Consider the following 244907-nt stretch of genomic DNA (forward strand, 5'->3'; position numbering starts at 1 on the left):
TGGGTTTTATTTCTTTTTTAAAAAAATATTTATTTATTTATTTATTTATTTATTTATTTATTTATTTATTTTTGAGAGAGAGTGAGCATGAGTGGGGGAGGTACAGAGAGAGACAGAGACAGAGAATCTCAAGCAGGCTCCATGCTGTCAGCACAAAGCCCGATGTGGGGCTCGAACTCACAAAATGTGAGATTATGACCTCAGTAGAAGTCAGATGTTCACCAAATGAACATTCAGGCACCCCTACGTTTTATTTCTTAATGAAAAAAGATGTAAGCAAACACAGCAAGATGTTATGACTATGTAAAGTTGTATGAGATGTACAGAGGGAGCTATTACAAGGTTTTGCTATATACCTTTTTGTACGTTTAAAGTATTTCACAATTTTAAAAAGAAATAGTTGTATACACAGATGCTGAATATTAGTCTCGTGACAGAAACAGTGTTACATTTAAATCCCATTCTTTTGGGGTGTGTGTGTGGCTCAGTCAGTTAAGCATCTGACTTTGGCTGATCATGATCTCATGGTTCGTGAGTTCAAGCCCCGTGTGGGGTTCTGTGCTGACAGCTAAGAGCCTGGAGCCTGCTTCCGATTCTGTGTCTCCCTCTCTCTCTGCCCCTTCCCCACTCACACTCTGTCTCTTTCTCTCTCTCAAAAATAAACGTTAAAACAATTTTTTTAAATAAAAAATCAATTCCATTCTTTTTATTCATAGGAGAGGTCTCTCCAGTCCTGGAACCATCAAAGGTATTTACACAGGTATAGTTCATCAGCTTTGCTAGCTTGGAACCCTGATAAAAAGTCTCTGTTGACTGAGATTTTTGCTCATGGCCATGGGGCATGGCGGTGCTTCTCACAATGGGTTTGATAGCACAGAACTCTGAAATTTCCGACCTGAGTCAGTGGTGAAGAAACACAATGTGGCAATGCCAGGAGAAGAAGAAAACTGGATTCTGTTCTGGAAACGAAGGAATTTATTCCAAGGGAGTCACTGAAATCCTCTCTGCGAGGGAATGAAACTTAGCCAATCTGATGATCAGAGCACTGAGAGTTCTCAGAGGAGACAAGTGAAGCTGAGTCCCAGCAGAGCACCATCACCCCCCAAATTTGAATTTGGTATTTGTCTAGAAACATCTAGCCACTACTTGTTTATGTGTCCAGATTTCCATGGATTTTATCAACATTATAAAGTATACTCCAAACATCACTTAAAATTGCATTTTGTATTTACTGGAGAAAAAATAAGAACGCTGACCTGGACAGAAACTCCTGGAACACAAAATGACCCCATCAGCACTTAAAGCAAAGTAGAAGTTTTAAGCTTTTCGGCATTTTATGGGTGTGTCCAGTTAGCAGGCTTACTAACAGCCAAAGAGACAATAGAATTATAGCATCTTAGAGTATGGAGAAACTCACCTTACTTTCCAGAGAAAACAAATGAACATTCATCCTAAATGTTAGGTTTGTCAGAACCACAAACACTGTTTTACTCAAGATTAAAAAAATAATAATTTAACGTTTATTCATTTTTGAGAGACTGAGAGAGACAAAGCATGAGTGGGGAAGGGGCAGAGAGAGAGGGAGACACAGAATCTGGAACGGGCTCCAGGCTCTGAGCTGTCAGCACAGAGCTCGACGCAGGGCTTGAACTCATGAACTGTGAGATCATGACCTGAGCCAAAGTCAGACACTCAACCTACTGAGCCACCCAGGAGCCCATTTTACTCAAGATTTAAAAAAGACTTAGGCTAGACAACAACTAGGTGGAAAGATTATGTCATATGTCAGCTCACAGGAATAAAACATCACAACATGATTTCAACTACTAAGATTTGGGGATGAAGATCACTGTGGGCTATTTTGAGAAAATCTGCATTTAAATAGCTCTACACTGGGATTATAATTTATAACTTGTACTGGGGCTGAGTTGTTAGAAGATGTTCAAAGACTGACTGAAGCAGAAAGAAGAAAAGAAATAGGGTCATGGATAAAAGTGGAGGAAGGGGAGCAGGGAGAAGAGATTGTCCCAGCCAAGAATAGACGACCAGGCTTATCATTAGCGTAAGCATACAAAATAGAATCCAAGAAAATATACAACTGTATAGTGGTTTTCTGGGGTGATAAGATATTCTTTTCAAATTTTTCTTAACACATTTGTATTACTATTAAAATGGACTAAATAGAGAATGAGTAACCAAAGAAAAATGTCAGTACCTCTATATAGCTTTATAAGCTGAAACAAATCTATGGAAAAGAGCAAAACGTGAAGAACAAGTTAGTACAGATTTTCAGCCTAATAGGTGAGGCTTTCATTTCATATGTCAAGACTTATTACAAACTTATGTTAAGAGAATGGGGTATTTCATCAGGGTTAGGCTAACAAACCAATCTAAAAGAATACAAAATGCAGGGGCACCTGGGTGGCTCAGTCGGTTCAGCGTCTGACTTTGGCTCAGGTCATGATCTCACGGTTTGTGAGTTCGAGCCCCACGTCGGGCTCTGTGCTGACAGCTCAGGGCCTGGACCCTGCTTCAGATTCTGTGTCTCCCTCTTTCTCTGTCCCTCTCCTGCTCATGCTCTCTGTCTCAAAAATAAAAAAATATTAAACAAAAAAAAAAAGAATACAAAATGTAGAACTTAGGCATGCAACTGTGGAAACTTGAACTATGTGTGACATTATATTCCAGTTGGAAGGGACAAATTTGTACACATTTATTGGGGCAATTAATTATGCAAGCAGAAAAAAACACATATAATTCCCATCTCATAGCACTTGGAAAAATAAATTCCAGATGAATTAAAGACTTAAATACTGAAACTTAAAACTTAACACTTTTAGAAGAAATTATAAAACCTCTTTATGACTGCAGGGCAGGAAAGAATTTCCTCAATAAATGAGCAAATAAGCAAACAAAAAAAAAAATCACATACTCAAAAAGAAAATATAGATACACTTGGTTACATTAAAATTCAAGAATTCTATATATATAGAAATACACATTGCTGGAAGAAGATACATTTGTAACTCATAAAACTGACAAAGGATTAGTAACCAACTGAAATATTAAATATTATTAAATAAATATTAAATTATTAAATCAACCTAAATATATTTAAAGTCTTATATATCAGTAACAGAAAGAAAAACAAGGAAATAGACAACATAAATGAACAGGCAATTCACAGAAGAGGAAATCCAAACATCCTACTTAACACATGAAAATACCCGATTGGTAATCAGGAAAATTAAAAAAAAAAAAAAAAAAAAAGATTTCAGTTAAAACCATTAAAACGGAAACTTCAGAGTCTATGCTATGAACAGAATGTTTGTATCCCCACAAATTAATATGGTGAAATGCTTTTTAAATTTTTTTTTTATGTTTATTCATTTTTGAGAGACAGAGCATGAGCAAGGGAGGGGCAGAGGGAGCAGGAGACACAGAATTCCAAAGCAGGCTCCAGGCTCCCAGCTGTCAGCACAGAACCCAAAGAGAGGCTGACATTCACGAACTGGAAGATCATGACTTGAGCTGAAGTTGGATACTCAACTGACTGAGGCACCAAGGTGCTCCTCATATACTGAAATCCTAACCCCCATATTAGGAGTAGAGTTTTTGTGAGGTGATTAGGTCATGAGGGTTGAGCCCTCATAAATGGCATTAGCGCCCTTATCAAAGAGACTTCAGAGAGTTCTCTGCTTTCTACCACATAAGGAGGATACAATGAGAAGTCAGTAGTCCACAACCCCAAGGAGGACCTTCGCCAGCAACTGACCATGCTCATACCCTGACCTCAGACTTCCAGCCTCCAGAACAGTGAGAAATAAATTTGTTGTTTATAAGCCAACCAGTCTATGGTGCCTTGTTATACAGCAGCCTAAACAGACTAAGACAGTCTATCAGCACTAAGTGTTGGCAAGGATGGGGAGTAAGAAAAGCTCTCATATCTTGTTGGGGTACACCTACTCTACAGATCAGTTTGGCAACATGTAATAAAGAGGAAGGGACATAGCCAGTTCACTACCAGTGTGTACTAGTATTTTCAGTAATTGCAGAATAATTATTCTAAATGTTCACCAATAGGAGAATAAACAAATTGTGTTTCATTAACCTGGTGTTGAAATGAAAGAACTAGAGATCCATATGTCAGCATGGGTAAGTCCCTAAAACATAATGCTGGGGCGCCTGGGTGGTTCAGTCGGTTGGGCGTCTGACTTCGGCTCAGGTCATGATCTCACAGTTCGTGGGTTCAAGCCCCACATCGGGCTCTGTGCTGACAGCTTGGAGCCTGGAGCCTGCTTCAGATTCTGTGTCTCCCTCTCTTTCTCTGCCCCTTCCCCACTCATGCTCTGTCTCTGTCTCTGTCTCTCAAGAATAAATAAATGTTAAAAAAAATTTTTTTAATAAAAATAAAAATAAACAAATAAATAAAACATAATGCTGACTGAAAAAAAGACAATTAGTAAATATATATATGCATACATACTCACACATATATACATTTACTTACATACACATTTTCTATGAAATGAAAAAATAAGAGCAAACACACCTGAAACCAATGTAACATTGTTTCAACTATACGTCAATAAAAAACAATAAAAATAAAAGCAAAGAGTTGTATATAGTGTTTATATTATGTAAATTTGAAGCAAACCCACATGAACATTTATTTTAAAAAACTAAATTGTGACTCAAAGAGAGAAGAGGAAGAATAGGATTGGAGATAAATACAAAGCAGCCTTCAACTAGCCTTTTATTTTTTCAAAAACGAATCTGTAACAAATATGGCAAAATGCTAAGATTTGAAAAGAATGGGTGGTAGGTACAATTTAGCCAACAAATATTCACAGTAGAATGTGTCAGGCACTTTTGGGAGCTGAAGACACAGCAGTGAGTAGGACATCCAATCTCCTCCCACACAAAGCTTACAACCTACCAGGGGAGAAAGACCATATACAACGTAAAACAAATATTTATGTCAGCTAGAAAGTGCTATAAATAAAAATAAAGCAAAATAAAAAGTTATGGGGGTGGGGGCAATGCTACTTTAATGGCAAGGTTAGGAAGGCCTAAGGGGGTGAAGACTGAGCAGAGATATGAACTGCTAAGGGAGCCAACAATGTTTTGTGTTTTCTTCCATATAATGAAAACAACACAACATTTCCTAGGAATATAAAAGAAGACACAAATATCTAGAGAGACATCTTACATTCCCAAACGAATACTGTAAACATATCATCTTCCCCCGAAAATCAATTGACAAAATAATTTTAGCCTATCCAGAAAAATAATTGGTATAGAACAACCAATGAAGTATTGAAAAAGAAGAATACTAGGGGCACTTGGATGGCTCAGTCAGTTCAGCATCCGGCTTCAGCTTGGGTCATGATCTTACGGTTTGCGAGTTCGAGCCCCGCGTGAGGCTCTGTGCTGACAGCTCAGAGCCTGCAGCCTGTTTCGGATTCTGTGTCTCCCTCTCTCTCTGCTCCTCCCCTGCTTGTACTCTGTCTCTCTCTCTCTCAAAAATAAATATAACATTTTAAAAGATTAAAAAAAAAAGAATACTAAAGATAAATTTGGTCTATGAAATACTAATAAATTTTGTAAACACATGTTAATTTAAAAGACATCATAGGGGCGCCTGGGTGGCGCAGTCGGTTAAGCGTCCGACTTCAGCCAGGTCACGATCTCGCGGTCCGTGAGTTCGAGCCCCGCGTCGGGCTCTGGGCTGATGGCTCGGAGCCTGGAGCCTGTTTCCGATTCTGTGTCTCCCTCTCTCTCTGCCCCTCCCCCGTTCATGCTCTGTCTCTCTCTGTCCCAAAAATAAATTAAAACGTTGAAAAAAAAAAAAAAAGACATCATAAAAAGTCCAGAAATAAACCTATAGGATATGGGTGACATATCATATCAATAGAGAAAGAACGGATAATTTAAGTGTTGTCATTACAGCTGGCCAATTATTTTCTAAAACTTAGATCCCAGACTCATTCCTCACACCAAAATGACATATGATAAAACCTGCAGAAATGAAAATAAGCATCCCTGAATCTAAGTGTTTAACAAAAAACCTAGACTATCACAAGTTTTCAAACAATGTATGGCACATGAATGAATAAGTGAATGAGACATAGAGCACCTTACTGAAGAAATGGAAAAAGTTCTCTTGCATTATATTATTTGCCTTATTCATTCATTTCTTCATTTCATTCACATGCATTGAGCACCTGCCTGGTGCCATCAACATCTCAGGGTGTAGGAATGATTGAAGGCTCTACTCGTCCTTCCAGGCCGAGTTCCTTCCAGGAACATTTTTCCTGTCAAATGGCTCCATCCAGATCCAATTCATGCAGATCCCTTTCACCTACAAGGCACTCACATCTCTAAGCCTCAGTGTGTTTGTTCCTTCCACTAGAGGGGCCTAGATGAGGTCTGCTGCCTCAGAAAAGGTGGCCCTTCCATGTCTTCTTCCTCGGCAGCACTGTAGAATCAGAAACCAGGCTCAGAGGTAGGGAAGCCTCCGGGGCTAAGTCACACAGAGACCAAGTAACGCCCGGGTCAAAGCATCACTTTCTGACCATGAGAACCTTCCACACTTGGGTGTCTGAGGACACCGAAGAGAGACGGCTCCTGCTGCTGACCTGAGGCTGGCCTTTATCAAAGCTCAGAAGCTGCAAAATTTTCAGTTTCTCTTTAGGAGCACTTCTCGGGCATAAATAGAAAAACCAAAACATTCATTTATCATCTAGTACTTATGGAATAAACATTAATGTTTCCATGTTTTCAAAGCCATCTGAAAGTCAAAGAATTCCTTAATGATGTTTACGGAAGAAAACTGAAAAACCATTATTGGAGATCTCTCAAAACATTCTCAATAAAACAGCAAATCTTTCATCCTGTGCAAAAGTCAGTTTATGAAACCCATCTTCACTTACAACAAAATCAGAAGTTAAACTAAGGTGGTGTTACCGATTTCAGTGGTCTATTCCATCAGTTTTTTAAAGGCTTGCTCACTTCTCCTTTAATTAATCATTTAATACCCACCCTTTTCGACCCCTTCTATCCACCCCCTTCTAACAACCCATGGGGGGGAAACATGAATCTAAAACTCTGGTAATATAAAATGTTCTGGAAAATAATCCTGTCAGTCATATGGATAGCTAGAATGATTTGCCAATTTTTATAGCTATCATAACAGCAGCCTGTGATTTGAAATCTTATAAAAACAGGAAGCTCTGTGCTTTAAGACGTGCCTGTAATTCCATAATGCAATGAGGGACAAGTGCTGTGAACTGTTGCTGCCACCAGCAGGACATGCTCACAGAATGACATTTTTTCCTTTGTTTTGTTTTCTTTCCAACTCATCTATAGGTATTCCTTGACCACCAAATGCTTTAATAAGGACAAATAATTAGATAAAATAACAAATCTCTTCATGGATATCCTCAGTAACAATTGCTTTTCAAAAATCTATGATACACCTTTCTTTTTTTTCTTTTAGAAATAAGCTTGATCTTTTCCCTTGTCTCCAATTCCTACTTGCATTTTTCTTCATGAACTCCCAAATTCTTGCTTTTTTGAGATCATTTTTCTGGCCAATGTATCTTAATCTGAGAATAAGTAATCCTGGTATGAAAGGCAGAGGCCCACAGTCCATCACATTTGATGACTACTACAAGATAGTCCTTAAATTTCCATTTAGTTTGCAAGTTTAAGGCTGGTGCATACAAGTGAGTTCTAAAGCCACATGGACCTGGGATTAGATCCAGCTTCTACCACTAACCAGCATTTGCTCTTGGAAAGTATTTAAGTTTTCTAGGCCTATGTCTCTCCCCTCTTGCCATAAAATGGGGATTATATATTCATTTTAGGATTGTCAAGGGGAACAAATGAAGGGGAAATGCATACGAAGCATTTAGTAAAATGTCTGGCACATAGTAAGCAATCTATAAATGATTCGTTATTATTATTACCAGAAGTGCAAAAATTAAGTGACTTCCATACAATTGGAAGCCAAATCGATGGGACCATCTGACTAGAATCTCCGGACTGCTGATTCCCACACCAGAGCTCTGACAGTCACACTGCAATGATGCTGACCTTATATTTGTCCAGTTAATATTCAGACTCTGGTTCCCTCGAGATAGGCACAAACATACTGCAAGAATCATTTTTAAAAAGTGAAATCCTTCATAAGCCCAGAATTATACCAGCCATTAGGCCCACTGGACGTCCCTCTAACACCCAACAACAGCTTCCCGATGGATGACAGAAGTGATGTTTCCATGGTGATAGTTCTCATAAGAAGCAACTACATGTGATTTCTCTCTAAGCCTGGAAATTGCCTTCCTTTGTGGAACTTCAGAAAAATAAAACAGCTGTCCACTATTTGTTTCCTTCAGATGACACTATTAAATACATCCTTCATGGAGTGTAACCACGAGGGTTGTTCCCCAGTACAATTAGTGGAAATGGTCTCTAATCTAAGCTAAGGCAATAACCAAAAAAGCCATAGTCTCCCTGCTTCCCACTGACTGGGACTGCCTCCTCGGATGGCTCACTGAGGAGCTTCCATGCAGCACAAGACAGGACAATATGAATTCACATCTAGACTTGCTGCTAAAGATTGGTGGCTTCAGGAGCCAGAGGAAGACCAGAAATGCAAAAGGTTTACTTGGCTACACAGAGAACAAATGGAGGGTTTTTGTCTCAATAATAGTAAGTCTCATGTAGGTATCTTTAAAACGTTCTCCTATAATCAGATTTCCATCTTTCCCTTTCTATCTGAATGGTAATCATTCTGGATTCGCCGTGTCATCAAATGTTAAATTATTCCTGGGTGCCTGGAATTCCTGGCTCAGTCAGTTAAGCGTCCAACTCTGGCTCAGGTCATGATCTCACAGTTCATGAGTTCAAGCCCTGCATTCGGCTCTGTGCTGACAGCTCAGAGCCTGGAGCTTGCTTCAGATTCTGTGTCTCCCTCTCTCTCTGCCCTTTCCCTGGCTCGTGCTCACTCACTCTCTCTCTGCCAAAAATAAATAAACATTAAAAAAAATTTTTTAATGTTAAATTATTCCTATATCTGCAGGTACATTCTAACCAAGGATCTCCAAAGGCTTTTCCACACTTTGGAGATTAACTTACTTCATGGAAACTAAATACTGGAGCTGAGTGAGTTCTAGAACTAGGGAGGGAATTTACAAGGTTTGCTTCTCAAACTAACTTCATTAGTTATATATGTTACATATATAAAACTAGAGAGTTTTATAAAGCATCATGCATCCTTAGCAAGTGGTAGAAAACTCTGGCTATTGATCAATCCCATCTCAGCATACAGGCAACAGGGCCTTCTTGATTGTTCAGTATTTTTTAAAGGCTCTATAGTTAATAGTGGGTCCTAGTGTATGGGGGGAAATGGGCATCAATGTTCTTTGGCATCTCGTCAATGCTCTTTGGCATCTAGTCAACCCTCTGAATCATATAGTTCTTTCTTAATTGCCTTTTAAGAGTACAACCAGGGGCGCCTGGGTGGCTCAGTTGGTTAAGCGTCCAACTTCAGCTCAGGTCATGATCTCATAGTCCGTGAGTTCGAGCCCCACGTCAGGCTCTGTGCTGACAGCCCAGAGCCTGGAGCTTGCTTCAGATTCTGTGTCTCCCTCTCTCTCTGACCCTCCCCCATTTATGCTCTGTCTCTCTCTGTCTCAAAAATAAACATTAAAAAAAAAAATTAAAAAAAAAAAAGAGTACAATCATACCTGTGAATTTTGTCTCCAGTGACAATATGACAATCTGTGTAACTGACCACAAAAGCCATTTTTCCAGTGCCATAAGTACAAAGTAAGTCTTAGAACTCACCAAATGGCTTCTTCCTGTCTCACATTTCCCCTTATTTCCATAGAAAATGTTAGGCACCTTTGGCCACTCCTTCCTTCAATTCAATTTCCCAACTAGTTGCTGAGGATCTATAGGCCAGGTCCCAGGACACCAGGACAGAAGCGTGCCTAGCATTCAAATAACAAGAGGAACAGTGGGAATGAAGTATAGTTGGTGAGGGGGAGATGAGGTCATAAAGATAATGGGGCCAGAATATGTCAGACTATAGGCCATTTTGACTTCTATTCTGAGAAGAATGAGGTTTTGAGGGAAAAGGTAGTAATTGTTTTTCCTTTGGTGATAAGAGCTAAATTACCAAATGACTAAAAATGGATGCCCCAGGGCACCTGGGTGGCTCAGTTGGGCTTCCGACTGTTGATTTTGGCTCAGGTCATGATCTCATGGGTTCACGGGTTGGCTGACAGAGCAGAGCCTGCTTGAGATTCTCTCTCTCCTTCTCTCTCTCTGCCCCTTCTCCACTCATGCATGCTGGCCACACAGTCTCTCTCATTCTCGCTCTCTCTAAATAAATACACTTACAATTTTTTTTTCTTAAAAAAAAAAAAAAAAAGGATGCCCCAGTATTAACTACCATGTCTCCATCACCTTGGGCATTGCCACAAGGCATTGCACAGATACCCTCTAGCACCACAGGATTGAGTCAGAGGTTCGGAGGGGCCCATAGCTTATTCTTATAAATTAGCCCCTAGACTGGAATCTGAACAGGAGCTTTGGCATACCAATCACCTCCTTCTCGCTTTCTTACACTTACTTAACTCTTCCCTCTTTCCCTAATCTCATCTCCATGAGCTTCTCATAGACTATGAGAGTGAGCACAATGGGGGCTGCTCTGTGGGATGAGCAAAGTCCTTTAGTCCAGTCGGAATGCCAGAGGCATGGGCCCTTCCTCACAGACTATGGATCCTGGTATCCCTGTGAGCTGTCTTACCTTTGCCTCTGAGTAGAAGGGAGCATAAAGGTCAGGAAGAAGAAAAACATGGTACCCACAGCAACCTCAGTGCTACCTTTTGTTGCTGGCCCATGAATTAGAGAATGATTTCCAAAGCTAATCCTGGGGGGAAACATAGCTACCTCTCCCTCCTGACCATGTTCAATGGGGCCTTACCAGGAAAGCACAAAGCTTCTCCTTAATGGTTTCCTCCTATGGTAGAGGATCTGAAAGAATAAAGGGAGAAAGATGAGAGCAACTGGTTTTGTATAATAAAGCTGGCATTGTCTGCTCTGCCAGTGATTGAATTTTAAAATATGAAGAGGATTCAGAAGATAAAGGTTAATGTGACACCCTATTGCGATGGTTATTGCTAACAGTAGAAAATAGTCATTACTGTGTTAACATTTCCAAGTGCTGACATAAGCCACAGGCTATTAGTATTACTGCTGCACTCATTAGGGCAGACTAAATAGCAATCTTATAAATAATCACACTCTCTCCAAAACTTGAAAATTAATTCAACAATGACTAAAAAAAATCTTAGCCTATACGTACATCAGCCCAAAGTCCTTATATAAGTTACTTTTTCACAGTTTTTTAGATACCACATTTCCCACTCTTCTCAGTTATTTAGAGAACATCTACTTCTGTTGATGTTCATTAAGATTGTGCAAACTGCCCATGATTAAGGGACTGTGCTTCTTCCCAATCACTCCAGTGAATTAATGTAAACTTTGGCCTTCCTTTGAACCTTCAGTCACCAGAGTCATTGGGAGAAGAAGTGACTTATTTGGTACATTTGTCAGGAATAGCTCCACTTTGGCATGTGACTACTTCCAGCCAATTGGACGGAAGTGAGAGTAGGCATGTAATTTCAAGGACCGGTCCTTAAACAAAGGCCTGCCCATCTCCTTCCTGTCTGCTAAAATGCAGAGGGGATTGCTAGAGCAAGTCTGGACGAGAAGGTGGAAGCTGCATAGTAAGAACAGAGAAGCAGCAGAGAAGTTGAAAGCCTGGGTCCCTGATGACTATTATCACACTAGCCTGAACTGCCAACCCAGACTTATACCTAAGAAATAAAGCTATGCCTCATTTTAGCCCGTTATTTTGTATTCTCTGACAATCACAGCCACAGAATGGCAACGGAGAGTCTAGGAATGCAGGGGCACGGGGAGGCACAGCCCAGGAAAAGAACACTCTGGACATTTAGGTCCAAATGAAAGAGTAAAGTAATTGAGGGTGAACAGAAAGTAGATAAGTAGGAGAGAAACAACCTTACAAGTCATGAACTAATAGTCATACGCTAAGATTTGTATTCATGTACCCATATAATGGATCCTCATTAGTAAGCATAAGCATATTGAGTCATGTTTATGAAGCACTTAGAAAAGTCCCTGGCACACAGTAAATACTACACAGGTGCTATTAACTAAAAATAAATAAATAAGAATGAATAGTGCGATGGTTAATTTTGTGTCAACTGGCTAGGCTATGGTGCCTAGCTGTTTTAGTAAAACCCTAGTCTAGAAGTTGCTATGAAGGTATTTTTTTAGATATAAATAATATTTATAGTCAGTTGACTTTAAATAAAGGAGATTACCTTCCAGAGTATGGGTAGACTGATGGCCTTAAGAGCAAAAACTGAGGTTGCCTCAAGAAGGAATTCTGCCTAGGGACGCCTGGGTGGCTTAGTTGGTTTAGCATCCAATGTTGGCTCAGGTCATGATCTCACAGTTTGTGAGTTTGAGCCCCACATTGGGCTAGCTGCTGTCAGAGCAGAGCCTGCTTCGGATCCTCTGTCCCCTTCTCTCTCTGCCCCTCTCCCACTCCAGCTCTCACTCTCTCAAAAAAAATAATTTAAAAAACTTAAAAAAAAAAAAGGGAGCCTCTTTGGGACTCTCTCTCTCCCTCTCTCTCTGCCCCTCTCCTGCCCATGCACACATGTGTGCATATACACTCTCTCAAAATAAATAATTTTTTTTAAAAATGCAACCTAGAAATTTGCCTGCTGTCACAGGTTCTTAGCTTACCCTACAGATTTGACACCTGCCAGCCTCCCTCAATCACATGAGTCAATTTTTTAAAATAGATAGAAACAGAGAGAGGGATCGATTTCCTATTGGTTCTGTTTCTCTGGAGAACCCTAATACAAATGGAAAATTAAACCTGCACTAGAAGTTACTAGAATTTCTGTTCATTGACAACTGGGAAGTAGGATGAAGGACCAGAGTAGAAAGCCTTGTTGAGCATACCATCCCTCCCCATTCCTACCCTTCTCTCATTGTCCTGAGGAAGAACCTCTCCAGGACCCCAAATATTCCATCAGCCTCCTTCCCTTGTCACTGATTTGGAACAGAAGATGAAAAGGACCACCATGATGGTAATAGTCCACCCCAGCACTGGGAATAAATGCTTACAGTGACAGGGCTTTTTTTTCAGGGGGGGGGGAGGGGGGTGGTGATGAAAATGTTCTAGAATAAGATAGTGGTGATGGCTAAGCAACATTGTGAATACACTGAGCGCCACTGAATTGCTCACTTTAAGATGATTAATTTTATGTTATGTGAATTTCACCACCTCAATAAACTGTTTTAATGGTGAATTTTATGTTTTGGAATGTTATGTTATGTAATGGAATTTTGCCTCAATAAAAAAATGCAGGGGCGCCTGGGTGGCGCAGTCGGTTGAACGTCCGACTTCAGCCAGGTCACGATCTCGCGGTCCCTGAGTTCAAGCCCCGCGTCAGGCTCTGGGCTGATGGCTCAGAGCCTGGAGCCTGTTTCCGATTCTGTGTCTCCCTCTCTCTCTGCCCCTCCCCCGTTCATGCTCTGTCTCTCTCTGTCCCAAAAATAAATAAACGTTGAAAAAAAAAATTTTTTAAAAAATGCAAACACACACAAAAAAACAAAATACATCCACCTCCTTCCTTCTGGGAAGGAGCCTCGAGTCTGCTTATAGAAAGCACAAGCTGTGCTCTGTGCCTCCACATCATGAAGCTTATCCAGGGAAAGCATTTCCTCATGGGCTGGACAGAGTTCTGTATTAAGCCCATCTGGGTAATAGACCTCAAGCCGAGTTCATCAACTAAGCTGTTATCAACAAAACAAGGGATATGTTGCCCTCCATATTTACTCTTTATTTCCCAACCTTAGCGAGGTACAAAGAGTAAAGGGCCCCAAAGCTGTTGGCTTCCACACCCCCTCGATCCTATCTCACAAAACCACAGATTCTCCCAGGGGCAGAGTGACTGGGATATGAAAACCTGGCCTAAGTCATGAAACTTCTGCTCTGCTTTTGCAATACATGGTTTCTTGATACCTGTGTTGTGTGCTTCTCCAAAGAGAAATAAATCTAATAATGGATGCAGCCTGTTGTATCTTATAAATTTGCTTCTCCATCTGAGCAAAATAGGCGATGTAATCAAATCAAAATCAATTCTAAAATATCATTTCTATTGTTCTGTGGCAGTATAAATACCAATGGGTACCAAATATTTCTATCAAGATAAAGATAGCAACAAAGATGAGGGATAACACTCCTACCCCCTGCTATTCCCTACAAGTAACATTAAAACGACTCAGAAAATGTCTGCAGGATTTTGCTGAGGATTTTATTTCCTCAAAAAATAAAGGAATTATTTGTTTTGGTCTGCTTTGTTGGCTTTTCATTACTCGAGAAGAGACTTAACAGGATTTTTAATGAATCTAAAAAAAAATTCATAAAAATTAAATTATATTTAACGTTTCAGGTTTTCAAGGTGTACCAAACTCCAACAAACCATTCTGTCTGTGTCAATAAGGATTCTTCTTTCACAATTTTTTTTTTAATCATAACAGCTGTATTCTGAATTGGTACTGATTTTGTGGACAACAAAGGATCTCAGAGATGGAAGTTTGTAATGGCTTAAAGCAACAGGCCAGCTATAGAATGCCACAGGAAACTAGTCTAAATCAAAAAGCCCTGTATCATACAAGGTAAGAAGAAAATAATATCCCTTTGTTGAATCCTTCCTTCAATGACAAAAACAGCCAGGTCTACAAACCCCTCTAGAACCCAGTATTAATTTGGGACCAACTCAGAGAAACAGTGCCATCTGCTGATTATACATGCTATTTGCTGCAAATCACAGAATTTCAATTGCCAATATATTATGATACTAAATTGCCCAAGCAATGTGACGTAGGTCAGGACTGCACCAGAGAATGACAGCAGGGTTTTTTGACTTGTTCCTTTATCGTACATCCTGTTAAATGGACAAACAGGCTGTTGGGAAGTTGAATTCTGCTAATCAGAGCTGTTTGCATTTTAATTCATCATTGGTGATTTGGTCTCAATGAGAATGTGATTAATGTATTCATATTATCATTTAGAACTAGAATCCACGTGACCATGTGTCAAAGGTGTATTTGTGTAATTAGAAATGACTTAAATGTGACTCAAATCCTACCCATCATACTGAGAACTTTCGTCAGTTCATGCGGCAGATAGTTAGAAATCGTGAAAGCAAAAACGGAAGTCTATTGCTGCCAGAAGGCAAGAAAAAACTGTTGGCTCTGCTTTCTTCAGGGTCCAGCACAGCTCCATGCTCAGCTTATTAAATACCTTGAAGCTTAGATCTATGAGCAAGGAACCCAATCATGGTGGTTAAGGAAGAAAAAGAATTGAAGTATCTCACTCATTCAATCATTCATTCATTCATTCATTCATTCATCCAATCCCCTACTTTTTTAAGTAGCCATTTTGTGCCAGAGACCACACAAGGTAATTCAATCCTAGGATGAGTAAAATAAATTCCTATCTTCAAAGAATTCAGCCTGGTGGAAGAAAGAGCCAGGTAAACAGTTACAGACCATATGTTAAGTGCTATATCACAGACCTAGGGGCAGGGGAGCACAGAGAAGGGGAAAAGAAGGGAATTCTTATAAACTAAGCATCTGCCACAGGAAAGGTGCTTTATATATGCAACGCATAGGTTAACTGGGTGCCCTTCCACATCTAAATTAAATGAGTTTGAATCCCCACAAAGTGGCCTGTCAAAGTCCAAAGCCGTCCTCAGTTCCCAAGGGCTTACCATCACCTGTGCTTCTCAGCCTCTGGGCTCCCATGTCACACTTGTCGCCTTTGTCCCGTGTCACAAGGTTTCCCTCACAAAACTCAGCCTCTTCCAACATTCCATCAAGATTTCATGGTGGGAAAGAGATAAAGGGAGGGCTACTTCCAGAACTATGCAGCAAACAACTACATGGAAAACAACTGTTATTCAAATATCCTCCAGTTCTGTCACTGGGAATTTTTATCTAATCCAGTCCCAGCCTCCCCTCCATATTCTCATTTTTCTTTCTCTTAACACGTCCTCAGACTGCCTTTAAAATTCCAAATTTTCCTCCTTCGTTACACTTTGACAGCAACCAACACCCAAGGCTTACTCTCTCCCACCCAAGTTTTAATAAGGTGTTTTTCCAAATAAAGGCTAAGAGAAATTCTGATGCAAGCAGCCAAGATAATATTTCTCTCACTAACCATACATTATTTCACTTAAGTCTCACGACTACCCTTAGACATGTAATTGAACAGTTTAGAAAACTCAGTTCATCTAAGACAATATTAACCCTATCTCATAGGTTGCAAAGCTCTTAGCATTTAGAACACAGCAATAAGTACTTAATAAGTGCTAGCTATCATTATATTTATCCCTACATGTAGCTGCTTTATCTCTTTTCTACCTACACTTACTCCCTAAGTAATGGCATCCAATCTCATGACTTTATTAAATACCATACATATACTGACAAAATCCCAAATTTATCTCTAGCTTTGACCAAGGCTCTGAACTCAATTCATTTACGAATCTTATTGGACATCTTCCCTGGCCTATCAAACTTGACATAATGAAAACTGAACTTCAGATCTCCCACAAACCTCTTTTCTCAGTCTTCCCATCACACTAACTAGCAATACCATTCCTCCTTCGGCTCAGGCCAAAAATCTTGGGAGTCATTCTTGATTTTCCTCTTTTTCAATCCATTCATAAATCTCGTTGGCTCTGCCTTCAAAAATATTAAGAATCCAACTGCTCCTTAACACTTCACAGCTACCACCTGGTCTAAATCACCATTATCTCTTAACTAGATTATTGCAATAATCTTGTAACTCATCTTGCTTACACCCCATGTTCCACCATTCCGTTCCATCACCAGAGCAATTCAGATCATGTCTTTCCTTGGCTCAAATCCTGTTGGTTTTCCATCTCCCTCAAGAGTAAAAGCTAAAGCTCTCAAGACCATCTTCAGTGCTCTCTACCATTTGAATTGCTCCCCCCCCCCCATCATCTCTTTGACCTCATTTTTTACTACTCTTACTCTCTCCACAATGACCTCTGGCTGTTTCTCAAACATGTCATACACTCCTTCATCTGCCTCAAGGCCTTTGCACGAGGTTCCTTCTGTCTGGGACATTTTTCCAACAAAATGTCATGGTTCTTTCAGGTCTCTGCATAAATTAACCCTATATAAATAGCAATCCACAGCCCCACTTTAATATCTTTCCTTTATTCCACTTATTTTTCTTCATAGCACTTATCATGTGCTGTATTACATATGTGCATTGTTTTCTGTGTGCTAGAATGAAAGTGCCAGGATGGAGACTGCCTGTGGTATTCACTGTTGTACGCACAACCCCAAGGACAATGTCCAACATGTGCTAGCTACTCAATATTTGTGGAGGGACACCTGGGTGGTTCAGTCCATTGAGCGTCTGGCTCTTGATTTTGGCTCAGGTCAGCATCTCAAGACTTCATGAATTTGAGCCCCAAGTCAGGCTCTGTGCTGACAGTGTGGAGCCTGCTTGGGCTTCTCTCTCTCCCTCCCTCTCTGCCCCTCCCCACTCTCTTTCTCTCTCAGAATAAATAAATAAACTTTAAAATTAGGGGTGCCTGGGTGGCTCAGTTGGTTGGGCATCTTTAGGCTTAGGTCATGGTCTCATGGTCCATGGATTTGAGACCCACATCGGGCTCTGCATTGATGGCGTGCAGCCTGCTTGGGATTCTCTGTCTCCCTCTCTCTGCCCCTCCCCTGCTTGCTCTCTATATCTATTTCTCAAAATAAATAAACGTTAAAATTTTTTTAAATTTAAAAACTATTTGTGGAATGACAAATGAATATACTCATTTAATCAAAATTAAGGAAGGCAAGAGTTTCAAGAAGAAAATGTTCGCCAGTATTTAATGTGAAAAAAAGCTGAGATAAAGACTGAAAAGAGTTCACTGCATTTATCAGTTAGGATGGAGGCCAACAGCTTTGGGTTGACAGTGCCCAGGAAGAAAGAAAGGAAGACATTAAGAACTCTTTTCTGAAAATGGATAGTGGTAGTGACTGCACAACACTGTGAATGTACAAGTGGTAATTCTTTCTTCAGAGTCTAATTTTTCAAATAGTATAAAGCAAAACTTACACTATTTTTTAAACTTTCACATCAGCTCATCCAATTAAATTATTCTGCCTACAAGTATTTACAATTGAATGCCATCAATTATAATTACTAAAATGCTTTTCTTCAGCGATACGTTGTGGAAGTGTCATGGGTCAGCTTCTGCGGAAAACATGCTGAGGCAGATTTGCTTACAGGGAATTTGTTGGGAAGTGCTCTTTGGAACAACATCTGTAAGGGAGTGAGGGAAGCATGACTGAACAGAGAGAGAGGCTGAACTGCACTAAAGCTGCAGCAAACGCCTCGACTGAGGAGGTCTGGAGCTGGACCGTCCTTTAGACTTGTCCTGAAGAGCTCTGGACAGCTTTTCAACCTACATCAACAAATCACTGGGTGACAGCTACCCTGCGGAGGGAGCGTAACCTTGGGTGAGGCAGCGCTTTTCAGCTCAGGGCTATACTTAGGCAGGGATTTGGCTAGGAGTGGTGGCAGATACCTAGGAAAACAAACACACTGGCAATCTGGACGGCACGCTCTAGCATCCACTACAGTTTAAGATAGACAATAAAGCTACTAGTCTCTATCATTGTATTTTTTTAAGGATTTTACACCTGAGAATAACATGATGCAAGATAGATACTGAAAGAAGTTTATATGGAAAGCCTCATATATGAGGTCTATACATAGGGCCAAGAGACACCATTTTTGCTTATTATTAGTTGACTACTTCCTCACCTCCTCAAATTTAGGCCTATTCATGAATCCTAGATGTACAACTGCCCAGGTATGGCACTAGAAATCTGAAGAACTCAGATTTGCTCATACATAATTGTTGAGTCTTTATTCAAGACCTCAAGACAATATTCAGCCTAAAAGAAATTTTCTAAATGGAAGCAGAAGCTGATTGTAGATGCCCCAGTTGGAGACTGAGAAATTCCTTTCTCCTTGTAGACTTCAGTCTTCTAAAGCTTGCTTTGTACATTAAAATTAAAACTCTCTTTTTGATGTCAAAAATTACTACAGACAACCCTTGACATGAGGGTAGCCGAACCTTTCTTAATTCAGAATACAAACAATGTTTGGTGGACACTGCTTTACAGACTGCTTGCCAGTGCCCCATGTGTCTAAGGTCTCAGATTAGGAGCTGGTGTTCTGATGTGTCCCATCATCCTTCATCTCCTGCCCCAACCTACTGACCACGCTCACTCCAACTGCTTTGCAGCAACTATTACGTTCAGCATCGTCAGCCTCTGCAGTCCTAGGTGCTGATTCTCTTGCTCCCTAGAGCTATAGTTTAAACTGATCAAGTTTTTCAATGGTCTCACACATCTGTGTCTAATATTCCTAATCAGATTAGATTTCCCAGAGACTGAGACTAGGTATTTTACCTTTTTATATTCCTTATTAAAATTCTTTAATGGGTATTTAATAAAAGTGCATTAATTATGAAACATTAATTAATAATCTGATGACAGAAGCATGTCTTTAATATTTCAACATTGAAGAATACATACAAAAAATTAAGCAACTCAAATTTTGACCATGTATCAAAATTATATTTTGCAACAAAAAATATAACTTAAATAATTCTATTAGTTTTCAAAAATTACATTTAATTATTATGTTAATTTTTTAAAGAGTTGGCAAGAGAATGTCATGAAGTAATCGCTTTTTATATAACAGTACTTTGGTTGGTTATATTCTGAAAAAAGAATGAGACATTTTCTCTTATTCTTTCAAGAAAAGGATCTGTAAGATTTAAATGATCTCCAGAAAAATGTTTCCATTGCTTCAGCTGTGACATGGAGAGAGGTTTCAGAGAGCTAGACTTCTGGTGATGTGGACCAAGCTGACAATTTCTAGAGATAGGGACTTTCTCCAATGAATCACCTGAAATAAGTAAAACAATGAGAAAATCCTTAGGCCAATCAATACCCTACTATAAATAGTACTTTTTTTATTTTATGACACAATGAGCTTATATAATTTATTACATTTTAGTCTCTGACTTCAAGGGCATCGTGGTCTACATTAAACAAATAATCAAAGAGATGTATTACAGGTATATAATCCCTTACCTAAAACCTTTGGGACAGATATGTTTCCAAATTCAGAATATAATTGGAACGATCTGGGACAGCACTCCATCATCAAACACATTAATATTCTGCAGCAAGTCATATGAATAGTCTTATGAAATGGGTTAATGACTACTTTAAGTCACATTGACTTAAAGTTTTTGCCACCCAATAAGTTTGTTGCAAACTTACAAAGAAAAAAAAACAACTTCTGGTCTTTCAATCTTCCTAGATTTCAAAATCGAAGACAAGGCACTGTGCAGCTGTATTACAAACAGTGGTAAGGGTAAGGAATTAAGATACAGGGGACTCTGAGCACATGTAACAAGAACTGACTTGTTTTATTAAGATCTGAAGGATGAGAAGGCAAGAACCAGATGAGGAAAGGAGGTGAAGCACTCCAGGAGAAGGAACGAAAGTGAAGGGAGTCTGGCACAGTCTGACGAACTCACAGGAGCCCAAGGCAACCAGAGAGCCCAGAAAGCAAAGCCAAAGAAAGATGCAAGAAGTTGAGTAATGCAGGGTAAAGTGCATTCAAGGACCAGATGCAAAACACTGTGATCAAATCCTGAATGGCAGAGGCTAGTAGTTACTCATGAAATCCCTATCTCTTTCCTCCAGGCCACTCAGCCACATTTCTCTAGTCTCCCTTACACTTAGATGCAATCATGGAGTCTGGCCTATGGAAGACGGATAGAAGTGCTCTGGTCACTTCCAGAGCTGGCTTAGAAAAATCCCCCATATCACATGGTTTTCTACCTTTCTTCTTCTCTCACCTGCTGGCTGGCAGATGCAGGGATCCCAGCAGCAAACTGTAAGGCCTAAGAGGATGGTAGAATGAAAAGTGGAAGAAGCCTAGATCACTAAATCACCTCTGAGATTTAGTAGTAGTAAATAGCGAGTAATAGTAACTAGCTGTCCACTAGTTACTATTATGTGCCCTGTGACATGAATGAGAAATACACTTCTATTGTGGTAGGCCACTATGCTTTCCTGTTACAGCACTACCCTATCCTAACTAACCACTTTAAAGATTTTAGTCTTAAATATATAAACAGGGCATCTGGGTGGCTCAGTCAGTTGAGCATTTGACTCAGGATTTTGGCTCAGGTCACAAGCTCACAGTTTCTGAGATCAAGCCCCGCATCAGCATCTGCGCTGGCTGCATGGAGCCTGCTTGGGATTCTGTGTCTCCCTCTCTCACTGCCCCCCACCCCGACTCACTCTTAAGTTCTCTCTCTCAAAAATAAACATTAAACAAGTAATAAAGACTTTTGTCTCAAAAAATCAATTGACTAATTAATTAAAATGAAGGGGTGCCTGAGTGGCTCAGTCAGTTGAATGTCCAACTTCAGTTCAGGTCATGATCTCACGGTTCATGGGTTTGAGCCCCACATTGGGCGCTGTGCTGACAGATTGGAGCCTGGAGCCTGCTTTGGATTCTGTGTCTCCCTCTCTCTCTGACCTTTCCCTGCTTACAATCTCTCTCCCTCTCTCAAACATAAATAAACGTTAAAAAATTTAAAAAAAAACCAACTTTAATTAAAATGAAGATTTTAGAGGAGGAAGATGGCGGCCACCTTAGAATCTGGTGGAGGAGCGGGGTCTGTCCCAGCCTGGGGTCCCGAGGCTATTGCCCCCTACTGGGAAAGCCAGGAAGTCTCCACAGGGACCACTATCATGGCCATACAATTTGAAGGGGGTGTGGTTCTCGAAGCCGACTCCAGAACTACCATAGGTCCTACATCGCCAATCGAGTGACTGACAAGCTGACCCCTATCCATGACCGTATCTTCTGCTGCCGCTCAGGCTCAGCAGCAGATACCCAGGCAGTAGCTGATGTTGTCACGTATCAGCTTGGTTTCCACAGCATTGAGCTAAATGGGCCTCTGCTGCTGTACACAGCCACCAGCCTCTTTAAGGAGATGTGTTACCTATACCGGGAAGAATTGATGGCAGGAATCATCACTGCAGGCTGGGACCTCCAAGAAGGAGGCCAGGTGTACTCGGTGCCCCTGGGGGGGTATGATGGTAAGGCAGTCCTTTGCCATTGGGGGCTCTGGGAGCTCCTATATCTAGGACTATGTCGATACCACCTACCGGGAAGGCATGACCAAGGAAGAGTGTCTGCCAATGCCCTCACTTCAGCCATGGAACAGGATGGCTCCAGCAGAGGTGTGATCTGCCTGGAAGCCATCCAGGAGTTAGGGGTGGAGCAGCGGGTACTTTTGTGGGACCAGATTCCCAAATTCACCATTGCCACGTTACTGCCTCCCTGATTCCTAGAATTCTAGGAGACAGTAAGAGACACCCCATAGCCACATTAAATTCAATAAACACTTTGTCAAAAAGAAAAAAAAAGAAAAAAAATGAAGATTTTATAATCTCTATCTTTAAGAGTAATGGAAGCTACTGAAAGGGTTTTTTTTAAACATTTTATTTATGGGGCACCTGGATGGCTCAGTTGGTTGAGCATGTGACTTTGGCTCAGGTCATATTCTCATGGTTCTTGAGTCCAAGCCCCGCATCAGGCTCACTGCCGTCAGCGTGGAGCCTGTTTTGGATCCTCTGTCCCTTTCTCTCTCTGCCCTCCCACACACACACCCCCCCCCCCGCCTGCTCACACTGTCTCAAAACTAAACATTTTTTTTTAAAAAAAGCATTTTATTTACGGGAAATTTCAAATATATATAAAAGTTGACAAGATAGGGGCACCTGAGTGGCTCAGTTGGTTAAGCGTCCAACTTCGGTTCAGGTCATGTCTTGCAGTTTATGAGTTCGAGCCCTCCATCGGGCTCTGTGCTGACAGCTTAGAAGCTGGAGCCTGCTTCAGATTCTGTGCCTCACTGTCTCTTTGCCCCTCCCCCCATTCACTCGCTTTCTCTCTCTCTCTCTCTCTCAAAAATAAATAAACAATAAAAAGAAAAAGTTGACAAGACAGAAAGGAAGAACCTAAAGATTTATTATGCACCCCACCTTCAGTAACCATCAATAGCCAATCCTGTTTTATTTAGGCATTCTCTACTTCCTTATTATTATGAAATCAATATATAGTACATATCATTTCAACTGTACATATCATTTCAACTGTAAATATTTCACTTCACATTTCTAAAAGATAAAGACTTCTTTTAAAATTTCATCACACTTAAAACTGTCTTTCCTTAATATCTAAATCCTGTCAATGTCAAAAATCATTGAGGTCTTAAGAGATGACAACATCAAGAATCTAGAAGACAGCAGGATAATACCTTCAAAGTACTGACAAAATAAAAACAAAAACACCCTACTGACTAGAACTGTACACCTAGCAAAGACAGCATTTGAGAGAGAGAAAAAAAACAAATATACTTTGAAAAATCAAAGATTGAGCGTTAACCACTAGTAGGCCTTTGTTGGAATAAGCAGAACATGAAAAGACAATAGGGCGCCTGGGTGGTTCAGTTGGTTTAGTGTCTAACTTCAGTTTAGGTCATGATCTCACGGTTTGTGAGTTCAAGCCCCATATTAGGATCTCTGCTGTCAGCACAGAGCCTGCTTTGAGTCCTCTGTCTCCCTCTTCCTCTGCTCCTCCTCTGCTGCTTGTGTGCTCTCTCAAAAATAATAAACATTAAAAAAATAATAAGAAAGCAAAATAAAATAAAATTATAAATGTACATATTTTCTGACCCAACATAACTGATAATTTACCTTACAGATATACTTGAACATATGGGAAAAGATGTATGAATAAAGATATACACTGAGTGGAAAGAACCTAATTGATATACCTAATTATACCCGTAATTATACCTAATGATACCTGTGGGGGACAAGTAAAATGGAGGATTATATAAGGGAAAAAAAGAATAAGGAAACCTGGGATGATATGGAAAGATTTCAAGATATACTATTAAGTGAAAAAGGTACAGACCTATATCTATTTACTATGCTACCCTTTATTGGTAGGAAAACTGGACAAGAATATATATTCAGAGTTATTTGCATGAACATAAAAATATATCTAGAAGGACACACAAAAAGCTAATAATGGTTATGGGATAGGGGCTAGAAATTAGGCAGAGAAGGGTATCATAGAGTTTTCATATATACATTTTATATATTTAAATATGTGACCATGTAAATATATTAACAATTTATAAGTTAAAATACTTAATTTTTAAATCTGTAAAATAAGATAAAATTGATTTTAACAGAAAATTTGACTAACATGGCACAACTCTAAACTACGTAATTAAGAGAATACACATGGTTTTCATGCACACAAGAAACATTTACAAAGTGACCACATACCAGGCCACACACATCATTATAGTTACCAAAGAATCAATATCTCACAGACCATATATCTATCTGACTACATTGTAGTAGCCAGAACACAATAACAAAAACTAAAATACATTTAAAACATACTTTTATACAACACATGAGTCAAAGCAGAAATCACAGTGGAAAATATGAAACATTTAGAACTGAATAATAAAAAGACTGCATATCAAAATTATGAGATTCAGCCAAGAGGAAAATTTACAGCCTTAAATACCCATTTTAGAAAAGAAGTCTTAAAATCATCAAGCTAAGCACTCCACTTGAAAAATAAGAAAAAAAAACAGAGTAAATAAGAAAAATGAAGAGAAAATAAGCAGAAATTATTAAAATAGAAAAAGCATACAAGAGAGAGAATCAAATGTTGACTTACATAAAATATAATTCTTCCATGTCAGTCTTGTACAGTCTAACTTCTTAAACCTTTTCAACACAATTTACCAAGGGACTTCAAACCACTGGATATTGCTTGCTCAAGTCCTACTCCTGATCCAGTTCCTATCTGAACAGTGTCAACTCTGAAGGGCTGACATTCTCAGGCTCACTTAAGCAGCACTGGGAGTCTGTCAAGTACTGAGAAGTATGGTGGCCCATGCTAACTGCCTCAGAAGGTATGACCACATTATAAATAAGCTCTAAACCAAAAAAAAACACAGTAGGATTATTCTGTCAAGTATGTTTTTTAGGAAATAGAAATAAGGATTAAAAACATTTTTTGTAACTCTGAAGTCATTATACCAGGACTTGAAAGATTTTCCTAAACAAGTTAAACATTTAACAACTAATTCAGAAGATGCTAAATTGAGACAACTAATAAGGTTCTAATTAATATTTTCTCAAATATTCATCTGGCAGGTGCCCTATGACCTGAGAAAAAAAAGAAAAGTAATAAACGCAAATGGTAAATATTTCAGTTATTCTGTATTTAAATGTTTTCAACTGTTAAAGAGAGATAAATTAACTTTACCATCATAACAGAATTAAAATACAACTAACCTGTATGATCTTTGTCTCCTGTACATTCACAGTCAAGCAGGTCATGGGTAACACAATGTGAACTTTCATGTAATGTAAACAAATTTTTAAGCTCCTCTACTGAGAACTGGATATGTTCAGAGGTCTTGGTTAGGTCTACAACTGCCCCTGAAAGATCTTGCTTACTGATTTGTCTCTGATAAATCTTTTCTTCTATTGTACCTAAAGAGAAAACATTGATTAGATTTCCTTCAGATCTTTAAGTCTGTTATTTTTGTAGGGTAAAACATGTTTATTCGCATACTGTTTAACAAAATAACAATATTTCTGATATCAAAGTACAGACTGAGCAAAAAAAAATTGTTTTAACTCTTCAAAAGACTACATTTTTTGTCATACTGAAGGGTTATTACCTGTCGTTAGGAGTCTGTAAATATGTACAGGATGTTTCTGACCATCTCTCCATACTCTAGACATTGCCTATAGAAAACAGATGAAAATTCTGAGAGTACAGTGGAAACCAGTAGCCCTGTCCACATAAGCATATTGCTTATACTAACAAGATAAGCATATGCTTATCTTAACATATGTAAGATTAGGAATTCTAGATTTCACTTATAGCTTCAGAAAACAAAGCCCAGGCATACCCAAGCATTCTCCACTTCATACTCTTTTCCTGGAAAGAAAGGTAGGGATGAACACTCACTATCGTACTGTAAAAAAACTGCAGAGTTGTCACACAACAGTGAGGGGATCTATCTGCATCAAAGAACAGGACAGCAAATTTGGACAGCAAGAACTCAAAGAACGAAGTATAGCATGGGCATGGAGGGTTTATTCTCATTCCAAGTAGCTTATGAATCCCTAAGATACCTGCAATCAGTTCAGGCTCTGGGTAGATTCCTGTGGTTTCACAACGTATCAATGATAGTGTAAACAGTTGGTGTTAAAATCCCACACATTCCAAAGAAATGTCTCACTTTCAACCAGCTCCTGGGAGATAAACTCTAAGCCCTTTGTCAATTCCTGCCTGATTAGAGCATCTTAGTTTACCTAAGGCCTTGGGCCACAGAAGATAGTTTTTACCAACAATTTGACTCAGGTGTGGGCTATAGACCAGTTTGACCTGTGGTGGGGTTGGAGACTGAGCAACTTAGGCCAGCCACACTGGTACTCCATGCCTACATGACTGACCTCCAACAAAATCTCTGGACACCAAGACTTGAGCGAACTGCTCTGGATGGCAATACTCCAATATGTGTTGTCACTCATCAGTGCTGGGAGAATTAAGTGTTGTACATACAACGTCAGTGGGAGAGGACAACTGGAGGCTTGTGCCTCATCTCTCCTGAACTCCCCATGTGCCTTTTACCTTTACTGATTTTAGTCTGTTTCCTTTCACTGTAATAAACCGTAACTATGAGTATAGCTGTTTTTCTGGGTTCTGTGAGTCCTTCTAGTAACCACTGAACCTGAGGGCTGTCTTCGAGTCCCCCAACATAGACACTAAGTGAGTGCAAACTGTAGGTAGAAATCTGAAAATATGTGAAGATAGACTGTATTCCGAAGAAAACAAAAGCCGCTTCTGAAATATTTTCCTAAATCAGTTAACTTAATATCTTTCCTACACCCTGCACAAACACTGATCAGAGCATCTATAACACTTTATTTTCTTTCCCTGATGGTCATGAGCATCCTGAAGACCCAACTGTGCAGTAGAGTAGAGAACAGAGAAATACAGGTTTAGGTCTGAATCCTGGCTCTGCCTCTTCTAAGCTATGTGGCCCAGAATAAGCTTCCATATCTTTATCTGTAAAACAGGCTGATAATATCCACATTTGCAGGATTATTGTGAACATTAAACAGATGTAAAGCACCTAGCAGAGTGCCTAATTGAAAGTAAGGGCTCAATATGCAGCAATTCTATATCCTCTTCATCTTCATATCCCTGGCAGGCTTTAGATCCCCAGTATGCATTCTATAATGTTTTTTTTTTTTTTAATGTCTATTCATTTGTTTGTTTAGAGAGAAAGAAAGAGTATGTGCATGCACACAAGAGGGGCGGAAAGAGAGAGAATCCCAAGATCCCAAGCAGGCTCCTTGCTGTCAGCGCAGAGCCCAACACGGGGCTGGAACTCACAAACCATGAGATCATGACCTGAGCCAAAATCAAGAGTCAGATGCTTAACCAACTGAGCCACCAAGCCACCCCATAATGTTTATTTAATTCATAAATAGTCATACCTGGATATCAGTGGCTGGATTCCAATCAATATCATACAGAATTAAGTGAGATCCTCCAATAAGGTTAAGTCCCACACCACCAGCTTTTGAACTTAACAAAAAAATAAAATCAGAAGAGTATTTACTATTAAAGCCATCAACAATTTGCTGTCTTTGAGAGACTGGTGTTTGTCCATCAAGTCTTGTAAAAGCATATCCATGACGCCTGCATACTTCTTGTAGAATATTCAAGGTTTGTGTGTAGTTGGACACCAACACCACCCTGCCAATCAAAAAGAAAGAGTCTTTATATATAATTTTAAAGCAGTATTAGGTTTTTTTAATTGAAAGGAAATACTACAGTGATACTATCAGTGATATTTATAGAACATGCAGCAATGACCTTGTACAATTAAATCACAGGTTCTCCTTAAAATTCAATTTTTAGGTTTTTTTTATGTTTATTTTTGAGAGAGAGAAACAGAGACAGAGACAGAGTGAAAGCAGAGGAGGGGCAGAGAGAAAGGGACACACAAAATCCAAAGCAGGCTCCAGGTTCCAAGCTGTCAGCACAGAGCCCAACACAGGGCTCAAACTCATGAATTGTGAGATCATGACCTGAGCCAAAGTCGGACACTTAACCAACTGAGTCACCCAGGCATCCCTTAAATTCAATTTTTAAATCAATATCTAAGAGATGTCCAGTATTAAGATACTGCTTTCTGCTTTCTTCACCTCTCTGAAGCCACCCTAAAAACATCAGAACAAGAAACAGAAATAACTCTATCTTTGATAAAGCAAGGAGATAGTTATGTGTGAAAACAGAGAATAATGGAATGGTGACCTGCTGAGGAGTACAGACACTGTAAAACCTAAGTGCCCAAGGAGGTAGATTCTAATAAGAAACAAGCACAAATTTATTCACATCAGGGAATCTTAACATACCTCAGAAGGAAGGTGTTTAGACTGCAGCTATTATAAGAGCAGTGGTAAACAGAATCCAAACTCTATTCCCATGACTATTCTTTCTCAGCTAGAATGTTTCTATTTTGGAGAAAGTAACGCAAAGAAAACTGAGACCAAGGGACTCTAGAAGGCAAGGTTATAGTGAGAAATCAAAATGAAAGTCTGTATACTGGATGTACGATCCCAGTTCCCTTTTACTGCCAACTCCCAGAACACCAGTAGCCAGGCCTTCTTCTCACATCCCACCTCAAAAAGATAGTATTGGAAGATTCACCTCTGGAATGATTTAAATGACCCTGAAGAAAAGGTCCACAGATAAGGAGGCCCCAAATAAAAAAGCCAGCTCACTGTCTAATTACCCAATGAGGTCCACCAGTCTACCAGCCCTACCCGGGCACATGGAGTGTTCAATTAACGTTTTACTACATCAATCATAAATATGAATGGATCACCAACTATTTGAGGTAAGGTTCCAACATGAAAAATAGAAACTAAAATGAATAAACAACAAAAAAAGAAACCTGTATGAAACAGAGCAATGGAGGAAACAGGAAACAATTTTAAGAACATAATTAATATCCTCAAATAAGAAACATCAGGGATACCTGGGTGGCTCAGTCAGTTATGAGTCCAACTTCAGCTCAGGTCATGATCTCACGGTTTGTGGGTTCAAGCCTCACGTTGGGCTCTGTGCTGACAGCTCAGAGCCTGGAGCCTGCTTCAGATTCTCTGTCTCTGTCTCTCTCTTCCCCTCCCCTGCTCACACTCTGTCTCTCTCAAAATTAAATAAATATTTTAAAAGATTTTTAATAATAATAATAATAATAATAATAATAATAATAATAATAATATAAATAAATAAATCCAGAGAGAAATTCTGGAGATGAAAATGTGGATATAACAAGATAGCAGTGACAGCACATGATCTGGCAATACACTAGGGGAGCTGGGGATTGCACTGAGAAACAGGATGCAAAGGCAGAGAGGAAATGGGGGCTGTTGCTTTACAATGAGCTTTTTAACACCTTGAAAAATAAAAATTTTAAAACAATAAAATAATATAAAAAGTAAAAACAGTATTTTTTACAATAGCTAAAGCAAAAAATGAAAATAAGGTAAAGAATCTTTCCTATATATTTACATTATTAGCACTGGAAATCTAAAAACAATAAAGCAAATTTTAACAGTTATAATTTTAAATATCTATGCTAAGAAGGAAAGATAATCCAACAATATATTTGTATTTCTTGTACCAGTTACTTTTTGTTACATAACAAACCATCCCAAAATTCAGTGGCTTAAAACAACAACCATTTATTTTCTACTTAGCTTACAAACTGTAGTATTAAAAAGAAAACCACAAGGGCGCCTGGGTGGCTCAGTCGGTTAAGCCTCCAACTTCGGCTCAGGTCATGATCTCGCTGTCCGTGAGTTCAAGCCCCACGTAGGGCTCTGTGCTGACAGCTCAGATTCTGTGTCTCCCTCTCTCTCACCCTCCCCCGTTGATGCTCTGTCTCTCTCTGTCTCAAAAATAAATAAACGTTAAAAAAAAAAAAAAAAAAGAAGAAGAAAAAGAAAAAGAAAACCACAGACCCAAAATGGCATCACTTAGGTCAAGACCCCAAGTCAGTAAACAAGACTTGGTAACTAACCTAACTGCAATTTCAGTCCCCAAGGAATGTAACCTTTAACCAGTCAACATGGAATTTCCTGATCAATATCAGGAAATGTACTGATAGACCCCTTCAGCTCCCCTTAGGAGGGCAACCCTGCTTAAACAATGCATTCCTTGCTAATAAATTCCTTTCTCCCCACCCCCCAACACTCGGCCTTGAAAACATTTTTGTTAGTTTAGCTCAGGAGAGCTCCTCTGTAGTTACTTGCTAGATGGGATGCTGCCTGATTCAGGAATTGTTTAATAAAGCCAATTAGATCTTCAAATTTACTTGGTTGAATTTTGTTTTTTAACAGTAGATTGGCAATTTAGGCTGGGCTCAGCTAGAAGATTCCTCTGCTGGTCGTGGCTGGGCAAACTCAAGCATCTGCAGTCAGCTGCCAGGTCAACTGGGGACTAGCTGACCTACTCATCAGGCTACCCAAGGTTTATTCACACGGTGACAGAAGGGTTCCAGGAACCCAAGGGAGGAAAAGCCCCAATGCACAAGATCTTTGCAAGTCTCTTTTTTGTGCCATATTTGCCAACACTGCATGGTCCAATGCAAGTCATGTGGCTCAGCTCAGAGTCAGAGTGGGAAATCACTCACAATTACCTAGCAAAGGAACATGGATACATGGAGAAGAACTTAGACCATTTTTGCAATCTACCATAATCCCTATACTACTATTTCAATCATTTTTCCTTCCTCTTTCTCATCTATTATTGTTAGAGTAGGCAGTTAGGCTTTAACAGGATGCCTGGAAGCCAGCAAAGGGGGAGTCAAGGCCAGTTACCAGGGAAGTTAGCAACCTGTCCCAGCAGTATTCCACAAACAAAGCCACAAAAAGCCAGATCAAACCAGACAGGCCCAAAACAAAGAAGGTCAGAGACCCTGACCAAGTAAGGGGGAAAAGACGCAAAATCCTCCTCCCAAAGAAATCCTCTCCCCAAACAATCAATAGCCCACCCCTCAGTTAACAACAGTCAATAGAAGAGAGAGACCCAAACTTCTCCCTTGAGTTCACCTGCTCTCCAGAGTGTACTCTCACTTGAGTAAACTCTTCACTAGCACAACTTAACCACTCTGTCTGGTCTGTCCTTGAATTCTTTTCTTGTGACAAGACTGAGAGACTGCAGTGATGTTTTGGGACAGGCTGGATGGAGGGCCTGGAGGTCTCCCCCAGTTCACCTAGCAACCTTATAGGGATGAATAATATTATCTAAACATAGTTTTTTCTGATCTAACTTCACTAGAAGGAAAAAAAAACTCTGGCTTAATATTTTCCCCCAACAAATCCTTACAAGGCTAGGTGCAGATTGATGGGATAGGTGACTGTCTTAGGACTCTCAGACAAGCCTCTTTTAGAGGTCTCGAGCAGCTCCCCCCCACACACAAGTACATACCACTTGGAAACAGGCTATTATTTTTATGTTCACTAGACTGTCCCCTAAAGCAACTGAAATGTGTAGGCAAGGCATCAGGTCTATAGTACAATGCAAGCTGAACCCAGCAGGAGAGTCTCCAACAAAGAGAAGCACCGGGGCTGGAATGCGGCATAAAGTCTGCTCACCAAGCCATGAAGCCTAGTGCATGAATGCAACAACCAGGAGGGAAAATAAATGTTTTTAAATTTTGAAGCTTCTTTTTTTTAAATTCCACAAAAGGGTCACCCGGTGGACAAGAGTTCTCAGATATGCCTCCACCCCGTTCTAACACATCTTAACCTACTCAAAAACACCATATGTGCTAGAAGATGTCTTCCCAGAAGACCTAAAATATAACTATCTGGTTCAAGTCAATGGTAACACAGTAGTCACAGTGAAGACAGTAATACTACTCCCGGAACCAAACACTACAACTTTTTAAAGGTTTGTGCACAGGCAGCCCAGCCTTGGAAAGCCTGGCCTCTACACTCAGTTTTTTATTAAAAAAAATATATATATTAAGCCATCACTCAACACCTAAAAAACAACCCAATTAGAAAATGGCAAAGGACTTGAATAAACATTTCTCCAGTGAAAACATAGAAACGGCCAGCGAGTATATGAAAAGGTACCCAACATCACTAATCATTAGGGAAATGCAAATCAAAACCACAATGAGATATCATTACACATCCAATAGCATGGCTATTATCAAAAAACAGAAAATAACACTGTTGGTGAGAATGTTGGATAAATTAGAAATCTAGGGGCGCCTGGGTGGCTTGGTCAGTTGAGCGTCCGACTTCGGCTCAGGTCATGATCTCGCAGTCCGTGAGTTCGAGCCCCGCGTCGGGCTTTGTGCTGACAGCTCGGAGTCTGGAGGCTGTTTCGGATTCTGTGTCTCCCTGTCTCTGCCCCTCCCCCATTTATGCTCTGTCTCTCTCTGTCTCAAAAATAAATAAATGTTAAAAAATTAAAAAAAAAAAAGAGCCTAAATGTCCATCAAGTGATGAATGGATAAAGAAATTGTGGTTTATATACACAATGGAATATTACGTGGCAATGAGAAAGAATGAAATATGGCCTTTTGTAGCAACGTGGATGGAACTGGAGAGTGTGATGCTAAGTGAAATAAGCCATACAGAGAAAGACAGATACCATATGGTTTCACTCTTATGTGGATCCTGAGAAACTTAACAGAAACCCATGGGGGAGGGGAAGGAAAAAAAAAAAAAGAGGTTAGAGTGGGAGAGAGCCAAAGCATAGGAGACTGTTAAAAACTGAGAACAACTGAGGGTTGATGGGGGGGTGGGAGGGAGGGGAGAGTAGGTGATGGGTATTGAGGAGGGCACCTTTTGGGATGAGCACTGGGTGTTGTTTGGAAACCAATTTGACAATAAATTTCATATACTGAAAAAAAAAAAAAAGAAGAAGAAATGTGAGTCTAAGGGCCCTGTTGGTGTTACACCTTAATTCTGTGATAAACTAAACATATTGTTTGAAATGTATTATTACACAATCTGTTTAAATATTCAAAAAATTAAAAAAATAGAAAGTGGGTGTAAAAAAAAAATTAAAAAAAAAAAAAAGAAATCTTGTGCACTGTTGGTGGGAATGTAAAATGGTGTAGATGTTATGAAAAGCAGTGTGGGGGCACCTGGGTGGCTCAGTCGGTTAAGCCTCCAACTCTTGATCTCAGCTCAGGTCATGATCTCACAGTTTGTGAATTCGAGCCCCGCACTGGGCTCCATGCTAACAGTGCAGAGCCTGCTTGGGATTCTCTGTCTCCCTCTTTCTCTGCCTCTCCCCTGCTTACACTCTCTCTCTTTCTCTCTCTCTCTCAAAATAAATAAACTTTAAAAAAGAAAAGACAAACAGTATGGTGATTCCTCAAAAAATTTTTAAAAGAATTCCCAAATGAGCCAACAATTTCACTTCTGGGTATATATCCAAAAGAACTGAAGGCAGGGTATTGAAGGAATATTTGTACACCCATGTTCATAGCAGCATTATTCACAATAACCAAAAGGTGGAAGCTACTTAAGTGATCGTCAACAGATGAATGGATAAACAAATGTGGAAAATACATACAATGGAATATTATTCAGCCTTAAAAAGAAATTCTAACACATGCTACAACACAGACGAAGCTTGAGAACATTAAGCTAAGTAAAATAAGCAAGTCACAAAAAGACAATATACTATATGATTTCACTTTTATGAGGTACCTAGAGTAGTCAAATTCACAGAGACAGAAAGTAGAAGGGTAGTTCCCAGGAGCCGAGGGGGAGGCAAGCCTGGGGAGTTGTTATATACTGGGTACAGTCTCAGTTTTGCAAGATGAAAAGAGTTCTGGAGATTGGCTGCACAATAATGTGAATGAACCTACCACTACTGAACAATACACTTAGAAACAGTTAAGATGAGGGGCGCTTGGGTGGCTCAGTGGGTTAAACATCTGACTCTTGATTTTGGCTCAGGTCATGGGATCAAGCCCCATGTTGGGCTCTGCGCGGACAGCATGGTGCCTGCTTGGGATTCTCTCTCTCTCTCTTTTATCTCTCTCTGTCCCTCCCCTGCTTGTGTTCTCTCTCTCTCACTCTCAAAACAAATAAACAAACATAAAAAATATTTTAAAAATAGTTAAGATGGCAAATTTATGTTATGTGTATTTTACCACAATTTTTTTATTAAAAAAAATTTTTTTAATGTTCTGAGAGAGAGAGAGCATGAGTGGGGAAGGGGCAGAGAGAGAGGGAGACACAGAATCTGAAGCAGGCTCCAGGCTCTGAGCTGTTATGACAGCACAGAGCCCAACATGGGGCTCAAACTCATGGACCAGAAGATCATGACCTGAGCTGAAGCCAGATACTTAACCGACTAAGCCACCCAGGCGAGCCTTACCACAATTTATTTAAATGTTTATTTATTTATTTCGAGAGTGAGAACATGAGTGTGAGCGGGGGAGGAGCAGAGGAGAGGGAAAGAGAGAATCCCAAGCAGGCTCTCTCAGAAACCATGAGATCATGACCTGAGCTGAGATCAAGAGTAGGACGCTTAACAAACTGAGCCATCCAGGCACCCCTTACCACAATTTTAAAAAGGCCGAGGTAGGGGCTGAGGGGAGTAGAATCTTTTCAGATAATGGAAAGCAACCGAACACCAGCCTATGCCACTGGCAGAAGTGCTGCTGCTTCTCTCAGAGAATAGGTAGGGTATAGTTTTCTTAGAGACCCTCAGGCAGTCAAAATGACCCTATCCCAACTCTACCTCCAACTCTACCTTCCTCATCATTCCTTTCTTCCCACCACAAGATGTACAAAATCCCCTACAGCATTTCAAGGATAAATTTCCATACATAGTTTCTATCTTTCTTTTCTCATTTCCTCTAAAACAATTCATTCACTATTCCTTGTCCAATAACAACTACCAATCCTTTCCTCCTCAGAGAAGAGAAAAAAAATGGATCCAGTAACACAACAACAAAAAAAGCAAATAGTTAAGTCTGAGTTAAAAGTTTATACTCATAAGAACTAGATCACAATCTGCACATCTATATTATACATGTTCTTTTGTACATATGAAATATTATAAAACATTTTAATCAAACTGTATTAAATACTTTATAGAAAGTTTCCTTATTTTAATTCCTTCATTGTTATGAAAAATAAACCTAAAAATATGCACAAGTCAAAAGATATTATAAATGCTCCAAAGAGGTTATGCCAGATCCCTTGACAATTAAAAGTAATTACTATTTTGCAATCTTTTCTATGTATTTTTGCCTTAATTCACAAACACAGTTTGAGACAAAGATAATTATTAAGACACAGTCCCTGTATTACAAATACTGATATATAAGAGAACTAAAATGAGAACTAATATGATGTGAGAAGAGCTCCAGGAGAGGTAGGTACAGGACACAAAGGGAGTACAGAAGAGGGACATCTAACTCAATCTGAGGCTGGGGGCTTCCAAGAGGAGAAAGCAATGGAGCTGAGTCTTAATGAAGAGAAAAAGCTGGTCAGATGAATGAGAAGTGAAGGCAGCGGAGGCATGAGAGCTTGTAACATGTAAAAGCAGAGGGTGAGAAGCAGAGCAAATGGCAGGTCTGGTAGATGTTTGGTATGACTGAACCACATGTTAAGTGTGAAGAAGTGGTGGCAAATGAGGCTGGAAAAGGAGGCATTAGCCAGTCATGAAGAGCCTTGCCCAATGTGCTACATAGAGTTTAGAAATTCCTGGAAGACAATTAGGAGTCTTTGAAGGACTTTTACGGAAGACAGTGATATGTTCACATTTGTAGTTTAGAAATATAATTTAGGGCAATGTTGATATGTGATGAGGTTGAAAGAGGGAAGTAGTTTATAAGAGACCATCATTGGGGCACCTGGGTGGCTCAGTCGGTTAGGTGGTCGACTTTGGCACAGGTCATGATCTTGCGGTCCGTGAGTTCTAGCCCTGCGTCGGGCTCTGTGCTGACAGCTCAGAGCCTGGAGCCTGCTTCATATTCTGTGTCTCCCTCTCTCTGACCCTCCCCTGTTCATGCTCTGTCTCTCCTTGTCTCAAAAATAAATAAATGTTAAAAAAAAAAATTTTTTTTTTTAAAAAAAAGAGAGAGAGAGACCATCATAACCCAAATCATTAATTACAAGAGTCAAAACAAAAATCTTGGTACCAGAAAGGAGGTATATTCCAAGATTAAGAGATAACAATCTAGAATTTAGTTACTGACAATGTTGGGTGAGTGAAGAAGAAAAGTGAGTCTAGAATGACTAGATTTTCTGCATGAATCATGGTGCCATTCATCAAGCCAAGGAATGATGAAAAAGGATCAGGTTAAAGGATAAAGCTGTTGGGGATATCTGTACCTTAAAGTCTTACATGACATCAAGAGAGATTTAGATGCCCATTAAACAGTAAGAAATAAGGATGTGGGAATGAGAAGGCAGAGATGGACCAGAGATAGAAACTTGGAATCAAGACTGTATGAGTGAGAGTTGCAACAATGGAGAGTAGAGGAAACCAAGGAAGGCTGTTTAGAGTAAGAAGAAGGCTACGGAGAAACCCCAAGAAGTATTGACATTTGGGGTGTCTGAGTGGCTCAGTTGGTTGTGTGTCCAACTCGTGATTTTAGCTCAGGTCATTGTCTCAATTTTGTGATTTCGAGCCACACAAGGGCTCTGAGCTGACAGGGTGGAGCTTGCTTGAGATTCTCCCTCTTTCTCTGCCTCTCCCCCACTCGTACTCCCTCTGTCTCCATCAAAATAAATAAATAAACTTAAAAATTAAAGTATCAACATTTGAGCGACAGAGAAGAAAGGATTCTGAAAGAGATAGAGGAATAAATTAGTAGGTGTTAGATATCAAAAGATGTCTCCAGGTTTTTGTAAACATATGTATCTACCTTTAGATACAGTTTTTCTTAAATAAAGACCATGATCCCAAAGAAGGAGGGAGAAGAGGAAGTAAGGCTATAGTCTAAACCAAAATTCCACGAGCACTTACAAGCAAGTTTATTAAATTGATCTCTTACTTTTCAGTGGGACGAAGTTCACGGATAACGGCTAAGAGCTTCAACAGCACTTGGAGTTTTCCTGACTCTTCCTCGGTAAACACGAGAGGGTTGTAATCAGCAGGGAACACATTTACCAAGCCTTCATATAGACTCCTTTCTTCATTTTCATCCCACGTTGAGCTACATTCTTTTCCCTATTCAAAAGGATGATTGTTAACTGGCTCATGTTTATTTTGTTAACTGGGAGGGAAAGAAATGCTAAAATTATGGGGGGGAAAGTGAAGATTAATAGCCACCTGAAAAGACCAAGTTAACTATTATGTAAATCTTCACAGGTTACGATGTGATCATTTTTGAAAAAGGTAACATGCATCCTACTGAGTTCATTACAGAGCCATTCGATGCAGTCTCCTAGTGCAAGCAATCTTCACCCTACAAGGGCAGCATCACTGCCCACATGTTCCTTGGGAAGGGGAGGAGGGACAGCAGAGAAATAAGAGAGGAAACTACAGTACAGTGATACAACTGTTCTCTCCAAAACCCTAAGATCTCTCATCACTGATACATCCTTTCTTCTCTTCTTTCCTTCCCTCTGCTATTACTTCTCTTTCCTGATTTGTGGGCTTCACACAGCACCTCCCAGGTTATACTCAGAATCAAGCATAAGAGTTTACTCACTCTTATGAGCAATTTCTCGTAGCTATTTCTTCCACAAGAAGGAATAATTCTGCCATAAGTTAACAGAAATTTATTCTTACTTATATTTTTGTTTACATTACCAATGGTTTTTAGAACACTTTTAGTCCAAAGTGATTATCAGCACCTTTGAAATTCTTTTTCCAAAAGTGCCTAGATGACATGTGAATACTTAACTAAAAATATACTTATTAATAACTACAGCACTTTTTAGGTTAAATTTCTGAGACTGGCTGGTCTCCTCACTTTGTTCCACATTTACCAGATTTATCACTGTTTTTAAAACTTTGTTCAGTCTACTCCACCTGCCTGGAATGCTTCCTCATTTTTCTGTCCAATTATCCCAATCCTATAGATACTTAAGGACCCAATGTAAATTCCATTTGATTATTTATAGCTCTTTTTTGGGTGGCAAAGGGGGCACTGAGTCTTAACCTTTATGGTTGCAAAATACAGTTCAGCTTTGACCTTACTTAATTGAGAAGTTAACTATATACTTTATTATATTTCCCTATGTTTTCATGGGTGTTGTGTTCCCTCTTTAATAATTCCAGAAACACTTAAAGGCAGTGAATCCTGTAGTGTAAGATGCTAGGCACAAAGTACATTTGGCTTATTTCCAAAATATAATAATAGTTGGGTAAAGTTGCTTGATTAAAAGTACCTGGAAACCTAAGATACTAATATCACTGGAATATACAAGGGGAAAGAGATGGTTGCTGGCTGCTTCAGCTTAGGTCTGCTAAGATGCCTATACCTTGGAGAGGTCATCAAAAGACCACAGACGCAGGATCTAGTCCACAGCTTTTCACGTTCAGAAACTAAGTAAGTTTAAGCTCTAGGCAAATGAGTCATACTAATCAAATTAAGAAACAAAGTCAGAATATAAATTTATTGACCTTCAAAGGAGACTTGCCTATTTAAACCAAGTGGCCTACACATTCTGTCACATGAAACCACAAGGGAAGCCAAATCATTAGCGTAAAATTGTCTGGTGAATATTAAATAAAAATACAAGGGAAATGGTGATCTTATGGCACAAGTTCTTAGCCAGGAACATGTAATCAGAATCACTTGGGGAGTCGCTTTTTCCAAATCCTCATACTTGGGTTCTACTCTCAGAGTTTCTGAATCAGTCCATAGGTGTTGAGGTCTGGACAAATGGAGTTTTAAAAGCTTTCCAGATTAGGGGCGCCTGGGTGGCGCAGTCGGTTAGGCATCCGACTTCAGCCAGGTCACGATCTTGCGGTCCGTGAGTTCGAGCCCCACGTCGGGCTCTGGGCTGATGGCTCGGAGCCTGGAGCCTGTTTCCGATTCTGTGTCTCCCTCTCTCTCTGACCCTCCCCCGTTCATGCTCTGTCTCTCTCTGTCCCAAAAATAAATAAACGTTGAAAAAAAAAAAAAAAAAAAAGCTTTCCAGATTATAATGCATAATACCCCTAATTAAGAATCAACTAATAGATATCTTCATTCTGTGACAGCCTGATAAATCACCTCCATCACAGGGGAGTTTACCAGTTAGACTTCTCATATCAGCCAATCATGGCATTCACTCTTCTGACTCTCTATAGCCTTTGGTTATCAGTTACACTTCTTTTGGTTATATTCCATTCACATTTCCTGAAAAGAAACCCATCACCTTGACTGAACTTGGGAAAAAAACCTAGTTTCAACAGGAATACCTTTATAAAAAAAACTCTGCTTAAAGGTTGTTTATACATGTGGAAGGCTCATTTCAGCCACTTTCTATTGATCCTCATTTGCTATGATGTTAGAGGAAAGGCTTTACCAAACAAGACTCAGATTGTAAGTTATGCACCCTCTTTGAAGCTTGTGGTATCCTGTGCCTATTACTAGTTAACTGGTGCATTCTGGGCTATGATAAAGTCTACCTTTTAAGGAAGAATTTTTGGCTTCTATTTTTGCTGGGCATCATGCCCAAAGGGTTTAATTTTTATCACTGTATATAAAATCTGTTTCTTAAAAAGTTGATTAATAAATTGTTATAATCCTGCTTACTGCAGAGTTACAGAAAGCTGACTTCTCCTATGATAAACTATGTAAATATAACTCATTGAAGGATAAACTTGAAGAATTCTGGTAGAACACTCCATTTTCCAAGTATATAACTAATGACCTCAAGCGTGATGCAGCATCCATGGGTTTTCTTTCGTTTGTTTGTAAATTATGATTTTACTGTTTAAAGAAAAAAATAAAAGAATAAAAACTGTTCTAAAACAGTGTTAAGAATGAGCTGGGGATAATAGAGTTTTCATAGTTATTGTGTAATTTCTATGGTCAGGCATTCTGCTAGGTTGTTTCCATGCTATTTCATCAAGTTGCCACAGGAACTTGATGAAATAGTATGTTCATAGAAAGTTATTATTGTCTCTTCTTTGGAAATAAGAAAAATAAAGGCCCGCAGATGGAACTTGACCATGGTTAAATTTGCCCTTAAAGGGGCACCTGGGTGGCTCAGTCAGTTAAGCATCTGACTTCGGCTCAGGTCATGATCTCACAGTTCATGGCTTTGAGGCCCACATCCAGCTTTACACTGACAGCACAAAGCCTGCTTCAGATTCTCTGTCTCCCTCTCTTCCCCTCCCCAGCTCATGAAAAATAAAAAAAAAAAATTTTTTAATTTTTAATAAAAATTTGCCCTTAAAGAACTGGTAAGCGGTAGAATAGGAACTGATACCCAGTTCTAACTCCAAAACAGAAAACTCTCACTATACTCTAAACTGCCTTATGTTTATTAAATATCCAAATGGTTAGTTCAACTATATAGTCATTAAAAATCATACTTGGAGAAGGTATCTAATTGGGAAAATGCTCTCAATTTATTTAGTGGAAAAAAAGTAGATTTTAAAATAATAAGCATAACATCATTAAAATTAAGTTTCTCTAGAACTAGATTATATATACGTATCTTTGAATCCCTGTTTCCTCACAAAAAAAAAAAAAAGTGGGGACGGTAATAACAATACTTATTCCACAATTTTGTAAAGAATAAACAAAATAATGCTAGAAAAACATTTAGTGTTGGGTACATTTATATGCTTAATAAGTTTTGGCTAAGATTATTAATATCGAAATATGGGTTTTTTTTCTGGCTAGAGAGCTTTATTTCTTTGTAATAAATTCCTAAAAGTATTGCTAGGCCACAAAATACATACAGTTTTAAAGCTTTGGTACACATTGCCAACTATCTTTCAGTTACACCAATTCACAGTCTAATCATATTACTTTAATTTTTTTCTGGTTTTCTGAGTTTTATAAATTTCATACAATATGTATCATATATTACTTTTATAATGGGAAAAAATTAAATTATTTTCAATGATAAATTTTCTATTTGTTTGCACCAAACAAAACTGATTGGCTACATATATATAAAATAGGAAGGAGGACCACAGCAAAGTATTAGTTAGACAAGATACCAAAGGGCATGGGGCAAACTCTAGAAGGCAGTGCCTCACATCCATTTCACCCCTTGTTCAGTCCTATATGTATGGACATGTTCTGAACAAACAGAAGCTAGATAAGCCGTACAGATGAAACATATAGGAGAGGCTAGAGAGCTTCTCGAAAACCCACAAATGCAACCCCTGGGGTTGGCCCAATTTGTCCTCTTAGACTCACATGACACAGAACCCTTAGCTCACATCTCTGACACGGTCTCAGATACTACTTACCTTTATAGAGTTGAACAAAAGGCAGGGGTGATTGCACAGCTTTTTGAGAGCTCCTATACATATTAGATGAGGACTATTTCCTAACAACCCTTGAAGGCAGAATCTGACAGCCTGAGAATTCAACAGCTTTCGATAAAGCTCAATCTGTAGTGCTCCTGGTCGGCAAAAGACTACATTCTCTATTTTAGGTGGAAGATACTTATTTATGACTTCTTGGGTTCTTCTAAGGATAAAGAGTCCAGTGAGGCAAGTAAGTTCAGCTGCTCTTTTCTCTCCTAACTCCTTTTCTTCCTATGGAAAAATCACAGACTTAAAAGTATTATAAACAAAGAATTATTGCAATTAACAGGAACGTTAAACATTTTATATCAATAAACCATTTACTAATTACATCCCTTCAGATTTTTTTTCTAACAGAATAAATTCAGTTTGAGTTTGGGATAGAAAAACCAATCATATTCTCTTTGGTCATTTTTTTTTTAATTTTAAATGTTTATTTATTTATTTTTGAAAGAGAGAGACAGAGCACAAGCAGGGGAGGGGCAGAGAGAGAGAGAAGGTGGGAGACACGGAATGGGAAGCAGACTCCAGGCTCTGAGCTGTCAGCACAGAGCCCGATGCAGGGCTTGAACCCAAAAAAGATCATGACCTGAGCCCAAGTCAGGCTTAACCAACTGAGCCACCCAGTGACCCATCATCTATTTAAATGTTCAGCGTAACCATTTAACTAAATTAAGCCAGTCTCCTAATCTTTGTTTGGCTATTAGCACCGTTGAGAGCCATCAGCAATCAACAATCTACAAATTAAATTATTCTAAAAGTAAGCTTTTATGTGAAGACTGTCATGGTACATAGTCTTAAAATCATCAACAAAGAACTAACTCAGCAAATTCTTGGAAGCAAATATTTTGACAAGTTATTGACCCTAAAATTAAACCTACAAGAAATTACTGGCACAAAGCACAGCTAATTCTTTCAAAATCATTACAACATTGTTCATTAGAAATGTTTGCTTCCAATTTGTTTGCTTCTTTTTGTTTGTGTCAAAGTTTTTACCACCGTACTTTTTTAAGTCAAAACACAGTATGATTGAAATATAAGCTTAAATTCTTTTTTGAGCATACATAACTTCACAGTGAAGCTTAAAATAATATCCCATATGTATATATTCATTTCTGTATAAATCATAAAAAATTCCCCTCACATTTTAAAACTATTTTCAATTTTTATTACAAAAGAAATAGGTTCACTGAAGAAAAGTCAGAAAATAGTTATGCAAAACTAAAACTGAAACCAAGTTTAATCAATCAGAAACAACCACTACTGTCAACACTTTTATGTATATCTTCCAAGTCTTTTTCCTTTATATTAACATATAAATGTATTTAACATTTTACTTTTATTTGTAACAAAAACAGGATCTTTACAGTTGAAGCTTCATGGGAACAAGGCGCCATTCAGTTTGGCTTTTCACTGTATTCCCTAGTATTTAACACTACATTTGGCCCACTTTAGATGTTTAACATGTAGGTGTTGGGTAAATAAATGAATGTGATTTTATTTTTAAATAATATATGATTAACATTTTCCATGCTAATAAATATATTCATAAGCTATTATTGTGTATCATTCCTGGTTCATGGGAAATGTTCAATAAATATTTACTAATTATCATTTTATTAATTCTGAGGCATATTTTTTTATACTTTAACTTCTCTCATATAGGATGCTTTTTTAAATTTGTCTTTAATACTTCTTTTTTTTTATTTAATTTTTTTTTTCAATGTTTATTTATTTTTGGGACAGAGAGAGACAGAGCATGAACGGGGGAGGGGCAGAGAGAGAGGGAGACACAGAATCGGAAACAGGCTCCAGGCTCTGAGCCATCAGCCCAGAGCCCGACGCGGGGCTCGAACTCACGGACCGCGAGATCGTGACCTGGCTGAAGTCGGACGCTTAACCGACTGCGCCACCCAGGCGCCCTTTAATACTTCTTTTGAGAGAAAGGAAGAGACAGAGTGGGGAAGGGGCAGAGAGAGATGGAGACAGAGGATCCTAAGTGGGCTCTGTGCTGACAGCAGAGAGCCCGATGCAGGGCTCAAACTGAGATCATGACCTGAGCCAAAATCAGAACTTAACCGACTGAGCCACCATCAATGACTTCTTAAACTATATTTATTAGCATGTTTTCCTTAGTGGTTCATAAACTAACGATGCACCTTACAATTGGTATTATTTTAGATTCAATGAAATACATTGTGTAAACAACATGCAGACTCTGCTTCAACCATTTTCCTACCTTTAGAAATGTCTGTTTCCAATTAGTTTGTTTCCTTTAGTTTCAGAATTTTCTACCCTTACAGCTAAATCTTTAAGCACATGTATGATTATTTCTTTATAATAAATTCCTAAAAGTGGTATTGCCGCACCACAAAATATGCACAATTTTAAAGCTTTTGATACATAATACCAAACTATTCTCCAATTGTATACCAATTTACATTCCAACCAACAGACAACAGTACTCTCATCTATACTTGCTATTACTATGTAAATCGAACCAACTAAAACACCAATAGAAGAGTGAGGCACCTGGGCGGCTCAGTCAGTTGAGCATCCAACTTCGGCTCAGGTCATGATCTCATGAGTTCATGAGTTCAAGCCTCACATCGGGCTCACTGCTGTTGGTGCAAAGCCTGCTTCGGATCCCTCTCTCTGCCCTTCCCCCACTTTTGCACTCTCAAAAATAAATAAAACATCCTGGGGTGCCTGGGTAGTTCAGTCAATTAAGTGTATGACTTTCAGCTCAGGTCATGATCCGAGTTGGATCAGAGTTGAAGCCCACATCAGGCTCTCTGCTGTCAGCATGGAACCTGTTTCGTATCCCCCAACCCCACCTCTCTTTGCCCCTCCCCCACTTGTGTGTGCATGTGCTCTCTCTCTCTCTCTCAAAAATAAACATTTAAAAGATAAGTAAATAAAACATTTTTAAAATTTTTTTTAATGTTTTCTTTATTTTTGAGACAGAGAGACACAGCATGAGTGGGAGAGGAGCAGAGGGTGAGGGAAGCACAGAATCCAAAGCAGGCTCCAGGCTCTGAGCTGTTGGCACAGAGCCCAAGGTGGAGCACAAATCCACAAACTGACAGATCACGACCTGAGCCAAAGTTGGTCACTTAACCAACTGAGCCACCCAGGCACCTCCATAAATAAAACATTTTTTTGAAGTTTTTTATGGTTACTTTAGTTTACTTTTGTCAATATCAGTAAAAATGAATATTTTTATATGTTTACTGTCAATTACAATTCTTTGTGAAGTGCCTATTTATGATTTTTTAATGTGATATTATTCTCTAAAATAAAGAATGCAGGAAGAGTTGAAGGATTATGGAAAAATAAAGAATTCACAAATTTAATTTTTCCTGAATTAAAATATTGCCCAAGTTGTGGATGACTTTCCTGAACATAGTCTTTTTTTTAAACCTATTTATTAATGTAAATTATACCTCAGAAGCAGAAGGTTGTCTCGATAAAATGATGGGTTCTTCATATATTTTTCTATAAGATGACAAAGAGCCTAATATTCCTGGATTTACAAAATCAATTAATGCAAAAAATTCTTGAAGATCATTCTGAACTGGAGTACCTAAGAGAAACAAAAGTGATGAAAGGTCAAGTTTGTGTTTTACAGTCACAGGTTATTTGTAGAAATTTGTACTCTCTTCCCTAACAAACCTAAACTAAAGGCTTTAGAGATGAGAAAGAGCAGCCAACTCCAAGTGAACAAAAAATATTAAGAACCATATAAATTTTTAACTCTGGATTTAACTTCAGCATAGTGGCTGTGTCCAGGCTCTGCAGTCTGACTCGCCTGGGATCAAATCCCACCTGCATCATTTACTCTCTGAGGGACCCTAAGCAAGTTACATACCTCAGTTTACTTCTAGAAAATGGGGATAATTATAGCAGCTCTTAGGATTGTCAGGATCAAATTAGTTAATCCATATACTAAGAACAGTGCCTAAAGCACAATAAATGTTCCATAACTGTTAGTGATTCTTAATATTATAACAGTGTGACTCTGGACAAGATTCTTGAGCTCTTTAAGTTAAATTCAGCATTTTTTCACTTATAAAACTGGGAAGTTAACAATTTCCCAGTGGTATTACAACAAAAAGTAGAGACACTGTATGCACGTTGTAGCACAGTGCCTGACATTTAGTAAATACTCAGTGAATGACACCTATAATTATTACCTTTCAAAGTTTTCAGATCAAATTGAGATCTTCACTAATCTTAAAGGTTAACACAAATATACCCTGCATAAATTACGTACTCAAAAACTTTTGGCTAACTAATTTTCAAAGAAACATTAGCATGTTTCAATAATTATATCAAAAAAACATGTAGGGGTGCCTGGGTGTAGCTCAGTCGGTTAGGCATCCGACTTCAGCTCAGATCATGATCTCATGGTTCATGAGTTCGAGACTCGCATCGGGCTCTGCGCTGACAGCTCAGAGCCTGGAGACTGCTTTCAGATTGTGTCTCCCTCTCTCGGCCCCTTCCCCACCCATGCTCGCGTGCGCGATCTCTCTTTCACTCTCTCTCTCAAAAAACAAACAAAAAAAAACCCCATGTAAATCAGCAAAGTCCTACAGTATAATTTCAGATGACATTCAAATAACAAGACTAGAAAAGGTTGTCCAAAAATATATGTAAGAGGCATATAAAAATGCACTTATTCATTAACATAGATAACATGAATTTTACAATGCCAGGGAATTTAATGATCATACCCCTCAAAATTAAATGGGTCAACCCGAAGGATCAATGCTTATTAATTATATAACACATCTAGCTAGTTCTAAACTTTGAGATACATAATAGAATATGATATTTATGTTGGTATGCATTTTGTTAAGCCTTTAAATAAATATCCATGACAATGACTAAAAAAGGCAGAATCAAGGGCACCTGGCTGGCTCAGTCGGTAGAGCATTTAACTCTTGATCTCGGGGTCATGAGTTTGAGCCCCATGTTGGGGGCAGAGCTTACTTAATCAAAAACAATTTTTTTTAAGATAGGCAGAATGAGAAAAGCAAGTAAGTAAGAAGGGAAACAAAGGTATAAGGATCCTTGTGGTTGACTTCCAGACATCCAACCCTGGCTAACTAATCCAAGCCATTCATGATAGTCGGATCCCATTTGCCAATGATAGCTGCAGGAAAGGATTTATGTCTTTTGACTGGGTTCTCGAGGAGCAGAGCCCAAGACAGGGATTTGGCTGTACAACATGTATGGAGGGAGTGCTCTGAGGAGAAAGAGAATAATAGAATCAGAGAATAGGAGGGGAAGAAACTAAGCAAGGATGGCCTCCTTGCTTGAGATAAATTATAGCAATCCTTAGAGCATAAATTGTGCTATAAAGCCGGTCCTGAAATTACCCTAAGGCAAGGGCTCTGGCATTTTTCACTTACCTCTATGAGTCAATCATTGACCAAGATGCAGAGGAGAGTGGAGGCTCTCATTCAAACAAGGATAATTCTCCAGAAATTGGAAGGGCCACACAAGGCCAAAGTAAGGTGTGGGAGGAAAGCTACATTGAGCTATTCAGGCCTGATTCTAGTCTAGGCTAAAAAGGAATGAGTAGAAAAAGATTCCTGTATTTACATATGGGCCACCCCCCTTTCCAGACAGTCTGGGCCAGCAAGTTTGGCCAGCAATAAATTATGCATGCAGCATATACATATATAAACAATGGATACTTAGGCATTAGGCATTTACCATGTGTCAGGTAGTCTTTAAATAACTTTACATGAATTAACTCCTTTGACCTTTACAATAACTCTACAAAGTAGATGGTATTATTATTCCTTATTTCACAGATAAGGAAACTGAGGCACAGAGAAGTTAAATAACTTGCCCAAAGTTGCACAGCTATAAATAGCAGACTTAGGAACCATGAAGAGACAATGCAGACCTATCTCCTACATTCTTTATCATGATAGCATCGTTTATTCTTCAAAAACTCCAAAATCTAAGTGGCGGAAAATTACATAGGGATTTGAAAATTCAGAATCCTACCAAGACTTAATTACCATAGGTTTATTAGTATGAATTCCATCCAGCACCACCAATTCTTTGGATGCCAAGCATATTACAAATCCTTTATGATAAGTAGGCAAAAATTCCATCAAGTCTTCCCCAAAGTAAATACTGACCAGTTAGAATTATTCTTTTCTCACAAGAAAGGCTAATGAGGGCTGTAGTTGTCTTAATGGCACTATTCTTCAAACGATGCCCTTCATCACAGATTAGAAGATCAAATTTAACATTCTTAATTTGATCCAAGGAACGAAGTAACATTTCATAACTGATGATAAGAACAGAATAAAATGGAGATTTGATGAATTCTTCTACTTTGTGGTCCTAAAAAAAAAAAAAAAAAAAAAAAAGGCAGTATTTAACAAATCATGGGCTAAAACTGTAAAATCAAATTCAAGCAGCATATTCCTGACAGACATTAATTAGAATATGTGCACTCAAAACCAAATTGTAAGCCAAGATTCCATTTTTCTGCAAAGGAGTTGCAGAGTTACAATACACTTGAAAAACTGCCATATAGACAGTGAAAACTTCAGTGCTGATTTGAAAAGCACAGAGATATAATGGGGCACCTGGGTGGCTCAGCTGGTTAAGCGTCCAACTTAAGCTCAGGTCATGATCTCACAGTTAGTGGGTTCAAGCCCCAGGTTAGGATCTGTGCTGACAGCTCAGAGCCTAGAGCCTGCTTCAGATTCTGTGTTCCCTCTTTGTGCCCCTCACCAGCTCACACTGTCTCTTTCTCCCAAAAGTAAATAAACATTTAAAACAAAAAAAATTAAGGGGGTGCCTGGGTGGCTCAGTGAGTTAAGCATCCGACTTTGGCTCAGGTCATAATCTCATGGTCCGTGAGTTTGAGCCCTGCATCAGGCTCTGTGCTGACAGCTCAGAGCCTGGAGCCTGCTTCAGATTCTGTGTCTCCCTCTCTCTCTGCCCCTCGCCCACTCACACTGTCTCTGTCTCTGTCTCTGTCTCTCTCTCTCTCTCAAAAATAAATAAATATTTAAAAAAAATTTTTAAACAAAAGAAAAAGAAGAAAAAAAAAGCACAGAGATTTAGAAAATGACCAAGGCTAAACTGTGTTGAAAATCTCTTACCTGATCAACAGGAAATATCTTGATCCTTTCACTTCCTAGCCATTTTTGAAATTCTTTCCTCCAATTATTCACCAAGCTCCCAGGTGTGACAATAAGTGTCTTCTTTATTATTGGCTTGCCTCCATAGGGTCCCTGACACTGTAGAGTCCAGATGAGTGAAATACATTGCAATGTTTTCCCTAAACCCATTTCATCAGCAAGAATAGCTCCACATCTGCCATTCACTCTGTTAGAAATAATTATACTTCTTTTAGTCACAATAGTTAAATATTTTATGCCCCTAATACTGTCACTTATTAGTCAAAAAATCATAAACTGATAGTTTTGTAATTAGGACAAACTCTACCCCCTTCTAAATCCTTTTTCTAGGATTTCATGCATCTGATTTACAACATATCTTTTGCATCTTTGATAATTTGTAATTTTTTTCATGACATATTTACTATCAACTAAATTACTAAAACAAATCTGAAATTCGACAGTTGAATCTAAATCATGTGATATTATCATACATATATATTTAGAAAAACTAGAAATGAATCCCAATTTTATACATACATTTGAATAACTATAACTGTGCTTCTTATCACTAACAGTTGAGCAATTTTTATCAGTTTCAGCATCAGTTATCAAAACAGTTTAAAATATATTATAATCTTAACCAGAAAGATCATTTGAACTATATTTGATTTTCAAGCAGTAAATGAACTCCTCAATCATATAGCTCCCTGCACTATAAGAAAAAACACTAAATATTGATCTAATACATGAAACTTAGTAATAGACTTATCCTACAGACCTACTCAGTTAATACAAATTAAAATTAAATATAATAAAGAATATTAAGTGGCATGTTTATATCACTTCATAGCTTTCAAAGCTCTTCATATATATACATATATATACATATATACATATATATGTATATACATATTATAAAATCAAAAGAATTAAGGATAGTACCAAAATAGGTATGGTTTTGTCTTTCTCTGACTTATTTCACTTAGCATAACACTCTAGTTCCAACCATGTCATTGCAAATGGCAAGATTTCATTTTTTTATGGCTAATATTCCATTGTATGTATATATATATATATATATATATATATATATATATATATATATATACATCTTCTTTATCCATTCACAGTCAATGGACTCTTTCCATAATTTGGCTATTGTAGATAATGCTGCTATAAGCATTGGGGTGCATATATCCCTTTCAATTAGTATTTTTGTATTCTTTGGATAAATAGCTAGTAATGCAATTGCTAGATCATAGTGTAGATCGATTTTTAGCTTTTTGAGGAAACTCCATACTGTTTGCCAGAGTGCCTGCACCAGTTTGCATTCCCACCAACAGTGTAAGAGGGTTCTCCTTTCTGGGGTGCCTGGGTGGCTCAGTTGGTTAAACATCTGACTTCAGCTCAGGTCATGATCTCATGCTTTGTGGGTTCGAGCCTAACATCGGGCTCTGTGCTGACAGCTTGGAGCCTGGAGCCTACTTTAGATTCTGTGTCTCCCTCTCTCTGCCTCTTCCCCTTTCGCACTGTTTCTCTCTCTCTCTCTCTCTCTCTCTCTCTCAAAAATAAACATTAAAAAAAATTTTAGAAAAAGAGGGTTCTACTTCCTCTGTATCCTCACTGAAATCTATTTTGTGTTGTTGATTTTAGCCATTCTGACATGTATGAGGTAATATCTCATTGTAGTTTTGATTTGTATTTCCCTGGTGATGAGTGATATTGATTTAACTCATATGTGGAATTTAAGAAACAAAACAAAAGAGAAGAGGGGAAAAAAGAGAGAGGGGGACAAACCAAGAAACAGATTTAACTCCAGAGAATAAACTGATGGTCAACAGAGGGAAGGAAGGTGGCAGATGGGTGAAATAGGTGATGGGGATTAAAGAGTATACTTGTGATGAGCAATGAGTGTTGTATGTGATTGTTGAATCACTAAATTGTACACCTGAAACTAATATTACACTGTATGCTAACTAACTGGAATTTAAAATTTTTAACAAGTGGAGTTTTATTATAGTTTAAATTGTTTTATTTGAGAGAGAAGGAAAGAGTACGTAGACGCACATGCATGCGAACAGGGAAGGAGCAGAGAGAGAGGGAGAGAGTGCTCAATCTCACAAACCATGAGATCATGACCTGAGCCAAAATCAAGAGTCAGATATTAACCAACTGAGCCACCCAGAGGCCCCCAGTTTGATTATAGTTTAATTCATTCTATTTCTTATTAGTAAAAATAATAACCAAAATTCAACTATATGTTTTCCATTTCAAAGTACAGAAAAAATTCACAAACATGAATTACAGTCATTATCATTTTATTTTTTTAAGATTTGTTTTGGGGGTGCCTGGGTGGCTAGGTCGGTTAAGCGTCCAACTTCGGCTCAGATCATGATCTCACGGTTCGAGGGTTCGAGTCCCATGTTGGGCTCTGTGCTGGCAGCTCAGAGCCTGGAGCCTGCTTCCCATTCTGTGTCTCCCTCTCTCTCTGCCCCTCTCCCGTGCTCACACTCTGTCTCTGTCTCAAAAATAAATAAACATTTTTTTAATTAAATATTTTTAAAAATTTTAATTTTAATTAAAAATCCTTAATTTTTTAAAAATAATCTCTACACCCAATATGGAGCTCAAACTCACAACCCCGACATCAAGTTGCATGCTTTACCGACTGAGCCAGCCAGCCAGGCACTCCCATTATTACCATTTTAGATCAACAACTTGCCAATGCAAAACCAAATGCCAGCTGAGATATAGAGTGGCAGAGATAAAATAGTGATCCATCCTTCCACAGTGGAGGGAAGAGAACAGGAAGGCTTCACTGGGAAGATGGACCTTGTCAAACAAAGGTAAATAAGATTTCACTATATGAATCAAGTAGTTCAACACAGTGGGAGCTTGAACTGAATTCCAAACAAGGAAATACAAAGGCTATGAACCTGGCAAGATAGCCAGAGACTAAAGATGAGCATACATATCCTTGAAAACTCAGACTGTATCTTGCAAGTCAATGTCTCCCAAACATCAGTCTTTCATGACTACCATCACAATTTTTGCCATATATGTGATACTATATGTTATTATTTATTTTTCCTTAAGTCAACTCCCTTTTGTACTTAGATTTATTTGAAAAGTCCAGGCATGATTAACGAAATCAAAAATTTTAAATGCCGTTTTTTCTAATAATTCATTAACTAAATATACTACTATCAGAATTAAAAAACAAGGCTTGTCTGTGTCCACCTAAAATAATCCCACAAATCATGAGCAGAGTGCGTGTTACAGATCAGGTAACACTCCTGTAAGTTCTGAGAGTCTGAAGCATGTTAAGCAAGGGAATGCCATTTTCAGAACTGTTTTTCAGAAAAATCAAGCTAGTGGCAATAAGAGTGAACTTGAGGAGCATCAGAAACAGCTACACAGCTAGATGCCACTGCAAAAATCCAAACAAAACATAATCGTATAATGTCAGTTACTAGCACTGCTGCAGTGTGGTGCCAGAAAAGATTTGGAATCAAAGGATATCTAGGAGTTCAAAATTAAAATTTGAGGTTTGATTAAATTGAGAAAGTGAGACAGATGAAATTAAAGTTGCTTTCCAGGCCAAATGAGATACGGTCTCCAAAGAAAAGAGCAGATTTGAGAAAGAACAGGAGTCTAGAAAGTTTCTGGGATATAGCATTTCCTTAAGCTGTCATCATGCAAAGGGTTCTTAAGAGTGTGAGGGAATTGGGGCACCTGGGTGGCTCAGTCAGTTGAGTGTCCGACTTCAGCTCAGGTCATGACCTCACAGTTTGTGAGTTTGAGCCCCCCATCAGGCCCCGTGCTGACAGCTCAGAGCCTGGAGCCTGCTTCCGATTCTGTGTCTGCCCCTCCTCTACTCATGCTCTGTCTCTCTCTCAAAAATAAATAAACATTAAAAAAAAATTTTTTTAATAAAAATTTAAAAACTTAAAAAAAAAAAGAGTGTGAGGGAATTTACATTCCCAACTCCCCATTAAATGATCAATTTAGGGGCGCCTGGGTGGCTCAGTCGGTTAAGCGTCCGACTTCAGCTCAGGTCACGATCTCGCAGTCCGTGAGTTCGAGCCCCGCATTGGGCTCTGGGCTGATGGCTCGGAGCCTGGAGCCTGCTTCGGATTCTGTGTCTCCCTCTCTCTCTGCCCCTCCCCCGTTCATGCTCTGTCTCTCTCTGTCTCAAAAATAAATAAACATTTAAAAAAAAAAAAAAGATCAATTTAAAAATCAAGGGCCTATGCATTAAAAGCAAAACAAAAAGGAAATATATATAGAAAGAAATATAACAAGATGTTAGCAGGTTCCTTTGATTCTTTACTTCCTTTATCAAGCTTTTGTGTGCGTGTGTCCTCTAAAATATCTTTAAGAAAGGATGCTACAGTTCTTTACCAGAAAACTCCATTTAAAAGGGAATGAGGGAGATTACTTTTTTGGGGATGGTACCTGGGTGACTCAGATGACTAAAAATCCAGTTCTTTTTTTTTTTTTAGAATACAATTTTGATGTCTGCTCAGGTCATGATCTTACAGTTCATGAAATAAAGCCCTGAATCTGCATAGGGCTGTGCACTGACAGCACCGAGTCTGCTTGGGATTTTCTCTCTCCCTCTCTCTCTGCCCCTTCCCTGCTTACACTCTCTCTCTCAAAATAAATAAATAAATAAATAAATAAATAAATAAATAAATAAATAAATAAATATTTAAAAGGGAGTGGGGGAGACTCCTTTTTTTTTTTAAGTAGAAGTGAGATAAGAAGAAAATCTTTTTTCAAAAGTCTCATAAGCAGAATTAACAGCTACTTCAATTTTGCCCTCATAAGCCTTTCTCACACTAGTGAGCTCTTATTGTACCACATTAAGGTTGACTATATTTACCTATTTCTTCAAATACCTTAAAAACTACTTAAGGATAGGACCCATAGTCCTGACTCCTGTATGCCCAGCTCCTAGCAAGATATCTGGCACATGGGATTCCATCAAGAACCACTTTTGGAATAAATGCACACATTAAGCATAATTCATGATATACTGAGACTCATTTTATCAGACTTTTTCTAGAAAACCATTATGTTACCGGTTAAATCAAAAGTCAGAATAAACAAATTATTTTCCTACCTCATTCCCATTACACATTCATATAGGAATAGGATCCCTTCTTTTTGATGTGGTCGAAGATGATATACAAGGTAAGGATCTATCACTACATCCACAATAGGAGAACAGTTCTTATTGAACATCCACTGATGATTATTGTCTGGTCGTGACATTACAAGAGAATCTTAGGAAAAAGATGATAGTTTACCTATTAATGTATTGCAATTTCACTTTGTCAGCAACTATATTATCTTGCTTTAATTACTCATAACTTAGAACTGTTTGCCATCCTTTGTGGCAAAAAAGTTGAAGTTCAGTAACAGTGATACTAAGCAAGAGTGGAAAATTAAAAAATAAAACCTCATGCCTTATCAATGTAAGATTTCAGGCAGAGAATTTCAAAGGGCTTTCCAAACTTCATATGCCCCAAAGTACTTCAAAACCACTGAAATTGGGGCACCTGGGTGGCTCAGCAGGTTATGTGCCTAACTCTTAATCTCAGCTCAGGTCATGATCTCATGGTTTATGAACTCCAGCCTGGCCATTGGGCTCTATGCTAACAGTTCAGAGCATACTTGGGATTCTCGCTCTCTCTTTCTCTGCCTCTCCCCTGCTTGCACTCATTCATACATACTCTCTCTCTCTCTCTCTTTCTCACTCTCTCAAAGAGAGACAGAGAGCAGAGCATGAGCATGGAAGGGGCAGAGACAGGGGGAGACACAAAATCCAAAGCAGGATCCAGGTTCCAAGCTGTCAGAACAGAGCCCAGCGCGGGGCTCGAACCCACAAACCGAGATCATGACTTGAGCCAAAGTCAGATGTCTAACCAACTTAGCCACCCAGGGACCCCACAAACTAAATAAACTTAAAAAAAAAAAAAACCACTAAAATTCACTACTGTTTAACAGAGTATTCAGTAAGCCACACATTTAATAGCTCAGTATTCAGAGCAAAGAGAACGATTTCCAACCAAAAGCACAGGTTGGAATTTTGCCCAGTTGCACTTGCGAATGATCACAGCTTCTTATTTTGGAAAGGCACCCCAAATTTAACACAAAGGCTCCCATTATTTTCACTTCTGTACACACTAACAATGACTATTACTTCTTCTATTAACCAGAAGAACTGAGAAAGGATGACAAATTTTCCATTGACTTCACCATCATTATTTGCTTCAAGTTAATTACTACGTTCATGAATGTCAAATTCATTTATCTTTGCAAAGCAGCAAATAAAAGCAACCATTGAATAATAATGTAATTCTTTAGATATATGCTAATACAGTTCAAGATTTATTAAAATATCACCAAAAAATACAAACTCAAATATAACTAGAAAACAGGTCTCAATCTAGTCAGGTAATAAATTCATCAAAATTATTTTGGGGATATATTTATATGTCTACATCATGGTTAAAAAATGAAATAGATTTTGGGGCGCCTGGATGGCTCAGTCGGTTGGGCATCCAGCTTCGGCTCAGGTCATGATCTCACCATCCGTGAGTTCAAGCCCCGCATCAGGCTCTGTGCTGACAGCTCAGAGCTTGGAGCCTGCCTCGGGTTCTGTGTCTCCCTCTCTCTCTGGCCCTCCCCTGTTCATGCTCCAACTCTCTCTGTCTCAAAAATAAATAAACATGAAAAAAAAATGAAACAGATTTTTTAAATAAACAAAAAGAAAAAAGAGAACAGAAAGAAGGGGAGATAAAGAAAATAGGTTCTAGTAGATTAAAACAATATCCAGCAATGCAGAAATATGCAGTTACAGGAATGAGAGTCTGGTCATGTCTACCATTAGTGATTACCCAGAGGAAAGTTTTCTGTGGATCTTCCTAGATTTCTGAGCAACTAAAAGGAACTCCCATTTCTGAGGTCAATTCCTGGCAGGCAGAGGATTAGGATGTGAAAATGGAAAACTTAGCTCTTGGCTTTCCTCTATATTCCAGTAGCAGAGCAAGAGTATATTCTTTGTGGATTTCTAACCAAGAAATGGCCCCATTTTTTCTCTTGTGAAAAGCACAAAGGGGAAAAAAGAGAAGAGGTGAGGATAATACAAAGGGGAAAAAAGAAAAGATAAGAGGGGAGGATAATACACTCAAGCAAGAAGGACCATAGGATCTAAGTCAACTAACAAAAGCATCCATCTTCAGGAAAGATAAAACCTGAACCACCACAATAACAGGACACCAGTTCAAATTTTAAGATGCCTCTCTCTACCTTCACAATAATGAGGCACCACTTAATGCTAACAAAATCTTTCATGCTTTCATTTTAAGTCTACAACCTAGTTCTACCCTTGGCAAGATAAATAAATGAGAATCATTAACACAAAGGACTTTTATTATATTATACACACACACACATACATACATACATGTACACATATATATGTTATCACAATAAAATTTTCCATTCAGTCAACAAATATTTATTGTACATGGTATATAGCAGACACTCTACGTCTTTATGGTAGTAATTAGAACCCACAATGTAGACTTGAGGAGACACAGCCATTTGTGAGACAAGTGACTCCCCCAAGAGGACAAAGAACCAGTTAGTTCAGTGGGAAAATGGGACTCTAACTCAGATCTTTAAATAAGCACATTATTCTTTTTGGTTCCCCACATCCCTCTATTATGTAATAGGAAGGCAGAGAGAAAGAATAAAAGAGAAGGAAGCCTATTGAAAGAGCTGGTGGGACAGATAAAATATTTAGATAAAAGAAAAAACAGAAGCAGAAGCTTCCACTTTCTTTCAATTAAGTCTCAGGTAAGCTCATATAGAGCTAGGAATTTTTAATTTGGGGTTTTATCCCAAATATGGCAATAGTTCTTTGAATTTAGGCAAGTCGGTTCATCTTTCTGGGCCTTACTTTCTTCAAATGCAAAGGGAAGAAACTGATCTCAACAGTCCCTTTATTTCAAAAATTCTATCTCTATAATACTTGCAAAAAATTATGTTGCTTTATGTACTTTTCATTTTACCACTACTATGAAAGCAACCTACTTGATACCCCAAATTTGACATCTACTATTGCTTTACAATCCAAATTTATTTGTCTGTCTTCTCAACAAATGAGAAGATCTCTGATGACAGTTTACACTGCAAAAAAAGGCACTGAAGAAATCCCTGTTAAGTAAACAATCAAAAAACAGGTGAGGTTTTATTTTTAATATTATTTTTAAATTAGACTCATTAATATTAAAATTAAATCATTAAATTTAATGATTATAAGTAAAATTTAAGTTATTTACATGACATCTCATCATTCAATATTTTAATACATTAATGGATGTGATCAAAACATACAGTTGTCAAAAGAGAAATATAAACATAATCCTGACTCATGAATTGACTAATATTTCTTCTTGCTGAAATATCAGATATTATTCAAAATCATATACATGTATGATATGTGTATACATCTCCAATTTGTATATTTTTCCTTCAACACAAGTATTCTCCACTACTGTATTCTTAGAATTAGGCATTTATTTATAAAATGATTCCCAAACTATATTGTTATATAGCTTCAACATTATTCCTTATGTCAGTTGTACACCTGAAGAATAATATATACTTTCACCTGAAAACTTTAAACAAAACTTAAACTTTAAATTCACATGCCAATATCTTTTGACAGTTTTAAAACAGAATATTCAAATTATTTTTTACATCTTACTTTGTGCATGTGGGTCATGACGTGGTTTACAATCTTGGAAACCGTTTGGTCTATTTTTCTTTGAACTTGGTTTACAAACACTTTTGAAGGGGTTAGAGAAACACTTCTTGGCAGCCTGAGAAGAACTTGAGATAGCAAGGCTTCCTCCTCCAAGTTGAAAACATCTGCCACTGTTGAAATCATCTGGAGAGATTATGCCCATGACTTCTACTTCTTTTCCACCAATCATCACTCTGTGGCCCTCTTCAATCTTTTCAAGCTCTTTGAATTTATATGCAAGGCCTTTAAATTGAGAAGGGAGTGTGTGAATTTAATTTACTGACCCTCTAAGATGACATAATTAGTGATACTATAGTCACCTTCCCATAACTGTACAGAATGAAAACTACTTTGAATGCAAACAGCCTTGTATAACCAAGGAGCAGAATGAAAACATACTTTATCATTTTGGTTAAAAAAAAACACAAAACACTAAAAAAATCAGAAGGAATAAATAATAAAGCTATAAAAATTAGCCAAGCTTTAGAGAAAGCAAGGCCTTTTTTAATTATTGAAAATATGGCTGGAGTACCTGGGTGACTCCGTTGGTTAAGTGTCCGACTTCGGCTCAGGTGATGATCTCACAGTTAGTGAGTTTGAGCCTGGCATCAGGCTCTGTGCTGACAGCTCAGAGCCTGGAGCCTACTTTGGATTCTCTGTCTCCATTTCTCTCTGTCCCTTCCCCGCCCACACTCTGTATTTCTGTCTCTCTCTCTCAAAAATAAAAAAAAACGTTAAAAAAAAAAAATCTAAAGAAAATATAGCCAAGGGTGCCCTAGCTAGCTCAGCCAGTAGAGCATGAGACTCTTGATCTCAGGGTTGTAAGCTTGAGCCCCTCGATGAGTGTAGAGATTACTTAAAAAAATAAAATCTTAGGGGCACCTGTGTGGCTCAGTCAGTTAAGCTTCTGTCTTCGACTCAGGTCATGATCTCACAGTTCATGAGTTCAAGCCCAGCATTGGGCTCACTGCTGTCAGTGCAGTACCTGCTTTGGATCCTCTGTCCCCCTCTCTCTCTGCCCCTCCCCCACTCCTGCTCTCTCAAAAATAAACATTCTTAAAAAATAAAATAAAATCTTAAAAAAAAAAAGAAAACGTAACTCACTGTACTCACAGTTTTGCCATCTGTTGTCTGTTGAAAATCAAGCCAAGAAGAGTTTTGTAGGCTATATGGGACCTTCCCTTCTTGTGAATAAACTAGAGAAATACCATGGCATCTCTATTTCCACTTAGAAACAAGTGGAAATGTGGAAAACTAGCAATAAAAGCAACTGCTGCCACAATCAGTACTTTACTGTTCCACATGAGATAGCAAAGTAAAAATGCATTTGTGGCAAAAGGTCATTGATAGTCTAAGTTCTAGCTCTTGAATTAAAAAGTGGGGTATTTTATAATATCAAGCTTCTCTGAAGTATTAATTCAACATTTATTAAGTGTTGCCATATGCAAGGTGCTAATGAAATATAAATATGAGTAAGTCAGTCACAGTCTGCTCAAAATGAGCTCATTAACCAGATACATAGAGTGGTGTAATCTTAGATTCCTGTGCTTGCCTACATTAAGTGTACAGTTACTGGGCCATTAAAAGAGGCAAGAATTGCATACCATAAATGTTTTTAAGTCTCTAAAAATGAAATAAAAGATTGTCACATTTTAGAAAACATGATAGGACCCTTTTAAATTAGCTATAAAGTGCTACAATTCACCCTATTAAAACTGGGCTAAACCTTATAGTCTGGGCCAAACAGTAGCCAATATATCTTCTTAAATTATTTATGATAGAAAAATTTTTAATTTTAATGCTCTGATATAGGAAGAAATTACTTACCTGGTGTTCCTAAATGCAAAAGACCCAACCCTCCATTCCCCAAACTATCTCAATTCAACTGCAGTATTGACCACTCCACATCAATAAAGATTTTCATCTTCATATAGAATCTAATTACTATTCATCTGAGTTACATGTAAATGGGAGACGAGAATAAACTTAATTTTGAAGCATCTTTAGAAGTCTAACTCCAGAATCTCTCCTTTCACTTTGATCCACAGAGATGACTCTCTCAAACATCTCTGAATCTCCAGAAGACTTTCTTAAAAGTCTTGAGCTTTGTTTCCCACAACTCTTTTTTTTCTGGGTATCACGTAATGATAGTCAGATGAACTTAACCAAATTACCATGAGCTATTAGCAACTGCAGCACTCCAGTCTTTGGTTTTTTTCTTGAGGCTCTATCCCTACATTAACTATATATATATATATATATATTATATATATATATATAAAATATATATATATATTTTTTAATGTTTATTTATTTTTGAGAGAGAGAGAGACAGAGTATGAGCAGGGGAAGGGCAGAGAGAGAGGGAGACACAAAATCTAAAACAGGCTCCAGGCTCCGAGCTGTCAGCACAGAGCCCAACGCGGGGCTCGAACTCACAAACTGAGATCATGACCTGAGCTGACGTTGGACACCTAACCGACTGAGCCAGCCAGGAACCCCCCTACATTAACAATATTTAAATGCTGTACATTCAATTCATTTAAAAGAAAAACTGCTTCCATTAGAGCCAATAACTTACAAAATTAACTCCAAGTTGATACACTTATTGCTATAATTAAGCAATAAAGTCTTATGTTTGGATGTTTTCATTTGGAAAGCCAGTAAAATCCTCTTTATTGCTTAAAGCAGTGGTTAGATATTAGATATCACCTGCAAACCAGAGTGCTTAGGTGGCTCAGTCCGTTAAGCATCCAACTTCGGCTCAGGTCATGATCTCACGGTTCATGAGTTCGAGCCCCGGTCGAACCTAGAAACCTAAAATATATTTATGCCAGTGCCTCTCTCCACCATCCAGTCCAAATAAATCACCATCCAGGCCAAATAAATCCTGCCAGGTCAGGACCTGGCACTGGTATTTTTAAAAAACACCTTAGGTGGGGCACCTGGGTGGTTCAGTTGGCTGAGCATCCAACTTCTGCTCAGGTCATGATCTCAGGAGTTCCTGAGTTCCAGCCCCACATCAGGCTTGCTGCTATCAGCACGGAGCCTGCTTCAGATCCTCTGTCTCCTTCTCTCTCTGCCCCTCCTTTACTCGCACTCTCTCTCAAAAATAAACAAACATTTAAAAAGTAAATAAATTGGGGCACCTGGGTGGCTCAGTCAGTTAAGCATCCAACTTCGGCTCAGGTCATGATCTCGCAGTTTGTTGAGTTTGAGCCCTGCGTCAGGCTCTGTGCTGACAGCTCGGAGCCTGGAGCCTGCTCCAGATTCTGTGTCTCCTTCTCTCTCTTTTTTTATAAGTGTATAAAAAAAATTAAAATAAAAAATAAATAAAACAGTAGCAGAGACACAGAAATTGGCATTTCCTATGAGCATTATTATTAATAAATAAAAACACCTTAGGTGATTCTACTTGTGCAGAGTAAAAACCCACTATTTGAAACCTGATTTGCATTTTTTGCTACATGCAACCGAAAGACCATTTTATTATAAACTACACATACACAAAACCATGTATACTATGCCTTATGGGTAAGGAATATTCCAGGGTAATTTGATAATTTTACCTCTCTAGCTGGCTTTAGAATGTAATTTCACCATATAGGTATAAACAAGTTCTCCTAAAATCTGGCCCCAATCTACCTTAACCAACAACATGGAATATGAACTGTAATTTTCTTTTTAATTCCTCTAAAAGCTGAGAATAACACATATATAATAGTTGTTCAATATTTTTATAATACAAAAGTTCTGTTGCAGATAATTCAGCTCAGCCTCCACTCATCATTCTGTCCCTGACCTTCACAGACTACATTCCTGAAACACTGAATTAGTTTTACTTCTCTGCTTTCATACCTTTGCATATACTACTCCCTCTTCTGTATGCCCCTTTCTCATACCCTACAAAACTATCCTTCAAATACTACCTTAAGCAATTACTCTTATGAAGCTTTCCCCCAGCCTCCTGGGCAGATCTAAATGGCCTATTTCCTATTGCACTGAGTACAAATTCTCAATGAAACAATTCTATTATTGCCTCTTAATTATCAATTATATTGCCTTGTCCCCACTAAACTATAAATCATATCCATTTTTGAATGTTTACTCCTAGCATAGTGCTTGGCACATAACGGTTACTGAAAACTATTAACTATGATATTATTGAATGAATGAATGAATGAATGATTGAAGACAATGCCAAAAAGCATGGTTGGTGTTAAGCATTCTGAATTTGTGAGCTAACCTGTATTAGTGCAAATCATGCTGGCAACATTTATATCATAACAGAAATGATAACCTCCAATTTATATGTATTAATCTAGGTCATTCCTAGCCATTACCTTTTTTTTTTTTCAAAATTTTATTGGATATCATTGAAATTAGATAATATTCCACTCCTGACATCAACATCTTTCTAATTTTAATCATTTAGCATTCTGGGGAGAAAAGTACACTAAGACAAACTGCTTAATCTCAGAAAAATACCAGAATAACTGTATATACCCTGACTAGCCATTTCATTTTAGAGAAAATGGATCCATGGAATGGGATTTGCTTCAGTGAGTTAGTATACATAAGACTGTCAGACTGATGAGGCACCTGAGTGGCTCAGTCGGTTGAGTGTATGACTTTGACTCAGGTCATAACCTCACGGTTTGTGGGTTCAAGCCCTGTGTCAGGCTCTGTGCTGACAGCTCAGAGCCTGGAGCCTGTTTCTGAATCTGTGTCTCCCTCTCTCTCTGCACCTCCCCTGCTCATGCTCTCTCTCTCTCTCTCTCTCAAAAATAATAAACACTAAAAAAATAAAAAGACTGTCAGACTGACTACTATAATTTAGTTAAAGAGCATCTTAAACTAACACTTTATAAAACCCATTTTAATTATGTAACCTCAGATATATACTAATTTTAGGCCAAATCATAAGCATTATGTAATATCACAATACCTCTTCCAATGTCTTTGCCTTCCAAATCCTTTAATGTAAATGACTTTCCTTTTACAATGAGAACAGCATCACCTTCCCACTTTTTGTGTTTTTTCTTTGAAGCCTTACACCAAACAACACTGAAATATTTAACTAGGCTATCAGGTTCTTCCTCTTCTTGTCTCTTAGGCACTGTAATTTCTTTAGGGGCTGAGTGAACTAGAACAAAAAAATAAAATAAAATAAAACCACACTATTAGAGATGACTTTAAGCAGAAAGATCATTTCAACAAAAATAAGAACATAAAAAAATTAGATGTTACTAAAAAGTATGAAAAAATATTTGGTCATACGCCTGTATTTTACAAGTTGAGAAATTCAAACATCAGATGCTAGCATTAGCAAGAGTACAATGAATACAAATTCTTATCATCTCAAAGTCATACAAACTCAGTTTAAATAGAACAACACGATAATTACCACATTTTATTTTACCGCTAACATTTTAAAGCTCTGGGAACTAAAGATAAATTTTCAACATCCATGGGAAAATATCAGCTTCAAATTTTGAATTTTGCTCTTTTCCTGGGCTAGCAATATGTAGTCTAATCCTCTCGTGAAACTGGACAGCGACAGCGAACCACAGCTCCCTGTCTGCCACCAAATCATGAGTGTAAACAACCAATACACTCAAAACCATTGTTTTTCACTCTCACTATTCAATAAATTACAGGAGATAGTCAACACTTTATTACAAAACGGCTTGTGTTACATGATTTTGCCCAGGGCGCCTGTATTGCTCAGTCTTCTAAGCATCTGACTCCTGATTCCGGCTCAGGTCACGATTTCGTGAGTTGAAGCCCCATGTCAGGCTCTGTGATGACAGTGCAGAATCTGCTTGGGATTCTCACTCTCTCCCATTCTCCCTCTCAAAATGAATAAACACAACTTTTTTAAAAAATGATTTTGCCCAACTATAGGCTACTGTAAATGTTCTGAGCATGGTGAAGGTCAGCTGGGCTAAGCTATGATGACTGGTAGGTTAGTTAGGTGTATAAATGCATTTTCAACTTGCAGTATTTTCAACTTATGATGGGTTTATCAGGACATAACCCCATCATAAGTCAAGGAAGATCTGTACTGCAATCCGGCTTCCAGTCCAGTCCTCCACCAAAACTATCCTGTTAAAGGCTACTGACAAACTCCTTGCCAACAAATCCACAAGATATTTTTTTAGTCCTCAAAAGCATTTGACAATGTTGACTACTTCCTCCTTGAAATACTAAACCCTATTTTTACTTAGGTTAGCTTCTCTAACACATTTCAATTTTTCCTTACTTCTCTGGTTGCTTCTTCTTGAACATCTTTGCCAGTTCATCAGACTGGAGTTCTATGTCCTCTCAATGTGCCTTTCTCCTTAAATTGATACTACCACTGCATAAACCTGTATTTTTTTTCTCTAGCCCAGATCATGATTGTAGTTCTGTATATCTGTACATAACTGCCCCTCAGACCAATCTACATGAACATCTCATCAGGCCCACTTGTCTTCTCTCCAAAAATTGCTTCTCCTGCAGTTTTCTCATTTCTCAGTAAGAGTACCACCACCCTGATTCATGCCAAAAAGTTGGAAATCATCCTTGACATCCTTTATTCTCAGTTCCACAGCCAATCAACCACAAATCCAGGTGATTCTAGATCCCACATGGCTCTCAAAGCTGTGTACTGTTTGCTTTCTCCATAACCTCTACTCTTCAAAGCACCATCTCTGATCTGGACTATTGTAGGATCTTCCCAACAGGCCTGCGGAGAGGTCTTGCCACCTCTACTCCCTAAAGCCATTTTCTGTATTTACTATATTTATTTTTAAATGTAGATCTCATTAAGTATCCTTCTTGCTTAAAATCCATTAGTCTTAATGGTCTCTAAGAAAACATGTTACTTCTAACCTTCTACCTCTTCCTCCAACATGCTATTCCAAATTAACTTCTATTCACCCAGTCATAGACTTTAAATTTCCTGACCACCAAGCTAGATAGATCTTGCTTTATTATTTCAACATTATCTCAGCAATTAATTATGTGACAGATTACTTCCCCACTAAACTATGAAGTCCTGAGAGGAAGGGTCTATTTTGATCTTGCTCATCACCATATGCCCAGAATAATAGGTACTTTTGAAAACTGCCATTTTGAATCAAAGTGCATTTGACTTCATACTATAAAAATATTAAGATAGCGTTATTTTAAAATTAATTTTCATGTGAAAGTAGCTTTAGGAATTAACTTTGAACTCATCTCCATTATTGACCATTTTAATTTTCATTTGTATAAGTTGTTACCTTCAGGATTATTTTCCAAGTAAACTTTATAACAAAGATTTGATTCCTTGGTCACTTTTTTATGAATCCTATTTTACAGATTACAGCTTTTGCAAACATTAGTTTTTATAACCATAATTTCTACCAAATGCAGTTTTGCTAAGTCGGATTTTGATTATCTAAATATTACTAAAGCTGTATTACTCCATCAATTTTTTAGTCAAGAAAATTTACCAGGTTTTAGATAACTAGTAGTTGTCATTTATTGATTTTTTTTTTTTTTTTTTTTTTTTTTTTTTTTACCAACCTTGATTTTCCCCAGATAAAGTTTGGAGGTTTTTAGGATTAAGAAAAAAGACAGGATACTTGATCAGTTTTTGAACTCCAAAAAATTTTGTGGTGTGCAATTTTAGTTTTGTTTTTGTATTATTTCTACCAGTAGTAGTCAATGTACATTGAATGAAAGACTAATAATACCATTCTGCATTTTTTAAACTTGCTCTTATCTTTTATTACATTATCCAAGAAAATGTGATTCCACAGGATTGCAGTAAAACAAAGGTGAAAAGTATGTCTTCATCCAAATCAAATACCCTGTTGTATTCCCAGAGCCCAAAGAGTTGACTTGTGTCCAAGACCCTTCCTGCACCAAGAAAAAAATGAATAGATAATAAACTGAGAATTCAGAAATTACTTATAATTAACTTTGAAATATCAGAAGATTCTCAGATATACCCTTTCTTTTGCAGAACAGTAGGAGGAAGACAAGAGTATGAACCAATCTGATGGGGTCTGAATTTTGAGACCCTGGACAAGCTATTTCCCATTCTATGCCAGTTCATGAATCTGTAAATGAATGTAATACTAGTACCTCCCTCACAGATTTTTTTGTGGGCATTAGATTAGCTAACATATGTAAAACACTTAGAACAGTACTTGACATGTAATACATACTACCTGTTAACTACCATCATCCTCATCATCTTGTCTTTGTCCCTTTCCCATTTAGTCCCATTTTAAATACAGGTCATTAAGGCAGGAAAGAGAGAAATTCCAAAAAGAAGAATAAAGATATTGGGAATTAAACACATAAGGAACATAACCTCCTACATCTAGACTATTTGTAATACATAAAATACTAATTTGCTATGTTCCAGACTAATCACCCCCAACAATTCCACTCTAACTATAATTTTTATTTCTAAACTTGATCTGATCTATTTCTACCTTGACCCAATAATGTACTTTACAAATCAAGACCAAAAACAGTTGCATAAACAAAAGACTTGAATGCCTATAAGCCAGATTCACAAGGTAAGCATGATGCTTAAAACCATGCTTTGATAAAAGAGGAAGAGGGAGATATTGTCATTTTAATATTGATAGTGAACATTATCATCTAAATGATTCCTAAGCACAGTTACTCTATAATTGGATGGCTTAGTTATACATTTCATACACCTAAGTCTCTATTCCTTTTCTTTCAAAAATTCCAAATACAGTTTCAATAGAGCAAATGAAATTTAAAATGTCTCATACAATCAAATTCAACAAAGAATATAAATACTCTCCCAGATTATATTTTTTGAGTTTTAAAATTACCAAAACCTACCAGAATTTTTAATATAATTAACATATAACTGCAATATAAATTTAAGGTTTGAAACAGTTTTATTACACTAAAAAATTTACAATCATTAATATACAAGTTCCTCCGAACCAGTAATCATCCAGTTTTCTTTAATAAGAGAGATTTAATATCATCTAAATATCATTATGTATAAAATAAACCCAGAAGATATTTCTTTGCATTAAATATCATTTTCAGAATACTTAATGAGCATGACAGGGACTATACATTTCATCACATTTCTCAATACTCTTATCAAAGCATATATGCAGTAGAGGCTAAAACAGAAAAAAAAAAAAACTTAAATAAAACTACAATATTCCCAGATATCAAAACTACATGCTCAGCATTTTTCTGCTCAGCATTTTAAATTCATCTAAATATAAGAAAAGTTACGAATTTCAACTCTGACATTCCAATCATTGAGCATGCAAAAAAATTAAAAAAAAAAAAAAAAAAAAAGAAACCCATACACTATTGATGAAAGTGAAAGATGATACAATCACTTTGGGAAAAGGTCTGGCAGTTTCTTAAAAACTTAAACATATAGGTCTTCCCTAATCCAGCATCATGTCTACTAGAAATTTATACAATACTCAGAATCTTTATACGTAATAGCCAAAATCTGGAAATAGGCCAAAAGTCCATCAAAAAATAATGGATACACAAACTGCAGTATACTTCTACAATGGAATACTACTCAACAACAAAAAGTAATGAGCTACTGATAAGAGGATGAATGAACACGGATATTAAAAACATTAAGATAGGTGCAAGAAACAAAGGGAACATAGTATATGAGTCCAATTATATAAAGTTCTAGAACAAGCAAAACTTATCTATGATTTTTGAAAAATTAGAACAATTACCTGATGTGCCAAGGGACTGATCAGGAAAGGGGAAGAGAGAACTTTCTGGGGTGAGAATAATGTTCTAAATCTTGATAGGGATATAAGCTACACAGGTGGAGTCACCTGTCAAAACTCATCATTTAAAACTGTATATTTCACTGTTTGCAAATCTTACCCAACACACACACACACACACACACACACACACACACACACACAAATATTGAATTCCATTTCACAATACTTATGCTTAATTGTGTAACGGGGAAGTATTCTAAATAATTCTCCAACGTTTTAAATAGCTGTTTTATTTTATAATTTTTTAACATCTTTTTTTAAGGTTATTTATTTTGAGACAGAGAGGGAGGGAGCGCAAGTATGAGCCAGTGGGAGAGGGGCAGAAAGAGAGGGAGAGAATCCCAAGTAGGTTCAGCACTATCAGCGCAGAGTCGACACAGGGCTCAATCTCATGAACTGTGAGATCATGACCTGAGCTGAAAAGAGTTGGACGCTTAAACAACTGAGCCACCCAGGCACCCCATCGTTTTATTTTTAAAAATGAACTGATGGATGGATACACGATAAAGCAAATACGGCAAAACAATAATCGCAGAATTTAGGTGGCAGGCATATAAAGGTTTACTGCAAAATGCTTTTAACTTTTCCTATTTGAAGAGTTTCTTAATCTTTTTAACGAGGTGAATTCACACATAATTTTAAGACATTAAAGATCTACTAACAAAGTGTAAGTCTAATGATATATCTCTTTTAATTTAAATTTTGGGGCTAACTTTGGGTGGTAATTTTATTTTAATTTATATGGCTTTCCACTACTTACGAAGCAACTGAACACTAAAAATGATATAAATTCAAATTATACCTACTAGTTTTAATCAATTTAAAAAATATATAAAAATATACTGAGTCAATTTCTCAAAATCATATGCAAACATTTAATATGACTGTTAACATTTAATTAGATTGTATATCTTAAGAACTCACTTTTTTGTATTTAAGTATTACAACCATATTTCATCTAATTATTTTTACATATTTACAATCAAATTCACCATCAAATACTTAACTGATTTTGAGAATTTGTGGATCTTAACATCTAAAAAAAAATATATTATGACATTTAGACATGGTACATTTAGTATCCACTATAAACACAATTATGTAAATAAATGTATTTCAATTGCGCCCCATCCAAAAAATTTTATCTCAGTAGTACTGAATTCTTTGTCTTATGACACATAAAGAGTACACAAATCAGTACAATGTATCACCCTGTATTTAAAAGATATGTATTAACAAAGCATTTAACCACCATCATCTACAGTATATATTAAATACAATATGTCACATTCTAAATTATTTACATGTCTATTTAAAATTTGACATTACTCTAAAAGAAGGCACATGGAAATAATTCATAGTCTAAACATTTTCACATAAATAATGATGCAACAGGGTAGAATGAAATCTTTCAAAAATGAAATAACACTCAATGTCTCATACAAAAAAAGCCAAGTACTTAATGTGAAATTTTTAAGAAATCTAATGGTATTTTTAGAAATGAAAAGAGCTTTGTTAAGTTTTTCAGGATGCCATTATAAATCATACCTAGTTTAGAAAAATCAAGTTGTAAAAGTAACAATGTATCATTTAAGTTCATGTGGATAAGATACAAAGGTGGCAAAAATAACCTGTTATCCAAATTACTAATATACTCAATGAAAGGATATTTTGACTTAGCTTATTTTTCAAATTTAATATGCTTTTACAGAATCAAGTCTACATTTTAAAAATAAAATCACTCTTACCTATGCTTTTCAGCATTACATTTCATAGGTAAAGTTCATGGCATTTAAATTTTTGCAAATTACAATTAAACAAGATTGACTCAGAAAAATGCTGCAGTAAACTCACTGCAATGAGTACAATTCTGGTGTTTAAATGTATATAAAAATAAAGTTTTTTCTTCTACGCAGTCCCTAAATTCTAAGGAGTCTATCACCTGACACAACCAAAGAAACAACAATCTTGAACAATGCTGAAGGAAAATACGACTGTAGAAGACTATTACAGGCAGCAAAAAAACTTTCAAGGGCAATTTTGTATATTAATTTGTTACCTACCACAGTGATTTTAGAACCTAACCACACACAAAAATAAATGTGTTGCACTTTTTTGAACACAAAACTCTCCTAGAAAACATCTCACAAATTTAATGTTGCACAGAGCAGAGTCTGGAAAACTGATCTGGCTGCACAAAGTCAACATTCAAATTGAACATTAACATCAATTCTGAGTAGCAGCATGCTAAGATTATAATATGAATTACATTACATATGTAATATGCTTCCAATAATTTCAAAAAGTTAAAACTGACTACTTCAAGGATGTATTTATTAAAATTATATTGTAAAAACATTAAATTAGAATTATAAGATTCTAATCTCTTGAGTCCAGTTTAGACTTAAAGAAAAATCACAGCATAAAGATGGAAGTACTGAAAAGAGGTATCATATTATACATGCAAGGCATTTTCATAATAAAATATTTAATTCTAATAGCAGACATAAAATGCTGATGAAATTAAGCAATCTACAAACTAAAATAGTACCAGGAGAGGTTTTTTTAATTCTATTTCAATAGCCATAACCTAAATTCTGGATTTAATTTCCTCTCACTAAATGCCCAACTCACAAATGCTATTATAATGCTAACTCAGATATCTAATTTATATCCCTCTAATTAAAAGCATTCAATGACTACTTATTGTGCATTCAACTGTGATTATTTAAAAACAGCATTCGGTGTCATCCATAATCTGGCACCAATCAACTTCCAAACTAATGTCCCTCAATTCACCTTCACCCACCTCCTCTTTTCAGCAAAATTTTCTTGAGAATCTAGTATGATTTAGGCATCAAGCTACATTCCAAATACTCTGTTCTAGTGGTTCTCAAACTTTAGCTTCCATCAGAATCTCTAGAGGGTTTATTATAACAGATTTCTGGATTCACCTCCAGAGTTTCTGATTCAAAAGGAAATGGATTTACATTTCTAACAAAGTTCTCAAGTGGTGGCAATGTTGCTGGTCAACGCTACTCTTGGTGAACCATTACTCTACTCCAAAGGCAACAAACTGGAAGCCCAGTGGCCGAATGAGGTCCACTCACATGTTTTGTCTATGTAGTTTTTAAAACATTTTAAATTATTTGCAAACATTTTTAAGTTGAAAATCTTCACATAAAAATACAGATTTCTGGAGTACTGCATGTAAAAATTTTGCTGGAGCTAATAGTAGCTATTCATTTAATCCTAGTCTAGGTAACTAAGTCCTAATTGGCCCTCTCTGTATCCACTTAAAATCACCTGGCCTACCACTGTGCTTGTATTCCCTGATTCACTTCTCCCCATTCTCTAAACCTTTTCCCATGTTGTTCATTCTGACTTAAACATCCTTTTTCCGCTGTAATGAAATACTGAAATTCCACCTACCCATTTCTAAAGATTGGCTTAAAAATCCTTCCTCAACAAAGCACCAGCAAAAATATACATATTAAAAATTTCACTTAAATTTAAAATGTGCTTTCAGAATTGGGATTTTATTTCTGTAAATACTAAAATAGCAGTATTTACAATAATATATATTAAATCATAACTATTTTTTGCTATTTCTATGTAAAATTTTAATTTTGTTCATTAACTTTTTTACTGTGAAATAAATCTTTTTCAGAATAAGATATGAAAAATGATTACGACATTAAATCTTATAGCCAAAATATATAATAAGTCCAGACAGAGAACAATCTTATTTTGCTGGACAAAAAAGGGAAGAAGGCTAGGGGTAACTGATAGAAGTCCCCTGATTTCATAACCTATGAATCTTTAAAAGCAATTTTAATGAAATAAATACTTCTATAATTTTTTCATATGGAATATATTTTAGTGGATTTTTACTTCTATGGAGTAGCAGGGGAGAAACCTACAGAGAAATGAAAACTGAATGCTGGTCTTTGCTCTGCCATAAACAGCTCTGTTACACCAAGTCACTGAGTTCTCCAATGGACCTCAGTTTCATATCTCTAAACTGAAGAGGTGGAAAAAAGTGATTTCCAAATACCTTCCCTCTCTAAAATTCTATCACTTCTTCAAAACACAGGAAAGCATAAAAATCAATGTCATACAGACAAGCTTCTCTTATCAGGCCTGTACTGTTTCTAAATTAGACGGACTTAAAAACCTTGAACTACAGCTTTCAAAGCTCTAATTTAAAATGCTGAAGACTCAGAACTTTGAAAGAATACGTTTGTATATCTTTTTCATGTATGTCCTATTTTAATGATCAAAATAAGACATCTTTTGTAAGGCCATCAATTAAACTTCTTAGAAAAAAAAATGAAGACAAAAAATATATAACCATGCCAACCAATGCATACGTTTTAATATATCTCAAAAGAAAATTAAATAATTGGATAATGTCAAAAAAAAAGGCTTTTTCACAATTGAAACTAACAACACTTTTTAAGAGTATATGTATCCTGTTTAGGATATTACCAAATGAAAGTAATTTGGCCAAAATTAAAATTATCAAATTGCAAGATTAAAAAAAAAATATTAGAGACTATTACATTCAGGCAGATCATGCCGTAAGCGAACTGCTTTCAACTTCTCCACTTCAATTTTTGCTCTTAGCAGCTCTTCCTCTAGCTGCTGCCTTCTTTTCAATCCATCCCTCTTCTCCTGAACGTACAATCCAAAATTTTTTGATTTTCTAAAATTATCTGATGCTCTTCTTTCAGCATTTGCAGAATCTGAGGGTCATACCCTAACTGTGACCTAAAGTGTTCTCCACGCTCATGCCGAAAAAAATCATCTCTCCTTGGGATAGAAGATGGAGACGAGGTCATTCTCATGTCAACAGAGGAAAGTGACGGCGACAAAGATCTTTCCATAACATGTACTAATTCATGGTCTTCTCTTTGCTCTAAAATATCACTCTGTTGAGAATTTAAAACCAGTGGAGGAGGGGGCTTAATGTCTTCTTCTTGCTTCACCTCCACTGTAATAGCAACTGGATGGTGATCCAACATTACCTGTAGTGAACTCGTACCAGCCTGTGCTTCCTCATCCAAGTTTGCACTACAGCACACAAAAAAGCATTAAATGTAAATCAAATGAAGACAAGAGCATATTTATAGCATCATTTCATAATTAGTATACATCAAATTGTCAAGCTTTAGAGCTATAAAGAAAATTGTGAAACAAAAAAATTTAATCCTTGAAATTTAAAATGACTAAATTTAAAATTTCAATAATATATACATACAGCTCTCACTGCATCCTTAACTTTAAAATCAAGCTCTTAAAAGGACAAAAAATTGCAAATACTACCTAAGGCCAATGAGGTAAATAAAAAAGAAAGGCCTTTCTTAATGCTCTCAAAGAGATACCACATGTTCCCACAAGCCCGACGTTCTTAAATGGTATAAAGGGACATTTACCGCACTTTGGGCCTTGCTATTCCCACACCTTAGCCCTAGATCCCCTGCTCCTGCTCTCCTGGGCTGATCTAAAAATCACCAAGGTCCATGATTTCTAGGATAGAAGACCATAGATAGGAGGTACTGTCCTCCTATAGGATTTCTATATCTGTCCAAAAAAAACAAAAAAAACAAAATCAAGTTTTTGTATGGCTTTGGGTATGCCCAACTATCAGAATGTTATCCTAACTATACAATTTTAGATACCATGGTGTTTATTCTTTACAGATCCTAAACCACATGACTCCATTGGCCTTTCAGTCTTTCAACCATTGGTCAGATAAAGTTCACAGGGAAAGGTTTCATATCCACTACTGTATCCCCAGCAGAGCATAATACTGTACTTGGAACCTAACAGGTATTTATCACATGTTGAATGATTAAACAAAAGGCATTTTTAATGAAGTATTTTTAAATGGCTTATATACTATATACTGAAAGTCTGTTAAATTTACATGTAACTTTCATAAAATACACACTTCTATCAGAGAAAACTAGTTTTAGCATAATTTAAACTGTGACATAACAATATTTGTTATGACATAAAACACAATGTATCTAAAAATTCTACTTTTTCAACAAACAAATTTCATGAGTAACATGAAGCTACTGATTTAAGAATATGTAATTTTTTTCTTGGGTTTTTTTAAATTTATGCTTCTGCCTAACTTAAAAATAAGTTATAGAGGGGAAAGGGAGTATTGGACCATTAATGAAAAAAACACTACATTCAACATTATTTAGAGAACACTTTCCAAATGATAAATAAGTAACATAGTTAAGAATGCACTCTACATGGATGATTAAAATGCTGGAATAAGTTCAAGTAGAACATGAGGAACAAAATTAAAACTCTCCATATGTCACTTACTAATGAAATTAAATTGCCAGAAATTATCAGATATTTAAGAGATACAAATGAAATAATAAGATACATAGTATGTTATGAAAAATTTGTAGATTATATAAATTCCTTACTTTTCATTCTCTTTGTCATCTTACGATTTTCAAAAGTAAAACAATACAATATCAATGTAATTCAAAGTAGTAAGTCTTCCCTTTATTAACTCTAAAACCTAGCAAGGAGGAAGGTTAAAACTACAGACAAAAATGAAACTTTTAAAAACCCACATAATTGCTATTCCAAATTAGTATGTATAAAGGAGTATAAGAACCACTATTATATACAGACATTACACTCCCATGTAAATTTTAAAATGCTTTTATCAGAAATATTCATTTTCATTGAAATATTACGAGTAAGCATAACGAAGTAAAAAATAAAAAATGTTTTAGAGAAGGTCACAAATATTATAAGCAGAAGGACTTCTAAAATTTATGAATTTTGAAGGTCAAATAGACTGCAAAAACACAAAATATAATCTGATATTAGAGAAAAGTAAAAATAAAGACATATATCAATGTGTTATAGAGGTAGCCTTACAAAACGGGTATGTATCTTTAAATATGTTAAATATAAGCAGTAATACTTACCTTATTAAGAATGGGAGAGTTTGGTGAGACTAACAGGCATATTTTATACTGAAGCATAACTAAGATTATAGATTATAAACTTCTGAGAATTATGAAGATTCAAGATGATGTCAAATCAAGTAAAAGCACATTAAATATACAAATATGTTAAATAAAAATGCGAATACAGAGAAAATGGCAATGTGCACACTGACACAAGCACTTAAAAGGCTTATTTCTAATAATAAATTCTTCCCTTTAATATATGAAAAGTTGTTCTTGTTTAAATAGTGGGTTTTGTAATGTATAAATTAACAAATTCATTTATCAGAGCAATGTTGTTATCCCAAAAGATTGACTGTATGTTCACAAATAGTCATAATGTAAACAGATACTTGTATATTACTTCTCTTCTATACTCACTATATTTTTAAAATACACCACTAATTAAAACTACAGTTTATATATGTAGTTTTCAAATTACAAAAGCCTATACTTAATACCCAAAAGGTAGTTTTATACCTGTAACACGAAAGCCACTTTGAGGGGGCAGGGGGGTGGTTAATAAGCAGTACAGTATAAAAGTCTTACTGTGGAGTTTTTTGGACACCCAGCAAATTAGGATTTAATCATTTCTCTTCACAGAGAACATTTTAAGCACTGATGAATTAATACACTGTGTATCCAAGTTCCAGATTCCCCCTGATTTTTTTTTTTTTTACTATGTTATCTTAACCCAGAAATAAGCAGTGTATGATAAGAAGCTGGTCTCAAAAAAACTACCCTAATAAATTATAAAAATAACAAGTTTGGTTAAAAAGTTTTTCTCCCCTGTTTCTCTCCTAACTTCAAAAGGATTTCACAGGTAATCAATAATTTAGCTTATATAATGACTCTTCCACCAAGAAGAAAGCACTGTAAATCTTTGTTTGAAATGTCCCTCAACTCACAAGTTTACAATTTGTTTAAATAACCCTAAATGGTTCAGAAGAATGCAGCTGCCATTTTTATCTTTTGTCAGGGGTTAAAATTTGAATTAGTAATAAGATAACAGTTTTGAAGATTCCCAGTTATTCCCAGACCATAAATTTAACCAAACAACTGATTCTAACCCTGTAAGAACTTAGTTGCTTACTCATATATTAAAATTCATAGTTTATATCTTTGCAAAATAGGAGTGCTTACCCTTCTTTCCTATATGATTCAAGATCAAAGTGAAACTACACTATTAATGAACAAAAACAACAAAAACTTTTAATTTTATTAAGTAATCTGAATCCCTAATTAGGCATTAACTCCTTGTATTTATCTTTCTTATTTTGAATATGTTGGAAAATAATTTAAACTGTCTTAGTATATACAATCATGCCATTAATAAATTTACTTAATTTTTTATTTTAGGCTTTTAGCTCAATTAATATTCACTAAGTGTAGACAGTAATAATTCATTAAAAAACAAGGGTTCTTCCATTTCTCCTGAAACTGCTAACTTTACATAAAATTGAAAATTCCAATGAAATATAATCTTAAATAAGAAAAAGATATCTCTCAGAAGCTAATTAGCAATTTAAATTTTAAGCTTAAAAAGTTTATGAGGTTATGTTACAAATTTCATCCCATTTATTACTCCCTAACCTTTACTTTTAGAAACTATAGAGAGAGGGAAGGGGGAGGGGAAGACAATAAAAAGTGGCTTAAATCAAATGCAGCAGAAAAATTCCTTATAGCCTCACTTTTCTTTTTTAAGAAAGCAAAACAAAGACACTATTCATTGCTCCCGTAGTGGGGATGCTTACTATGCATATCTCTATCACAACTAAGCCAGAGCCCAATAGATAGGAGGCGCCATAATTTTCCACAAGAAAATAAAATAAAGCTTACCTTTGAATGTGGTTCCTGTCTCTTACCAGGCAAAAACTGGAAATCTGGGGAATCATCTCCATAACTTTCTTGGTTGGCTCAGAAATATTGCTTTTAAAATCTGATTGGGTCTCTTTTTGCTGCAATAGCTCCTGTTTGGCATATTCTTTGAGCCTTTTGTAAAGGGTGCGTAGGCCCTGGGCTGTTCGAGGAGGGCGATCTACTCCAATTGCATTATAGTTTACTGCTATGATATCCCAACATCTATTCTTTTCCACTATTACTGAATGTTTATTAGTGTGTTCTTCGAGAATTTTAACATATGGCTTCACAAGCTTTAGCAAATCAAGCTTTTCAGATAAGGTAAAATTGGAAGATCTAGCCTTTCCTACCATTGTTCTTTTCAAATTAAGTAGGCAGTTTCTGAAACCACCATGCAGCCTTCAGCTCTGCTCAGCTCTTTTCACAAACAGAAAAAGATCAGGCTTAACTAGGCTAGCCTCATTTAGGCCCACGCCTACAGGGGAGGGTTTATTAAAATTCCTCCAGCTTAAGCTGACGCAGGTTCAGGAAATCTGCTTAAGCCAAGCCTGACCTACATAAAGCTTCTCACTGAAGAAGACAGGAAGGCACAAGCAAAACACACTTGTGTATAAAGAGAACAGCTCGAGATAGGATTTAATACACAAAGGTCTAGAGATAAACAGGGAACACAGCTAAAAATTAGCTAATTTAGTGAGAATATCGTATTTCCACACATGTATGCCTAGCTGATAGACTGAAACTGCATTGCAGTACCACTTTAATAAAAACAAAAGAGGAACTGTTTTGTGCTATTTGTTTACAAATCCAGTAGACAGGGAAATGAAAAACTAAAGATGAGTGATGAATGTAGTGATTCCTAACAGAGCCCCTAATCACTGTTTTCTGAGCTGCTGTTCTCTTACAAAATCTGCATAATGCTGGTCCTGCTGTCAATCAGGAATTGCATATCCTCTAGCTAGTTAGGTTACACCCAGACCCAGACTTCACAGTAAAGCTAAGCTTCTCCTTCATTTACAGTCTACAATAGCCGCTACATTTTTTTCAGTTACTTATGAAAAAATTTTTGTTGAACATTAAATCTAAAAAACACTTAAAAATTATATGTTTAAAGCAATGGATTATTCTAGCTGTAACTTATGTGAATATGCTAGCCTGCTTTATCATGTGTAAAAAAACACCATTCACAGTGAGAACAGAATAATCATGCCTGAAGACCACACACAACAAAATGGCATTTGCTATTATTACAGAGTAGGATTTTTATTTAGCTATATTCATATAATTTGGACTATTTAAAAACGAGACACCAGGAGGCGCTTTGGGTGGCTCAGACAGTTAAGCGTCTCACTCGATTTAATTTCAGTTCAGGTCATGATCCCACGGTTCGTGGGATCAAGCCCTGAGTCTGACTCTGCACTGGAAGTTCAGAGCCTGCTTGGGATTCTCTCTCTCTGCCCCTCCCCCACCTGCAGTATCTCTCTCTGGCTCTCAAATAAACATTAAAAAAGAGAGAAAGAGAGAGAGACTTCAGACTCAAAATAGAGTCACTTATGCTAAGTCCCATGTCACCTAATTGCAACTTAATTACAGTTTTGGCTCTTCTAAAAACGGGATTTTAAACCAATCAAGAACTATGTGATCAGCACTAGTGAGGCAATCTGCCTGACAGACCCCTGCCAGACCCTTAAGGAAAATGAACACAACCAATCCACTTTTTCCTAGGATAATTTCCTTGTTCGCACTCACTTCTGCCTATGAAAGTCATTCATTTTGTATAGTTCCTCAGAGTTCTCTTCTGTCTGTTAAATGGGATGCTAATTCATAAATCATTGAATAAAATCAATAAGACCTTCAAAACTTATTCAATTGAATGTTGTTTTTTTAACAAATGTAAACAGCTAGTCTAGCCATTTGCAAGGCCACCAGGTGGAGTTTAGAATGTACTTTCTAATCCCTGTCAGAAAACATAATAAATGTATGCATAACAATTTTAACAATGTAACATAAACAAGGTAAAAAAAAAAAAAAAGCCTAGTTTCCCTTCATATACAAGTATAGGGGCTAAGGGCAAGCTGCTCCAAAAATGGGCCACTTTGGATGAAGACTGTTTTGACTTAAAAGCAATCAAAACTTAGCAGATTCAGGAAAAGCTCTTAACCTCCCCCTCAGCTGCCTAAATTTACATTGAAAAGGAGAACCTGTACCAAGAAGAAAAGCTACTAACAGATTGTTCCTTACTCAAGAAAGGTATCTACAGTAACAGGGCAACCTTTGTTTTCCATACATATACTCTTACCTTCCTGCTAAAGGTCTTCCTCCTCTTTGTTTCCCCAGACCACTAAACCCCCTCCTTAGCTCAGGATGTTATATAAGTCTCAAATTCCCTGTCTTTGAAATCTCATGTCTGTGTGGATTCCCCGTATGCATAAAACTAAATTTGATTTTCTCCTGCTAATCTATCTCCTGTCAATTTAATTCTTAGTCCAGTGAAAACGACCTAAAGGGCAGAAGATATTTATTCCTCCCTAACATAGCCGTTAGGCAGTTTTATTGCTCAGTAAATTGCAGAAAATAGAAATGCAAATGATATTTGTCCACAGAGTACAGGATATATGCCGTCTTTAGATAACAAATTTAGTTAATTTCAGAAGAAATAACTGGCGATGTATTAAAAAATGAAATGCTGGGGCACCCGGGTGGCTCAGTCGGTTACAGTGTCCGACTTCAGCTCAGGTCATAATCTCACGGTTTGGTTCTTGAGTTCAAGCCCTACACTGGGCTCCCTGCTGTCAGCACAGAGCCCTCTTCAGATCCTCTGTTACCCCTCTCTCTAACCATTCTACGCTCATACTCTCTCAAAAATAAACAAACATTAAAAATTTTTAATAAAAAATGAAATACTAATAAAAATATGAAAAATCAATAAATCTCATAAAATTATTTCAAAAAATGTATACTAAAAATAATTTTCATCCACAAGACTGGCAAAATTCTTAAAGATTGAGAATGTCAAGTAGACGATGGTGCAGGGCAAAGGGTTCTCTTTGGTACTATCATGGGAGTGTAAAACAGCATTCTGGATGGCAGTGTGAGAGTATTAATATTTCACATGTGTAAAACCTTCTAAAATTGCAGTAATCTTACTTCTCAGAATCTAACTTAGAAAAAATATTCAAATACAGGGAAGAATAAACCATTCCCTGTAATAGTATACTGTTGGAAGCAATCTAAGGGCATTTCAGGTGGGGACAATTAAAATCACTAGAATAGGGGCGCCTGGTGGCATAGTTGGGAAAGCATCCAACTGTTGATTTAGGCTCAGGTCATGATCTTGCAGTTTGTGCGTTTAGACCCCACATTAGGGTCTGTGCCTGACAGCATGGAGCCTACCTGGAATTCTCTCTCTGCTCCTCCCCACCCACCTTTCTCTCAAAATAAATAAAATTAAAAAAAATTTTTTTTAATCACTAGAATACATCCATAACTCTAGGCAGCACTAAAATAAAAGCGGCAGATTTTTTATGTATTGACACAGAATAAGCTCCAAGATATATGGTAGGTGAAATGAGCAAGTAAAAGAAAAATACATACTATATAATCCCATTATGTTTACAACAACCAAAGCTAAATAACTGTAGATACAGAAAAAATATACACAGTAACAAAATATGTAGGCAGGCATAAACACATGTATGAAAATGTACTCCCAAAAGGTCTAGAACTCCACTGTCCAATACAGTAATGTTAAGAAAAGAAAACCACAGGCCCTAATGGTATCACTTTGACTGAGTTCCCAAACTGGGGCTTAATACCCAAACTTAACTGCAGTTTCAACCTCCCCCCAGAAATGTGGCCTTAACCAGTCAGTCAGGAAATTTTTCTTTCCACCAGTGCCAATGACTCTGTCATCTGGGTCCTCTCTCCCTCAAAGAAAGATGAGGTACTCTGCATGGTAAGACCCCTCCCCCAGAAAACAACCTTGTCAATCCTTTTCTTTCGCTAATAACTTTCTTAACCCTCCTTCCTTCCTTCTATAAAAACCTTTCATTTTAGGGGCGCCTGGGTGGTGCAGTCGGTTGGGCATCCGACTTCAGCCAGGTCACGATCTCGCGGTCCGGGAGTTCGAGCCCCGCGTCAGGCTCTGGGCTGATGGCTTGGAGCCTGGAGCCTGTTTCCGATTCTGTGTCTCCCTCTCTCTCTGCCCCTCCTCCGTTCATGCTCTGTCTCTCTCTGTCCCAAAAATAAATAAACGTAGAAAAAAAAAATTAAAAAAAAAACAAAACAAAAAAAACTTTCATTTTATACAACTCTTTGGAGTGCCTCTCTACTAGCTAGAGGAGGTGGGGCCCAATGCATGAATTCTTTAATAAAACCAATTAGATCTTCAAACTTACTTGGCCTGATTATTTAGCAGTAGCCATGAATCATGTGTGGCTACTGAGCATTTTAAATGTTGTTAATGGAACCGAGAAAGTGAATTTTAAATTTTATTGAATTTTAATTTAAAGTTAAAAAATTTAAATTGAAGAAACATATTTTTTCCATGAAATACAACTTTACTGTTTTGGTAGGATTACATTTTACATAACCTTTTGATCCCATATACTACTATTTCTAACATTACTGACAAGAACAACCCCCTTGACCAAACTTTAGTCAGGCTCCTCTGAGCCCTCTTCTCAACTATGCTTTGGCCTTGGCAGCCTGCCAGGCCCAGATTTGGCAAGAATCTCTCTACTCTTGATACCTAACCAAATTCTTCATACCTTCACCCGGATCCTAACCAAGTTCCTCTCAGTAATTTTTCATTCACTCACTTCTATATCCTGCCCCTTGGCTATAAATCCCTGTTGTGTTGGGAGTTCAATTCAATCTCTAGCCTCTACTGCAATAGTTTTGAGTAAAGTCTTCTTATTTTACTTTTCCAATACAATTTTTCTTTGACATTACACATAATCACATCACCAGTGTAGACAATGTTTCTTTCTTTTTTTTTTTTTAAAGTAATCTCTACACCTAATAAAGGGCTTAAACTCACAAACCTGAGGGTCAAGAGTCGCATGCTCTATCAACTGAGCCACCCAGGGCCCTTCCACCAGTGTATTCAATCTTAACAAATTGATTACGTTTGAATGATTTTTTTCTATGCACTGATGTAACATTTAATGGACTTGTTTGAATATTTTATGCAGACAGTACAAATTACAGTGATATCCTGTGTAACTGCAATTGATTACTGTCCTGAAATATTTAGTACAGTTTTAATTGCATTATAATTAAACTCTTTTTCTAGCCAAAAACATTTAAGAATGGACAAAATTTTTTTTTAATGTTTATTTATTTTTGAGAGACAGAAACAGACAGAGCACAAGCATGGGAGGAGCAGAGAGAGAGGGAGACACAGAATCCAAAACAGGCTCCAGGCTCTGAGCTGTCAGCACAGAGCCCAGTGCGGGGCTCGAACCCACAAACTGTGAGATCATGACCTGAGTTGAAGTCAGACGCTCAACCAACTGAGCCACCCAGGCACCCCAAGAATGGATAAATTTTTTAATAGAAAAAGAAAATACACTACTGATGCAGAATCAAGTGGACATGCAGAAGCTAGTACTCTCACTGGAACAATGAAGAATAAAGACTGGACTAAGGCACATCACAAATTTCACAATAAACACTAAATACAATTTGATACAAGAGAACAGAAAGAAGCTGTTCATTGTGTAAAAAAATTTTAGATTATAAACCAGACAATACTATGTGACACTGTCAACAAATACATAGTAAATCTAACAAGAAATTTCCTCTCAACAAACAAAAATGAAGTTTAATCATCTAAAAAAAGAATTAAATATCCAGAAACATTTTTAAATAATATATAACAAGGTGTGAGCTTGTCACTTTGGCCAGCCATAAAATGGCTTGGTTTCTTGCACAAAAAAGGAAAACAATTTCTAGATGAAGAGCTGGTGAAAAAAACTTTATTTCAGGTATGGAAATTTTGTTTAGAACATTACGGGAAAATTTTTTTAAAGATATTTTTAGGGGTGTCTGACTGGCTCAGTCAGAAGAGCATGCAACTTTTGATCTTGGGGTCATGAGCTCAAGCCCCATGTTGAGTGCAGAGATTACCAAAAAAAACAAAAAGCAAAAAACAATATATACTTTTAAAAGGATTAATTAAGCAAACAACAATTGTCTACAGAATACAAGACCTAACACACTGATTCAATGATTCAGTATTTTTAAAATACAAATACTTTTCTTTAGATTTAAATGAGTTGTACAATTAAAAGATAAACTTTACTATGAATATTTGGGTCACATCTTATCTCAAAGGACTTCCAAACTGATAAGAAATGCTATCAATTCATGACCAAATATTCATGGCATAGATATTTGTGTATCTTCTGTATCTGTAAAAAGAAGAATTTCAGTGAGAAATGGAAAAAAAAAGTTCTACCACAACCGATCATTGCTCTCTTAGGTTAGGTTAAAACTGACTTATTGAAATTTTAAAACAAAAAACTAATGTTTTGGGGTGTCTGGCTGGCTCAGTCAATAGAGCATGCAACTCTTGATCCTGGGGTCATAAGTTCAAGCCCCGTGTTGGGTGTACAGTTTACTTTAAAAGATAATTAATTAATGACAGATAAATAAACTAATGAATGTTTTACTTATTACTTTGTTCCAGATATACTATAAAAATTTTGTACTTGATTTTCATAAGTAGACTCTAAGGAAACTATCTTGAATATAGTTGTTAAAATCATTTGGAATGTGTATGCAACTGCTATGAACACTGCCAGTTTATAGAAAAAGAAACAGAACACATTTCATTTAATGATGTTTTTTTGTTCTTCACCAGTGCTCACTGGTTGAGTCACAAAGTTTTGTAAAGAATTATAGTACTGTGAACTCCAATTCAACATTTGTTTGAAACAAAAGGAATGCTTGCCAAACATTCAATAATCAAAAACGAAAAAATGATACTTCACATTTTCTTACCAATATCACAGTTATATACGAATGAGCTAAATTTGAAGCTCTGACAAAAAAGTATCTGTGACCTGGTTAGATAGGTAAGAGAATTATGTTTAAAGTGAAAATTTTCGGGGCGCCTGGATGGCTCAGTCGGTTGGGCAGCCGACTTCGGCTCAGGTCATGATCTCGCAGTCCGTGAGTTCGAGCCCAGCATCGGGCTCTGTGCTAACAGCTCAGAGCCCAGAGCCTGTTTCGGATTCTGTGTCTCCCTCTCTCTCTCTGACCCTCCCCCGTTCATGCTCTGTCTCTCTCTGTCTCAAAAATAAATAAACGTTAAAAAAAATTTTTTTAAGTGAAAATTTTCATAATGATACAAGTCAGTAAGTGACATACACATTTTTCCAACATGAATCAATGGAAAACTTTAATTGCAATTCAGAGTGATATGCAAATTGCATGCAAAAGCTATAAAATTTTTGAAAAATACTTTGTTGGGGCGCCAGGGTAGCTCAGTCAGTTAAGCATCCGACTGGATCTCAGTTTAGGTCTTAACCTCACAATCATGAGTTCAAGCCCTGTGTTGGGCTCTGCACTGAGCCTGGAGCCTGCTTAAGATTCTACCTCTCTCTCTCTCTCCCCCTCTGCTCCTCTCCCCCGCTCAGGCTCTCTCTCCAAAAATAAAAAATATTTTGTTGATATTCATAAATTTAGACCTGCCTTTTAATTTACACAATGACCGTGTGAAATCAATGTTAATAATATTAACATTGAAAATGTGACATAGTAAATTTACTTAACTTTGACATACTTTTGAAACTGATGTGGTTTTTTTTTTAATGTTTATTTACTTTTGAAGGAGAGAGACACAGAACATGAGCAGGGGAGGGGCAGAGAGAGAGAGAGAGAGAGAGAGAGAGAGAGAGACATAGAATCCCTAACAGGCTCCAGGCTCTGAGCTGTCAGCACAGAGTCCAACGTGGGGCTCAAATTCACGAGCTGTGCGATCATGACCTGAGCTGAAGTCGGACGCTCAACTGACTGAGCCACCCAGGTGCCCTGAAACTGATACTTTTAATTCCCAGTCAAATCAATTCTTCTAAAACAGATGGAATTAGTTTTGCAGATCTAGATATGAATATAAACAAAATTTTTAAAAACTCTATTCAGATAGTAAACAACTTTTAACTATGTTTAGAACTTGGGTATACAAATCTGTTTTTTCAATTGTACTATGCAATCTAAATAATGATCAAGAATTCACAATAAAAATTCAGCACCCAAACTGAGATGTAAATGTAAAATATATACCAACTTTTTAAGACTTAGTACAAATAATAACATATTAATTACATGTTGAGATGATATAAATTTTGGGTTAAATAAAATGCATCATAAATATTAATTTCATCTGCTTTTTACTTTTTCTTAATGTGGCTACTAGAAAATTTTATAATCTATGTACATGATTTATATTTCTATTGACACAATGGTCTAGAAGGATAGCCATCAAATTATTGACAGTAACTATTACTGGAAGGAGGCTGAAATGGAGAATAGTAAAGAACTATTAATTTAACTGTATTATTAGAAAATGTATAAAAATATGTTCATATATCACTTATATAACCAAAATCAAATTGTAAGTAACTCTTACAAACTAAGAAAAACAATGCTATAGAATACTGGATGTAGAATACAAAAAAATGTAAAGAATAAAAGAACATCCAACATATAGAACTTGACCTCACAAGTAATTAGGGAGGTAGAAATGAAAAGATCACAGTAGATTTTACCAATTCAACTGGCAAAAGTTAAAAAAAAGTTAGGGGCGCCTGGGTGGCTCAGTCGATTGAGCGTCCGACTTTGACTCAGGTCATGATCTCACGGTTTGTGAGTTTGAGCCCCGCGTCGGGCTCTGTGCTGACAGCTTGGAGCTGGGAGCCTGCTTTGGATTCTGTCTCCTTCTCTCTCTGCCCTTCCCCACTGGTGCTCTGTCTCTCAAAAATAAATGTAAAAAAAAAAAAATTTTTTTTTAAAGTTAAAAAGGTTTAATTTAGCAGGATGTGTTAAAAAAGATGGGGAGGGGGCACCTGGGTGGCTTAGTCGGTTAAGCGTCAGACTTCAGCTCAGGTCATGATCTCACGGTTTGTGGGTTTGAGCCCGCGTCGGGCTCTGTGCTGTCAGTTGAGTCTGGAGCCTGCTTCCGATTCTGTCTCCCTCTCTCTCTGCCCCTCCCCCACTCACTCTCTGTCTCTATCAAAAAATGAATAAATGTTAAAAAAACTAAAAAAAAAAAAAAGATGGGGAAATAAATTCTCTCATATGCTAATGATGGCAGAGTCATTTTGGAAGGCAGTTTGGCAGACCATATTAAAATGTAATGCAAAAATAATAATTAAAAAAAGTAATGCAAACACATTATGATCTGACTACTATTTGCATAAGTTCGTAAGACCACATGCACAATGATATACACTGCAGGATTGTTTTTAACAAAAATCCTAAATAAACTATGATATAATCATACCATTGTTACTCTGCAGCAATTAAAAGAATGAGGTACCTCTATATGTTCTAAAATTAAAACAAGTATCTCCAAAGCATACTAGTGAAAACTGCAGGGGCACCTGGGTGGCTCAGTCAGCTAAGCGTCCGACTTCAGCTCAGGTCATGATCTCGCAGTTTGTGAGTTTGAGCTGTGTGCCGGGCTCTGTGCTGACAGCTCGGAGCCTGGAACCTGCTTCAGATTCTGTGTCTGCCTCTGCCTCTCTCTCTCAAAAAAAAAAAAAAAAACCAAAACATTAAAAATTAAAAAAAAAAAAAAAACTGCAAAGAACCCTCAACACAGAACAAAACAAAAAGCAACCTTTTCATTTTGGGAGTAGATATTTGCAAATGATACATCTGATAATGGGTTAAAATCCAAAACATATAAAGAATTTATATAACTTAACACCAAAAAAGAAACCCCACAAATAACCCAATTTAAAGTGGGCAGAGGACCTGAATAGACATTTCTCCAAAGAAGACATCCAGATGACCAATAGACACATGAAAAGATGCTCAATATCACTAATCATTAAGGAAATGCAAATCACCTCACACCAGCCAGAATGGTTGGTATCAAAAAGACAGACATAACAAGTGTTGGCAAGAATGTAAAGAAAAAAACCTTCATGCACTGTTGTGGGAATGTAAATTGGTGCAACCAATGTGGAATACAGTATGGAGGTTCCTCAAAAAATTAAAAATAGAATTACCATATGATACAGTAATTCCACTACAAGAAATTTACCCTAACAAAAACATTAATTCAACAAGACATATGCACCATGTTTATTGCAGCATTATTTACAACAGCCAAGATACAGAAGCAACCTAAGTGCCCACTGATAGATGTATGAATACAGAATATGTGGTACACACACACACACACACACACACACACACACACACACTAGAATATTACTCAGCCATAAAAAAAAAAGAATGAGATCTTGCCATTTGTAACAACATAGATGGTCACAAAAGGTATCATCTTAAGTAATATAAGTCAGACAAAAACAAAAACCATGATTTCACTTCCACGTGCATCTAAAAAACAAATGAACAAACAAAAGAAAACAGAAACAGACTCATGAAAACTGAGAATAAACTAGTAGTTGCCAGAGGGGAGGGGAGTAGGGGAATGGGCAAAATAGGTGAAGGGGATTAAGAGGTATAAACTTTAAGTTATAAAATAGGTCATGGAAATAAAAATATATAGCATTGGGAATATAGTGAATAATATTGTAATAATGTTGTATGGTGACAGATGGTGACTACATTTTATCATGGTGAGTACTGAATAATGTACAGCTTGTCAAATCACTATGCTGTACACCTGAAACTAATATAACTAATGAAATCAACTATACTCCCAACAATAGAAGTTTTTTTATATCAATTTTTAAAAGTAAGCTAGACTGGGCTGCCTGGGTGGCTCAGTCGGTTGAGTGTCCAACTTTGGCTCAGGTCATGATCTCATGGTTTGTGGGTTTGAGTCCCATGTCTGGCTCTATGCTGACAGCTCAGAGCCTGGGGTTCTTAGGTATTCTGTGTCTTCCTCTCTCTCTGCCCCTCCCCTGCTCACATTCTGTCTCTCTCACTCAAAAATAAATATTCAAAAATAATAATAATAAAAATAAAGTAAATAAATAAAAGTAAGAAAGACCTGGCTGGCTCAGTCAACAGAGTATGTGACCCTTGATTTGGGGTTGTGAGTTCAAGCCCCATGTTGGGCATAAGCTTCCTAAAAAAAATTTTTTTTAAACAAGACCAATGAATAGATGGGTATGTAATAAAGCAAATATAGTAAAACTTTAATTGTAGAATCAGGTAATGGGTATAAGGGTGCTCAGTACATGGGTACAATTCTTTCAACTTTTCTTTATGTTTAATTACCAAAATTATCATTAAGAATAAAAATGAGTTAATATATTTTAACTCTTTAGTCATTAAAAATAGAATGTAGATAATTACAGCTATTAAATTTAACAATAAGAAATAACTGTGGAGTAGGGGTGATTTTTTTTCCCATGAACTTTAAGCAAAAAAAGCACTGTGACTACTGAAATTATTTCTACATCTTAGGATAGTCAAAAAAAAAAAAAGGTGAGAAATTATACCTTATTAATCTGTCTTAGCCCAAATTCTCTGGCAACCAGAGCCTAAAGCAATGATTAGAGTGCTGGTGGCTTTAGAGTGCTGGTGGCTTTATTTGGGAGTTTCTTACCCAGGACACCAAAGGTTAATAAAAAAAAAAGGAGGTGGGAGCTGAGGCAAGAACTGTGTAAAGCAAAGTCAGTGACTAGCACTTTACAACAAGCTATGAAAAGATACAGTAGGTCACTTGGCAAATGCATTTACTTGGTACCCTCCTTGGAACATTTACTGATAATAGTCTACAAAAAAGAACATACCTCAGAGTGGTCCACAGAGGAAAAAGAGGAATATATCTGGAAGGTTCTCTCCTGTCTCCTATTTCCCATTAGTCAAAGTCGATCCCACACACAGTAAACTTCACTCTACTTCCAGATTGTGTCATCCAGCCTCCACAAATGTGCAGGGTACTAAGCCCTGTGCTATGGTATTTCATCCAAGATTGGAAATGGCAGGAGGAACAGACACTCCCAAAATGTCAGTCTGGTTGGAAGGTAGCCACTAAGGAATAGGGCCCTGCTGCCCAGGTTATGCAACAGATCAGTCTATAGAGACAGAAGAGCAGTCTAGGAGCCAGGTGGTATTGAGAGAATCTGAGGAGGCACATAAAATTATATTCAATATTTTATAAGAACATAATATAACATGTAAGGAAGACAAAACCAAAAAAAAAAAAAAAAAAACACAAAATCTGCCACAAAAATAGGGTAAAAATGAGGGTGAATGCAAACCCTAAGAGTCATTCTGCTATAGCATTTATATCTCATACTTCATCGCTGTGCTTTGGTGATGACATTCTGTGATATTAAGCACCTGAGACAATCAAAAATTAGATTTCAGGGATCTTAGCAAACCTTACAGAACTGAAGGAGTCTGAGGAAGAAAAACTCAGTCCTCTTCCTGTGTTACACCCTTCTCTCAGACAACCACCACACTCACACTTCTGATGTAAGATGTGAGGTTCTCCCCACCAAGTGATTCTGTGACACCACCTGGGTGTCCTACAATTTAACTCAATTTTAACACTATCTACCTGCAGATAGCATCAGATCCCACAGGTTAAGGAATCAGTCCCACAAACCTACCGCCTCCCTTCAGACGCAAATCGCATCTGTGCTTCTGACCAACAGGTTATAAATGTGAGGTTCCCATAATCCCAGGGATTCAAGTAATTTGCTAGAGCAGCTCACAGAACCCAAGACAACAGTTTACTTACTATTTACCAACTTATCATAAAAAGATATGGCAAAGGATACAGATGAACATCCAGATAGAAGAAATGCATGGAGCAAGTTACGTGGGAAAGGACACAGAGCTTCCATGCCCTATCCAGGCAGCCAGTCTCCTCCCAGCATCTCCACATGTTCACCAACCTAGAAGCTCTCCAAACCTCATACTATTTATAGAGACCTCCTCATGTTAGGCATGATGTATTATTTAACTCCATTTCTAACTCTCTTCCCATGTGTGAAGAATGGAAGTGGAGCTGAAAATTCCCAGCCTGTAATCATGGACTGGTCTTCCTGAAAACCAGCCCCCATTTTGGAGCCCACCAAGAATCACCTCATTAGAATAAAAGACACTACTATCACCCAGGAAATTCCAAAGGATTTAGGAACTCTATGACAGGAACCAGGATCAAAGACCAAATACTAGAATGAGAAAATGTTCTTAGTATTGTCATTAATGAGGAAATTAGAAGAGTTTTAGGAGCTCTATGCCAGCAACCAGGGTCAGAGGCCAATAAATATATTTTATATTATCTCACAGAGTCAAATTATAGATTTTACCACAACCATGCTACATGAATCACAGACCTACTCTATATAATCTAGATTTACATTCATCTTTACAGAATACCTCCTTGTCTGGCCACATCTTATTCTTGGGATAAAAAATATTTTGAACTAGGGACACATGGCTCAGTTGGTAGAGCATGTGATTCTTAAAATCGGAGTTGTGAGTTCGAACCCCACACTGGGTGTGGAGACTTCTTAAAAATAAAATATTTAGGGGCACTTGGGTTACTCAGTCAGTTAAGCATCCCACTCTTGATTTCAGTTCAGCTCATGATGTCACGATTCAAGGGATCGAGCCCTGCATCAGGCTCTGCACTGACAGCATGGAGCCTGCTTGGGATTTTCTCTCTCTCTCTCTCTCTCTCTCTCTCTCTCTCTCTCTCTCCCCCTCTCCCACTTGTTCTCTCTCACTCAAAACAAATAACCTTAAAAAAATTTTAGTAAAATCTTTAAAAAATGTATTTTTTGAACTAAAGGAGCCTCTGTCCCAGAAGCTGGTTGGCAGAAACTTAGCCTTCAGTTAAATTTTATATACTAAAAATGTTGCTAAACTGCTCATATTTACGTTAGCCATTTTTTCAACTAATCACTTATAAGTATAGTTAACATTATGGATATTGGAGGTATCTAACATCCATTCCATTCCTCCTCCATTGTGCAGCAGCCAGGAAATTAGGATGAGATAGTTCTCACTCCCAAGGACAGAAATGAAGAATGTGTATCTGACTGGTACATTGATGATTCTCAGAAACCAGTAAATCTTCCTTACAGTGGTAATATAGGTCTAAAGTTAGAAATCCCTCTGGTCACAATAAAGTGGCACAATATCAGCATGAAGTTAAGAAAAGTTATTTAATGATTATGAGTAGGGCACATCTGCCTGCCAACAGATAGATGAGAAAAAAAGAAGTATATGGCCCCAATGATTGCTGAAATCTATTACTTAACATGAGGGGAACCAGTTTAACAATGAAGCCAATCCTGTGGATGACAGATGAGAAAAAGAGAAAGAACTGGGCTCATGATGACATCCTTTAAACTGCTAGACCAGTCAACCCTGAAGCCTAGAATTTCTAGCTACACATGCCAATAAAATTCAATTATATAAGCCAGTATTTTTATTAATACATAAACTTAAAAGCGTATCAACTGGTATCTAAAGAACTGTGTTATCTTTCTTTCCATTGTGCTTATCCCATTTGCCTATTTTATCTTGCTTAAATCACCACTTCACATATTGTTTTTAAATGAGCCTTCAAAGAGCCAACATATGAACACACACAATTCATTCCCCCAACACTAGACACTGAACACCATTATTTCAATTATTCTACATCAGTCCTCCAAAAGCATAAAGCAAATTCCCAGTTTAAAGCTCTGTTCAAACAGGAATGGGTGCTCCATTTTGCACCCAATCCAAGTAACTGAGGAAATTCAGACCAAACTTAACATGCTTAATATGCTAGACAATGAAGAAATTTTCCAAAAGAGCTTAGTAAATACATCCTACAAAGTTTATACACCAGTAATTTTTAGCCCTGGGAGGAGGGATGGCAAGAGTTGTAAGACTCTCAGAGAAACTGAGTAAAGCTCCTTAGAAAAACACGTCTCCTTGTTTTAACTGCCTCTATTTATCTAGTTGGTGAGGAAAGGATTCCTGTTCTAGGGTTATAGGGATGGCCAAACACATAACACCTGACACTGAACAGATACAAAAAACAGTAGTCACACATACTCACAGTGTCGGGGAGGAAGACTGCCATTTTCATGTAGGGTCACACAGGGGTTGCCCTCCAGAACACAGTGAACTACTAGGGGTGTGGGAGGCAGGCTTTGCAGTACCAAGAGGGTGAGGTGTCCCCCAGCTCCTACAGGCTTATTTAAATAATTCTGCAGCCAGGAGGGAAATGAAAGCTGCTATTCACAGATAAGCAGAAACTGTACCTGATCTATCTAATAAGGAGGGTTGTTTAGCAAGGGGATCTTATCCTCAGGAGCAAAGTAGGGAACATTCTCAAGATATAACATTAAAAAGTTTAACTTAAAAGGCACAACAAAATAATATTTTTTAACAATTGGATTATCAAATATCAAAAAGTATAAGTATATACTCATATACAGATTAAGCATCACAATAAATGATACATGCATTGCTCATTGCTGGTAGAAGGATAAACTTCTAACCTCTGCAGAGGGTAACTATTATCCATCAAAATGTTAACGCACATACCTTGAAACCAGCACCCTACTCCAAGGTATTTATCCTATGGATAAATGGATATTTATGGACATATCCTCACATATGTATGTAATATACAGACATTAGTTGTAGCTTTGCTTGTAACAACAAAAGACCTCAAATAACATAAATATCCTTTAATAAAGCACTAGTTAAGTATATTTGGCATACCCATACAATGAAATATTGGTAACTTTTAGGGGCACCTGGGTGGCTCAGGTCATGATCTCATGTTTGTGGGGTTCAGGCCCGACAACAGGCTCTGTGCTGACAGCTCAGAGCCTGGAGCTTGCTTTGGATTCTGCATCTCCCTCTCTCTGCCCCTCTCCCACTGGCTCTCTCTCTCTGCCCCTCTCCCACTGGCTCTCTCTCTCTCTCTCAAAAATAAATAAACATTAAAAAAAATTTTTTTTAAAGCATAAGGTAGAGGAATTGTAGGAGAGGGGAAAATGGGTGGTGGGCATTAAGGAGGACACTTGTTGGGATGAGCACTGGTTGTTGTATGTAAGCAATGAATCAAGGGAATCTGCCCCCAAAACCAAGAGCACACTATACACAGTATGTTAACCAACTTGACAATAAATTATATTTGAAAAATAAAAATAAATAAAAAATAAAATAAACAGCATAAGGTAGTTCTAAATGTACTGACAAAAAGATTTCTAAGATATACTGTTACAGTAAAAATGCAATGTATAGAACATTGCAGCAGGTGAACAATCATTTGTATGGGGAGAATATATACACACAAATATGATTCAAAATGTATAGAATATCTCCAAAAAGACACCCTAACATTGAAAACTAGTTTGCCTCTAGAGAACTAGATGGCTACGGATCAGGGAAGGGAGTTTTTTTTATTATATTCTTCACGCCTTCTAAATTCCTTACCATGTGATGCATTACTTGTTGTTTTAAGTCATGAAGAACTACATTTTATAATTCTATTCATATGAATATCCAAAACAGGCAAATCCATAGAGACAGGAAGCAGACTGGTGGTTGCCAGGGGCTATGTAGAAGTGGGGAGTGGAGAACTGATTGCTTAATTGGTCTGGGTTTTCTTTTAGCATCATGAAACTGGAATTAGATAGTGGTGACTGTTGCAAAACATTGTAAATATGCTAAATGCCACTCAGTTGTACACTTTAAATAGTTAAAATGGTGAATTCTATGTTATGCATATTTTATTACAATAAAAAATTAAACATTTATAAACTAAATATAAAACCAATAAAATTAAAAATCACATTAATTTAATATGATAGTGATACCTTACTGAAATTAAACCGTTATTCATAACATAAATATAATACCAACAGATTTGGCACAGGTTATTTTCAACAAGTTTTCTTTTCAACAAGATATACAATGGGTCAATTGTTAGACCATCTTAAGTGAATATATAAAAACTGCATTTGGTAGGAGTAGACCACTAACACATTCTGTTCAGCCCTCTTCTCATTTGAAGACATGAAAACTTATCATAATTATATAAGGTGGCCATCTAAACGATCCAGCATATGCTTACATGCACTTATTCATATCAGTTAAAAGAAAATACAAAATTCTAAGCTTCTCTAAGAATTTATAAACACCTGAGAATACACCCAACCATCTCCAGGGACTTCAAACCCAATTGAAAAATACTTATCTAATATCTACACCAGAGAAAGATTTTATCACTCCCTTTTTATATCCTTAATCTTCCCCTCTTCACTACCTCATTCCTGACAGCCTATACCATACTACTTTTAAACAAGATTGGCTCAGTCAGTAGAGAGTGCAACTTTTTTTTTTTTAAGTTTATTTATTCTGAGAGAGACAGAGACAGCATGAGCAGGGGAGGGTCAGAGAGAGAGGGAGAGAGAGGGAGAGAGAGGGAGAGAGAGGGAGAGAGAGGGAGAGAGAGGGAGAGAGACAAGCCCAAGCAGGCTCCACACTGTCAGTCCAGAGCCCAACATGGGGTTGGAACTAAAAAAAAATATGAGATCATGAACTGAGCCAAAACCGAGAGTCGGACACTTAACCAACTGAGCCACCCAGGGGACCCAAGCGTGCAACTCTGGATCTCGGGGTTGTGGATTCAAGCCCCATGTTGGATGTAGAGATTACTTAAAACATAAAATCTCAAAAACAACGACAACAAAAAACAACAACTACCACCTCCTGGTACCCTGCTCTCTCTCAGGATACTATTCCTTCCCTTCACAACCAAATTTATTTTTACATACTTCATTTACTTATATTAACTTCATTTGCCTGTTTCCACCCATTAGTTACCTACTACAATATGACTTTTGTTCCACTTTTTGGAACTGTTCTCTCAAATATCACCAAACCCTGAAAACTATAATGTTCCAGTAGCTTCTTCTTGACTACTGGACTTCTCTGAAGCATTTCAAAGCCAAAAGACTTACCCAAAGGACTTAACTACAAGTTTTCTAAGATCCTTTCATTCAGTCATAAATTGTTTTTGAATTCATACTATTTGATTTAAAACCTGAACAACAGGGGTGCAACAGGGGTGCCTGGGTAACAGAGTCAGTTGGGCATCTGACTCTTGATCTCAGCTTAGGTCATGATCTCACGGGTTTGTGAATTCAAACCCCACATCAAGTTGTGCACTGATGGCGTGGAGCCTGCTTGGGATTCTCTCTCTCCCCTCTGCTCCTCCCCCACTTGTGCTCATTCTCTCTCAAATAAATAAACTTAAAAATTTTTGTTTTAAAACCTGAAGAGAAAGTTCTTGCCTTAGGTGAAACAGGGTCAGGTAAATACATACAACACAAGATAGTGTGGTTGAACAGTTTGAGGGAGAACTAAGTCTCACCTTATAGTTCATCAGAATGAGAAGGAATCAGAAAGAATGAAACAATTTCTCTGTTTCTGAAGAAAGTAAATACAGTTTTGAATATCAGGAGGTCTAGAACTTCCTATATTAATTTTTGAAGACTGCCATAACAAAGTACCAAAAACTAGGTGGCTTAAACAACAGAATTTATTCTCTCAAAATCTAGAGACCAGATGTTCAAAATTAAGGTGTCAGCAAAGCCTTTTGCTCTCTGAAGATTTTAGGGGAGAATGCTTCCTTGCACTTTCTAGAAAGCTTCTGGTGGTTGCCAACAATCCTTGGTGCTCCTTGGCTTGCAGCTACTCCAATCTCTGCCTTCGTCATCATGTGGTCTTTCCCTCTGTGTTTCTGTGTCTCTCTCCTCACAAGGACACCAGCTTTGTGATTTAGGGCCTAACACAGTATGACCTCATCTTAAGTTGATTACAACTGCAAAGACCCTATTTCCACATGAGGTCACATTCGCAGGTACCATAGGTTACGACTTAAAGACATCTTTTTAGGGGACACAATTCAACCCATTATATATTTCCCCTCTTCCAGGCTTTAATTTTCTCAAGACTAGGCAAACAGCAGAGGCTGTAGACAAAAGTAATAAATGAATGAATGAATGAATGAATAAAATAATTTTTTTAAGACAGAGTGGGCGCTTCTAGCACATCTCCAAATAAGGCACATACCCTGAGCCATAGGTGAAGTCATTAGTGGTAGATCTACATCTTCTTTCTCACATAGGGACTATTATCTACAAAGGAACAGGGTTTATAAAGAGACCTGAAGCACTCAGTGAAGTTCAATGGAGTGAAAATATACTCATCAGGGAACTTTCAGTTGAGAAAGAAACCAAACTTAAATCAGCTTATGCAAAAATGATATTAATGATGAAGTATATATTAAATATTATGAATTACTACTAAGAAATTTTAAGAAATATAAGCTGAAGTACTTAGAGATGATGTGGCATGACATCTGCAACTTATTTTCAAATGATCCAGAAAAAAAAGGGACATATAAGGGAGGGAGAAGCAAAAGATTAACAAATGCAGAATTTAGGATAATAATTATTCTTTCAACTTCTCTACATATAGGAAATTTTTCAAAATAAAAAGTGATAGGGGAAAATGACGACATATTTTAACTGGGACAAACAGATTTGGACAGTACTTCAAGGTGGATTATGTGTAGGATTAAAAAGATGTGAAAAGGTGAATGTATACTACATGGATCTCTCATCTCCATACTTCTCCTCACACAACATCCTTCTCTAGTAATTCACCACAGAAAGCAAGATGTTTCTCACAATGCTCTTTTCCCCAATTAACCTCTCTCTGAATGAGAGGCAGGAGGGTGTCAGGAGGTTGGCAAAGGTTCCCCAGTCCAGTGAATGTACCAAATCAGAGAAGGGATTAAGGGATTAAGGGTTGAGTAAATTAACTCCCTCTTCAATTTATCTTAACTCTTAACTCCCTCCTAATATTTAGCAGGTTAGAGAGTGAGAAACTACAGAACAAAAATAAAGCAGCAAATCAGTAACACAGAATGTATTACAGAGTCTAAATATCACTCTCTGGTGAAGATTAGCTACCGTAATAGAAAAGAAAGAGGCATACATGGATCGTTATCTGACACCAGCTTGACAGTAGAGAAGAAAACCTGGGAAAACAGGATATCCACTTAACAAAGATGGAAGGAAAATAAGAGGAAGGGAGAAAAGGAAAAAAGAAGGAGAGACTAAATCAGTGAGACAGCACAGCAGCTAAAGTGCCATAGCCAGAGCTGTCTCTAGGGATTTCAGATCCCTAGATCCAGCTCCAAAAGCCCTTTTCAACTTTGTCTTGACTCCAGTAACAGCTTTTGAAAAGTTACAAGGAGCACATAAATGAAACTGAAGATCCTAGCCAGTTAGGAAAACACAGGATTCCTTTCTCCCACAAGAAGAAACTAACCCATTCAGAGGTAAATGTACTAATCATCACAAAGCTCAAGAAGTTCCTTCAAAAAGGGTTAAGTGCTTAAGGAATCTTATTGATTAGCACTGGTATCTTGAGAATGACAATTACTCTCCTATAGACCAGCAGATGGGGCTCTCTCCCTGAATCTGTTTATTCAAGCAAAATATGAATAAAATGTCATTTGGAAAAATGTAGTCTTAATGTTGTCTTTCACAAGGTCAAATAAACACTAGTATACAACTCTATTCTTTTAATTACTTGTAGAATATTAATCTCTGACAGGTACAAAAAGAAACATAATCATTATTTTAACCCAATTCAACAATGCAGGGAGGGAGCATCTGTTAAATCCTTGGTTCTCCTTCAATTACATACCCTCATAATACAAATCTGATTTGGAGGTACTCTATGGACTATTATGAATTAACAATTTTATTCATTTCAAGTTCACCTCTCCAACTTAGCACTGTTAACATGGTTTTAAAATTTTTTTTAATTTTTTTTTTAAAGTAGGCTCCATGCTCAACATGGGACTTGAACTCATGACCATGAGATAAAGAGTTGTATACTCTACCTACTGAGCTAACCACGTGCCCCAACATGGTTTTTAAAAAAAAATTTTAATCAAACCTTTAAACAGAATTTATTGGGGCGCCTGGGTGGCTCAGTCGGTTAGGCGGCCGACTTTGGCTCAGGTCATGATCTTGCGGTCCATGAGTTCTAGCCTCGCGTCGGGCTCTGTGCTGACAGCTCAGAGCCTGAAGCCTGCTTCACATTCTGTGTCTCCCTCTCTCTGACCCTCTCCTGTTCATGCTCTGTCTCTCCCTGTCTCAAAAGTACATAAACGTTAAAAAAAAAATTTTTTTTTTAAATAAACAGAATTTATTTTGGTACTTGAGGAAAAGACCATGTTTGACCAACAAGTTTACAATTAACAGTCTTAGATACCTACTATAAAGTACAAGATTTGAATTACATGGTTATCAATCCAATAATTAAAGAAATTATGACAACATAGGGCGCCTGGGTAGCTCAGTTGGTTAAGCATCTGACTCTTGGATTTGGCTTAGGTTGTGATCTCATGGTTCATGGGTTCAAGCCCCACATCGGGCTCTTCACTGACAGTGTGGAGCCTGCTTAGGATTCTCACTCTCCCTCTCTCTCTCTGCCCTTCTCCTGCACATGCTCTCTCTCAAAATAAAAAAAAAAAAAAAAAAGACTGAAAAAAGAAATTGTGGCAACAAAAAAACAAATTGCCAAGAACCTAGGGGTATTTCAACACTTTTCAAATAGAACATTCAATTTTGAAAATAGTCAACTTAAATAATACTGTACTACAACTGGTCAAGTGTAAACCTAATCAATAAAAAGCAGTCTTACCTGTATGAGGTGGATCTAATGTTGCCATTACAGATGCTTCAAGACAGTGTTTTCCATTGTAATTATGCCCATGATTAATTTCTCTAGCACTTCCGTCAGTAGGCAGATTTAAACTGCATATTTGGGTATTATTTTGTAACTGGAGAAAGGTATTCTTATTTGCAGCAACCTAAAAGAAGGAAATATGTATTTTATGCAGAAATTAAATCTAATTTTCCATATTTTTATATAATAAATTCCTAATTTAAAATATGAACTACCAACTTCTCTATATCTTAAAAGGAAATAGGCATTTTAAAATAAATTAAAAATCCAATTTTACTGTCTACTAAACTATTAAACTTTTAATTATGTTATAAAAGCTATAGACATAATAAAATGAAAATTATGCTTATAATTATAGTGTAAACAATGTATCAGAAGAGTTTTTAAACATGTCATAACAAGCCATTCTCAGAATCAACTGTGTTTTTTTCTTGCCAAATTTCTCAATATTAAAATCAATACTTAAATATTCCCCATTTTTATGTGGGATAATGGTACTGTCACTGTGTTGGTTACAGAGACAAATACTGAACTGTTTACAAATGAAAAGATATTCCTGGGATTTGCATCAAAATAATGAGTAGATTGCACCAAAAATAATAAGACACCTAGGAATAAACCTAACCAAAGGTAAAAGGTAAGAGGTAAAAGACCTATACTCTGAAAATTATGAACACTGATGAAAGAAACTGAAGATAACACAAAGAAATGGAAAGACATTCCATGCTCATGGATTAGAAGAACAAATATTGTTCAAATGTGTACACTACCCAAAGCAATCCACACATTTAAGGCAATCTCAATCAAAATACCACCAGAGGAGCCTGGATGGCTCAGTAAGTTAAGTGGCCGATTCTTGATTTCCACTTAGGTCATGATCTCACAGTTCATGAATTCAAGCCCCACATGGGGCTCTGTGCTGACAGTGTGGGGCCTACTTAGGACTGTCTCTCTCTCCCTCTCTCTCTGCCCCTCTCACACACAAACATGCCTCTCTCTCTCTCTCTCAAAATTTTTGTTTTAAAAAAACAAAATTACCACCAGCATTTTTCACATTACTAGAACAAACAATCCTAAAATTTATATGGACTCCAAATACACAAAGCAACCCTGAAAAATCAGAGCTGGAGGGATCACAATTCCAGACCTCAAGTTATATTACAAAACTGTAGTAATGAAAAGAATATAGTACTGCCACAAAAATAGACACATAGTTCATAGAACAGAATACAAAACCCAGAAGCAAACTCACAATTATATGGTCAATTAATCTTCGACAAAGCAGGAAAGAATATCCAATGGAAAAAAGGCAGTCTCTTCAGCAAATGGTGCTGGGAAAACTGGACAGCTCCATGCAAAACAATGAAACCGGACCACCTTCTTACACCATACACAAAAATAAATTCAAAATGGATTAAAGACCTAAATGTGAGACCTAAAACCATAAAAATGCTAGAAGAGAGAGCACAGATGGTAATTTCTCTGACACTGGCTGTAGCAACTTTTTTCTAGATAGGTCCCCTGAGGCAAGGGAGACAAAAGCAAAAATAAACTACTGGGACTACATCAAAGTAAAAAGCTTCTTACACAGCAAAGGAAACAATCAACAAAACTAAAGGGTAACCTACAGAATACGAGAAGATATTTGCAAATGCTATATCAAATAAAGGGTTAGTATCTAAAATATATTTAAAAAAAACTTACACAATACACCCAAAACAAATAATCCAATCAAAAATGGACAGAAGACATGAATAAAAACTTCTGCAAAGACATACAAATAGCCAACATACACATGAAAAGATGCTCAACATCACTCATCATCAGGGAAACGCAAATCAAAACTACAATAAGGCATCACCTCACACCTGTCACAATGGCTACACAATCAACAACACAGGAAACAAGAGATGCTGGTGAGGATATAGAGAAACAGGAACCCTCATGTATTATTGGTGGAATGCAAACTGCTGCAGCAACTGTGGAAAACAGTATGGAAGTTCCTCAGAAAGTTAAAAATAGAACTGTCCTATGATCAAGTAATTACACTACTAGGTATTTACCCAAAGAATACAAAAACACTAATTCAGCCAGGTGTGGTGGCATGCACCTGTAGTCTCAGCTACTCAGGCTGAAGCAGGAGGATTGCTTGAGCCCAGGAATTCTGGGCTGTGGCATGCTATTCCAATTGGGTGTCTGCACTAAGTTTGGCATCAATATGGTGACCTCCTGGGAGCGGGGGACCACTAGGTTGCCTAAGGAGGGGGTGAACCAGCCCAGGATGCAAAAACACTAATTCAAAGTATTATGCATCCCTACGTTTATAGCAGCATTATTTACAATGGCCAAGATATGGAAGCATCCCAAGTGTCCATCAAATGATGAATGGATAAAGAAAATGTGGTGGTACATGCACATACACACACACACACACACACAGACACAGACACACACACACACACACACACACAGAGGAATATTATTCAGCCTTAAAAAAAGAATGAAATCTTGCCATTTGCAACAACATGGATGGAGATAAAGAGTATAATGCTAAGTGAAATAAGTCAGAGAAAGACAAATACCACATGATTTCACTCATATGTGGAACTTAAGAAACAAAACAAATGATGCACCAAAAACCATAAAATACCTAGGAATAACCCTAAACAAAGAGGTAAAAAATCTAAAGTTTATGAAAAAAATTGAAGATGACACAAAAAAATGGAAAAACATTCCATGCTCATGTATTGAAGAACAAATATTGTTAAAATGTCAACACTACCCAAAGCAATCTACATAGTCAATGCAATCCCTATCAAAAATAACATCAGCATTCTTCACAGAGCTAGAATAAACAATCTTAAAATTCATATGGAACCCAAAAAGACACGAAGAGCCAAAGCGATCCTGAAAAAGGAAACCACAGCTGAAGGCATCACAATCCCAGACTTCAAGCTGTATTACAAAGCTGTAATCATCAAGACGGTATGGTACTAACACACAAACAGACACAAAAATCAATGGAGAACCCAAAATAGAGAACCCAGAAATGGACCCACAAACATATGGCCAACTAATCTTTGACAAAGCAGGAAAGAATATCCAATGGAATAAAGACCGTTTCTTCAGCAACTGGTGCTGGGAAAATGGACAGTGACATGCAGAAAAATGAAGCTGGATCATTTTTCTACACCATGCACAAAAATAATCTCGAAACGGATGAAAGACTTAAATGTAAGACAGGAAGCCATCAAAATCCTAGAGGAGAAAACAGGCAAAAACCTCTTTGACCTTGACAACAGCAACATCTTATTTGACATGCCTCCAGAGGCAAGGGAAACCAAAGCAAAAATGAACTATTGGGACCACATCAAGATAAAAAAGCTTCAGGGCACCTGGCTAGCTCAGTTGGATAAGCGTCTGACTTTGGCTCAGGTCATGATCTCATGGTTTGTGAGTTCAAACCCATGTCAGGCTCTGTGCTGACAGCTGAGAGGCTGGAGCCTGCTTCCGATTCTGTGTCTCCTTCTCTCTCTGTTCCTCCCCTGCTTGCACTCTGTCTCTCTCTCTCTTAAAAGTAAAAAATAAAGATTAAAAAAAAAAGATAAAAAGCTTCTGCACAGTGAAGGAAATAATCAGCAAAACTAAAAGGTAACCAATGGAATGGGAGAAGATATCTGTAAATGAAGTATCAGATAAAGGATTAGTATCTAAAATCTATAAAGAACTTATGAAACTCAACACCCAAAAAACAAATAATCTAGTGAAGAAATGGGCAAAAACAGGTCTTCTCCAAAGAAGACATCCAAATGACTAACAGACACATGAAAAACTGCTCAACATCACTCATCATCAGGGAAATACAAATCAAAGCCACAATGAGATATCACCTCACACCTGTCAGAATGGATAACATTAACAACTCAGGCAACAACAGATGTTGGCGAGGATGCAGAGAAAGAGGAACCCTTTTGCACTGCTGGTGGGAATGCAAACTGGTGCAGCCACTCTGGAAAACAGTATGGAGGTTCCTCAAAAAATTAAAAATAGAACTACCCTATGACCCAGCAACTGCACTACTAGGTATTTATCCAAGGGATACAGGTATGCTGTTTCAAAGGGACACATGCACCCCAATGTTTATAGCAGCACTACCTACGATAGCCAAAGTATAGAAAGAGCCCAAATATCCATTGACTGATGAATGGTTAAAGATGTGGTACAGGGGCGCCTGGGTGGCTCAGTCGGTTGAGCGTCCGACTTCAGCCCGGGTCACGATCTCGCGGTCCGTGAGTTCGAGCCCCACGTCGGGCTCTGGGCTGATGGCTCGGAGCCTGGAGCCTGCTTCCGATTCTGTGTCTCCCTCTCTCTCTGCTCCTCCCCCGTTCATGCTCTGTCTCTCTCTGTCTCAAAAATAAATAAACGTAAAAAAAAAAAAATTTTTTTAAAAAGATGTGGTACATATATGCAACGGAATATTACTCAGCGATCAAAAAGAATGAAATCTTGCCATTTGCAACATGGATGAAACTAGAGTGTATTATGCTAAGCGAAACAAGTCAGTCACAGAAAGATAAGTATCATATGACTTCACTCATGTGTGAAATTTAAGATACAAAACAGATTAACATAAAGGAAGGGAAACAAAAATAATACAAAAACAGGGAGGGAGACAAACCATGAGAACAAACTGAGGGTTGTTGGAGGGGTTTGGGTGGTGGGATGGGCTAAATGGGCAAGGGGCATTAAGGAGGGCACTTGTTGGGATGAGCACTGGGCATTATACGTTAAGCGATGAATCACTAAATTCTATTCCTGAAACCATTATTACACTATATGTTAACTAAATTGGATGTAAATTAAGAATGCTAATGATGATAATAATAATAAGAAACGAGCAAAGGGGAATTAAAAAAGAACAAGAGACAAACCAAGAAACAGACTCTTAACTACAGAGAACAAACTTATGGTTATCAGAGCAGAGGTGGGGGTGGTGAGGATGGGTGAAATAGGTAATAGGGATTAAGGGGTGCACGTGTCATGACAAGCATTGGGTGATTAAAATAAAAACTTAAGGGGCACCTGGCAGGCAACTCTTAATCTCAGGGTTGTAAATTCAAGCAGCATATTGAGTGTAGAGATTACTTAAAAATAAAATATTCAAAAATAAAAACTTTACAAAATTAATGAGTAAAGAGGAACTAGGGAGGGAACTGAAGAGGTAAAAATGAAACAAGACTAGCCATGAACTGATGATCACTGAAACTAAATAATGGGTGCATAAAGGTTATATGTATTTTTTCTCTATTTCTGTACATGTATTAGTTTTCTATTGCTGCTATAACAAATTAACACAAATTTAGTGGCTTAAAAACAATGCAAATCTATCATTTTGCAATTCTGTATGTTAGAACTCTGACTTGAATCTCACCAGGCTAACATCAAGGTGATCAGCAGGGATGCACCCCTTTCTTGAAGTTCTAGAATACATTTCCTTGTCTTTGCAAACTTTTTTTTTAATTTACATCCAAGTTAGTTTGCATATAGTACAACAATGATTTCAGGAGAAGATTACTTAATGCCCCTTATCCATTTAGCCCACCCCCCCTCCCACAACCCCCTCTAGCAATCCTCTGATTGTTCTCCATTTTTAAGAGACTCTTATGTTTTGTCCCCCTCTCTCTGGTTATATATTACTTTTGTTTCCCTTCCCTTCTGTTCATCTGTTTTGTATCTTAAAGTCCTCATATGAGTGAAGTCATATGATATTTGTCTTTCTCCAACTAATTTCACTTAGCATAATAGCCGCTAGTTCCATCCACATAGTTGCAAATGGCAAGATTTCATTTTTGATTGACTAGTAATACTCCACTGTATATATATACCACATCTTTTTATCCATTCATCCATCATTGGGCATTTGGGCTCTTTCCATACTTTGGATGTCATTGATAGTGCTGCTATAAACATTGGGGTGCATGTGTCCCTTCGAAACAGCATACCTGTATCCCTTGGATAAATACCTAGTAGTGCAGTTGCTGGGTCGTAGGGTAATTCTATTTTTAATTTTTTGAGGAACCTCCATACTGTTTTCCAGAGTGGCTGCACCAGTTTGCATTCCCACCAGCAGTGCAAAAGGGTTCCTCTTTCTCTGCATCCTCGCCAACATCTGTTGTTGCCTGAGTTGTTAATGTTATCCATTCTGACAGGTGTGAGGTGATAATCTCATTGTGGTTTTGATTTATATTTATTTCCCTGATGATGAGTGATGTTGAGCAGTTTTTCATGTGTCAGTTGGCCATCTGAATGCCTTCTTTGGAGAAGTGTCTACTCATGTCTTTTGCCCATTTCTTCACTAGATTATTTGTTTTTTGGGTGTTGAGTTTCGTTAAGTTCTTTATAGATTTTGGATACTAACCCTTTATCTGATCTTTATGATACTTCATTTGCAGATATCTTCTCCCATTCCGTTGGTTGCCTTTTAGTTTTGGTGATTACTTCCTTCATTGTGCAGAAGCTTTTTATCTTGATGAGGTCCCAATAGTTCATTTTTTGCTTTGGTTTCCCTTACCTCTGGAGGCATGTCAAGTAAGAAGTTGCTGCTGCTGAGGTCAAAGAGGTTTTTGCCTGTTTTCTCCTCTAGGATTTTGATGGCTCCCTATCTTACATTTAGGTCTTTCATGCATTTTGAGTTTATCTTTGTGAATGGTGTAAGAAAGTGGTCCAGGTTCATTTTTCTGCATGTTGCTGTCCAGTTTTCCCAGTACCATTTGCTGAAGAGACGGTCTTTATTCCATTGGATATTCTTTCCTGCTTTGTCAAAAATTAGTTGGCCATACGTTTGTGGGTCCATTTCTGGGTTCTCTATTCTGTTCCACTGATCTGAGTGTGTCTGTTTTCATGCCACGTCTTTGTGAACTTCTAAGTCATCCACATTCCCTGGATTGTGGTCCCCTTCCTCCTTCAAAGCCAGATACTCTGTATCTCTCTGACCCTGCTTACATAACCACATTTCTTTAACACTCTCTTCTATCTCCCTCTTCTACTTTTAAGAACCTTTGTCATTAAACTGAGCGGACCCAGATAATCCAGGATAACCTCCCCACCTCAGGGTCTTCTTTAACATTAATCACCTAGTCCAAGTTCCTTTAGCTATGTAAGGTAACATATTCACAGGTTCCAAGAATTAAAACATGGATGTTTTTGGAGGTCCATTTTTCTGCCTACCAGAGTATATGTTTGAATTTTTTTAAATATAACTCACAATAACAGACATAGTTGCCATATCTTTATAAATATTTATCAAAATAAGTTTCAGAGGCAATCAAGAAACCTATCTTATAAGATTCCAAAGTCAAAACAATGAATAGAGGCCATAAATTTATTTTTACATACTTTCAAACTTAAAGAAACATTACAAAAATAATACAAGGAAATCCCTGATAGCACTTACCCAGATTCACCATTTATTTACATTTTGCTCCATTTGTTTTCCCTTCTTCCCTCTCTTTATGTGTGTATGTGTGTTTATATTTGAGATAGAGCTGGAGACACTGTGCTCCTTTACCTCTAAATATTTCAAGATGCGTTTCCAAAGAGCAAAGACATTCTCTTCCACAATCACAGTAAAATTACCAAAATCAAGATTTAACATTGCTATATTATTATCTAACCCACAGTCCACATTCAAATTCAGCCACTTATCCCAATGTCTTTTATAGTTTTTTCCCTGAGCCATGGCCAATATCAGATCGTATATTATATTTAGCAAGCATGGTTCTATAGTCTCTAATCTAGAACAATTCCTCAACGTTTATTTGTCTTTTGAGACTTTGACACTTTTGAAGAGTACAGGCCATTTTGTAGAATGTCCCAATATGGATTGTCTGATGTTTTTTATGATTAGCTTCAGGTTATACAATTTGGACAGATATACCACTGTTCATCATACCAAGAGGCACATACTACTGATTTGCCCCATCACTTAAGTATATATTTGATAAAGGTGTCATTAGCCAGGTCTCCCCGAAAAGTTAGTATTTTTCCCTTTTTTTATTATTTATTTTTGAAAAAAAAGAACAAGCAAGCAGGGGAGGAGCAAGGAGAAAGAGGGAGAGAGAATCCCAAGCAAGATCCAGTGCCCAGGACAGAGCCCAATGTGCAGTTTGAACCCACGAACCAAGACCCGAAATCAAGAGCCAAACGCTTAACCAAGTGAGACACCCAAGTGCCCAACCTTTGTAAGTCTTAAAAGCATGTTGTGGGACACCTGGGTGGCTCAGCAGTTAAGCGTTTGGCTCTTGGATGTCAGCTCAGGTCATGATCTCAAAGTTTTGTGAGTTTGAGCCCAGCATCGGGCTTCGTGCTCACAGCACAGAACCTGCTTGGGATTCTATCTCTCTCCCTCTCTCTCTCTCTGCTCTCCAGCCCATGTTGTCTTTGTCTCTCTCAAAAATAAACTTAAAAAAAAAAAAAAAGTCATCTAGGGGCACCTGGGTGGCTCAGTTAAAGTTTCTGACTTTAAAGTCAGTTAAGCATCTGACTTTGGCTCAGGTCATGATCTCACGGTTCATGGGTTCAAGCCCTGCATTGCGCTCTGTGCTGACAGCTCAGAGCCTGGAGCCTGGTTCAGATTGTATCTCCCTCTCTCTCTGCCCCTCCCCCACTTGCACTCTATCTCTCTCTCAAAAATAAATAAATATTTTTAAAAATCATCGTAAAAAGTATGTTGTGAGAAGATGCTTGAATCTATTCAAGTATCTTATTTCCTCAAACATTCATGCACTAGTTTGGGTATCCATTGAACTTTTTTTTATGGACAAGTAAACACAGCTGTCTAAGGCCAACAACTGCTATGGAAAGCAAGGCAGGTAAGGAGGAAAAAAAGTCGTTCTAGCCAATGTCCAAATATCTAGGAGGTATTTATGGTTCTCCATGCCTCAAACTTCCTTCTAGAGTTCATACTAACCAGTCCAGTCCCTTACACTGTTGTAGAAATTACACAAATTGGGGGTGCTGGGTGGCTCAGTCAGTTAACCATCTGACTCTTGATTTCAGTTCAAGTCATGATCTCATGGTTCGTGGGATCAAGCCCCACATCAGACAGCACAGAGCTGGCTTTGCATCCTCTCTCTCTTTCTCTGCCCATCTCCTGCCGGTGCTCTCTTTTTCTCTCACTCTGTCTCTCTCAAAGTAAATAAATAAACTTAAAAAAAAAAAAAGAATCACACAGATTGATTCTGTTCCATGGATTAAGAACTAATGTGCAAACTCTTTGTTATGGAGCACACTAATATTAAATGTATTAATTCCCTTTAAAATCCTGTCATATTGGGGTCCCTGGGTAGTTCAGTCAGTTAAGCATCTGACTTCAGCTCAGGTCATGATCTCATGGTTTGTGAGTTTGAGCCCCACATCAGGCTCTCTGCTATTAGCACAGAGCCTGCTTCTGATCCTCTGTCCCTCTCTCTTTCTGCCCCTCCCCCGTGAATGCACACTGTCTCTCAAAAATAAATATTAAAAAAATTTTATAAAAAGTAAAATCCTGCCATATTGTAGGTGCTTAAATGTGTTCCCATGTAATAAACATGCAACTTAAAATTCTTCCTTTATCCCCACAAATCATTCTTAAGCATATATTGTTGTATGCTAATAAGCTCCTTTAACTGGAGTACCGAAGGCAGTTTTCTCTTCAGCCCTGGCTTAAGAAACGGCTAAACTTTTGTTTTAATTGAGGCTTAACTGAGATATAACATATTAGTTTCAAGTGTACAGTGGAATGCTTCAAGATTTGTATATATTTCAAATTGATCACCACAATAAACATAGTTAACATCCATCACCATACATAGTTACAAAAAATTTTTCTTGTGATGAGAATTTTTAAAGTCTACTTCTTAGGGGCGCCTGGGTGGCTCAGTTGGTTAAGCAGCCAACTTCAGCTCAAGTCATGATCTTGCAGTTCATGAATTCTAGCCTTGCATCAGGCTCCATGCTGACGGCTCAGAGCCTAGAGCCTCTTCAGATTCTGTGTCTCCCTCTCTCTCTGCCCCTCCCCTACTCACATTTGGTCTGTCTCTGTCTCTCAAAAATGAATAAACATTAAAAAATTTTTTTTAAAAATAAAGTCTACTTCTTAGCAACTTATGGCATCCATTATATTTTCTAACTTCTAACTTCACTTCTAACTTTCTGTCACTTCTATTATGATTTAGCATTCCACTTTAAGGAAGAGCTTACTCTTCTCCCCATTTACTTATTTACTTATCTCAGTATATATTCAGACTCCTATATTATTCAATGAATTACCACCCACGAGCACATTTATTTTGACAATTTGTTCCAGATTTTGTATTTATCAGACCAAATAAAAACTCCTGAGGTTACCAAAACAGTACTTTTTAGTATGGAATAACTCAATCTAAGATAAATATTTTAAGAACAAAAGTTAGGAATGGAATAGACTAAGGTAAAGTTAATTGCCAAAGGTTCTCATGTTGCCTTGCTTAAAATAGCTGTATAATTTCAAAAATGCCTACTTAGAAAATGCCTAGTTTTAAAAAATAACTATTTAGTTTCCTGATATAATTCAAAGAGTAAATTGGTGGTTTTGGTCTCAAATTAGTCCTCAGAAACAACATTTAAAAAAAAAAAAAAGGGGGGTGCCTGGGTGGCTCAGCTGGTTAAGCATCTGACTTCAGCTCAGGTCATGATCTTGAAGTTTGTGGGTTCAGCCCCACATTGGGCTCTGTGCTGACAACTCAGAGCCTGGAGTTCGCTTTGGATTCTGAGTCTCCCTTTCTCTCTCTGCCCCTTCCCTGCATGAACTCTGTCTCTCTCTCTCTCTCTCTCTCTCTCTCTCTCTCTCTCTCTCAAAAATAAACAAACATTAAAAAAAAAATTTTTTTTTTTTAATTTTTTTTTTTTCAACGTTTATTTATTTTTTTTGGGACAGAGAGAGACAGAGCATGAACGGGGGAGGGGCAGAGAGAGAGGGAGACACAGAATCAGAAACAGGCTCCAGGCTCTGAGCCATCAGCCCAGAGCCCGACGCGGGGCTCGAACTCACAGACCGCGAGATCGTGACCTGGCTGAAGTCGGACGCTCAACCGACTGCGCCACCCAGGCGCCCCAAAAAAAAATTTTTTTTAAACAAACAAACAAAAAAGAAACTACATCAAAAATTAAACCTTAAGTCAAGGGTGTCAAAATGATTAATGGGTAAAGAAAGTCTTTTTAACATCCTGGAACAACGAGGTATCCACATACAAAAGAATGAATTTGCACCCCTATCTCACACCATGCACAAAAAGGAACTCAAAATGGGTCACAGACCAAAATGTAAGAACTAAAACTACAAAACTCTTAGAAGAAAATATGAGACAAGAAAAAAAAATTCTGTAACTATGTGCAGTGACAGATGATAACTAGACTTATCATGATCATTTCACAGTATATACAAATATCATTACGTTGTATACCTGGATATAATGCTGTATGTCAATCATACCTCAATAAAAAACAAATTGGTTTTTTTTTAGGTTCTAATTTTAAGTCATCAATACACCCAACATGCGGCTCAAACTCACGACTTCGAGATCAAGAGTCACATGCTCTACCACCTGACCCAGCCAGGCACAACAAAAAAAAAGTTCTTTAAAAAACAAAATACAGGGGCAGCTGGGTGGCTCTGTCAGTTAAGCATCTGACTTCGACTCAGGTCATGATCTCACTGTTCACGAGTTCAAGCCCTGCGATGGGCTCTATGATGACTGCTCAGAGCCTGAAGCCTACTTTGGATTCTGTCTCTCTCTCTCTCTCAAAAATAAACATTAAAAAAATAAAAATTAAAAAACAAAAATACAGGAGTAACTATTCATGACCTTCTTAGATATACTACCAAATCACAAGGACTAACATCAAAAAAATTAGATAAATCTAACTTAGTCAAAATTAAAAACTTCTGTGCTACAAATGATACTATCTAAAAAGTGAAGAATAACCAACAAAATGAGAAAACGTTTGCAAATAATGTATCTGATAAGAAGCTGTAGCTAGAATATATTTTTTTTAAAAACACTCTAGTGGCACCTGGCTGGCTCTGTCAGTGGAGTGTGAGGCTCATGATCTTGGGTTGTAAGTTCAAGTCCCGCGTTAGGTGTAGAGATTACTTAAAAAATTAAAAATCTTAAAGAAAAAAAAAAAACGCTTACAACTCTATAATAAAAAGCAAATAATCCAGTTTTACAAGGGTCAAAGGATCTGAACAGACAGTTCTCCAAGTAAAATACACAAATGGCCAATAAGCACATATAAAGATGCTCAACAACATTTAGCCACCAGTGACACACAAATCAAAACCACAAATGACATACTACTTCACCCACTAGTATGGCTACAATCAAAAAGATCTTAAGTGTTGACAGGGATGTAGAGAAACTGAAATCCTCATACACTGATGGTACAAATGAAACTACTGCAGCTACCTTGAAAAAGAGTCTGGCAGTTTATTAATGAAAGATTAAACAGAGTTATCATATGATCCAGCAATTCCAAACCTAGGAATATAACTAAGAAAAATGAAAACATATGTCTACACAAAAACTTACACACAAATGTTCATAAGCATTATTAATAACTCATAATTTAAGGAGCACCTGGATGGCTCAGTTGGTTAAGCGTCTGACTTTGGCTCAGATCAGGATCTTGTGGCTCATGGCTTCAAGCCCCTCATTGGGCTCTGTGCTGACAGCTCAGAGCCTAGAGCCTGCTTTGGATTCTGTGTCTCCCTCTCTCTCTGACCCTCCCCCACTCACTCTGTCTCTCTCTCTCTCTCTCAACAATAAACATTAAAAAACTTACAATAACTGATCATTTGAAAAGTGGAAACGATCCAAATGCCTGTCAACTGATGAACAGATAAATAAAATGTGGTGTATTAATATTAATATTATACAGTATGGTAGGCAGAATAATGCTTCCCAAAGACATTTATACTAATCCCCAGAATCTGTGAATATGTTACAAGGCAAAAGAACTTTGCAGATGTAAACTGTGCTCAAAGTAATCTCTCCTGGAATGGAGACTGTCCTGGATTATCCAGGTGGTGCAATCTAATCAAATGATTCCAGTTTGAGAGAATCAGAGACATAACAACATGGCAACAGAAATTATCATTGCTGGCTTTGAAAATTAAAGAAGGGGGCCAGGAGCAAAAAATAAATTCAAGTGGCCTATCAAACCTAGAAAAAGCAAAGGAAATAGATTATCGCCTAAAACTTCCAGAAATTAATGCAGCCCTGCCAACACCTTGATCTTAGCCCAGTGAGACCTGTTTTGGACTTCTGACCTACAGAACTTTAATAGATTTGTGTTCCTTTAAGCCACTAAATTTGTAATTTTTTATAGCAGGAATAGAAAACTAATAAATTTGGCAATAAAAAGAAATAAATTATTGATACGTACTAAAACATGGATAAGGAAACCATTACACTAACTGGAAAAAGCCAGTCACAAAAAGCAATGAGTATGATGAACGTATGATTCCATTTATATGAAATGTCCCTAATAGGCAAATCTACAGAGACGGAAAAATGATTAGTGGTTGCAAAGCACTGAAAGAGTTTGGGAAAAATGGAGAATGACTGTTAATATATATAAGTTTTCTTTCTGGAGTGACGAAAATGTTCTTTTTTTTTTCTTTTTTTTTTTTTTAGAGAGAAAGAGATTGCACCGCACAGGAGAGGGAGAAAAAGAAAGAATCCCAAGCAAGCTGCACACTTAGCATGGAACCTGACATGGAGCTTGATCCCATGACCCTGGGATCATGGCCTGAGCCAAAATCAAGAGTCAGATGCAACTGAGTCACCCAGGCGCCCAGTGATGAAAACGTTCTAAAATTGATTTCTGTGATCACTGTACAACTCTGTGAATGTAGTAAAGACCAATGACAGGGCGTCTGGGTGGCTCAAGCAGTTGGTTACGCAGCCAACTTCAACTCAGGTCAGGATCTCAAGGTTCATGAGTTCAAGCCCCACATCAGGCCTGCTTTGGATTCTGTGTCTCCCTCTCTGTCCCTCCCCCTCTCATGCTCTGTCTGTCTCTCTCTCTCTCAAAAATACAAAAACAAAAAACAAAAAAAAAATCCACGAATTGTAGTAGTGGGACTGTGTGGCATGTGAATTGTATCTAATTAAAGCTGCTTTTAAAAAAAGAAAGAAAGAAAGAAAAAAAGAAACCTTATTAAAAAAACAGAAACCTAAGTTTTCTTCTGACACTGTGTCCAGAAAGAAATGTAGGCTAAAACAAACACATGCAGACCAAAAAACAAGTTAAAAACTAGCAGACTTTTTGGAGCACCTGGGTGGCTCAGTCAGTTAAGCATCTGACTCTTGGTTTAGGCTCAGGTCATGATCTCATTGAGCCCCACATCGGGCTCTGCACTGAACCTGCTTGAGATTCTCTCTGCTTCTCTTTCTGCCCCTCCCACCTCAAAATAAACTTTAAAAAATATTAGACCTTTTTTTTTTTTAATTTTTTTTTTCAACGTTTATTTATTTTTGGGACAGAGAGAGACAGAGCATGAACGGGGGAGGGGCAGAGAGAGAGGGAGACACAGAATCGGAAACAGGCTCCAGGCTCTGAGCCATCAGCCCAGAGCCCGACGCGGGGCTCGAACTCACGGACCGCGAGATCGTGACCTGGCTGAAGTCGGACGCTTAACCAACTGCGCCACCCAGGCGCCCCAATATTAGACCTTTTTAACCACAAAAAGACACAAAATAAATTAGAACAACCTATTAAAAACCAGGCAAAGGGGGTGCCTGGGTGGCTCAATCAGTTAAGCAGCCAACTTAAGCTCAGGTCATGATCTCACAGTGAGTTCAAGCCCCATATCAGGCTCACTGCTGTCAGTGTAGAGCGTACTTTGGATCCTCTGTCCCCATCTCTCTCTGCCCCTCCCCATTTGTTCTTGGGGGCTCTAATAAATTAAAACTTAAAAAAAAAAAAAAAAACAGGAAAAGAACTTGAATAGGTATTTCTCCAAATCAGATCTACAAAGAGCCAATTAACATATGAAAAGATGCTCAGCACCACTTTTCATAAGAGAAATGCAAATCAAGACCACAATGAGATACCACTCCTACTATCATCACCTACTAGGATGGTTATAATCAAATAAATAAATAAATAAAATAACAAGTGTTGCTGAGGAAGTGGAGAAAAGGAAACCCTCACACAGTGCTGATGAAAACGTAAAACGGTGCAGCAGTTGTGGAAAACAGTTTGGTAATTTCTCAAAAAATTAAACACAGAATTACCTCATTACCCAGCAATTCCACTCCTAGAAAAATGAACACAGGGATTCAAATAGAAACTCGTATGCCAATGTTCATAGCAGCATTATTCACAACAGCCAAAAAGTGAAAACAACACAAGTATCCATCAATAAATGAATGGATAAATAAAATGTGGTATATACATAGAACTAAATATTGTTCAACCTTATAAAGTTATGAAGTTTTGACACATGCTACAACACAGATAGATGAACCTTGAAAACATTATGCTAACTGAAATAAGACAGAAATAAAGGGTAAATATCGTATTATTCCACTTCTATAAGGAAACTAGAAGTCAAATTTATGAAGAGAGAAAGTACAATAAATAGTGCTTACAAGGGGGTAGGTGAAGGAGGGAATAAGGAATTACTGTTTAATGGTTACAGAGTTTCTGTTTGGGGTAATGAAAAAGTTTTCAAGTGAAAACAGTGATGATGGCTGCAAAACAGGGCGAGTATAATTAATGCCATTTATCTGGCACACTTAAAAATGGTAACATAGGGGGTGTCTGGGCGGTTCAGTCTATTAAGCAGCCAACTTTGGCTAGGGTCATGATCTCATGGTTCCTGAGTTTGAGCCCCTCCCCCCCTCATTGGGCTCTGCACTGACAGTTTGGAGCCTGCTTGGGATTCTCTCTCTCTGCCCCTCCCCCACTTGTGCTCTCTCAAAATAAACTTTTAAAAACAATGGTAGGGGCGCCTGGGTGGCGCAGTCGGTTGGGCGTCCGACTTCAGCCAGGTCACGATCTCGCGGTCCGGGAGTTCGAGCCCCGCGTCAGGCTCTGGGCTGATGGCTCAGAGCCTGGAGCCTGTTTCCGATTCTGTGTCTCCCTCTCTCTCTGCCCCTCCCCCGTTCATGCTCTGTCTCTCTCTGTCCCAAAAATAAAATAAACGTTGAAAAAAAAAAATAATAAATAAATAAATAAATAAAAACAATGGTAAAATGGGAAGGGGGGGGGGGGGACGACGACTGGGTGGTTTGGTCAGCTCAACTCAAAATTCCAGGGTTGTGGGATCAAGCCCTGCCTCCTGCTCCTCCCCGAGGATGGAGCCCGCTTGAGATATTCTTTTTCTTTCTCCCTCTCTCCCCCCTCCCCCCACTCCGCCCCTCTCCCTGCCTCGCACTCTAAAAATAAATCTTTTAAAAAACACAAAAGGTAAAATAGCAAATTTTATGTTATATATACTTTATCGCAATAAAAAAAAAAAGAGAGGCGCCTGGGCAGCTCAGTCAGTTAAGCGTCTGACTCTTGATTTCGGCTCAGTCACGATCTAGAGGTTCTCAGGGTTGAGCCCTACATTGGACTCCAGGGTGTTGGTGTGGAACCTGCTTGGCATTCTCTCTCTCCCTCCTCTGTCTGCCCCTCCCCCATGCTCACTTGCGTGCTTGCGCCCTCTCCCTCTCAAAATAAATAAATAAACCTTAAAAAAATAAAAGGAAAAGAAAAAAGGAAACATACAAAATAGTGACTGTAATCATTACTTACATTGTCTCCTCAAATCACCTTACCTAAGGTTTTCACTTATATGGTAATTCTAAAAAGAACACTGGTTACAATATTTTTACAATTCCTTCACAGAGGTTATTTTTTACTCTTAACAGTTTACTCTAGAGATCCAACTGTGTATCATTCCTTTAAAAAAATGATTTTAACCATTATTTTAAGGTTTTGGGAAGACTTTGTCAGAGACACTAAAAACTCCTTCAGGTGATAAGGGTCGTTAACTCCTTAAATAACATGTTAAAAAAAAAAAAACATGCTTCTCTATATTATGCTTCTTTTATTTATTTATTTATTTAATTTTTACCTGAAGTAATTTTACATCTGGACTCATCTTTGTAATCTCTTCATCTGGACTTGGATTACTCCTTCCTGGTGGTATAAATTTTACTTTTTTGAAGGAATTCCCCTGCAACTGACTCGGTGCTGCAGATCGTCTCATATTCAGTAGTACCAACCTAAAAAACACCCAAAACAGAAATCACCTACGAATCTGACAGATTTAACCCCAAACATAAAAACAGTTCATCCCTACAACCCTATCTTTAAAAATATAAGAGAATAAACCTGTAAAAAGCCTTAGAAAACAAGTTTAACAGCTAGTAACATTTTATTTTCATCACAAAGAGCTACTGAAAAGAATATAAGATTTAAATTGAACGGTGTGAACTTGAGCATGTGGATTTTGATAATACTATGGATTAGATAACGATGATGTAGTCTTTGAAGAATGCAACCATTAAACCTCTAGGATACAACAACGTTAATAAAACAGCCAAGAACCAGCAACAGACCCGCTGTTTCTGCTTTTGGCTTTCCAACTACCATAGGCAGCAGCTACACTTCGTGACTTAAGTCGTTCCTCTCCTTTGTGGCCCCGCTAAACGTGCCTACAGACATCGTCTATTAATTAATCGGTTTATACCGTGCAACATAATGTAGACTAGCCCTGGGGGAAAGAAACCCAAGACCCACAGAAGCAAAGCAGGTGGACCGCTGGGGGACCACTGCCCAGAGTCGACTCTCCCTGGGACACTACCCCCCCCCCCCCCCCCCCCCGCATCACAAACGCACCCCTACCGCCGGCCTTGGCACCAGCCACCCCGGAGCCAAGAGCGAGGGCGTCCCTTACACTTCAGACCGCTCTCCACCCCCCCCTCCCCGCCCGCAGGAGACGGCCGCGGCCGCTCCACCGCCTTCCTTCCCTCCTCCCCGGAGGCCTGCTCCAGCGCCTCTCCTGTTTTGTCCCACACAAGCGCACACACCACCGCAGTCTCACAAGCCTTCCCCTCCAAGGACGCACCGGCGACGACCCAACAGAAGCCGCACATCCAGGGAAGAAAAACTCGGGTAAACAGAAAACACCTCGCCACCCCAGGAGCTTAAGGCTCCCGCCTCAGCGCAGCCTATCGCGAACGAGCTAGCCGCGCGTGCGTACCACCTTCCTGCAGCTGCGCCTTGTTCAGCCCGACTCTGATTGGACGACCTTAACTGCGCATGTCTCTATGCGTTTCCCTTTATTTGTAGTTTGGTTCAATTCAAAAATATTTGGTTGGAAAAATATTTATTTGTTTTTTTGTTACTTATGTCCTATAATCAGACATGCTGTAGGTGCTGAGGCTACAGACCTCATTTTCAACAGACGACCCATCTTAAATCTGAGACCACCTACATGGATATGTTCATACAGTTAGATGGTCTGCTTAGAAAAATAATATGCAAATATGCTGATTTTACCATAAAGCTCCTAAATTATGCAGCATGTTAGGAATAAAGTGACTTCAGCAACGTGGTTAAAATAATATAGGCCCTTAAAGTACCTAACCCAAATAGGTAAACTAACCTTTTAAAAGTGGTCTGACACCTTTTAATATAGTGACAAGCCATGTATAGGTCATAGGCCTTTTAATGTAGAAGTATCTCCAAACCATGTCACTGTCTGTAGTATCTACAAAAATACTCCAGTTTGAACAAAAAACTTAGAAATGTGTGAATAGAATAATTTTTATCATTTAGCCTGATTTTGGAAAACACTTAACTCTAAAATATAGGTAAAGAATTAGAGAATATTAAATTTTACCTAACTGTGGTAGACTAGTATTCTTTTTTGAAATTTTGTATTTTATTTTAAACTTTTATTTTGAGAGGGGTGCCTGGGTAGCTCAGTTCATTAACCTGACATCAGCTCAGGTCATGATCTCCTGGTTTATGAGTTCAAGCCCCACTTTGGGCTCTGTGCTAACAGCTCAGAGCCTGGAGCCTGCTTCAGATTCTGTGTCTTCCTCTCTCTCTGCCCCTCCCCCTGCTCACACACTCTCTCTCTTTCTCTCTCTCTCTCTCGCTCTCGCTCTCTCTCTCTCTCTCAAAAATAAACATTGAAAAAAAAATTTTTAATAAAAGTTTATTTTGAGAGACAGAGTGTGTGGGGAGGGGCAGAGAGAGAGAGAGTGAGAGTGAAAGAGAGAGAGAGAGAATCCCAAGCAGGCCTCTCTCTCTCTCAGCACAAGCCCAATGTGGGGCTCAAACTCACAAACAATGAAATCATGACCTGAGCCAAAGTCAGACACTTAAACGACAGAGCCACTCATGCACCCTGTATTTTATTTTATTTTTAAGTGAACTATAAGCCCAATGTAGGACTTGAATTCAGACTCTGAGATCAAGAGTCACATGCTCTACCAACTGAGCTAACCAAGTGCCCCTGTATCATTTTTTATATACTAAATTGTTACAATTCTTTGGACTTTATTTTAGCAAAATGTGTGTTTTAAATAAAGATGTTATGAATTGCATAACAGCAAAAGTTAGGATTAATTTTCTACAATAAAGATAAGGACAAACAGCAAAATTATAACTGATGAGCATAAACCAAAAGAAAGATAGTCCTAGTTAGAATACAGCAGATAAAATAACTTTTCTTTGAAACAGTAAATTTCAAAATTTCAAAAGGCTTATTTATATTTTATAGGAATTGTCTATGGAAGAGAAATCAATCTCACTTTTTATTCTTTCTAATAAAAATTATCATCATGAAATATTTAGTTTACTTCACTTAATTGTTTTATGGTATTAGATAATGGTGGGCTAGAAAAAAAAGTGTAGAAAGATACCTGTCGTTTTTGTCAGAACGATTACAACTACTTCTCAATACTAACATAACTTATTACATAAATGATTTTAATTTTCTGCACTTTAATGACAAAGTCTACTACTTGCACCTAATTATAAAGAAGATAAGTGAGTGCTAGATAGTGAAAAGGCATAAGAAGAGTAAAGCAGAGATGGGGGGTATTGAAACTCTAGATAGGGTAGCCAGGGAAGGCCTCTTTGAACAAAGGTCCTGAAGCAATAATGTATTCAGGGCTGGTAGGAACAGTCAGAAGGTGGTTGCTGGAGCAAAGTGAGCTCAGAGAGTAGTAGATGAGGCCAAAGAAACACCAAAGAGGGGTGAAAACAGGGGTAGAAACCTGTGGACTATTGTAAGAATTCCAGCTTTTATTCTGAAATGGGAGGCCATTGACGGGTTTTGAGCTGAATTAGGAAGCTATTACCATAACTCAGAAAAGAGACAATGGTGGTTTGGCAGCAGAGGTGGAACAATTAGAGTCTAGAAGTCAAGATCGGAAGCAAAGTATGAGAGAAACACAGTAGGGAAGAATGACTCTAAGCGTTTTGGTGTGAGAAATTGGAAGTATGGAGTTGCTGTTTATTGAAAATTTAAAAAAGAAGACAGCAAAGGAGTAATGATCACAGCAGGGGAATATTCAGAGCTCAGTCTGAGTATGTCAAATTTAAAGTGATTGCTAGAAAACTGGTGGAGATGTCGAGATGCAAATCTGGGTGTCACAGGACAGGTCTGGGTTGGAAATTTAGAGGAACCAATATGTAGAGATGCTATTTAAAGTTACGACACTGAAGGGTGCCTGGGTGGCTCAGTAGGTTTAAGCATCTGACTCTGGGTTTCAGTTCAGGTCATGATCTCACGGGTTCGTGAGTTTGAGCCCCGCGTCAGGCTCTGTGCTGACAGTTTGGAGCCTACATAGGATTCTCTCTCTCTGCCCTCTTTTGCTCATGTGCTCTCTCACTCTCTCTCTCTCAAAAATAAATTTAGGGGTGCCTGGGTGGCTCAGTCAGTTAAGCATCCAACTTCAGCTCAGGTCATGGTCTCATGGTTGGTGAGTTCAAGCCCCATGTTGGGCTCTGTGCTGGCAGCCCAGAGCCTGGAGCCTACTTCACATTCTGTGTCTCCCTCTCTCTCTGCTCTTCCCTCCCTTGCTCTCTCTCTCTCTCAAAAATAAATAAACATTAAAAATAAATAAACTTAAAAAAATTCTTCATCTAGGCAATTTTGTGAATGCAGATATCTTTGTAAACAAATGTTTTGATAAACTTTAGTTCATTTCCTTCCCTTCTTTAATCATTGAGTAAGTACTAAAATTTTATCACCACTACTTTCTGTAAGGACATTGTACTGTGTTCCCAGGTTCAGTTAACATTAGACCTATCAGAAGTAAAAGTTTCTGGGGCAGCTGGGGGGTTCAGTCAGTCAAATATCTGACCCTTGATTTCAGCTCAGGTCATGATCTCATGGTTTGTGAGTCCACACTGCCAGTGCAGAGCCCACATGGGATTCTCTCTCTCCCTCTCTCTCTCTGCTCCTCCCCCACTCTCTCTCTCTCAAAATAAATAAACTTTAAAAAGTAAAATAATAAAATGAAAGCCAAGCAACTCAGCATAATTTTTTCCAAATTAATACCTCAAAACTGTGTTCCATTTAAAACCCAAGAATAGGGGCACTTGGGTGGCGCAGTCGGTTGAGCGTCCGACTTCAGCCAGGTCACGATCTCGCGGTCCGTGAGTTCGAGCCCCGCGTCATGCTCTGGGCTGATGGTTCAGAGCCTGGAGCCTGTTTCCGATTCTGTGTCTCCCTCTCTCTCTGCCCCTCCTCCGTTCATGCTCTGTCTCTCTCTGTCCCAAAAATAAATAAACGTTGGAAAAAAAAAAAACAAAAACAAACAAACAAACAAAACCCAAGAATATATAATGATATACTAACCAGAATAGGGTCATTAAAAAAGTATACCTCCAAGATATTTATGCAGCATGAAACAATGCAGCATAATTAAGAACATCTTAGATATGAAAGACATCAACAGAAGAACTTAGAATACAACAATCAAAAAATGCAGTTTCCAGGGTGCATGGGTGGCTGAGTCAGTTAAGTGACCGACTCTTAGTTTTGGCTCAGCTCATAAACTTTTGGTTTGTGGGTTTGAGCCCCACATCAGGCCCCATGCTGACAGTGCAGGGCCAGCCAGGAATTCTTTCTCTGCCCCTTCCCCACTCGCACACTCTGTCTCTCTCTCAAAATAAATAAGTAAAAAGAAAGAAAGAAAGAAAGAAAGAAAGAAAGAAAGAAAGAAAGAAAGAAAGAAAGAAAGAAAGAAAGAAAAAGGAAGGAAGGAAGGAAGGAAGGAAGGAAGGAAGGAAGGAAGGAAGGAAGAAATGCAATTTCCAAAGCAGTCTGTAGTCAAGTATGGAAGCACAGAAAACAAAACTAGATTCTGCAGATGCGGTCTAGCACCACAAACATAAAGGCAAACTTTATACATAACATGTTAGGGAAGGAGTGGCTTTGGTACACATAGCTTTTAGCAATCTCTCCTCTGTTCCCCACCAGACTGAAAAAATATTCATTGCCCATAGTTTCTCACTTCTCTATAATTCAACAAACAGCATTGTGGATTCTGCTTACCTTTCTCCAAATTCACACTCCAAAAAAACTACCATCACAGAAATTATAAAATCTTTCAAACTGCCCAATCTAGTAGTCTTTTCACCTTCACCTTTTGAGGACTTGTGTAGCATCTGGTACTACTTACCACCCCTAAAACCCAGGTCTCTTCAGGAGCCTCTTTTCTGAAATGCTTTTTCCTCCTTCTGCTCCCAAACAGCTGTCCCTCCCTTCTCCCACTAGAAAGGTATTTCAGAGCAGTAACTGCTTTGTACTATTTTATGCCATCGTGGCCTAATATAATTCTAGAGGCATTACAGTATCTGGGAAACATCTTTTGTATTTGATCCCTCCATTTCCATTACCATTGTCTTAGCTGAGGACATTACTTTTCATTTGGGTCACTGGATCCAAACCTGGCTGATTATCAGAATCTCCCAAAAAGCTTTTTAAAAACAGATTAGTAGGTCCCTGGAACCTCTATTTTTAAGTTTTTTATTTATTTTGAGAGAGAGCGAGCATGCATGCACACCTGTGCACAAGATGGGAGGAGCAGAGAGGAGGAGAGAGAGAATCTCAAGCAGGCTCTGCACTGTCAGCAAGAAGCCCAATGTGGGGCTTGAACTCACAAACTGTGAGAGCATGACCTGAGCCAAAACGAAGAGCCGGATGGTTAACCCGATGAGCCAACCCAGGAGCCTCCTGGAACCTGCGTATTTAATGACCTCCCCAGATGATTCCTAAATTTTAAAACCACTGAGAACATATCACTGGTTCTCAAAGTGTTAGGGTGCATCAAATTTTAGCAGAATTGTGTGCAGGGCTTGTTAAAGCACACATTGCTGGGCCCCAGTTCCAATTTCTTAGATCTGGGATTGTGCCTGGGAATGTGCATTCCTAACAAATTCCCAGGTGATGCCAAGTTGCTGGTCTCAGGACCACTCTAGAAATCACTGATTTAGATCTTTGCTGTAATTGCTTAATTGCTGTTTCTGCTTGGGCTCTTCCCTCTCTAATCCATTCTTACTGCACTAGAGCTGTCTTTCTAGTTTCTTAAATGTTTTTATTTATTTTTGAGAGAGAGGCAGACAGACAGAGCACAAGCGGGGAAGGGGCGGAAAGAGGGAGACACAGAATTCAAAGCAAGCTCCAGGCTCCAAACTGTCAGCACACAGCCCGACGTAGGGCTCGAACTCACAAACCGCAAGACCATTACCTGAGCCGAAGTTGGATGCTTAACTGACTGAGCCACCCAGGTGCCCCGATATCTTTCTAAAGCATAAATCTGGTTATGATTAACTTATGGAAAACATCTTTCAGTCACTCACCAATAGTAGATGCTTATAAAGGTGTGCCAAGTTTAAAAATGTCATTCATATTAACAAAAATTCTTATTTTGTTGCTGAGCACAGCAAGTAAGAGACCTTTTGCAATTTAGCCCTAGTCTCCAAGTAACATTCCCTCCACTTCTTCTACCCTTGATCCCAGCATCCAATACTGGCCAAAGTAGACTACTCACTGTTCCCTGCATTTTCGTATCATCTACCACCTCCTTATATTTAAAAAATATTACCACATGCTCCTGAGCATCCTGGAACTTATTAGAAACTGGACTATCTTCACTTAGAATGTATACTACAGAATTATTATAAAAGTATCCCCAAACTAAAAACCTCCCTAAAGTCCCATCAAAATGCTTCAGTAGATCTACAAATAGAGCTGTAACTCTATTCCCATAATTTCCACATTATTTCTCAAGCAGGCACTAATTCCTAGGACTTCAGAAATAATTTAGTTAAATAACAATTTAGTAAATAAAATTGCTCTACACATCAAAAAAGAAAAAAGTCAAATACATACTTTCTTTAATCTTCAAGACATAGTGAGGTAGGTAAAAGGAGATAGATTTAGGATAAGAGATTAAAGTTTATTAAAGTTGCACAGCTAATAGATGATAAAGCTGTTCTCAAATCCAAGCTTTTTGGCTCCAAAGAGCTCCATAGCATCATGTCCTACCACAAATTTACTTGGTAAATTTTACCGTCTCAAATGAGGTAAGTTTTTGCAGTAATCCAGTTCCAATTTCTAAAACAGATGTTATCAAACTCTTCAGGATGGAATCCTCTGGCCACATTTTGCCCTGCACTTGTGTTTTTTTGGGCTCATATAGTTATTAACTGCTGCATTTGGGAATTGTTTACATACACACAAAGAAAAACAATTGTTCACACAATGGTCCAAATTTTTGACTTCTCTGTTTTAAGTTTATTTATGTATTTTGAGAGAGCAAAAAGCGGGAGGAAGGGGGAGACGGAGAGAGAATCCCAAGCAGGATCCGTACTGCCAGTGCAGAGCCCGACAAGGGGCTTGGTCCCACAAACCATGAGATCATGACCTGAGGCTAAAACAAGTTCACCACTTATCTGCTTGAGCCACCCAGGCGCCCCTTGGCTTCTTTGAAAGAATCGGAAGTGAAGCCCCTGAGTAATAAAAAAAATTTTTTTTAATAAAATCAGAAAATGGGCCACCCGGGTGGCTCAGTCAGTTAAGTGTCTGACCTCAGTTCGGGTCCTGACCTCACCATTCTGTGCTGACAGCTTGGAGCCTGGAGGCTGCTTCAGATTCTGTGTCTCCCTCTCTCTCTGCCCCTCCCCCACTCACACTGTGTCTCACTCTCTCAAAAATAAACATTAAAAAAAATTTAATAAAAAATAAAAAAAGTCAGAAGATGCATCAGCATTGGACCTATCAGTCTTCCAAGTTACTGATCAGCTGAAGCTGAAGCCTAGTCTCCTTTAACACTGCAGGCACTCTCCAGAGCCACCTGCTTCAACTTTCCCTATTTTCACTCTGGAACTGAAGCCAAAATACCAACTAACAACTCTTCTCCAGTTTTCACTGTCTGTTCTTCAACTGATTCTCTTCCCACATTTGTTACTTTCCAGGCCATTGCTAGTAGTTGAGTTTGCAACCTTTTCTCTAGCTTACGAATTTATAGGACCCTTATAAAATCTTGCTCATTAATTATTAATCTATCTGGCCTATGAATTTAAAAATAAAAATCACGTTTTTCATCTGAACTAGTCTTTATACAAAAATAATTCCAGAGATGTTATATATGATCTAACATACAACTCTAATGTCTTTTTATTTAGCTATTTTAAAAAGTTACTTTAAAAACTTATTTGAGTTTTCACAAATTTTTTTGTTTATTTTTGAGAGACAGAGTGTGAGTGGGGGAGGGACAGAGAGAGGGAGACACAGAATCCAAAGCAGCCTCCAGGCTGAACTGTCAGCACAGAGCCCAATGCAGAGCTTGAACTCACGAACCCTGAGATCACGACCTGAGCTGAAGTCGTATGCTTCACCTACTGAGCCAGCCAGGCGCCCCTCTTTTTCCTTATACTTATGAAAAAATACAAATCATTCAATTAAAGATTTAACTCAGTAACTCCTTGTATTATATGTTAAATAGAATATAAGTTTTATTCTTAAAGGTATTCTCCATTTTCATTAATTTCTAAATACCATTCAAAACTTTTCCTGAAATGTCTTATGTAAAACAAAGTAGTTTTGCAAATAACGCATATACCCATTTTACCAAAGTACATATAATATAAAATTGATTTATTTTTGAAGGTATGTGACCTTCCATAGAGATCTAAATATATATGACAGCAAACATCCCCCAGTTATCTATCTAGCTCACTTTAGAAATGACTAAAACAGAGTGTTAAGCCTTTGGAATTAACACTTCCCTATGATAAATTAATTTTTATCTTTATTATCATTCAACCTAAAACGTAGCTTCATACTTCTCCAAGACGGAAAAAAAGAGGTATAGAATTACAAGCTAGCCAACCTGGTTCTAAATCCTGTTTCTTTCACTTTTGAGCCAAGCTCCTCTTCAGCTTTCTCTATCTATAAAATTATGGTATATCTCCTTTGCTGGATTGCTATAAAAACTGAGTGATGCATGCATGAAAGGGATAGTCAACATGTTTATCTAAGACTCTTAATTACTCAAGACGTTTTAAATTTGTCTGGTATTAATTTGCATTTATGTTAATTTATTATCTTGGCTGGTCTGAAATATTGGCCTGAATCATCTAAGGCAAACAGCAGAAACAACTCTGATTATTTCTCAGAGATTATATTCAACTTAAAGCTAAAAAACTAGTCAAGTAATTACGTATTTGTATATAGCCATATGTTATTATTTAAGAAATGCAGTTACTTAAAAAACAACTATTTTTCTGTGTACTTATGTCAGACATTAGGGACAAACTTTGAATTCTAGCTAATGTGAAAAATGCATCTTTAGAGAGAATGAACTCATTAGATTTCAGGAATGAAAGAGATTTAAGTTACCTTGGATTTTTTGAGGCTACTATAGTTATGAAAAGATTTCCATTGCCTTTTCCTTAAATCAGAGTCTTTAGAGCTCAGAATTCTTTAAAGTATTTTCCAAACAAACATACTTTATATTCCCACAAATAGTTTGGCAAAACAGTGATTTAGGGATGGCATGAGACTCATACACTCCTGTTGTTTAAGAACTCTATATTTTATGCCAGTTATATAGGCTGAGTCAAGATACCCTTGGGAAAAATATGGCTATTTTCTCAAAGTTATCAACTTTATTTCTGTATGTAAAGTCCAGACTTTATTAGATGTTTCTGACTCTCAAAAGACCATTATTAGGCTATGTCTCATTTAGGCTTTAAAAAATTGCATAATAAAATAGCATAAGTAGGTATAAAGTTGAAACACAAAGTACATACATATTTCTTTCTAATATGAAGGAGAGTGTCAGGTTTCTTTTGGTACAGCCAAAAGATTCCCAGCACCAGGGCATCCTAGTAAATTAACACAGATGTCACAGGGTATTTTAAATTTGGGGGAGTAACACATCTGTTGGACACAACACAAACTACTACTTCAAGGTACTTTAATTAGCACTAAATTTTCCCATGACAGTGTATCTTTGCAAAACCAGGTTTTCAGCAGTTCTGATAAAAAGTACTATGCAAAAAGCATTGTGGAACAGGAAATGATACTGATGGTGTCCAAGCTGGTTCCAAAGTAAGAAGGTGGCAGTGTTCACAGTTACTCATGGTTATGATATAAATTCTTATGAAGCTGTTTGGACCCAACTGTTAATAAACAGAAGTATTAGGTACTTCTTTTGGCTTAGCTGTGCTATGAAAAAGTTACTGCAACACTAAAGGGCACCATGAGCTGAGAAAGTATTGAGGACATCTGTGGCATAGGCAAAAATACACTAAAACCAAAGTCACTTCATTGTTCATTTTCTACCTAAAAAATTTTGTAAATAGTTATATATGAAAGGGAAAAAATATATACAAACGTACATACAAAGTTTGGATTTTTATTGAAATCTTGTGTTAGGTATCAAACAAAATCTGCTTTCTTCAGATAAAAATATTCTCTCAGATGTCTCCAGATAACTGCTAAGTCTAAGTTGGTCCTTTAATGTCTTATTTTACTTTTATTGTCCTCATGAAATGTTCGTATACACTCAGGATGTTCCCAAAAGAATTTTTATCGTGTAAAGGATCGTACATGACGACCTCTACCACTGCCTCCACTGACAAACTTTCCTCTTGAGCCTCCACTGCCGCTATTTGCACTTGCCCAGGAAGGTCCAAGTCCCCCACGACCTCTGGAAGCACGGTCACGAGGACTTGGGCGGTAGCCTATAAAAAAAAGAATATAGTTTTTAGTCATAACACCCTTTACATTCCCACTATAGAAATAGTAACCTATAAAACTGAGCTCAAACTAAGAGAGGAATTACTCTTTGCCCCTTTAAAATCCATGTGCAGGTTCTTTCTGTAAATGTGATGAAGACTGCTGAACTGTCTACCTTAAATAGGTAAATTGTATGATATGTGAGAATTATATCGCAAATAAAGCTGTTATAAAAAAGTAAGTGAATATGAAACCAAAAGCTACTTCTGACCAGAAGAATTCTGGACTTGATATAGTAATGTTTGAGGAAAAACAGGTTATGTGCCTACTCACACAACACCAATATTATAAACAAAAATAGAATACACTGTATGAAGATATCTCTATTACTAAAATACTTTAGTCAAAAAAGCATCTTAAGGATTAGCTTTCATGTTTCCGATTCTGTCTCTCCCTCTCTCTCTGACCCTCCCCCGTTCATGCTCTGTCTCTCTCTGTCCCAAAAATAAATAAACGTTGAAAAAAAAAAATTAAAAAAAAAAAAAAAGGATTGGCTTTCATTATCAGCACATCACTGTGAAACTGCTCAGATTATACGTGTATTCAGAATCCAGAATTTTTATTATTCCCACAGAATATGAACATTGGGCATTCATTTGCAGATATAAAATTAAATTGACTTTAGAATTATAAGTCTATGTTCTAAAATATCCTCTCTCAGAATGAGAGTATATGACATCGGACAACTTAAAAAGGAGGATTCACCCCCCCCCCCCCACCCAATTCCCTGCCTCAGCGATATCAACTCGGAAGGATGTATACCTGTAGAACTAAGTGGTCGCAACGGTGGAAGAGGTCCTCTGTTAAAATTGCTCTGGCCTCCACGACTTTCATTGTAAGTTCCTCGAGGAGTATTCTGAGCACTCCAACTGGAGCCTCTTGTTCCCTCCCGACGACTGTAGTTTCCTAAAAAGAGAAAACACAATCAAAACCTACTATTTTCACAACTTCAACTGAATTAAAAAACACTCAACAGGCTTTTCTTATTCTTCAAAGTAATGAAAGAGAAACGGTGAAATTCTGGCTTATATACTACAGTGTGCAGGCATCGTATGTGGTTAGAAGCTGAGGCTCTACAGCCAGACCGCCAGCATTCAATTACTGGTTCTGTCACTTACATTTATATATCCTGGTCAGCTGATAGTTTTCTCTTCTGTAAAGTGGGTGTACTAACAGAATCTACCTCAAAGGGTTGATATGAGAGTGTTTTACATAATAGTCCCAACACAGCTATGTATTTGCTATTAATATAAACTGCTATTCACTTTCACTAACAACCTCTTTAACTCAGCAGCATGAAAACATGTCAACAATCCACTAGCGAAGTATAATTTCTACAAGTATACCTAATTTCTAAAATCTTGAAACTTTTTTTTAAACAAGGAATAATGTTTAATAAATCACAGAAGCAAAAAATATCATGCAGTAAGTTAAAGTAGCCACCTGTGACAATCAATAAAACAAGTTTTGTGGTTTTTCTGTTACATTCCACAATAGTAGGGGCGCCTGGCTGGCTCAGTAGGTGGAGTATGCAACTCTTGATCTCGGGGTTGTGAGTCTGAGTCCCACACTGGGTGTAGGGATTACATAAAAATAAAATCTTTAAAAAATTTTTTTCCACAACAGTAACTTAAAAAAGAAACAAGATTTGTAACTTAAAGCTCTGCTGTGCAGTGGTCTCCCTAGAGCCCATAAGGAGGGTAGCATTCTGAAACAGGTATGACAGGTGTACAACATTTCAAATGGAATTCATTCACAGGCAAAATCTTGAAATAATTTAAAACAGATTAAATAGGGGTGTCTGGCTGGCTCAGTCGATAGAACATATATCTCTTGACCTTGGGGTTGTGGATTCGAACCCTATGTTGGGTGTAGAGATTTAAAAATAAAATCTTAAGGGGCGCCAGGGTGGCTCAGTCGGTTGAGCATCCAACTCTTGATTTCAGCTCAGGTCATGATCTGAAGTTTGTGGGATCAAGCCCCGTGTCAGGCCCTCCACTAAGTGTGGAATCTGTTTAAGATTTTTCTCTCTCCCCCTCCGCCCCTATCCCCTGCTCACGCATTCTCTCTCTGTCTCTCTAAAATAAAATTTAAAAATAAATAAATAATTAAATCTTAAAAAAAAAAAAACCCACAACAAATTAAATATAACATCAAGAAGCAAGTAGATAAGAGAATCAATGCTTAACTACTTAGAAGAATCCTAAGGAAATTGTTGCCAAGTAGAACTGTGAGATTGTATATGTACTATTCAGAAAGGATAAACACAATTTTCAATACAAAAAGGAAAATAATTAGCCAACTGACTTCTTTTAAACTTATCACTAAACATGCAATTAATTAAATATTAACTTAAAAAAGATTTTTTCTGGGGTGCCTGGGTGGCTCAGTTGGTTAAACGTCCAACTTCAGCTCAGGTCATGATGTCGTGGCTCGTGAATTCAAGCCCTGCATTGGGCTCTGTGCTGACAGCTCAGAGCCTGGAGCCTGCTTCAGATTCTGTGTCTCCCTTTCTCTCTGCCCCTCCCCTACTTGTACTCTGCTCTCTCTCTCTCTCAAATTAAACAAACATTTTTTTTTTTTTAATTTTTTTTTTTTCAACATTTATTTATTTTTGGGACAGAGAGAGACAGAGCATGAACGGGGGAGGGGCAGAGAGAGAGGGAGACACAGAATCGGAAGCAGGCTCCAGGCTCTGAGCCATCAGCCCAGAGCCTGACGCGGGGCTCGAACTCACGGACCGCGAGATCGTGACCTGGCTGAAGTCGGACGCTTAACCGACTGCGCCACCCAGGCGCCCCCAAATTAAACAAACATTTAAAAAAATTTTTTAAATTGTTAAAATTTTTTAAAAAATTAAAAAAAAAAAAAGATTTCTTTTTTCTATCCAATAAAGTACTCAGCAAATAGTTACCAGTGGTCTGAGAAGTCGCTTAATTGTAGTAACTGAAAAGTACTTCATCTGAATCACTTATATCTAAATCACTTCTTTTAAAAAAAAATTTTTTTTTTTAACGTTAATTCATTTTTGAGAGACACAGAGAGACAGAGCATGAGCGGGGAAGGGGCAGAGAGAGGGGGGGAGACACAGAATCTGAAGCAGGCTCCAGGCTCTGAGCTGTCATCACAGAGCCCTACGCGGGGCTTGAATTCACAAACTGCAAGATCATGACCTGAGCCGAAGTCGGACGCTCAACTGACTCAGTCACCCAGGTGCCCCACATCTAAATCACTTCTATTAAATATGCTAATATTCCAATATTCTAACCCACTAGAAAATATACATAAATAATTACCTTTTGAAGCAGGTGGTGTGAAAAACCTATTCTGACTGTGAAAAGCACCCCGTCCTCCTCGATTGCCTGAAAATCCACCACGAGAAGAAATCTTCTGTGATACTTTGAGTGGTCGTTTTGGTGGGGGTATTCCATCTTGAGGGACCACTTCTTTACTTTCAGCCGCAACAAAGTCATCCACGTGCATAGATGGTGGTCTGCTTGTGTTCTGTTTTCTCTGACGAAAAATATCATGGGGTCGTATACCCTGTCCAAATCCTCCCCTGCCCCTTCCTCTTGGTGGTGGCACAACATGAGCTCGTTTGGCAGGTTCGATGTATTCAGACTTCCCGCTATTAAAATAAAAACATTCCATGAAAACTTATTCTTTTTTTTTCTATTTCCAATGAATATTTAAGTCAGTCTTTGTAATATTGAAAACTACATTTCAATTAGTTCTTATTTCAATTGTGTTAACACTGCAAACATCTCTATTCCTCTCCAGGGATGGACAACAAAACTAGCTAAGAATGGTACTCACATTTTATAATATGACTAACAATTATTTAAAATAATCCAGTTCACCTCTTGTTCAAACCTTCCAAACTCTCATAAAGTAGAAGAACATAACAAAAGTACCAGGGATATCCTGGCCAAAGTATTATCTTAAAAAAAATTCCAAACAATATTCATGACTCAAGTATTATGTCAACTTCCTTTTTTCTCTTATAGTTAGTGTCTATCTTAAAATACATTGCAAGAAATAAGCTTCCATGACCACAATCAAGATCTTCAGTAGAAAAAGTTTTACCTTGAAGTTATAAAGGTCTCATGCTTGTGCTTCCCAAGTTTGAATCCTTTAGTAGTCTTAGTTCTCCCTGGAGATGATGGTTCTGACAAAAATGAGCGCTCTAATTCTGAGTGCAAGTCAAAGTCACTACAGCATTTTTCAGAGAGCTCAATTAGGTCAACCTTTACCTGCAATCATAAAAATTAAACAAAATGAACAATAATCTTAAATATAATTATTAATGTAACATTTATTAAAATTCTTATTTCCTATAAACTAGCTATGACTCATAATAAATAAATTATAGGTCGGCCTCTTTCTCTCATCCTTTTTTTTTTTTTTTTAATTAATTAATTTTGAGAGAGCGAGAGAAAGAGAGGAGAAAGAATCCCAACCAGGCTCTGCACTGTGAGCAGGGAGCCCAACACAGGGCTTAATCCCACAAACCAGAGATCGTGACCCGAGATGAATCCAAGAGTGAGACACTTAACCAGCTGAGCCACCCAGGTGCACCCCCCCACCTTTTTTTAAAAGAATTTATTTTTACGTAATCTCTACATCCAACATGGGGCTTGAATTCACAATCTCAAGATCAAGAGTTGTATGCTCCATTGATTAAGCCAGTCAGGCACCCCTTTCCCTTATCCTTTCAAAAAGCAACATCATTGGTAGTCAAAAATCTTAGGAATTCAGCTGCATTTTGGAGGGATGGAAGAGAGTGGCATTCTTCCTCAAAGAAGGGTTGTCAAATTTGGGAGTCCTCTGCTGTCTGACATGGAACTCAGAATTTATCTATATAAATTAATAAAGTAGCTCTCCAAAACGTTTCCCAAAGAATCTGAAAATAACATATTTTGTAAGCCCTGTATAGTCAACATATCTATTATAAAAGGATTCTGTGCCACAGATCTCAAAGTTCTACGCATTTAATGAGGGTCCAATCTAAGTTTACTTCCAGAGAAATAAAAATTATGTTTACTTCAGTTTTATTTAAATTTAGCAAACCTAAAACCCCAAATTTTCTAAACCATGTAAGGTTACAATAAAGACAGTTGTGATTCAATATAAAAGTTACAAAGAAAACAACATCCTTCTAACAAATATTTTAGATCTATGATGCTAGATATGGTGGGTAGTCCCTTAACCTCTTGTGCCTATTTAAATTTAAATTAATTAAAATTAAATAAAAAATAAAATTCAGTTCTTCAGTCACACTAGCAACATTTCATTGTTCAACAGTCACATAAGGCTAATGGCTACTATACTAAACAGAGCACATTTCTGAACATTTCTGTTACTGCATAAAGTTCTATTGGACAGAACAGTTCTAAAGAATCATTGACAATTTACACTAAAGAAGAAATTATTATTTTTTTTTAATTTGAGAGAGCGTGCTAGCAAGGGAGAGGGGCCGGAGAGAGAAAATCTTAAGCAGGCTCCCTGTTCAAGGTGGAACCCAACATGGGGCTCAATCCTACAACCCTGGAACATGACCCAAGCCGAAATCAAGAGTCAGACACAACCAAATGAGCCACCCAGGCGCCCCTTTTTGTAATTTTTAAGCAAGCTTTATGCCCAATGTGGGGCTTTAACTGAAAACCCCAAGATCAAGAGTCACATGCTTGCTCTACTGACTAAGCCAGCCAGGCACCCCAAGAGAATTAATTCTTTTTTTAAATTTTTTTTTTCAACGTTTTATTTATTTTTGGGACAGAGAGAGACAGAGCATGAACGGGGGAGGGGCAGAGAGAGAGGGAGACACAGAATCAGAAACAGGCTCCAGGCTCTGAGCCATCAGCCCAGAGCCTGACGCAGGGCTCGAACTCACGGACCGTGAGATCGTGACCTGGCTGAAGTCGGATGGTTAACCGACTGCGCCACCCAGGCGCCCCAATTCTTTTTTTAAAAAATGTTCATTTACTTTTGAGAGAGAGAGAACAGGGGAGGGGCAGAGAAGAGGGGGACAGGGAGTCTGAAGGAGGCCCTACATCGACAGCAGCAAGCTTGATGTAGGGGTCGAACTCATATAAACTGAGATCATGACCTAAGCAAAGTTGGACACCCAATTGACTGAGCCATCCAGGCACCATGAGAAATTAATTCTTTAATGCAATTTAAATCGGATTTTATGAGATATTAAATTTTTTAATGTTTATTTATTTTTGAGAGAAAGAGACAGAATGCAAGTGGGGGAGGGCAGAAGGAAAGGGAAACACAAAATCCAAAGCAGCTCCAGGCTCTGAGCTGTCAGCACAAAGCCTGACACAGGGCTCAAACTAACGGGTGGTGAGATCCTGACCTGAGCCAAAGTCAGACACTTAACCAACTGAGCCTTCCAGGCACCCCAGATTTTATGCAATAGTTTAAAAGAAGGGAAAGGAGCTCTCAAATATATTAAATACACCTTAAGCATGAAGTAAATAATTCTTTTAGTCTTACTGCATATAATAAACACTAACACTTTTTGGACCAGGGAATATCCAAATATATTTATTTTTCTGATCAAGAAAAAAATAATATATAGTATAATATGTGGCTGAAATCATCCTCCCTAATATGGCTCTGAGAAACATAAATCAGCATGCTTCTAATTTTAAATGTTTAACTATACTCTTACATGTTCAGCATTATGTTTAAGAATGTGAATTCCCTTTTGTACCTATGTTATTTTAATAAATAGATTCTTCACATTTGCCCCAAAATTAAAAGTAGATTGCCACAATACCATTCCTTTCCTTAAACCCCAAAACAGAAATGAATTATAATTCTGTGGGATACTTTTCTCTATTCTATACCCTACAAATATAAGAAAACAAAGTGCCTCAGAGTACTTAGGCAAACACATAATCTTTCCCCAAAGAATCTCATTCTCAGGGCACCTTGGTGGCTCAGTCAGTTGAGTGTCCAACTCTTGATTTTGGCTCAGGTCATGATCCCAGGGTCAAGCCCTGCATCGGGCTCCCCACTGAGAATGGAGCCTGCTTAAGATTCTCTCTCTCCCTCTGGCCCTCTCCCCTGCTCTCACTCTCTCTCTAAAAAACAGAAAGAGAAAAAAGAAAGCATCTCATTCTCAAATATACGTATCACTAACTAGAAAGAAGCAAAATAAGTAGCATAAGATACTGAATGTCCTGGATACCATTAAGTGGGCAGCCGATATGAAAATAATGCAGTACTGGTCCTCAAACGGGCCTTTTTTTGTTTGTTTTTAAGATTTTATTTTTAAGTAATCTCTATTACCCACCGTGGGGCTCAAACTTACAATACAATGAAGAGTTGCATGCTCTACGACGGAGCCAGCCAGGCATCCCCTCAATGGGCTTTTAACAGCCATACAACATGTATCTTATTTTAGTGCTAATAATACACACAAAAACCAAAAAAATCAACAATAACTTTTTTCTAAATATTTAGTAATAAAATTACTTATACCAAATCCAGATCTGTATCAATCTCTTCAGCCTGAAATGGAGTGAACCACATGGATTTCAACTGATCATCCATGACATCAGCTAGCACATATGCAGTCCTAGAACAGAAAAGACATTTGGTAAAAAGCAGAATTCCAAAATCAAATTATTTTAGCTTATCTTCTAAGCAAAATCTGTACAATGTACAATTTAAAATGTCACCCTCAAAACTGTTAGTAAAATTAGTACTTAAAAGCCAAGTTTATTACACTGTAGCAATGTGTACAGAAACCGCCCATATTTAATTTTTCTAAATTTAGAGAGTAATTCCATCACACTGAATAGTTATGCTTTAGAAGTATCAGTAAAGTATAGCCTCCATTCTGCCAGCCTGCTTGTGTACAGCCTGTAAGATAGAAATGGTTTATTATTTAAGTTTTGTTTCATTTTGTTTTTAAGTAGGCCTCACATCCAGCACAGAGCCCAACATGGGGTTTGAACTCACAACACTGAGATCAAGACCTGAGCTGAGATCAAGAGTCGAATGCTTAACTGACTAAGCCACCCCAGGTGCCCCTATTATTTCAGTTTTTTAAAAAAACATATGAAACAAACAAAATGCTACAGAAGAATATGCAACAGAGGCTGAATGTGGCCTACAAAGCCTAGAATTTTTATTATCCAGCCCTAACAAAAATAGCTTGTTGGCCCTCTCTAGACCTCGGTCATTAAATATACAATACTCAACCACAAAACATTGCTTGTTTTACCTATTATTAAACAGATTCTGGAGAGATTCTGGAGCTGAAAGTACTGGTTCTATATCCTGGTCACCAAGAGGTAAAGGATCACCAGATGACTCCAGCATCTGCTTAAGTCCAACTACATTGTCCAACAAAGAATCCAGATTGTCATCATCTTTTGAATGTTCCTAGACATAGACAAAAGCAGAATAAGATGATACAGGTAAAACTTGAACATTTATGCCCATAATCTACTGACTCTTTAGTAGAAAAGGTTGTATTTTTTGATTACTAAGAAATTTGGAATACTGTCAAAAACTTATGAACATTAAACATACTCAGGTAAAACAAATACCAAAAACATTTGTCATTTTATTTCTAAAGAATGGTAGCAAGGGACACCCTGCATTCAAATAGATAATTCAAAAACTAATGCCTTCTTCCTTAAGATTCATAACAGTATGGAGGACTTCACTCCAAATTATTAATTCAAAGAGTTATGTCAAACTTTATTACAGGTATCCAACTGAAGGTACACTATTTAAAAAGGTCACTGAAAAACTTGCACTAGTCAAAAAGAGAAAAAAATATATCTTAGGAATGAGCAAATATGTTTATTTTGCTTCTGGTTTTTTTTTTTTTTTTTTTTTTACCAAAACAAGCTTCTCTAGTTCAAGGAACAAATTTTCTGGACTTTCTTCTTTGCTTTGTAGAAGCTGTTTTAACTCTGCAGCATTAATACTCATTGTCCGTGACGGATGAGTTCCCTCTACTTCCATGAGACCACTATCATCTCCACAACATCCCTGTAAATGTCACACACAAGTTAAATTTGAGAGCAGAGAAATTTGCAAAGATGCTTCCACACTTATACAGATATTTAAGCCATTTGCTGCAATCTTCCCCTCAGTGTTTTGGTTTTACACCAGTATAAATGGCTAGTTTTAAGAAAGAGTTAATCAGCTTAAGGCTGAAATGCATTTTCTTTGAGTAAGACTCACATAATAAATAGCTAAACACACATATTCAATATACTAGCAGCAAGGTTTCTTTTTTTTTTAATTTTTTTTTTAACGTTTTATTTATTTTTGAGACAGGGAGAGACAGAGCATGAACGGGGGAGGGGCAGAGAGAGAGGGAGACACAGAATCTGAAACAGGCTCCAGGCTCTAAGCCGTCAGCACAGAGCCCGACGCGGGGCTCGAACTCACGGACCGGGAGATCGTGACCTGAGCCGAAGTTGGCCGCTTAACCGACTGAGCCACCCAGGCGCCCCTAAGTTTCTTAACAAAAATATCCAATGGCAAATACACTGGCACTTGCTGGGCATGTAACATACTGATTGATACTTAAGTTAATAAAATGCCTACTACTAAAATAAAGAACCGATGAAACCTGAATTTATCTTTCTAGAGATAAAGCAAACAACTAAAGAAAACAGTAACTATTGTATTTAGGGCTATATTCTGTAATGAAAAAAGTTAATATTTCCTGTTTTAAAAAAAAGTAAGCCATATAGTAAAAGGTATTAAGATAGTGATACTCCCAAATTTCAATACAATTCCTATCAAAATCCCAGCAATTTTTTTGCAGAGACTGACATAGAGATGGAAAAGTAGATTAGTGATTGCCATGGGCTAAAAGGGGAAAAGAGGAGTTTCTGTTATGGGCACAGAGCTTCTTTTTGGGATTACGAAAGCATTCTGAAATTACATAGCAGAGATGGTTGTACAATATACTAAAAACTAAAGGGGTGAATTTTATGAGATGTAGATCATACTTCAATAAACACATTACGAAAAAAGCAGCAGCAGGAAGGAAATCTAAGGTAATAGTGGTAAAATACAAAAGAAAATGAAATATGAAAGGTATTATAAATAAAACTGATACGAATGACAGCTGCTGAAGAGGATGAAGAAAAGGAGGAAAGTTGGCTACTATTTCATGATTTCTATCGTGAAGGTCAGGGAAGATCATGATATAAAAGTAGGACAGATAAATCAAGTTTATGGGGGAAGATAATGAATTTGATTTTGGATATTCAGAGATTCTATCAAGTAGCCAAGGGCAAGGAGAAACAGGAGAGGGAAAAGGTGCTAGATAGGATATTAGAAGGTGTAAGATATATGTCATAGATAGAAATGAAGTGATGGGGGAGGGGGGGAAGGGATATTCTCCTCTGATTAAGGAAGGAAACAACAGGTCAGAAAAAACAGGGAAAGAATCTAAGGGAGAGTGAAAAGATTGAGAAACCAAACAGGATGGCCTTGATCTTCCCAATGAAGGAGGTAAGAAAAGGAAATGCACTGGTGAGGGATGAATAAAAGCATTAATTAGCAGTCCTCAGGGACCAGCAGCTCCTGGATAACAAGAATGAACACTGGTTAGTGGTTTTTGATTAGAAACTGTTTAATTGATGACATGCATAAGAAAATCTGTCAAACTGATTTATTAACAACATACCACTTAGGATCTGGTAAAACTAATTAGTCTTCCATTACATAAAAACTCCTAAAATTTCTTTATGGTAGCTATAGTCCTACCATTAAATATGCTCTTTACCTTTCAGAATCAAAATCTGATCTTTAAGGATCAAAGCATCTGGTAAACTTAATCACTTAAATAAAGTATATCTGACACAAAGCAAACACAAATCTGCCAGTAAAATCAGTATAAAAAAAACTACAAAAACAACAGGGAGCCAAGAGGTGCTTACTAGAGTAAAACAGAAAAAAATTTTTAAGTAGGCTCCATGCCCAATGTGAGACTTGAACTCATGACCGCAAGAGCCAAGTCTCATGCTCTCCTGACTGAGCCAGCGAGGCATCCCTTACTGGAGGAGTAGATATTCTTAATATAAACTACATGCATTACATGTTTACTAAACAGTAATTTTACTTAATTTTACCTTATGAAATCATCCCATATTATATTTATTTTGGTAAAACTGAACTAAACAGGTCCTCCACAATTCTTTCCAAACACAAATCTTAAATATGAGCTGAATTTTTTTTTTTTTATAAAGATATTTTTTTTTTCAACGTTTATCCATTTTGGGGACAGAGAGAGACAGAGCATGAACGGGGAAGGGGCAGAGAGAGAGAGGGAGACACAGAATCGGAAACAGGCTCCAGGCTCCGAGCCATCAGCCCAGAGCCCGACGCGGGGCTCGAACTCACGGACCGCGAGATCGTGACCTGGCTGAAGTCGGACGCTTAACCGACTGCGCCACCCAGGCGCCCCATTTTTTTTTTTTAAAGAAAGAAAGCATTAGCAGGGGAGGGGCAGTGAGCTGTGCTGACAGCAGCAAGCTGGATGTGGCATTTGAACTCACCAACCATAAGATCATAACCTGAGCTGAAGTCAGATGCTCAACCCACTGACACACACAGGTGCCCTTGAGCTGAATTTCTTAAACCAGTGTTGACAGAATACAGACCCACAGGATGTTAACAGTATATGCACATGTACACACACACACACACACACACACAAAGTATTTTGCAGGCAATCCATTTGGGAAAAGCTAGATTAGACTATAGTAAAGCAAGTTTCTATTTATCCAGGAACTTTCAGAACTTTTACTATACTAATGTGCACAGTTAAGTTCCATCAGGGGAGACTTTTCCAAACTTATCTGACCAAAAACACTTTTTAAAGGCAAGCCTATTAAAGGTTTCTGGAATTGTGTCTACAACATATACTAGATTTTGGAAAATATGATGGGAGAGATTTTTTTTTTAAGTTTATTTATTTTGAGAGAGAGAGAGAGAGAACGAGCACACGTGAGTAGGAGAGGGGCAGAGAGAGATGGAGACAGAGAATCCCAAGCAGGCTCCACGTGGTCAGTGCAGAGCCCGACGCAGGGCTCAAACTCACAAACCATGAGATCATGACCTGAGCCAAAATCAAGAATCAGAGGCTTAACAGACTAAGCTACCCAGGTGCCCCAGGAGAAATTCTTAATTAGATTTTAACAATAAGATTTTAGAGAAATAGATACTTAGTATCTATGATGGATCCAAAATACCCTAGTGTAATAAACTTTGCAATCACCCCAAAAGCACAATATCCAAAACACAATGAGTAAATGCTCAATTAAATGACAGAAGGTAAATATCTGATTAAGAGACTAATAAAATTCGACTGCCCTGAATGTCCCTGGCAAGATAACTCAATTTAAAAAATTATATAAAAGATGAAGGCTCTGTAAGTAGTATTTTTCTCTAAGTTGCCAAGTTACAGAGTATTCACAAATTAATGATGTTTAATAGATTTAAAAAGAGTTCAGTAAATTCTACTCTAAAACACCTATCTTTTTTAGAAATCAAAACCTTGCATTTATAGTGGAGTAAGGACACAGAAAAAAAAAACACTATTCTAAGTTCAAACTTCCAAAAACCATTTCAAGATATTTTTGAATGCAAGTGATTTAACTTATGACAAAAGTCTATAAATTTAAAAAATACCAAATACATACATATACATTTATGTACACTTACCATTGTGTCAGAGTTAAGAATTTGTCTCATAAATTCCAAAAATGAAGATGCAAGTTCACCTGTGTCCTTACTAAATGTGCTGACCACTCGTTTCAGTAAACTATGCAGAGCATTACTGTTTTTCCTCAAAGAACTGTAAATAAAGAGAGAATATGTCTCAAAATTTGAACATATAAATCTAGTATGAGAAATAAATGATCTCCAGTTCAGACAGAACAAAATTCAATCCATCATTTAAAAAATGTTTTGGTGTGCCTATGTACACACACCATTTTACAAAGCAATATCTACAGATACCTTCTTTTAAAAATAAGCTTCAAGTCCCCCACAAAAAAAGAAAAAATTTCCCCCAAATAATAAAGATATAAAACTTAGCAAAAGAAACTCCAAATTCTCTATTTTTTATACTTTTTATAGCCTGAGGATTTCTCTAATACAAGGAGGTTATAGCTGTCTCAGAAGCCTGACCAGAAAGCCTGCTTTATGTAATAATTATTATGTAAATTATTTAATAATAATAATAATTATTATTATTACTATAATTTGACAGAAGAAAATCAAGGGTATAGACTGGGGGTCTGCAAACTTTTTATGTAAAGAACCTAATGGTACATATTTTATGCTTTGCTGGCTAAATAAAAACGCAGTCTGTTTCTCTCTATACACAACACCAGTGTCAGTCACTACTCAACTCATTTGTGTAGTGGGAAAACAGACACAAACACCACATAAATGCTGGCTATGCTCCAACAGAACTGTATTTATAAACACTGAATTTGGCCTGTGGCCCATAGTTTGCCAATTCCTGATATAGGTAGATTTAAGTATAACAATCAACCATATCCAAGTCCTGCTAAAATTATTCTATACAATTACACAGCTCTTTGTTGATCAAAAGAGAATTTCAAGGACAAAGTATTCTAATATTCAATTGTGCCCTTTGAGTTGTAACAATTCATAATTAATCAAAATGAAAATAAGATTATATTAACACTAAACATGCAGTGTTTACATTTGAAAAATATAACTCAGATGGATTCTGAGATGCCATCATAGAAGACTTTGGTAAAACAATACAAAAGAGAAAGATAAAGACTCCTGCTCTTGAGAACTTTATAAAATACTGGAATGGACAGGCACAACAGACAGGAATGAGATTAAATACAAAGATAATATGATTAATGGAAAAAGAATGGATATAAACTGGACTACACCAATTACTAGTCTCTACATATAACCTTAAGCAAATACTTCCATGATCTATTAAAATCTGGGGTCCACTACATACCTATTAGAATATCTAAACTTTTAAGCTGGTATTTTTATTGCTCAACTTTTTTTTTTAAGTTTATCTTTTTATTTATTTTGAGAGAGAGACAGAGAGCAAGTAGGGAAGGGGCAGAGAGAGAGGGACACAAAATCCCAAGCAGGCTCTGAGCTGTTGGCATAGAGCCTGACGCAGGGCTCGAACTCACGAACTGTGAGATCATGACTTGAGACGAAGTCAAGAGTCAGATGCTTAACCAACTGAGCCACCCAGCTGCCCCTGTTGCTCAGCCTATAAAAAAGTTGTCTATAAAAAGGTGGTACACTGATGGAACTGTTCTGTATGCAACTGTGGCAATAAACACATGACTCTATACATTTGTCAAAATCCACACAACTGCACAACATGAAACATGAATAAGGTTACAAGGGAGGAGAGAAAGCTAGAATCAACATCTAATATTAGAGTCAAAATGTCACTATGGACTCATTTAAAAAAATACATACAAAGTGATGAATCACGGGAATCTACCCCCAAAACCAAGAGCATACTATATACACCGTACGTTAGCCAACTTGACAATAAATTATATTTTAAAGAAAAAAAAGAAGGAGGAGGAAGGCACTTCAATCAACCAGAGCAATGAGGCAAGCTGGATCCTGTCTGCCTCCCCTTGTTACAAACAGCCAAGCACCAAGCTCAGGAATAGAAGGGCTATTCTCCTTTGGGATATCTGATGCTGATGGCTGTTACTGAGCACAGAACCCAGTGGGAACCTGATGGCCAACCCTAGGAGCCCGCTGAGTAAGTGCCAGCTCCATGGCTCCTAAGGGTGAACGAAGACAGAGTCAGAAACACAGTAACAGAGAGGGAATCACTGCAGCCAAGACCAAAGTGCGTTCAACATTTCCATCCAATGGGAATGTGATCAATGTAGAATAAAGATATTTAACTTTATTTCCCTTAGGCCCAGCAAAGAGGCCAGCTCCCCACTAATACATCTGGCCCAGCCTCCATACAAACAGCTCTCGGCAGGACCCCTTCTGATGCCCTAGGGCTCTGGATGTCCATGTAGTCCTAAAACCAAAAGGCCAGGGCCCCTTTGGCTCAACCTGTCCCACAGTCACAAGGGCTGGTCCACATTTGACATACGCAAGCCAGAGATAGTACTCTGAAAGACTGAATTTGTATGGACCCTGAAATGAACTCTGATGGATAATAAAGCAATGTCATGAAACTTGAAAAAAAATAATAAATAAAAACAAAAACAATACATACATACAAATAAATAGATATAAAAAGAAATGTAGACATATATATGCATGAGTTAGGACACAGGCATATATTTCCTAGCTCTATCCAATAAGAAGAAACAAAATCAGTGACACAAGCTGAGCAACAAAATGAATAGCAATAGTATCAGATTATCATACAAAGAGAAAAAAAATAATGTCCATAAATTCATACTTATATCCCTGAATAAGTAAATAAACGAGGAAAAAGTGGTAATTCTTCTTTATAGAAGGATAATTAATAAATTAAAAAGGAATAAGAGAGAGGCACCTGCGTGGCTCAGTCGGTTAAGCTTCCTGACTTTGGCTCAGATCATGATCTCACAATTCCAGAGTTGGAGACCCATGTTGGGCTCTGTGCTGACAGCTTACAGCCTGCAGTCTGCTTCAGATTCTGTGTCTCCCTCTCTCTCTGACCCTTCCCCGCTCATTCTCTTTTGCTCTCTCAAAAATAAACAACCATTGGGGTACCTGGGTGGCTCAGTCGGTTAAGTGTCTGACTTCGGCTCAGGTCATGATCTCGCAGTTTGTGAGTTCAAGCCCCGCATCGGGCTCTGTGCTGACAGCCTGGAGCCTGTTTCAGATTCTGTGTCTCCTTTTCTCTCTCTCCCTCCCCATCTCAAGCTCTGTCTCTCTCTCTCTCAAAAATAATAAACATTAAAAATTTTAAAAATTAAAAATAAACCATCAAAAAAAAAATTAAAAAAGGATTAAGAGAAATACGAAACCAGCATTGGGATACCACAGTAAAACCTGCCATATGCCTAGATTCACTGATGAATACTAAAATTAGTGGACAAAAGGGTTTTTGTTTGTTTTTAACAATACTTTAAAATGTTTATCTATTTTGAGAGAGAGAGAGAGAGAGAGAGAGAGAGAGAGAGAGAGAGAGAGAGTGTGTGTGTGTGTGTGTATGAGCAGGGAGGGGCAGAGAGAGAGGGAAAGAAAGAAAATCCCAAGCAAGCTCTGCACTGTCAGTGTAGAGTGCGACCCAGGGATTGAACTCACGAACTGTGAGATCATGACCTGAGTGGAAGCTGGATGTTCAACCTACTGAGCCAACTGGATGCTCAACCTACTGACTAAAGTTTTACACGGAAATAAGATCCTGTATTTGCACAATGGAAATATATTTTGGAAATATATTCTCCAAAATATTTAATTAAAAATGGAAAATTATCAAGTTTACAGTGCAGAATCCTGACAGACAGCACCTCAGCCAAGTGATCAAAGTGGATATCATCAGAAATATATCAAGCATTTCCTAATACGGTGTACTGAAAGAGGTATTTCTGTGTAATCTTCTCAATAAAGCATAATCTCAATCTAATTATGAGAAAACATCAGACAAAGCTAAATTGAGGAACATTCTACAAAATAACTAACAAGTACTCTCCAAAAATGTCATGGTCATGAAAAACAAGGATACAGGACACAAAGGATACATTACAACTAAAAGCAATGTAGGATCCTGTCTTGGATCTTAAAACAGAAAAAAACATTAACAGAAAAACTATAAAATCTAAATAAATTTTGTATTTTAGTTCATAGTATTATGCCAAGGTTAGTTTCTCAGTTTTGATGAATATTCAGTGGTTACATAAGACATTAACATAGGGGTAAGGTGGACGAAAGGCATATCTGAACTCTGTACTATTATTTTTGTAATTCTTCTGAAAGTACAAATACCTCAAAAAAGAAAATTTTTTGTGACATGCTTCAGGGTTGTTATTAGAACTATGTAAAAAGCATAATAGTGACCTGCTCATAAGAAAAAAAAAGGCAGATAAAAAACCAGATCATTCTTTGCCTCTGCTCAAAATCTTACAATGGCCCTTATAATAACCCTAAAGGCCCTTGATCTGCTGCCCCCCACCTTCCCCCCAGGTTACTTCTCCGACCTATGCCCTATCATTTTTCTCCTTGCTCTCTTATTCCAAAGATAGCCACCGTGACCTCATGACTGTTTCTCAGACACATTAGGCATGCTATTTGTGATTGTTCTCCCCCAGGATATTAACATGTTTCACTCTTCACCTTTGGGTCTTGGTCTTTGTTCAAGGGTCACCTTCTCAGTGAGGACTTCCCTGATCACCTCCCCGTATTTCTTTTTTTTTTTTAATTTTTTTTTTTGTTTTTTAACATTTATTTATTTTTGAGACAGAGAGAGATACAGCGTGAATGGGGGAGGGGCAGAGAGAGAGGGAGACACAGAATCGGAAGCAGGCTCCAGGCTCTGAGCCATCAGCCCAGAGCCTGACACGGGGCTCGAACTCACAGACCGCGAGATCGTGACCTGAGCTGAAGTCGGATGCTCAACCGACTGCGCCACCCAGGCGCCCCTCCTCCCCGTATTTCAAATGACAACTCCTACCCTCACTCTGGCACTCACCAGCAGCTTGAACTGCTCTATTTAATGTTTTTCTGTAATATACTATGTATTTTATTTACTCAATCTTTAGTACCTAGAACAGTATCTGGTCTAGAAGAGGCATTCAATAAGTATTTGTGGACTAAATGAATCCAGTGTCCATTTTTATTCTTTCATAGAGCCTACTATGTACCAGGTTTCTAAATGCTGGGGGACTAAAGTCAAGAAGACACAGTCTCTTTCTTAGGGTAGCTTATATTCAAATAAACAATAAATCTACATAATGCAATGTCAAACAGTATAAATACAGTGAAAAATATAAAGGGGGATAAGGAATGGGGACTCAAAAGATAGACTTATTTTAGTGTTTTGTTGTTGTTGTTTTACTTTAAGTAGGCTCCATGCCCAACATGGGGCTTGAACTCATGACCGTGAGATTAGGAGTCACATGCTTGGGGTGCCTGTGTGGCTCTGTCAGTCAAGTGTCTGACTTCGGCTCAGGTCATGATCTTGTGGTCCGTGAGTTTGAGCCCCACATCGGGCTCTGTGCTGACAGCTCGGAGCCTGGAGCCTGCTTCAGATTCTGTGTCTCCCTCTCTCTCTGCCCCTCCCCTGTTCGTGCCTGGTTTCTCTCTCAAAAATAAATAAACATTAAAAAAAAAAAAAAAACTTCACATGCTCTACCAACTAAGCCAGTCAAGCACCCCAGGATAGACTATTTTAGACAGGTATTTTGACAGGAAAAATATTTATACAGATACATGAGTGAAGTGAGAAATAAGTCTTATAAGGATCTAGAGGAAAAACATTTTAGGAAAACAAAACAAAACAAAAAAGTCTGGAGGTAGAAATGAGCTTGACAGGTAGCAAAACTGAGGATAAAAAAGCTATGAGGTTAAGTCAAAGAGATGAGCAAAGGCCAGATTGTATATAGCCTTAAAGAACATTATAGAGTTTGGATTTTACTGCAGTATAATAGGAAACCACTGGAAACATTTCAGCAGAACAACAAATGTATCTGTTTTAAGTTTAAAAAATCAGTCTGAATGCTCAGAAAATAGATTTTAGGGGGACAACAGTGGAAGCAAGAAGTAGACTGGAGGCTACTGAAATGAGTCATGCACGAAATGACAGTGAACTGGACAAGGGTGGTAACTACAGAGTGGACAAAAGTGATCAAATTAGGGATAAATTTTGGAGGTATGATCCACTGGACTTACTGATAGGTTGCACGTAGGAAGTAAGGAAAAGAGAGAAATCAAAATCTTGGTGTTTTGTGTGGACAGTTAACGTGATAACACTTACTGGGATGAACAAGACAGAAACATATTTGAGAGCAAGAATTTCAAGAGCTCTGCTTTAAATCTGTTCAGTTTGAGATGTCCAATAGAAAGTCAAGCAGAGACATCAAATAAATGGATGGGTTATTTGGAGCTTAGCAGAAAAATTAGAGCTAAAGGGAGAAACTGGAATAGGTTAAGACAACTTAGGAAAAGATTACCAATAGAAAAAAGACCAGAAACAGGAATCCAGCAAAATTAAAAATATCACACATAATACTATGAGAGCTTAGGAATGGAGGAATCAAGGAAAGTTTTTTGGCTTTCCTGGAGATGGAGAGTAGAAGATGAGCTTTAAGGATATAGAGTAAATACTCAGGCAATAGGAAAAGGGGCATTCCAGAGTAAAATGTAAAGATTATGGTGAGAGACTAAGAAGGGGGGGTAGGAGGAAATGGAAAACTTGGATTTTCAGCAGGTGCCACCAACTGAAAGAGAATATAAAAGAGGAGACAGGTTTTTCAGGAGAAGGAAGTGGAGAAGGTAGGAGCCAGCACCAAAGAGCATTTGGAACGTAAGTTTTCAACCAATGTTACAAGAATTAACGAGAGGCACAAACATGTTTCCTCCTCCTTCCTGTCTCATAATCCTACAAACTTCTACAAATTTCCAAGCAAATCTACATAACATCCAGCTACCTTCCTAGAGAAGAAAAAGATGAGGGCATGGACAGAGAGACTGAAGCAGAAATTACACTTGAGGTTTACATCATCTCAAATTAATTTTATCTCAGCCACTTCTCTACAGAATAAAAAACACAGAATCAGCACAGAGTATCACAGCACCATCACAGCACCATCACTTCTGTTTGTTTGCTTGTTGTTTAAGTAGGCTCCACACCAATGTGGGGCTTGAACTCACAACCCTGAGAAAAAAAGCTGCATGCTCTACTGACTCAGCCAGTCACGCACCCTACACCAACCATCACTTTTAAAGGACTACAGGTAAATGTATCAACAAAACAAAAACAGTGTGAATTAATATCCCTGGAACAGTAAGATTCCCTTCTTAAATACTGTAAGATGTCCACATTAATTTGTCTATCTATTCAATTTATATTTTAATGCTGAAGATTGGATTACTAGCACACTTCACTACTAAAAAATCCTTTCCATAAATACAAATTTCTCCACATGAAAGAAATCATATCTTCAGCCTTCTACAACAGCAATGAGTTAACTAATTTGGGGAGGGATGATAGAGTGAAAAGTTAAATCCAAGAATATATTAAATTAGATAAAGCATTACCTTTTTAAATGAAATAATCCATAATCATGCTCTGCAAGAAACATCATTGTTCTGACACATGTCAGTAAACAGCTATAACTGCTCTCAGAGTTAGCTAGCATAGCCAGTAGACAGTCACAGATTGAGGCCATCAATTCTTTGTTTGGTAGAGAATTGGAGAGCTGCTCCAGTTCAGAAATAGAACCTTCAGAAGAGTTTGGCAAAATAAGCGCAATGTCCTGTGAGGGTGGAGAGGAGTAGGGAAAAATTTTCTTTCATTATTATCACCATCGATTAACATTTTTATTTCAGAAACACACAGCAACTAATACTTAGTAATTATCTCATCAAAACATTGTCACCTTCCTACACCAAATATAAATTCAAACACATTAAGAACAATGGCGTCATTTTGCTCTTCTATAAAAGGTAATTCAAGGATATACGCTTAAAGAAACAAAGACAAATATTTTACTTTACAATATTTTTACTTTAAAAGACTATCTCTTTTTAAGCTTGCACTTATTTATTTGTTTGATTGTTTGTCTGGCTCTATGCCCAACGTGGGGCTTGAACTCATGATCCCAAGATCAAGATTTGCATACTCTACTGAATGAGCCAGCCAGGTGCTCCTACACATTTTTCCTTCTGTACTGCACTGAGTGTAGTTTCTATCTTCAAGTGGTTACATTCTTTTGGTACTAAAAGATTTTAAATCATGTGTTATTGATTCATTTGAATATCTTTTTAATTTATAAAGAAATCATTCAATGAAATAAATTTTTTAAATGTTTATTTAGTTTGAGAGAGAGAGAATGCATGTGCGGGAGAGGGGCAGAGACAGAGAGAAGGATAGAGAATCCCAAGCAGGTTCTGACTGAGCCACCTAGGTGCCCCCAGTGAAATAAATTTTAATGAATATATTGGAATTTAAAACATCACAAAAAGAAATGGATACAGCAAATAAACATTTAAGCACTGTCTTTCAACTAAATATTTTATTTCCCTCTAGTTTTTATATACTTTTAAAATTCAAGTTTTTCAGCACTAAGCAAGTTTAACCAACAATAACTAAAAACTCTCACCACTCTCTTTATAGAAGTAAATAAAGTAGATCTTACAGAAACATTTTTAGGGATGTCTCATTGCCTTTAATCACTTCAACATACTGTAAACTAGTATTCAACATGGGTTACAACCAAAAAACAAAGTTTGAATCCGAAGGCAAATATAGTAAGATGAGGCCAAGAATGAGGTTTACGTGATCAGGGCAGCTATGGTGCTATGGTGTCATTCAGATTAGTCATAAAACCTGACCTGGGTTATATAACAAACACCAGTCAAATGGACACGTTAGGGTATAAGGACTTAAAATATCCTCTCTGCCAGGTCCAAAACTATATTCTACCAGGTCCTCTTTTTGTGAAAACAAGTCACACCAAAAATGCTCCTTCTTAGGTGTTAAATGTAACCAAACTGGATTTTTGTCAGCTGAATAAAGATAATCTTCCAACATGGGATCCTATTAAAAATATTCTGCCTGGGGGCACCTGGGTGGCTCAGCTGATTAAGAATCCAACTCTTGATTTTGGTTCAGGTCACAATCTCAGAGTTCGTGAGATCAAGATCCCCATCAGACTGCACTAACAGTATAGAGCTTTGCTTGGAATTCTTTCTCTCCCTCTCTCTCTCTGCCCCTCACCCTGCTTGTGCACACATGTGCACTGTCTCTCTAAGTAAGTAAATAAATATTAAAAAATATACATTCTGCCTGAAAAAAATCACATCTGATTAGACAGGAGCATTATGATAAGCTAAAGTACCATTAGGTATAGAAATCTTAAAAAATCTCAATCACAATGAGCTTTAAAAGTTAAAACAATTTTCATTAACTCATGGAATTATAAACTGGAAGTCAATAATATACAAAGGTAGAAATACTACTACTTTTGGTCAACATCTGTAAGGAGAGTAGTCGGAAACACACTAAAACCGTAGTAGCCTATGATACCTTCAAAAGTTGTCCTAACAAAAAAACACATGGTATTAATTCAACCAATCGCAAAGCTATAAAATTCAAGAATGAATCTGTGTATAAGTGGAATGAAAATGAACATGCTGGACATAACCAACCCCAACGAATATAGTGGCACATAAAGTAACTATCCAATGATGCAATCTCATAAAGACCTCTTCAGAGAAACCTGTGAAGTACAAACCCAAAGAAAGCTATGAAGCACCAAACCATTTTATTATTGGTTCACTGGTCAAACAAGATCTCCCCGAACAACAGTAGGAATAATAAAACAGATGAGATCTCTGTGTTCACAGACAAGATTTATATCAAGGGAAGCTTTGGAACCATATACAAAAAATGAATTTATAAAATAACTATAAATACCTGATCACAGAGAGACTGCAAAATGGATGTGATATATTCAACACATTGTTGGCGAATAACACTGTCTCCAGGAGACCGCACCAAAGCTAACAGATCCTGGAATATCTCTGCATATCTTTCATCACCTTTAATAGTTCCATTAATTAGATGCAAAATAGCTAATTTACAAGCTTTGTGTGAAGCCAGAGCATCAAGAAGAGCAAGCAACCTGGTGGTTTGGCTAGTGTACTGTTTTTCTTTATCTTCTGAAGTGCTGAAATAAAATCAATACATTTAGTAAACAAAATTCTTAACTTTAATATTTAACTAATATTTATTTTCCAACACGTATCATCTTACACAAATCTTGTATAAAATATTTCAATCCTTGGATATGATGACTTCTCTGGAATTTTACAATTATTATAAAATTTTATAAATTCAGATTTCAATATGTATTTTTTTAAATCAGAGTACTTTATAGTTCACCTTTTAAACACCCAAAATCAAGACCTTCAAGGTATCTTGCACGTGAAATAAAGTTTTCCAATTAAAAACAATCTACATATATTCATATACATACACAAATGTGTATGTATACCTGTGTATATGTGTACACACACACACACACACACACATATATATATATACACACACACACACACACACACACACACACACACAGAGAGACATATATTATCTGAGCATTCTAAACCCTGGTTTCCACATTCTAAGTGAAAAAAAATGTATGTGTCAAAAATAATTTGAGGAAAAAATGTTTAATACCTTTGCAAGTCTTCTACAATCAAATCCAACACAGTTCTCATAATCAGAAGTGCAGTTGGTGAGGCAAGATCACACAATTGAACACAAATACGCCGTAACATATGTTGAATGGGCTGGCAGGTTGTGCCAGAGAAAGAGCGAACTATTTCTTGGAGCAACTTTGCTTGAACATGAAGGTGCATGCTCCACAATTTTCGGGTGTTGAGTGCCACTGATATATCATGTGGCTCAATAACCTGTTAAAAAAGTATATTGTGTGTGTACGTAGATTTTCTTTAATATTTATTTATAGTCACAAAAATTGTTCAGGAAGAACTGTTACGAAAAGAACACATGCTTAAAACATTTTTCTATTATACAATTAAACATTTGCTTGAATTCAATTCATCTAGAAAATCTTATTGTTCTCAGGTTAGCAGTCAGTAGAACAGAGTCCATTGGTGAACCAACCTAGTTAATGGCAAATTCTAACACATGATAAAGGGGAAAAAAAAGGATTTAAAAATAACAAAAGTACAAGTATACATAACAGCATAATAAAATTCACATTAACAAAAATTTATTAAAATGTTGCCCCCCATATTTCTTTAATGACCAACTTGCTTCAGTTTTATCTCACCCTCATCCGGTTATTTTATGTCTTTTTTAGGGGAAGGGGATGAGGGTTGTGGGTTTGGTTTTTTTTTTTTTAACAAAATCACTGGCTTTTTTTAAAGTGTTACTGCAGTCATTTATAAGATGCATGTTATATGGAAGTGATACCTGAGTTGTTTGCATGGGCAATGGTAGAGGCAGCAGCTCTGAAAGTAGTATGAGTCCAGAAAAAAATCCTTCAGGAACCTTCAAGATTGAAGAAAGAACTTCTTTTAACATTAAAGACCAAGTATTATTGGCCAGTGTCTCTTCTGAGATTGTGAGTTTTTCATTAACTCCTTGTGTAAAAGTCAGTAAGATATCAATGATATCATTTTGAATTTTCTGTTCATCACTATCCAAACGACCTGAGAGAGGGATAGAGCACAGGAGCATGTGTAAAGTCACAAGTGCTGAAGGAACACGCATGTCCTTAAACTCAAAGGATCCACCTCTCAGGAGTTCCGTTAACATAGTTTTAAGAAGAGTGAGTGTGCAGCGAGCCATTGAAATAGTAGTAACTCTGTGAAGGGTAGTCCCCATGTTGACATGGAGCCTCCAGGGCTGAGTCAGAATACTGTTCAATTTTTGTAGAACCCGAATAAAGGTGTCCATTCCTTCAGCAGAAAAAAGCTGAATAACGGCAAGATTCCATTTCAGGTCTTTCTGTTGACCTTTATATAGGATAAGGGGGAAAAAAAACTAATTACTTAATATGTTAATCATCAGTTAAAATTTTTTAATATTTTATTTAATAAATGACATTTATACTAGGCCTTAAGAATAGTTTTTAATGTATAATAGCCATATTACCTTCAACAGGAGGTGGTGGACACGCGACATTACAGAGAACACGCAAGGCGGTGGTAAGGCCAACTCCTTCTGGGGTCATCAAATTATCGATATTCTTTAAAAATAAAAATGAACAGAAAGTTTAATTCTTGGTGCTTTGATACAAATCGAGAAAAAATTCCCAAGAAGGCATTAGTTAAAAATACATTTCATAGTAAGTACTTACACTTTAAGTATCTTAATTAAATGTAAAACATGAATAATGCTTATGAAGTTTATAAAGGTTATTTTATAAAATGAATAATTACAAAGTGCAAGTAGACTAAAAAGTGCTGATTAAAAACAAAGGTAACATACAAAACTGAATGAGACTCCTTGTATTAAGAATTTAAAATAGTTCTTTATCATATACTCTTTCTAAATACCCTCCCTCCCAAAAATGAAGCAATAACTGATTTTACAGAGCCTTGTGGGCACTAAACCTCTTTTAAAACTGAGGAAGCAACAAGGAAAGTTTTAGCACTATATAACATACACTTAAATATAGATACCTAGTTGTGATGGTCAGTTAGGACATGGTTAAAGGGAAAAGAAATACAGTTGCCTATGTCCTTAGCACCTGCCCATGCCATGTTTCCTGACAATAGTTATGTCTGTTTTTGTAGTTTCTACAGAGAAGCACAGATGGTTTGAAAATCCTCAGAAAAAATAACGTTTAAAAATGTTACTCTTTCAGCTTCTAAACCTCAGAGGAGGAACTTAAAAATCAGAAAATTCCTTTCCCTTATACATTTTTCACCTTACATCTTTTCCTCTGATTTCTTCCTTGCTGCCTTTCCATGATAATTCCACAAACTACATAAGGCAGCATGGAGCCACCAAGGGAAGTTTCAGTCTCAGATGAACTGCTTTTGGTATATCTTGGAATAAGAGTCATTCATTATTAAGTATAATTAACGAATAAGGATTTACAGAAAAGTCAAAATTCCTTTAATTATAGCACGTAATTTAAATTTCTAGAACTAAATTTCTTACTGGTTAAAATCTTGTACCCAAGTATCTGATGTTTACTGGATGTTTCCTTATATATTTTCCTGACCACACACAAGTACCCTGAATACATGACAACTTAAATTTACAGACCAAAAATGATCATATTTCTGCCAAATAAAAGACTGAATATAATGAGAAGCTTTAGACATCATACAAAGCATAGAGTGAGGAACACAGAAGAATATGATGGCACCAAAGGAGATTAAAGTACTCTTAGGAAAGATGGAGTAAAAGGAGAAGATAAGGGAGACAAGTCAGTAGAGAAAAATCTAAAGCAGAGAAACCCAGATTAGAAAGAAATACATGTATGTTATTTTAATAACACATTTCAACTCCAAGACCAAGATGTTTTACACACACACATACACAAAAATACACACAGTTTACCTGTTAAATGAAAGAGGAGATAATTCAAGGTTCATTCTTTTAGCTTAAACTTTTTATGCATTTATGACCACCTTTAGCCCTTCTTCCTATGTTACACTAACTTCTAAAACTGACAATACAACAATCTTAGTGAATTTTTAATTACTAATTACTTGAATTGTATATGAATTTTTCAAATGTACTATTATGAGTTTTATGATTTTCAACTTTCATGAATATTTTATTTATAGATGTGACCATCCCAAATTAACAAATTTATAACTAGTCCCCATTGTGATTATCTGGAATTGACTCTTGTCAATTTTTGCCTAAAAATTTTGAAGGAAGTTCTTTTTTCGCTAAAGTTTAACTTAAACAATTATATGTTAAATTACTTAACTTTAAAACACTGTTGTAAATATCATCAAAATGGCAGTGATATTATTCCAATTTGAGAAAAAAAATATGAAAGAATCTCGTAGTGGAAAGCAGTACAGTACACAGGGTTGTGTGCACGTGTATTCCCATATACACACGGTCACATACCCATCTACATATACGTACGAATCTGCACCCATAAAGTCTAGTAAATCAATCAAGTATACTTAACAATTACTGCATTATCTACATAAATGATTTAAAGTAACACTACTATACACTACCATACAGTTCCATAAAATCAAGGTACTTTTAGGTTTTACTTACCTGTTTAACGTATTCAATTAGGTTTGGGATGCAGTTAATTTCAAATCTAAGGTTTTTCAGAGGTTCAAGCCACTTGCCAAGTTCTTAAAAACAAAGAGGTCATTTATAATATAATATTTTAAAATAAAAGCCTTTATAACAAAGGAAGTAAAGGTATTCTTTTCCAAAGAACATTGTCAGATTCATACTGATTTCAATAATCTAAACTTCATACAGGGATGAGCTTATGTCTAATTTTTTAAAAAAAGTTTTAACATGAAATGTAAATGGACTACTACACTGGTTTAGAAGTAAGAAGTGACCATTCTTAGTTACTTGGTTTCTGAAAACTTAAGTGTTTACATGCTTAAACAGGACCATCAACTTACAACATTAAAAAGATTTATAAAAGACTTTTTATAAACTAACATAATAAAATAGTGTTTATTCACTTAATGCTACTGCTGCCTCCCACACCCCCCAAAAAGCATGCACAAAATATATTAATTTCTAACAGGATCAACCCTGTTGGGGGAGTGGTAGACATTTGCTGAGTGTCTTTTCTCTTAACATAAATTTTAAATTTTATCAATTTCCTTATTTGTCTTTATAAAATTAAAAATAATCACTATCATCCCAAAATAATAACACACTTTGCTTATAAACAATTATAAGTGAAATATACCATCTACCACAAATGAATTTAAAACTCTTCTAGAAAAAAATGAACAAACAAAAAAAGAAAAAACAGATCCATAAATATAGAGAAGAAACTGGTGGGTTGCCAGAGAGGATGGGGGTGGAAGGATGAGCAAAATGAGTGAAGTGGAGTGGGAGGTAAAGGCTTCCAGTTATGGTATGAATAAATCACAGGGATGAAATATACAGTGTAGGAAATATAGTCAGTGGTATTATAATAGCACTGTATGGTAACAGATGATAGATACACTTGCAGTGAGCATCGCATAACCTTATAGAGTTGTGGAATCACTATGCTGTACAATTGAAACTAATGTAACATTGTGTGTCAATTATACTTAAAAAAACTGAGTGGAATAATGTAAAAAAAAAAACCCTCTCCTAGAAGCTACGCTATAATACCTATACTTTATCACCAAAAATGTTTTAAGAAAAGCATTCTAATGTAAAAAGTGATATGCCAGTTCCAGACACTTTGTAGGAAAAACTAAAGGAAACTGAACAGTCATGTCTCTCCTTGGTTCTACATACTCCTCCATGAGGATTACAACCATGCACGTGAGTATTTTTCCTATGTGTTTTTAAATTAACTCTTTCATATATACAAAATATATTGTCCCAATGAAAAATATAAGGAATAATAAAACATATATGTGTACCCATCACCCAGAATAAGTAGTAAAGCATTAATAATACCTTTGAAGATGTTGTGTGACCTCCTTTTATATAGGCACACTACAGGGAAAAAACCTATTTCCTAGATGGGAAGCTGAATTTACTACCCAACTTTTACTGGTAGTACCACACATAAAATTTAAGATTAAAAAGAAAAAAGGCCACATGCTATTTATAGTATTTACTCAATGTTTTCAAATTTTCTATTTGGTAAGGTCAGAAAGCCAAAAATCAAAGCAAAATAGTAAAAAACTGTGATTAAATACCTTCGATTTTTCAGGACTGCCCATATAAGCTTTGCCATAAACTTCATTCAACATACATTTAAATATTTTAGAAAATAATGCTCGGGGTGCCTGGGTGGCTCAGTCGGTTAAGCATCTGACTCTTGATTTTGGCTCAGGTCATGATCTCGCTGTTTGTGGGTTTGAACCCTGCACTGGGCTCTGCACTGACAGTGCGGAGCCTGCTTGGGATTCTTTCTCTGCCCCACCCCTGCTCATGTTCTCTGTCTCTCAAAATAAATAAATAAACTTTAAAAAAATTATTAAAAAAAGAAAAGAATGTTCATATTCACTTTCACTGTTAAAGACAGCACAATGTGTTAATGACAAATAGATTTCTAAGTTGTAGAATCTAAGTAGAATCTAAGTTGCAGAATTTCTAAGTTGTTAGAATAGTGTTATACTTAGAAATATATATAGAAAAACACACACATATGCAAACTATACACAAAACTCAACTTTTGAATTCACCTTTAAGCTACTTCTTCCATTTTGATTAGTAACTTCAACCAACCACCAATTACCATGATTTTCCAGGAAAAGGTACTTGCAACAACTTCCTAAAAATTTTTTTAAGAACACCATATAAAACACTTTTGTATAGGGTACCTTGAGGCAATAACAGAGTATTACTATGTATATTATCAAAACATGATAAAGTACTAATTACAGATACTCAAAGACTTTTCCCTTCACATATCATAAATGCTTAAACAACTTCAAGTACCATACCTTGTAATTTAGCATTATTTTCATCTGCTTTACAAAGCTTCAAGAGAGATGCTGCATGCTGTTCTAGCATTTGGACATCACTGGAAGACTGAACCACCACCAAAATAAGTATGCATGCATAATTATAAGCTACTGACTTCTTAGACTTGGAATCACTGAAACAAAATAAGGTTTTAAAGTTTTTGGTATGAAAACAATTCTTCCAGGAACAATTTTAAACATTTTTTTTTTCTATTTGGTTTTAAAGAGACCAGGGAATTTTACAATGAAACATGACTAACTTCGTGAAGACATGAAATCAGATTTTAACATTCACCTCCAATTCACCTGAAAGCACTACTTAAAAGTATATAAACAAAGAACATGTATCACAATAGAAAGTGAAATTCTATTAAGAATAAGATTGGAAGAACAATGAAATATTAACAATAAAAGATCCAGAAGTCTACTTCAATGGTCTCCTTTAAAATGTTTGTCCACTCCAGATAAGTAGGAACAAGTGTGATGAATCAATCTACTGCCATCATCACTCAGTCTTCTACTGTAAAACTGTTGAGGTAGAGCTAGGCATGGAAGCCAATGGTGTTTGCCTTTCATAGCCCCCACCCCCCCAAAGACCTATCACTCAAGGAGTCATAGCAAGACCCTGTTGTGAGGCCAGCTACCTGGATGTCACTGCTCTGTATGACATGAGCCAGGAAGAGCATGTTTACCTCCTCAGACACTAAAATCCTCTGCCCTCCAGGGCAGCTCTTGAAAACTAGTATCATTCTAAAATCCCCCACATCCATTTAGTCAAAGTACGTCTGAAACGAGAGCACCACAGTGTTAAAGGTGAGGGAAAATTCAAGACAGCAAGATAGTCCTCATTACTCTGCAAGTATATATTTTGGTGCCTTAGGATTACTCTACACACAAATTAGCAAGGGTACTACAGTTGCAATCTTGTCAACACCAAGGGGAAACTGGAAGAAGCTGCAAAAAGATCCATTTCGTTGCTTTATAGCACATCTTATATTTTAGAGATTTCTGTCATACTAATCCTTAATTAACAAATTATGTATTATGTCAAAAAATAATTACAGTTTTTACTTTCAAATGCAACACCTACTTTTAAGAAACTAGCCCTTTACTTGACACAGTTTTCCCGAATAATAAAAAATTTAACAAGTAAAAAGAAAATTACCCTAAGGCTTCTTTGGAATAGTACTCCATTAGAGTAATAAGACTTTGGAGATTTTTCTCAAGACTGAAAACATGACCAACAGCTGATCTTCCCACAGGGTTAAAAGTAATCAAATAAAGATTGTGAAGGGTTCCCAAGAGATCTGAATGGTCAGTTTCTTCACTGGCTGTACAACGCTGAAAATGGCTGAAGAGCTCTGTAATACACTGCAATGTCTGTGTTGAGTCCTGTAGCCACAAGGCAAACGCATCATCAATGACACCATCAGACTGAAGACCCTCCTCTTCATCTTGATCATAAAGGTGACACAGAGCTCGGATCAACAAATTTGTTGCTTCATATTCCGACATAAAAAAAAGAAGACCCTTTTGTGACTGTGCAAGAAACTTTAAAACATCTTTTGTGGCTTGCAGCACACCAGGGTGGGCACTTGTTACCGGAATTGACAGAAGCAAGGTAACTAACTCCAAGAAGTGATGACTATGAAGATACCTGTAGAAAAATTAATTGATACATGTGAAGTCAGTGCAAAACATTCTTCATTTACTCAATATTCGTTAGATAGGAGAGAGGTAAAAAAGTTAATGGCCACAATCTTTACCCTCAGCAATATACTACTTTAAGAACATAATGCAAGCAGCAAGTCTTCTCTCCACTGGGTCAAATAAAAGTGAAATTGCGTGAGGCTTTTTTCTAGCTAACATTCAATGGACGTTCAACAAATAACTGTGGACAAGTTTTCTCTTTCCAGAATCAACCTTGACTTTAAATTCTGGGTCTTCTTTCCAGGCCACTTATCAAATATTTCTTTTTCACCATGGTCTTCCTCTACTCATGGTATATACCAGTGTATCTGAATTAAGTGTATCTAGGAAAAATATAGTACATGTACTACAAAAAATACGTAGTTTATTCAGATTTACTATAGGTAGTATATCTGAATTAGTACTTTCCACTAGAGTAAATAAATTAAAATTATCAATGTTTAGTATTTGAATAGTTAATACTATCATACAGCACTTTTATCAAATCTAAGAACCATTTTTTAGCATACATACTTTTAGTAGAAAAAAGCATGAACTTACTCAACACCCCAAAATAGACACAAGTGCTACTGCGTTGTCCTAAAAATACTGTGCTCCATGTATTTATCCATTTCCCTCCCTCCAACCCCTGGCAATCGCTGATCTGTTTACTGTCTCCACATAGTTTTGCCTTTTTCAGAATGTCATGTATTTGGAATCATACAGTATACAATTGCTTCCTCATATTACTCCTTTAACGCAGGCTTCTACTTCAGGATAACAAACACCCCCCAGTAACTTATTGACTACAAAAGCAAACAATCCTCAAGAAGATAAAATCCCAGAACCACTATACTCTAAGACCATCTTTTAACTACTTTGTGGAGTGTTCAGAAACCGTTAATACTGCAGGCCTCAGACTGCTTACTCTTAGAAACGCCTTCTTTGAGGCTGGTCCTTGGCTGGCATCTGGGAACCCGGATTTGAGGAGGGGGAGGGTTGCATCCCCCAATTGGTAAGAATGCCCACTTTGCCTAAAATGTTTACGTAAACAACATGGTTTACAGGGAACACCTGCTTTCTTTCTGGAAGGAAAGCATTACTTCAAACTAATCTCTCCAAAATGCAATTATTTCTCCTTTCAAAATTCATTGCCCCTCCTAATTTACCAGGTTCTATCAATAAAATCCCAGTTCTAGTAGGTACCCCCTAGCTAGAAACCTCAAAACACCTTTGGCTCCTTCTCACTTTCTCTTAGCTATTAGGTCCAGTCACCAAGTCCTAGTAACTGCTCTTTCAAAACCCTCTCGCTATTAGCACAATATTTGTCTTTCCATTCCCTGTAAGTGCTACTATATTTGGTAAGTACTTAAAGTACAATCTAGACTGGCTCATCTACTTCCTTAACTCCAATTTCTTTTCCATTGCAATATATCTTAACAACATAAGATCTTAGAATGCTATTTTGATCAGATCTACTACTCTGAAATAGTGAAGAGCTTCCCACATTCTAAAAAAAATCCAAATTCCTTAGCACAGCATTCAAGGCCCTATATTTCAAGTCTGATATCTAAATGTACCTTCTCCAGTTACAGAGGAGAAAACAATACTTAATAAGCCTTTAATTATTGGTTTCCCCTCAGTAACTAAGAGCATCACTCCCTTCCTTAAAGTCACTACCCTCAGGTATCCTCAGTGCATGACTTCACCTCCTATCTTATTAAAAATAAAGGGGTCAGTGTGAAGTGTCTTTGCTCTTTTACTGTCTCCATGTTATAAATGTATCTATATTTGTACACATAAGATTTCCTTTCTCCTGTTCAAAGCCAAACCTCTACACTTGTACTCTTGACCTCATCTCTTACCAGACCTTGCTCTAGCATTATCATCTTTTATTACCGTAAGAACTCAAACTAAGGCAAGATCTAATAGTTTCAGCGAAAAACAGGAATGGGTATGTACAGATTTTAGAATGGTTAAGATCTCATTTTCTGTTAATGCAGTATGCCCTAAATCAAATGAAAAATTAATCACCGAAATAAGGAATAACAATTAAAATGCCATTTTCTCGTTAGCTACAAAATTATTTACAAGCAAAACGCCAAAAAATAAATTATCAAAAATTAAAACAAAATTTAAAAATCTACTGTGGGTGCTGATCCTAATAATGTCAAACTCTATCAACAAAAAGAGTTAGATAGGGGCACCTGGCTGGTTCAATCTGTGAGCATTTAACCAGGTCTGTAAAATTAGGTTAGTAAAATGTAACTTTAACTTGCAACGTATTAAAATGATAAAGTACAAAGAGGTTCACACAGAAAACTTCTCTCCTTCCTGGGCCATCTTCTTGTACCACCTTCCCAGAAGCAACTCTACAGTTTCTCATTTATTCTTGCTCATAGACATGCTTATGTAAGCACTGTTGTTAACTATCACTATCTTTAACTTAAATTACTATTACTAGTTTAAGTACTAATAAAATGCAGCTCTCCCACAGTAGCATACTTCTCAGTTTCACCACTCTTTTGAAATAGAGTATTCTTACACAGATATGCACTGCCTACAGACAGATTTGAAAAACCGAAATCAATCACACAAAATTGCCTGTAGTGATTTGTGAAACGTATTTTCCCCAACTGAAAATGTCTTACCTAAAGAGAACAGGGTATGGGTCATCCCTTTCTGGAGGTCCAGTAATACGTGCCATCGTTGGGAAAGACTTAACAGGAGGCTGGATCATTGTATGAGGTGCAGTTTCCATTAAATGGAAAACTTCTTCCAGGAGGTTAATAAGCTTTTCTATTTCCCCTTCACTTATATTTGAGGATTCCAAAAGATCCATATCCATTGAAGCCTCTACCTCATTTTCATATTCTGGGTTTGTTCTCTCAAGTCCTGCATCTGTGTCATGATCAGGTTCACCGTGGTTAGGAACAGATGAAGTCTTCTCTGCTAAATGGTCACCAAGTCTTTTAATCTCTGACAAGATTTCATAGAAATGGCACTTCTGAAGAATAGCAGAACCAGCAGTGACAACTCTCACAGTCTGATCTAAAAGTATGAGCTCCAAAAGTTTTTGATAGCCACTTTTTTCATTCTGCCTACCTCTTAAAAATGCTTCCATTCCTTCTGTCATACTAATGACACTGTCCAAAGCTTTAAAAGCATTTAACTTAAGAGAAGATGAGACATGATCAGCAAACAGGAGCTCAAATAATCCATTGATTACTCCTGCTTGTAGCAGTCCCATGACTCCTTGAGCCCCACATTCTGCTAGTGAGGACACTAATTTGGTCCCAGCTTTGAGTTGTCGGACATTTAAGGCAATGGGTTGGCGAAGAGCTACTTGTAAATTTAAAGCTTGCATGGTCCAGTCTACCAACTGGTCAAGAGAGTCTTGTTTTGTGTTTTTCAACTGCAAATAACTTAATCCTTTTATTATTAAACTTGGAATTTCTTCTAAAGCTGTTACCCACTTTGCACCTCTATCTTCCCGATACAAATCTAACAGTTCAGTTAACTTCACTGAGGCTTCTACTGCCCCTGAATTTTCTTTATCTGGACCTTGATCCTTCATCCTACTGATTTCAATTTCAAAAGTAGTCTTGTATGGACAGCTGAAGTATAAGAGTGGTACAAGTTCCCTATCATATGGGTCATATGTCATAGGAGGAACTGAAGCTAAGTCTTCAGCAGTGTATTCAACATCAAAGTTTGGATACTTAAATGTTTCACGTTCCAAGTCAGCAATTCCATCTTCATCACTGGAAATTTGTTCATAACCATCATCCCCTGAAAATCAGTTTGAATATTTAAATATTACTGTTGTTTAATGCAAAAAAAATCTAGTTAATCAAAAAAATAATTTAGTACTATGGCAAAAATTAGAATGATTTCTTCAATAAAATTAAATTCTGCTCCAACATCTTATCAACAATTACCAACATTTTATAATTTCTAATAGAATAATTAATAAGAAACTTCATAAGCAAAGTCTTCTATCTGTTCAACTTTATAACTGACTCTTCTATGGATATCTTCTCTTCACAGAAATGTCTTGGGGTGCCTGGGTGGCTCAGTGGGTTAAGCGACAGACTCTTGGTTTTGGTTCAGGTCGTATCTCACAGTTCATGAGTTCAAGCCCCCCGCTGGGTTCCGCACTGACAAGTGCAGAGTCTGCTTGGGATTTTTGCTCTCTCCCTCTCTGCCCTTCTCCACCTTGTGCATGAATTCATGCTCTCTCTCTCTCTCTCTCTCAAATAAATAAAATTTTTAAAATGTCTTAAAGGAATAAAAAACACCTCTCTCAAGAAGGAAGAGGTTAACCTTGCCCTCTTTTAAAAAAAAATTTTTTTTTTTAATGTTTTTATTTATTTTTGAAGGAGAGAGAGAGACAGAGCATGAGCAGGAGAGGAGCAGAGAAAGAGAGAGAGAGGGAGACACAGAATTCGAAGCAAGCTCTAGGCTTTAAGCTGTCAGCACAGAGCCCGATGTGGGGCTCGAACTCACAAACTGTGAGATCATGACCTGAGCCGAAGCCGGATGCTCAACCAACTAAGCCACCCAGGCGCCCCAACCTTGCCCTCTTAAGAGTATTTTTAAGATGGGGGAAAAACTGACAGGCAAAGATTATTAAATTTAACTGTAACACCATAATCACAAAGCTAAACCAAATTTTTCAGTGAAAGCATTTTAAGTTCTTTTTTAACATTAATTTCATATTCCCCAATTTTTTTAAATTTAGATTTTAGTTAACATACAGTGCAATATTGGTTTCAGGAGAATTCAGTGATTCATACACTATCCAGTGCTCATCACAACAAGTGCCCTCCTTAGTACCCCCAACACCCACCTGGCCCATCTCCCACTCACCTCCCTCTGTCAACCCACGCTTTGTTCTCTTATCATTAAGAGTCTCTTATGCAGTGTGCCTGGGTGGCTCAGTTGGTTGAACAACCGACTTCAGCTCATGTCATGATGTCACAGTTCGTGGGTTCAAGCCCCCTATCAGGCTCACAGCTGACAGTACAGAGCCCATTTCAGATCCCCTCTCTCTGCCCCTCCCCCACCCATGTGCGTGCACGCATGCACTTTCTCTGTCAAAAATAAACTTGAAAAAAGAAAAAAGAGTCTCTTATGGTTTGTTTCCCTCTTTTCTTTCTCTTTTTTCCTCCCCTTCCCATTTATTCATCTGTTTTGTTTCTTAAATTCTACATATGAGTGAAATCATAAGGTATTTGTCTTTCTCTGATTGACTTATTTCCCTTAGCATGATACATTCTAGCTCCATCCATGTCGTTGTAAATGGCAAGATTTCAGTTTTTTTGTTTGTTTATTTTTGAGAAAGAGACAGAGCACGGGCAAATGAGGGGCAGAGAAAGGGAGATACAGAATCTGAAGCAGGCTCCAGGCTCTGAGCTGTCAACACAGATCCCAACTCGGGGCTCCAAATCAAGAACCACGAGATCATGACCTGAGCCAAAGTGGGACGCTCAACACACTGAGTCACCCAGGCGCCCCAAGATTTCATTCTTTTTGATGGTTGAGTATCATATTCCTGAATTTTTATTTCTCTTCATTTACCTGCCACACAGACCTGTATTTTTTAAATTTTTCAAAAAAGTTATTTATTCTTGACAGAGAGAGAGAGAGAGAGAGAGAGAGAGCGCACATGCACGTGTGTGCAGGGGAGGGGAAGAGAGAGAGAGAGAAAGAGAGAGAAAGAGAGAGAGAGAGAGAGAGAGAGAGAGAGAGAGAATCCCAAGCAAGCTCTGCACTGTCAGCACAGAGCCAGACTAAGCCACCCAGGCACCCCTCCTAGGTCTGTATTTTATTTTTATTTTTATTTTTTAATTTTTTTTTTTCAACGTTTATTTATTTTTGGGACAGAGAGAGACAGAGCATGAACGGGGGAGGGGCAGAGAGAGAGGGAGACACAGAATCAGAAACAGGCTCCAGGCTCTGAGCCATTAGCCCAGAGCCCGACGCGGGGCTCAAACTCACGGACCGCGAGATCGTGACCTGGCTGAAGTCAGACGCTTAACCGACTGCGCCACCCAGGCGCCCCTGTATTTTATTTTTAAAGAAAATTTATTCACTTAAAATGCTCAGTTGGACCAAAACAAAGCTTTCTTATCATTATACATGTGCAACTTTTTCCTGTATTTCAAATAAAACAAGGTTAGAGACAAAACTTGGTTTTACTTTTTAACACTGCTATTGCCTGGTTGTGGGAAAACTGAAATAATTGCCTACATAAGAAAAGGAAATGTTTCTAGAGTATTCTTCCAGCATCAGCCATCTGTAGACATCCTTTTGTTCAAAACAAGTTTGCTTTAGCCATATATACTCATCATTATTTGAAAAGATAAGGGCCTACAGAGGCCCGACTCTGGGATAAGCCAGATATCTTCTATTAAAAACCAAATTAACCAGCCTCTTTCTCTCACCTTCTCTACAAAAATGATTAAGAAAATAGCCTGCCTGAAATCTAACTACTATTTGCCAAATACAATAAACATAAAAAATATTATTTGCTAATCTGGGAATGGGGGAAGATACAAAAGTATCACTCAATAACCTAATTATTTATATTCTGTAAAAGGGCACCTGTGATACCAAAATGACCCTCATTCTCATGGAGAATAATCCTCACCCTATTTTAGAAAAAAACAAGGCAGTTTATGTTATTTTACATAAATGCTTTAACATTACATGCCGTTTCTTAGACACCTTAAGAGTCAATTAGCTTGAGTCGCTCTCACTTTTTGCTTTCAAAGGAAAAATAAAGCCTAATGAAAGGACTACATCATGCTGTCATACATCCCTGTATAGTTGAGAATTTTTTCCCCCTGGATTTCTAAAAATGTAGCATTTGCTAAAGTATCTAGGTGGCAGGCATCTTTAGGAATTCCACCCAGCTTACACCATTCCTTTCTGAAAACAGCCCACCAAATCTCTACTCATGTATTTCCTACATGATCTTGCTTCCTGGCCAAAGCTGATGGTACCAAGGGGCAAATGATATTGGAGCAAGCCAAACAATCTCCCAGAAAAATGCAAACAAGACTGAGATAGCACAGGTAGTGTAGGCTGGTTGGTTAAAAAGAGATTAAACCTGGGGTGCCTGGGTGGCTCAGTCAGTTAAGTGCCAACTCTTTTTTTCTTTTTTTTAGTGTTTATTTATTTTTGAGAGATAGACAGAGCGTGAACAGGGAAGGGGCAGAGAGACAGGGAGACACAGAATCTGAAGCAGGCTCCAGACTCTGAGCTGTCAGCACAGAGCCCAACACGAGGCTCGAACTCACAAACCATGAGATCGTGACCTGAGCCAAAGTCGGACACTTTACCGACTGAGCCACCCAGGTGCCACAAGCACCCGACTCTTGATTTCAGCACAGTTCTGGGTTTCAGCCCTGTGTCAGGCTCTGCACTAGCAGTATAGAGCCTGCTTGGGATTCTCTCTCTCCCCTCTCTCTCTGCCCCTCCCCTGCTCTCTCTCTCTCTCTCAAAATAAATAAACTTAAAAACAAAAAAAGGAGATTAAACCTGTGGGGTGAGCAGAGAAACAACAGTTGGCTGACAGAAAATAAAGCAGAAACATAAAGCAAACAAAAAATGGAAATCCCCGTTCTAGTCAAGCCTTGAGGTGCAGCTAGAGTCTATCCCTTGAGTTTCTTGAAAGTCATTTATCTTTGCTATGAATTCTCTTGGATTGCTGAGAGCTACAGCAAGTCAGTTCCTAGTACTTAAAACCAGAACGTCCTAACAAACATAACCTACCTTCACCTTCTTCATCCTCTTCACCTTCTTCCTCTTCATCTTCCTCTTCCTCCTCGGGGATACTGTCGACTGTATGGCGATCATCCTCATCCTCATCTTCTTCTTCCTCTACGTCCACATCATCTTCATCATCTTCTCCTTCTTCTTGCTGTTCCTCTTCTACTTCTCCTTCATCAGAATATTGCCCTTCTTGGGGAACAGAATTCCGATCAGGAGAAATGGGTTCAAAGTAATCTTCTCTGTGAGACGCATCCTCTTCCTTATCACCAGATACTGAAAAATTGAGATTTAAGGCACAGATTATTTTAATGGTTTAAATAACATAAGGCAGCATACTGGATACTGCAACTAGTTAATGACATTTTGGATGATTTAGCTCATAAATATCCTTTTAAAAAAAGTGGTTAAACTACTCGCTTTTAAAAATATTAAGAGTATATGTTGCACAATTTTACACAGTAAGAATTAATAAAGTATACTATTTTATGTTGTAACACCGCAAACTAATCCTTTTCTTTATAGCTATTAAGGACACAGGTTGTTTACTTCTTCCAATACATACTGCTTATTTTTAACTGGTATTCTTCTGTATACACCACTACAGTAAATTATTTTCAAAGCAATGCCGGTACAGCTTCAAATGAATTAACTGATTTTTTTTTTTTTAAAACAAGTTCATTTGCCAAAAGAAAACACAAGGAAATATCGCATAGGATAAAGTGTGAGGGGCATTCATCAAGATTTGATTAATGATATCTAATTTTTCCTTTAATCAAAAAGCACTATAACATTAATCAGGGGATGAAAAACTAGCACTGATTTTGTTCACACCTGGCAAAGGTATGGGATCATCCTCATCATCATCAGGTGGAGGTGGTCCTGGAGGAGTTCTTGGTCCCCTAGGTTGTGGTCTTGGAGGGCTTCCATTAAACTGATCTTCTTTCTCCCCATCAGCTTTTTTATTAGAGACAGAAAAAGAACTTTCAAATTATTAAAGTGAAATGAATGCATGACAAAAATGCTGTTATCAGCTGAGTCTTTCATCTTCAGAATTTATTGTTAAACTTTTCCTTCCTAACAGCTAACAAATTTTACAAATTAATTTATATTACAAACATTAGAATTTCTGACTTCCCACATACCAAAATATACTCTTGGGCATTATCCCAGAGAAATGAAGACTTATCTTCCTCAGGAAGATGTACACAAATGTTCATAACAGCTTTATTTGCAAAAGTCAAAAACTGGAAAACATCTAAGTGTCCTTCAATGATTGAATAAACTATGATATATCCATACTATGTAATACTACTGAGCAATAAAAAAGAATGAACTATTGATACACAAAACAGTGGATGAACTTCAAAGAAATTATGCTGACTGGAAAAAGCCCATCTCAAAAAGATACCTACTGCAGGATTCCATTTATGCAATACTCATGAAATAATATAATTACAGAAATGGAGAACAGATTGGTGGTTGCCAAAGGTTTGAAATGGGTAGAATGGGTGTAGTTATTAAAAAACAACACCAGGCAATCTTGTGATGGTACAATCAAGTATTTTGATTGCAGTAGTGGTTATGAAAGGCTATACTGAATAAAACTGCATAAAACTACACACACATACAGGCACACACACAAAGTGCACATATGACTGGTGAAATTTGAATGAAGCTCTACAGATTGTACCAATGCCAATTTTGTTTTGATATTGTTCTATAGTTGTAAAAGATGTTAACAGTGAGGGAGCCTGGGGAAAGAGTGCACAGGACTTCCTCATACATTTCTTTGCAACCTCTTATAGATCTATAATTATTTCAAAATTAAAAATTAAAAACACATACATCCATATAAATAAATGGGTGAGCACAAATGCCAATTTTAAAACAATTCAGTAAATTAAACAAAAATTTTGAGTAGCCACTATATACACTAGGCACTGTGATAAAACTAGAATATAAGTAAAATATACTCTCAGCCCACAAGGAGCTCAGAGTCTGGTAAAAAAGACAAATGAGCACAGAAAACTAAAGGATTAAAAGAAAAAGTGAAAGACTAACTGCACTCAATAGGTAAGATTTAAGAAAAGACATGAAAATATGGTGTGTGACCATCAAAGACAAAGAGCTCACACGACACTATTAGATGATGTTTAAGAGAAGGTCATTTTATTTACTCATAAAATGCTCATTGTAAAGCAAAAGGTTTTTCCTAGTGACCTCAATTATAACTTGAAAATGTATTCCTGAATATCCATATTTCAACAGCTTACAGTAATAATACTGGAATAAGGAGATGAGACCCTCTGAAAGAGGAGTCCAACTACCTGCCTTATAGAAGGAGAGTCACTAAAGTTTAATGGAATTCTTATTTTTCTTGTCTCCACTTAATGAGCAAAAGGTTCTCAAAAATGGGGGGAGGAGGGGAATCTGCATTTAGACATCTAACCAAATCTGAAAAGCACTCCTGAAAAAAAAAATACCATTAACATGAGTATTCTAACCATATATACCAAACTTACTGCCTATTCCTCAATTCCTTTGGAGATAATTTTGATATTAAACCATGAATAAACACTGGAATACATTTCACTTACATATTAAAAAAAAACCCTCAGGTCAATTAAAAAAGTGTCTAGGAAACTAGAGGAAGAAAATGTAACCACTTCAACATAAAAATAAACTCTTTTATAGGAAAGAATTGTGAGACTGACAAAGATATCTTCTCAAGTTTTAAGGAAGTTTCAAAAGTTCTTCAAAGTTTCGAAGAGCTACTTCGATTACCTTTTCCTATTATAATGAACATAGTGTCACTGACAAAGACAAATTTAAAATTCTCACCATGTTTTGGATTCCTTTTCAAACTTGGCTGTGGCTGGGGAGGAGGTGGAGGTGGAGGTGGAGGTGGTGGAGAGTCTCTGTCATGACTTATCACTCTATCCACTGATCCATATATTGCCAGTGTCAGACAATTATACCAGCCTCTTAGCACCAAACCATCAGTATTCACCTAATTTGTTGGGGGAAAATATCTTCCAGGTTAATCTTTTAATATGCCAAAAGTAAACTGATATCAAATTACTCTATGGTTAAACTAAAGTCTTTAAAAGTATGCTGAAAGTACAAAGGTCAATATTGATGGAAATACATCCAGAGGCATAGCTTTTATATGGCTCTCCAGAAGTGCCATACCTAAATTTGTCTCAAGACTACATCTCTCCTGTCTGATACTTTACATCAACTCTGTTCAAAATGCATAACCAGATTCCCAGTCAAGAGAAGGGAAATGAGAATGAAATTAAGTGAGAGTTACTGCCAATTAATAAATTAAACTCCAATAGTTATAGAGGTCACGGAGGTGCACAAAAGCACAAATTATGCCCAGTCTCAAGAATTCTAATCCGTAAAATTGTACAGCATTCTTTTTATATGCCCAACTCATACATGCAAGTATACTTAATGTACCCATGTTGTACTTAAAAAGTAAGGGTAACCAGAAGCATTAAACAAATTGTTTTTGCAAAGAAACTTTCTCCTAAAAAGATCAAAGACTTTATCAATGCAATTAAACCTCAATATTTTCTTATAAAATAAACAACAACTTGTTTTTCAATGCTTATCTACATTAATTGCCATATTTCCACAATACTATGAGAGGTAGCCAGAATGAGTACAAATATATAAGAAAATCAGAGTGTCAGTAGAAGAACCTGAACCAGAAACCAAAGCCCCTGACTTCTGAGTTCCTTCCATTCTACCATGTTGAGTAAAGATGAAGTAATAAGTAGTAATGGGGCCCATTCTGGAGGCACGATAAGGAAGAATGAAATTATTATTCTCCTTGTGAACTCTAGCAAACTCCAGTAAAGGGAAACTGGGGACCAAAAGAACGGCTCAAAGACTATGTCCAGGAATTGACAGATTCTAAACAGAAGCCCCACTGGAAGACAAATAAAGAGATCAGGAAGATAACTTAATCTAAACAGCAAATAAAGGATTAAATACCCACCTCCCCACCAAGAAAAAAACAAACAGCCTAAGTAAGTAGCCCCATACTAGGACAGTTTTTTTTGCATTTCAGATCACCCATGATTTAGCTTTTCTAGATGCTTATAGAATGGCATTTGTTAGGGGCGCCTGGGTAGCTCAGTCGGTTAAGCAGCCGACTTCGGCTCAGGTCATGATCTTGCGGTCCGTGAGTTCAAGCCCTGTGTCGGGCTCTGTGCTGACAGCTCAGAGCCTGGAGCCTGTTTCAGATTCTGTATCTCCCTCTCTGTGATCCTCCCCCGTTCATGCTCTGTCTCTCTCTGTCTCAAAAATAAACGTTAAAAAAAATTTAAAAAAATAAAAATAAAAATAAATTTAAAAATGGCATTTGTTATATCAAGAAAAAAGACATACTTTTGATACGAAAGGAATATAAAATATATATTTGTTAAGAAACCTAAGGCACAGTGGTGTCTAGTAACAATTTACCTTCCTGTCATCTTCTGAACTTGCTCACCTAAATGAAAGAAGGGCAAGCACAAATGCTGGCCTCTTCCTGACTCACACTAAAATTAGAGGAAGAAAGAGCTTTATAGGTAGACAGTGACATTAGAATGTCTTTGCTCCATTTTATTTTTTTTTTTATTTTTTTTAAAATTTTTTTTTTTCAACGTTTATTTATTTTTGGGACAGAGAGAGACAGAGCATGAACGGGGGAGGGGCAGAGAGAGAGGGAGACACAGAATCGGAAACAGGCTCCAGGCTCTGAGCCATCCGCCCAGAGCCCAACGCGGGGCTCGAACTCACGGACAGCGAGATCGTGACCTGGCTGAAGTCGGACGCTTAACCGACTGCGCCACCCAGGCGCCCCATGTCTTTGCTCCATTTTAAAATAGCTTCTGGATACAAGAGGAGTCAGACAAGAAATGATGTTATCCTGCAGCACTAGAACCAAATAGGCTGATATTCTGCATCACTGGTTTATTTAGATCAAAACTCTCAATGAAAGTGAAAACAAACAGTAGTAACAAGATGAAAACTGACTTCTGCAATTACCTTTGAGTTGGGTCTAAAGATGATAGAAGTATTCTCATCATATTCCAGGCTGCCAAAAGAGTAGGAATAAATATATAGGCTCAAACACTGAACATCATTATTCATGAAGAAGTCTTTCTCAATTTAAATGTCTTAATAAAACCAAATACTAGATTATTGTTTTAATAAACCACTAAGTTTAGTTTTAATTTACTTCCCCCAAAATGTTATCAAGTATAAAACAAACTCCCCAGAGATTCTGATTTAATTGGTTTGGGGTAAGTGTAGGTATCAGTATTTTTTAAAAAGCACCCCCAGTAATTCTAATATACAGCTAAGTAGAGAACCATTGCATTACAGCCTTCCTAAAATGTATAATGGGACCAAATAGAGAAAAATACCTATTTTTAAAAGTAGGTACTGACATAAGAAAAACATTCCATAATATTAAAAATTAACTACTTCACATTATCTAGGTTTCCTTCATTAAAAAAAAAGCCAAATTATCAATATAAATTAATATTGAGTGAAAGATCAATAAAATGACAAGTGAAATCTAAAAAACTTAATTCATGACAGGGATAGAAGTTTTTCCATTTTTAAGCTGCCTTTAAGTTTTTTTTATTTTATAAATGAGTTCTAGGGGGCACCTAGGTGGTTCAGCAGGTTAAACATCTGACTCTTGGTTTTAGCTCAGGTCATGATCTCAGAGTTCGTGAATTTGAGCCTCATATCAGGCTCTGCACTGACAGTGGGGAACTTGCTTGGGATTCTCTCTCTCTACCTCTCTCTTTGACCCGCTCCAGCTTGCTCTCTCTCTCTCAAAATAAATAAGTAAAAATTTATAAATGAGTTCTTACTAAGCCCATTTAATGGTCAATTATTTTGCAGACATCAAAACAACTAGTTTTAGTAATACCTGGCAAGTATTAAATAATCCAAAATAGAGGATTCTATTAACAAAATTCTCATTTTACAAAATATGCCCATGGAATTTTAAATTATGAAATAGTCTGATGTAAAAGATACAAATTATTAGTTACCAAAGTGTTTATACAGTTCTTTGAAAGAAATCAAAAAGCAATTTTTTCCAAGTTAGAAGATTATTATTAAATCATTTGATGTGTGTATAAGAAATGTATACACCAATAAAAAGCAAACAAGATGGCTAATGTTTCACACATTTAAATTTTTACTCTGTAAAGAAACTCAACATCTTTCTAGGAGCTTGACATTTCTTTAATAATGCCAACTGGTAAAATAAACCCCGAGTTCTTGGGTCCACCAACAGATATATCTTTCTCTTCTATCTAAAGAATAAAAAGGTTTTGCCTATTAACTCCTAAATTTCTGGTGCAATTACCTTGTAGGTACATACCTTCCCAACCTATCGAAAACTGGGGCACTTGGTTTGCTTACATTGTTAAAGAATAAGTCTAATTGAAATGTGTGCGGAGAGGTCTCCCTGTGAATGAAACAAAGTTGAAACATCAGCCTTTGCAATAATCAGTTCCTAAATTAAAACAAAAGACAAAGTAAGTACAAATTTAAAAGCAATCCTAGAATTATATCTTAAGATTTAAATAATAAAAATACACAGTTAATTGTAATTATTTTCTGTAATTTTTAAAATTCATATTCAATTTTTAAGTAGACACCTATGCGTTTTGAGTATTACTGAAAATGAAATTTTAATCAACAAGTATCTTTAGCTTGCTACTTGGGCCATTCTAATACACATAAATATTTTAAAGTCTTAATGTATTATAAAGACAAATGCTGACTAATTGTAACACCTATTTTTATAATTCATTATAGCATGATTCCCTTCCATTAGCAGAAAGAATCAGGAGTTAACTAACTTTGAGTTATATAATTACAATTTGATTTCAACTTAACCTACATTAATACAAGATTATAATAATAATTTTGGCATCAGAGCCCTAAATTGTGACTTAAAGCCTAAATTCAAATCTGGATAGTAGCAATTTAGATAAATATTTTGATGTTTTTGTAGACTTACATAGTTAAGAGTAAAGCCTATTTAATTTGTGTTAGAATGAAATCTTACTTGATATATACTTTACCCTTGGCTGAAATTCCTCAGACTCAACTAAAAACCTTGATTCTAAACATCACATATTTTGTTATTTACAAAAAATTCAAATGGTAAAAGGAGTAATGCCCAAAGTATATCAAATAGGTTCCCTTATGCACTGATAGAAGTACAAACACGCGCAGTTGTTCTGAAAGGCAACATGGCAATAAAATTCAGGAGAATGAGAAAATGTTCATACCATCTGATGCAGAAATACCTTTTTTCTAGGTGTTTCTATGGAAACACTGATACACAAAGAAAGATTTTTTTTCAAGAGAATGTTCCTCATACTCTTATTTATAATTTGAAAAGCAAAAAACACCTAATGGTCCCCACATAAGGAACTAGCCAAACAAATTACAGTACAGTAGTACCCCCTTATCCACGGGGGATACATTTCAAGGCCCCCAATGGTTGCCTGAAACCATGGATAGTACCAAACCCTAAATATACTGTTCTTTCCATATATATTTGTACATATATATATGTGTTTGTGTGTGTATACACATATATACATACGTATATTAAAGTTTAACTTCTAATTAAGCACAGTAAGAGATTAACAATAATAATACAATAGGACAATTATAACAATATACTGTAATAAAAGTTATGGGAATGTAGTCTCTCTCAAAATATCTTATTGTATTGTACTCCCTCTTATTGTGATGTGAGATGATAAAATGTCTATGTGATGAGATGAAGTGAGGTGAATGACATGGGCATCATGACTTAGCATTAGGCTACTACTGACCTTCTGACGATCTGTCAGAAGGAGGATCATCTGCTTCTGGACTGCGGTTGACCGCAGGTAACTGAAACCCGGAAAGTGAAACCATGGATAAGGGGGGGACTACTGTACAGTCATTCATTAGATTATGCAACCATTAGAAATTATATTTTCAAATAGTATTTAATGATGTGAAAGTACTCCTGACGTAATGTTAAGTAAAAGAAAGAAATATACAAAACAGTATACAGCTGGGTTAGAGTAGCAAACATTTACCTAACCCAAATTCAACCATATATGTGCAACATCTCTAGTCTCTCCTTCCTTTATTTCTTCAAACAAACTAGACCCTGGCCTTCAGTATCTAAGGAAAGGAAAAAGGTAACTCAAATGTAAATTCTTTACTTTTGAAGCCCCAAAAACTCAAGCACTGGTCAGTGAAAAGCAACTTAAAGAATCAGTGGTGATTTGACTGCACTAGACTTCCATCTTAAAAGTTGACTCTAAAACCTAACCTCACGTAAGATACCACACTTATAAAAAATAACAGCAAATTATACAAACACCACATATAACAATAAAATATACAAATATACACATATACATTAAACAACACAATGCATCAAATGTAAGGATTTTCTTAGGAGGGAGGGATTACAGGGATTTTAATTTTACCTATACATTCCTGAATTTTATAATGAGAAAAAACTTCTTGTTAACTATTTTAATTTGTTGGCTAGATGTATAAAGATGTTTATAATGAGAAAAAACAATGCTGTAAAGTATGCTGCACAAATATGACTCGATCTCTAACATTACTTTCTGACATCTTACATTTATTTGCATTACTGTATTAATACTTTAATTTACTGTTTTATAACATATTAATGATGTATAAAGTTTCTGATAATTTCACATTTGGGATTATTAAAACATGAACTGCCATTTACCCCCAGCTAAGAAATACAAGAGAGAAAAAAGGGAAAATTTAACAATACTCCTACCCATTGCAGCTAATGGAAGAGATCCATTTTGCCTGTTGTGCTAGCCAGCCTCCAGGACAGCCCCAGAGACCCCTCATTCCTGGTATTCACACCTTTGTAGTTTCTTCCCACACCATACCAGCAGGACATGTAATGAACAGAATATGGTAAAAATGATGGTATATCACTTCTGATACTGGGTTAGAAGTATGCGCTCTCACTCACTCTGGAGGAATCCATGTTGTGACATGAGCAGCACCATAGAGAAGATCTCCTGGCAAAGAACTGAAGTCTCCTGACAACAGCCATGTGAGTGAGTTTCTAAGCAAATTCTCCAGTCCCAGTCAAATCACTGCAGCCCTAGACTATATCTTGACTATAATCTCATGAGGGAACTTGAACCAAATAAGCCACTTCTGGATTCCTGACCCTCAGAAAAAGTGTGAAATAATAAATGTTTACTGTTTTAGGCTGCTAAATTTGCTGTAATTTGTTATGTAGCAATAGATAACTGATAGACCTTCTTTGACCAAAAGCAGTACAATTAGAGAAGACTGCTAGATTACACTGTCATCACCCCATCTTTTCCATTCTACACACATCTCCCTTTATAGGAAAAAACAAGAAGAAATGATTGGAAAACATGTTTTTATTTCCTTAAATACGGATAAAAAAGATATATGAAGTCAGTGATGATTTCTCATTATAAACATTAAATATTTTTATTGTTTCATTTTGTATTTGTTGTATTTTTGAATGATCTGAAAACCTATAAAGATTTTATATCTATTTCTACAAATAACCAACTACTTTTCATAATTATGAAGAAATGGGCCCTTCACTTTGAATCTGTACCATAACACTAAGTAGCTGGTTTAACTCTTTCAAGTTACAGAAATTAAGCTATTAGAACATGCACATAATAAAATGTGGTACTGAGACTATAAGCTAAAAACTCATATAAATATATTTAATGTATATGTTCATGCTTCCAAAACCAAAATTTGGCTTATACTTCCAATTCATGTAATTAAAATAGGAAGAAGAAAATGATTATTCATGGTACAACAGAGATCAAATTCCTCTGTTTTAGGTCAGCTGTTAAAGTTATCAACAACTCCACATCAGAGACCATGTCTTACATTTCACTTATTTCCCACAGAGCCTAAGAAAGAGAAAGCATCAAATAAGTACTTGCTAATTAAAACTAAAGGCTAATATGAAGCTACAAATTTATAAAAAGACACATGTATCAGGCTAAGAAGATCACCATTAAGTCATGAAAACTGATATAAAATAATATAAAAGATACATTTCTAAATATTCAGACTAATTCTTACTTATTTTCAAGGAAAAAGCCAGGTTAAAAATACTTCAATTACTAGACTGTACCACCCTAGAATATTTTAGAAAATATAAACCTATTTCACCGATTAAAAAAAAATGAAGAAAAATTTTTTTCTGGTACTTAGATCAAATAATTGCTCTTTTCAAATTTATAATAATATGTGGATTATTTAGAAAACCTATACCCAACATAACATAACTGAGTAAAGTTTTAGGTTGTTGTTTGTTTTACTTACAAAATATTACCTCAAATTTTTGCACTTAAGAATATGTCTAGGACAATCTTTTGTCACAAACACTTTTAAAAAGAAAGCTCACTTACCCGTATGCTCTATTATCTGGCAGGCTGCTATGGGCTCTTACTCCTGGGGGTATGACTCGGACTTCATTGATATAAACCACACATGGAAAACGTACTACATCTATATGAGAACTTTGCTTTAAAAAAAAAAAGAAGAAGGACAGGGACATACTGTAAGCAAAACCAAACACTTTCTCTATTCAAAATTTATTCATCTTCAATTTAATTGCTTTCAAAATGTCACAAATAATCTTAAACTCCATACCATTAAACAGCATCTGGTGCCAGATGCTTTTCACAATCCTGAATTTCTGGGTTTTTAGAAAGGCAGTATGATACAAATATTACATGTTACTTAACACTCTCTGCTTCTGCTTTTGATTACCTTGTCATCAAAACATTAATATTTCTGCAGCTACATGTATAAACATTCATACTAAAAAAGATTGTAACTACCATGCCAGTTCAGATTAGACTGCAAGACCAAATGAATTCAGGGTGGACTTTTCTGCCATTTTTGAATTTCTGAATTATAAATAAGAGACTGAGACTACAGATCTATACTTAAATCAGTTTAATTTACTAAACTTACATACAACTAATAACAAGAGATCAAGGAGAGTCATTTAGGTATTTAATAGTTGAAGTTAAGCCCTCCCTGAAATAATCTGAATCCACAAACTGTTTATCAAAAGAAATGGATAGCATGAATTATATTTAGTATACACATACTTCTATGTATTATTTGACACAGTATCAGACAAAGATAGCTCTCGTGATCAGTAATTTAAAATGAATGTTTCACATTGTTTTTGGACTATTTTACACCAACTTTTCCTAGAAGTTCAGCCAACCTGATTACTTAGTGATCAAAATTCATGAGAAAAATGGTTCATGTTATTTGTATCTAGAAAGAATGACTCTTGAGTCTCTCTTGGAAGCTGCAAAGAATATCATGCATATCAACAGACCAAAAGATTATTCAAGTTAGTCTTTCCTAAAATGTGAGAGGATGACTTCCCAATTTTGCATTTTTTAATTTAACTTTTTAGTTTAGAGACAGAGAGCATGTGAGTGGGAGAGAGGGGCAGAAAGGGAGAGAGAAAGAATCTTAAGCAGTGTAGGGCTTGATCCCACAACCCTGGGATCATGACCTGAGCCAAAATCAAGAGTCACTCAATTGACTGAGCCCCACAATTTTGCATTTAAAAAAATTTTTTTTAATGTTTTTATTTATTTTTGAGACAGAGAGAGACAGAGCATGAGCAGGGCAGGGGCAGAGAGACAGGGAGACACAGAATCTGAAGCAGGCTCCAGGCTCTGAGCTGTCAGCACAGAGCCCGACATGGGGCTCGAACTCACAGACTGTGAGATCATGACTGGAGCTGAAGTTGGACACTTAAGCCAGTGTGAACACCTAATCATAACTTTTTAAAAAATTATTGAGTTATTTTACATTCTTTTCAAGTTTATTTATTTTGAGAGAGAGTGAGAGTGTGAGCATGAATGGGAGAGGGGCAGAGAGAGAGAGAGAGAGAGAGAGAGAGAATCCTAAGCAGGCTCCATGCTAATAGCATAGAGCCTGACATGGGGCTTGATCTCACGAACTGTAAGATCATGACCTGGGCCAAAATCAAGAGTTGGATGGTTATTAACCAACTGAGCCACCCAGGTACCCCATGATTACTAACTTCTGATCAATGGGATGGGAATGGAAATGATGCAGGCAACTCCAGATCATGTCCTTAAAGGGAAGGTTCAGACTTTAGAAACTCCTTCTACTTCTTATTCCAAAATTCTGCTGCCTTTCTAGAACACAGATGTTATCAGTGAGCTACCTTGGACAAGGCAGGCAATACCCTAAGGATGGCAAAGGAAAAGGACAGAAGGAATACGGGCCCTTGACACTGTGGAACTGTCATATGAGCCCTAGAATACTTAACAACCAGATTGAGAGAAAATCCTATTTTATCAAATCCACTGTTATTTTAACTTTTGTGACAGCAGCTGAACTTGTATACTTATTATTACAAATATACTATAGGTATTCTACATATACTACATAGTTTTACACAAAAGAAATTAGCATTTTGCCTCAAACTTTGGTGCTATGTTTCCTTCCTGTAAGAACTTCTCTACTTACAAAGTATACTATATTGAAGATCCTTTGCTTACATATTATAAATTCTCATTAATATGTACAAAGGAAACTTAGAACAAAAGTTATTAATTGCATCCTCCTCTACCTTGCCCTCTACTGATTAATTAATAGTATCAGTTTTTAGGGTGTAATCACTGTGGACCTAAAAAAAATGAACTTAAAGTTTTATGAACAGACTTTCAAAATCCATTTTGTCTGTAAGTAGAAGAGTTTCTGTATTAGTTGCTATCCTTTTATTCAATATTTATTTCTAAACATTTATTAAATATCTATTATGTTCCAAGGAATCCCAGGTCCCAAGGATACCAAGACAAAAACATAATCTCAGCCATTAAGGAAGAGACCATCTATTGTGGTAGACAGATATATTGTTATGATACAGACTCACAAAGGAGTCTGTGCAAAGTCAAAGAGGTACTTACCTAACTCAGACTGTGAGCAAAAATTTGTGGAGGGGAAAAGAGGAGTGTCAGGAAAGATTTCCCCAAAGAAACAGCACTTGAGCTAAGTAATCATAAATCTTCCATGATTTTTAAAAAAATTTTTTTAATGTTAATTTATTTTTTACAGAGAGAGAAACAGAGCATGAGCAGGGGAGGGGCAGAGAGAGAGAAGAAGACACAGAATCTGAAGCAGGGTCCAGGCTCTGAGCTATCAGCACAGAGCCTGACGTGGGGCTTGAACTCACAGACCATGAGATCATGACCTGAGCTGAAGTTGGATGCTCAACCAACTGAGCCACCCAGGCTCCCCGAGCTAAGTAAGTCTTTAAGGCAAACAAGAATCAATGGAAACGGAGGAGAAGGAACAACTTTCCAAGCAAAGGGAGAAGCATGCACATAAGGAAGGCAAACAAGAACCTGGAAGGTTCAAGAAATTGCAAGCATAGTTCACCATGGCTAGAGGGCAAAATGGAGGAGAAAAGTAGGGCAGAGTAGCTAAACACAATCAATAAACTTACAAGAAATAAAACTTTCATCCATTGCCATAAGTCAACTCCAAATATAAATCTCCATTTATGACCTCTCTCCCAAGCCCCGGACCACTATAACCAACTGCCAACTGGACATCTCCACTTGAATGTCACTCTGGCACCACAAACTCAAGTCCAAAACTGAACTCTCCTATATCAGTGTTTGCAACACCATCCACACAATGACCAAGACAGAAACCATTATTATCCTTTGCTTCTTTCTCATTCTCTCACCTAAATCATTCATCTAAATATCAAGTCCCAGTGATTAAACCTCTAAAAAGCTCTCAAATCTGGTATTTCTCTCCATTACTGCTTCACTTCTCTAGTTCTAGACACTATTCACTCTAATCTGGATTACAGCAATAGGATCCTAACTGGTTTGGGGTTTCTTTCTTGCCCCCCTCCACCCATTCTCCTATTGCAATGTGGTCCTTCTAGAAGATAAATGTATCACTCCCCTGCTCCCCAGGCCAAATTTCTGGTCTTATAAACAAGTATAACCTCTTCTGATCAGTTCAAATTTATAGCCCCAACATACCATGCTCTTTCTCACCCTTCATGCCCTCACTCATGCTATATTATCTCTGCTCCCACACTCTGTCCCAACTCCTTTTAGAGTCCACTTTTTTAAGAGTTTTTTTTTTAGATTTATTTTGAGAGAGAGAGAGAGAGAAAGAGGAGGGGCAGAGAGAGATGGAGAGAAAGAATCCCAAGCAGGCTCTGTACTATGAGATCATGACCTGAGCCGAAATTAAGAGCCAGACGCTTAATCCAGTGAGCCACTCAGGCGCCCCTCTTTTTATTATTATTATTATTATGGGGGGGGCGGGGGTGGAGAGAGCAAGAGCACAAGAAGGGTAGGGGCAGGGGCGCCTGGGTGGCTCAGTCGGTTGAGCGTCCAACTTCAGCTCAGGTCATGATCTCACAGTCTGAGTTCGAGCCCCAGGTCGGGCTCTGTGCCCAACAGCTCAGGGCCTGGAGCCTGTTTTGGATTCTGTGTCTCCCTCTCTCTCTGCTCCTCCCCTGCTCATGCTCCGTCTCTCTCTCTCAAAAATAAATAAACATTATAAAAAAAAAAAAAAAAAAAAAAAAAAAAAAAGAAGGGTAGGGGCAGAGAAAGAGAATCCCAAGGAGGCTCTGCGTTGTCTGAGCTTGATCATGAGATCATGACCTGAGCCGAAATCAAAAACCATACGCTTAACTGACTGAGCCACCCAGACACCCCTAGAGTTAACTTTCTCTTGGAACCTGTGCCAGAGCAAGTCTAGATAGATGCCTCTCCTTGTGAATCAAAAGCCTCTTATCAAACTAAATTGTAATTGCTTTTTTTATTTCTCCCATTACAGTTGTATCTCAAGAAGACAAGAACCAAGTCTCAGTTTACACTTTGTTATAATCAAAGTGCCTAGCATATTCATTTAATGAATGGAAGACTTTTAATAAGTGCTTAATAAAAGTTGACTGAATTGTGTTTTCAGAGAGTTGCAAATATTACAATGAAGTAGGCGCTTAAGATATCTAGAGGAGTACTTAAACCTAGGAAGACAAGGGGAATCATGGAAGATTTATGATTACAGAGATAGCAGGAATGTGAAGAATAAATTGGTCAAATTTCAGGACTCTGAACCACATTTACCTTCAGAAGGAGTCATTGTGTGTTTACAAGTCACAGTATAGCTGTCTCCCCCTCCTTACTCTTTTATCCCTGCAACTATTTTCCCCTCTCTGTTTACCCTCTCCTTAAGGGTAAGCTAAAGCTATCTCATCTATTCCTACCACTTCCATTATCACTTCTGTTCAGATGAGTTCTAAATTAGTTTCTTAAAGAAACTCTAAAATGAAGCAGTACTTTCTAGCATCAATCACTATTGTAAGACTGTATTTTAACCTAGCAATTCTACTCTAGAAAGTAATATTCATAAAATAACTTAAATATTTTTAATTTAAATAATCAAAGAATATCACATCATTGTAAAAAGTTAGAAACCTAAACGTAGGGGCACCTGGGTGGCTCAGTTGGTTACGCGTCTGACTTTGGCTCAGGTCATGATCTCATGGTTCATGGGTTTGATCTCCGTGTTGGGATCTGCACTAAAGGTGCAGAGCCTGCTTGGGATTCTCTCTCTCAGCCCCTCCCCTGTGCGTGTGTCGTCTCTCTCTCTCTCTCTCTCTCTCTCTCTCAAAATAAATCAATAAACTTAAAAAAAAGAAACCTAAATGTATGAGAATATAATATAAATAGCATCACCACTTAAAGAAATATTATGCAGCCAGTAAAAATGGAATTATATAGAATACCTAGGCAAAGAAACATGATGGCTAGAGGACAGGGACAAGAAAAAGCCACACTTTTTACTGTATACCCTTTTGTATCTATTGAATTTCTACCTCACACATGTGTTACCTAGTCAAAATAAAAAGATCCTGTTTTAAAATAAAGTATATTTTTAAAATGTTATACAAGTACAGGACACCTGGGTGGCTCAGTCTGTTAAGCATCTGACTTCAGCTCTGGTCATGATCCCCTGGGGTTTGTGAGTTCAAGCCCCACATTGGCCCCACGTCTGACAGCACAGAGCCCACTTTAGAATCTGCTGTCTCCCTCTCTCTGCCCTTCCCTTGTTCGTGTTCTCTCAAAAATAAACAAACATTAAAAAAAATAATAATAATAATAGGGGCACGTGGTTGGTTCAGTCGGTGGGTTCTCAGTTTGTGGGTTCACACCCTGTGTCAGGCTCTGTGCTGTCAGTGTAGAGCCCGCTTTGGATCTGCTCTCTCCCTCTCCCTCAAAAACAAATGTTAAAAAATAATAATAATAATTGCGGCACCCGGGAGGCTCAATACATTAAGTGTCTGACTCTTGGTTTCGGCTCATGTCATGATCTCACAATTCAAGGGTTTGAGCCCCGCATCTGACAGCATGGTGCCTGCTTGAGATTTTTTCCCTCCTCTCTCTCCCCACCCCCACCTTTTCCCTCCGCCCCTCCCCCATTTGTGCTCTCTCAATCTCTCTCAAAATGAGTAAACTTTTTAAAAAATTTACTAAGTTTTTAAAATTTTTAATAAAGTGGCATACAAACCACAAACACAATTTGTAATTCATTTAACACGACTCAAACCCCTTTCAGTATTCCCCTTGGGAAATGTGACTAAATATTTTCTTCACCAGATAACAAACTTCTTTGAAGGCAAGGGCAATAGGTTTTGGGAGTTTTTATTTTTTTGTTTTCTTATTTGTATTGCCCCTCCTGGTGCTGTACCTCACCTTCAGAAGTATTTTTCATAAATGAAATTGTTAAAACAAATTTCCAAATTCCTACTTGAGCAAATCTCTCTGGTGTACCACTAAACACACCAAAAACTAAAATTATCTTGTTCCCATCAAACCCAATTTCAGACTTTTCTATTATCAATGGCCCTCCCAATTCTCTAGTCTCTAAAACTGTAACTCTAGAACTTTTAACTACTCTTTCTCTCTCACACAATCAGTTGCCATGCTATCAACTCTATATCCAAAATTTATCTTGTACCTATCCCCTCCTACTTAGTCCTACTGAGACACAGTATGGCACGGCTTTAGAGCTACATTACTGTGCCTTCAACCTGCTATGACACGTTAGGAAAATGACCTAACTTCTCACACTCACTCTCCTTATCCATAAAATAGGGATAAGGATCTTCCAAAATTATTAAAAGAATTAGAGATAGTATATTTAAATTACGAAAGCACCGCATCTTGCACAAAATGAGCATTCAATAACTGTGGACAGTGATTACTGCCCATCTGCTAAACCCAAGCTTTCATGACGTCTCACTTTTTCTTCCTTATTTGCCATTTCTAATTTTTCTGAATCATTTTAGGTATTACTGATCAATTAATTGACTTAATGAATTTTACTAGTCATTTAATTTGCCTGCTCAAAAACTACCTATTTCCTATAAAACAAAGTCCATACTCCTTTGCTGAGCATTCAAGGAACTCCATGATCTGGCTTCGAGCTGCCCTGCAGCTGCCACTTAATACGAATATTTTTGGCATACTCCACAGAGGACTGACTACTCCAGGAGAATGCCCTGCTTTCTTATCTACAATTGTGGAACATTTCCTCTTCCACCAAAGACCAAGTTCACATGCTAACTGCCTTGATGAAGTCTTCCCTGGTATTCTCAAAAGAAGAGTGATCTCTCTCTCTCCCTCCTCTGAAATCACGTAGCCTTATTGGTAGCACCAAATGGAGCTAAATATATACTCATCGGGGACCTAATACGTCAGAGCATTTTGGAATAAAGATGATAAACCCTCGGGTGCCTGGCTGGCTCAGCCAGTGGAACATGCAACTCTTGATCTCAAGGTCATGAGTTCGAGCCCCACACTGGGCACAGAGCTTACTTTTAAAAACAGAGAGAGAGACAGAGAGACAGAGAGAAAAGAGAGAGAGATGATAAACACCAAGGGATTCCCACTGTTTCTTTAAACACTCATTGCCTTCTAACTTGAATCATACTTTTGTGGACCTAACCTCCAATAGTCAGTTATAAGCTCCTTGAGAACAAACAGCTCAATATTCCATATTCCCCACAAACCCTTAGTCTTCCTTCAAGACTCTGTTCAAATGTGATCTCTACTAAACCTCCCTCAATCATTGCCAGAATTGCTCCTGACCTCTCCTGGTCCTCAATGTTTGTCTAAGAATGAATGAAGAAACACTAGATATTTATTAATTTTTTAATGTTTATTTATTTTTGAGAGAGCGAGCGAGAGAAACACAGTGGGGGAGGGGCAGAGAGAGAGGGAGACACAGAATCCCAAGCAGGCTCCAGGCTCCGAGCTGTCCGTACAGAGCCCGCCCGGGGGCTTGAACCAACAAAGCTCCAGATCATGACCTGAGCCGAAGCTGGGACGCTTAACAGACTGAGCCACACAGGTACCCCAAGAAATACTAGGTTTTTAAATATACAAGTGAATTAACGCCGATTTACCTAAACTCATCACCAACTCATCACCAACTCATCACAGACTTCTTTCTTTCACTTTTAACAGTTCTTTATTACTGTACACATGACAGGTTCGTTCTGATCCAACTACTAACTCCATCATGAGTTTTCTAAAGCTTAGCTGGAAGTACAGTCACAGAAGTACGGGCAGTCGTTGGGACAAGCAGAGCTTACTGACCCACAAGAAATGAGACCACAAACTCATTCATTGTTAGTAAGACATGTTCAAGTTTCCAAAAGTTTTTATTTCCACACACCTACAAACCACTCGTTGAAATAATTAGAAGACCACCAAGTTGTCAATTTTTTTATTTTGCCAAACAAAGCATTAAGATACAACCACTACCCACTATCATCACTAGCTCCGAAGAAAGAACCGTTCACTAAACTAAGTTTACACTGGAAGAGAAATGTGAGCTCTGGGGCCGTTTTCATTCTCTCTGTGGACCTGGTTAATGTTCATTTGGGCCAGCTTTCGGGAACCGTTAGTTAACTAGCTCCTTTCCACTTAAATATCGCAGAGCCACTCCGACGTTCAGGGGCACTCCGGTCATCACAGAACGAGGAGTCCACACCACCCCTACCCTCGCCCCTCCGAACGACAAGACAGTTATGCTGCACAGACAGATGAGCTACAATCCTCTCAAGTCTCTCTTCTTCGCAAGTATTCTCCACGCAAAGGGCGTTCCGTGTAAGAACTTCGCGTCCTAACGTGTGAAATCCTTCCAAGAGGTAAGGATTAAAGTTTCAGGGCAAACTGGAGAACGCCGCAATCCTGAACCGAACGAGTGTCACATCTGGACAGCAGAACTCCTGTCAGGAAGGAAACCTAGGAGGAGGGATTCAGGAACCACGAAACCTGCGGGACCCTACTCAGTCACCTGCGCTGTCAAACTCAAGCTGTCCAAGACCCCTCCCAAACACCACCTCAGGTAAACTTGAAAACCGTGATCCTTCTCCAGGTCCGAAGCTGACAGGAACAACAGCACAACAACAAAAGAACAAGGCAAGCGGAGCAGCCAGCTCGACCAAAGGCCTGGGGAACTAAGGGAAAGCCGGGGGAAATGGGGGGGTCTACCGCCGCCCTCCCTCAGACGCGGTGCCTACACCCAAGCTGGGGGGGAGGGGGCTATGTCTGTGAGGCGTTAAAGCGGCAATCGGCGGGAGGAAAAGTCGAGGCCCGCCTAATGACTTTTTGTAAGGGTCCACGAGTCGGCAAGCAGGATCGGAATCAAGTCGGGAAGCCTTACCTCGGCGCTCGGGTGCTTAAAAGTATCTAAAAATAGCAGCTCCATCGCCGAGTCTACCGCCATGTTTGCCGCGGGCGGGGGACAGGGAGAGGACTTCCGGGGCAGAGCTCCAACCTCGGCGACCGCGGCTCCGGAGAGGGAGAGACCGCAGCACTTCCGGTGACCGGAGCGCTGGCGCCGCGAGCATTGGCCTATCCCGAAGAGTGGTGCTGCCGGAAGTCTCCGACCCCGCCTTCTCCAGCGCGGCGGAGGGCGCCGCAGGAGCACCGAGAAGGGCGGAGGGAGAAAAGGAGGGGACTACGGTATCGCTAGTGGTCCAAACCCTGTCCTTCCACCGCGTTGCAGAGCCACGACTGCCTTCGGATGGCAAGGTGCCGAGCGGGATTCGAGGAGGGTGGAGGAGGGGTAAGGAACACCGCCCGGTGGACGCCCGGCCCAGTGAAACCTCTTTTCCAAGCAAGCAGCCTTTCCAGGGCTGACAGGAAAAAGGTTCAATAAGCGAGGCTGAAAAGTAAGACTTTTTTTTTTTTTTAAGAAGCAACTGTAGTCTAAAAACGAAGAGATTTTTTTTATTTCTTTTTTTCATCTGCAAATGTGAATAATAATGCCCAACCCAGTCTTAGGGTGAGGACTAATTGAAGCAAAACAAGAAATTGTGTAACGTGAAATGCCATGAACATAGAAATGTAGAGTGAAAAGTAAGTCTCATGGCCTCGGGGTTGATGAACATTGAAGCAACTGGAATTGTTTTGTAGTCTAAATTGGCACGAGTGCTTGGGAGAGCAATTAGGAATTATTTAGTGAAACTACATGTGTCTGCCCCACTTCTAAGACAATTCTCACGCATGTGCCCAAAGAAATACCTACGCATACTAGAATGTTCACGATAAAACTTAATAGTTGCAAAAACATCTGTTAATTGACATCAACAAGAAGCAATAAGTAAATTGTGGTATATGTACACAGTGTAATAGCGCGTAGAATAGAATGAACCAGTGTCATGTCTAACATGGATCATCTGAAAAACGACTAAGCGAACAGACTGAAGAATCTGTAGTGTAAAATAGTATGTATCGTGTTCAAAACATGCAAACAATATAACTTTCCAAGGGCATGTATATAAATTATAAAATTACAAAATGCGTTGGAATGACAAACACTGAAATGTCAAGATAGTAGGAAACTGGAGGGAGGTGTAATTGAGAAGCGCACAAGGGCTTGATTTTGGTTTATTCTTTAGGTTGGTGATGGTTTCACAGGCATGCCTCACATTACTGTTTGTGCCTTTTGGTATGCTTGAAATAATAATAAATAATTTTGAAAATTTTTTAAAGTAAATCTCCATTCACCCCCTTCCTCAGCCCACTAGTTTCTGCCTTTACCTAACAGTTCATCTCTTTTACTATTTGTTTTTTCAAAGAACTCGTTCTTGCATTCATAGTTATTATTCCCAGCATTCTTCTCTTTTCTGATTTTTCAGTTCTGCTTTTTTTTTTGTTTTGTTTTGTTTTTAAGATTTTATTTTTCTTGGGGCGCCTGGTTGGTTCAGTCAGTTAAGCGCCTGACTCTTGGTTTCAGCTCAGGTCATGATCTCACTGTTGGTGAGTTGGAGCCCTCTGTCAGTCTCTGAGATGACAGTGTGGAGCCTGCTTCAGATTCTCCGTGTCCCCCTCTCTCTGCCTCTCCCTCACTCACACACACTATCTCTGTCTCAAAATAAATAAACTTTAAAAAAGTATACTTTGTTCTTCTTAAATGGAGAATTTCAAGCTCTCACCCCATATCTGCTGAGTCAGAACCTGAATTGTTTTTTGTTTATTTATTTTGAGAGAGAGGGAGAGTAAGTGTGCATTAGCGGGCAAAGGGCAGAGAGACAGGTGAGAGAGAATCCCAAGCAGGTTCTGTGCTGTCAGCTCGGAGCCCGATATTAGGATCTGAGCCAAAATAAGAGTCCCACACTTAACCAACTGAGCCACCCAGACTCCCCTAAGATTTTATTTTTAAATAGCCCAGTGTGGGGCTTGAACTCACAACCCTGAAATCAAGTAGCACGCTCCACTGACTGAGTCAGCCAGGCGCCCCAATTTCTGCTTTTGAATTTACTAATTCCTTTCTTCTGCCTTTTTAAGGCCTATATGCAGTTCTTTTTCTAATTTCTATGGTTATGCTTAAATTATTTATATTCATCATTTATTGTATATGTCTACAAACTTTCCCCTAAGCTCTGCTTTAACTGTAAGTAATATATGATGTAGTACCTTTATTATTGGTATTTTTACATACTCTGATTTTCTTAGTTTTAATTTTCTTTTTGGCCTAAGAGTAATGTGAGGTAGATATTTTTTTTTAATTAATAGACTATTTTTTAGAATTGTTTTGGTTTTACAGGAAATTGAGCAGATAATACTGGAGTTCCCATTTATTCCCTTTCCCCCCTGTTCAGAGCATCCTCAATTATTAATATCTTGCTTTAGTGTGGTACATTTATTACAATTGATAAACCAGTATGGATACATTATTATTAACTAAAGTCCATAGTTTACATTAGGAGTCACCATTTGTTTTGTGTTGTACATATACGCTATATGTGTATTTGAATTTATAGATTATCTCTGAAAGAATTATTTAAGAAACTGGTAATAGTTGTTGCCTCTAGGGAGGGGAGTTTGATGGTTAAAGTATAAAAATAAAGGTAATCTATTGCCATGTACATATATTACCTGTTAGCAAATTTTGAAAGATGAATAAGAATCAAGGAGTAAAGGGGCACCTGGGTGGCTCAGTTGGTTAAGCGTCCAACTTCAGCTCAGGTCATGATCTCATGGTGTGTGACTTTGAGCCCCACATTGGGCTTTGTGCTGACAGCTCAGAGCTTGGAGCCTACTTCAGATTCTGTTTCTGTCTCTGTCCCTCCCCACTCACCGCTCTGTCTCTAGTTAAAAATAAAAGAATCGAATAAAGAAAACTTGAATACAATACCTCTTTCAAGAACTTTTGTTGCATAAAAAGCGAAATGAGGTGGTTGTGAGAGGGGGACCTGGGGTCAGGAAAAAATGTTTTTAAGATGGGAAATAACAGAGCATGTCGACTGGTGGGAATGAAGCAATGGAGAGAGAAACAGTGATGAGAAAGAGGCAGCAAAATAGTGAGTAGGTGGGTTTGGGGGGTGGTACCTGGTAGCCAAGTAGAAAGTGACCTTTGCTAGAAATGCCTACTCCCTGGTGACCAGGGGCAAGAAGGAGTCCATGAGTACACATGCAAATGGGAGTAATCATTTAGTGTGTGGAAATGAGAGAGTTCCTTTTTCATAGTTTTCTATTGTCTCAGTGAGATCATCAGCTATGAATCAGAGGATAGAAAAATGTGTAGGAGGTCAAAGAAGATACACAGTACTAACCAGATTTCTAGGAGAGCCAAGAATCCCTAATTGACTGTCTATCACTTCTCACAGAAGTGTCTATCACTTCTCAAATTCGCTTTTACTTGCTCAGTTTTTCACCTTTTTCCTACCACCATTTGATCATTCAGCCATTCCCAGCTAGATATGGCTCCCTTTATACAAAGGTATTTCACATCACTGTGCCCTATGGCTTACATGGTTTCCTCTGCTTTAAATATGACTCCTGTGAAATGGCTTTCAAAAACCTACATACAGTTACAATAGCATCCAAAAGAATAAAATACCTAAGGAATAAATTTAACCAAGGAGGTGAAAGCCTTGTACACTGAAAACTATAAAATAATTGCTTTAAAAAAATTAAGACAAATGGAAAGACGTTCCATATTCATGGATTGGAAGACAATATTGTTAAGATGACAATATTACCTAAAGTGATCTACAGATCCAATGCAACCCTTATCAAAATCCTAATGGCTTTTTTTTTTCAGAAATGGAGAGTCTGATCTTCAAATTCACATGGAATTTCAAGGGACCCCCAAATAGCCAAAACAATCTTGAAAAAAGAAGAACACATTTGGAGGACACACACTTCTTGATTTCAGAACCTACTATAAAATTACAGCAATCAGAACTGTAGTAAAGCCATAAGGATAAACATACAGACCAATGAAATAGAATTAAGAGGCTAGAAATAGGGCACCTGGGAAGCTCAGTCGGTTAAGTGTCTGACTCTTGATTTCGACTCAGGTCATGATCTCATGGTTCGTGGGATCAAGCCCGCTGTCAGTGCAGAGCCTGCTTGGGATTCTCTCACTCTCCCCCTTCTCTGCCCCTCCTTCTCGAGTGTGCTCTCTCTCTCAAAATACATACATACATATATACATAAACTTAAAAAAAAAAAACCTCAAAATGAGTTGAAGGCCTAAGCTAAAACCATTCAACTCTTAGAAGGAAACATGGGTAAATCTTCATCACCTGGTTTTGTTCACCAGTACATCCTTACTTAGTATGTGGCATACACTAAACACTCAAAAATGGTTATTGAATGAACCGATTTCTTGTTTGCTATTTTGAATCACTTAGAGCATTACATATTGTATATGTGTTATATATGATATGATTAGGTTGCACTATTCTTATTCTTTCATTTTTGTCTGTCTTGCTCATCAGATTATCAAACTCACCCTGAACAGTGCTCTGTAAACAGTCCATAGTAACTGTTGCTATTTGGCCAGCCATAGTGTCTTTCCCTCTTTGATTTCCACCACCCCACAGTGAAAAGAGCAACTTGAAGGAAAGCAAAAATTGCCTTTGATGTGAAAAGCAATTTGTGTGGATCTGAATGCATGCCAGGAGCAACTTGACAAAAAGGCAAAGATGTGGGAGGGAGCTAACCAGTCCAGGATAACTCAAGGTTGCATTTATTCGGTAACAGATGAGCTCCTTTCCCAGGTGACTGACATGCACACAAGTATACAGAGCAGGAGGAGGGTCTGAATGAACTGCCAAGCATTTCAACCTCTCCAGAGACCAAGTATATCAAGAACAACTGATTGGGTAATCTGGCAAACTGCCAACTGTAAGACATCCATCCACCAGCAGGAACACAAAGAGCTTTCATTTTCCTCCCTAGCTGAGCACACTGATTAAAAGTAACAGCTGCCACCCTCTTTCCATGAGACTTGATTATGATAATTCCCCACAGCCAAAGGCTTGCTGTGAAACTTCTACATCATTCTTCAAAATGTAGTCTGGAAATTACCTAAAAATTTGAGAAACAAGGATTGTAAGCTATTATCTACACAAAGTATCTTGAAATAAGCACACCGATTAGTGCCAATTGTTCCGAAAGGTTTAATGACTCCAGCTATTTTTCAATTATTTTGCAGCTTCATTTTTTTTTTAACGTTTACTTTTGAGACAGAGAGAGACAGAGCATGAACGGGAGAGGGGCAGAGAGAGAGGGAGACACAGAATTGGAAGCAGGCTCCGAGCTCCGAGCCATCAGCCCAGAGCCCGATGTGGGGCTCGAACTCACGGACCGCAAGATCGTGACCTGAGTTGAAGTCGGATGCTTAACCGACTGAGCCACCCAGGTGCCCCATTTTGCAGCTTCATAAAGGCATTAACACTCTGGGATCCTGGCTATTTTAAAGATAGGCAAATAGGGGTGCCTGGCTGGCTCAGTCAATAGAGCATGTGACTCTCGATCTCAGGGTGGTGAGTTCTAGCCCCGTATTGGGTATAGAGGTTACTGAAAGGTAAAATCTTAAATGTTTTTGTTAATGTTTATTTATTTTTGAGAGAGAGAGAGAGAGAGAGAGAGAGAGAGACACCATGAGCGGGGGAGGGGCAGAGAGAGGGAGACACAGAATCCAAAGCAAGCTCCAGGCTCTGAGCTGTCAGCAGCACAGAGCCTGATGCAAGGCTCAGACTCACAGACCATGAGATCATGACCCGAGCCGACTGAGCCACCTAGGCGCCCCTACTTAAAGATAAAATCTTAAAAAAAAAAAAAAAAAAAAAAGTAAATAAAGATAGGCAGTGGGGCGCCTGGGTGGCTCAGTCGGTTAAGTGTCCGACTTCAGCTCAGGTCACCATCTTGCGGTCCATGAGTTCGAGACCCGCGTCGGGCTCTGGGCTGATGGCTCCGAGCCTGGAGCCTGTTTCCAATTCTGTGTCTCCCTCTCTCTCTGCCCCTCCCCTGTTCATGCTCTGTGTCTCTCTGTCTCAAAAATAAATAAACGTTAAAAAAAAAAAAAAAAAGATAGGCAAACAGCCAAAACTTCGTGGCTCAGTTCTACCCTTCAGTACAGAGCCTGCCCTATGTAGACTATAAACCTTACATAAGGCACTTTTTTTTAATTGCTCTACTGTATTTAGCAGATGAATAATCTCTCAAAGCATGTTCCCTTAATAAGCCCGTGGGAAAAGGTTTCCGTGATAAAAAAAATAACGGGAAATTCTGTATACCCTACTTCCCTCTTAGAGCTTCATCATGCATATTATAAGCTCTAAAAAGTACACAGAGAAGCTTCTCTAACTTTTTAGAACTTAACCACTAGCCCTTGCAGCTTAAACTTGCTCTTAACAACTTCAATGATTTCTATACCCTTAAGAGCTAGTGACATCAGCCTTACGGATTATTCTTTCAGCACTTTCAAAGAAAAGCATAAATACAAAGATTAGGTGCGATTTGAATGAAGATGGCTGTAGAATGAATAGAGTTGACTAAAAACTTACTTTTATATAAGAACTTTATGTTAGTTGATGAGCAAATATTAGTTAGGTTCCTCTCCCTCTGGACCCACTTATACCCCCGCATCAGAGATTCTACCCCTATCTAAATCTTCCTCAGTTTGTGCTCTCCCAGCTTCAGCTAATTGGAACAAGGATAGTCACCTGGCACAAGGTAGGTTGTAGGGAGTCCTCAATTGGCAGCAAGTTCTGACTCAAAAAGATGAGATATCGGAGTGAAATTACCAGCTGGTAGTGAGACAAAAGGATGCAGATTCATGGAGCAGAACCAAGTCAAATTAATCACAGAGGATTAGACTGGAGCAAGCATTGATGGTCACCTGTGCTGAGGTCCCAGTGCTGAGGTAGGCCCAGCCATGTCACTGCTCTTGTTTGAAATGAATGCTTCTTACCATAATCCCCTTGTATTTAAATAGTTTGTGTGGGTCTCTATTTCTTGCAATCAAACAGTTTTACATTAAAACAACTGTTTACCAAGTGTTCTTCTGAGATCAATGAGACATATGCTACAAAATGAAATATGGTAATGATCTTAAATGAATGAATAATAGTTACAGAAATAAAACATAATTGTTAGATAATTGATCATCTAAAAGTATTTATAAAATTATAGAATAGAGTATAAAGAGTATGACTGGACTTTATGAAAACATGAATTTTGGGGGCTCAGGACTCAGGGTTTTGACAGGGAAGAGGTGGCACATTCAAAATGTTTAATTCAAGAATGTTTAATGAGGGGCACCTGGGTGGCTCTGTCGGTTGAGCATCCAACTCCTGATTTCGGCTCAGGTCATGATCCCAGGGTCATAGGATCAAGCTCAACATCGGGCTCTGCGCTGAGCTTGAAACCTGCCTAAGAATCTCTCTCTCTCCCTCTGTCCCTCTCCAGCTTGTGCTGTGTCTTTATCTTTCTCTCTCTAAAATAAAAATAAATTTAGTAATATGGGGTGCCTGACTGGCTTAATTGGTGGAGTATGTGACTCTTGATCTTGGGGTCATGAGTTCAAGCCCCATGTTTGGCACAGAGCTTTAAAAAATGAATGTTTATGGGTGCCTGGGTGGTTCAGTCAGTTAACCATGATCTCATGGTTCATGGGTTCAAGCCCCGAATCCAGCTCTGTGCTGACAGCTCAGAGCCTGGAGCCTGCTTTGGATTCTGTGTGTCTCTCTTCACCTCCCCCATTCACACCCTGTCTCTCTCTCAAAAGTAGATAAACATTAAAAAAAAATTTTTTTTTTTTCAAAGAATGTCTAGGGGCACCTGGGTGGCTCAGTCGGTCAAGCATCTGACTCCGGCTCAGGTCATGATCTCATTGTTGTGAGTTCCAACCCCGTGTCAGGCTTTGTGCTGACAGCTCAGAACCTGGAGCCTGCTTCAGATTCTGTGTCTCCCTTGCTCCCTGCCTCTCCCCCACTCACTCTCTGTCTCTGTCTTAAAAATAAATAAACAGTAAAAAAAATTTTTACATAAAAATTTAAAAAGACGAATGTTTAATGATAATTTTTTTAAAAGAAAGAATGTTTAATGAAACTTTTGAGGTAGAGTATGGTTATTGGTCATAGTGATAGGTTTAAAGTGTACATTGTCAAAATTCGCGTGCTCCACACTTTAAATTTGTGCACTTTATTGAATGTCAGTTATGTTTCAATAAAGCTGGGGGAAAAAAGGATATTTCATGAAGGAACTATTTAGGAAGTCTGAGCAAAGTCAAGGGTAATGCATCTATGGACAAACAATCCTGAGAAGCCATTACCACCCTAGGGCTAAAGGAGCACTGGGAGGAAACTTTACAGGAAATCATCAGAGCTATAGCTGTAAACATGGGGCCAGCCATCTACAAACTGTTTGTAACCATCTAGGAAGAGAGAAGGACAGAAACTGAGAGTGAGCATTTAGAAACTTCTATACCAATTTAACAGACTAATGTTTTTTTAACCAAATGTCATGTTTTAGAAAACCTGAGGATCATATTTTGTATGTATTTGGTTTTTAATTTCACTTTTCTAGTAATTCACTTTTGTTACTTATTTTTTAAGGTGTTGGTCATTGGTGGGGTGGTTTAAGAAGGATTGTTCATCACTAGTTTGAGAAACACTGATCTAAAGAAATTCAATCTCTGATAAAACTTGAGCTGTGCATGGAAAAAGCTAGGGAACATGCATACGTCAATCACTTTCCTCCCACACTGATCTCTGTCTTTCCCCTGGACCAAACCCAATTAGAAGCCAGGTGACAGAGAAGTTCAGGTGATGCAGTATATAGCCAGCCATGGCAAAGAGCCCAGCAGGGAAGGGTGGATCTGGAGGAACATACAGAGAATACGTTGTACTCTGGGCTGTGACACTCAGATGTGTGATCATCAGAGAGTAATTTAGTTTCAATGATCCTTAGTTCACCTCACCCCCAAAGAAATGGGGATCCCTAGACCACCATTCACTTATTCTACCACTCTGCATTCGCTTTTTTTTTTTTTTTTTTTCAACGTTTATTTATTTTTGGGACAGAGAGAGACAGAGCATGAACGGGGGAGGGGCAGAGAGAGAGAGGGAGACACAGAATCGGAAACAGGCTCCAGGCTCTGAGCCATCAGCCCAGAGCCCGACGCGGGGCTCGAACTCACGGACCGCGAGATCGTGACCTGGCTGAAGTTGGACGCTTAACCGACTGCGCCACCCAGGCGCCCCGTGCATTCGCTTCTTAAACTAGAGACTTGGCAGTCATGTTTTATTCTCTTTACTCCCATCCCATCCAGTCAGTGCTGATTGGCTCACCTCCATAATGACATTTACATGTGACCCCTCCTCTCCATTCTATGCCCTGCCGGAGCTGATAAATTTTTTGGCATTTGTCTGCTGAGCTGCAACAGCTTTCTAACTGGTCATGCTCTATTCCAGTCCATCCTCTAGGGTGACAGATACAGATTTGACTAGCTTATTCCCTAGATTAAATGCAGATCTGGAAAGAGAGCATTTAGAAAAACATAAGTGTTTAGAATCCTTGAATATTTTGGTTTGCTTTGGTCTTCAGATTATAATGCTTTCTTGGGGCATCTGGGTGATTCAGTCAGTTGAGCATTCAACTCTTGATTTTGCCTCAAGTCATGATCCCAGGGTCATGGGATCGAGGCCTGTGAGGAGCTCACATCAGACTCTGCACTGAGCATGGAGCCTGCTTGGGATTCTCTCTCTCCCTCTCCCTCTCTCTCCCTCTGCCCCTCTCCCCTGCTTGTGCTCTCACAAATAAAAATAAAACAGATATTATGCTTCCATGCTTCTAATCATGCTCTATGTCTCTCTATGTAGCTGTTGTCTACTTTGCCAGCTAATCCTCTATACACCTTTGAGAACTTGGGAAAATTTCCCTGACCACCACACCCAATACAAGCAAGGGGCGGGTATATGCTTTTATTGTACACTTTATTACATCATTTATTTCTGCATTGTAATTAACTTTAGCTTTAGAAACTGTAAACCCCTTGAGGCACCTGGCTGGCTCAGTTCGCAGAGCAAGTGACTCTTGATCTCAGAGTTGTGAGTTCAAGCCCTATATTGGGCATGGAGCCTACTTAAAAAAAGAAAAGAAAAACAAACCATAAACCTCTTGAAGAAAGGAACTACACCATTGTCATGGTTGTATTTCCATGCCTAATATTACCTGAACACAATAAGTGCTCTCTTTATGTATTTGTTGAATGAATGAATAAATGAGAATTGGGGTGGTCAGTTGATCTTCATGGACATAGAATTTGAACTAAATTCTGAAGGACATAAGAATGAGATGGCCAGAGCAATCTCAATCGAAATAACACCAGCATTCTTCACAGAGCTAGAACAAACAATCCTAAAACTCGTATGGAACCAGAAAAGACCCCAAATAGCCAAAGCAATCGTAGGTTTGAGCCCTGCGTCCAGCTCTGTGCTGACAGCTTGGAGCCTGGAATCTGCTTCAGATTCTGTCTCCCTCTCTCTGCCCGCTTGTGCTTTCTCTCTCTTTCTCTCTCTCTCAAGAATAAACATTATTTTTAAAAAAACAACAGTGGTCTCCTATGATGAGCATAAGTGCATGCAGCTTATCATTTACTGATTGTTTGACACTGTAAAATCCTGGTCGGTACCAATGACAGAAATAAAGATGGGACAAGATGATGACACGATGAATCCATCTGGTTCCTAAAGTATACTGCTTTTATTATTTAAATATAAAAAGTTATGTTGAAAATTAAAATCTCAGGCAAAAGATTTTACATTTTGAACCCCAAGGACTAGTTACAATATCTACTGCCACCTGCTGGCAGAGGTACAGTGACTATAGTCTCTTAATTGTGAAACCTGCAAGTTATGGTTAACATTATATAGTCATCTAAATGTCAAGCATCTGGATGGTAATAGGAGTTTCTGTTCTTTATTATATACACCAATAGCCATATCAGTACCAGCTCAAGGAGCCCTATGGATCTGCTACTGACTGATCAAGCTTGATGCCTTATCCCATTTTCATTTGACTATTCGTGAATGGTTTTAGGATTTCCTTAGATTAACAATGTCCTCACTTCTAAGACTGAAATAGTAAAGCATTGCTAGTTACTTTTACAATGTCGTAAAAAAGAATGAAGAAAAAAAAAAGCATTGAAAAGTAAGGATGTTTTTCTTTTGTTTGTACCAGGCATCTGTTTTGTTCTACAAATTGATTTTTTTTTAACATTTATTTATTTTTTGAGACAGAGACAGAGCATGAACGGGGGAGGGGCAGAGAGAGAGGGAGACACAGAATCGGAAGCAGGCTCCAGGCTCTGAGCTGTCAGCACAGAGCCCGATGCGGGGCTCGAACTCCCAGACCGTGAGATCGTGACCTGAGCTGAAGTTGGACGCTTAACTGACTGAGCCACCCAAGGGCCCCTACAAATTGATTTTTTAAGAACTTCGATTCAGTACCTTAAAGTTTTTATTCTTGCCACGTTGTAGTAATATATTTTAAAATATACTAGCGTGAGGCACTTGGTTGGCTCAGTCGGTTGAGCGACTGACTCAATTTCAGGGTCATGAGATCAAGCCTTGAGTTAGGCTCCTAAGATTCTGCTTAATGTCCTCTCTGTCCCTCTCCCCTGCTCACACTCTTTCTCTAAAGTAAAAAAGAAAGAAAGAAAAGAAAAGAAATCAACGTAAAAATTTATAAATAAATAAAATATACTAGAGTGATCCTACGTTTAAATGAATATTGGTAGGTTGATATTAGTAATACTGGATCTAAACACATATCCATAAAAGATTCATGCCCTTTGACCCAATACTTTTCATTTTGGAAGTTTATCTTAAGGATGTAATCACAAAATGGTAAAATCAGCTTTATTTACAAAACATGTATCACATCATGTGTAATAACAAGAAATTAGACATGTTAAATGTCCAATAAAATAGTAGTAATTTTAAACAATGTTATAATCATAAAGTGAAGTGTTTTACAGCCATCAAAATATTTATGAATAACTTAGAATCACATAGGAAATGTATAATTACAGCTATGTAAAACTAAACAAAATTTTAATAATCCATGAATATAAAAAAGCTAGAAACAAATATACCAAGAGGGGTGTTTCACAATGAATCTCATTTTAATTTTTTTCTATATTCTAATTTTTTAATGTTTATTTTCAAGAGAGAGGGGGGTGGGGGAGGGGCAGAGAGCGACAGAGACAGAATCTGAGGCAGGCTCCAAGCATTGAGCTGTCAGCAGCACAGAGCCCAACTCGGGGTTTGAACTCACAAGCAGTGAGATCATGACCTGAGCCGAAGTGGCTATTCCCTGAGAGTATCTGCAAGAAAAAAGTACCTCTCTGTTACTACAAGTGTGCAATTCTCTGTTATATGAATGCTATGATTATTATGCTTTGTTATATTGAGACAGTACTATGCTGTAGGGATGAAGCTACATTCTTGCAGGTCTCCCAGGAAGGGTAAGGTCACTTCTGATGTCAGATATGAGGGAGGAAGTGTGTTTTTCAGATAGAAACTTGAAACAAAGAGGGAAGTCCAAGATAAATAGTTAAGGTGGTTTTGCTGAATGAAGGGTTAAATGCCTAGGAACTAAAGGATGTTATCAAGAAAGTGAAAGGGTAATTTACAGAACAGGAGAAAATACTTGTAAATCATATACCTAATAAGGGCTACAATCTAGAATATATAAAGAACTTTTATAGCTCAACAACAAAAAGACACTTTAATTAAAACGTCCAACTTTAGTTAAGCGTCCAACTCTTCTTGATTTCAGTTCTGGTCATGATCTTGAGGTTCATGGGTTAAAACCCCCATGTTGTGCTTTGCACTGATGGCTCAGAGTCTGTTTGGGATTCTCTCTTTCCCTCTCCTCTTTGCTCCTCCCCCACTCCCTCATGTGCATGCATGTGCACATGTTCTCTGTCTCTTTCAAAATACATAAACACTAAAAAGAAAAAAAAATGGGCAAAGGACTTTATAGATATTTCTCCAAAGCAGATATGCAAATAATCAACAAACACATGAAACGATGCTCAACATCGTTAGTCATTAGGGAAATGCAAATCAGAACTACAGTGGAAAAAAGAAAAGAACTACATGAAGAGGGGAGGGGTGGAGATATGAATTAAATAGATGGGGATTAAGAAGTGCACTTGTCACGATGAGCACCGGGTGATGTATGGAATTGTTGAATCACTGAACTCTACACCTGAAACTAATATAATCACTATATTGTACACCTGAAGCACTATATTGGACACTTGAAACTGATATAACTAATATAAGAATTAAAATAAAAACTTTTAAAAACCAAAAAAAAAAAAAACTACAATGAAATACTGCTTCACACCCAGTAACATGGCTATAATGAACAAAATATAATTAACAGGTGTTGGTTAGGATGTGAAGCAATTAAATGTAACTGGTGCATCTATTGTGGAAAACACTTTGGTCATTCCTCAAAAAGTTAATCACAGAATTACCATGTGATCCAGAAATTCCATTCATAGGCATACACCCAAAGAAATGGAAATAGAGACTGAAATATTTGTATGTTCAGCAGTATTCACAGTAGCTCCAAAATGGAAACAACTCAAGTGTCCATCAACTGATAAATTGATTAATTGTAATGTATCATACAACAGGCTATTAATCAGCCGTAAAAGGAAATGAACTCCTAACATATGCTGTAGTATGAACGAACATTGAAAATATTATGCTAAGTGAAAGAAGCCAGGCACAAAAGACCACATATTGTATGATTCCATTTATATTAAATATCCAGAATAGGTAAATCCACAAAAGTAGCAAATTGGTAGTTGCCAGGGACTGAGGACAGGGTGGGAAGGGACATAACTGCTTAATGGGCACAGGGTTTTTTGAGGGAAGATTAAAATGTTTTGAGGGTAATAAAATGTTGTGGTTGTGCAACACTGTAAATGTACTAAGTGTAAATGTAATTGTTCACTTTACCTTTTTTTTTTTTTTAGAGAATGAGAGAGAATGCATATGCACGAATGGGGTAGGGGCAGAGGGAGAGGGAGAGAGCTAATCTCAAGCAGGCTACACCCCCAGCGAAGAGGAGCCCTACTCGGGGCTCAGTCTCACGAATTGTGAGATCTTGACCTGAGCGGAAGTCAAGCTTAACTGATTGAGCCACCCAGTTGCCCCTGAATTGTTCACTTATAAGTGATTAGTTTTAGGGGCACCTGCGTGGCTTGTCAGTTAAGGGTCTGACTCGATCTTGGCTAAGGTCATGATCTCTTGGTTTATGGGATGGAGCCCCACCTCGGGGTCTCTGCTGTGAGGAACCTATTTGGGATTCTCTGTCTCTCCCTTGCTCTCTGCCCCTCCCCTGCTCATGCACACAAGTGCGCGCTCTCTCTCTCTCTCTCTCTCTCTCAAAATAAATAAACTTTAAAAAATAATTAATTAATTTTATATTATGTGAATTTTGCCTAAAAATAAATAAATAAAACCAAAACACCTAGGAAATTGCTTCTGGGTATTAAATGAAGACAGCTTCTTCCACGGAGAGAAAAGGGAGGAGCCAGGAGGTGAGGGACCTAAGCAGGCTACTTTGGGCCAACTCTTTGGAGCCACAGTGAAAATATCTCAAAAAGGCAGTAGAATAAGGACAACTGTGCCAACTGTGGAAACTTCTTTGTAAAACAGACTTTTATAATGCTTCCAATTTTTATATTTATTTCCCATAATTTTGAGTAAAATTGTTTGGAAAATTTGAAACTCTTAAACTGAGCTTCTTCAAAATCAAGAACTGTCATATTTTTGAACCCTTCTTTCCTGGTACAGAGTAGGTTCTATAAATGCTGATTTGATGACATTGGAGCAGGAGGGTTTGATTACACTTATACAGGAGCGTAAAAATGAGAACAGCACACTTTTGGAACATCGTTGTCATAGCAACAATAAACAATTACAGATCCCAAGGGAAAGTGAAACTCTGAAAGTCAACTTCAAGAGGAGGGGAGAGAGGAGTCAATCTTCCTCCTATGGTTAAATAGGTACTTATTTTCTTAAAAGGGTCTGCAAACCTTTATAGTGTATTTCTGACTATGGTAAGCAAACTCTCATCAGTTAGTAGGAATTTCATCACAAATAATAGAAAACCAAACTTAACTGGCTTAACAATAAAGGAAATCTATTGGGTTGTACATAAGATGTCCAGAGGCAGGGCTAGCAAGCTCCACGTTCCCTGAGGACCAGTTTCTCACTGTACACTCTGCCTTCTTTGTTCTTGCCTTCGTCTTAAAGCTGGCTCTCTGCATTTCCAGGATGATAGCCTAAAGTTCCTGTGATGGCTTACTTTCGTACATCCAACAGGAAAAAGCCGGCACAATTCTCCCAACATGAATTTCCAAGAAAATTCTGATTGGATTGGTTTCGCTATCTGCCCACCCCTGAACCCATCACTGTAGTCTGTTGGATGGAACACACTAAATGGGATTAGCCTAGGTCATATGTTTCATCCCTGGATTGAGGGGCAGAATCAGCCTCCCTAGAACCTTAGGATCTCAAAATGGAAACTGAGGGTTGCAAGAAGGGAGAAGAGGAAAATGTTGCTAGGAAGGCAACTGACAAAAATGCCTACATAAACTGTCTCAAAACCACATTGTAAAATCCATCTTTTCTGGTTAAATGTTAGTCCTATGGGATGCTCCTCAAAAACAAAACAAAACCAAAAAAGGAAAAAAAAGTCCTATGATCAAATACATTTGACAAATAGTATATATTGTAACCTCCTCTTAGAGGTTCCCATTGCACATTAATATAGTGAAGGCTTTAAGAAATGCTTCAGCAGAGAGAGTGTTGAATTTTGTGTAGTCAATTGTTTCAACAACTTCTTTGGAGAAACTTTTTTCTGAGGAACACCTTTAATAGCCTTGGAACATGTTTTGGAAAAGACTGTGTCAAGGCAAACATCTGACGTCTTCAGACTTGGCTGTCTCTGGTGGTTGGAACTGGTCTGTACTTAGTTACCAAGTCAACAATTACAGAGCCATACTAATGTAACATTGTATGTCAAATATCCTCAAATTTAAAGAAACAATGTAAAACCAAACAAAAAAATTACAGAACCAGGAGTGAATTTAGCAACCATAAGATTAAATGCCATTTTATAATTTTTTAGCAATATGAAGTGATTGCTTCATAATTTCACTAGACTTTTGTCTGCCAAAGAGTTCTGTGCCAAATCTTTTTGTAACTGGTTTTGTTACTGTGGTTAGAAATAAATGAATCAACATTAAATAGTTATCTCTGGGAATGGCAAATTGTTAAGGGCACTGTCACAGTGTAAATTTTAGAATCTAAATGCACAAGAGCTCTAAAATCACAGGAGAATGGCACCCATACTTTCTAATATTTCCAGAAAATGTTCCCTATTAAAAATCATCTTTGGAGCACCTGGGTGGACTCAGTCAGTTAAATGTCCAACTTCGGCTCAGGTCATGATCTCTTGGTTTGTGGGTTTGAGCCCAGCTGTGCTGACAGATCAGCGCCTGGAGCCTGCTTCGGATTCTGTGTCTCCCTCTCTCTCTCTCTCTGCCCCTCCCCTGCTTGTGCTCACGCTCTCTCTCTCTCTCTCTCTCTCTCAAAAATAAACTTAAAAAAAAAAAGTCTTTAATCCACCTTATCCCTATTTCACAAAATGAAGAGGTCTCATACATGTCTTTGTAAAAAATCCTGTGGGAATCTTTTTAAAATTAAACTTAACATGTGTTTAAAAAAAATTCAACTGAGTAAAATTTAAAGATCTAATTGGCTTTACTCAATGAGTCATGAATCAGGCAGCATCCCATATAGCAAATAGAAAGGCACAGCTTGTCCAAACTGCTGCACAAAAGGGGAGACTTCTACAGGCAGAATGGGGCGGGGACAAAGAAAGAGTGGATTACTCATCTTTCTTTGGGGGGATGAAAGGGGTCTATTAAGTGAATTACCTCACTACCGCAGACCAGGAAATTCCAGACTGACCAGTTAAAATTATATTCCTGGGGGAGGTTGAAACTGCAAAGTAGGTTAGGTATTAAGTTTCAGTTTGGTGATATAGTCTTAGCACAAGTGACTCCATTTTGATGCTGTTGTCTTTTTTTTTTTTTAACATTTGCCATTACCATTTGAAAACTTCCCCAAATATCTCATTGATTTAGAGGGCACTGGAGAAAAAAATCTGGGAAGTGAGTAATGTATAAAAGAAATGTGAAAACCATGATTCTCCATCAAAAACCAGAAGAGGGGCCCCTGGGTGGCTCAGTCAATTAAACATCTGACTCTTGGTTTCACCTCAAGTCATTATCTCACCGTTCATGGGTTTGAGCCCCGCATCAGGCTCCATATTATTATCGGGATCTTTGGGATTCTTCCTCTGCCCCTCCCCCGCTTGTGCCTCTCTCTCTCTCTCTCTCTCTCTCTCTCTCTCTCTCTCTCTCTTAAAATAAATAAATAAACTTAAAAAAAAAAAAGCAGAAGCAATGTGGGCACAGATGAAATTCCCTTTGAATATCCATCAAAGAGATTGAATGGTGTCAGCTTCCCAGTGTGATGGTGGGTAATAACCTCAGATGGTCTGAGGCCTTTATTTTCTTCCTGCCTTTATTCCCTAGCTGTCTTAGTTCTCTCCATCACTATACTTTGGTCTTCAGTTGTATATTTGTATCAAATGTCCAGTTTCACACGAAACTCTGGTTTCAGAAATTTTTCAAAACATATCATAACAGGCCAATCAACAAGTGCCCAGCTAGGTATGTGGTTTTTTATAGACAACGACAGCTGCTGATTTGCTTATTTCCTCCACTAAACATTGCTTAGTTGATAGGTCATCTGGCTTTAGTTGTTTTATTGCAATGGTGATTGAATCAATCCTTTAAAATCTATTTTCTTATTCATATCTCCATGATCCAGGAAGAGCAACGTGTGAGAAGGATCAATAATATTCGTGGAATGAGTTATGATCATGTTAGGCAGATTTTCCAGTTTCTCTTATTTAGCAGCATATATATTCTTGCTGTATTTTGCATATTTGTGAAATTATTGCCTGGAACTCCAATATGCATGATGAACAGTTTCAGATACTAAAATTCTAGTTATATAATGCATTTAGTATTTTTAGCGTATGTCTCAATCATTAAAATTTATGTAATAAGCATAAATTTATGTAATAACTGGGGGTGCCTAGGTGGTTCAGTCAGCTAAGTGTTTGACTCTTGATTTCAGCTCCGTTCATGATCTCACAGTTCATTGGATCGATCCCTGCATCAGGCTCTATACTGACAGCACAGAGCCTGCTTGGGATTCTCTCTCTCCTCCTGTATCTGCCCCTCTTCTGCTCGTGCTCTATCTCTCTCAAAATAAATAAAATAAACTTAAATAAATTAATAACTACAATGAACTCTGGAATTTTTTTTAAAAAATCACCACTTGGGGGCGCCTGGGTGGCGCAGTCGGTTAAGCGTCCGACTTCAGCCAGGTCACGATCTCGCGGTCCGTGAGTTCGAGCCCCGCGTCGGGCTCTGGGCTGATGGCTCAGAGCCTGGAGCCTGTTTCCGATTCTGTGTCTCCCTCTCTCTCTGCCCCTCCCCCGTTCATGCTCTGTCTCTCTCTGTCCCAAAAATAAATAAACGTTGAAAAAAAAAAATTTAAAAAAAAAAAAAAAAAAAAATCACCACTTGTTTTAAAACCCCAGAAAATCCAAAGATTGAAACTACAAATTAGGGATACCTGAATGGCTCAGTCGGTTAGGCATCTAACTTTGGCTCGGGTCATGATCTCAAGGTTTGTGAGTTTGAGCCCTGTGGGAGGCTCTCTGCTGTCAGCACAGACCCACTTCAGACCCTCTGTCCTCATCTCTCTCTGCCCCTCTCTTGCTCTCTCTTTCAAAAATAAATAAACATTTTTTTAAAAAAACCTCCAAATTTAACTAAATTTTTTAGTGACTGATAAATTACAAAACTGGATGAAATTCATATGAAATATATCTTTCAAAATGCATATTAAGCATGATATGATTTAATCTTTGTTCCTTTGAACCACTGGAGCATGACTTCCTTTTAGTTAAATTTTTACCTTTTTTAAAAAAATTTTTATGTCTGTGTCTTCATTAGGATAAATAGGCTATTTGGGCCAGAAAGGATCACAGAATGTTGAATCTCTATACAAATAATCTAAACATTAAGAAGGGTATTCAGACTGAAATTTTTACGTTATCAATGTGAAAAACCCACAAATGATAAACTTATCCCTGAAATTGAGTGCCACTTCATATGTTTTTCTTTCTGTTTCAGTAGACTGTGATTTTGTTAAGAAAAGAAATTTGGGGGGTCTCCTGGCTGGCTCAGTGGGTAGAGCATGTAATTCTTTATCTTGGGGTCTTGAGTTCAAGCCCCACATTGGGCATAGAGCTTGCTTAAAAAGAAAGAAAAGAAAAGAAATTTTTGTATTCCTTTCCTAGACTTAGTATAATTAGGTGGTTAGTTGGTGTTTACTTAGCACTGGTTAAAAGAACAATGAGTTTTAAGGGCACACACACATACACACACACGCACACACAAGTGAAAATGAACATTGGTCAGAGCCTTTCAGAGGTAAAGAGAGATTTAGGTCATTTGAATCTGGGGCAGCTGTTGATACATTAAGAATTGAAGAAGTACCAAAACAGCTTGTAAGAATTGTGGTATATTTTTCAATGCTTATATTTAACACATTAATGCTTTTTAATACAAAATATAGAATGCAATATAATTAATTACATAAATCACAAAGTAATTAGGGGGGTTAGTTAAGAAATATGTATAGTATCCCCTAGGCTGTATGGTCTGGTAATAGACAGGAATTTCAAGTTCCATGACAAATCTCTTCTGTCCTTGTAACAGTATCTCTCTGTAGGAATCATCCCCATTGGGCAGGTTGAGCCCCACTGTGAATCTGTGGTCAGCGCCAGGAAAGACCTGCTGGAACTACCTGCGAAAGAACACTTTGATATTAGAGAATCAAAAGATGGCCTTCATCATAACCATCACAACCAACCACAAAGAACAGTCGAACCACATGAAATTGCAGCTGTTTGACACTTTTTGACCTGAAACATCCACAGCTTTAGCCTAAAAGTATGCCCTATGAGCCGAGTTGCTGAGGACTCAAGGAGGTACAAGACATGTATACAGCCCTCTGGGGCACTGGGGTAACTGGATTAGAATGAAGGTTCTGTCTCCCTCCACAGAATCTAGCCTAGGTTTGACAAGGAGTAGAGACTCCCAACAGGAGAAGGGCAGCTGGATCTCATTGCCTCCAGTCTTGTTGACCTCACATCATGTTCCCCTGGATATCTTCAGTGCTAGCCTTCAGGTGCACTCCTTGAAAATTCTGACCCCTTCACAGACACGCTCCCTTCCTCCTAACTCTAGGTGACAATTACAGATGTCTTCCTTTTATTCACAGAGGTAGCTAAACTTCTGCGAGTTTGAGACCCACCTTGGGTGTAGAGATTACTAAACCAACAACAACAATAACAACAACAACAACAGCAAGGCAGGAATTAGTGAATTAGGGGCAAAAGACCAGGGAGAAGAGGGGAGATTAGGAGACAAGAGTTGGGGTGGGCTGGGACATACCTAGCATTTTTGACACCATGGGTAGATCATTTTTAATAATCAAGAAATTTATGGGGCACCTGGGTGGCTCAGTAAGTTGAGTGTCTGACTTCGGCTCCGGTCATGATCTCACAGCTTGTGAGTTTGAGCCCCATGTCGGGCTCTATGCTGACAGCTCACAGCCTGGAGCCTGCTTCAGATTCTGTGTCTCCCTCTCTCTCTGCCCTTCGCCTGCTCACATTCTGTCTCTCAAGGTCTCTCAAAATTGAATAAACATTAAAAAAAATTTTAAGTGCAGACCACACACTGCTTTATTACAAACAGAAATAATAATAATAAAATTTCAACTTGTTTGCTCTGTTGTATAGTTAAGGTACTATTCACTATAAAGTCTTTTCTAAAGATTTAAAAGCAACAATCGAGAAATCAAGTAGAATATGCACAACTAGAGAATGTAATCTACAAAATCTCTCTCAAGTGCACAGTACACACCTGTGTAGTTCAGGCTCTGCCTGTTGTGGACTGAATTGTGTGTCCCCTCACCCCCTGAAAATTCATATGTTGAAGTCCTAACCTCCAATGTAATTGTATTTGGAGATAGGGCCTATAAGGATATAATTAAAGTTAAATGCGGTCAGAAGAGTGGGATCCTAATCCACCCGGTTGTAATTCTGAAAATTACTGTACTGACTCCATGTGGCCACCAGAGGGAGTCAAACTATTGAGGCTCTGTCTATCACCAGAGGCATTAAATGTGATCTATGCCTTAGACTTGCTCCAACCCAAACATAGATCTAAATTAGAGGATCAAATTGCAAAAGGCAGTCCAGTCCTGTTTTCCTCATATAAAAGCCTGGGAGACTTTTCTATTTATTTACTGCTCCACCAAAGTAGTTAAGGGGCCAGTGTGACAAAGTAAAAGTTCTAAACGAAAGTGAGGTCCTACAGATCCAAATCCTAACCACTACTTGCATGAAGACATTGTTAAATTCAAAGAGGTTATAGAAGTTTATGTATATATACACACATACAGATAAAACAGTTTATACATATACATACAGATATACATATGTATACATACATGATACATATATATGATATAGATGAAATGTAAATAATTGAAAGGATATACACCAAAATGTTACAGTTATCTCTCTTTGGATAATGGGATCATAGGTGATTTTTATTTCCTGGTTACCTTTTTTTTTTTCCTGGTTACCTTTGTTTTCCAATTTTTTAAATATTTTTAATTTATTTTTAATGTTTATTTATTTTTGAGAGAGAGCACAAGCAGGAAGGGGCAGAGAGAGAGGGAGACACAGAATTCAAAGCAGGCTCCAGGCTCCGAGCTGTCAGCACAGAGCCCGATGCGGAGCTTGAACTCACAGACTGGGAGACCATGACCTGAGCCAGAGTCAGATGCTCAACCAACTGAGCCACCCGGGTGCCCCTAAATTTTTATTATAATAACCAGAAGTTATTTTTGTAATTAAAAGTAAAAGTTTGGATTTTTTAAAAAAAAAATTTTTTTTTAAATTTTTTTTTTCAACGTTTATTTATTTTTGGGACAGAGAGAGACAGAGCATGAACGGGGGAGGGGCAGAGAGAGAGGGAGACACAGAATCGGAAACAGGCTCCAGGCTCTGAGCCATCAGCCCAGAGCCCGACGCGGGGCTCGAACTCCCGGACCGCGAGATCGTGACCTGGCTGAAGTCGGACGCTTAACCGACTGCGCCACCCAGGCGCCCCTAAAAAAATTTTTTTTAACGTTTATTTATTATTGAGAGACAGAGAGAGACAGAGCATGAGCATGGGAGGGGCAGAGAGAGGAGGAAACACAGAATCCAAGGCAAGGTCCAGGCTCTGAGCTGTCAGCACAGAACCTGACGTGGGGCTCGAACTCACAAACCACAAGATCATGACCTGAACCAAAGTCAGACGTTCAACCGACTGCACCACCCAGACACCCCTAAAAGTAAAAGTTTGGATTAAAAAAAATTTTTAATCTACAATATATTACCTCTAGAGAAGTCCCATATAATTACCAGTTACAATGCACACAGTTCCGGGTTTTTCCCAAAGTCCTAATTTTTTTATTAAATAGCGTTTTCTAGGGGTTGCTCCATTTAGTAATAGTAATTCCCACTACAGGCAGAGGTTTGGGAAGACAGATTCAATCTCTTGTAGGTCCTTGAAGTTGAAGCAAACACAGAGCTGGTTCTGAAAGCCTAGAGATGGCCCTTGTTAGGAAGAGGTATTTAAGCAGAATCTGGGCTGGCCAGATTTGTGTGTGTGTATGTGGCAAAATATACATGACATACAATTTACCTTGTAATAATTTTTAAGTATACAATTCAGTGGCATTAAGTAAGTACATTAACAATGTTGTACAACCATCACCACTATCCATTTCCAGAACTTTTCCATCATCTCCAAGAACCCAGTAACCACTTTTCTGTCTCCATAAATTGATGACTCACGTAAATGGAATCATACAATATTTGTCCTTTTGTGTCTGGTTTATTTCACTTAGCATAATGTTTTCAAGGTTCATCCGTGTGGTAGCATGTGTCAGAATTTCATTCCTTTTTACAGCTGAGTAATATTTCATTGTATGTGTGTTCCACATTTTGTTTATCCACTCATCAGTTGATGAACACTTGGGTTGTTTCCATATATTAGCCATTGTGAATAATAGTATTACAAACATTGGCATACAAGAATCTGTTCAAGTCTCCGCCTTTTAATTCTCTGGGGTATATATCTAGGAGTAGAATTCCTGGGTCATAGAGTAACTCTACGTTTAACACTTTGAGAAACTATCAAACTATTTTCCATAACAGCTGTAACCACTTTACCTTCCCTTCAGCAATGCACGAGGGTGCTCACTTCTCCACATCTTTGTTGTTTCCAGTTTTGCTTTTTTTTCTTTTCATTATAGTCACCCCACTGGGTGTGAGACCCACTCACATTTTCTATGCCTTATATATCCTTAGCAGGCACACTACCAATAAACAATTATGCTTGTTGGTTAAGATTTGTCACACTAAGTGTTATTTGACCCAGGGAATTTAAAAAGCAAAGTTTACTGTTTGCTTTCCCACCCCTAGACACCTCCTAAACACTTTGTATAGGAAAACAAGCATGGAACCAGACAGCCATAGGAAGCATCACAATTGAGGGCAGGAAGAGTCTGAGGGAAACACGGAAGAAGGCAAACATGGAGCCCAGGGGAACCAAGAAAGCCAAAGGATGTGACACAGAGATAAAAGATAAGAAGAAAAGAGAAAGATTACAGAGTTAAGGGGGAGGAGCAAGGAGAACGAAAATTCAAAGGAAGATTTTACCCAAACAGAAATATCACTAACTGTCACTCATCCGGACCAAGCCTGCCTCCAGAAAAGCCAGTTTGGCAGCTTGGAAAGAGGAGAGGGTAAAAGTCAAAGTTTCAGATTTGAGCGTTAAAAAACATATCTGGACACGACCCTTTTACATTTTCATCTTTTTTGGTTACTTTGCTAATCCCCACCCTGCTTTGAGTGATTTCTGAAATTAACCTGGGCATTACATAATCACAAAATTATTCAGGCATCTACAATGAAACCCCTTCCACTAGTTTTTGGAAATAGATGTCTGGGTGTGGCAATCAGGTAATTACCAAACTTGCATGTCTCTTAATGCCATTCTATCTCATAAAAGCATTTGGTGGATCAACAACACACTTTACATTTTAAAAGATTAAAAATTTTTTTGCATTTCCTAATGTTTTGCCAGAATTGTTAGATTTTAACAGAAGCCTTCTGTTTTAACTGTAAAGAATTAACTTCTGGTGGGGCACCTGGCTGGCTCAGTCCCTGGAGCGTGAGACCTTGATATCAGGATTGTAAGTTTGAGCCTCATGTCGGGTGTAGAGTTTACTTAAAAATAAAATCTTAAAAAAAGAAAAAAATAATTAACCTCTGGGGCACCTGGGTGGTGCAGTCAGTAGAGTGTGCAACTCTTGATCTTGGGGTCATGAGTTTGAGCCCTAAATTGGGTAGAGATTATTTTAAAAGAAAGAAAGAAAGAAAGAAAGAAAGAAAGAAAGAAAGAAAGAAAGAAAGAAAGAAAGAAAGAAAGAAAGAAAATGGGCTCCTGGGTGGCTCAGTCGGTTGAGCGACCGACCTTGGCTCAGGTCATGATCTCACAGTTTGTGAGTTCCAGCCCCTCGTTGGGTTCTGTGCTGACAGCTCAGAGCCTGGAGCCTGTTTTTGATTCTGTGTTCCCCCCTCTCTCTCTGCTCCTCCCCCTCTCATGCTCTGTCTCTCTCTGTCTCAGAAATGAATAAACATTAAAAAAAATAATTAACTTCTAAGCCTCAAATAAAGTAAAAATATATGTAATATATTCTGTTGCAAAAATTAACTCCTATTCCTAATGACTCACTTCCTCTGTTTCATATTTGAACTTGGTGGTCTCAAAAGAGATTTTTTTAATCTTAAAATTAAAACATTTATGAAAAATATTTTAAATTCTTTTGAAATATTTGTCACGGGGGGAAAAAAACTAAATACAAAATAGAAAGATTCTAAATGGAGCCCTGATCTTGTATGCTATTCTCCCAAACTAATTTCTTTTCTAGACATGACTAACTGGACATCTTTGGAGTCCTTCAGGAAAACCTAGTGTGCTCAAGGACATAATACAAGTGATTTAGTAAGACAAAAATCCCTTCTGAGTTGGCACTGGGACAATATTGTTTATACTTAAAAAGATACATAAGACATAATCTCAGGCTGAAATTTTAAGGTGCCAAGTAAGCATTATCTCATCTATTACTATGTGACATTTCACAACATATTTATTTATAACTCATTCTCTCTTTCTTAGTCTCTGCTGAGGGTACTTTTTTATTTTTTTTTTATTTTTATTTTTATTTTATTTTATTTTTTTTTTTCAACGTTTATTTATTTTTGGGACAGAGAGAGACAGAGCATGAACGGGGGAGGGGCAGAGAGAGAGGGAGACACAGAATCGGAAACAGGCTCCAGGCTCTGAGCCATCAGCCCAGAGCCCGACGCGGGGCTCGAACTCACGGACCACGAGATCGTGACCTGGCTGAAGTCGGACGCCCAACCGACTGCGCCACCCAGGCGCCCCGGTACTTTTTTATATCATCTGCCAATTTCTCTGTACCAGAGAATAAATCAAACACTACTCATTGAGCCTCTTTCATAAACATCACACTGGCAGACATTGTGAGGGATGGAAATGAGGGAAAGTATAACTTTTGGTGCTTAGAGAAGTGACTTTTTTTGTTTGTTTTTTTGTTTGTTTTGTTTTAATATTTCACAAGAGCTGGGAAACTGGGTGGCTCACTCTGTTGAGCACATGACTCTTGATTTCGGCTCAGGTCATGATTCCAGGGTCATGGGATGAGCCCCACGTTGGGCTTCCACTGAGCATGGGTCCTACTTGAGTTTCTCTCTCTCCCTCCTTCTGCCCCCCTTCCCCACTCGTGCTCTCTCTTTCTCTCTCTCAAAATAAGATAAATTATTAAAGGAATATTAAATATTTCACAAGAGCTATGTAGCCTGTGTTTGTGTATGTTTTGCCTTCTGTTATATTTATTTATATTTATATTTATATTTATATTTATATTTATTTAAATGCCTGTCTCTCCAAATAGAATCTACATGTAAATTCCTGAAGACAAGAATAAAAACTGTCCAGAAAGCAGGTTTTATTCTTCCATGAAGTCCTCACAGTGAAGCCCTCATAGTACAGGGAATATTTGTTGATATATAGAAACAGATGGGCCACAACTTACAATATCATGATGTTCTATAACTTATTAGTTAGTTTTAGGGACTCAGCATTAGATTTCTAACAGAAACTTTTAAAATTGGTGGTTCAATGGCCAAACTGGTAAAGATGGGAGTTTAGTGGCCAAACACACAACACTGAAAATTGAATTTTAAAACTATACAGGTCTTCCTTCTAAATTGTAAAAGTATCGGGGCGCCTGGGTGGCGCAGTCGGTTAAGCGTCCGACTTCAGCCAGGTCACGATCTCGCGGTCCGTGAGTTCGAGCCCCGCGTCGGGCTCTGGGCTGATGGCTCAGAGCCTGGAGCCTGTTTCCGATTCTGTGTCTCCCTCTCTCTCTGCCCCTCCCCCGTTCATGCTCTGTCTCTCTCTGTCCCAAAAATAAATAAACGTTGAAAAAAAAAATTAAAATAAATAAATAAATAAATTGTAAAAGTATAGCCCTAAATTAAGATAATCATATACTTCAATAAATAAATAAAATGTAAAATGTAGGAGAGCAGAAAACGTTTCTGTCTTGGTGTATCTGTAAGGATGCTTTTGCCACAAACAGTAGGAATCAACTCTAGGGAGCCTGATGTGTAAAGGAATGTAATCAGTGAAGAAGTGTGACAGAGGAACACAGAAGGTACTAGAAGAGTACAAGATGGGAGAGGCATGTGGAAAGTTTCCAAGAGGCATTGTTTCATTTAAGGTGAATCTTAGAGGACAAACACATTCCTAGGCAAACAAGAGAGGAAAGACCACCCAAACGGAGGTGGCAGCCCATGCAAAGGTCGGGGAGAAAGAGGTCAACTGAGACATCCAGTGAATGGCTGCAGTTTAGTAAGGCAGGAAATAAAGCTTTCAAGTATTCATTCATTGCTTTACATTAATATGTTTATTGAGTGCTTCCCATGTGTCAGTGTAATGAATGTTTGTCTTTTTAGCTACCATGTATCCATTTGTCCTATCTAACATTATTTTATTCCTTTCAAGAAATTACCTCACCTCTATTGGCCAGTTATATGGGACTTCATCAGGGACCTTGCTGTCATGGCTAGGGATGGGCATAGCTATAATTGGGTAATCCTTTCTTTTTTTTTTAATATTTTAATTTATTTTTGAGAGAGACAGAGAGGGTGAACAGGGAGGGGCAGAAAGAGAGGGAGACAAAGGATCTGAAGTGGGCTCCACACTGACATCAGCAAGCTGAATGCAGGGCTTGAACTCATGAGTTGTGAGATCATGACCTGAGCCACCCAGGTGCCCCCAGGTATTCCTTTCTTGAAGTCTGCCCAGCCAAAGAGACAAAAAATGGTTGGAGTCCATTTAGTTTGCTCCAGTTACAAGATTTTCTCTCCACCTCTGTTTCCTATCTCTTAAGAACAGCCCTAAGCCCTTCCTACTTCCAAATTGACTCTTCCCATTGAGTCTGTGAACCGATATCCCTCCTCTAAATCCCTTTTGGTTTACGTTGATCAGAGTCAGGCTTCCACGGTCAATAGAAGACCCTCACCAATACAGCCAGTCTCTGTGTTAGCAATGAAAAAATACTACTAAAAAAGATGTGGGTCTTATTCAGAAGGAAGCGTATTTTCCAGAATGGAATGGGGGGAGTAGTGAGGATTATATAACCAATATAATTGAGTTATGTAAAAGATATAATGGGAGCAAAAGAGAACAATCCTAAGACCCTCTGAGAAAATCAAAGTAGGCTTCAAAGCAGAGGAAGCTCTTGTGCTTTCTCCTAAGGGAGAAGTAGGAATTTATGGATAGAGAAGTGTAGAAGGACTACAAAAAAAAAAAAAAAAAAAAAAAAAAAAGAACCATATGCAGGAAGGAAAAATCATGACTAATCTGATGACTAATCTGGGGGGACTGAAAGAATATTTTGGAATGTGGAGAAGATTCTGTATAGGATTCAGATATGCCTGGAATTTATCTCATAAACAGTGACAGGTCATTCGAGAATTTTAGGCAGAATTATATGACCTGATTTTTATTTAGAAAAATAACTCTGCAGACCACCGAGGATAGAGTGAGAGAAGGTAGGAGATGAGAAGGTGGGAGAAGAGTGTGAGGAGGAAGGCAGTGATAGAGAGGAGGGAAACATTAGACTGGAAACAGAGTCTAGAGAAGCAAAAGCGTTACTTACATGAGAAATGGCAAGGGCACAAACTCAAAAAATTGCAGCGGGAAGGACTGAGTCCAGCGATATTTCAAAAAGTAACTGATAGATGGGGCGCCTGGGTGGCTTAGTAGGTTAAGCATCCGATTCTTGATCTCAGCTCAGGTCTTCATCTCAAGGTCATGAGTTCAAGCCCCGCATTGGGAAAAAAAAAAAAAAGGTAATTGATAGACTTGAAATCTGTTGGCTGTAAGAATTGAGGGAGAGGTGAGGGTGATAGTCTAAGATGAAGGATAAATCACTGGGTAATTGGTAATAACTAAGATAGGGTATGCAGGGAAGGAGCATCTTTGGGAAAAGATAATGTGGCTCCTTTAAGAGGTGATACCTGTATGTCAAGCCTTGAGCTCAGGAGATAGGGATGTGGGAGTCATCATGAGCCAGTAATTAAAGGAAAAAAAGTAGGTGAACTTTCCTGGGAGAGTATGTATAATGAGAAGGAAAAAGGGCCCCAACAGAAGCCTGATGTGTTGCAAGTCTTCAAAGGTGGCCCCAAACTGCCTAGGTGGCTCAGTCGGTTGAGTGGCTGACTTCAGCTCAGGGCATGACCTCATGGTCCATGAGTTCGAGCCCTGCGTCAAGCTCTGTGCTGACAGCTCAGAGCCTGGAGCCTGCTTTAGATTCTGTGTCTCCCTCTCTCCCTGCCCCTCCCCTGCTCATTCTCTCTCTCTCTCTCTCTCTCTCTCTCAAAAATAAATAAACATTAAGTTAAAAAAAAAACATTACTAGAATAAATTTGAAATATTGTACCGGTTAACTTGAGATTTCACTAGACTGTTTACAGAACTGGCCGAAAGTACACAGCAGTTTTTTTTTTTTTTTTTAATTTTTTTTTTTCTCAACGTTTATTTATTTTTGGGACAGAGAGAGACAGAGCATGAATGGGGGAGGGGCAGAGAGAGAGGGAAACACAGAATCGGAAACAGGCTCCAGGCTCTGAGCCATCAGCCCAGAGCCTGACGCGGGGCTCGAACTCCCGGACCGTGAGATCGTGACCTGGCTGAAGTCGGACGCTTAACCGACTGCGCCACCCAGGCGCCCCCACAGCAGTTTTTAGAGAAATAAAAAGTCATGCCTTGCTAGAACTGACCAATCTTGAGTGATTTTGTGACCTGATTGTACAATTTGTGCTATACAACTAAAAGATGAGCCTCCAGCCCCAAGACCTTTCAATTAACGGTTTCCTGGAGTCTGATGGCCCTAACCGATGAACTTCTTATACTGAAAAAAGTATAGTGAACTAGTGACTGAAGGTGAGTTATTTCATTATCTCAATTTTAAAGTTTTTTTATGTCTCCTAAAATATAAAGTGACACAACCACCTTGGAAAACTGGCTCTTTCTTTCTTTCTTTCTTTCTTTCTTTCTTTCTTTCTTTTATGTATATTTATTTTGGGGAGAGAGAGACAGAGACAGAGCAGGAGCGAGGGAGGGGTAGAGAGAGCAGGAGACACAGAATCCAAAGCAGACTCCAGTCTCAGAGGTGACAGCAGAGAGCCCTACGTGGAGCTCGAACTCATGACTTGAGGCGAAGTCTGATACTGAACCGATTGAGCCACCCAGGGGCCCTAGAAAACTGACACTTTTTAATAAACTCAAATATTTGCCCTATGACCCAGCAAATTCTGTTTCTAAGTAATTTTCCAAGAAAAATTAAAACATAACATCCGTGGGACGCCTGGATGGCTCAGTCGGTTTTGTGTCCGACTTCGGCTCAGGTCATGATCTCACGGTTCAGGGGTTCAAGTCCCGCGTCAGGCTCTGTGCTGACAGCTCGGAGCCTGGATCCTGCTTCGGATTCTGCGTCTCCCTCTCTCTCTGCTCCTCCCCTGCTCTCACTCTGTCTCTCTCTCTCTCAAAAATAAATAAAGATTTTTTAAAAATTAAAAAAAACCCATAACATCCGTGAAGAGCTGTACACAAGTGTTCACAGTAGCTTTATTTATTTATAATAGCCTGAAAAGATCTGGAAGCAGTCTGAACATCCATCAACAGGAGAATGGATAAAGAAATTATGCTATGTCCATACAATGGAATTCTACTGAGCAATAAAAAGAACTATTAGATGCAATAACATGGATAAATCTCAAAAATATGCTGAATGAGGGGCACCTGGTTTGGCTCAGGCAAAGCATGTGACTTTTGATCTCGGGGTCATATTTTCAAGCCCCACGTTGGGTGTAGAGATTACTGAAAAAAAAGGTTAAATGAAAGAAGCCAGAGGCTCCCCCCCCCCCATACATATTGTATAATTCCATTATATGAAGTTCAACAACAGACAAATCTAACCTATGGTAATAGTCAAAATTCAGTTTATCTCTGGAGAGTAAAAAAAAATTATCCTTCCCAGGATGTTTTCTGGTTTAGGAAATTACATGTTATAAATCCCTTAGTTTGATTAATTTTTATGAATAGGAAATTAGTTTCTCTCCATCCTCACTAAATAAATGTTGAACACTTACAGAATATCTGTTAATTTGAAGAGTTACCAAATTCTCATTTCAGCCCTGAGAGCTCCCTGTCGTGAACAAGGGACAGGGAGGAGAAAAGGGAATATACCATTGATGGGGTGATGGGGGTAATTCTGAATACAGAAATAGCTTGACTGACACCAGGACACAGAGAGAGCCAGTTCTCCTGAACCCCCTTGAGTGGAGAGATTCTCCAGCAATTGGGTTCTTCTGGGAATGGAAGCTAGCTGCTCTAGAAATAGGAGTGCTGTGGTTTCCATCCGAGATGTGTTTCCAATTTCAGCTACTAGGGGGCAGAATTGCAGCAGCGGGAATGGTGGAATGGTTCCAGAAATGGAGAAGCTGGAGGCAAAATTAGGCATCTAGCCAGTAAAAAAGCAAGAAAAGGTATAGGCCAGAAAAGGCACAGGAAATATGGGCTCAGCTGAGCTGGTAAGCAAGAATGAGGGTGTGGACAGACCAGGAACATCACGCTGAGGTGGCAATAGGCTACTGAAAACTGCTGAGGTGCAAGGTGGACAAAGATCACCTGACCCCCAGAACCTGACATTGCCTCTGAGAAGAGTACCCAAGGTGTAGCTACTGCAAACAAGAATCTGTAAGCTCGGATGTTCAAACATCTATTAATGTTGGGGTGGGGGGTGTGGAATTCAACTAGGGAAGAACAGTTTTCTGAGGGAACCTCCCAGGAAAGTTGGAGGGGATCCAGAAGCAAGTACAGACATTAAACAGGGGTGGCCTATAAAAATAGAGGTATGATTTTTCAGGGGAGTGGTGAAGAAATTCTCCTCAGTCAGTAAATTGATAATTAAAATCTTACCAGCTTGCTTTTTTCCTGATCTTAAAGCTTTGAGCCCAATTAAAATGTAATGCCCAAGAAAAATGGAGTACTTGGAGCATTTGTCAGACATTTACACTCTGGTGTGAATAAGTGATCTATTAAGCAAATGTTAACTGAACATCTACTTTGTGGAGCTAGAGCTTGCATTCCAATGGGGCTGGACCAGCAATAAGCAAGTAAACAAATACGTAAATAAGAATTTCAGAGAGGGAAAGGGCATTGGAGAAAAGCAGTCAGGTAACGACAAAGCGAAAGACAGGGCAGGTTGAGAGTCTTCAGAAAAGTATCTCTTAGGGTGATATTCAAGCCAATACCTAAATGTTGAGGAGTCCATAATGCAAAGATCTCTGGGAAGAATCTTCCAAGCAGAGGGGAGAGCAGTACGAGGGTTCAGGGCTGTGTTGTTTAAACTTTGTAAGCTCCAAAATAAGGAGTTGGATCTTATTCAATTTGCAGTGAAAAGTCATTAGAATTTTAAATGAGAGAGTGGTCTGACCTCATTTACATTTTTAATAGTGTTCAGTAGAACATCAACTCAATGGAAGCAGAGAGACCAATTAGGGAGCAATTGCAATCACTGCTGAGAGATCATGGTGGCATGGTCAGAGAAGTAGCTGAGAGACAGTAAGTGGGGAGGTTCTGATGGGATTTTGTAGGTGGATGGAGAGGTAAGCAGAAGCACAGATGACTGCTAGCTGTTTACCTTGAACAACTGCCTGGATAGTGGGGCTATAACATGACAGGAGTAAGGCTGCAGAAACAGCGGTGGTGTTGGGGGTGGTCAAGAGTTCTCTTTTGGACATGTTAAGGTTGAGATGCCTAGTAGATCACCAGTGTAGGTGTTGAGCTCTGGTAGAAGATCAGCTGCGGAACTGTAAATGCCATTAGCGTCTGGCTGGTATATGTGCTGCCAAAGGGAACACAACAGATGAATGGTATTGAAAGCCATCTGCCTAACTGGGATCACATAGGGACAGAATGCAGGCCAGGCAGAAAAGGGAGGCCATCCGGAGCTCTAGGAAAGGGAACTGGAGGAGTGAGGCATGGGAGGTGGAACCTGCAAAGGAGCTGAGAGGGAAGAATCTGAGAGGTAGGACAGCCCAACATGGCAGAAATCAAAAGGTGAAAGTATTTCAAGCCAAGAGGGTGTGCCACCAAGTCAAAAGCTGCTGAGTTGTTGAGGAAGAAAAAGAAGTGATAATGACCTTGACAAAGGTAGTTCCAGGGAGTGAGGTTGAAAACAAACCAGAAACCAGCTTTTGATAAAAAGGAAAACTTTTGCGAGGACAGATCTTCCAGGAGAGAGGAAGACCCAGGGATATCAGAAAAAGTCTGTAAGAGGCATGAGAAATAGAGGAGGTTCTCAACCTGGCTGAATGTCAGAATCATCCAGGAACTTAAAAAATAAAACAAAGGGCACCTGGGTGGCTCAGTCTGTTAAGCGTCCGACTTCGGCTCAGGTCACGATCTCGCGGTCCGTGAGTTCGAGCCCCGCGTCGGGCTCTGGGTTGATGGCTCAGAGCCTGGAGCCTGCTCCTGATTCTGTGTCTCCCTCTCTCTCTGACCCTCCCCCGTTCATGCTCTGTGTCTCTCTGTCTCAAAAATAAATAAACGTTAAAAAAAAATAAAAATAAAATAAAATAAAACAAGTTTTGGGGTGCCTGGGGGCTCAGTCGGTTAAGTGTCTGACTTTGGCTTGGGTCATGATCTTACAATTCGTGAGTTCGAGCCCTGCATCAGCCTCTGTTCCTACAGTACAGAGCCTACTTGGGATTCTCTGTCTCGCTCTCTGCCCCTCCCCCACTCATTCTCTCTCTCTCTCTCTCTCTCTCTCTCTCTCTCTCTCTCTCTCTTTTTCTCAAAAATACATAAGCCTAAAAAAATAAATTAATTTAAATAAATAAAACAGGTTTCTGGTCCCCTCCCAGATTTACTAAATTAGTAGGAGTGGGAGTTGAAATACATATATATATAGATTATAATACATATATACATATACATATATACATATACATATATATACATACATAAATACATATATATATAGATTATAAATACATATATATGTAGATTATCTTTTATTGCCATTTAATTTTTTAAATGTTTATTTATTTTTGAGAGAGAGAGAGTGCAAGCAGGGGAGGGGCAGAGAGAGACACACACACACAGACCCTGAAGCAGGCTGCAGACTGAGCTGTCAGCACAGAGCCGGATCCAGGGCTCAAACCCCCAACCATGACATGGTGATTTGAGCCAAAATCAAGACTTGGACGCTGAACTGCTTAACCGACTGAGCCACCCAGGCACCCCTATTGTCATTAGATTTGAATTTAGTTTTTACTAATGGAATCTATATATTTCTTTAATTTTTTTTTGTTTTTAATTGAGGTATAATTGACATTGAGTCTATATATTTTTTAAAACTCCTTCAGTAATTCTGATTTAGCTAAATAGAGTAGAGGTGAGATGTGCAAGAATATTCCCCCAAAACAAAAGAAATACCTTCTGAGGGGAGAGGTTAATAGGAAGAACTTTCAAGTTTTAAGTTTACCTCCCCTAGGGGGTGCCTGGGTGGCTCAGTCAGTTAAGCGACAGGCTTGGGCTCAGGTCACTATCTAGTGGTTCCTGAGTTTGAGCCCCACATCCAGCTCTGTGCTAACAGCTTGGAGCCTAGGGCCTGCTTAGGATTCTGTGTCAATCTCTCTCTCTGCCCCTCCCCTGCTCACACTCTGTCTCTCTCTCTCTCTCTCTCTTAAAAATAAACACTTGAAAAAGAAAATAAAATAGTTTATCTCTCCTAAACTTTTCACAACCTTTAGAGCTTGATATCACTTGTTTTCTGCTGAGCTTCGAACACAAAATGAGTATTAACAGAAAGACTTAGAAACAGGCAGCCAGGCTTAGATATCCTGCTCTTTTTCAAGGATATGAGGGCTCATGACTGTGATTTTATACTGCATATACAGAATTAAGTGTATTTTCTTCTGCCATTAAAATTGGTTCTTGTATTGGACCCCGGAGCTGTTTTTAGCAATTTTGGCAGCGTTTTGCAAATTGCTAGTAGATTTTGAGGTACTCTGTCATCAGAACAGGTTTGAGAATGCTTCAAAAGAGCCCTGAAAGCTTCATGCACTCTCCTTCTCCCTCTTCCTCTCTCTCTAAGCCTCTCTCTCCCTCCCTCCTCCTCTTCCCCACCTCTCTCTCTCTCTCTCTCTCTCTCTCTCTCTGTCTCTCTCTCCCTTGTTCCCTCCCCACCCTACCACCTCTCTCCTTCTCTGCTCAGGTTAGCAATTTCCTCAAGGGAGGGCTGAAAGTTGAACTTGAGTCCCCCTTGAGTTCAGCTGGCAGGAAGAAAATCCCAAAATGGGAGTAATTTGATATGTCTGGAAGCAGGAAAAACAAAATTTAAAATAGAAGCTTCCTTCCAAGAGGCGATTATAATAATGTCTCACATGTATACATCACTTTACAGTTCACAATACACTGTTTGTCCATTACTTTATTTGATCTTAGTATCAGTCCTGAGAGAAGCTCTGCTCTTATCAACTTCACACCATTAAAAAAAAAAAAAAAAAAAAAAAAGACAGATGAATAAATGGAGGCTTAGAAGGGTTAAGACCATTTCCAAGGTCCCTCAGGTAGAAAAGTATAAACTTCTTTTTTTTAATACTTATTAATGTTTATTTATTTTTGAAAGAGAGAGAGAGACAGAGAGAGAGAGAGAGAGAGAGAGAGAGAGAGAGAGAGAGACAGAGCACAAGCGGGGGAGGGGCAGAGAGCGAGAAGGAGACACAGAATCTGAAGCAGGTGCCAGGCTCTGAGCTGTCAGCACAGAGCCCTGTGCGAGGCAGCTCGAACCATGAGATCATGACCTGAACTGAAGTCCGATGCTTAACAGACTGAGCCACTCAGGTGCCCCAAAAAGTATAAACTTCTAAGTGATTTGTTCACTATCACAGAGTAAAAAAGTAAATGAACTCAACAATGAAAAGGAACCGACTACTGATACTTGAAACAATTTGGATGACTTCCCAAGGACTTATGCTGGGTGAAAAAAGCCAAACTCCTAAAGTTTACATCCTCTTTGATTTCATTTATATAAAATTCTTAAAATAATAAAGTTTTAGAAACACGACAATGGTTGCCAGGTTGCTATTCAATATCTACACTACGATGGTGGATACAGGAAACTTCATGTGTGAGAAAATTGCATAGATCTAAATACAAGTGAAGCAGGAGAAGTCTAAATAAATGAACTACACGAATGTTGATATCCTGGTTCTGATGTTTTACCATAGTTGTGCAAAATGTTCCCAATGGGAGAAACTAGGTAAAGGGTAGACAGGAGCTCTCTGCTTAATTTCTTACAACTGCCGATGAATGTATAATTATCTCAATAAAAACTTCAATTTAAAAAAGTGAATGAGTCGGGATGTGTCTCTGCTTCTTGCTTGTGTGTTATTTACCTTCCCACAGTGTAATGGAATGAGAGATGACCTTGCTCTTGGGATCCCCAGTTTGATTCGATACTCTGTGAGTGAGTGAGTTGGAGATGGGGGTATATCCAAATTTGACCCCGATTATTAAATTAGGTAAGGGAATAGTGTCCCCAGAACGTTTCCTACATTGAGAGTCAGGGGAAGCTTAATTCTGTACCAAGCGCTGAAATGTGTTATCTGAGTCACCTATTCCAGCACACACACTCTTAAGTCTTTCCTGGCTTTTTGGTCTCACCTGCTGATGGGGGGCAACGTTAAGGGTAGAGAAAGGAGGGAATGGGAACAGAGCCTCAGACCTGTGGGGTGGGGCAGTTGGGGTTGCTGGTAGGGTTAGTGATGTTCTCTCGGTGATTGTGCATGCAGAGCCAGAAGCTGAGGGTCACCTCTGATGCCTATCCATTCCACGCCTCAGATTTTGTTTACCGTTTCCTTCTCCTGTTCTCTTCCTGTCATTTAATTTTAGCTGCTTCTCTCTACCCTGCCCCCACCCCTGCTGTCTTTTTGTGTCTCTTTCTCTTGATTTTTCTTTCTCTCTTTTACTATATTTTTCTACTATGGTCACATTTTATTATTTTTTTTAATGTTTTTTTTAAAAAGAACTTATTCTAAATTTTTTTTTGTTAATGCTTATTTATTTTTGATATATAGAGAGAGACAGAGCATGAGCAGGGGAGGAGCAGAGAGAGAGGGAGACACAGAATCTGAAGCAGGCTCCAGGCTCTGAGCTGTCAGCACAGAGCCCGATGCAGGGCTTGAACTCACGAACCGTGAGATCATAACCTGAGCCGAAGTCAGATGCTTAACCGACTAAGCCACCTAGATACCCCATGTTTATTTATTTTTGAGAGAGAGAGAGCAGGGGAGGGACAGAGAGAGAGGGAGACAAGAGGATCTGAAGCGGGCTCCGTATGCAGGGCTTGGACTCACAAACAGTGAGATCATGACCTGAGCTGAAGTCAGTGGCGCAACTGACAGAGCCAACAGGCACCCTGACTGTATTTTAATTAGTACACAATTTTATTTTATTTTATTTTATTTAAAAAAATTTTTTTTCAACGTTTATTTATTTTTGAGACAGAGAGAGACAGAGCATGAACAGGGGAGGGGCAGAGACAGAGGGAGACACAGAATCCAAAACAGGCTGCAGGCTCTGAGCGGTCAGCACAGACCCCGATGCGGGGATCAAGCCCACGAACCGTGAGATCATGACCTGAGCCGAAGTCGGACGCTTAACCGACCAAGCCACCCAGGCGCCCCTAGTACACAATTCTAAAATATTAACTAAAAAATAGCAAGAAAGTCAGTGTAACCTAGTACAGGTCTTGCTGTAAAAGCCACATGACTACAACTCAAGTCCAGAGGAGTCTCTACTAAGACACAGCTTCCTGGTGCAGGAGTGCTTTTTGCAGGGTAAGAAAACCCAAATTAAGGTCTGGGTTCCACCACTGACTTTCATTTGATCTACCACAGTTTGTTTCCTCAGCCACAAAACAAAAGGGACAGACTCAAAATTCCCTCCCTAAATCCCTGCAAGGTTTGTCCGAGTCTAGAGAAACAAGCCTTCCTGGCCAGGCGTGGTGGAATGCTAAAAAAACAAAAATTAAAAACTGGTGAATCTAGGTAGAGAGCGAGATGTTCGAAGATTGCTTCATTTGGAGGCTTTCCCAGAGGCTGGGTATTCCAATGGGCCCGGAAGTTGTGATCCAACCAGGTGCCATCAACCCAAGGCTGTGCAGGCCAACACTGTAATTACGCTAAGGCCTCAGTAGCAGGCAAGGCCTGTGGGCATTGGACCACAGAGAGGGGCGGGTTAATCAAGAGAAGAGGAGGGATCTGGCCTGAGCAGAATGAATGTCTAACTAGAAAGGGAAGAGGTGAAAAAAAAGAAGAAAAAAAGAAAGGGAGGAGGTGATTTGGTTCATGCATCTGGGCAAAGATTTGGGTAGGGTGATTCAAACAGTGGCAAGGAGAAGAGAGAGCTGGCTCTCGTGAGGGTCAGAGTGGAGAATAGAAAGTGTAAATAAAGGGGAGCCTGGGTGGCTCAGTCGGTTGAGCATCTGACTTTGGCTCAGGTCATGATCTCAGTTTGATACCTGCGTGGGGCTCGGTGCTGACAGCTCAGATCCCAGAGCCTGCTTCGGATTCTGTGTCTCCCTCGCTCCCTCTCCTACTCTCGCTCTGTCTCTCTCTCTCAAAATACATAAACATTTAAAATGTTTTTTTTTTTTAATGTAAATAGAGTCAAGCAGTGGAAAACATTGAAGAAAAAGAAACTACTATTCCCAAGGCAACAACAACCCATAACCACTAGGCTCTCACAGGTTAGGGTCAAGGTGGAGAAGGAATTTTTATCACTGGGGCAAGGTAGATATTTGTTGTGATCTTAGTATGTGCCAGGCACTTTCACGGGTGCTACCTGCCTTGATCTTCACAGCAGTTCTAAGTATTAATATCTCCATTTTATACCTAAGGAAACTGACCTTCAGGGAGGTTAAGTCCCAAAGTAGGACCTTGGGGAGAGCCAGCATGAAAGCTGGGTTTGTCTGAGTCCCAAACCTAACTCCCAGGATTACTGAATGCTTTTTTTTCACGTTTTTAAAAAAAATTTATTTGTTTATTTTGAGGGTAAGGGAGGGGCAGAGAGGGAGGAAGAGAGAACCCCAAGCAGGCTCTGGCACCAGAGAGCAGAGCCGGACGTGGGGCTCAAACTCATGATCATGACCTGAGCCGAAATCAAGAGGCGGACACTTCACAGACGGAGTCACCCAAGCACCCTTCGGGTGCTTTTTTGGAGCCGCTGAAGTCCCCAGTGTCACTTTGCCACTGACCACATGCGCTCGTGTGCTAACAATAACACCAAGAATGCTGTGTTATCTAGCAGTGGGCAGGGAGCTGTGGCCCTGATTTTGAGTCAGAAAATCCTGCATTTGAATCCTGACTCTGCTAACCTGTGCCTGGGGGCAAGATAAAAACTTCACGAAACCTCAATATTAATTTCTTTAAAGTTTTTTTTTTCCAACGTTTATTTATTTTTGAGACAGAGAGAGACAGAGCATGAACGGGGGAGGGGCAGAGAGAGAGGGAGACACAGAATCGGAAACTGGCTCCAGGCTCTGAGCCATCAGCCCAGAGCCTGACGCGGGGCTCGAACTCCCGGATCGCGAGATCGTGACCTGGCTGAAGTCGGACGCTTAACCGACTGCGCCACCCAGGCGCCCCAATATTAATTTCTTTAAAGCGGGAGTAACAATACTAAAGTTCTAGAGTTGTTGCAAAGATTATATGTAAATGTAAATGAGAAGTTCAATGCTTGGCACATTATAAATGCTTCATAAATGATAGCTATTAAATTATATTAGCGTGAGCCGAGGCAGTGGGCTTCCAGCTTGGGTTGCACGTTGGAATCACCTGGGGAGCTCTAAAAACACTGAGGCCTGGGCTGGCTCCACCCCGCAGGGATTCTGGTTTAATGGGTCTGAGGTGCAGTCTGGGTGTGGGAATTTACAGACTCTCCAGGTGATTCTAATGTGTGTGGTTTGCAAGACTTCAGCACGTGCATCAGAATCACCTGGAGGGCGTGTTACAACAGAGTTTCCCGGGGTCCCGTCCCCGTCTGAAACCTTAAATCTTTCAGGAAACCTCCAAACTTTCCAGCTGCCTTCATGAAAATAACATTTTTATTGAATACCCATCACATGCTGGATGGTGATGCTAACTGCTTTACGGGTAGTATGTCTCATTTCATCCTCACAACAACCCTGTGATTATTTTTCGTTTTACAGGTGAAGAGTCTGAGGCTCAGAGGTTAAGTGATTTGTCCCAAATCCCATAGCTGCTAAGTGGATAGGGCCAGTTTGGACTCCCAAGTGCATCCTCTTAATCGAGACCTTGCAGGGCTGCTTTTCCTCTTAAAGCCCTGTTCTTTGATCTTACTGAGACCTCCAGGCCTTAGCCCCTTTTTTCTCAGTCTCTCGGCTATCATCCTTCCATCCTTCCCTTTCTAACTTCTAGCCGTGCCAACGGTGGAGCCTGAGAAGTTGCTTTTCCAAGTTCCTAAGGTAATGGTGATGCTGCTGGCCAGGGGACCACGCTTTGAGAACAACTAGCCTAGAAGAAGTGGGGAGGGATTGAAAGGAGGAAGAGCACTTGTTTTAAAATCTCACACCCAGGAATCACAGTAGGTCTTGAGTGACTCACAAATTATTTGCTTGCAAGAGCAGAACAGGGTTCCAAGCCTGGATTTCATTGCCTGATAAATGTGTTGGACACTGTTGTTGGGAGATGTGGTTAAAGTGTGCAGGACCTGGTAGGTGGCATTGAGTGGGCAACTGACATCTGTTGTATGTGGCAGAAGGGCCACCTTTGCCCTAAGACCCAATATCTGTAGAACAGATGGTCCAACCAGGAAATAAAATGTTCTTACAAATTCTTCACACATTCCTAGACAAACACTCATGCCTTCAGCACAGCTTTCCTTTAGTGCTCCCATTCAGGGAGTCCCACACAATGGCTTTCTCTCCAACTCTATACAACAGGCATAGTGGGTTTACTCTATTATCCCTCCCTGGAATGTTTGCAATTTAAAAGAGGTCGATAGAGAGTATGAAGTTAATCACAAAGAACTCAGTTACTATTAGATGCAAACGTCTAGAACTAATAAAAATGCCTTTCATGATGGAGAAAGAGAGCTGAGCAAGAAGCCTTCAGTCTGTACCACCGGTGCACTGGTCCTTCCTTTGTTGACTCAGAATCACTGTAGGGTTTAGAGACAAGGTGACCCAGCCAGAGTAGTGTTTTAGGGAGGTCACTGGAGGGCAGTGGGATTTAAGAGGGCAAACCTGGAGCCCCTGAGGTCAACCCAGAGGCACCTAGAGTATTGAGATGAGCATACAGAAGGCCTGCACCAGACAAGAGGAAGCAGAAATAAAGAGGAGTCGCTGGGCAGGAGATTTTAAGGAACAAGAATATGCAGGGCCTTGTGATACATTGAATAAGAGGAGCGCCAGGGAAGGAAAAAATTCTAGGCATGGTGCAGGATTCTAACTAGCGTGGCCTAGCAGGGACTTTAGAAGGATGAGTGGATTTATAGGTAGAGAAAGTAATCCGTTTACTTTGGAACATATGGAATTTTTGTCTGTGTTTGGAATAGCTGAGTGGAGATGCCACATAGCTAACATTTATTGATCAAATATGATAGATACTGTGATAAGTGCTTTACAAACTTATTTCTCAACTGTTTGGAGAGGTACTCTTGTTTTCAGATGAGACAAAGAATTAATGGATTAAACAAATGGCCTAAGGTAGATGGTAGAGTGAGGACTGAAGCCCAGCCTCCAACCTAACGGATATTAGCATTGTGAGGAAAGGTCTGCATGGAAGACCAGAGACTTGAGGGTCATCAACAGAGTACAGCTAGAGCCATGGCAGTGGAGAGAGGTGCTGTGCAGAGGAGAAGAAAGCCACACAGGCCATCAAGAAGGCCTGGTCAGAGAGCTAGAAGGAAAATTAGGATAGGCTGTTTCCTTAGAAACCAAACAAAAGGCAGTAATACACCATGTGAAATGCCATGTAGGAAGGGACAAAACAGTGGCCTTGGGGTTTAGCAACATCTCATTGGTGACCTTTGCTAAGGTAAGTTTCAACAATGTGTGGGTACCTAAAGCTACAAGATTATTGCTAGGTTGAAAGAGGGACTGGGAAAGGAGGAGGAAGATGCTGTTTTTTTGAGATACTGGCTTAGAAGAGCAGGAAAGAGCAAATGCTTTATCTTGAGGAGACCCAAGAAAAGGTTTCCTTAATGAGAGGGAAAGTTTGAAAATACAAAAAAAAAAAAAAAATTTATATATATATATATAATATATATATAAAGTTTGAAAATACAATTAAAAAATATAAAATTATATAAATTATATAAATATATTATCTTTATTAATATTAATATATTACATTTATATAGTTTTAGTCAATGTATATATAATATATATTATATAGAATTATATATTATATATATAACAATATATAAAACAAATATATATATAAAACAAAAATATAAATAAATATATATATAATTTTAATCATCTAATCTTTTGTATTTTTTTTTCAATTTTTAAAAAAATTTTGGGGCACCTGGGTGGCTCAGTCAGTTAAATGTCTGACTCTTGGTTTCAGCTCAGGCCATGGTCTCAAGGTTCCTGAGTTTGAGCCCCGAATTGGGCTCTGCACTGACAGTGCAGAGCCTGCTTGGGGTTCTCTCTCTCTCCCTCTCCCTCACTTGTGTGTGTGCACATGCTCTCTCTCTCTCTCACTCTCTCAAAATAAATAAACTCAAAAAAATTTTTTTAAATTTTATTTTAAGTAGACTCCACACCCAATGTGGGACTCAAACTCACAACCTTGAGATCAAGAGTCACATGCTCTACCTACTAAGCCAGCCAGGCATCCCCTAATCTTTTGTATTTTGAAATACAGAGCATAATGATGTAAGGAACATCAGTGCATCCTCCACCCACCTTTATCATATCTTAATGTTTTGCCACATTTTATATGCATATATACATTTTATATTAAAAAAAATAATAACCACATCAGGGCTGCCTTGGTGGCTCAGTTGGTTGACCCTTGATTTCGGCTGGGGTCATAATATCGAGGTTTCATGGGTTTGAGTCCCTTGGGCTTTGCGCTGGCAGCGAGGAGCCTGCTTGAGATTCTCTCTCTCTCCCTCTTTCTGCCCCTCCCCCACTCTCACTGTCTCTGTCTCTCTCAAAAGAAATAAATAAAAAAAAATAATAACCACATCACGCTTAAGTTTTCAAATGGTGAGTATTATTATCTGCCTTCTTAGAGTCCACTGAGATAATGATCTGATTTATTTTCACTCCTTAAGTGCAGTGGCCCCTTGCCTTTTGCAACGCTTGTGGTACAAGCCTGCTTAGACAGTGTGGGGAGGGCTCAGCTATGTCTGTGTAGCAGAGTTCGATTACACCCATATTCAAAAACAGGATTAACCAGTACATTTTTTTCTTTCTGGTTATTCTTCTCAAGTTTTTAGAGTTAAAACCACACTAGCCTCATAGTGACCAAAGTGTACCAAAGTACAAACTTTCAGTTATATGATAAATAATTTACAGCATGGTCACTATAGTAATAATAATACACTACATACTTGAAGTTTACTAAGAGTACATCTCAAGTGTTTTCACTACACACACACACACACACACACACAGTAGTAACCATGTGAGGTGATGGATAGGCTATTAGCTTCATTGTAGTATCATTTCAAAACATCGTGTTGTACACCTTAAAAATATTGCCTTTATGTATTTGTCATACATCAATAAAACTGGGGAAAATAAAAATTTTAAAAATGCATTAATTTCATAAAAGAAGCAAAATTGTAAAACATGTCCTTATCTTTTTGTTAAAAAAAGATAGTATGTAATGTAATGTAATATGGGGATTGTACAGTTTTTTAAAATTTGGAAAAGTCTTCTAAGAGTCTTGCAAGTGATCCTTTTTCCCCTAACAGAAATACCTTCATTGACTTTACCAATTTTAGTCACCGTAAAAAAATCAATTAGAAATGTTTTAAGTAAAAGGGAAGACTTCATTCATATCTCATTCACTAGAGATAACACTATTAAACAGTTTCATATACATCTCCTTAGCCTTTTTTTTCTTTTTAAATTAGGTTATATGTGCATACCTTCTATAACCTGCATTTTTCTTTTATCAATAGATTTTGGTCATCATTTACATCAAAACATAGAAAATTATACTGTTTCTACACCACATCAAATTAAGATAGTTGCTAAAGTTTTATTCTTTTTTTAAAAAATGTTTTATTTATTTTTTGAGAGAGAGAGCATGAGTAGGGGAGAGGGATAGAAGGAGAAAACAAGACAGAGAGAGAGAGAGAGAGAGAGAGAGAGAGAGAATCTCTAGCAGACTCCATATTCACTGTGGAGCCCAATGCAGGGCTCTATCCCACGACCCTGGGGTCATGACCTGAGCCAAAATCAAGAGCTGGACGCTCAACAGACTGAGCCACTCGGGCACCCCCTAAATTTTTATTCTTAAAAATATTCTGTGGTGTGGGGCGCCTGGGTGGCTGGGTAGATGGACTGTGCGACTCTTGATCTTGGGGTTTAAGTTTGAGCCCTATGTTGGGTGTAGAGATTACTTAAAAATAAAATCTTTTAAAAAATAAAAATTATGTGTGATGAGCAATCTCTCTTTTGAAACATTCATATTTAAACATTTCTTCAGTAAAACTTTCTAATGTACAATTGCTGGGTCAAATGGTAACCACAAAAAAACTGTGATATGTCTAAATGGTACTCCAGAAAAAAATTTCTACTCCCAGCAATAGTGTATGAAATGGTCACCCTTTTTGTTGTTGCTCTATTAATAATTTGTTAAGTACCTATTTGTTTCTCTGCTGTATGTATCTTCCTGGTTTCTTTCTGTGACCCCCTTGAGTTTGGTGTCCTTACAGTATCATAAGCTGGTCTTCTCTTCCTCTTCTTTAGCATATTCTATAACCTTGTGGCATAATATAACATTACTGTCGGGGCGCCTGGGTGGTGCAGTCGGTTAGGCGTCCGACTTCAGCCAGGTCACGATCTCGCAGTCTGTGAGTTCGAGCCCCGCGTCGGGCTCTGGTCTGATGGCTCAGAGCCTGGAGCCTGTTTCCGATTCTGTGCCTCCCTCTCTCTCTGCTCCTCCCCCGTTCATGCTCTGTCTCTCTCTGTCCCAAAAATAAATAAACGTTGAAAAAAAAAATTTATAAAAAAAACCCATTAATGTCATTAAAAAATATGTTCGAGTTATGTGACCTTTTTTCTGTCCATGATTCTGTTACTTCGAATTTTTCTTTTATTAACTAATCTGGTGGTTTCTCATTTTTCCCCCAAGGCAAACTGTTGATTTGTCATCAGTTATAAAATAAACACACAAAAAAAACCACAGTTATAAAACAAACACAAAAGTTGGTGGAGCATGCAACTCTTGATCTCAGAGTTGTGAGTTCTAGCCCCACGTTGGGTATAGATATTACTTAAAATCTTTAAAAATAGGGGCGCCTGGGTGACTCAGACATTTAAGGGTCCGACTTGGGCTCAGGTCATGATCTTGCGGTTCATGAGTTTGAGCCTTATGTTGGGCTCTGTGCCCAGAGCCTGAAGCCTGCTTTGGATTCTGTGTCTCCCTCTCTCTGTGTACCTCTCCTGCTTGCGCTCTGTCTGTCTCTCTCTCTCTCAAAACGAAACATTAAAAAAAACTTTTTTAATCTTTAAAAATAAAATAAAATTGGGGTGCCTGGGTCGTTCAGTTGCTTCAGCATCCAATTCTTCATCTCCGCTCAGGTCTTGATCTCAGGGTCTTGAGTTCAAGCCATGCTGGGTGTGGAGCCTACCTATCTACCTACCTACCTACCTAAATGAATAAATAAAGAAATAAGTAGGGGTGCCTGGGTGACTCAGTTGTTTGAATGTCTGACTCTTGATTCTGGCTCAGGTTGTGGTCTTGGGGTCATGGGATCAAGCCCTGTGCCCAGCTCTGTGCTGAGCATGGAACCTGCTTGAGATTCTCTTTCTCTCCCTCTGCCCCTCTCCTCTGCTTACACTCTTTCTCTCTAAAATAAAATTTTTTTAAGTTAATTTAATTAATTAATTAATTAAAATACAGACAAAAAATAAAATTGATAAGCAAACCAATATAATTCTTTAAAAATTAACAGAACATGGGAGCCTGGGTGGCTTAGTTACTTGAGTCACCTGCTGACTGACTCTTGATTTCGGCTCAGGTCATGATTTCAGCTTTGTGGGATTGAGCCCTGCATTGGGCTCAGTCTGGACAGCACGGAGCCTGCTTGGGATTCTCTCTCTCCCTCTCTCTCTCTCTGCCCCTCCCTTGCTCACACTGTCTTTCTCTCAAAATAAATAAATAAATAAACTTTAAAAAAATTAACAGGGGCGCCTGGGTGGCTCGGTCGGTTAAGCGTCTGACTTCAGCTCAGGTCACGATCTTGCGGTCTGTGAGTTTGAGCCCCATGTCTGGCTCTGGGCTGATGGCTCAGAGCCTGGAGCCTGCTCCTGATTCTGTGTCTTCCTCTCTCTCTGCCCCTCCCCCGTTCATGCTCTGTCTCTCTGTCTCAAAAATAAAAAATAAAAAATAAAATTAACAGAACCGATTTTTCAAACCTGTAACTTCATATAAAATATGGCAAAATGTTAAGATACAACAGAACTGGACTGTAAAGAAATACTATTTCTTTTCATACTCTTTAGAGAAAGACTTAATTTATCATGCTTCTTTCTTAAATTTTTTTCTTTTTGCTACGGGGCGCCTGGGTGGCTCAGTCAGTTGAGCATTCTACTCTTGATTTTGGCTCAGGTCATGATCCCAGGATTATGGGATCGAGTCCTGAGTTGGGCTCTGCATGGAGCATGGAGTCTGTTTAGGATTCTCTCTTTCCCTCTGCCCCAGTTCCCCACTTGCACTCTTTCTCTTAAAAAAAAATTATTTTGCTACTATAAGCATTTAAGAGCAAAGAGGTTTTCTACCAAATACTGACTTAATAAATGATATGTGTATTTTAATTTTGTTGTTTAGAAAACTGATTATAGTGTGAGCTGGTTTTGCTTTATGACTTAGGTTTTATTTAAGAGTATATGCGGGGTGCCTAGCTGGCTCAGTCCTTAGAACATGTGAGTCTTGATCTCTTGGTCATGGGTTTGTGAGTTTGAGCTTCATGTTGGGGGTAGATATTACTTAAAAAAAAAAGTCAAAAGTATATGTGTGGTGTATGTGTGTATATATATATATATATATATATATATACACACAGATACATATACGTGTTCATGTGTTTATTTTAAAAGATATTACATTAAGAATGTATTTAAAATTTTGTTTCATCATTGTCAAAGAATACCATATATAGAAATAATATCTTGAAGGGTGCCTGGGTGGCTCAGGTGGTTAAGTGTCTGCCTTCAGCTCAGGTCATGATCTCATGGTTCGTGAGTTTGAGCCCCACATCAGGCTCTCTGCTGTCAGTGCAGAACCTCCCTCAGATCCTCTGTCCTCCTCTCTCTCTGCCCCGGCTCTGCTCTTTCTTTTCTCTCTCTCTTTCTCTTTCTCAAAAATAAATAAACTTAAAAAAAAAAGAAATAATATCTTGAGATATTAACTATGTGTATCTTTGTCCTGTAATACAGGATCAGATTATATGAATCTTACAACTGCATCAAATAGAGTGTGTTCCCCAAATTCTACCAGTAAGACATTTTCACATGTAAAGTCTACCACGAATTTTCTAGTTCTGTAGTTTCCTTAGTTCTTTTGGTATTATGGGACAGATGTATTAACTTTTCAAATATACTTTAGTGTTACGGTTCCTTTTCATCTTTCACTGTCATATTTCAAAATGGGTTTGGTAGCTCTGTGATTTGGCTCATCCAGGCAGTGGGAACAATGTGCACAAAGGAAAAGTGCTATACCACACACCAGGTGGGTTGCTATGAGTGGTTTGGTGTGGCTGGAGGATAGAGAGTAAAGAAAGGAAAAGTGACGGCCAGCAGAAAGGGAAAAAAAGGAAACCAAGGCTTCTGAGTTCTCAGTAAGATCAAAGAACAGTTGCTTTAGGAGGAAAAGAGGCTCTTCAGGGTCTCCATTAAGAGGACGTACTTGGGATCCCAAACTGGCTCCGTCTACTTACCAGCTGCGGGACTTGGAACAAGTCACTTAACCTCTCTGAGCCCCAGATTCGCCATGTGTTAAATGAAAAATACTCACAGGGTTCTTGTGAGGATTAAATGAGATATAGGACCTATAAAGCAGTTAGCACAGTGTTCAGTACGTAATAGCTAGTCAATAAAATGTTATTTTCTATAATTAAAAAAAATGCTTATTTATTTTGAGAGAGAAAGCTTGAGCAGGGAAGGGGCAGAGAGGAAGGGAGAGAGAAAATCCCAAGGGGGCACCATGCTCAGCTCAGAGCCCAGCTGGGGGCTTGATGTGGGGCTCCATCCCACGACTGTGAGGTCATGACTTGAGACAAAATCAAGAGTCGGACGCTTAACCAACTGAGCCACCCAGGTGCCCCAAATATTATTTTCATTAAGAGAGCTGGAAAGCTTGGAGGTTGTCAGAAAGATTTAAGATTTTAATGTAGAATTATCTTTATAAGTGATTGTTTCCTAACTCTGGTTCTTAAGCAAACTTCCGTTATCATTATAGCCCTTGCCCATTATAGCATGTATTTACATTGTATTCTAATTATTTGCTTCCCTATGTAGACAAGGGGCCCTGAAAGCTGGGGTGGGGCCTCACTTCTGTTTATATTCTCAGTGCACCAGTCATTTTGTCATTCCCACAACATTTGTTGAATTGAATTTGGAAATCATTCCCAAAGAGGCCAATAGCTGACATAAATGAGAAATATCTCTAGGAGAGAACTTTGGGTCAGGAACTACACACTTAGCTAGGGTTTGATTTCTGTTCTCACTAATTACGCACTTACAAGTCTTACAGAAACATATTTTCACAATGTCCCCATCTGCTGGGTTCATTATTTTGCTTCTCAATGGCTGCTTGTTTATACAATTGACAACAAGCACAGTGATGGTTTATTAAAAATTTAAAAAGAGGGGTGCCTGGCTGTCTCAGTCAGAAGAGCATGTGACTCTTGATCTTGGGGTGGTGAGCTCAAGCCCCACATTGGGTGTAGATATTACTTAAACTTAAAAAAAATTTAAGGGGTGCCTGGGTGGTTCAGTCAGTTGAGCGTCTGACTTCAGCTGAGGTCATGATCTCATGGTTCATGAGTTCGAGCCCCATGTCGGCTCTGTGCTGATGGCTCAGAGCCTGGACCCTGCTTCGGAATCTGTGTCTCCCTCTCTCTCTGCCCCTCCCAAGCTCACACTCTGTCTCTGTCTCTGTCTCTAAAAAATAAATAAACATTAAAAAAATTAAAAACTCAAAGGGAACAGTTCTCTACCGCCTTATTTACACACAGAGTGAGGTAGCTGCCTCCTAGGAAGTCAGACCTTCCTGTCCCAGTAAGGGGTGATAGAAAAAGCAACCAATCAGAAGTAAGAGCTGAGTTCCCAAGCCAGCTTTGTTGCTTACTAGCTGTGTGACCTTGAAGGAAATCATCTAACCTACCTAAATCTCATTTGTGTCATCTGCAAAATGAAGATAATATTTGCCCTACCCTTTTTTCTTTTTAATAGATTTGAGTATAAAATGGAATCTTGCATGTGAAATCCTTAAATACTATATGGTTCTATTCAAATACAAGATAGTATCTTGCATTCACTAGAACTGGTTTTTTAATCTTTCTAAAATATTGCTACTAATAGTCCAATAGAAAGGCTTCAGCCCAACATTGGATACTATACACATATTAACATAGTTTACTTATTTGCTGCTATATCCAGCGCCTGGCATAACACCTGGCAAAAAGTAAGTGCTTGATAAATATTTGCTGAATGAAGGAATGAAAGAAGGAAGGAAAGAAGCTGGGCAGACAGGTGCGAACAGTAGGTTTTTGGCTTTAGAACTGTGTGAAAGTAGGGCAGAGTAGTTGTGTGAAAGAAGCATGATGATCACCTGGGCTTTCAAAGCAGGCTTCCCAGTGTGGCCAGAGCTGGTGGTGACAGCCAACGATAAAAATGTTTTCCTCCTCTGTTTTGCTCTAATTGGAGCACTCTCCCTTGTAGGTTTTGAGTAAACTAATGGAGTAGGAAAAGGCATAGGGAACAAGTAAATGAGACCTAAGAACTGGCCTTTGGTTTTAAATATTTAATTTGTTTCTATAAACCTTAATAAAAACAGTAGATCAAAAATCAAAAAGAAAAGAAAAAAAAGAAGAAAAGGTGTAAGGGAGAACGGTTGAATCAGCATTTTGTTTGAAAATACTTTTCATTAGCAAAACACCACCAATTAGCCAAAATATTGAAGGACAATTAAAAATGGCGCATGTTTGGGGCCACCTGGGTGGCTCAGTTGGTTAAGCTTCCAACTTCGCCTCAGGTCATGATCTCATGGTTTGTGGGTTTGAGCCCCTCATGGGGCTCTGTGCTGACAGCTCAGAGCCTGGAGCCTGCTTCGGATTCTGTGTCTCCCTCTCTCTCTCTGCCCTTCCCCTGCTCACTCTCTCTCTCTCTCAGCAATAAACATTAAAAATTTGGGGGGAAAAATGTTTTGGGACACCTGGGTGGCTCGGTCAGCTAAGCATCCAACTCTTGATTGTGGCTCAGGTCATAATCTCATGGTCCGTGAGTTTGAGCCCTGTATCAGGCTCTGCCCTGATAGGGTGCAGTCTGTTTGGGATTCTCTCTCTCCCCGTCTCTCTGCCCACTTACACACTCTATTTCAAAATAAGTAAATAAACTTAAAAAAATGGTACGTGTTTACTAGGTAGTACCACCCTTACCACCCATATCTGGACAGCTTCCTTTTCTATGTCTCCTGGCCAGATGGGATTTCAGGTTGCCCAAACTCGGTGCCTTTTCTTCTCTATACCTCTGCCCAGCCACCAATAATCTTTTCATCCCCACTGCCTGTCGAAGTCTTAAACTTCTTTCAAAGATGTCAGTGAATGAATTATTGATCAACAGGTATTTATTATTTTCACTGAGTACCTACAATATGTAAGGATGAAGGGAGTTCATAGTCTAATTCCAGTAGGAGGACAAATACATAGAAAGACATAATTTTAATGTTATATGATAGGCTTTTTTATATAACAGCTTTATTGACATGTAATTCACACACCATAAAATTCATCCTTTTACAGCATGCAGTCCAGTGGGTTTTAGTGTATCACAGAGTTATAAAACCAACATTACTATCTAAATTTCATTGTCCTCAAAAGAAACTCCATGTTTTTTGTTTTTTGTGTTTTTTTAAAACTCCAAATTTATTAACAGAAATTAGCCATTTCTTTCTCTTTCCCAATCCCTAGAAACCACTAATCTACTTTGTGTCTCTATGGATTTGCCTATTCTGGGCATTTCATATAAATAGGATCATATAATATGTGGCCTTTTGTGACTGGCTTCTTTCATTTAACATAATGTTTTCACGTTTCACCTAGATCGTGGCATGTACCAGTACTCCACTCATTTTCATGTCCTTCATTCGAGATCATGTCCTATGTATCTGTAACTTCTATAGAGAGATTTACTGATATCAAAAGAATGCACCCGTTAAACTTTCTTTGGACAGCTTTATTTTTTTTTTATAAAGTTTATTTGTTTATTTATTTAGAGTACACGAGCAGGGGAGGGGAAGAGAGAGAGGAAGAGAGAGAATTCCAGGCAGGTTCTGCACTGTCAGATCTGAGCCAAAATCAAGAGTCGGTTGCTTAACTGAGCCACTCAAGCACCTCTGGACAGTTTTAAACTAAAAATGGCTCTAGGGGCACCTGGGTGGCTCAGTCGGTTAAGTGTCCGGCTTTGGCTCAGGTCATGATCTCACAGTTCGTGGGTTTGAGCCCCGCGTCGGGCTCTGTGCTGACAGCTCAGAGCCTGGAGCCTGCTTCAATTCTGTGTCTCCCTCTCTCTCTGCCCCTCGCTTGCTCACACTCTGTCTCTCTCTCTCTCAAAAATAAATAAACATTAAAAAATTAAAAAAAAAAATAAGAATGGCTCATTCAGGGGCTCCTGGGTGGCTCAGTTGGTTAAACACCCAACTTCAGCTCAGGCCACAATTTCAATGTCCGTGAATTTGACCCCATGTCAGGCTCTGTGCCAACAGCTTGGAGTCTGAAGCCTGCTTTAGATTCTATGTCTCCCTCTTCTCTTTAGATTCTATGTCTCCCCATTCACACACTCTCCCTCTCAAAAATAAAACAAAAGTATAAAAAAAAAAAAAAAGTTCATCCAGGGATGCCTAGGTGGCTCAGTTGGTTGAGCACTTAACTTAGGCTCAGGTCATGGTCTGGCATTTTGTGGGTTTGAGCCCAGCATGGGGCTCTGTGATGTCAGAGTGGAGCCTGCTTTGGATCCTGTCTCCCTCTCTCTCTGCCCCTTCCCCATTCATGCTCTCTCTCTCAAAAATAAACATTAAAAAAAAAAGAAAAAAGAAAAAAGAATGGCTCATCCACCCCCCACCTGCTCTCTCCCCACCAAAACTCTTCTAAATTCTCAATCCATAGGCAGTAGCTATGGAATCAGACTCCAGGACAACAAGTAGACATGAGTCAGCATCAGACACTCAAGTCTCTCTCTCTTTTTTTTTTTAAATGTTTATTTATTTTGAGAGAGAGAGAGAGTATGCACAGGTGCATGAGCAGGGAAAGGGCAGAGAGAGAGAGAGAGAGAGAGAGAGAGAGAGAGAGAGAGAGAGAGAGAATCCCAAGCAGGCTCTGTGCTGATGGCACAGAACCCCACCTGGAGTTGGAACTCACAAACTGTGAGATCACGACCTGAGCCAAAACCAAGAGTCAAATGCTTAACTGACTGAGCCACTCAAGCACCCCTCAAGGCCTCTTTCTATCCCCTAAGTTGCAACCAAGATGTCTTTTCCCTACCAAAACCTTAACGATAAAGGTCATTTTCACCAAAACCAGCTACACAGACATTTCTGAGTCCCATCTAGAAAGCCTATCATATTCTCAGAGGGAGCACACTTTCTGGGTAGTCATGGACACAACAGGGAAAGAGCATTGGGCTAGGAGCCAGGAGACCTGAGCTCTGAGTACAGCCCTTCTGCTAATTAGCTATGTCACCTTTGTTGGGCAAGTCACTTACTTCTTTGGCCTCTTGTGAAAAGGAGTTGGAACAAAATTTACAAAAGTCTCTTCCAAATATGAAAATAATAAGCTTTGATGACAGATTTAATGCTTGTTTTAACTACCATGTTATTTATAACTGTTGTAGAATATTATATCCTCGATTGGTCTCAAGTATACTTCATAATACATGGTTATTTTGCAAGCAAGCTGAGGTATAAAATGCGGGCTATTTTATAAAATTTAAGGTGTGATATTACTAAAACTATTAAATCAGCTTACCGTAGCTTTGTTTTTGTGGCTTCGTATTGGCCATGTGTATGTGTTATAACCCAGTTTTCACAGGGAGATATGTTTTACTTTGTGACAGTCTGCTTTATTTTAGTTTATTAATAAAATTTCTAAAGTACAAATGTGGTTCATGTTAAGTACAGAGTAGTAGCTAAATGTAGTCTCTGGTGTCAGACTACCTAGGTATAAATCCCAGCTCTGCCAGTGCCCCCCATGCTGTTTTCACCAAGTTCTTTTTTTTTTTAAGTTTATTTATTTATTTTAAGGGGGTGATGCAGAGAGAGAGGGAGACAGAGAATCCCAAGCAGGCTCTGCATTGTCAGCACAGAACCTAACGCAGGGCTCAAACCCATGAACAAGATCATGACCTGAGTCAAAAATCAAGAGTTGGACGGTTTAACTGACTGAGCCACCCAGGCTCCCCACCAGGTTATTCTCAACCTCTGGTTTCATCAGTTGTAAAGTGGGGGATTAAAAAAAAAAGTACTTTTACCTTATTTGGTTGTTGTGAGAATCACATGAGAGAATATATATAGTGTCAATGTAATACATAAAAGCTATTTTATTGTCATTTATGTTTATTAAGAGAAAGATCTTCCTCCTGCCCCCTTTCCCATCAAGTCCACTTTTTACAAGGAGTAAGTGCTAATGCTGTTTTTTTGTGTGTTGCCTTTCAGCATGATGATCTGATTCAAAATATTGTTTGCAAAAATGGATGCTGATTTAAATAGATTCTAAAGCAGAAATACAGATTTGAACAGGAAAGGGATGTCCTATTGCTGAGAGCAGTGCTTCTATTTTGGAAATGTTATTCTTCTAAGGCCAGCATAATTGATGGGTACCCTCACCAAACATCTTTCCCAAGTTCAAAGCATGAGCAAGTTCTCCAGGTTGTTACAGTGCATAGAGGGATGACAGTCTGGCTCAGTCAGAAGAGCATGTGACTCTTGGTCTTGGGGTCATGAGTTTGAGCCCCACGTTGGATATAGAGATTACTGGAAAACAAACTTAAAAAAAAATAGAGTGCACATAAAGAGTTTAATAAATGGGAATAAAACCACCCATCCAGTGACCATTGAGAGTCTAGAATTTTAAGAAAAGAAAGCCATTGCCTACTTGAAATAAATAATTTGGACAGAATTTTAAGTATATATTCTATTGTGGTAATCACTGAGGGCTTGACTCTGGGAAGCATCATAGATGGATTTGAGATTTCAGTTAAATAATATACAATTTATCCCATACTTCTAATTTAATTTGAAAAGAGAAGCAACAAGATTGAACTAGGCTTCGACCTTTCTGAGTCAGGTGGCCTGAGCTGGTGGGACTGCGCCGAGGTGCTTAAAAGCCTTATTAAAAATGTTGCGATCCCCATGAAGCTCTACTACACCCAAGTTTACCAGGAGATTTGGGTAGCATGAGGTTGATGGGCTTCATGACTTATAAAATCAGGGTTACTGATTTAAAAAAAAAAAAAAAGTAAAGCTTTGAAAGCTCTGAGTCCTGCACCTGCTCACGGTCATCTTTAATCAGCTTTACTTGAAGTACACATCAGAGGGACTATCAGCCTGACTGTAAACTTCAGGAAGCTCTGTTGGATGGGAACATGGAACATCATGTGTACACTTGTAGGAGTGTTGTTCCCTTTGTGGCATGAACAAATGTACCTGTGAGATACACTTAAAAAAGATTGAAGTAGGATTTTAGACTAAATTTATTTATTTATTTGTTTGTTTGTTTGTTTATTTTTTTATTTTAGTATTAGTACGTGCATGTTATTTGTAAATGAGGAGGTCACAAGAACAGAAAACAGCTGGAAGTCAGTAGTGGCTGCCTCTGGGAAGCAGGAATCAGAATTCAGGGAGAGACAGGTAACTGCAGTTTTTTTGTTATAAACAGGTAGAAGGATTAGACTTATAAAATGACATATTTGGGTTTTTTTAATGTTTGTTTTTGAGAAAGAGACAGAGCGTGAGCAGGGGAAGGGCGGAGAGAGAGGGAGACACAGAATCTGAAGCAGGCTCCAGGCTCTGAGCTGTCAGCACAGAGCCTGATGCGGGGCTCGAACTCACAAACTGTGAGATCATGACCTGAGCCGAAGTCGGACACTTAACCAACTAAGTCACCCAGGTGCCCCTAAGGTGACATATTTGAATTACTTTAAATATATATTAATTTTAAAAACACATGAGTTTTAGGGAAAAGTTTTTTAGTACACTCAATGTACTAAACTCACGACCCAGAGATAAAGAGTTGCTGGCTTCACTCACTGAGGTAGCCAAGTGCCCTGGAAAATCAATTCGTTGATAATTTTCAGAAGGGATGGAGGCAGTGACTTCAAAACCCTGGTATATGACTTTTTCCAATAGGAGATTCAATGAGACAAAAAAGGACCATGTGGAGGGGTGCCTAGCTGGCTCAGTCGATGGAGTGTGCCACTCTTGATCTCAGGGTTTTAAGTTCAAGCCCCACGTTGGGTTGAACTTAAAATATTTAAACAACCACTCCTGTCAACCCAACTTGACTTAAAAGATAAGGTTTGCTGCTATGCTTCCCTCTCTAACAGGATTTTGGGAGGGACAGGGATGTGCTTCTGGGCAAACGGCATGAGGCCAGGAGTAGGGAGGAATTCTCTAGGTGGCATAATTCCCTTGTATGCCAAGTTGAATCTGTTGTTCCCAAGGAGAAGGTTCATCTCGTCTAGATTCATGGAGTATTTCCCTGCATATAATTTTTCTGTGTATTTCCCTATGGCATGGGAGTCAGTAAAGTCTTGTTTAAATGTTTCAGCCTGCCTTCAAGGCTAGGGTCAGAAGGTTAAGGCCTTTGTGGTTGTCTGAAGACACCCCCATCCCACCTGGATATTGCTCTTGAGTAGTAAACTTCCTGGTACTCATGTTTGTCTTCTTTAAGGAAGACACTTCTTTTTAAATTTTATTATTATTTTTTTATGTTTATTTTTGAGAGAGACAGAGACAAAGACAGAGACAGAGCAGGGGAGGGGCAGAGAGAGAGAGGGAGGCACAGAATCTGAAGCAGGCTCTGAGCTGTCAGCCACAGAGCCCAATGAGGGCTCAAACCCATCAGCCTCAAGATCATGACCTGAGCCGAAGTGGGATGCTTAACCAACTGAGCCACCCAGGCACCCCTAAGGAAGACACTTCTTTATACATTTCCTCTAAACTATGAAGTGTACATTGTCATCATCCCAATTTTTACAGGCGAAAAACTGTATCCTTGTCAAGCTAAGGAACACATTCAAGGGCAGGAGGTAGCAAATGGCAGGGCCAATTAATAAACCCATACTTTTTCCATACAGACCATCTATAATAGTTGCTATAATAAAGGTTCAGACCAGTAATTTGTTTAAATATGTGATGCACAGAGTAATTCACAGGAAATTATAATGTATCTAATTACCTTGACCATCACTTCCTCTTACCGCTCTATTTCAGAGAGGTTGGATTTGTCCATGGAATATAAAATGTGATCTTTTACAACTGTCTCTAAAACAAATAACTAGGAAATATCAATGGCTTGTGGTAGCCTCAGAACACAGGCTTTTACTTTGATTTGCTTTTAAAAAAACTGAGATATAGGGGCGTCTGGGTGGCATAGTCAGTTAAATGTCTGACTCTTGGTTTTGGCTCAGGTCATGATCTCAGGGTGGAGATCTCAGGTTCAGTGAGATTGAGCACTATTTCCGGCTCCACACTGAGCATGGAGCCTGCTTGAGATTCTCTCTCCCTCTCTCTCTCTCTAAAAATTAAAATAAATTTTAAAAACACATATAATTCATATGCCATAATGGTCATTTTCAAGTGTACAATCCAGTGGTTTTTAGTATATTTACATGTTTGTGCAACCATCACCATTATCTAACTCAAGAACATTTGTTTCACTTTTTTTTTTTTACCATTACAAAAGTTTATTTTACAAAAAGGTTCAATATGAAAATGCACATGACCTGATTTTTATATCGTAGGAAAACAGGTGCTATGGAGAGGGGAAATGTAGAAGCAGAAATCAACTGATTTCTTCCAGTGAACACACCCATTGTTTATACTTGTTCCAAAGCTCTAACATGATACTATTTCTTCATATCATCACCATTCCAATATTGTTCTGTTGCCCACTGGTTGACATCTCCACACATTTCATCTGTCACAAGATTTATAAAGGGATCGAACCCCCGCAATATTTTTGGACACGTCTGCCAACCTTTCATTTCTTTTTTTTTTTTTTAAAGTTCTCCACACCCAGCATAGAACCCAATGTGGGGCTCAAACTCACAACCCTGAGTCAAGATCTGAGCAGAGATCAAGAGTCAGATGCTTAACAGACAGCCACACAGGTGCCCCTGCCACCATTTAATCTCAATGATAAGTTCTTGTACATAAATTTTTCAACTCAGATGGGTGAGCTTTGCTGTGGTACCTATTTGTTAGCTCAAAGATCCATACTTTGATTCACTTTTGAAGGCTCTATTCTAACACATGCAAGAGAACAACTAGGTATGTGCAACTGAGAACTCCAAGAAAGATCTAGAGATCTCAAACAAAACTGGAGCCAGCAAATGTAATGCTACTGTAGTCTTAAAAAGGGAATTGAATGACAAGTTATAAGAATATGACATAGATACCACTGTGTCAAAGGTCAGGCCATGGTAGACACATTTGAATTTTGTCTAGTTCAAGAGCGGCTCTTTAAAAGTGATAAAAGGAAAAGGGTCCAAGGAGTATAATGAAGATCATTAAAAGAAGAAAAGTAAGATTCACAATGAAAGCTTTAAAGAGCTTGGAGTAATTCAGTCTAGGAAAACTATTTAAGAACAAACTTGGGGCGCCTGGGTGGCTCAGTAGGTTAAATGTCCAACTTCAACTTCAGCTCAGGTCATAATCTCAACAGTTGGGTTCGTGGGCTGGAGCCCTGCGTCGGGCTCTGTGCTGACAGGTTAGAGCATGGAGCCTGCTTCAGATTCTGTCTCCCTCTCTGCCCCTCCCCTGCTTTCTCTGTCTCTCAAAAATAAATAAACATTAAAAAAAAATTTTTTTTAAGAACAACCTTAAAGTATATAAGAGGATTGTTATACAAAAAATGTGATGACCTTTATTTCCTTCTTTCACTAAGGAAAAGACAAAGAAAATGGATTCATTCTACAGGAGGAAGGATTAGGTTAGCATAGAAAGTCATCAGAGCCTTATTAAACACCAAATGGTAGTTGCAGCAAAAAGTCCTCCGAAATTTTTTTAAAAAGTTTTAAAAGTTAAAGGATAGTATAAAAAATTCCTTCACCCAGATTCACCAATGTTATCATTTTGCCACATTTGCTTTATCATTTTCTCTCTTCTGTATGTATATTTACAATCATTTGAGAGTAAAATTATTTATATGAATCCCCCTTTATCCCTAAATACTGGGTATTTCCTAACACAAAGCACATTCTCCTGCCAAGCCACAGTAGTATAAAAATCAGGAATTTAACAGATACAATACTATTTCTTAATCTATAGCCCTTATTCAAATTTTCCCTATTGTCTTAATAATGTCTATTAAATTAAGAAAAAAAGAAGTTTTCAGGTCCAGGGTCCATGTTGCATATAGTTGTCATGTCTCATAAATTTCTTTAACCTGAAATTTAAAGACTGAGTTCTTCAGTCTTTGTTCTTCCCTTAATACTGGCAAGTTATGTAGCCTGTCTTGCAATTGGGTCTCTGCTGCTTTAAAAAACAAAAACAAAAGAAACAGATTCTCATTTGTTTTGGGAGTTTTAGGTGTGGTCTTGAGTGAAGATCACAGGTAAATGAGCCATTCAAGGCTCCTTCCAGCCATTTCCTACTGCTTATTGTTACTAAGCC

General features: G+C 38.1%; 3 protein-coding genes and 1 pseudogene across 6 annotated transcripts; 1 reads left to right on the forward strand and 3 right to left on the reverse strand.

The window, feature by feature from the left end:
• Positions 1-19707: 19707 nt before the first annotated feature.
• RAD54B (RAD54 homolog B) lies at positions 19708-116720 on the reverse strand. Its single transcript, XM_043601387.1, has 15 exons — positions 116611-116720; positions 115615-115765; positions 98421-98589; positions 62802-62999; positions 57815-58096; positions 54158-54320; positions 49009-49234; positions 48031-48238; positions 45316-45455; positions 41810-42100; positions 37437-37612; positions 27874-28135; positions 26043-26109; positions 25651-25851; positions 19708-20140 (listed from the first exon to the last, which is right to left on the reverse strand). Exons 2-15 carry the CDS (start codon positions 115747-115749, stop codon positions 19923-19925), a joined length of 2736 nt encoding a protein of 911 aa, XP_043457322.1. The 5' UTR covers positions 115750-115765; positions 116611-116720; the 3' UTR covers positions 19708-19922.
• Positions 21818-22689, forward strand: LOC122495610 (annotated as a pseudogene).
• Positions 68094-77862, reverse strand: LOC122495609 (fibrinogen silencer binding protein). The gene is given in 3 exon segments (XM_043601388.1): positions 68094-72362; positions 72365-72735; positions 76491-77862. Coding segments are annotated over 3 exon segments (897 nt in total). The 5' UTR covers positions 76865-77862; the 3' UTR covers positions 68094-72210.
• Positions 116721-126413: 9693 nt separating the features above from the next.
• VIRMA (vir like m6A methyltransferase associated) lies at positions 126414-185665 on the reverse strand. Of its 4 annotated transcripts, none has more exons than XM_043601390.1 (24): positions 185473-185665; positions 176112-176227; positions 172010-172096; positions 170653-170701; positions 168451-168619; positions 166441-166563; positions 165610-165882; positions 160479-161619; positions 157304-157795; positions 156118-156272; positions 153749-153831; positions 151646-151739; positions 150962-151506; positions 150200-150435; positions 149435-149687; positions 147055-147272; positions 139537-139669; positions 135688-135840; positions 135062-135222; positions 134314-134410; positions 130903-131069; positions 130113-130444; positions 127579-127722; positions 126414-126761 (listed from the first exon to the last, which is right to left on the reverse strand). In XM_043601390.1, the coding sequence occupies exons 1-24, from the start codon at positions 185533-185535 to the stop codon at positions 126607-126609; spliced, it is 5439 nt and encodes a 1812-aa protein (XP_043457325.1). In that variant the 5' UTR covers positions 185536-185665; the 3' UTR covers positions 126414-126606. The 4 variants fall into 4 exon arrangements, with proteins under 4 accessions (XP_043457325.1, XP_043457324.1, XP_043457327.1 ...); XM_043601389.1 differs by having other exon boundaries at positions 171995-172096; positions 185473-185634; XM_043601392.1 differs by lacking the exon at positions 135688-135840 and having other exon boundaries at positions 185473-185619.
• Positions 185666-244907: the final 59242 nt, after the last annotated feature.

The sequence above is a fragment of the Prionailurus bengalensis genome, chromosome F2 (assembly GCF_016509475.1).
Source record: "Prionailurus bengalensis isolate Pbe53 chromosome F2, Fcat_Pben_1.1_paternal_pri, whole genome shotgun sequence".
NCBI classification, from domain to species: Eukaryota; Metazoa; Chordata; class Mammalia; order Carnivora; family Felidae; genus Prionailurus; species Prionailurus bengalensis.

Coding starts and splice junctions, on each gene's coding strand:
- RAD54B (XM_043601387.1), bottom strand. CDS start 115,749: ATGAGACGATCTGCAGCACCGAGTCAGTTGCAGGGGAATTCCTTCAAA. Junction 63,000..98,420: donor ATTAGATCCACCTCATACAG/GTAAGACTGCTT, acceptor TTTTTGTTCTAG/TTCACTCAGCCCCTAAAGAA. Junction 48,239..49,008: donor AGATATTTCCTGTTGATCAG/GTAAGAGATTTT, acceptor TTTTTTTTTTAG/GACCACAAAGTAGAAGAATT.
- VIRMA (XM_043601389.1), bottom strand. CDS start 185,535: ATGGCGGTAGACTCGGCGATGGAGCTGCTATTTTTAGATACTTTTAAG. Junction 157,796..160,478: donor CCATACCCTGTTCTCTTTAG/GTAAGACATTTT, acceptor ATTTTTCTACAG/GTATCTTCATAGTCATCACT. Junction 134,411..135,061: donor CAGAATCTGTTTAATAATAG/GTAAAACAAGCA, acceptor TTTCTGTTCTAG/GACTGCATATGTGCTAGCTG.